This window comes from Moschus berezovskii, chromosome 21, assembly GCF_049115385.1.
Source record: "Moschus berezovskii isolate FMDL1 chromosome 21, NW_MosBer_1.0, whole genome shotgun sequence".
In the NCBI taxonomy this organism is placed as follows: Eukaryota; Metazoa; Chordata; class Mammalia; order Artiodactyla; family Moschidae; genus Moschus; species Moschus berezovskii.
Genome location: NC_142480.1, coordinates 39,508,829 through 39,795,164, shown reverse-complemented (window position 1 = coordinate 39,795,164; position 286,336 = coordinate 39,508,829). Strand labels below are relative to the sequence as shown.

General features: G+C 48.2%; 6 protein-coding genes and 1 non-coding gene across 12 annotated transcripts; 2 read left to right on the top strand and 5 right to left on the bottom strand.

The window, feature by feature from the left end:
- Window positions 1-24,847: 24,847 nt before the first annotated feature.
- TRNAK-CUU (transfer RNA lysine (anticodon CUU)) lies at window positions 24,848-24,920 on the bottom strand. The gene has a single exon. It is a non-coding gene; the product is annotated as a tRNA-Lys (tRNA).
- A 26,402-nt stretch (window positions 24,921-51,322) lies between these two features.
- LOC129550120 (relaxin-3 receptor 1-like) lies at window positions 51,323-52,930 on the bottom strand. The gene has a single exon (XM_055417597.2). It carries the CDS (start codon window positions 52,794-52,796, stop codon window positions 51,564-51,566), a length of 1,233 nt encoding a protein of 410 aa, XP_055273572.2. The 5' UTR covers window positions 52,797-52,930; the 3' UTR covers window positions 51,323-51,563.
- Window positions 52,931-67,263: 14,333 nt separating this feature from the next.
- On the top strand, window positions 67,264-128,247 carry ADAMTS7 (ADAM metallopeptidase with thrombospondin type 1 motif 7). The gene is made up of 24 exons (XM_055418001.2): window positions 67,264-67,597; window positions 76,508-76,863; window positions 79,156-79,321; window positions 80,445-80,641; window positions 85,715-85,798; window positions 86,139-86,263; window positions 87,579-87,728; window positions 88,854-88,997; window positions 111,475-111,619; window positions 112,416-112,508; window positions 112,897-113,042; window positions 114,396-114,565; window positions 114,798-114,931; window positions 115,871-115,991; window positions 117,326-117,570; window positions 117,803-117,944; window positions 120,006-120,132; window positions 120,529-120,742; window positions 121,031-122,428; window positions 123,352-123,504; window positions 123,942-124,115; window positions 124,201-124,347; window positions 125,356-125,518; window positions 127,862-128,247. Exons 1-24 carry the CDS (start codon window positions 67,498-67,500, stop codon window positions 128,011-128,013), a joined length of 5,046 nt encoding a protein of 1,681 aa, XP_055273976.2. The 5' UTR covers window positions 67,264-67,497; the 3' UTR covers window positions 128,014-128,247.
- A 1,492-nt stretch (window positions 128,248-129,739) lies between these two features.
- Window positions 129,740-222,772, bottom strand: TBC1D2B (TBC1 domain family member 2B). 2 transcript variants are annotated; one of them, XM_055418003.2, is made up of 13 exons: window positions 222,349-222,772; window positions 197,609-197,762; window positions 186,013-186,178; window positions 163,664-163,827; window positions 160,020-160,252; window positions 158,940-159,335; window positions 151,766-151,876; window positions 150,232-150,425; window positions 146,854-147,348; window positions 144,248-144,365; window positions 138,243-138,428; window positions 136,481-136,602; window positions 129,740-132,959 (listed from the first exon to the last, which is right to left on the bottom strand). In XM_055418003.2, exons 1-13 carry the CDS (start codon window positions 222,703-222,705, stop codon window positions 132,764-132,766), a joined length of 2,892 nt encoding a protein of 963 aa, XP_055273978.1. In that variant the 5' UTR covers window positions 222,706-222,772; the 3' UTR covers window positions 129,740-132,763. The 2 variants fall into 2 exon arrangements, with proteins under 2 accessions (XP_055273978.1, XP_055273979.1); XM_055418004.2 differs by lacking the exon at window positions 129,740-132,959 and adding an exon at window positions 132,979-134,937.
- LOC129550397 (uncharacterized protein KIAA1143 homolog) lies at window positions 199,409-211,776 on the bottom strand. Its single transcript, XM_055418006.2, has 2 exons — window positions 208,393-211,776; window positions 199,409-208,165 (listed from the first exon to the last, which is right to left on the bottom strand). Exons 1-2 carry the CDS (start codon window positions 208,570-208,572, stop codon window positions 207,803-207,805), a joined length of 543 nt encoding a protein of 180 aa, XP_055273981.2. The 5' UTR covers window positions 208,573-211,776; the 3' UTR covers window positions 199,409-207,802.
- Window positions 222,773-236,054: 13,282 nt separating the features above from the next.
- On the top strand, window positions 236,055-246,119 carry SH2D7 (SH2 domain containing 7). 2 transcript variants are annotated; one of them, XM_055418008.2, is made up of 6 exons: window positions 236,055-236,230; window positions 237,646-237,735; window positions 240,921-241,086; window positions 241,360-241,545; window positions 243,141-243,878; window positions 245,298-246,119. In XM_055418008.2, the coding sequence occupies exons 1-6, from the start codon at window positions 236,055-236,057 to the stop codon at window positions 245,346-245,348; spliced, it is 1,407 nt and encodes a 468-aa protein (XP_055273983.2). In that variant the 3' UTR covers window positions 245,349-246,119. The 2 variants fall into 2 exon arrangements, with proteins under 2 accessions (XP_055273983.2, XP_055273982.2); XM_055418007.2 differs by lacking the exon at window positions 245,298-246,119 and having other exon boundaries at window positions 243,141-244,174.
- A 452-nt stretch (window positions 246,120-246,571) lies between these two features.
- CIB2 (calcium and integrin binding family member 2) lies at window positions 246,572-269,592 on the bottom strand. Of its 4 annotated transcripts, XM_088829565.1 has the most exons (8): window positions 269,393-269,592; window positions 269,115-269,134; window positions 268,825-268,872; window positions 262,385-262,419; window positions 253,834-253,945; window positions 250,673-250,820; window positions 247,615-247,810; window positions 246,572-247,211 (listed from the first exon to the last, which is right to left on the bottom strand). In XM_088829565.1, exons 1-8 carry the CDS (start codon window positions 269,487-269,489, stop codon window positions 247,190-247,192), a joined length of 678 nt encoding a protein of 225 aa, XP_088685691.1. In that variant the 5' UTR covers window positions 269,490-269,592; the 3' UTR covers window positions 246,572-247,189. The 4 variants fall into 4 exon arrangements, with proteins under 4 accessions (XP_088685691.1, XP_055273985.1, XP_088685690.1 ...); XM_055418010.2 differs by lacking the exons at window positions 268,825-268,872; window positions 269,115-269,134 and having other exon boundaries at window positions 269,393-269,582; XM_088829564.1 differs by lacking the exons at window positions 268,825-268,872; window positions 269,115-269,134; window positions 269,393-269,592 and adding an exon at window positions 258,983-259,055 and having other exon boundaries at window positions 262,385-262,402.
- Between the last annotated feature and the right edge of the window lie 16,744 nt (window positions 269,593-286,336).

Below are 286,336 nucleotides of genomic sequence, written 5' to 3'. Positions count from 1 at the left end.
TGTGTCCCCTGCAAGTCATGGAATACGTGTATCATTTAGGAAAATAGAAGTCATATCAGTTATTTTTACAGAGAGAATATGAGGGCTTGGTTGAAGAGGGATCAGAAGACCAAAAAAATACAAAAAGGGCCCATAGAGGTCACAGGGAGAGAGTGAAGCTCATCACAGGGCTCGGGGCAGAGCATGAAAGGTGGGGGTGCCCAGGACCAGATGCAGGCCTCTGAGAAGCGGGGGCTGGTGTCTTTGAGGGGGACACAGTTCGGCAGGACCTTCCATGTGGGGAATATGTAACTAGAACACACTGCAGCTGGCAAGTGGTGAACTATTGCCAGGACAGCGCTAAGAGGTACTGGAAGCAAAAGAAAAGAGGAACTCCTGTGTGTGCGCGTGTGTGTGCGTGTATGTGCATATACACGTGTTTTCTGTATACACACATGTGCCCAGACACCAAGAAAGGGGGAAAACGAGAAGAGACACCTCCATCAAGCCTTGTGTCTGTCACTGGTCAGGGACCACGGTTAGCATTCCTGACTTCCTTCTTCCAGGATCAGTCCTGTTTCCTTTGCCCTCAGCCCAAACCTCTGCTTGCTGGGATCTTTATTTCTAATGAAATAACCCAAACTTTCACGCCCGAAAGGTCTGAATCATCACAGCCCCCTGTCGGATGCTGTAGTTGACCATTAACTTTTATTGGAGGACATGGATATAATAAAACGCACCCCCAAGAGTCCCCTGAACGTCACAGATCAACCCTTCTGTGTAGCAGCAGCTCTGTTTTTCCTTGATAATTAGAGTTCATCACCAGCAAAACAGTAGCTCCCTTCTCTGAATTGAGGCAGTGGCCTGAGAAGCCACTGTGGCCAGGTTTCAGTCTCCAGTACAGTGACACCACCGCATGGCCCCTCGGGAAATCCCTCCCTCCCTGGGAAAGGGGACCTACAACCCCTAAGGCTCAGGGTGGGGGGCGGGGAAGCACAGTTCTTGGTTACAAGACAAAATGGTGACCAGAGCCACTCCAACTCCCAGATCATATGTACTGGCCAAGGAACAGACCCCACCATATGGCCATCACCAATTCAAATCACCAGGTCCAGCTCCTTCCTTTCGGGGAGCTGACTCCCTGCTGGCACCATCGCTCAACTTCCCGTGGGCCATTCCAGGCTCCATCAGGCCGGCTGCTGCTGGGTCAGCTAGACATGCAGTGAGTGACGCCCCTGTGCATGATCCCATCACCATGAAGCTGAACTTTGTCTCCAAAAGCAGCACTGTGTGGAGCTCCATCATGGTAAGTGAGGCATCCTTTGAACCCATGAATCGTAGTTTCTGGCAGAAGCACTCCAGGCAGGGAAGGAACATCTGAATCCACACATGTCTGTTCCAGTGAGAGAAATGGCCTTCCTTCCACAATGAGAAAGGTCAGTGCCCTCGGCCAGCTGCGTCTGACTGGCCACCCCAGGGAGGAAGCCACACAGAGTCTCTGCGCTGGTCCCCACTGTCAAAGGTCTCTCAAGCTCAGCAGTGGTGGCCTCCAGGCTGGCCTTGAGAAGGGGGAATTGTGTAGTTTCATTCACCCCCAGCTTACTTCCCTACAGACAGGTCCCTATGTACTGGGGCCCCTTAAACAAACAACAGGATGCCTGGAGAGAGGGTTGAATGCTATTACAGGGCCTGCTCTCTCATTGCCTTGATTCCCGAGAGCCTCCTCTGCACCGGTACTTGTAATGAGCGTAAACATGGGACACAGTATCTCTGTGGTCTAGGAGAGCTGTCCACAGACACCCTCCTTTGTCACCACGTTCACCGCACCTCCTTGTCACCGACCTCTGACTCCTGTCCCTTCCAAGTTCCTGACTGCCCTTCCAAGTTCACCCCTGCCCATAAACCAAGGTGGATCAGGATTCCTTGGTGAAGTGAAGTGAAGGGTTAGTCGCTCAGTAGTGTTTCTGACTCTCTGACCCCATGGGTTGTAGTCCACCAGGTTCCTCTGATCATGGAATTCCCCAGGCAAGAATATTGCAGTGGGTTGCCATTCCCTTCTCCAGGGGATCTTCCTGACCCAGGATCCAACCCAGGTCTCCTGCGTGGCAGGCAGATTCTTTACCATCTGAGCCACCAGAGAAGCCTTGATGACTTGAGAGTGGCGTTAATGGTGTTTGATGCCAGATTGTTTCTTTGTAGAGACTGGTCCTGTGTGCGTTAAAAGATGTGCAGCAAGCTCCTGGCTGACCTCTGCTCACTAGATGCCAGTAGCTCCCTCCACCCAGGGGTAACAACCAAAAATGTCTCTAGACATTGCCAAATAGCCCCAAGGCGGTAGGAGGAGGGGAAGAATCACTGGTGTAGGTGAATTCTTCTGGGTGTCTTTCAGATCAGAAAAGCGATTGTTCTCCTCCAGCTCTGTCCACCGGCATGATTTCCCTTCCCCACCAGCTTTCAGGGACACTTGAGATTGGGGGCAGGGGGTAATGCCCTCACCACCCACCCTCAAGCTGGAGCCCCCACATCACAGAGAACCATCTGGAAGCAGGTCTCCTCGGCCATCTATCTGGTCAGTGGGGTCTCCCCAAGACATGCGAATTGAGGGAGAGGAGGCCACAAGCAAGAGGACACGTTGCAGGGTCTGAGCCACTTCTCCACGCACCTTCTGGGTTTCCTCGACATACTGTCTCCACGAGAAGACAGACTGCAGCTGCGCAGACCCAATTTCGTGGGAGGGCGGGGCAGATCACTCCCAGTCATAATGCTCAGAGGTCAGGACTGTAGTCCGCTGATGTCTCCGTGAGCCGTTCAGTCCCCACCAGAAGCCAGTAGTAGACAGGAGCTGTTTCTTAAAAAAGGAGAATAGTCACATGCAGAGGAGGGGACAGCTTTGCCCAGAGGCCTGGCGCTCTGCACAGTGGTCTGCTCACTGGAAGCATTGCTGTTGGCCACACTAAGTGCCACTGAGTCATTAGGAGATGAGGTCCGTGGGCCCCTCTCACACCTGATGGCCTTACAGGTTCCTTGGTAAAGGCTTTGGGAATAGCTGATGGGTTGCCTTCAAAATCCAAGAAGTCCCCACAAACATCATGCCTCCTTTTTTAGATATAGCGACATTTCTCTCACTTTGTTGGGCTGCCCTGAAAGGCTCCATGATCTCCCCACAGCGTTCTCAAGTGGATGGGTCCTTGAATATTTATGGTGGGGGAAGGGGTAATTCTCCCTCTTTTGTGTCTCAGGGAGCCAGGTGCCATCTGCATGAGGATATCAATAGTGGGATCGAGCAGGGCATTTTGTGGGCCCTCTGCCAGCTGTGCAGTGGCAGAGAGCAGGAAGACGGGACAAGTCCTGGGCACCTCCAAGCACCAGCAGACAGTTTCTGGTGGTCCTTGCAGATGGACAGGGAGAACCAAAGCTACCCATCAGCCTCTGCTGTGAAACGATAAGGGGATGCATTGGGAAGCCTCTCAAGTCATTGATAGCCCCATAGATTTCTGCTGGTCCCCCAGGATGCGAGTTAATCACCTTTGATTTATCATCGTAAGGATGGGAAAGGCCAGGACTTTCACTTTTGTCCCATCTCTACTGAAGTAGCATCCATTCCAAGGCAGGGGAACCGACATGGGGGCTCAGCCGGCTGCCAAGTGTAACCCCTCCAAGCACACACTGGGAGCTGGGGAAGTGACCACACACCTACCAGTGCTGCAGACACCCACCCTTGGGATAAAACTCTTTATCTCATGACCACCACGAGCCCTCCACTTTGACTGTGGAACCACAGTGGCATCTTTCCGTTCCGTTCCATCCATTCCGTTGCTTAGTCGTGTCCGACTCTGCGACCCCATGGACTGTAGCCTACCAGGCTTCTCCGTCCATGGGACTCTCCAGGCAAGAATACCGGAGTGGGTTACTGTTTCCTTCTCCAGGGGATCTTCCCGACCCAGGGATCGAAACCGGGTCCCCCGCATTGGAGGCAGACATTTAATGAGTGACAACTCAGAGCCAGTGCTGAGTCCCTAAATTATCACAGTACACCCCCCACCCTGGGGTGATCAGGGAAGAGACGTTTGTCAGAAGATGTCTGCCTGTCACAGGCCACAGTCACCCTAAGGCAAGGTCTCACACCCCATGGAGGAGGTCAGGAAGGGATGTGCAGTATTAGCGGGTGATATAGCAGGGCTTTCTCAGAGGAGCCAAGGGGTTCCAGACCTGTGAAGTGGCTTAGAACTGCCAAGTTCACGAACCTCTGTGACTCTACAGTGTGGCTACTTAAGCAAGGAATTTTGCTTTCAAACCAGAAGTAATTTTGAACAATAACAATTTTATTGAGGAGTATTTTATGTACAACCGAAAGCACAAATATCAAACGTACAGTTGGGTATGTTTGCACCACTAGCAGGGTTGAGATCAGAATACCCCCCACAGTGCAGCCCATCCCCCAAAGCAGCTCTTATCCAGATCACTCTAGATTTGCTCTGTAATCACAGACACACAAAGGGAATCAACATATGTGCTGTTTGGTGCCAGTTCTCATTTGTTCACAAATGAGGAGTCACCCATGTTGGTGCTGTTCAGTCACTAAGTCGTGGCCAGCTCTTTGTGACCCCATGGACTGCACCACGGCAGGCCTTCCTGTCCTTCACCATCTACCGGAGTTCACCCAAGTTCACTGAATCGGTGATGCCATCCAACCATCACATCCTCTGTCACCCTCTTCTCCTCCTACCCTCAATCTTTCCCAGAAACAGGATCTTTGCCAATGAGTCAGCTCTTCTCACCAGGTGGCCGAAGTATTGGAGCTTCAGCATCAGTCCTTCCAATGAGTATTCAGGGTTGATTTCCCTTAGGATTAACTGGTCTGATCTCCTTGCAGTCCAAGGGACTCTCAAGGGTCTTGTACAGCACCACAATTCAAAAGCCTCAGTTCTTCAGCACAACTCTCACATCTGACTACTGGAAAAACCATAACTTTGACTAAACGGACCTTTATTGGAAAAGTGATGCCACTGCTTTTCAATATGCTGTCTAGGTTTGTAATAGCCTTCCTTCCCAGAAGCAAGCATCTTTTAATTTCATGACTGAAGTCACCATCTGCAGTGATTTTGGAACCCAAGAAGAGAAAATCTGTTATTGCTTCCACTTATTCTCCTATTTAACAGGAAGTGATGGAACCAGATGCCATGAACTTAGTTTTATGAATGTTGAGTTTTAAGCCACCTTTTTCACTCTCCTTCTTCACCCTCATCAAGAGGCTCTTTAGTTCCTCTTCGCTTTCTACCATTAGAGTAGTATCATCTGCATATCTGAAGTTGTTGATATTTCTCCTGGCAATCTTGATTCCAGCTTGTGCTTCAGCCAGCCTGGCATTTTGCATGATGTACTCTGCATACAAGTTAAATAAACAAGGTGACAATATACAGCCTTGTCATACTCCTTTCCCAATTTTGAACCAGTCAGTTGTTTCATGTCCTGTTCTAACTGTTGCTTCTTGACGCAAATATAGGTTTCTCAGGAGGTAGGTAAGGTATCTGATATTCCAGTCTCTTTAAGAATTGTCCACAGTTGTGATCCACACAGTCAAAGGCTTTCACATAGTCAATGAAGCAGAAGTAGGTGTTTTTCTGGAATTCCCTTGCTTTTTCTATGATCCAATGAATGTTGGCAATTTGATCTCTGGTTCCTCTCCCTTTTCTAAACCCAGCTTGTACAATACATCTGGAAATTCTTGATGCAAATACTGCTGAAGCTTAGCTTGAAGGATTTTGAGCATAACCTGAAAAGTGAATGCAATTGCCAGTACCTTGAACAATTTTTAGCACTGCCCTTCTTTGGGATTGGAATGAAAACTGACCGTTTCCAGTCCTGTGGCCACTGTTGAGTTTTCCAAATTTGTTGGCATATTGAGTGCAGCACTTTCACAGCATCATCTTTTAGGATTTGAAATAACTCAACTGGAATTCCATCACTTCCACTAGCTTTATTGGTAGTAATGTTACCTAAGGCCCACTTGACTTCACACTCCAAGATGTCCGGCTCTAGGTTAGTGACCACACCATCTGGTTATCTGGGTCATCAAGACCTTTTTTGCACAGTTCTTCTGTGTGTTCTTGATACCTCTTCTTAACCTGTTCTGCTTCTGTTAGGTCCATCCTGTTTCTGCCCTTTATCATGCCCATCCTTGCATGAAATGTTCCTTTGGTATCTCCAGTTATCTTGAAGAGGCCTCTAGTCTTTTCCATCCTATTGTTTTCCTCTACTTCTGTTGTTCTTCAGGCACTCTGTCTACCAGATCTAATCCCTTGAATCTATTTGTCACCTCTACTGTATAATCATAAGGGATTTGATTTAGGTCATACCTGAATGGTCTAGTGGTTTTCCCCACTTTTTTTAGTTTAAGCCTGAATTTTGCTATAAGGAGCTGTTGCTCTGAGCCACAGTCAGCTCCAGGTCTTGTTTTTGCTGACTGTATAGAGCTTCTCCATCTTTGGCTGCAAAGAATATAATCAATCCAATTTCAGTGTTGACCATCTGGTGCTGTCCATGTGTGGAGTCTTCTCTTGTGCTGTTGGAAGAGGGTGGTTGCTGTGACCAGTGTGTTCTCTTGGCAAAACTGTTAGTCTTTGCCCTGCTTCATTTTGTACTTCAAGGCCAAACTTGCCTGTTACTCCAGGTATCTCTTGACACCCTACTTTTGCATTCCAGTCCTCTATGATGAAAAGAACTTTTTTTTTTTTTGGTGTTAGTTCTAGAAGATCTTGTAGGTCTTCATAGAACTGGGCAACTTCAGCTTCTTTGGCCTCAGTGGTTGGGGCATAGACTTGGATTACCGTGATGTTGAATGGTTTGTCTTGGAAACGAACCAGGATCATTCTGTCATTTTTGAGATTGCACATAAGCACTGCATTTCAGGTTCTTTTGTTTATTATGAGGGCTACTCCACTTCATCTATGGGATTCTTGGCCACAGTATTAGATATAATGGTCATCTGAATTAAATTTGCCATTCCTGTCCATTTTAGTTCGCTGATGCCTAAGATGTCAATTGTTCACTCTTGCCATTTCCTGCTTGACCACATCCAATTTACCTTGATTCATGGACCTAACATTCCAGGTTCCTTTGCAGTATTGTTCTTTACAGCATCAGATTTTACTTTCACCATCAGACACATCCACAACTGAGCGCCATTTATGCTTTGGCCCAGTAGCTTCATACTTTCTGGGGTTATTAGTAACTGCCTTCAGCTCTTCCACAGTAGCATATGGGACACCTTCCAACCTGGGGGGCTCAGCTTCCAGTGTCATATCTTTTGCCTTTTTATACTGTTCGCAGGCTCTTGTGGCAAGAATACTGGAGTGGTTTGCCATTCCTTCTCCAGTGGACCACGTTTTGTCAGAACTCTCCACTATGACGGATCCATCTTGAGTGGCCCTGCACAACATGACTCATAGCTTCATTGAGTTATGCAAGCCCCCTTCGCCATGACAAGACAATGATCCATGAAGCGGGGATTATCAGATACTTACTACTACATATAAAATAAACAAGCTCCTACTGTATAGCACAGGGAACTACACTCAATACTTTATGCTGTGCTCAGTCACTCTGTCGTGTCCGACTCTTTGCAACCCCATGGATTATAGACCGCCAGGCTCCTCTGTCCATGGAGATTCTCCAGGCAAGAATACTGTAGTGGGTTGCCATGCCCTCCTCCAAGAGATCTTCCCAACCAAGGGATAAAACCCAGGTCTCCCACACTGCACGTGGATTCTCTATCATCTGAGCCACCAGGGAAGCCCCAATATCTTACAATAAACTACAATATAAAAGAATCAGAGCATATATATATAACTGAATCACTTTGCTTTACACCTGAACCTAACACAAAGTTGTACATTAACTATCTGAACCTAACACAAAGTTGTACATTAACTATATTTCAATTTTTAAAAACATTAAAAAAAGTTACATTCCCAATATACGATTAAGTGTGCGATAGCATATGTCTTTTAAAAAAACAATGTACATACATTAATTAAAAAGTACTTTATTCTAAAAACTGCTTGTCATCATCCAAGCCCTCAGAAATAGCAACAGCAAAAATCCCTGATCACAAATCATCATAACAATATGATCATAATGAAAATGTTTGAAATGTTGCCAGAATCACCAAACTGTGACAGAGACATGAAGCAAGAAAATGCTGTTGGAAAAATGGTTCATATAGTCTTGTTCAACACAGGCTGATTCAAAATTGGAAAAGGAGATATATATTGTCACCCTGCTTATTTAATTTATATGCTGAGTGAAAGTGAAGTCATTCAGGCATATCTGACTCTTTTCGACCCCATGGACTGTAGACTGCCAGGCTCCTCCATCCATGGGATTTTCCTGGCAAGAATACTGGAGTAGTTTGCATTTTCCTTTTCCAGGGGATCTTTCCCAACCCAGGGATCACATCCGGGTCTCCTGCACTGTAGGCAGATTCTTTACCGTCTGAGCCACCAGGAAAGCTTATATGCTGAGTCCATCATGCGAAATTCTGGGCTGGATGAAGCACAGACTGGTGTCAAGATTGCCAGGAAAAGTATCAGTAACCTCAGATATGCAGATGACACCACCTTTATGGCAGAAAGCAAAGAGGAACTAAAGAGCCTCTTCATGAAAGTAAAAGAGGAGAGTGAAAAAGCTGGCTTAAAATTCAGCATTCAAAAAACTAAGATTATGGCATCCAGTTCCTTCGCTTCATGGCAAATAGATGGGGAAACAATGGAAACAGTGACAGATTTTATTTTCTTGGGCTCCAAAATCACTGCAGATGGTGACTGCAGCCATGAAATTAAGAGACAATTCCTCCTTGGAAGAAAAGCTACGGCCAACCTAGACAGCATATTAAAAGGCAGAGACATTACTTTGCCAGCAAAGGTCTGTATAGTCAAAGTTATGGTTTATCCAGTAGTCCTGTATGGATGTGAGAGCTGGACTATAAAGAAAGCTGAGCACCGAAGAACTGATGCTTTTGAATTGTGATGTTGGAGAAGACTCTTGAGAGTCCCTTGGACTCCAAGGAGATCAAACCAGTCAATCCTAAAGGAAATCAGTCCTGAATATTCATTTGAAGGACTGATGCTGAAGCTGAAGCTCCAATTCTTTGGCCACCTGATGAGAAGAACTGACCCATTGGAAAAGACCCTCATGCTGGGAAAGATTGAAGGCAGGAGGAAAAGGGGATGACAGAGGATGAGATGGTTGGATGGCATCACCAATTCGATGGATGTGAGTTCGAGAAAGCTCAGGGAGTTGGCGATGGACAGGGAAGCCTTGCATTCTGCAGTCCACAGGATTGCAAAGAGTCGACATGACTGAGCGACTGAACTGACCGTCTGATATATACAGACCACGTTTTCTTTATCTATTCATCTGTTTATGGACTTTTATGTTGCTTCCAATCCTTGGATATTGTGAATAATGTTGCAGTGAACATAAATGCATAAATATGTCTTTGAGATCTTATTTTCAATTTTTTGGATGCATATACAGAAGTAAGATTGTTGGATTATATATATGGTAATTCTACCTTAATTTTTAAAGGAAATGTCATACTGTTTTCCATAGGAACTTCAGTCAAACAAATTAGATTGAATTATTAGAGAAAGTCGTTAATTATGAAAAAGCCATGACTATCTGGTTTTGGATTTCTATCAAAGGCAAACCAAGAGAATCACAATACTTTAAGCTCGTCCAACTGCCATTTGAAACTGTCCACAAATGTGCATCTGTTGCCAGAAGAAATATCTGCCAGTCAAATTCATATCAGAATTTACCATAAGCTGATACAACAAAAATAACATTGAAGGATATAAGTGATCAATAGGACTTTAAATATACTTATAAACTGCACTGGTATTATCCCATTAAGATATATGTACACACAAAGTTCTTGACCATCTCCATGAGTCCAATTTCAGTAATTTTAGAACTTGAAAAACATACATCTACTATGTATTCAAAGCAAGTAAAAAGTAGTGGAAATGGTTATTTAGTCACATTGATACTTTACAATTATAAGACTATTTTCACAGACAAACTATTCACCAAGATCATACATAGAAATTGTTTAGTATACTGTTTTGATAGCAGTTTAGTATACTGTTTACAGTTTAGTATGCTGTTCATAAAGATTTTTTAAACTATAGCTGTTAAAAAAAAAGTGACATGTCTTAAATATTTGTGCTTAAAAAGTTACCAGAAACAAAATACTAAAAACATTTTTTACTTCATAATGCATCATCCTGTTTATCTTTGGCTAAATGTAAAATCAGTTTTTATTGCCTGAACACAACATTGATATAGACAAAAGGGAAATGGAACTCTCTGGGATTCAAACTTTGCCAGGAAATCCAACAAATACAGGAAAAAAATAAATTTACTCATTTTAAATTTACTTTAACTACTCAATGCTTACTCAGTGCTACTCAACGTATTATAATTGCAAATAAAATTGACTTGGCAGTATTTTCTCACAAGTCATTAACTACATAATACTATTTTACTCTCATAAATAGCCAATCTTCTATCTTCCCCTTCAAATGCTCTTTCCAACTACTGGTCCTTTTCCAGGTCAGTAAAATGAACGGCAAGATAGAAATGCTTTATGTAACTCATGGATTCATATGCAATACAAATCTATGAAAATCTATGAAAAAGGTAACTCAGTAAAGCTATGAACCACTGAAATCTGGTATTATCCAGCCAGCACTTTCAATTAACTTCTAAAAAGAAAACAGATTTTATATCTTTTTTTCATAAAGAAGCCCTTGAAAGCACAGCACTCTCTCACCTGTAAAAGTAAAAAAGAAAAGAAAGTTCTGGGTTAGTTGTGACTTCTCTTCATATATAAGAATATTCACATCTGGGAGAGTCATCACACTTGTACTGTGGTATTCCTCAAAATTTAGGCAAGTGGGTAAGGCAATGTATTCATCAACACTTCAGATCAAACTTCAACACAACAAAAACACCTTAGCATCTAACGTAAACAATAGAAAAACAATTAGGATATCAATCTATTTAAATCATCTGTCACCTGTTAAGCAAAGGAAGATCCCCTGGAGGAGGCATGGCAACCCACTCCAGTAGTCTTGCCTGGAGAATTCCATGGGCAGAGGAGCCTGGCGGGCTATATAGTCCATGGGGTTGTAGAGTCAGACACAACTGAGGGACTAAGCACACAGCATAGTAACAATCTACTGGCGGGGCTGGTTTATTTTTTATTGTACATCTGGGATTTAAAGAAATTTTAAGTTTAGGAGCTTATGCTTTATTCTTCCAACCCTTTTAAATGATTAAACTATGAAAAACATTCTATTCATAAAAATGTCAATGTGCATCAAATACAGCCGTTTTTGTTTTTTTTTTTTTAAAGAAATTCCACTATGTTCATGCCTTCAATGTGTTCAATGATGTACTGGGTGTTGGGCTGCTTCAATGAACAACAGAACAAAAAAAACCACAGATAAGAATTCTAACCTTTGGAACTTTTACTCTATGTTGAACCTACCATTAAAACTTGCAAGACTAAATATAATGTTAGGGACTGGAATAATATCTGGAAGTTATCCCTATTCATCAGACAACTCAGACAAGCAATTCCTGGCAGTACCTAAAAATATAATTTGATTGTAGAAGAATAGATTTTTCACATAATTTTCAATCCACTTGGTTTCAAAAGACCCAGAAGTAACAAAAGTGCCAACACAGTCAGCTCTTTTAGCTCTATTTAAGCCATTGGACCTTCTCTTAGAATTTTTCTATAAACAAGTAAAATAGTATTACAAAGGAAACCAACTGTATTGAAATCATTATCAAAACATATCATGTTCTATGGTATTATATGAGGGCTTCCCTGGTAGCTCAGCTGGTGAAGAATCTGCCTGCAATGCAAGAGACCCTGGCTTGATTTCTGGGTTGGGAAGATCAGCTGGAGAAAGGATAGGCTACCCACTCCAGTGTTCTTGGTCTTCCCTGGTGGTTCAGACAGCACAGAATCTGCCTGCAATATGGGAGACCTGGGTTCGATCCCTAGGTTGAGAAGATCCCTGGGAGAAGGAACCGGCTACCAACTCCAGTATTCTGGCCTGGAAAATTCCATGGACAGAGGAGCCTGGCAGGCTACAGTCCATGGAGTCGTAAAGAGTCATACAGGATTGAGCAACTTTCACACCTTCGTGGCATTTTATGAGCTCCTCAAGTGATGTAAATATTTAGCTGCTGATCCAATAACTACCACAATTCTGAAATAATGAAGAGTCTACATTACATCTATATGTATCTCCCAGCTACAAAGCTGAGATGTGAACACTTGCATACAGCTAATACTATTGTGGGGTTTTTGTTTGTTTATTTATTTAGCTTTGCTTTTTGTGGGATAGGGGATCTACACTCATAACTGAAATACTAAATTTTAGACAATAGCAAAAAAAACTTTTTCCTCTCCAAGTTTACAGATCTTTTGGAGTATGAACACTGACCCTGAATTAAGAATCCCTACTCTAAAATATCTGGTTTTTAAGAAAAACAATCCATAGAACGTAGTCCCATACCTTCACAGGGTGAGAGAAAGCATGTATTAAGAGTCGGGGGGGGGGGGGGCCGGCGGGGCGGGGGGTGGGGGGGTGCTTCCGTGGTGGCTCAGGGGTAAAGAGTCTGCCTGCCAGTACAGGAGACAGGGGTTCAATCCCTAATCCGGGAAGATCCACCATGCTGCAGAGCACCTAAGCCCCCATGCCACAACTATCAAGCCTGTGCTCTAGAGTCTGGGAGCTGCAACTGTGTTGAGCCTGTGAGCTGCAACTACAGAAGCCTGCACGCTCTAGAGCCGGTGCTCAGCCACCACAATGAGAAGCCCACACACCGAAACTAGAGAGTGGCCCCAGCTTGCCACAGCTAGAGAGAAGTCCGCATTGCAATAAAGGCCCAGCAGAGCCAAAAATAAATTAATATAAAAGACAGCAGAAGCACCCTTGTAACCTCTTAAATATTCCATAAAGTTCCAAATACATATGTTTTGTATGACTCAAAGTAATTCTAATGCACGTTAAAGTTTGAAAACTCCTTACAACACCAATTTTTGCAGGTTTCTTGACATCTATGATAACTCCATCTATGATAATTCCATACATCCATAATAATGAAAGGGAATTCTAAAGTGTTCTTGCTAGCCTTATAGAATTTCACTCCACTTTAGTTTCTATTGTCTCCACTTTAATATAAATTAATCTGATGTGTTAACTGTGAAAATTAAAGGGCTGTTGGGACTTCCCTGGAGGTCCAGTGGTTAAGACTCTGAACTTTCACTGCAGGGGGCAGGGGTTTGATCCCTGGTCAGGGAACTAGGATCTCCCACATGCCCCAAGCATGGCCAGAAATATAAAGAGCTGTCTTCCACTGGAAATCGGATTCTACCGTTAGCCAAGACATGTTGATCAAAGACAATAAAAACTCAGCCTTCAAACAGTCATAGAATGAGGACCAGGGGCAGTCCTTGGCACATTGTTGTTTCTGTGTGCCATTCCCCCCTCCCCCCAACCCCGTTACCAGGCAACGGTTGAGGGGGCAACCATTAGTGGTCCTGCTCAGCCATTGGTGGGCTCCGTAGCGGGCCCCTCCCCCAAGCGACCCACTGTCACTGAGCAACCCTTCCGGGCCCCTTCAGCCAAAGGTTGGCGGAGGAGTGGATCTCAGGCGTGTAAGAGACGGATTCTGGCCTTCTCCCCGCCTCCCCCGCCCTCCAGCGTTCCTTCCAGTGCACCGGGCCTCAGGCCAGTGGGTAGGCTGGGGGCCCTAGGGAACAAGTCGGGGCAGTATCCTGCAGAGCTCTAGCGCCCTCACCAAGGTCACCCACTGGCCAGCTGAGGCCTTGAGGCAACGGTGAACCTCTCCTCCATCCCTGCCGCTGTGACCTAATGGCAGAGGCAGTCACCCTGGGTCACCGTCTGCGTGTCCTGGCCCCTGCTCTTTGGGTATGGTATTGTTTGGCCTCACTGTACCAGGCTTCCCAGGTGGCGCTAGTGGTAAAGAACCCACCTGCCAATGGAAAAGAGAAGTTCAGTCCCCGGGTTGGGAAGATCCCCTTGGGAAGGAAGTGGCAGTCCACTCCAGTATTCTTGCCTGAAGAATCCCATGGACAGAGGAGCCTGGCGGGCTACAGTCCCTACATTCGCAGAGAGTCCGACGCGACTGAAGCGACTTAGCACAGCACAGTGCGTGGGGCACACGGACTTGTGTTTTGGTAACAAAATCACTGTTAATCAAACATTATTGCAATTAGTCAAACAACTTCTGTTGTGAAAAGTTGACATCAAGACAATGGGACTTATAAGTGGAAACAATACTACATTACAGGTAGCTTTTATTTATTGCTTTACAAGGAATGGCACAGCAACAGCGCATTCACATTTCCAAAAGATATCCGCACCAGGCTTTTCGGAAAGCAAACGGATGCCTTCAGGCAACACAGTTCAGTTCAGTTCAGTTCAGTCGCTCAGTCGTGTCCGACTCTCCGCGACCCCATGAATCACAGCACGCCAGGCCTCCCTGTCCATCACCAACTCCCGGAGTACACTCAAACTCATGTCCAGAGTCGGTGATGCCATCCAGCCATCTCATTCTCCGTCGTCCCCTTCTCCTCCCGCCCCCAACCTTTCCCAGCATCAGAGTCTTTTCCAGTGAGTCAACTCGTCGCATGAGGTGGCCAAAGTATTGCAGTTTCAGCTTTAGCATAAGTCCCTCCAATGAACACCCAGGATTGATCCCCTTTAGAATGGACTGGTTGGATCTCCTTGCAGTATAAGGGACTCTCAAGAGTCTTCTCCAACACCACAGTTCAAAAGATTCGATTCTTCGGCGATCAGCTTTCTTCACAGTCCAACTCTCACATCCATACATGACCACGGGAAAAACCATTGCCTTGACTAGACGGACTTTTGTTGGCAAAGTAATGTCTCTGCTTTTTAATATACTATCAAGCTTGGTCATAATTTTCCTTCCAAGGAGCAAGCGTCTTTTAATATCATGGCTGCAATCAGCATCTGCAGTGATTTTGGAGCCCAAAAAAATAAAGTCTGACACAAAGCGGACCCAAAAGCTCACCCTGGTTTTCTCCTGCCCCCACCCACCTCTCTGAGATAAAGAGCCGGGAAACCGGTTCCCAAACGGCGGCGGTAGAAGAAGGGGACGCTGCAACTGCCTTAAAGCAGCGTCTCCCGCGGGGAGCCGGGCACCGGGGCGCAGGCGATCCCGACGGGGCGGCCATCTCATAATGCAGTTCTCCAACCCCCAAGCGCGAAGCCCACCCTACAGCCACAGCGCGGCGGCTCCACCAAGCCGGACCACCGAGGAGCTCGAGGCCGCCCCCTAGCTGTTGTCAGCCCACGCGGGGGACCGCGCTCCGGCGCCGCTCCCTCCCTCCTGCACAGCGCATCACCTACCCAACGGCTGCCACGGCGCACCCGCGGCCTCCCTACAATAGGGTACTTTCTCCGAGCCCTCTTTCTCAGGACAGCAACAAACCCTGAAAAGTCTATGCTAAGAGGCAACGGCACACTCTCCCGCTTTAACGCCTGCCTAGGGCTTACTGGTGACTCAGAGGGTAAAGCGTCTGCCCGCAATGAGGGAGACCCCGGTTCGATCCCTAGGTCGGGAAGATCCTCTGGAGAAGGAAATGGCAGCTCAATCCAGTATTCTTTCCTAGAGAATCCCATGAACGGAGGAGCCTGGTAGGCTACAGTCCACGGGGTCGCAAAGGGTCGAACACGACTGAGCGACTTTTTTTTAACTCTTTCCCTTCACAAGGGATTTTTCTCCCAATGACCCACTGAAATAACCCGCAGGAATCCACTTCCCCGCCCGGCGCAAAGTCCTGGCTGCCACCTCCTGGAGCACAGCCCTTGCTACCCCCAGCCCCCCAAATCTGAAACACCTGGAGCCGGCCTCCCACTCCTGTGTCTGTTACCTAGTCCAAGATCTTTCTACTCTACTGCTGCTGCTGCTAAGTCGCTTCAGTCGTGTCCGACTCTGTGCGACCCCATAGACGGCAGCCCACCAGGCTCTCCAGGCAAGAACACTGGAGTGGGTTGCCATTTCCTTCTCCAATGCATGAAAGTGAAAAGTGAAAGTGAAGTCGCTCAGTCGTGTCCGACTCTTAGCGACCCCATGGACTGCAGGACTGGCCAATAAATCAGGAGCCGAGTTGTTGGAAGGACGAATAACGATTTTAATCCTGCCCCGGCACCGCCCCCAGGGCACGACGGCATTAGTATCTCCAAGGAGCTTGAGGCAGGGCGGGGTGGGGAAGGGGTGGTGGTCTCTTGCCACCCTCCACCCCCATCCCCAGGACAGTCTGAGGTTATTAAAGACTAAATTTGATTTTGTGTGTTGTTGAGGCCAGGGGAAGGGAAACGATGCCTTACCCGCAGGAAAAGGATGGAAGAGGTCCAATTGTGGAGGCACATGTGCAGTATGGACCACAATGGGCCGAAAAGACAAAGCTGAGTCTGAAGCCTACTTGCAGTAGCACCCAGAGCAGTTCCTACATTGCTGTTGTTTAGTCACTAAGCCGTGTCCGACTTTCTGTGACCCCATGGACTGCTGCATATCAGGGCTTCCCTGTCCTTCACTGTCTTCCAGAGTTTGCTCAGACTCATGTCCATTGAGTCAGTGATGCCATCCAATCATCTTGTTCTGTCACCCGCTTCTCCTGCCCTCAATCTTTCCCAGCATCAGGGTCGTTTCTAATGAGTCAGCTCTTCACATCAGGTGGCCAAAGTACTGGAGTTTCAGCTTCAGCATCAGTCCTTCCAATGAATATTCAAGATTGATTTCCTTTAGGATTGACCGGTTTGTTCTCTTTGCAGTCCAAGAGACTCTCAATTCCTGCATAGGAAAGCTTTAAGGCTAGCAATCTGACTGAGAAAGGATGGGTAAAGTCTGCATCTAGAAATTTCATTGTTTACGAAGCTCACTGCCAGTTTATTTTGTCCGACTGATGGCCATTGGTCAGGTCCTCCTCCTCCCCTTCTCCAGCCTGGATCACACAGAAATGAAAACAAAGTGGGAGACACGAGGCCGGCTTGGTGTTGAGCTTTTTGAGTTAGTGGACTTTTGCCCACCTCCAAGAGATGCTAATGTGAATACCACATTGAAACTGCTTTCTTGAGTAATCATTAACTTACAGGGGTTTCCCATACTTTTTTCTTTACTTACAATCCCCTATTTAATCACCTACTATTTGTTCCTTTATTGTGTCCCTATCATTGTTATACTGATGTCGGGGCTCTGCACGGCCCTATTTGTGCAATTTTCTGTCACCTATTTTCTTTGAGCTATTATTGAATATACACACAATTTAAATGAATTTCATCTTGTCATACCCCTGTTCCAAAAGCCTGTAATTTACTCAGCTGCAAAATGGGGAGAATAATAGCACCTTTCCACTGATTTACTGTGAAATTCCGTGGAAAGGGCTTCCCAGGTGGCACAGTGGTAAAGAATCTGCCTGCCAATGCAGGAGACAGAAGAGAAGCAGATTCAATCCCTGGGTCAGGAAGATCCCCTGGAGGAGAAAATGGCAACCTACTCCAGTATTCTTGCCTGGAAAATTCCATGGACAGAGGAGCTTTGTGGGCCACAGTCCATGGGGTCGCAAAGAGCTGGACGCGACTGAGCACGCACACACCTTCCTTTCCTGGAAAGGCTTAGTGTGGTACTGAACAGTGAATTGATGCTCAACAAATGTTAAGGAGGATAAATCCCAAAGTCTTTAGTTTGGCATTTTAAGTCCCTCCACAAACAGTCCCCAGCCTTCCTCCAGGCTTCATTCTTGTCTCCATGCCTTTTCTAAACCTTCCCCTGAACATGTTATGCACCCCATGAATTCCAGACCCCTCTCCATTTATCTGACTCCAAGTTCTCCTTCAGTCTTCCTTTAACACAACCCTTTCTTTAACCACAGAAACCCACAAAGAATCCTCACTCTGTCTCTCTACAGCATCCAGTCTGTACTACTACTTAGAGTACACACAAAGAGGGCAAGGGCCTCTTTGTGACCACCAAAACTCTGAAGTACACTTCTTTTTTTTTAATGTTTTGAATACAAAATGTTTCTAACTAATCCAATAATTCAATTTATAATATAAAAATGAAGACAGTGAAAAGTGCATTTCATGCTTCAGTCCCTTATCTGCCCCTTCCCTGTCAAAGGTACTACTCTTATAAGTTGTTTGAGTATCTTAGCACCCGCATTGTGTTCTTTCTCCATTTATATTAAAATAAATTTTTTTTGCTTTATGTTTTCATTATTCAAGTATTATTTGAATATTTGAGTCATCCATGATGCAACAGCTCAGAGATATAAAATACAGGACAAAAGTTGAGGACTCCTTTTATTTTCCCTAATTTACTACCCGCACCACCACCCCCCACCCATCATTTTGCATGGACACTTTTCTATGCTCCCTAATTGCTTTTTCTTTTTCTATAAATGGACTATATATATTGTTCTGTGTCTTCTTCTTCTTTAACTTCATGATATGGCTTAGAGGTCACTCCAATTGCATATGTGTCCTCACATTTTTAACTATTCATGACATACTATAGTATAAATAGGTCATATTTATCTAAACTTGGGCTTCCCAGGTGGCGCTAGTGGTAAAGAACTTGCCTGCCAATGCAGAAGACATAAGAGACATGGGTTTGATCCCTCTGTGGGGAAGACGCCCTGGAGGAGGAAATGGCCACCCACTCAGTATTCTTGCCTGGAGAATCCCATGGACAGAGGAGCCTGGTGAGCTACCGTCCATAGGGTCACAAAGAGTCGGACATGACTGAAGTGCCTCAGCTTGCATGCATCTAACCTTAGTTCTGTTGCTGGACATTTAGGTTGCTTTCAGTTTTTCACTGTTAGAAATGCATGTCTTTCAACCTTAACTTTTGTGCATATTGTTTTTATATTTTTAGGACCTTATATATAGAATGACTGAGTCAAAGACTGTGGACATTTTAAACTTATGAAAGCCTTCATCAACTTACATTTCAATCAGCAATTAAAGAGAGAGCTTGTTTTCCCACATCCTTACCATACGTAGTATTCAGTTCAGTTCAGTTCAGTTCAGTCGCTCATTACCAGTCTGTAAAAACTTGCTTTAATATAAGAGTAAGTCATTTGTGTAAAGGAAGCCAGACACTAAAGACAAGATACTTTAACAATGGTGTTAGAAATCAGGATAAGTAGTTAACTGGTGAAGAAGAGGAATTGACTAGAAAGGGGCATTAGGGACTTCAGGGTTCTGGGAATGTTCTAAAACCTTAACCTGATGTGATTAAACGGGTGTTTACAAATGTAAAAATTCATCAAGTTGTACACTTACGAATCATGCACTTTACCATCTCTATATTTTTAAACAGAGTCTTTTAAGTTAGTTTATTTATTCATTTGGCTGCACCAGGTCTTAGTTGCAGCACACAGGATCTTTAGTTGTGGCGTGCAAACTCTTGGTTGCATCACGTGAGATCTAGTTTCTTGATCAGAGCTAGAACCCCTGCCCCATGCATTGGGAATGTGGTATTGTAGCCACTGGACCACCGGGGAAGTCCCTATCATGTCTATACCATAAAAAATATTTTTAAAATCACTTTATTTTAGATTTTATTGTGAAAATTTCAAACATACAGGAAAGTAGAAAAAACAATATATTACATATCATCTCAATTCAACAATTGTGAATATTTTCCCATATTTGCCTTATACATACATATCTGTGTTTGTATGTGTGTAAGACATCGTGGTCATGTATGGATGTGAGAGTTGGACTGTGAAGAAAGCTGATCGCCGAAGAATCGATGCTTTTGAACTGTGGTGTTGGAGAAGACTCTTGAGAGTCCCTTATACTGCAAGGAGATCCAACCAGTCCATTCTAAAGGGGATCAATCCTGGATGTTCATTGGAGGGACTGATGCTAAAGCTGAAACTCCAATACTTTGGCCACCTCATGAGACAAGTTGACTCACTGGAAAAGACTCTGATGCTGGGAAAGGTTGGGGGCGGGAGGAGAAGGGGACGACGGAGAATGAGATGGCTGGATGGCATCACCGACTCTGTGGACATGAGTTTGAGTGTACTCCGGGAGTTGGTGATGGACAGGGAGGCCTGGCGTGCTGTGATTCATGGGGTCGCGGAGAGTCGGACACGACTGAGCGACTGAACTGAACTGAACTGAACTGAAGACATCAGGACCGATTACACTTGATTTCTTCAGTATGTACTTCCAAAAGAAAAGCATTCTCTCCTACATATTGCAATACCATTATTATACCCAACACAATTAACAATAATTCCCTAAATTCATATCATTCCCATTTCACATTTCCTCACTTGTTCCTAGAATACTTTTATCTCTGTTTGTTTATTGCTTGTTCTTTTAAAATAAGATCCATTAAATGACAAGGTATTGCATTTGGTTGTTAAATTTCTCAAGTCTTTTCGGATCTAGGCAGGAAGTTCTTAAAGTAGGTGTCCCTGGATACAATTCAAAGGGTCCATGAACTTGGATGGGAGCGGGGGGAATGCATCTTGAATTTCATCAAATTCAAAGTGAAATTTGGTATTTCCTTTCATGATAAATGAAGATAACAAAACTGCGATAATATCACTAGCATCTATGGCTTTGTCACAATAAAAATGAGATGTTTTTTATCACTTGAGTTCTTGTGTATATTTCAGAAATTCTAGTCATCATTACTTTGAAATTACTGTAGTTATTAGACCTGTTTCTAGATAATTTTGTTGTTCAGTCACTAAGTTGTGTCGGACTTTCAGCAACACCATGGTCTGTAGCCCACCAGGCTCCTCTGTCCATGTGGGCTTTCCAGGCAAGAATACTGGAGTGTGTTGCCATTTCCTTCTCCAGGGGATCTTCCTGACCCAGGAATCTAACCTACATGTCCTGCATTGGCAGGCGGATTCTTTACCACTGAACTACCAAAATGAAGCATGTGCCTTACCATAGCATATTTTAAAATATTTTCATAACTTTACATCAGTATCAGGACTTCCCTGGTGGCTCAGGGGTAAAGAATCCACCTGCCAATGCAGGATATGTAGGTTAGATCCCTGAGGCAGGAAGATCACCTAGAGAATGAAATGGCAACCCACTCCAGTATTCTTATCTGGAAAATCCTATTGACCAAGGAACCTGGAGGGCTACAGTCCATGAGGGGGCAAAGAGTTGGACACCACTCAGCAACTAAGCAAGAACAACAACAATTTCAATATCATTGTTTTTCTTTATAATCCCATGTTTTTATATTTTATACATTTAAAAGCATTCTGGAAAAACAGTTCATTGGACTGGACTGCCATGGGAGTGAGAGGGGAGCCCTTGACACAAAAACAGTCCACCCACACACATATACTTTATTATTTGTAGTGTTAGTATTGGTTCATGACATTTGCCTTTTGAAGAACCTGATTCTTTTGAATGTCTGACAATCTGCATTTGTCTGTTTACTCATGGGGTTACTGAACTCATTTCTCTTTCCCTATATTTCCTATAAACTTAAGTCACATATAAAGACTCAATTAGATCTAAGTTGAGTGTTTTTGACAAGAATAATTCATAGGTGATGCTCTGCACTTTTCATTGCAACATATCAGGAGGCACATGATGTCTGGTTGTCTCATTAGTGATGCTAAATTTGATCACTGGGCTAAGGAGTTAAGATTTTTGCATAATGAGACAGTATATATAAATGAATAGAAATTTAAAACTATAAACAAAAGAATGAACCCTGGCATCCTCCTCTCTGAGCCTCCATAGCTATTAACGTATGGCCAATCTTGTGTCTTTGGTACCCAGTTATTTCACCCCTGCCAAAATATACACAAATTCTAAATATCACGTCTATTTCATTCCTAAACAAGTAAGTACATATCTCTAAAAAATAAGGGTTTCTCAAAAACACAATAATACCATTATTGCATTTTAAAATAGCTCCTTAATATCTTCAAGTATCCAGTCCGTGTTTAGATTCCTAGCATTGTCTCACATGATCTTCTGATTCTGTTGTGTGTGTCACATTATAATCTTATGACTGGTTGGTTCAAATCAGGATCCAAACATAGTCCATGAATTTCATTTAATTGAATTCATTCTCTCTCTCTCTTTTTCTTGCCATTTACTTGTTAAAGAAACTAGACCACTGAGAATTAGCACGTTTTCTTAAAATGATTTATTTATTGAATAATTAAATATAAAGTCTCCAAGTGTTCCATGGGAGAATAAAATGTGTTTAATTAACTATATCTTTGAAAACATTCTTTTGGTACAAACCATTATAAATCATTAGCCAACATAATAAACCACCAGTCAACAATAAGAAAATGTTGTTCGAGACTGCGTTCATTTCTAAACGCTACTTCTGAAGGAGCTGTGATCATAATGTCCTCACTTGAGCTGAATGTAGGTCCACATCCAAACCATTGTTTTCCTACAGCTTTGGAAATTAAAGGAAGTGAAGATGATGACAATTACTTAATATAAGGTATACTGAAATAAATTTAAAATCAAAATCACCTCCCAAAAGAACACTGATTGTGTTAGTTTCCTGGGGCCATCATAACAAAATACCACAAACTGGATGGTTAAACAACAAATGTGTTCTCACAGTTCTGGAGGCTAGAAATCCAAGATCAAGGAGTTGGTAGGTTTGGTTCTTTCTGAGGGCCCTGAGGGAGAATCTGTCTCAGGATTTTCCCCTAGCTTTTAGTTGTCTGCCGGCAAATTTTGGCATCCCTTGGCTTATAAGCATGTCACCCTGATCTCTGCCTTTATTTCACACGCATTCTCCCATGTGTCTAGATGTGCATTTCTGTGTGCATGCCACGTCCATATTTCCCCCTTTTATAAAGACATCAGTCAAATTGGATTAAAAATGCATTCTACTCTGATATGACCTCATCTTAACTAATTACATCTGTAACAATCCTATTTCCAAATAAGGTCACATTCTGAAGCAGTAGGGGTTAAACTCCAGCATATGAATATCAGGAGGACTCAAATTCAACCCATAACAATGATCTTCAATTTAAAACGTGGATGTATATTTAAAAGCAAACATATCTTCACTGACTTCCTCATCAATTTACTAGTTTGCTTTTTCTCTGACCGAGTTGCCTTTTTAAAAATTCTACTTCACCTCCCATCACCTAGAGATTAAATATTCCTTTGTAATAACAGGAGTATTTAGGGATCTTCCTTTTTTTATTGTGAAATTTTCCATGTGTTTCTTCCAAAGCCTGAAACTGTATCTTGAATTAATGATAATAACATACGGTCATTGTGAAGAATGTTTGAGAATTGCAGGGAATGATGGAAAATATTTAAGACAAGAAAAGAATTTTCAGCTGTGAACATAAAAGCAAAGTTTTGACCTAAGAAATTGAGTTCTTTTAGGGAAAAATATTAATGAAAAGATAATTACTTGCTTTGAGGGTTTTTTTTTTTTTGAGTTATAGTTGATTTACAGTGTTGTGTTAATTTCTGCTACACAGCAAATTGATTCAGTTATACGCACATACACACACACATATATGTATATATGCTTCCCTGGTGGCTCAGATGGTAAAGAATCTGCCTGCAATGCAGGATCCCTGGGTCAGGAAGATCCCCTGGAGAAGGAAATGGCAACCCACTCCAGTATTCTTTCCTGCCTGGAGAATTCCACGGACAAAGGAGCCTGATGCCTCAGATCATGGGTCGCAAAGAGTCCGCGACTGAGCAACTATCACTCAGCACTCAAACAAACACATATATTTACCTTCTTTTTTACTATTTTCCATTATGGTTTATCACTGGATATTAAATGAAATATGAGACTCCAAAATTGCTGCAGTTTGGATCACTAACTCAGGGAAAAAAAGGATTAAGAAAGTCCTGTGTCTGTCCACAATAGCTACCTGATTAACTCATCACTAAAACAACATTACAATGGTTTAAGTGAAGTCGCTCAATCATGTCTGACTTAGCAACCCCATGGACTGTAGCCTACCAAGCTCCTCAAGAGTACTGGAGTGAGTTGCAATTTCCTTCTCCAGAGGATCTTCCCAACCCAGGGATCAAACCTGGGTCTGCCACACTGTGGGCAGGCGCTTTACCATCTGAGCCACCAGAGAAGCCACAGTGGCTTAAATAGCCCATAAAAACCACAAGCCCTTCCCATGCTGCTGCTGCTAAGTCACTTCAGTCGTGTCCGACTCTGTGCGACCCCGTGGACGGCAGCCCACCAGGCTCCCCCGTCCCTGGGATTCTCCAGGCAAGAGTACTGGAGTGGGGTGCCAGTGCTTTCTCCGACCCCTTCCATAGACCAGAGTAAATTGATTTACTTAGAGGAATTCAAGGATATGAAATTAACATGCATAGGAAACCCTGTGAATCAAAGTTGATACCCAAACTAATTTTTGAGTATGGCAGAGCATTAAATTAAAACTATGCATTTCAAACATTTTGACAGAGATCAGTTCAGCAATATTTATGAACCTTACAATTTCATTAATTTTTCATGTCCTCTATCTCTTAACCTTTGGCATTCCCCTGCCTTTCAAATAGACTACTCAGTAACAAATACTTATCTACACATACACTCTTTAACTGTGTATTTATAATCTGAAATTGTTTTCTAGTTTCATTGGCCCCTTTTTTAACTTGTTCAGTTTTAGTAGTTTTCAATGTATTGTTTGAAAACAATAACCCCTAGATTGAGGTCAGTTCTTAGGGATGGTGAGAACTGATAGCATGTTGGAAAAACAGCTTAAAGCTACCGCCCAACGTGGGGCTCGAACCCACGACCCTGGGATTAAGAGTCCCATGCTCTACCGACTGAGCTAGCCGGGCAGTTGGGAACCCATTATTTTCTTAGGCCCTTTCAAAAGTATCAAGATTATTTCAACCTGTTTCAAGACTTACATTTTGCATTTAAATTTTTTCTCATAATTTTTTCGGTAAAGTTTTCTTTCTTTCTTTTTTTTTTAACTACTCTCAAAACTGTGTTTCATTTCTGATTGTGTGCACGAAAAGTTTTGCTATCTAAAAAAGTACGTTAACGGCCCTCTAGCGGTCAGCGATGAAGGGGACTGATGCAGACGACTCCGAAGCGGAAGTGAGCGTAGGGTGCCTGCTGTTTATCCCGGAGATCTCTGCTGGCAGAACGCTCACCCCTGCAGCTTCGGGGACCCAGAATGTCCTCGACACCTCCGTGGCCAGACACAACAGCTGGCTCGGAGGAACGTCCTGCGTACCTTCCAGTGAAAATCAGAATACAAACCACAGCTGTAGAGTGGGCTGGCCTCTCACGGCCCCCCGGTGGCTTTGAGGAGTCTGGCACTTTTCTGGGGCGCGAAGGTGATTCAACAAACCATGCCCCATTGTTCACATAATAGACAATGTAAAAGCTAATGTAGTCTCAGAAATTAATTGAATTAGTTATGGCGTTTGCTCACACCCAACTAAAAGGTGAAGACTTTTGTCCTTTAGTATGATAGCACCTCTGCGTGGGAAGTCCCCATTACTGCAAACCTCTCCACACTAAAACGAAAAGAATTAAAGATTTATTCTGCTTTTCGAGGAGTAACCAGAGTCCCAGTTGATGAGGTAGTGCTCTTCTTTCTAGGGTAGGGGAAAAATGCAGGATTAAAAAAAGCAGAAATCCGCAAACCCTTGTAAAGAAGGCTTATCCATCAAGGTTAAATGGTTGGGTCTACATGGGTTACCTTCTAGAGGCAGGGGGGGACAATCTAAGTGTAACACGGAGATACCAGACTGTCACCACTCTGAGAAAGTAATCTTGAGTTTTGCTAGTGGTTTACTAACCTCAACAAGATTGTGTCTTCAGTGGTGATATAATCTGAAGTACACAAGATCAATGGTTTATTCTAGCCCAAAAATATTTTACCTGGATCTATCAACTGGGGCTTCCCAGATAGCTCAGTGGGTAAAGAATCTGCCTGCAATGTAGAAGAAGCAGGAGGGGGAGGGGGTGGTTCGATCCCTGGATTTGGAAGATCCCCTGGGGGAGAGCCTGGCAACCCATTCCAGTGTTCTTGCCTGGAGAATCCCATGGACAGAGGAGCCTCCTGGGCTACAGGCCATAGGGTTACAAACAGTGGAACACAACTGAAGTGACTGAGCACACAGGCACATCAACCATTAGATATTAATTCCAATTTACAGGAAATAAAGAGAGTTGAGGAACCAGACAAATGGCAGCTCAAAGAAACAGAAGCACAAAATCAGAAGGTGGGAAATTTTCTATAACAACTTGCCTGGTGTGTTCAACAAGTAAGTATTGTATGTTTAAAAATGACTTGCTTAAAAGAGTTACTGTGTATGTGTATGTGTTTCATTTTTTTAAATTATAGTAAAATAAACAAAATTTGCTATTTTAACCATTTTTAAGTGTACAGTTCAGTGGCATTCATATATTCACATTGTGCAACCATCACCACCATCCTACTTCAGAACTATTTCATCTTCCCAGATTGAAACTCTGCCCCCATTAAACAATTCCCCATTCTCCCCTCAGCCCCTGGTAACCACCATTCTACTTTATGTCTCTATAATTTCTTTTTTTTTTTTTGGTGCAATGGGTCTTGGTTGCAGTACATGGGATCTTCCTGTTTCAACATGCAGGATCTTTAGTCACGGCATGTGGGAATCTGGTTCTCTGACCAGAGATGGAACCAAGGCCCCCTGCACCAGGAGCCCAGGGGCTGAGCCACTGGATCACTGGGAAGTTCCTTGTCTCTACAAATTTGATTATGCTAAGTGCCACGTGTAAGTGGAATCACACAATATTTTATCTTTTTGTGTCTAGCTTATTTCACTTAGCATAATGTTTTCAAATTTCATCCATGTTGCAGCATATATCAGAATTTCCTTTTTTGTTAAGGCTGAATAAATATTGTATCTCATGAATATACCACATTTTGCTTATCCATTCATCAGTTGCTGGGCATTTGGGCATTACTCACAAAAGTCAAACTTTTGTGAGTAACGCTGCTCTGAATATTGGTGTACAAGTATCTGTTCAATTCCCTGCTTTCAGTTCTTTGGGGGTGTATATCCAGAAATGAAATTGCAGGATCATATAGTAATTCTGGGCTCCCCTGATGGCTCAGATGGTGAAGAATTTGCCTGCAATGCGAGAGCCCCTTATTCAATCCCTGGAGAAGGGAATGGCAACCCACTCCAGTATTCTCATCTGGAGAATTCCATGAACAGAGGAGCCTGGTGGGCTGCAGTTCTATGTGTAATTTCTTTAGGAAGTTCCTATGGAATTTTAATATTTACATAAGTCACCTCTTTAATGTGGGCCTCTGTTTCTTCATCTACAAAATACAGGGAGGTGGGAAGACAAGGGATGAGAGTGAGAGAGGAAAGGCTAGAAAAGGGAGAACTTAAAGAGATCTCTAAGGAGCTCATGAATTCATGACCACCCAGACCTCTGGACAAAAGTGCTGGTCGCTTCCCTTGGGTCTCACTGAGTGAGTGGCAGGGGAAAAGCTTTTCTTATTCGGAAGAGACACAACTTGATTTCCACTAGATGTTGGGCCTGGGGATCCTCCAGGTAGAGGATGAAGGATGGGTGGCCAAGGCTGTGGAGGCTGGTGGCACAGCTGGGGTCTCTGCTGGGGCCCCTCATCTCAACCTACCATTTCCTTCTCTACTCCCTCCACTTCTCAGCTTACCTGTTTGTTTTCAAAGAGAACAGGGGTGAAGCCAGGGTCTAGGCTAGCCTGAAACACAAAAACACTTGAAATTTTAATTAGGAAATTTCCTTGAGAGGAACTGTACCATCTTTCAGTGTCACCATGCAGATGGCTGAGATGAGCACTCTGAAGACCCTGGTACTCCCTTCTCCTTCCTGCCTCCTTCTGGGTACCAGCCAGAGATAAACCACACTCCTCATGGTCTGGGGAGATCTTTGCAGCCAGCATGATCTTTCTGCTATTAGATCTCTCCAGTGTTGTCCACTGCCTCAGGATGAAGCCCAAAGTGCAAACTCCTTAATGAAGCCTGTCTGGTCTTGCCTGATCTTGCTTCAACCTATCTCTCTGGCCCACCCCCAGCTGTACTAAATTTTATAGTCACTCTAGGATAGAAAGACAAAGCCATGGACTTTCAGGCTTCCAGGATGCCAAGTGCACTTCTAAATATTTAAGTTGCAATAGAAATGTTTGCTTTTGCCATTTTTGTCGGCGTGTTTAATTATAGAATATACAACTTCATTTAGGAGTAAAGGTCAAAGGTCTGAGTGAAATGAAGTTCATGTTGCTCAGTCGTGTCCGACTCTTTGAGACCCCATGAACTGTATAGTCCATAGAATTCTCCAGGCCAGAATACTGGAGTGAGTAGCCCTTTTTCTTCTCCAGGGGATCTTCCCAACCCAGGGATACTCCCAACCCAGGGATCTAACCCAGGTCTCCAGAATTGCAGGCAGATTCTTTACCAACTGAGCAATGTCTCAAATGCCCCCAAAGAATAGAAGACCTGGAGCAGTGGGACTTCCTGCTGCCCCCTGTGTAAGGCTCTGGTTCTCACCCTTGATTTGCTCTGTATCATCAGGCAAGTCTCTTTCCCACAATGGGCCCCAAATTCTTCACCTACATAACAAGACACGTGGACTGAGGCGCCTATGGGGGTGGCGGGGCAGCTGTAGGAGCGGGGGCCTGGCGAGTTCCCTGAGGAGCGACCCCGGCCTGGCCGTGGCCCCTACCCTGTTCCAAAAGCTCTTCAGCAAGAGGAACGGCCTGGGCGCGCCGGGTCGGGACGCGAGGGACCCGGATTGCGCGTTCAGGTAGGTCGCCGCAGGGCGAGGGGCGAGGGGCGAGGGGCGCGGAGCCGATGGCCTAGTGGGCTCCGGCTTCCAGAGGCGCTGAGGCTTGCTCGAAGTTCACGCTGGCGCAGTAGCGTCGCCGCGGGACCGGGGTCGGGGCCTCGGTCAGGAGGGGCCGGGCAGCTGCAGACCGGCGATGGAGGGCTCGAGCGCGGTCCTCTCCCCTCTCCCCCACGGTCGCCCCTCACCCCTTGTCCGGACCGGTTTGTTTACGTCTTGCTCGGCGGCCACGCGCGGCTCTGCCACTCCAGGCGGAGCCTCGCGGCCTGAGCTTAGGGTCCACACGCCTTCCTAGCGACGCGTCGAGTTGGGCGCGGGCTGGATTGGACCTCAAACGCCGTCCTTCGGGCCGGAAAGTTCTCCCCTCCTCCCCGCGGCCGGTGGTCCTCTGGGTGCTCCGTTCCAGCTTGGTTGCTGTTGTGGAGAGAGCAGCACGTTTTGGCCAGCCTTCGGAGTGAAGAGAAGGCTGGAGGAGCGTGTCGGCAAGCTGCCGTTCTTTCAGATTTCTTGTAAATCTAAATTAGAGGTGTGCAGATACCGGACCGAGTGGCCTGAATATTGTCGAAGGAGAAATGTGAAACCTAAGAGCTTGTGCTTGTTACTGACTAGAGTGAAGCTGTGCTGAGTCAAATGAAGCATGGCCCTAGAATTGCCCATCCCGTTGGAACTGTTACTAAAAACGAGTCTATGAAAATTGACAGCGATACCAAGATATTTTGTGGTATTACAGGCTTGGTTATTTTTTTTGTTACAGTACCTGTTGCTGGTTAGAAAAAAACTTAAGATTGTAAGACCCTGTAATATAAACCTGAATTCTAGATAAAGTTTAGTTTCGAAACTTCAAAAAAAAAAAATAATAACAAGACACATGAGAACCTTGCAGGGCTGTGTCTCCTCTGGTGTTCTGTGCTTCTTTGGCCTTCCCTGAGACTAGCTGGTAGACTCTGGATGACTCCCACGCTCTTCCCACTTAGGTCCCAAATGACATTCCTGCGCATTGAAAGGACAGAAAGGAAACTGTGAGCCCGTGTGCTCACAATGGTGCCTTTGTACCCAGCATAGCCCCTTTGTTCTTTTCAGCTCAATCTCCCAGTCTTCCAGATCAATATCCATTCCCCAGCCCTGAAAGTGGTGGGCAGCAGGGCTTGTGGAGGCTGTGGAAGGAAGCCAAGAGTATTTAGCAAGCAGTTAATACTAATAACTCCCGATTGCAGAATCTCCTCTCTGTGAAGTATCTCCACATTCTCAAAGGACCTTCAGCTGGGTTAAATGACTCGTCTAAGACCACACGGCTAACAGAAGAGCTGGGCTTGACATATCCCTGTCAAGCTGGTGCTGGGGCACCTTCAAGGCCTCCAATGCCATAACCAATGCCATAAACATTTCCTCTTGTACCCCCTTCTCCTTTTCCATGATATAGGCATTTTCCAACGTACTGTATATGTGTTCATTCATTTCAGCCTCATAACAATCCTGGGAGGAAAGTGGTATTGTTATTATCATCATAACGTTAAGGAAACTGAGACACAGAGTAGTGAAGTAACTTGCTCAAGGACACACAGTTATTGAATCTGTATGTTCTAGCCACTCAGGATGGCTGTTCTCTTGCTCTCTGCACACCGCCTGTCTGACCAGTCCCTACTTACCCTTTTGACTACCCAATCCTCTTAATCACAGGGCTTAATCAGTACCTGCCTATGTGCTTGCCCCGTGCCCCAGCTACTGGTTTCCCTGGAAACTGATAAACCAACCTAATGTCAATCCCCCTTCACCCATACATGGCAGCCTCCTTCTTCCCAGGGGTAACAAAGATGACTGCCACATCCTACCTGCCATCCAAGGTGGCAGTGTTGCTCCAGGACCCCTGTTTTTTTTTTTTGCTTAAGACATGTAAGATTCCATATAGTTGATGTCTGTGTTACTGTCTACAGACTTTCTTCAGTCTTGCAGTTGGGCAGTTACAAGACTTGCAGGCCTGTCGGGGGCAGCCTAACAAATCATAGAGCTGGAACTTGGATAAAGTAGTCTAGCCACACCCACGCTTGGGTTATTATGCACCAATCAGCTAACAGGTTCTTAAATCTGAACTTTCATTTTCTGGGACTTATGAAGCATTTCTTGATTGGTTGAAAAAGAATTATAGTTGAAAGAGGTCTGGTGCTACAGGGCCTGGCAAATGAGTGAAGGGGCCAAGGCTGCCTGTGAGACCAGAGGTCTGATCTACAAGGGCAGCCACTGCTGGGCATGCAGGACCACTGGCTCTTCTGAGTTTATTTAGAAAGGAACCAGACATTTGAATTTTAAGCAAAAATTCCTGTTTTTCAGATGTTGACACCTAACTGTTTTTTAAATGCCAAAACATACCAGCTGAAAAAAACCCACCCATGGGTTACTTGTAACCTGCTGGCTGCCAGTTTTCACCTCTGGAGTAGACTGAGTCAGTCCCTCCCACCATCTGAGGCATGGTGGGGAGTAATTCCTGCCATCAAGGGTGAGAGCAGATGCCCCATGCCTCTCCACCAGAGATATCCCCGCCTGGGCCAGAACCCCCCTCACCCTGAGACCCCCAATTGGCACCTGATCTGGTGGATCAGACCAAGATGGCAGGCTCAGTTTGAACACTTCTTACCCAGAGACTGTCCTCTGTTTTCCTAGGACTGCAGCTGTGGAGGGAGGGGCCGCTCCAACCATGCCATTGTTCAGTTTTGCCACACATAGTGGGCACAGGAGAAGCCTGTACATTCTTGGGGGTGGGGGGCAGGTCACTGGCGTGTATGTACGGTTGACCTTCTTTTGGGAGGCAATTCACTGCATGGAGCCTTAGAGCTGGAAGTCGCCCAACTGCTTATTTATGAAGTAGGGAATAGGTCCCCACAGGGCCTTTTTAAAACCTCAGACTTGAACAGATATTTGTACATCAGTGTTCATAGCAGCATTGTTCACAATAGCCATAAGATGGAAACAATTTAATTGCCTAGCAGCAGATCAGTGGATAAACAAAATAGAGTATATGCATACAATGCAACAGTATTCGATCATAAAAAGGAATGTACTTTTGACATATGCTACAACATAGATGGATCTTACAAATTATGCTGAGTGGAATAAGCCAAACACAGAAGCAGCACTGTAAACATGCTTCCACTTAACATGAGGTACCTAGAACAGTCAAATTCATAGAGACAAAGTAGAGTAGAGACAGTCAGGGGCTGGGGGAAAGCAAGGAAGGGAGAGGGTGGTGACATGAGGGTGGTGTTTTGGTTGGGGACGATGAAGAAGTTTCAGGTACAGACAGTCGTGACAGTTATACAACACTGTGAAGCTATTTCAGTTCAGTTCAGTTCAGTCGCTCAGTCATGTCCGACTCTCCGCGACCCCATGAATCACAGCACGCCAGGCCTCCCTGTCCATCACCAACTCACGGAGTTCACTCAAACTCATGTCCACAGAGTCGGTGATGCCATCCAGCCATCTCATTCTCTGTCGTCCCCTTCTCCTCCCGCCCCCAACCTTTCCCAGCATCAGAGTCTTTTCCAGTGAGTCAACTCGTCACATGAGGTGGCCAAGGTATCGCAGTTTCAGCTTTAGCATCAGTCCTTCCAGTGAACACCCAGGATCGATCTCCCTTAGAATGGACTGGTTTATTGCCACTTAATTGGATGCTTACAAATGGTGATAAACATTATATTTTACCACAACAAAAAATATCTCAAGCCTCTTTACACTTATTATTGGAGTCCCCACCCCAATACCGTATCAAACATAATAACATTTATAAAAGCTGTATGAATTGAGGAAGGCAAGTTTTTCTGCTTTTTGGCTATGTCGCACTAGCTTGTGGCAGACCAACTATCTTGCCAAGATCTACTAGGAAAGCTGGATACAGTAACAAAGCAGCTGAGACAGAAGACAGAATAGTGATTACATTTTGGGAAAGTAGTCATGGAAGAGGGTGTGAGAGGGCCTCCAGGGATGTTGGTCATGATCTTTTTCTTATTTACTTGAGTTACCTGAGTTCTTCATTAACTGAGTTTGTTCACTTTGTGAAAATTTGAGTTAAACATTTACAGTGTTTGTGCTTTTTCAAGTATTAACATTATACTTCAATATAAAAGTTTATAAAAATCCTGCCTGAGCTGAATTGATGTATTTATGCCTTTAGACATTTATGTACTCACGCATTCACTCATAGCTTATTTTTAAAAAAAAAAAACATTCTTGCAAACTCAGGCATTCCCTCATAGTCTTTTCTTTTAAGCATTCTTGGACTGTGTCTAAAGTAAAAAATGTCCCTGGTCTGGAGAAGGGATGGAGAGTACCCACATTTCTCCCAGAAAGTTTGACTGAGCAGATCCAGGACTAGAATTCTGAGGTCCCTCATGCAAATGCACTTTCCTTTTTTAAAAACTTTATTTTATTAAAGTATAGTTGATGTACAGTGTTATATTAATTTCTGCTGTACAGAAAAGTGATATAGTATTATATATATATATATATGTAGTTCTTTTTCATATTCTTCATCATGGCTTATCATTGGATGGTGAATATAGTTTCCTGTGCTATACAGGAGGACCTTATTGCTTATCCATTCTATATAAAATAGTTTGCATCTGCTAATCCCAAACTCTCAATCCTTCCTTCTCTCACTACCTCTCCCCCTGGCAACCACGAATCTGTTCACTATGTCTGTGAGTCTGTTTCTGTTTTGTAGACAAATTTATTTGTGTTATATTTTAGATTCTACATGTAAGTGACATATATAGTGCTTATCTTTCTCTTTCTGGCTTACTTAGCTTGCTGCTGCTGCTGCTGCTAAGTCGCTTCAGTCGTGTCCAACTCTGTGTGACCCCGTAGATGGCAGCCCACCAGGCTCCCCCGTCTTTGGGATTCTCCAGGCAAGAACACTGGAGTGGGTTACCATTTCCTTTTCCAATGCATGAAAATGAAAAGTGAAAGTGAAGTCACTCAGTCGTGTCTGACTCTTAGCGACCCCATGACTGCAGCCTACGAGGCTCCCCCGTCCACGGGATTTTCTAGGCAAGAGTACTGGAGTGGGTTGCCTTTGCATTCTCCATTACTTATTGCTGCAAATAACATTATTTCATTCTTTTTTACGACTGAGTAATATTCCATTGTGTATACTACATCTTACCCATTCATCTGTGGACGGACATTTAGATTGTTTCTATGTCTTGAAGTAAATTGAACATAGGAATACATGTTTCTTTTCAAATTATAGTTTTTTTTCTGGATATATGCCCAGGAGTGGAATTACTGGATCATATGTCAACTCTGTTTTTAGTTTTTTGAGGAAGCTCCATACTGGTTTCCATAGTGGAAACCAACAGTGTAGGAGAGTTCCCTTTTCTCTACATCCCCTCTAGCATTTGTTATTTGCAGACTTTTAAATGATGACCATTCTGACCAGTGTGAGGTGGAACCTCACTGTAGTTTTGATTTGCATTTCTCTAATAATTAGTGATGATGAGCAACTTCTCATATGCCTATTGGCCATCTGTATGTCTTCTTTGGATAAAAGTCTGTTTAGATCTTCTGCCCATTTTTCACTTGGATTGTTTGAGTTTTTTGTTATTGAGTTGTATGACCTGTTTGTGTGTTTTGAAAACTGAGCCCTTATCGGCCACATCATTTGCAAAAATTTTCTCCAAGTCTGTAGGTCGTCTTTTCATTTAGTTTATGGTTTCCTTTGTTGTGCAAAAGCAAACATTTGCTTATTTTTGCTTTTAATTCTGTTGCCTTGAGAGATTGACCTAAGAAAACAGTGGTGTGATTTATGTCAGAGGATAGTTTGCCTGTTTTCTTCTAGGAATTTTATGGTGACATGCCTTATATCTAAGTCTTTTAGCCATTTTGAGTTTATTTTTGTGTATGGTGTCAGGGTGTGTTCTAACATTATTGATTTGTATGCAGCTGTCCAACTTGTCCAGCAGCATTTGCTGAAGAGACTGTCTTTTCCCAATTATATATTCTTGCCTCCTTTGTCAAAAATTAACTGACCATAGCTGTGTGGGTTTGTTTATGGGCTCTCTATTCTGTTCCATTGATCCATATATCTGTTTTTGTTCCAGTACCATGCTGTTTTGGTTGGTGTAGCTTTGCAATATTGTCTGAAGCCTGGAAGAGTTGTGCCTCCAGCTTCGTTCATTTTCCTTAGGATTGCTTTGGCAATTCTGAGTCATTTATGGTTCCAGATAATTTTATGATATTTTGTTCTAGTTCTGTGAAAAAATATTATGGGTAATTTCTTTTTCATAATCTTCACTCTTTATTTATTTATGTTTGGCTGTGCCACGCATGATGTGAGATCTTAGTTATCTGACCAGGGATGGAGCCCATGCTCCGTGCAGTGGAAGCACAGAATCTTAACCACTGGACTACCCAGGGAGGTCCCCCATGTCACAGGTAATTTGATAACGATTGCATTAAATCTATATATTGCTTTAGGTAGTAGGTTGGCCATTTTAACAATATTTTTCCAATCCAAGAGTGTGGGGTATCTTTCCATTTCTTTGAATCATCATCAGTTTCCTTTATTAATGTTTTGTAGTTCTTAGCATATTTGTTTCACCTCCTTGATGAGGTTTATTCCTAACTATTTTATTTTGGATGCAATTTTAAAAGGAATTGTTTGTTCACATTCCTTTTCTGATATTTTCATTGTTAGTGTAAAGAAAAGGAACTAATTTATATAGATTAATCTTGTGTCCTGCTACCTTCCTGAATTCATGTATCGATTCTAATAGTTTTGGTGGACAAAGTCTTTAAGGTTTTCTATATAAAGTAGCATGTCATCTGCATATAATGACTAGCAAATGCACTTTCCACCACACTCTGTCATCTCTCCCTAGAGCAGCAGGGTTGAGTATGGCAAACATGGCAATACTGGCACAATTCAGGAGCAGGAGCAGGGAGACTTGGGCTGCCATCCTCCCTGCCCCCAGACAATTTCGCTCTGTGCTCTTCCTCTATTCACATCCCCTCTTAAGCCCAAAGTATCCTAAGATCTACAACTTATTTAGTTACTTAAATATTCATTGATCTGCTGCTGGTGCTACTGCTAAGTCACTTCAGTCGTGTCCGACTCTGTCTGACCCCATAGACGGAAGCCCACCAGGCTCCCCCATCCCTGGGATTCTCCAGGCAAGAACACTGGAGTGAGTTGCCATTTCCTTCTCCAATGTGTGAAAGTGAAGTTGCTCAGTCGTGTCCGATCCTTAGCGACCCCACGGACTGCAGCCTACCAGGCTCCTCCATCCATGGGATTTTCTAGGCAAGAGTAGGAGTGGCTTGCCATTGCCTTCTCCGTTCATTGATCTACTATATGTTAAATACTGTGCTGAAAAATAGAAATCTATTTCTATTGGCAGTAAAGTAGAGTAGATAGCCTAAAAAAAAATACCTTTGCTCCTAAACTCTAACAATGCTGGAATATATATCCTCTTAAATTTATGGCTAAAATGGGGCAGCAAAGCCTAAGGCCAAGGCAAAGTGTAGTTAAGTAACAAGATGGAACCCTTCGAAATATCATACCCTTAGTAAAAGGGTAGATGAGAAAAATCTAGCCCGCAAAGTTAGAGAGCAAGGAAATATGCTTTTTCAATCTTAACCCTGTGCTGAGTGATGGAAGATTTCCTCTTGAGAATTCATAATGATAGTATGATTTTCCCTATAGTTTTGGGGCCTAAAGTATATACTTCATGTGTTAAACATGTGGTCCAAAACAATCCAAGGTGTATTTTAATTTTGACTGGCAGAGCAAACACAAATCTCTCTGGAGAAGAGCATCTTCAATCGAGATTTCAACATATTCCTACATATGAAGTGTCTCTGAAATATGCTCACAGTCACAAATGACATAATATAGGATGTAAAAAGGAACCTTTAGTAAAACTCAAGACACAAATAATACAATTATGTCTACAAATACTTATAAACTATATAATTACACAAGTTATACAATAATTATGTTTAGTATGTTTAAAGAAATAAAAAACATACTTGAAAGTATGAGTGAGAAACAAAAGACTATCAAAAATGATCAGGCAAGTTGAGGAAAGAAAATATAGAACATTTATAATACAAAATAAATTTTAAAATTTCAAAGTCAATGAGGAGTTAAAACAGCAGATTAAGCTCAGCTAAATAGAGAATGAGTGAACTGGAAGATAGGTCTGAAGAAATTATCCAGAATATAGCTCAAAGAGAAAAACAATAGAAAATATAATAAAGAGATCATGAAATAGGGAGGATAGAGAATGAGAAGGGATAACCTGATCAGAGTTCCAGAAGATGTAAAGAGAAAATGGGAGAGAAGCAATATGTGAAGAAGTCATACAAGAATTTTTCGGAAGGTATTACAGACTTATAGACATGAATCCTCAGGTTTAGGAAGCAGAGTGTATATCAAAGAGATAAAAGAAATCCATACTTAGACATATTTTACCAAAACTGCAGAACATAAAAACAAAGAGGTCCTAAATTGTATTCATACCGCTAAAAGAAAAAGCTGAAATGAAAAAAAATAACCATATGCAAATGAAAAGAGGAAATTAAAACAGAAAAAAACAAGAAAATGATACAGCATAAGATAGAAATATATGCAGCTTTATTATGATAACTAAATTACTAAGGGGGAAGACAAAGTTTTCAGGTTGGATTAAAAATAAAACAAAATCCAGTCACAGTTGTTTACAAGAGGTATAGCTGGAATAGGCTCACAAATGATACAGCAGGCAAACACTAACTGAAAACTGACAGTTCAGTTCAGTTCAGTTCAGTCGCTCAGTCGTGTCCAACTCTCCGCGACCCCATGAATCACAGCACGCCAGGCCTCCCTGTCCATCACCAACTCCCGGAGTACACTCAAACTCATGTCCACAGAGTCGGTGATGCCATCCAGCCATCTCATTCTCTGTCGTCCCCTTCTCCTCCCACCCCCAACCTTTCCCAGCATCAGAGTCTTTTCCAGTGAGTCAACTCGTCGCATGAGTTGGCCAAAGTATTGCAGTTTCAGCTTCAGCATCAGTCCTTCCAATGAACACCCAGGATTGATCTCCTTTAGAATGGACTGGTTGGATCTCCTTGCCAATATTAAAACCAGAAAGGAAAAAAAAGACTGTAAGAAGTAAAAAGATTACCAGGTTTTAGGGATGTAGTGATTAAACTTACAAGCCATCATCCTCTGGGTGTTTGAACATAGTAGGAGAGACCTGTAATAGACACACATGAAAGGAAGGCAGAAAGAGAAAGAAGGAAAAAGAGAGAAAAGAGAAAAAGTCAGCACCATTTTGAAAAAGCACGAAGAACTCTAAGAGCAAATACGGCAGGGACATCTACTTTAGATTAGAGGTCAGGGAAGAAATTTTTGAAGAGGTACCATTCCAACTGACACCTGAGGGCTGCTAGGCAGGGCATAGGTTGAGGCAGAATATCTCGAAGAGACAGAGTTAATTCCAAGAATGAAACCTCTGAGCACAAGAGAAGTGATTATTGGAGAAGACTGATTATTGGAAAAAGATTGGAGTGGCTGAGGTCTGTGAGTGGAGGATGGATAATCCCTTTCTTTCCCAACAAAACCACTGATCGTCATCAACCAACCTTTGGCGTTCTGGGAGTTGAAAACTCAACCTTTTCATTTGGAACAGTGGTGAGAAGTCAAACACCAGAGCTCACCCAGGGGAGCCTGCTCTGGAGAGAGGTCAACCCACCAGTCCCCAGAACTGCAGAGGCCCTGAGTTGCTCTTTTGTCCGAATCATCCCTGCCATCCGGACCTTGAGCATCTTGAGCTGTCTGCCTGAGTCAACCCTGCAGGCACCTTAGAGATGCAGGCTTCTCTGGCTTACTCCATCAGACAGAGTAGCCTCAGTCTGTAGGCCAGTTTGTTTTGATGACAGGTGCCAGGTCTCTTGGCTCCTTTCAGGGAGGAGCTGGATTGAAAGAGAAATTTGCTGCACTGAAAGGAGGAAGTCAGGGTTGGGACCACAGGAAGATAGACGGGCATCTTGGCCCTCAGCCCTTCTGTTCCTTAGGACTGTGTTGCTGGGGGCCAGCCAGCAGACCAGTGAAGACCAGTCTGGGGCCAGGCCCTTCTGAAAGAGAACAGCAAGGGTCAAACTCCTCATCTTATATCAGACCCTCCCCCATGTATTAATTCATTAAACACACATTCATTCAGTGCCACATTTATTCATGCCTACTGTGTACCCAGTACGATTAGGTCCAAAAAACTAGACTCAAAATGAAGAGCTAGATAGAGGCTTAGAGCCTCTCACTTGCTTATCTCATGGATAGGGAGCCAGAGAGGCCTAGAGAGAAAAGGGCCTTGATTTTCCCACACAGCAAATGAAGAGAAGATTTGGGACATGGTCCAAGCCAGTGCCCTTTCTCCCAGTCCTAACTCTTCTATGCACTCCAGCCGTGTCCAGATTCCTCCCTTGTTTTATAGTTGTAGCTCTCACCATGGAGAAGGAAATGGCAACCCACTCCAGTATTCCTGCCTGGAGAATCCCAGGGACAGAGGAGCCTGGTAGGCTACAGTCCATGGGGTCGCAAAGAGTCGGACATGACTGAGCGACTTCACTTCACTTCACTTCATGTGCAAAACACCGTTCAGAACTTCAACTCTGTTCTGATAATTTAAGGAGAAAAGATGCTCTGAAAAACCTCTGCATGGAAACTGATAAATATTTAACAGTAGATTTGATTTCTGGACTGGCTGGGGCCCCGAGAGAGAAATCTTAAAATTTTATCCACAGGAAATCCCTGTGTCTTCACTGACCCCTAGCTTGATCCCCCAAACCTTGGAAGAAGGGATAGACCTGACCCAGACCCATTAGGGGCCTCAAGTGATAACAGCAATCTTTTACTGAGTGCTTATTAGGCAATTTCTAATCCTTTCTCAGAGCCACTCAGCAAGGAGATAGGGATTTCCCACATATAGGGAAATCAGGGCTCAGAAAGATATGGGGATTTACTCAAGGTCACACAGACAGCTAGGAACAGAGCTGCCCAGATCCTCCCCTCCACAAACTACAAAGCAACAGAAAGACACCCCAGTGCATTGCTGAACAGAGTCTCTCAAAATACTTGCCATGTGGATTCTGGCATTTATCAAAAGAAATGTTTATAGAGATCAAAGTTAAACAGCTCCAAGAGAGCTCTTAAAGTGTCTTTTGTACAACAGAGCAAAGAAGTCAAAGACTGACCATGATGGAGACACAGGCAAAATGATCAGGGCAAGCAGGACCTGGGTAGCATTAGAGTCCCAGATACCTTGGGCCCACTGCACCCATCCCACTTCCAGGCTGAACTATATTGGTCCTGAGAGGTCCAAGTGACTGACTGCATCAGATATCTTTGCTTCATTTTTTCCCTAGAACCTCTCTGGTAGACTTCTAGACAGGGATGAGAAAGAAGCCATGATTCATGGGGGTTAGGGTGATCACCATTCAGGTTTACCTGCACTTAACACTGGAAGTCCCAGATGCTGGGAAACCAGTCTCAGGCAAATGGTTGCTCACCCTGTGTTGGAGAGGCATGCCTTCCTCCTGGGACCTTGTCAGATTGAGAAAGCCAGGCTGTGACATGGGCCCCCTGCGTGACCCGTGGTTTCTTCTTTCTGGACCTCAATTTCTTCATCTGTAAAACAGGGGCTTTGGCTAGGACCTCTGAGGACGGCGCTTCTAGCTTACACATTCCTCGATTTATGAATCTGTGTCTCACTGAGGTCCCCATTTTGCCACCTTCCTTAGGGCAGGGCTAAGAAACCAAGTATAATAGCTCAAGTGGACCAACCCCACTGGATTCCTGCAGGAGTGACGCTTCCCACCACACGCCCTCTCCTCTGTCCCTCTCCCACATCCTTGCTTTGTCTGTTCATCAGGTGTGTCAATTAGAAGGTGATTATTCATCCTAACTACAACAGAAGGGCATTTAAAATGGAGCCCACTCCACCCTTGGGTTCTGTATGTAGAGGATCATGTCATCTGCAAACAGTGAGAGTTTTACTTCTTCTTTTCCAATCTGGATTCCTTTTATGTCTTTTTCTGCTCTGATCGCTGTGGCCAAAACTTCCAAAACTATGTTGAATAGTAGTGGTGAGAGTGGGCACCCTTGTCTTGTTCCTGACTTTAGGGGAAATGCTTTCAATTTTTCACCATTGAGGATAATGTCTGTTGTGAGTTTGTCATATATAGCTTTTATTATGTTGAGGTATGTTCCTTCTATTCCTGCTTTCTGGAGGGTTTTTATCATAAATGGATGTTGAATTTTGTCAAAGGCTTTCTCTGCATCTATTGAGATAATCATATGACTTTTATTTTTCAATTTGTTAATGTGGTGTATTACACTGATTGATTTGTGGATATTGAAGAATCCTTGCATCTCCGGGATAAAGCCCACTTGGTCATGATGTATGATCTTTTAAATGTGTTGTTGGATTCTGATTGCTTGAATTTTATTAAGGATTTTTGCATCTATGTTCATCAGTGACATTGGCCTGTAGTTTTCTTGTTTTGTGGCATCTTTGTCAGGTTTTGGTATTAGGGTGATGGTGGCCTCATAGAATGAGTTTGGAAGTTGACCTTTCTCTGCAGTTTTCTGGAAGAGTTTGAGTAGGATAGGTGTTAGCTCTTCTCCAAATTTTTGGTAGAATTCGGCAATGAAGCCATCTGGTCCTGGGCTTTTGTTTGCTGGAAGATTTCTGATTACAGTTTCAATTTCCGTGCTTGTGATGGGTCTGTTAAGATTTTCCATTTCTTCCTGGTTCAGTTTTGGAAAGTTGTACTTTTCTAAGAATTTGTCCATTTCTTCCAAGTTGTCCATTTTATTGGCATATAGTTGCTGATAGTAGTCTCTTATGATCCTTTGTATTTCTGTGTTGTCTGTTGTGATCTCTCCATTTTCATTAATTTTGTTGATTTGATTTTTCTCCCTTTGTTTCTTGATGAGGTGGGGGGGGTCAGGATGGGGAACATGTGTACACCTGGGGCGGATTCATGTCAATGTATGGTAAAACCAATACAATATTGTAAAGTAATTAGCCTCCAAAAAATTAATTAATTAAAAAAAGAAAAATACAACATACACACTAGTGAAGAGAAAGAATCACTTTTAACCTGACCATCAAGCAGAAAATACAGTAGTATTTTTGAGTATATTTTTAAGACTTTGTACACACAATCACTGATTCCCTGGTGGCTCAGATAGTGAAAGCATCTGCCTTCAATGTGGGAGACCCGGGTTCAATCCCTGGGTTGGGAAGATCCCCTCAACCCACTCCAGTACTCTTGTCAGGAAAATCCCATGGACAGATGGAGGAGCCTGGTAGGCTACAGTCCATGGGGTCCCAGAGAGTGACCAACTTGACTTTCACTTATACACACAATCACATTACACACGCACACAGTTGTATGTTACAGAAATGAATTATAACCAGTTGTATTATAATCTTTTTTTTCCCCACTTAACTCTGTTGTAACCATCTCCATGATACCAAGAATATATTCAATCCATGGTTTTGATTGATTTCATAATAAAAAAAAATTTCCAATGAATAAAAAAAATAAATAAAATGGAGCCCACTCCACCCTTGGGGAACTGAAAATAGGTTTGCAGATTCCTGTTTACTTGACATTTTAATCAGCAAGTTGAGAGCAGAGAAACTAAGTGGAAGGGTCAAGAGTCATGGCCACACACATTTCCATTTCAGCAAGAAATCTTCTGCCACCCACTCCAGGCCAGAGTCTACTGTGAGGGTGACACCGTCGTGCTGTGCCGTGCAGTCGCTCAGTCATGTCCGACTCTTTGCGACCCCGTGGACTGTAGCCTACCAGGCTTCTCCGTCCATGGGATTCTCCAGGAAAGAATACTGGAGTGGGTTACCATTTCCTTCTCCAGGGGATCTTCCCGACCCAGGGATCGAACCCGGGTCTCCCGCATTGGAGGCAGACGCTTTAACCTCTGAGATCAAATGGAGGATCAGAGAATCAAGGTCCCTGGCTCCAAAGAGCAATTATTCAGCCCAGGGATGGGGTTGTACTCATAAGGGGCTGAACATGTGGTGCCCTGTGGCAGGTGCCATGAGTGTTCCCAGGAAGTAGGGGAAGCCAAAACAGATGGCGGTTGGATGGCATAACTTTATCAATACAAACCTCCCGTAACCGGCAGAGGCTGGGGGCCAGAAACATTCTTTCAATCAGGCCCAAGCCAGTGTTTGAGGTTCTGGAGTGCTTTACGAGAGGTGGCTGAAAATGCTTTGAGAGGTGGGAAGGGCAGGAAAGGGAAAGGGGATTCAGCCTCAGGTGCTGAGAGGCCAGGGGGGCGGCAGCCAGGCCAGCAGAGCAGCACAACACAGAATAAGCAGGGACCGTGGGACACAGGCCAGTGCCCCGTCCAGTGGGCCTGGCCCCCCAGGCAGAGGGGACAGCGTGAGTGGACCTGTGCAGGATTCAGAGAAGGCCGGGGGAGAGCCCACAGTGCAGGCACAAGATCTTGGGCTTCACCTTGTAAGTTCCTGCTTCTCATACTGGGGTCCTCCGAGGTGCTACAAAGGAGTGTCCATCCCTTGAGAACAGGGTTATTTTTATTGTGGAATAAACATAGGTAACCATATCTATGGATATGGATAAACATAGATAAACCACAGAAGATGGTGACTGTAGCCATGAAATTAAAAGACGCTTACTCCTTGGAAGGAAAGTTATGACCAACCTAGATAGCATATTAAAAAGCAGAGACATTACTTTGCCAACCAAGGTCCATCTAGTCAAGGCTGTGGTTTTTCCAGTGGTCATGTATGGATGTGAGAGTTGGACTGTGAAGAAAGCTGGTCGCCGAAGAATTGATGCTTTTGAACTGTGGTGCTGGAGAAGACTCTTGAGAGTCCCTTGGACTGCAAAGAGATCCAACCAGTCCATCCTAAAGGAGATCAGTCCTGGGTGTTCATTGGAAGGACTGATGCTAAAGCTGAATCTTCAATACTTTGGCCACCTCATGTGAAGAGTTGACTCATTGGAAAAGACTCTGATGCTGGGAAGGATTGGGGGCAGGAGGAGAAGGGGACAACAGAGAATGAGATGGCTGGATGGCATCACCGACTCGATGGACATGAGTTTGAGCGAACTCCGGGAGTTGGTGATGGACAGGGAGGCCTGGCGTGCTGTGATTCATGGGGTCGCAAAGAGTCGGACACTACTGAGCGACTGAACTGAACTGAAACATAGATATAGTATGAAGCAGACTGCAAACTGGATGAATTCTGAAGATAAAACTCAAGGTTTTAAGGAACACTTCACTCACAGCTGAATGCAGAGCCCTTCAGCATACTTCAGTGGAGAAGTCCGGGTACACTGCCAGGCAGCAGGGACCCAGAGAAGGGTTTAAAGCAGAGAAGGGGCAGGGTCAGCTCTGCAGTTTACAGCCCAGAGGAGTGTCTGAAGAGGGTAGGAATGATACAGGAAAGGATCCTTGGGCTGAGCCTGGTGTAGGCTGAGATTAGGAGGGGTTCCGGGTTGGGGGCCAGTGTAAACAAGGAAAGAGGGGTGAGACTGCTGAGCGTGGAGGCATGCTGTGAGAGACAGGGCTCCCTGTGAAAGGAGCTCTAGAGGGGTGCAGAGATGAGGCTGCTGACGCTGGAATGACAGCCTGGCAGAGTGGACCTGATTGCCATGTCCTGGGTGTAGGGAAGGGCTATCTCTTCGTTTCTAAGAAGGCCACACAGTTATGTCAGCTAAGAACACATTAGCTACCTCGCATGGGTTTTGACATGTAGTTATGAACTTGAACTGCAGACCAGCTTTGACTCTCTGCTCTGCCAGTTAGCTACGGTGGAATCTGGCACAATTTATTCACCTACTCTACGCTTCATCTTTCTTATCTGGGAAATGGGGATCTGGTAACAACCTGGCATCTGACAGCAAACAGTGAATGTTAGTTATTCATATTTTCATTACTCGGTCTTGAATGTTTCCTAATTTCTATTACGATTTAGGTTTTGCATTATTTAGAAACTTTTTCTCAAACATTGAATTTTGTTTTCTTGACTTTGTTGTTATTGACTTCCAACTCCCTTGGACTGTGGTTGGAAACTATAGGTCTGTTTTTTAGTTTTTGTTGAAACTTGTTCTATGACTAGTTCATGGTCAATTTTCTTTAAAGTATTTCATGAACACTGGAAAGAATGTATATTCTCTGTTAGGTGCAGGGTTTTATACTTATCCATTTGATCAAGCTTGTTAATTGTGGTGTGGAAATTTTCTGTACCCTAATTGTTTTTAGCCTGCTGAACTCTCAATTACTGAGATAGGGATGTTAAAAACCTACCACCATGATCATGGATTTATCCATTTCTCTCTTAAAATTCTACCAGTTGGTATGTTATATGAATATAAGCTAAACTTTTAAAAATATCTTACTGGAGAACTGTTATTTTGTACCATTATATAATGATCTTCTTTCTCCCTAATAATGCATTTATGCCTTCAGACTCCTTTTTCTGATGGTGACAATGCTCCACACCAATGGAACAGTCCAGCCATTTTATTTTCTCAGATTCCTCTTGCTTGGTGTGCCACTTTCCATCCTTTTTACTTTCAACCTGTTTTTGCCCTTATGTTTAGGTGTGTTTATGTAAAGAGCATAAACTGGGATTATGAGGTTATTTTTAAAGTCCAGCCTGTCAGTCTCTGACCATAAATTAGTTTGTGTGTATGTGTGCGTCCTTGTCCCTGGAGCCTGACACAATCAGCCTTCTGGAAATGTTTGCTGAATGTGAAATTGATCCCCATGGCTAGAATGAAAACATAGGGTAAGGAGTGCTGTCATGTATTGGGAATGGACTACGCAGGGGGCCAGTGCTCTGGAGAGCGTGGTCTCAATATCGGTGGGGGCCTTGAGGCCCAGGGAGGTCAGATGACCTGCTCAAGGTCACACAGCCCAGAAGCACCCCAAGGCCTGTGCTTTCTCCTCCAAGGCCACTGCCTCTGCTGTAGCCAGTGCCCCTTTTGCCTTTGCGCTGCCTGCTTCCCCGACTCAGTGCCAGCCTCCCTGGGCCCAAGCCCTCTGTTGAGGCTCCACGTTAGACCGTGTGGAGTGAGTCCATGTGCCTAACCTGCTTGGCTGCTCAATACTAAGGGAGGCTGGAAGGAATGAGTCGGGGCTGCAGACTTTAGCCAGAGGGTGAGCATTCCTCCCCACCTTCCCCAGCCCTCCTCCGCAAGCAAACTCAGCCCACAGAATGTCTGCATTAGTTCCCTAGGGCTGCCATAACAAATTAGCACAAATGAGGTGCATGCATGCTCAACTGTGTCTGACTCTTTGCAACCCTATGGACTGTAACCCACCAGGTTCCTCAGTCCATGGGATTCTCCAGACAAGAACACTGGGGTGGGTTGCCATGCCCTCCTCCAGGGGATCTTCCTGACCCAGGAATTGAACCTGAGTCTTCTGTGTCTCCTACACTGCAGGCAGATTCTTTACCCACTGAGCCACCTGGAAAGCCCCAAATGAGGTGGCTTAACAGAAATTTATTCTCTCACAGTTCTCTGGAGGGTAGAAGGCTGAGATCAAGGTGCCAGCAGGGCCACACCTTTCTGGGAGCCTCTAGGGAAGAATCCTTCCTTGCCATTTCCAGCTTCCAGGGGTTGCCAGAAATACTTGGCTTGTAGATGCATCACTCCAATCTCTGTTTCCATCTGCACATGCCATTCTCCTGTCTGTGTGTCTCTCTGTCTTCATGTGACCTTCTTATAAAGACACCAGGCATTGGATTTAGGGCCAAGCCTAATCCAGTATGACCTCATCTTGATAACATCTGCAAGGACCCTATATCCAAATAAGGTTATATTTACAGGTGTCTGGGGCTAGATTTCAGTATACTTTTGGGGAGGACACAACTCAATGCATAGCAGCACCTGCTTTCAAATAAGGTTATCAACCTGAGCATCATGCTGTCTGTAACTAACCCCACCCACAGTGACTCTGAACCCTCTCATCCCCACACACTGTCACTCCGCAATCAGCCCCCTCTCCTCCATGCTCAACCCCCACCATCTCTCCTTCCCATCAGCACTACTGTCCCTCACAGCCCTATGTGACCTCTCACCCTCCAGCCTCCATCACGGGCCACTTTGAAAGAGCTGCCTACATTTGCACCCTTTAGCTTCTCCCCTCCCACTCTTTCCTCCAGCTGCTAGAGTCTGACTTTCCCCATCCAGTCACTCCCATTTTTTCTCAGGAGGTCAGAATTCAGCCAAGGGTGGCCTTGTATAGGTCAATGGTCAGACTCCATTTCTCAGACAGTGTCTTGATGTCTCTGCTTCAGCCCAAGGCCACCCTCCTCTTGCAACCCCAACATCTACAACCCCCACATCTGATCAGTTCCTGTTAAGATAAAACAACTGTGGAAGGTAGTGAGCCATGAACCGTCTCCTCATTCATTCATATCATTTGTCTTGATTAACTCCAGTCTGACAACTCATATTAGATGCAGGAAGGGTGGCAGGCCTGGGATGATGTCAATTCTGTTGCCTATTTGGCTATATGCCACTTCGCTACTTGGACCCTCAGTTTGCTCTTCCATGAAATGGGAATAACGTGACCTGGTTCCCAAGGATACTGTGAGAATGAATGGAGACGATGAGATAAAGAAGGTCTGGAGAATGGAATAGGTGAACGAAGGTGGATCCAGAGAAGGCCCGGCCAGCTGGCCCGGTTCACAGGAACCTGGATTTTAGGAGGAGTCTTCCTGAACCCAGGGGAGGCTTTGGAAGGCCTGCTCAGATTGGGGAAAAGGGAAAGAGACAAAAGACCACATCATACACAGGCAAACAGGAGAGTGAGGATGTACACAACAGTGTTCATTCATTCATCAGACATTTATTGAGAGCCTACCGTAAAAGCAATACAAGCAAGACTCAGACACAGTTTATAGCTGAGGAAGAAATAGAAACATACTCAGCATCCAGTTTGCTGTCCTTGTGTGGGCAGCACACTGCACAGGGGACCAGGAAGACCCATGTGCCTGCCCCTATCCTCCGAGGTGGGCAGAGGAATGGCAGGGAGGCAGGCAGAGTGGAACGCTAAGAGCCAAAACAGAGAAAAGGTTCAAGGCACACAAGGGAGGGACACAAAGGAGGACATGGGGGCCCCCAAACCTCTCACAGAGAGCAGGGGAGGGTTGAGAAAAGGTCTGCCACATCCGCCTGGGGTTCCAACACTTAGAATGCTCCAGGGAGGACCTGGGGCTGAGGTGACTTGGGAGAGAAAGGAAGGTTCGGCTGCCCCTCTGTCCTGAAGGGAAGAGAGGAAGGCAGCCAGGGTCAGGAGGGTCTCCAAACAGGCCAGGCTGTGTGACACAGGCGAGGGGTGCAGGGAAGTGTTCTGTCCTCTTCAAGGAAGAATTCAGCAGAGAAAGCGTGCTGAGGCTGAGGCACTGGGGCCTGGCTGCTCCAAGGGGCAGGGGCTCACCTCTGCGAGTTGAAAATGACATTCAGCAGCTGCCCACCTGTCTCCTGGCACAGAATCCATGGCTCTGTACTTCCACCCACCTGGAGGGCTTTCGGAAGTCCGAGCATCCCCTCATGCCTCTCTCCTACAGGCCTCTGAGGGGGCTGTGCTGTGCTGGGATGACAACATCATATATCCTTGGGATTCATTCAGGCCATCACCCCTCCTCCTCCCCTGCCCTGCAGTACCTGACACCATGGCCACCCCAGGCTCCACCCGCTCATTCAGAGCACGTATTCTTCTGCAGGCACCTGGCTCCTTTGTTGCCTCTGTGCCCAGGACACAAGTTGTCATTTGGGCTCTTTGAGCACTTTACTCCCCTTCCCCTTCTTGGCAGCTGGCAAATGAGCCAAAAGCAGGTAAGAACTTGGGCTTTGGAGTCAGGGAGCTGCAGTTGGAAATGTTTGCTGTGCTGCCTCACAAGCAGTGTGACCTCGGGCAGTTCCCTAACTTCTCTGAGCCTTCATTTCCTCCTTACAAGGTGAATAATACTGCACACCTCAAAATCCTTTTTGAGGACCAAGCCTACACAAAGCGCTGTGCCTGCCTCATTGTCAAGCGCTCAACCAATGCCGGATCATTGCTCTTCTTGCTCACCAAGTCTGGGGGTTTTGTTCTTTCCCTTCAAAAATCTCATTTATTCTGCACTTCTGCACATGCCCCGCTTCTGGACACCTAGTGATAGCGCAGTCTTCCAGCTCCCCCTTCCGCACTGTCTTCTCAGAGTGCCCCATCCCCCATGCCTGCCTCCCTCCTCACTGTCCCCCTCAGTACTGGTGTCAGGACTGTGCTGAACGCCCCCTTGACAGAGGGTGGTCTCTCCGGGGCACACCTGGGTCCCATTTCCACACACATGGCAGTTCCAGGGGAAGCCTCAAGCGTGCCGGCTCAGAGCTGGGCCCACGGTTTGAGACTACAGTATGGGCATTTGATGAGACCCTCCACATGAGCCATAGTCCTCTTCTGGTCAACATGATACCTGTACGACATGAGCCAGTAAAATTCACCCTGACCTCGATGAAGGAAACAGTTCACAGGAACTAAGAGTTGAATGAAGAGTGTTGTAGCAAGAAATGACCCTAAAAAGAGTTTGCAGGTAAAGAGTGAATAGAAAAGAACACAGAGGGGGTAAAAGTTAATAATTGATCCAGAAATGGTCACAGGGAATTATCAGCCCACTCATTTTATAGAGAAACCAAGGCTGAGGCAGGCAAAGTGACTCGCTTAAGGCACGTAGCAAGGGCAGATCAAGGGCTTCTGAACAGGCTGACTCCAAATTTACTGTCTTTGCCTCCCACACCCTAGGGTCCACTGTATGGTATTTGTGGAGTCATTAGTGTAACTTTCTACAATATTCTTTAAACAGAATGATTTTAGAAATGACCATTGCCCCCAGGTTCTATTTAATAAGCTATTATTTCTGATTTAGAGCACTTGCAGCTCCCACACAGTTCTCATGTTCTCTTGGGAGAACACCCCGTACCCCACCCTTTTATTTCTTAGGGCTGGTCCCAGGGCAGTGGGGGATGGTCTGCAGGAAGACAGATGACAACAGCAGCAGTGACTCCTTATCCCTCCTGTTGCTCCCACAAAACATTCCTCTGCATGTGAGAGAGAAATAAGCTGCAAATGACTCAATTTTAAAATAACACAGAAAAATAATCAAGGCTTGGAGCTACCAGTGAATCACTGCAGTTCTTTACTTTGTAAAATATTATTTTCTTTTTAAGTGGACAACTGCTCCAAGGAATACAGATTCTTCTGTATTGTGGTCCTTTAGAGGGGTCATAGAATCACCCACACCATGAGGCACAGGGCCTCTCATTCCACCAGGGGTTAGCTGTGGGCCTCACCCCTCCACCCCTTCTGACTGCTCTGGGATGACAAATCACAGACATTTGAGTTGACCCAAGACCCTTTGTGGGCTCTGGACTTGGACACCAGGCAGTGGGGAATAGGTCTTTTCCTCTACTTTAAAACAACATCTTTCTCTATCGGAAACATCAGGCATGAAATTTATGAGCAAGTCTGCAAGGATGCAAACACAATTCTGACCTCTGACCACCTAATCTCAACTGGTGTGTGCTGAGAATGCTTTATGGTAGCTCTGCATCAATATGAAGATCCAGTGCTGTCTACCAGAGAAGGAATTTAAATCAGTTGCCTTTTGATTTACCTTCAGTGATGCCTTTGGAGAGCAAGGGGAAAAGACGCCAACTGTTAAGGCCTGTAGCATGCAAACAGTCCCACCTGTCCCATATCAGTCACAGGGTCTCCAGGCTCAAAGAGACTGGTGAAATCATCCAGCAGCTCCACACCCCTATCTGATGCATCAATTCTGTCTCCATCAGTCTCTGTTGTAATGACTTCTAGAACACGGAGCTCACCACCTCAAGAAGCTCAGGTACTCAGAAATGGGAAAGGCCTGTCATAACGAGGGATGGAAACCTGCTTCCCAAGACTTCTTTCCCACTGATCCCAGTTCTGTCATATGTGGGCCCCTCAGGTCACTGCTCACCCCCCACTGCCTCCCCCCCCACCCCCGCCAGCTACATAGCTCCAGACCTCCTGACTGCTCCTTGCAGCCACTTTTCATGCAACAGCTAGCATGCTCAGTCACAGCATACTGCCAAATGAGTGATGTTTCGGTCAGTCAAGCCCCCAGGATCTAGAGAGAACAAGTAGCAGGCGAGCCTTGCAGATGAAAGCTCAGAAATCTTGAGCCATCAAGAGCTGCCTCATAACCTTGAAATCCCTCCACTCTATGGTCTTCAAAAACCACTCACATCCCTCTCTCTCAGCTCCCTCATAACAAAGGGAAACATAAACCGGAAGTCGGATTAAGTGCCTTAAAGGGCAATGAATGGAGCTCACACTGTTTGCAGAGGTTGTGCCAGGAGGATCGAAGGGCTAGAAACAAAGGAGTCCCCAGCATTCATCTAATCCTCACCTCTCCTTACAGGAAAGAGGAAGCTGAGGCCAGGGAGAAAGGGACTCACCCTGGGTCACACAGAAGGTTAGTGATGAACTCCCAGGCTTAAGTAATTTCCACGGCCAAAGGGCCTGCTTCTCCAGTCAGGCACTGCCCCTTGACATCATCATTCCAATACCAACTGGCCTAATCTGCCCCATCACTCTTGGTACTGATGGAGCGGCGTGTGGTCCTTACTGAGAGGTGTGGTTCTCCGGGTTCAGGCCTAATCAGAGAGCCCTGTAGCTGGGGCGCGGCTGTCGGAGAGCCGGGTCGGAGGTCCGCTGGGCGCTTGGCCCGGCCGCACAGCTCTTGCAGGCCCTGGCGGAAGTCGCGGCGCAGCAGGCAGTAGAGTAGCGGGTTGAGGCAGCTGTTGGAGTGCGCCAGGCAGATGGACACCGGGAAGAGGTAGGCCTGCACCAGGAAGTAGGCGCGGTCCCAGGGCACCGCGTTCAGCTTGATCAGCACCCCCCAGAACGTAAGCGCTTGGTTGGGCAGCCAGCAGAGAACGAAGACCAGCAGCACGCAAGCCAGCGCGCGGGGAACCCGGGAGCGACGTCGGGGCCGGACCCCAGACGGCCAGCGGTCCCGCCGCCGCCGCAGGAAGCGCAGAAGCAGCAGAGAGCAGGTCCCCAGCGTGACCAGCGGCAGCACAAAGGCCACGGTGATCTTTTGCAGATGGTAGAAGGCCAGCCAGTCGGGACCGCCTTCCGGGAAGCGCAACAGGCACAAGCGTTCGCCCCCGATGCTGGCTGCTGTGGCGAACAGGGCGGTGGGTGCGGTGGCCAGGACTGCGGTGGCCCAGAGCAAGCTGCACACGCAGACAGCCCACAGGGTGCCCGGCCGGCGGGGGCGCAGCGCCCTCGCCACCGCGTAGTAGCGCGCCACGCTCATGGCGCTAAGGAAGAAGCCGCTGGCGTACATGTTGAGCACCGTGAGCGTGAGCACCACCTTGCACATGGCACCCCCGAAGGGCCAGCTGAAGTCGCGCACCACGTCCACGGCCCAGAAGGGCAGTGTCAGCACGAACTGTAGGTCGGTGGCTGCAAGGTTGAGGAGGAAGCAGTTGAGCAGCGATCGCCGGCGCCGCTGCTGGGACCGCACCAGGACCAGCACCAGCACGTTGCCCACCAGCCCCACAGCGCACAGGGCCAGGTAGGCCCCCGCGATCAGCGCGCGCAGTGCCAGCGCCGCTCCGGCCTCTGCCACTCCCTCCAGGCCGTCCAGGCTGCGGGGACCCCAGGTCGGGCCAGTGCTCTCAGATCCGTTGCCTACCGAACTGTTAGAGGGCTGCCGGGACGACGCGTCTCCAAACCAGTTCAGGGGGAGCACGGCCCCGAAGGCGCGGGCCATGCGACAGCTGCCTCTGGCTGACGCCATCGCCCTTGGTGGAGCGCAGGGATCTGCTCAGGTCCACCCCGAGGCCAGCGGCTAGACTGGGATGACTAGCGGCGCTCAGTACCCCGCGGCAGCACTTTTAAAGGGATGAAGGCTGTCCTGATTGGTCAGTTGCACTCTCGCCCCGCCCTAAGCGCTTCCAGGCCGTATTTCTATTGGCTACTTCTTTACCTTCAATTTCCTCAAGAACTGAGGACCCTCCGCCAGAGTGGAGGCCGGAAGCTGAGACTTGGGGGCCGGGAGCTGGTGTCGGAGGAGAAGGCTTCTGCGATTCACATGGGCTCAGGGTCGCGGCTGTGCGTGGGTCGCTGAGTGAAGACGCAAAGCTAGAAACAGAGCGCCTCCCGCAGCGGTTCAATCTTCGGGACTGGAGAAGGGTTCCGACAAGTTTCGCCTCGGGAAGCAGCATACCCCTCCACCTTCAGCCTGTGCGGGCTGGAGATACTCAATGGGAGACCGTTGCTCGGGACCCAACAGCAGGGACTGGCAGTCTATTTGCCTTCAGCCCTGCTTCCTTAAACGGTCCCCCAACCCCGGACTCCTCTTGGTAAAGGTATTTCTCTAGCTGTGCTTTAGCGTTGGGCACTCCAAATCCCCTCTCCCCTTTTGTTCCATTCTCGTTCTCAAAGTGCCCGAGATCTCCTTCCCATGGCTGGCTCTTTCTCAGCACTTGGGCTCAAATGTCACCTCCTCAGAAAGGCCTTCCCTCAACCACCTCCTTCTGTACTTCCAGATTTTTTATTGCATACCTTCTGTGTGGGGATGCAGCAATACGCCTGGAACATATCTTCTCCTGGGAGATAAAGACAAGTAAATGAGATGATCTCATATAGGGGAAAGTGCAAAATTAAAAAAGAAAAAAGCACGGTAATAACTCAGTGAGTGTTAGGGCAGGAGGCTCAAGGAAGGTGGTCGGGTTTAAGGATGGGAGAGTTCCCAGGAGAGGGGGAGACCATAGTCCCCTTTATGTTACTTACCAGCTGTGTGTCTTGGGGCTAATTGATCTACCTTGCCTACCTGTAAAGGAGGAGGATGATAACCTCTTGTGAGGGTCATGGGAGAACTAATCAAGCTGAGAGAACCTCCTTCTCCTCCTCATTCTGACCTCCTGTTTTGCTGAAGGCCCTCTCTATGGTGGTCAGTCCCCCATTGACTTTAGTCTGGAGCTCCCACTCTGAGGAGCCATTTCCTTCTTTCCTGCTCTCCTAGGAGCTTTGGGACACCATACTGCCAGGAGCTGGGAGGTGGTCTCCAGAGGACAGGTCTTCCCGGTGTCTCCTATCCTTAATCAGTGACCACAGGCAGACTCACTCCCAGACCTCCCTTGCCTGGGAGACAGAGAATCTGAAGCAAGTGGAATTCTCTCCCCAGTGGTCACAAAAGAGGAAATTAACCAAATTACCCAGTTCTAGTCTGGGCCAGGGGGCTTCCCCTGTGGCTCAGTGGTAAAGAATCCACCTGCAATGCAGAAGATGCAGGTGTGATCCCCGGGTCAGGAAGATCCCCTGGAGGAGGGCGTGACAACCCACTCCAGTATTCTTACCTGGAGAATCCCATGAACAGAGGAGCCTGGCAGGCTACAGTCCATAGGGTTGAAAAGAGTCGGACACGACTGAAGCAACTTAGCATGCACACAGTCTGGGCCAGAGCCCAGATGAACTGGTAATCTGATAGAAAGTTTGCAAAATTAGATCATACTTTCCCAGAGTTTCCCTTAAGTGGGCCCTGGTGGCCTAGGAATTTTTCTTCCTTTTATGGGAGTTGTCATTGAATGTCAGGTAGCCTGAGTTGCTAGTCTCTATGTCCTGGCTACTAGCTTGCTTTGTGGTTTGGGGCAAGTGACTTGCCCTCTCTGGCCTCAGTTTTCTTGTCTGTAAAATGGTCTATAAAACCTCTTATGGTTCTCACAGGCTAAGAGTTCTCTATGTATGTCTTGTTTTCATTCATTCATGGATGATCTTTGGGATGCTTCAGCCCAGGATCGCCTCTTCCTGTGGCAGTCAGAAGGTAAGCCAGATCACAGCATGCCTCTGTGGTGCTCTAGGACATCTTATCTTACTTAAAATAAACTCCTCACTCCTTCCCTGACCATAAAACCATTCCTGATCTGGGGCCAGCTCACCTCTCTGATCTCGTGTAGTAGCTCTCCAACTCCACTCCCTTCTGTGTGAGGCTCCACCTGCATGAGCCTCTGCTGTCCCTGCAGGGTATCAAATTTTCTCCTGTCTCTGGGACTCTGCACTCACCAGGCCCTCTGCTTGGGGTGCTTTTCTCCAGTTTGTCCCAAGACTGACTTTTAAAAAATTTTTATTTTTGAAAATTAATATATTTTATTAAAATGTAGTTGATTTGCAATGTTTCAAGTGTACAGCAAAGTGATTCAGTTATATATATATGTATTTTTTCTTTTACAGATTCTTTCCCATTATAGGTTATTATAAGATATTCTACTTAATCTACTTCATGTATCTAGTTTATCCCAAACTCCTAATTTACCCATCCCCACTCCCTTTTCCCTTTGGCAACCATAAGTTTGCTTTCTATGTGTGTGGGTCTGTTTCTGTTTCATAGGTAAGTTCATATTATCTGTCTCTTAAATTCCACACATAAGGGATATCACATGCATCTTTTTCTGTCTGACTTACTTCACTTAGTATGATCATTGCTAGGTCCATCCATGTTGCTGCAAATGGCATTATTTTGTTCTTTTTTATGACAATAATATTCCATTGTGTGTGTGTGTGTATGTATGTGTGTGTGTATACACACATCTTTATCCATTCATCTGTCAATGGACATTTAGGTTGCTTCCACACCCATGCCTTGGTTATTGTAAATAGTGCTGCTGTGAATATTGGGTGCACGTATCTTTCTGATTTATAGTTTTCCTCCTTTCTGAATATGTGCCCAGGAATGAGGGTTGCTGGATCATATGATAATTCTATTTTTAGTTTTTGAAGAAACTTCTATAGTGTTCTCTATACTGGCTGCACCAATTTACTTTCCTACCAACAGTGTGGGAGGGTTCCCTTTTCTCTACACCATCTCTAGCATTTATTATTTGTAGACTTTTTAATGATGGTTATTCTGACCAGGATGAGGTGATCCTTCATTGTAGTTTTGATTTGCATTTTCTAATAATTAGTAATGTTGAGCATTTTTTCATGTGCCTCTTGGCCATCTATATGTCTTCTTTGGCGAAATGTCTATTTAGATCTTCTGCCCATCTTTTGATTGTGTGGTTTTTTTTTTTTTTTTTTGGTTTATATGTTGAGCTGTGTAAACTGTTTGCATATTTTGGAAATTAGTCCCTTGTCAGTTGCATCATTTGCGAATATTTTCTCCCATTCTGTAGGTTGTTTTCCATTTTGTTTATGGTTTTCTTTGTTGTGCAAAAGCTTTTAAGTTTAATTAGGTCCATTTGTTTTGTTTCCATTACTCTAGGAGATGAATCAAAAAGAATAATTGTTGTGATTTATGTCAAAGAGTGTTCTGCTTATATTTTCCTCTAGGAGTTTTATGATGTTTGGTCTTACATTTAGGCCTTTAGTCCCACTCCCTGGTGCTCAGAGGTTAAAGCGTCTGCCTGCAATGTGGGAGACCCAGGTTCGATCCCTGGGTCGGGAAGATCCCCTGGAGAAGGAAATGGCAACCGACTCCAGTATTCTTGCCTGGGGAATCCCATGGAGGGAAGAGCCTGGTAGGCTGTAGTCCACAGGGTCACAAAGAGTCGGACACGACTGAGTGACTTCACTTCACTTAGGCCTTTAATCTATTTTGAGTTTATTTTTGTATGTGGTTTCAGGGAATGTTCTAATTTCATTCTTTGACATGCATCTGTCCAGTTTCCCAGTCACTTATTTAAGAGACTGTCTTTTCTCAAGATTAACTCTTAACCCATAAGTCTCATATCAGATATTACCTCCTCCAAGAAGTCCTCCCTGACTATTCTACCCATATCACCAAGTCCCACCTCTATCCTCAAGTCTCCGTCTCATCCCCTGAGGATTAAAAAAATACCCAACTTTTAAATGAAGTATAATATCCATGTGCACATGCCCATGTATCATAAGCATGCAGTTTGATGAATTTTCACATACCAAACACAGCCATGTAACCAGCACTCACATCAAGAAACAGAACATGAGTAGCATCCCCAGAAGCCCCCTCATGTCTCATGCCCCTTTAGTCCCTGTGCTTCCTTCCAGAGTAATCACTATCCTCACTTTTAACAGCACAGATTAGTTTGGGCTGTTTTTGTATTTCATATGAACGGAAACACACATGTATACACTTTAGTGTCTGGCTGCATGGGTCTGTGAAGTTCATCCATACTGTAGAGTGTAGCAGTAGCTCATTTATCTGCACTACTGTATGATCACCTTTTTATTTACAACACTTGTCACAATCAGAGTTTATGTATTTGTTGACATTTTAAAAAATCTGCCCTCACCAGAAAGTTAGTCCACTGAAAGAAAGAACTGCCTTTGTTATGTTCACTGCCCTTGTAATGGTGGGAGGTCAACAGAGAACCATGGGATGAAGTTCCTGCAGGACCCTGCCCAGAAGGCTCAGCCTTTGATGGGCATTGTGATGGAGACAGAGCTGGACCAGCGTCCGTTCTACCCCCAGGAGCCCACAGGTCACAGGAGAGCTCAGGTGGGGAGGATCAGCACTGAATGAGGGCCACTGGGATGAGTTGGAGGCAGAAGGCACTTGGAGGGGCAGGAAGGGAGGTGGGGGGGCTATGAGCTCTGAGCTAGGCTGCAAGGATTCATTCTGTGAGCACTTGTGAGCACACCTAGTAGGATGGGTTATGGTTATAGGAAGGCCTTGTCTGGGCCTTTAAAAAGGCCAGAGCTGGAGGGGCAGTGAGTGACAAGTGCTGGCGGTGGAGTTACCAGTTCAGGGCTACAGGGAGTGTCCCACAGAGGTTAGCTGGAGAGGATAGCACTGAGGCCAGGGTGCCTTCTGGGAGGCAGCTGCCTTCCTCCTGGTTGAGCAGCTACTATGTGCCCAGCCGAGTGCCATACTTTTTACACATATCATCCTCCAGCTCCTCCGTGAGGCAGGAAATGTGATCTCCATTCACACAGGAAGGAATGGAGGCTCAGAGACGGGGTTCGTTGCACATCCCACAGCAGAACCAGGAATTTACCCCACACCTCGCTCTGAAGAGCCTGTCATTTGCCCTGTGATGCGGATGACAGTGCTCTAAAAACCTGCGTGTTTGGGGATCCACCCAAGAGAATGTAGTTTTTGGTGGGAGAGGGTGACAGGTTGGGGATAGATTTATTTTTCTTTTCTAAAAAAAAAACAACTCTTGGAACTTCCCTGGTGGTCCAGTTGTTCAGACTCTGTTCAGACTCTGTGCTTCCAGTACCAGGAGCATGGGTTCAATCTGGTCAGGGAACTAAGATCCCACGTACTGTGCTGCATGGCCAAAAAATAAAAATAAAATCTCTTTACTATTGTTACAACAGTGAAGAAATAGCACTTCCACATAGCGTTTTCTACAAATGATGTGGCCAGTGCTGGTTTTTCCCTTAGGAATGGTTCCCTCCTCCCACCCATCCCAAGTGAGATTACAGATGGCTGTGTTAAGGGGTGTGGGTCATTTTGGGTTCTTGCTATGTATCCCCCTCTGGTTCCCCATTTCCACTCCCAATCTGGGCCACTCAGCCCCTTGCTTCGCTGTACTGGAAAGATCAGCGGAACATCAGGGCAACATTCCCGGAGGCCCTGGAGAGCCCAGAGGAAGTGTGGAGGGGACAGAAGGTGGAGGCCATGGCAGGAGCGGCCTGGCTCAGGCCACCTCTTGGAATTGCATCCCTTCCTCCTACAGAGTGTGCCTGGGTGGGTGTGCAGTGAGCCAGGGCAGAGGCGGCTGTTTTTCATCTTGTGTGCCTGTAGGACCGTCTGACTCTTGTAAACCATGAACACATATTACTTTGACATAAATGCAAATTGAATTGCAAAAGAACAAAATCCTTTGCAGATTTGACAGGTGAGAAGTGCTCTGCGGCTGCTTGGATCTACATCCCTTTCATTGCTGGCAGGGATGTACATTTCTCAAATGTTTCTTCAGCATCTGTGTTTTCCCTAAACTCTTGGTGTCTGTTGCCATCAACAGTGTCATGGTTGGAGCCTGGCACCTGGGGGCAGACCTCCTTTCAAGTCCTGCCCTGCCGGTTACCATGTGACCTCACAAATGTGACTTAATCTCTGTTTTTCTTGCCCGTAAATTGGATAGTAATAACTTCCCTCATGGGGTTGCTCCAGGGTTAATAAGAAAATTCATGTAATGCATCCCTCGTGTAAGTGTCCCAGTGTTAGTTCAGGAATAAAGAACACCTGGATAGGGCAAGGAACAGCTGTAATGCTGGGGGTGGTGGTAGTGGGGGAAGTACAGGGCTGACTCAGGGTAAACCAGGAGGACCTGGTGTCCTCAGGCGTGACCCCTAAGGTATGCCCACAGGCAATAGCTCCATCCAGCTATTAAACCCTTCCCAGCAGCCTCCTCTACTGAACTGAAATTCTAGACCATTCTCCTTTATCATGTCTTCCTAAAGCATCCAGCCTAGGTTTCCTAGAAACAACTCTCCCTTTGTACTCAAGTTTGGGCTTATCTATTTAACTATGTTTCATAATATAATAGCAGAAGCAATAGTATAAACTGGCTTGTAAACCAATCCAGGTGGCTCTTGGGAAGCCTGCAGCTTGTTTGGTGGGAAGAGAAATGTTTGGGGCCAGTTAGGCCAGTATTTAAGGTGCCCACCTTTCCCCTGGGGATTTGGTGAAGCTGCAGATTCCATTTCAGCAGGTTTGGGGCACGCTGAGATGCTGTATTTCTCACGAGCTCTCGGGTGATGCCTGTGCTGTTGGTCCACAAAGCCACACTTGATGTAGAGTGGGAGAGTGCATTCTACTAGTAGCAAGAGATCAGCATGCCATGGGCAGTAGTCTGTATGTTTTACCAGGAGATTGGCTGTCTTTGTCCAGTTGGGCTGCTAAAATAAAACTTCATAGACCAGGCAGTGTATAAATAACAGAAATTTATTTTTCACAGCTCTGGAGGCTAGAAGTCCAAGATCAACATGCCAACATGGTCAAGTGAGAGCCTTCTTCCAGGTGGCAGACTTCTCATTGCGGTTGTGTCCCCACATAAGTAGAAAGGGAGGGGGAGCTCTCTGGGACTTCTTTCATGGAGCCCATTCACACGGGCTTCACTCTCACAACCTAGTCACCTCCCAAAGGCCCCACCTCCTAACACCAACACCTTTGGAATTTTGGAGGAACACAGACAAATGTGGCAAAATTTGGTGAGTCGGGTTGGCAGAGGTCACTGAATAACTTCCACTGTACTAATACTAGTTTACATATATCATCTTGATAAGTTGACACAATATCATAGGTCATTGTTTTGATCTCCTATTTACTAAGGTTATAAGATTCAGAACAATCGAGCAGTTTGCCCAAGGGCATGCAGCTAGTTCTAGGCAAAGCTAGGACTTAAACCCAACCAATCTGACTGCAGAGCCTGTCACTCATTCCATCATGATGTGGAGCTCACCCTGAGAACATCTCTAGATCCTGGAGCCAGTCAGCCCAGACTAGTAGTTAATCTGAGCCAAGCCTGTGGGGTTTATCTTTACCACTGAATTTGGAATTGTCCATTCAGATAGTTTGCAATTAGGCCTTTGTGGGTTCTTGTGTATACATAAAGCAACTTCTATTTGGGTTTTGTTCATTTCTTTTTGAGACCTCCCATCTGGATCTCTGATTTCCTGCTCCAGTGTGGACTAGTGGCTCTCTTGGCCTTCTAAACGGCTGTGATTCTGAAATTTTCCTTTACTATTATTTTGGAGACTCCCTTTCTTTGCCAACACATGTAATTTGTGTCGGATCACCTGTTGCCTAGTTCCCAGGTCTTTCTCGTAGTTTACCTCCTCTTTTGGGTGAAGCACAACCTCCTGTAACTTTCAGAGAAAAAGACCATAGGAAACAAATGTCTTGAGAACTTAAATATCTTAAAATGGCCTTATTCTACCCTCACACTTGATCGAGAGCCTGAGAATTGAGTTCTATGTTGGAAACCACTTTCCAGAATTTTGAAGGCGTTGCTCTGTTGATTTCTGGCTAATAGGGCTGCTGGAGAGAATTCTGGTGCCATTCTATTAGAGTCTTTGTGACCATTTTCTTCCCACCTCTGGGAATAATTTTCTCTAGTATCTACAAGTTCTGCTACATCAAGGTGTGTCTTGGAAGTGAAAATGTTAGTCGCTCAGTCGTGTCCAACTCTTTGTGTCCTTGTGGACTGTAGCCTGCCAGGCTCCTCTGTCCATGGGATTCTCTAGGCAAGAATATGGGAGTGGGTTGTCATTTCCTTCTCTCCACTGAATCTTCCCAACTCAGGGATCAAACCAAGGTCTCTAGCAATGCAGGCAGATTCTTTACCATCTGAACCACCAAGGAACCTGTGTGTCTTAGCAGGGGTCTTTTCTTATCTATTGTACTGGATGCCAGTAAACTCTTTCAGTCTAGAAATGAATGTGCTTCACTCCTGAGAAAGATTCTTCTATCATTTATTTGATAGTTTTCTATTTCTTCTGATCTCTCTAGATGTCTTGATTTTGGATTTTGGATTTAGGGACTTAAAAATATGGAGAAATGTTTGCTTTATGAAAAGCAATAGATGTAGGCACATCTATTAACTTCTTTCCCTGCATATTTTGCTATTGACTTTGTCTTAAAAATATCCTTATAACCCCCAAATTATATAACTAACTTCATTTTTATAATTGGCAATAGCAATTTCAGAATAAGGATCATGCTGTTTTTATTCATTTAAGCTCCACTGCAGGCAGCACAAGTGAGCATTTGTTGGATAAATAAGGTAGTGAAATGATTTATTGATTAAAAAAGAAAAAGAAAAATGACTCATGTCGTTTATTTTATCCAGGATCTTATTACCAGCAAAGTTCTAATTTTTAGATGTTGGAACAAGTATTTTCTTTACAAAAGTTAATAAAATACATGAAAAAATGTTATAGGATAAATAACAGAAAGAGCTTCCAAAAACTCAATAAATACAATAGAAAAGCATAAAAAGTTTTCAAATTATTTCCAGACACAAGGATTTGGAACACCCCTTGCTGAAACAATAGCAAGAAGAAGAAAAAAAAATTAAAAAGAATAACAGCCAAGGCTGCAGTGTGGGGGTAGTAAGAGATCTAAGGTGTGTGCGAATGTCAGGCTGGGGACACAGCCTCCCACACAACAGTCTTCTGGGATCTGCTAGTCTTCAGTCCAATTGACAGGGCCCTGGCCGTCTGGGAGTTCACGGGCTAGATGTGAAGACAAGATTTGACTGCAGGAAATAATCTGATGGCCATTCCTGAGGGTCCCTTTGGAAATCAGCATGGCTCCTGGCCCTTGACATTTGGGAGGTGTTCTTAAATGCAAGCCTCTGTGACTCTAGTGAAGGGGAAGTGGCCTGTTCCCACACATCTAGTCGTCTGGCAGACTTAGAAACAACTCCCAAAGGTGGAGCCAGGAAGAAGCAGATCCTTTTATGCATAGAAGCTCAAACTGGCGATCCAGGAGGCAGAGGTACTCAGGGACTTGGGTGCTGGGACCTTCAGCAAACCACATGACCTCTTCGTGCTTCAGCTTCTCCATCTGTAGAATGAAGATATAATAGTGTCCACTCCCAGTGTTGGGAGGAGGAGGATGTGAGACATTGCATGTAAAAGCATAGTGCCAACACAAGGGATTCAGCAGTCATTCACTGTCACAGTTCGCCTCTGTCTAATCATCCTTCTCACTGCCCAGATGGCTGCTGGCGAGAGTGGAAGCTGTTCTTGGACCTTTGTCCCCTGAGCTGACTGACAGTTCTGAAATTTCCATGTGGATAGGGTCCATGACTCCTGTGGTGTTGTCCCTCATGGCAGTGTGGGGTCAGGCCCCCCTCCTAAGCTGGGTAGTTGGCAAGCAAAGGCCACAGTGCTTTGAACTATGGGACTATATTGAGAACACCCGTGTCTCCAGGGCTTCCAGAACAATGGCTAATCAGTCCCATGGCAGCAACTCAGCATCCCCTTTCCAAGTCAATCAACTTGTGCATGTTCAAAGCCAGTTCTTACTCAGCCCAGTTGCTGTCCCATGGAAGGGAGCGCTTTTTTAGGCATCCCTGTTTAGTAATCTGTATCCTAAATTAGCATTTAAAATTATGCACTTAATTTGGCAATTCTTATCTATCAAAGTTACAAACACACATGCCCTTGACAGCAGCCCCAGTTCTAGGACAGTTGTACTCACCTATGGGCACAGAGGATAGTCACAGCAAGAGATGAGAAATAATCTAAATACTCACCAGTAGAAGATAGGTGACATATACACATGATGGAATGTCAACCATCCAACATTTATTTGGATAACTGAAAATAGCTACTGAATGTGTGTTGTATGTCAGCTACTGTTCTAAGAGCCTATTAGTGAGCAAGACAAAGGTTTCCTGCCCCCATGGCGCTTACATTCTGGTTTATGTGCCACAAAAGCTATTAAAATAAGGCTACTTCAGGTCCATGAGTAAGGATGCTGGCCCATCTCCCATCTCTGAGCTATGTGGTTAAATGAAAAAAGCCAGGTGGAGAGTGACTGTGCCACCATGTGCTCTCAATGGAACTTTGTGTTTGCCTAGAATTTTTCTAAAAGGGTTCAGGAGAAACTGAAATAATAATGGCCCCAGGGAAGGAGCACCGAGGGACAAGGGGTCAGTTTTGGGAGGGAAGAGTTACTCTTCATTGTTTGTAAAAGTGTGAATGTTTATCCTGTGCTTGCCTTACCCAAAAAATGCAAAATAAAATAGAAAAGACCTTTTACTCTGCCAGGTACCTTCAAATTATTTAATCATCTAGACCAGAGTTTCTCAATCTTGGCACTTTGACATTTGGGCTGGATAATTCTTTGTTGGGGGTGGGGGGCTGACCTGTGCATTGTAAGATGTTAGCAGCATCCCTGGCTTCTAGCTGTCTGATGCCAGGAGTACCTTCCCCTAGTTGTGACAATAAAAACAAAACAAACAAACAAAAAACACCTCCAGACATTGCAAAATTCCATGGAACCAAAATCACCCCCAGTTGAGAATCACTGCTCTAAAAAACTTTGAAATACAGTAGCAATCACTATCTCCATTAGACAGATAAGTAGAGGCCCAATGAGGTTTTATAGTATTTTTAAAAATTATATGCTTCATTTTAAAATTGCTATCTGTTCATTTATTATTTTAAATACACGTGCTCTACTGGCTAATTTTTAAGCGATCTATTTATATATAAGTGAATATATAGAAGTAGAGTGAGTCTAGTTTCTTATTTCGCTTGATCCATTTCTAGTAGTGTTTTAGCTCAGTTAAATCTTACTGGAGATGTTGGGCTACATAGATAACAATCATTTAAAAAATAATTCAATCAAGATTTGGCAGGGGGGGGCTCTAATAGGATACCTGACATTTTGAACAATTACATGTTGAAATATCAAATCTCTTGCTTTGTTCAAAATGTAAACTTTATGCCCCACAGTTGGAATTGGCTGGCCTTATTTTTCTGGTTGGATTGTTATTTGTGTCATGAGGGCAGGACTAACCCTCACAATCCTTTTGTATCCTGTGGTGTCCAGGATAGTTCCCAAGGAAGCTTAAAATGAAGGCAGCCCAGCAGGCTGTGGATGGAGTTAAGGCCAGGACCTGGGACACGGACACAGGTGAGGACTGTTGTCAGCTGATGGGTTTAAAAACACAGGCTCCTAGGCTGCCTTTCAGAAAAGCCTCTAATCTGTGTTTGGCCTTGGCAGCTCCCCAGAGGAGCGAGGACAGCAGATTGTGGTACTGGCCAGGGAGGACTGTGTGTCCTGCCCCACCCCTCCAGATCCTTTCCATCTCTGGGGCTTACTGTGCTGGGGGCTGGGATCACAAAACAAAGTAGGCACGGCCTGAGCATCTCACAGCATGGTGGGCTTAGCAGACATAACAGACAAGAGCAATGCAGTGTGATTTGAGCCATGATGGGAGTTGCAAAGATGCTCTGGGGACCTTGAGAAGGGAGTGGGGGAAGACTTGCTGGGAGAGGTGATGTATAAGCTGAGCCTGAAAAGACAGGTCTCACTCAGATGCACCAAGTGTGCATCCATCTCTTCCCTTTCACCCTCACATGAGTGGTGAATATCACCTCCTCAGGAGGCCCTCCTTGACTGACCCCTTGGAAAGTAGACCCTCTAAACTCCCTGTTTTATTTTCCTCATAGCCCCTTAGCAGCTGGTCTTGTTTACATGTTTGTCTACTAGCCTGTGGCCCTCCTCCAGAAAGAGTTCCAGAGGCTGTGGCCCTCTTGGTCCCTGTGAATACCCAACACCTGGGCGAAGGCGGTCTGCCAGGCGGATGAGGGTGGAGTTGAGAAGTGGAGACGGAGGACACCTCTAGAATGCATTAGGCAGGTCAAGATGAGGAGGACTTGAAGGGTCTTGTGGCTCTGGCACCAGGGTGGAAGATGGTGGAGGGTTGAGCCTGAGATGCAAATGGGAGGAGGAGGAAATGGGAGGATAACTGCCTGGAAAGGTTAGAATGAGAAAGAGAGCAGAAATGTGGGGTGGGAACTAGAGAGGGACCACTCGTTTATGGAGGGGTATGATCCATATCTTTACTAGGAAGGAGACCAGAATTTTTTTAAACTAAGGTTCAGGAGCCAGTGATGGTTGGATGGCATCACTGACTCAATGGACATGAGTTTGAGCAAGCTCTGAGAGTTGGTGGTGGACAGGGAAGCCTGGCATGCTGCAGTCCATGGGGTCTCAAAGAGTCAGATGCGACTGAGCGAATGAACTGAACTGAACAGGAGCCAGTGGAGACCAAGGAAAGAGAGCAACACCTACAGCAAGGTCCTTGGAGAGGTCTGGCAGAAGCTTTTGTCTCTGACCGCTGCAAGGTGCCTGCTCCATTGTGTCCAGAGGATGGGAAAATGCATGGGTGCCAGTTACAGATGCTTGGTGCACAACCTGGGGGTGTGGTGGGGGCAGGATGTGGTGTGAACTGTCCCTGCAGCAAGGTCAATGGCTGTTAGGGGCAGGGGAGAAATGGAAAGTGGTTGGGTAAGGGCCAGAAGTCAAGCAGTGAGTATAGCTAGGGAGGGAAGTGAGTGGAGCTAGGAGGGGCAGGTAGGTGGGGGTGGGGGCTGAGGCAGGTGACAAGAGACTGGAGGAAGAAAAGCACATGTTATTACTGTGAATATTCAGGGAGGATGGGAAAGGCATCAGGGTGTGCTCTGAGAGTGGGGCATCTGATCGTGAAACTTCAGAGTGGGCTGTCGGGGGTGACAGAGCCCAGGCTGTGGCAGTGGAGGGAGGAGGGAGCCCGGAGCCCAGGAGGCCTGGTGGCTAATGTGGAGGAAAGGGTCACTAGAGATGTGGAGGTCAAGCAACTGTGTAGCCATGTGCTGCATTTGTCCCCAAGGACGGCAGGGCTTGGGGTGAAGGAGCCAGATGGGAACTTTCAGAATGAGGGAAAGGGCATGTGAGATGGAACAGGGGGAGGTATGTGGGCGGCAGAAGGCTACACAAAGGCTGGTCGGGGGAGGAAAGCAGCCCACCACTGTCCTGAGGAGCAAGAGGTGAAGGTCCTCAGGGTAGGGCCAGGTTTAGTGAAGCAGAAGGTGGAGAGTGGGAGTGTTCTTTGACATGGGGAACGGCTTCTGGGAGCATCGAGGGAGGGAGCAGGAAGCTAGAATCAGGACTGGGGCCACAGGACAGATGGCGGGTGTCTTAGGCTGAGGATGCGAGGTTGGGGTTGGCTGACTTCCAAGCTCCCAGGAGGCCCCTGCTGAGTCTGTGGGCTCCAGCCCATGGGCCCAATGCTGTGCTTCCCTTCAGGCAAACACACTTGGAAAGGAGTCTGGACAACAGGAATGAGGGACCCTGCCCCAAGTAGGAAACAGATGTTCCCTTCACCCCGGACCCTCCCGAGGCCTCTGTGTCCCTCTTCTTTAGAAGGGCAGGCCTGCCTAGCCCCCGGAGTGCACCGAAGGGCGCCACCTCGAGCTCAGTTTAGGGACAAGGCAGAAATTCCAGAAATTCCAGATTCTTTGAGGGGCTCAGGCGGGCTCAGGACAGGAGGGCCCTGCTTGGCTCCACCGCCAGACGGCGCCCTCGGCCCGGTGGGCGGCCGACCGGCCGTCGGGGGGCGCTGCGCGCGCCCTGCCCGGTGCTCCGCCCCCGAGCGGTGGGCAGTCGGCCCGGCCCGGAGTGGCCCGAGAGGGTGGGGCGAGGGCGGGGCGAGGCCGCGCCTGGGCGGGAGGGGCGGGCCGGGGGCGGGCCGGGGGCGGGGGCAGGAGCCCGAGGGGCGGGGCGGGGGTCCGCGGCGTTTCTCCCTCCCTCCCTCCTTCCCTTTCTTTCTCCCCTTCTCACTCTACAGTCTTTTCTTTGCCTCCGCAGCCGGCCGAGGGGGCGGGCCCTGCATCCTTTGTTGCTCGCAGACCGAGCGCAGCCGCCCGCAGGGCGGCAGTCCGGGCCCAGGACGCCGGGAGCTGCACGCGGGTCGGGCATGTCCTGAGCCGGACCCGGGACCGGGCAGCGAACGGACGGGACGGACGAGAGCGTGTGCGAGGGGTCGCCCGGCGGCCGCCTGGCCCCGGCCATGCCCAGCGGCCCGAGTCCCCGAAGCCCCGCGCCGCTGCTGCGCCCCCTGCTCCTGTTCCTCTCGGTCCTGGCGCCGGGCGCCCACGGATCTGCACCAGGTGGGTGGCTGCCCCGCCCCGGCCGGCCGGCCGGCCCTGCCACCCCTCCCCGCTTCCCCAGCCTAGGTTCAGCCCCTTCTCACCTCTGCAGATTCCGCTCCCGCCAGGCTCTGCCGGGAGGGGTCGCCCCCCACTCCCCTGGTGTTAGGGACAGGGGTGGGCTTAGGGCATCGAAACCGCGCCTTCAGGGAGCCTTCCCCAGCCCTCGACTCCACTACGCACCCTGCCCATAGCCAGAATAAGCCTCTTACACGCTCTTCGAGCTCCGGTTTCCCCACCTCGGGTGCAGCAGAGCGCGCCTGTCTCCCCCGGGGAATCTCTTCGTCTGAGCCACTGGACGGAACGCGGTTGCTCACGATGGATTCGGTTTCTCGCCCTCCTCAGTGTGCCTCGTCTGGAAAGCAGGCTGGCCAGGGCGCTGCGGGCGGAGTCGCGGGGTCGCAGGTCTACGCGGTGCCCCGCCGAGCCCCGGCCCCCCGCCCCGGTCCCCCGCCTCTAGGCAGCCTGCCCGGCCCTCAGACTCCCCGGGCCGGGTCTTGCGCGGTCCTTGCACTTCCTGCCTCCCCCTCCCCCAAGTGTGAAGGCGCCTGGAGTGCAGCGCGGAGAAGGAGCTTCTTTCCCCGGCCCTGGGCTTGGCTCTCCCCGCCCAGCCCCGCCCGGCTGGCCTCCGAAGAGCCTCTGGCCCGCGTCCAGAATCATGCTCCGTCCCGGTCCGCCGGGCCGCGGAGCTCCTGGAGCGTCCGGCCTGGGAATTTAGGATCGGAGGGTGTAGAGGACCCCCTGGCCTTGCGCTCTGGAAGCTCCTGGTCTCGTGGGCGCGGGTAGAATAGTGGGAAGCGCTGTTGAGGCGAGGCAGTCGGGAAGAAGGCTTTATAGGAGAGGGGCCCGAGCTTGGGGGGACTGAAAGGATGGATGAACTTTAGATGGGCTGGAAGGGGAGGTGGGGGAATGTTTGGGTGTGGGTGGGTGGGTGCGGGTCGGTGCAGCCCAAGCGGGCTTGGTGAACCGGGTGGGGGTGGGGTGGCTAGGTTAGGCCTTCGAGCTGGGTTTCGGGGAGACCTCCCTCCCCAGCATAGGGATTGTGGTTGTGAGGCTGGAAAAGCATATGGGCCGGAATGTAGGGAGCATTTAAGCCAAATCTTGGAGGTTCGTGAACCGTTGAGGGGTGCAGCTGATGAAAGCCGTTGAGGGGAGCAGTGTTTTAGGGAGGAAGTTCCCCGTTAGGGGACAGAGCAAATATTTAATGAGACCTACCACGTGCCAGCATCCCTACTTCTTGCATCTTATTGGGTCTCATCAGCTCCACAACAACCCTGCAAGGTGTGTGATGGAAAGTTCTTTTATAAATGAGAGGACAGATTCAGAGAGGAGAGTGACCTGCTAGGTTAGACTCCTGGGCTACCTGGGTGAAGCCTGTGTTTTCCCACTGCCCCAGAGCTGGGGACCGATGAGGGTGAACCAGGTGATGGGAGCAGGAAAGTAGTTGCTCCAAGGAATTGACCCTGAAGCCTGAACTTGGGTCCAGGCTCCCTGGCAGCTGTGGGAGAAAGGTTATGTGTGTAGGGGGGCGGAGTGCCCGTGGTCAGGGTCCCCTTCCACTGCAAGCCAGACACATGTATGAGCTTGCCCATGTTGTTTAACTGGGATAATGGTATCTACCTCCAAGGGTTGTTACGAGAATTAAGTGAGATGCCGTACGTGTTTGCTTCGCACAGAGCAGAGAGACTGCCTTGTGGTGGCCGTGATTTTTATGCCAGGTAGACCCAATAAGATTAGGGAGTCCTTGGTGTGTCCTGACACTTGGACCTGCCATTTGGGGTGGAGGAAAGGCAAGTGCCCTTCCTATCTAATCTGGGTCCTCCTTCAGGTGAGTGTCTGTCTCCAGCGTGCCTATAGATAATGTCGCATGAGGTCCTCCCCAGTCTTCTCCCACTCGGGATCCCTGAATCGGAGGCTGCTGAGCTCTTCGTCATTTCTTCAGACCTGCCTGGGGGACCTAGACCAGGTGTTCTGCCCACTGAATGCGACCCTGTTAGAGGCCGAAGAAAACACCCTGGGCTTACTTTTAGAAAAATGTAACAGACCAAGGGACTTGTGGGGACTGCTGGGACTGGCGCAGGGGCCCACCAAAACAGTTTCACACATGTGAGCTCTGTGTGCGTGTGCATGCGGGCAAGTGCAGACGGACTGGAGCGGGAGGGCATGTGTCACACACACCCTGGTTATTTTTTCTCTTTGTCATGAGCTATGGGTCATTTGAAGAGCTGGACTGTAACTCAGGTACTCGATAAGGAGGTGAGGGTAAACACCATGTTGGCATTTCTCTGGTAGAAGTTGCAGGGTGACAGTTCTGTCACCTAGCAGTGATAGTCAAAGTATTCAACACCCGTTGTGGCAGGAACTCACTCTAGTCACAACCGAATAACCTTCCTGGCAGGACAGACTCAGCCATGAGCCACTGGCAGTCCCTGCTCCCATCTGCAGTAGCTTCAGCACTGCTGGCTTAGCTCTGATGCACCCACAGACCAGCCTGGAACCTGCAATTACCCTTTGCTGGCACTGGGTGGTGGTAGTTTCAGCCACCATGATCTCTACCAGCCATCAGCCATCAGAGACACTGAAAGAATTATTTTTTAACTTACTCTGTCCTCATTTAAAAATATTTTAATGTTGCCATTAAATTGACTATTGAAAATGAATGCAGAATAAAGCAAGAAAATGAAAATTATTGCAGTAAAAGTGGTAACATCCTGTGAGTACTAATATTTTTACATTTCTTATTAAAATAGTCATTAGGCAAAAGAAGTTTTTAAAGAAATAGCTAAGTATACTTGAGAACGTCTCTTGCTAATTTGCAGTCATAACTTAGTCACATTTGCTTTGTGTTATTATCTATTGCACTAAGTGCTTATGTATTGACACACTGAATTCTCACACAACCTAAGGTATGATTGTTATCATGCCCATATTACAGATGGGGGAACTGAGACTGCGTGGTTAATTTACCCATGGCCTCACAGCTTTTGATGGCAAAGTTGTGATGCAGACCCAGGTGCTCTGACTGTAGAGCACATTACTTCTAATGCTTTTCGCCTGCAGTATATTTCTACTTAGCTCCATCACATTTTTGAACTTGAGGATGCTTCTTTATAACTCACTTGAATTTCTACCTTGCAATAATTTCCCAAGGTCGAGAGCAGGGGTTCTCAACAGGACTGCATACCCCCAGGTTCATGGATCCCTCCCCAGGGACACCATTGAGCTCTCGGGGCCATCTCTCCCCAGGGTTCTGATTCCCCAGCCTTACACATGGTGCCCTCTCCCACCCACATGCAGTTGAGGACACTGCCGTTGCCTAGAAGTGTGCCATGTAGCTTCCGTTTTTCTGGTACACTGAGCACTTCTGGGCTAATTGGCATCAGCACCCCACACCTTCAGCTTGTATTTAGCAGCCTTGACTGTGATGGTTCATGCCCTGGGAACTGCTTTTAATTATTCATTTAAAATAAAACCTTGGAGTGTAACTGTTTTCTTATTCTCTATGTATTTACTCAATGACCCTCCTTAAATTTTCTGACTTGGACACTGAGCAGATGAGGAAACTGAGGCTCAGCAAGATGAAGTGACTGTCCAGGCCACACAACTATTAAGTAGCCAAGTTGGCACCTGAACCCGGGTCTACCTGTGTTCAACGCTCACACCTCTGCACTGTTTTGTAACTCCACAAAACACGTGCCTGGGTCAAGCTTCTGATTGCTTGTTCCCCTCACCTGACTTCTTCCTATTTCTCTGCTGATCTATCACATGATGCCTACCACCAAGCTGTGGGCATTTAATATGTACCCATATGTCAAGGGGACATTTCACATGCGCCCCTTTGACAAACCTCTTCTTCATCCCCATACATCTCTGGGGTGTCCCCTCCCCTCTCTTGGACTTTCCCAGCGCTGTGTCAGGGGCATGGATCATGAGTGCCCTGCACCCATTTATTCTCAGGGCTAGGATGGTGTCTTATACATTTTCCTGGACGTTAGGGCACTTAACTCTCCCTCACAACACCAAATGCCATGGACCAGGCAGGTAACGTAACAAGGCTGATGGGAAGACATTTTTCTTGAATTGTAGGGCCTCTTGGCCCAGCCTTTGTTTTCCCATTGTTGTTAGAGATTCAGTTCTTTACTGAATGAAAGACAGCACAAGTGTGAAGCTGAGGGCAACCTATATTTAGCGACAGTGCTGAGAACACATAGGAAGTGGTGGAGACTGAGGCAGATGGAAAAGCACAGGCGCTCTAATGGGCCACTTCTGACAAGTGTGAATTTAGGCCTGACATGGATGGATGATAAGACTTTAAACTGAAAATTGAGATTTTTGTACAAAATCATGTGATTTTTTTTCTTTTTTAAAAAAAACACTGGCAACTGATTAAATACTGTTCAACATTTTTGCCAGTCCACCAAACCACTACCTGCCCCTAATCAATACACTGACAAACAAAATAAAATAAGTCTGCAGGCTGTGGTTGTGGAGTTGCCCTCCTAAATGCCCTTATGAGGATGAGAGAGCAAGAAGTCCCCTTCAGCTATCCAGCCCAATGGCTTCCAAATGCCAGCCTTGAAATGGTTACATCAGAATCCCCAGAAGGTTTAGAAAAATACAGATTCTGGGGCCTCAGAGCCTTGGATCTATGGAATCAGAATTTCTGGGCTGGGTCCTGGGCAGCTACAGTTTTTCAGAGCTCTCCAGGTACTGCTGATGTTCAGCCAGGTTTATGTCCAGTAAGGAATTTCCTAACTTCCCTGATGACTACAATCCCTTGAGCTTTTGGTAAAAACACAGCTTCCCAGTCCCATTTCCTGGAGATGCTGATTCAGTGGGTCTGGGACAGGGCCTGGGAATTTGTTTTTAACAAATTCTCATCTGAGAAGTCTGGAAAATCCTTGCACTTGTGCCCTCCTGAAACTCAGAGACAAGGAAAATTTGCCTAAAGCCACTGAACAAGTCACTCCAGCCCACCCTGTGTCCTGCCTCTCGGAGAATGCTCTTAGAGGACTGCCCTGATGGCTGGCCCACTGGAGCAGTTGTGGGCAGTGGGGGATGTCCTCAGCGGGGGTGCGGGGGGCCACAGCACGCAGCACACTCTTCAAGTGGTTTGGCAGGAGACAGATTGGAGGGTGAGCTGAGTTTCTGCAGCCTGGCCTGGAGGGAGCTTCAGGCTGGACTTGGCTTCCTTCCCCACCCCAGCAGCAGCCACACAGAGAGCCCTGTAGGACAGCTGCAGAGCACTCAGGCATTCTTGTGGCCTTGAGGGGTCTTTGTCATGAGCAGCCAGGATCCCAAGAGCTGGGCATAAAGCCAGGACAAGTCCCAGAGCTAGGCAGGACCAGAGGCTGGGACAAACCTCAGATGGGCCAGTTTCCTACCTGCACCTTAGGGCCTGGGAACTGTGGAGAAGGAAAAGAGAGAACAAGAGCATGAGCCCTGGAGTTCCAACCCACTCTCAGCAGTGCTACTCTTCTTTGTGTGTGTGTCCACGTGAGATTTCTTTTGAAGACTAGGTCTAGTGGTCAAAATAGTTGGAAAAATTTGATCGAGTCCAATTCCTTTATGTTCACTCTGTCGTGTCTGACTCTTTGTGACCCCATAGACTGCAGCACACCAGGCTTCCCTGTCCATCACCAACTCCTGGAACTTGCTCAAACTCATGTCCATCGAGTCAATGATGCCATTCAACCATCTCATCCTCTGTCATCCCCTTCTCCTCTTGCCTTCAGTCTTTCCCAGCATCAGGGTCTCTTCCAATGGGTCAGTTCTTCGCATCAGGTGGTCAAAGTATTGGAGCTTCAGCTTCAGCATCAGTCCTTTCAATGAATATTCAGGACTGATTTCTTTTAGGATTGACTGATTTGATCTCCTTGCAGTCCAAAGGACTCTCAAGTCTTCTCCAACACCACATTTCAAAAACATCAATTCTTCAGTCCTCAGCTTTCTTTATAGTCCAACTCTGACATCCATACATGACTACTGGAAAAACCATAGCTTTGACTACACGGACTTTTGTTGGCAAAGTAATGTCTCTGCTTTTTAATATGCTGTCTAGGTTGGTCCTAGCTTTTATGTTAGCAATGGAGAAACTGAGACCCAGCAAGAGACAGACCTCTGAGAATGAAGAAGGATGTTACTGGGAGGTTGAAACCATTTGGGACACTTTATTACTCTTTCTGTGTGCCTTTAGGCTAGTCTCTGCACTTCTCTGAATGTCTCTCTGCTTTCTCCAGGAGCAATCTGGAGACTCTCCTGCAGGTGTCCTAACTTAGAATCCGTAGCCACAGGGACCTGGGTAGAATTCAGAGGATCCGTGAACTTGGATGGGACTATATTACATCTTTAATTTTTCTAACCTTGAAGTGAAATTCAGTATTTCCTTCCATTACAAGTATTAGCAACAAATCACAATAGTATTAGCAGCATCTCTGATTTAGCTACCAATTGTTGTTGTTCAGTTGCTAAGTCATGTCCAACTCTTTGTGACCCCATGGACTGTAGCATACCAGTCTTCCCTGTCCTTCACTGTCTCCTGGAGTTTGCTCAAATTCATGGTCATTGAGTCAGTGATGCTACCTGACTATCTCATCCTCTGCCTCCCCCTTCTGCTTTTGCCTATAATTTTTCTTAGCATCAGAGTCTTTTCAGTGCGCTGGTTCTTCACATCAAGTGGCCAAAGTATTGGAGCTTCAGCCTCACCTTCAGTCCTTCTAGTGAATATTCAGGGTTGATTTCCTTTAGGATTGATTGGTTTGATCTCTTTGTTGTCCAAGGGACTCTCAATTCTTCTCCAGCACCATAATTTGAAAGTATCAATTCTTCAGTGTTTAGCCTTGTTTAGGATCCAACTCTCATATCTGTACATGACTACTGAAAAACCATAGCTTTGACTAAATGGACAAAGTGATGTCTCTGCTTTTTAATACACTATCTAGGTTTGTCGTGGCTTTTCTTCCAAGGAGCAAGCATCCTTTAATTTCATGACTACTGTCACCATCTGCAGTCCACAGTGATTTTGGAGCCCAAGAAGAGAAAATCTGTCACTGTTTCCACTTTTTTGCCATCTATTTGCCATAAAGTGATGGGACCAGATGCCATGATCTTAGTTTTTTGAGTGTTGAGTTTCAAGCCAGCTCTTTCACTCTCCTCTTTCACCCTCATCAAGAGGCTCTTTAGTTCCTCTTCACTTTCTGCCATTAGAGTAGTATCATCTGCATATCTGAGGTTGTTGATGTTTCTCCCTACAGTCTTGATTCCAGCTAGTGATTCAGCCAGCCCAGCATTTTGCATGATGTACTCTGCATAGACGTTAAATAAGTAGAGTAACAATATACTGCGTTGATGTACTGCTTTCTCAAGTTTGAACCAGACCACCGTTCCACAACTGGTTCTGTCGTTTCTTGACCTGCATACAGGTTTCTCAGGAGACAGGTAAGTTACCAATAGAGACAAGAAAAAAAAAATTTTTTTTAATCTCAATACAGTTGCAGGTATCTTGAAATAAGGCTCATGCTCTTCACTACTTTGAAATCATAATAGTTATTAAACTTGCCTTTGGATCTTGTTTAATGCATTAGGAAAGGAACACATGATTTCACATCTACTTTTTAAATTATTTTGACAGCTTTAATTCAATATAATGAATTTCCTTGGTATTCCTATACATTTAATCTTACACACTCAAAAACATTTTTTTTGAGAAGTTCATGGCAGAAAAAGGTTAAGAATCAAGACTTACTGGGAAATCCAAGCAGACAGAATGACTAGGAGAGGATTCTGCAAATTTTTCCAGCCCTGGAATCTTTTCATTTGAACTCTCAAATGTGAAAGAAATAAACTAGAGCTGCTTGGTTGAAGTGATAGTGATAAGGGGCCAGGGAGCCCTACCTGGGTGGTCCTTCTCTGACTCCCCATCTCAGGAGGCCTGGAGATGTGTGCAGAAGAACCATCAGGCACTTTAAAAAATCCATCAGGCTAATAATAATCTAATAATCATAATTGCCATCATATTCAGTCAGTGGGCCAGGCGCTGCTATATGTGGAGTTGTTCAGTTCATTCAATCTTCACCCCCCAAAGTGTAAGTTATGATCCCCTTTCTACAGATTTTACACAAATACTGAGAAACTATTAGTTTCCAGACATTCTTGAACACTTAAAATCTTCAGCAAAGACTCTAAAGATTCTTGCCCTCCCAGAGTTCACGCTGGGAGGAGATGGAGAAAGAAAAATAGAAAAAAGAATGCAGATGTTAAGTGATACAGTATGTGAGACGTGCTATGGGGAAAAATAAAGCAGGGAAGGGGGTATAGGGAGAGGCCCGGAGTTGCAATTTTAAAAAGAAGTGAGTAAGCTTTGGGGAAGGACCTGAAGGAAGTGAGTGCTTTATAGTCGTGTGGGAAACTGAGGGAAGCGTGTTCCGGGTGGAGGGAACAAGAAAGCAAAATCCTGAGGCAGGAGCAGCAAGGAGGCCAGTGGCTGAATAGAGGGAATTCGGGAGGTATAGCTGAGATGAGATCGGAGGTATCCTTGCCTAGGACTTCCCTGGCCATCGCTAGAACACTTTGCTGCTGTGTGTGAGCAGGGAGCCACTGCAGGGTTTTGAGCAGAGAAAGGCTGTGATCTGACAGCTCTGAATGAGTCCCTGTGACTACTACGTGGAAAGCTAATCAGACTGGAGGAGAGGGACCCGAGACGGTCACTAACGGAATCGGGGAGACTTGTGAGAGGTTATTGCGATCACCCGGGTGGAGCCAGCGCCGCCCGGAGCGGTGAAACAGCCCAGGTGGTGGGTGTTTGAATCCCGGCACTCGGACCTCAGCTCCCCTCGGCCGCTCCCGACTCCGTCTCGGCTCTTCTCCCCGCAGGGCACGCCGCCGAGGGCCGGGCGGCGCTGGACATTGTGCACCCGGTGCGTGTGGATTCGGGGGGCTCCTTCCTGTCCTACGAGCTGTGGCCCCGCGCGCTGCGCAAGAGGGACTTGTCCGCGCGCCCCAGCGCGCCCACCTTCTACGAGCTGCAGTACCGCGGCCGCGAGCTGCGTTTCAACCTGACCGCCAACCCACACCTGCTGGCGCCCGGCTTCGTGAGCGAGACGCGGCGGCGGGGCGGCCTGGGCCGCGCGCACATCCGGGCCCGCGCCCCCGCCTGCCACCTGCTAGGTGAGGTGCAGGACCCCGAGCTCGAGGGCGGCCTGGCGGCCATCAGCGCCTGCGACGGCCTGGTGAGTGCGCGGGGTGCGCTGGCGGGACGTGGGGGCCACCCCCGTCCCCACCCCCTGCCTGGCTGCGGACTTGTCTGCTGGTTTTGGCCCGTTGGAGTTCCCCCGTCCAGCCTCAGTATTAGCACCTGTAAAATGGAGTGGACAAGCTCAGGCCTCTTTGTTCTCTAGGGCAGCGGTTCTCAAACTTTAAAGCGAGCCAGAGTCACCGAGGCCTAGTTGAAACCCTGGTGTCCCATAGGGTAGATGGGGGAGGGGTGGGGAACTTGCACTTCTGGCAGTTTCTCAGATAGTGTTGAAGCTGTCAGTCCAGACTTTGAAAACCGCTTTTTGTTTGTGGTGTGTGTGGACTAAGTAACTCAGAAAGCAGTTGAGTCCCTCATCTTCAAGGGGTATCAGTTATGACTTTGATCGCGCAACCCCCACCCCCACCCCGCTTCCCGGGAAAGCAGGCTTTAGCCTCCAGGTTTTTCTGAGTTGAGGTAATGCTGGCAGCCACGTGCAGCCCTAATTGCCTCCCTCTGCTTGAGAGCAGCTCCTCTCCAGGCAGCATAGGGCCCCTTTTGCTCCCAGCTCTGGAGGGTCGGGGGTGGCAGGGTGGGTGCACATTCTCAGCCATTCACTACTCACTGCAGGGAGCCTCAGCTCAGATTGCTCAGGAAAAGCCATAGCTGTGGCTCATGACATATAGCACCTCACAGGCTCTAGGGCAGTTGGTCCCCAATCTTTTTGGCACCAGGGAAGGGTTTCGTGGAAGACAGTTTTTCCACAGACTGGGAGTAGGGGGTAGTTTCAGGATGATTCAACCACATTACATTTATCGTGTACTTTATTTCTATTATTATTATTATTACATCAGCTCCACCTCAGATCATCAGGCATAAGATCCTGGAGGGTGGGGACCCCTGCTCTAGGATATCTGGGCCTTTGAGAGCCCAGCTGCCTGGGAAAGTCTCGTTTACAGGAGCCTGTACTTCTCCCTTTTCATATAGTTAATCTTGTGCCTGAGCAACAGGTACCCATATGGGCATTGTTCCCATTTTACAGATGGGGGAACAGGCTCAGAGAGGAACCTGCCCAAGGTCACTTGGTTATCCAGTGGTGGAGTCAACCCAGGCCTCCAGCCCCTAGAGCTAATGATACATTGTCTAGCACTCCAGGTTCCCTGCCCTGAGTGACCCAACTGGCTGACTTGGAGCCAGTGAGGAGGGGTCTGAGGGAGGAAAAACCTTCTTCCATGTTGGATTCGTGAGCTTCCCTAGTAGGTGGTGGGTTGCTCAAAGATACTTCCCAAGGCCCCTCCTTCCTCTGGCCTCTGAATGCCAGTGAACATCCCCGAGACACCCCTTGCAATTTCCCTTCTTGGAAGATCCTGGGAACAAGGAAGAGGGTGTCCTGGTGGCAGTGGGTATCTCCATGGCCATCTTGTTAGATTTGGAAGGAAACCCATTTCTTTCTTTCTTTCTTTTTCTTTTGGTAATCAAATTTCTTTTTATTGAGATATTATAAAAATATTAGTTTCTGATAATTTGACACCTATTTATTAATACATTGCAAAATGATCACAATAAGTCTAGTTACAAATTTATGTACGTATGGTTGTTCTTCTTGTGATGAGAACTTTTAATCTTAGTTCAGTTCAGTCGCTCAGTCGTGTCCGACTCTTTGCGACTCCATGAATCACAGCACGCAAGGCCTCCCTGTCCATCACCAACTCCTGGAGTTCACTCAAACTCATGTCCACAGAGTCGGTGATGCCATCCTGCCATCTCATTCTCTGTCGTTCCCTTCTCCTCCTGCCCCCAATCCCTCCCAGCATCAGAGTCTTTTCCAGTGAGTCAACTCTTCGCATGAGGTGGCCAAAGTATTGGAGCATCAGTCCGTTCAATGAACACTTAGCAACTTTCAAAAACACAAAACGATGTTATTAACTATAGTCACTGTGCTGTACATTACTAACCCAAAGCTTTTTTCCCCTTGGTGTTAAGCGTTTAATTGTAATTCTTGCTTATCTTTGGAATGTGGGGGATGCAGACCTATTTTGTACTTCTTATGGGCTAAGGGGTGGGGTGGGTGTATGGAGCAGCTTCCTGGGCTGATGGCTTCTGTAAGGCGGTAGGGAGGGACGTTCCAGCCAGAGTGTACAAAGTGCACCAGGGTCTAGAGGGAGGAAAGCACAGTGTGTCTGGGGTCAGTTGGTGTGATGGGCTCTGCTGGGCAGGACAGGCCTCTGGGGGTGGGGGAGGGCAGCCGAGTGCCAGTCCTCCCCGTGTGACCCTGGTGCTTCTTTCCCAGAAAGGTGTGTTCCAGCTCTCCAACGAAGACTACTTCATCGAGCCCCTGGATGGTGTCCCCACCCGGCCTGGCCACGCCCAGCCACACGTGGTATACAAGCGCCAAGCCCCAGAGAAGTGGGCAGAGTCGGGGGACTCCAGGGCTCCAGGCACCTGTGGGGTGAAAGGTGTGTTTCTCTGCTACCAACTCTGGGGTAGGGGATGAGTCTGGGACCATGGAGGGGCCTTTCTAGAAACCTCTGTTAACACCCCCATGCCCAGCTCCTCTTGGACTGAAGGGCCACAGACAAACCAACAGAAACATCATCATAGCCTGTGCCCTCTATGTGCGATGGGCCTGAGGCCTCTGCCTGTCAGGGCTTCCCCACCCAGCTCATCCCATGGACTGACTCCTCTCACCACCAGCTCATCTACCTCCCCACCTCATGACTCAGTCTCTCCCTGTCCCCTCCCTGTGACACCTCTAGCTGTGGCAGCCATTCTTCCTCAAGTGTCCAGGCAAGGCTGGGCCATACGCAACCTCAGCAGGACAACTAGGCGGGAACCTCCCTCCCTTCCCCACTCTGGTCTCACTCCAGAAAAACTGACCTCTCTTACTGGGGACCTAGAGTGTGGCACCCAGCACCTCTTCTGCAGAGTGGCCAGTCCATGCTGGGCCAGTCTAGGTAAGGAGCTGCCTGCTAAAGGCTGCTGGGGTCTGTGGAGTGTTCCAGCTTCACAAGCTGCTCCATGGCTAGGAACTCTATTTCCTGGGACAGATATTCACTGAGGCTTGCTTCTTGGCCTCAGTTTCCCCAGCTTCATAGATGTGCTTCCTCTTCTGATCTAGGGGGGCAGCCTGGGACAGTGGGGCAGGTCTCCAGGGGGGTCAGCCTGTTGGGGTCTTGGCCAGCCTCCCCAGGCCGGGGGTTAGGTTGAGGGGTCTGTGCGTGCTGGGAGGCACTTACCCCCAGCAGGGGCGGATCAGCATAGGGAGATATGGACCCAGAAGCTCGCCTCACAGGCTCAGTGCTTCACGGTGTTCATAACCCCATCAGAGTCATCCTGTGAGGCTGCTAGGCTTATCTGTTTATTGCCAGGCAGCCCCAGGGTCAGACAAGGGAAGTGATTGGGTCAGGGCCACACAGCGCAGGTCTGGGGCAGAGTCACACTGGGAGTGCAGGCCCCTTGTCTCTGATCCCAGCACTGTTCCCGCTGACCCAGAGAGAGCCCACTGAGGAGAGGTCCTTGAGACGTGTGTCCCGGGCCAGCCTCCTGGCAGCGAGCCCCCAACCCCTTCTGGGCCCACAGAGTTTCCAGAGCTGGAGCCCCAGCGGGAGCGCTGGGAACAGCGGCAGCAGTGGCGGCGGCAGCAGCTGAGGCATCGGTACGGGCGCTCGGTCAGCAAAGAGAAGTGGGTGGAGACCCTGGTGGTAGCCGACGCCAAAATGGTGGAGTACCACGGGCAGCCGAACGTCGAGAGCTACGTGCTGACCATCATGAACATGGTGAGGCTGCCGCAGGCGGCGTGCGGTGGGGGGGTGGCGAGGGCTGCCAGGAGGTGGTGTTGGTGAACCCCAGGGGGTATACCCCAGGCTCCATGCCGGGTACAGGCTCCCAGCTCCTGAGTCGCTGGGAGAGAACCTGAGCAGATATAAGACACCACTGGAGGTCTTGGCACCCCGCTGGCCCCACAGCCTCTGCCCGCTGCTAGGACCAGAGTGGGGGGAGGAGGGGATGAAGCAGCCTCGACCTTGTGCCTGCCTGAAGGAGCCTGTAGACTGGTTGGCCCATCCACACCACTGGAAACAAGCCCCTCCCTCCTCTGTGCTGGGACCTGGGCTGGTCGCTGGGGACGTGGAAATGCCCAATCAGAGCAGCCCCTGCCTGAGCCATCAGCAGGCATTAGAGTTGGAAGGACCTGTACAGTCCTGTGGTCTACTAGCTGGTGACCTTGGGCAAGCCACATTGCCTGTCTTAGCCTCAACTTTCTCAGCTGTGAACTGGGGATGACAGTAGTACTTGGGTGGTACAGGAGGGTTGGCATCTTCTCTTAATCCCACAGGACAGTCGAAATAACTAGACCCCGTGAGGGTGAGTGACTTGCCCAGGTCACAAGACTAGGCAGGACAGAGCCAGACCGGAGCTCCGATCTCCCAAGTCCTACCTGGGGCACTGTGGCAGGTCGAAGCTGGCGATTCCCACTCCTTTAGTGCCAGCCAGTCCCTCCCAGCTGCTGCCCCAGGTTGTGCAGGCGGGAGGCCTCAGGCAGCCAAGCTGCTTCCTGCACCCCCTGGGAGAAGAGATCTCTGCCCTTGGCATTCTTAGCAGGCTTCCCACTGAACAACACTGTTTTCCCTCTGGGCTGGGTGACTGAAAGCAGGTCAGGTGTGTGTGCCCTGCAGCTGGTGTGGCCAGTGTCATGTGTTGTGACCTCCCCCATATCAGCCTTTCACCCCCAAAACTCTAAAGGAAGTGTGTGTGCTCTGGGTCATCTAAGGTCTGGCCACTTCTTTTATAGCCATGAAGCCAAGGGTCAGAGAAAGGAAGGGGCTCTGTCTGGCCATCATGCCCCTAATGCTCGAGTCTGCATTGGCAAGCTCAGCTCTGGGCCAGTTCCTGCCCGACTTGGCCACCCATGCTGGCTCTTTCCTCCTAATGGAATAAAGGCTGTGGCCTTCTGCCTGGCACCTGAGGTCTCTAAGACCCAGCCAAGCCTTCATTTAGCCTTGTCTGCCCAGGGAGACAAGCCACTAACCGCCAGGGTTCAAGAGGGATTGTTGCTGGACAGCAGGGCCCTGCTCCTGGGCTGGGGTGGGGTGGGGTAGGTGGGTAAGACCAGGTTTCCAGGCCCCGAGATCCTCCCCTCTCAGGCTCAGCCTGAAAGAGGCCTAGGAGCTTGGCTGGAGCCACCAAGGCTGGGTTCATCAGCCTTACTTTTACTGAGTGTTCCATGTGGGACGGTATCAAGCCCTTCAGCCTCCCCCATGACATCCCCTGTGTGCCAGGGGTCAAGGATTTGACCCCAGAGCAGGGCCCCTTCCCACCTCCCTGTCTAGGCCCACAGGACACAGGCATTTACCTTGTGAGTCCCACCCTGGAGGAGAGAGAGTCTGGCTTTCATAGTCACATGCTGGACACTGAACAGTCACTCTGGACAGTGTCATAATTTTTGTGAGCTGGCAAGTCCAGCATTGGTCTGGACAGAGTGGAGGCACCTATGAGGCTAACAGTGCTAGATACCCAACAGGGAGACTCCAGGAAATGATAGGGGCATGGGTGGCAGGCAGCCAGCCTCCAAGGAGGGCTGGACTGGCTGTTAGGGCTGAGCCTTCCGAATACCTGCTACTTGGCCAGTGTTCCACACTCACTGCCTCATCTAAGCCTCAGCCCCATTTTGTAGTTGGAAGAACAAAGGATCAGGGAGTCCAAGGAACTTCTCAAGGTCACAGAGTTAGTGAGTAGCAGGGCTGGGACCGGAGCTCAGATTTATCTGCTTCCAAAGCCCCGCTCAGTCGTCTCTGCCTCTTAGCCTGCCCCAGAGAGGGACAGCTGGGTAGCTGTGGTGGCCAGAGTGTGCTAGAAGGATGAGGGAACAGGGTGGTGGGAATGAGAAGAACTTACCCCCTTTTTCCTCTGGAGCAGATGTTTGCTCATGTAAGGCTGACGTGAGTGCTGAGTGTCAGCTCTGTACCAAGGACATGGTGATGGATGCATAAGAATAAGATCCCAGGCTTGGGAAGCTCTGCCCTGTAGCATTTCTCAAAGAATATTCTGGGGAGTACTTGTACCAAGAGATGCTAATAAATGTTCTGTGAAGAAAGATGGCGCTTTTGAAAGTTTGGCAACACAGGGTTTAAAAAAAAAGTAACAGACTTTACTGCAGTACTCCTCAGAGCCTCCAACGCTGTACACATTTAGAATCCATCCGTCAGGAGGCAGGCAGCACTTCCCAAACTTAAGAAGTAAGAGCAGAAACTGATGCAGTCAGATCTGGGTTTCTGATCCCATATTCAGCCTCTCTTGGAGCCTCAGTTGCTTCCTCTGTAAGATGGAGATACTTATGCCTGCCTGAGAGGTGTGAAGATTAAGTAAGCTAAGGCACGTGACGCTCCCGGCACGAGGACCATGCGTGTTAGGCTCGGTCAGTGTTAGCTGCTGTTGTGGCTACTGAAGATCTGCTCTTCAGCCCCACCGCCACCTTCAGGACAGCCTCACCCTCTTTACCAGGGCCTCCTACAGGTTACCAGTTTGTCAGTGTGCCAGACCCAGGTCTGAGTCCAGGAGCTCAGGTAGGTCTATTCCGAGCATAACGAGAGGGTTCCCCCCCATTTTTGCACCCCCAATTCTGTTCATGTCCTCTGAGGTCAAAGGCCCTTTTTAAGTGGCTCTTGTCATACTGTTAGCTCATTGGGAGCTTGTAGTCACTGGTAACCCCCAGATCTTACTTTCATGAATACTGCCTACCCCAGCTTGCTCTCTGAGCCTGCATCAGAATAGGACTTGTCTTTCCTGGGTGTAGTTTATCTAGTTGAGATAACCACCCTGACCTCAGGCCATAAACAGACACTCACTGGTTGATTTAGTCAACAATTAATGACGCTGCCTTCCTCCGTTCCGTTCCATCGCTCAGTCGTGTCCGACTCTTTGCGACCCCGTGGACTGTAGCCTACCAGGCTTCTCCATCCATGGGATTCTCCAGGCAAGAATACTGGAGTGGGTTACCGTTTCCTTCTCCAGGGGATCTTCCCGACCCAGGGATCGAACCCGGGTCTTCCGCATTGGAGGCAGACGCTTTAACCTCTGAGCCACGTACTTCTTGGGGGACAGTGAAAAGTGTTCTAGACAGTGGCGGAACTTTGTGGTAGCAGGAAGCTGTCCCAGCCCTAACTCAGGACATAAGGTGCGCTAGTTGCTGGGACAGGTCTTAGCAGACCCTCAGGGGCTTCTCATCCTTTGGAGCCTCTTTGTTGGGGTCTGCTGCCAAACTCACTTGCATGTTGTCTAGGAAAACTTTTTTCTTTTGATTTTCTCCAGGGGACTCTGCATTTTTACCTTTTTTTTTTTTTGAATGAGATAATGCATTGGAAAAACTTAACAAGCGCACAAGCTTCATTCATTCATTCAGCAACTGTTTCTTGAGTCCAGAATGTGCTTGGAACCTGGACAGATCAGAGGGAGCCCATGGAGCTTATGGGCTGGAAGGGGAGAGAGATGTTAATGAAACTGATAAATGTGGAAGTGTGAGGGAGGGGGTCCTAGAGAAGACAAGTTCGTGGTGGTTTGGGAGTGTTGGGTAGAATAAAAGCTCTCAGAAGGCGTGGTGGAGAGGCGAGAGCTGGAGAAAGGGTAAAAGATAACTTGGGAAGGTGTTCTAGGCTGAGGGCATAGCATCTGCTAGGGCCCTGTGTAGGAAGGATCGTGGGATTTTGAGAGAAAGCCAGACAGAGTGGTTAGAGCCAGGGAGTGAGGGGTTTGAGGAGAAGAGTGAGGCCATAGAGGTGGATGGGGACCAGGCCACACAGGCCTGTGCTCCAGGCTTAGGACATTTGTCTTTACCTGTGGACAGCGAAGAGCCACTGATTTTAAGCAAAGACATAATGTGATTGGGTTTGCGTTCAGAGACAAATGGCTGGGCTGCAGATGGGCTAGAGGACAGAATTTCGGGCAGAATTGGTTGACGTGGGGGAGGAAGGCAGTGCGGGGGGCCCCCAGGACCCAGCATGTGCATGGAGGTGAGGTAGGCACATTATTACATCACTGACTTCACCATTCCTGACCTTGAGCTCTGAAAGTATGATTCATCTCCTTATCAGGGGTTTTTGTGCCCTCTTAATGATACATGTTTTCTCCATTCCTATTTGAATATATTTTTCTTGATGGAATTGCTAGAAGCCAACGCAAAACTGCTGTGTCCTGACATCTCTGCCTGCTGGGAATTTGACCCCTGTCTCCACTCACGGGCTGGCTTCTTCTTGTCCTGAGGGATCTTTAAAAGAACAGACAGCTTTACCTGCCATTTCCCTGTACCTTGGCACACTGTCCACCTTTGGGGATGGCCTTCTCTGCCTTGGGGCTGAGTGGGGTTAGCTCTGGGGGCCTCTGAGAGGTGTGCACATCTGCCCTCTTGGCCCTATGGCTGTGAGCCCCAGGGAAGATGGGCCTTGCCCGCCTCCATCCCTCCCCTAGGCTGTGAACAATTCCTGCCTCATGAGAGGGCTCACTCCTGGGATCCTGGTCCCAGCCTCCCCAGGGCAAGAGGGGGCAGCAGGGCTGTCCCAGCCTAGGACAGAGGAGGGCCCTGAGATGGGCCAGCAAGCCAGCATTTGGAGGTGCAAGCTGGGCAATAGGATTCTAAACAGGTGCTTGGGACCCCAGAGCCTGGGAGGCCTTCTTGTCCCCTCCAGGTTCTGCCAATGCTGGGCTGGGGAAGTGTGTGTTCTGGTGTGAGTACTTTCATGTATGGGATGTGTGTACTGTGTGTGAATGTGGGTGTGTATCCCTCCAGGTGGTTTGGAGGTGAGCGAGGCTGCCTGTGTCGTATATCTGAGGTGACAGCCTGATCCTTATTTCTTGGGTAGGTGGCCGGTCTGTTTCATGACCCCAGCATTGGGAACCCCATCCACATCACCATCGTGCGCCTGATCCTGCTGGAAGATGAGGAGGTGAGAAGTCATGTGACCTTACACTGCCCCCTGGGGTGGGCATCACCTGCCAGAGCCCTCCTGCCACTCACCCGAGCCGCCTTGTGTGGAAGAGCACAGCTGGGGCCTCCTTGGCCCAAGCAGTGTCATCTGTCACCCCCATCCCTGGCTGACCCTCTCTTAGGTCCCCTCTGGCAGGTGCCTGTGGGAGGGGTGGTCAGACCAGAGACTGACCTGGGGCCCACAGGTCTGCCCGCTGCCACCTCTGGGCCTCTGTCCCCTGCCTTCCTCTGGAGGAGAATTTGGCCTGACCCTTCAGAGCTCTTGGGGAGGCTTCAGTGGCTGTGCTCTCTGCCCACAGGAGGACCTGAAGATCACTCATCACGCAGACAACACTCTGAGGAGCTTCTGCAAGTGGCAGAAAAGCATCAACATGAAGGGGGATGCCCACCCTCTGCATCATGACACGGCCATTCTGCTCACCAGGTACTGGCAGCTGTGAAGGAGGGGCCCGGGGTGCAGCTGGGAGAGCCTGTGTGGGAGGGAGGTGCCACCTGACCCTCGGGGAGAAGCCCCAGGAGGGGGACAGACCTGGCCCTGCTCTCAGGAGCCTCATTTGGAGGAGGGTTTCCACACCTTTGATCCAAGACAGGATTTTGGTAGCACTTAGGGAGAGCTTTTTACTGTAAATATTCATTGTGAGCTGTTCGTTGTGAATTCTCATGCAGTTGTCAGAAATAATACAGGGAGGTACCGTCTACACTTCATCCAGTTTCCCACAGTGGTAACATCTGGTGTGAAAGTGTTAGTCCCTCAGTTGTGTCCAGCTCTTTGCAACTCTATGGACTGTAGCCTGTCAAGCTCCTCTGTCCGTGGAATTCTCTAGGCAAGAATACTGGAATGGATAGCCATTCTCTTCTCCAGGGGACCTTCCTGACTCAGGGGTTGAACCTGGCTCTCCCCTGGTGGCTTAGGTGGTAAAGAACCTGCCTGCAGTGCGGGAGACCCAGGTTCAGTCCCTGGATTGGGATGATCCCCTGGAGAAGGAAATGGCAACCCACTCCAGTATTCTTGCCTGGACAATTCCACGGAGAGAGGAGCCTGGCAGGCTACAGTCCATGGGGTCGCAAAGAGCTGGACACGACTGAGTGACTAACACTTTCACTCCTGCATCACAGGCAAATTCTTTACCATCTGAGCCACCAAGAAAGCCCCCAACATCTGTCATAACTGTAGTTATATCCCAGCCAGAAAATTGACACTGATAGGATCCACAGACCATACTCAGGTTTCACTAGTTTTCCATACACTTATTTGTGTGTGTATTTAGTCCTCTGCAATTTTATCACGAGTTCTGTATCCATTGCCCAGTCTGGATATAGAACGGTTCCATTAGAAGGGTCTCTTGTGCTGCTCTTTTATAACCAGAAAATTTTACTCCCATACTTCCCCATTCCGACATGACCCCAACTTCTGACAACTCCTAATCAGTTGAGAGGCAATATTTTTGAACTGGAGGTAGAGTTATTAATATTTCCCTTTGCTGAGCTCCAGCAGTTTCTCACAGGGGTAGTAACCCAAATTGTCTGTGCATGGGTCTGCTCCCCAGGCCCAGAGAGGTGTCTTGTGTGAATAAGGGTCACTGCTTCCCAAAGGTGGTCTGAGAGCGACGAGAGAAGTATCCTTCTTGCTCCCACCCTCCCTCAGAGTCAGCAGGGGTCCGTCTCTGGCCCCCTCAGCTTGGGAGGGCCTGGCTCCAGGCCAGGTCAGTCTGAGGGCCCCCTTCTCTCTGCATGTGCAGGAAGGACCTGTGTGCGGCCATGAACCAGCCCTGCGAGACCCTGGGCCTGTCCCACGTGGCGGGCATGTGCCAGCCACACCGCAGCTGCAACATCAACGAGGACACGGGCCTGCCCTTGGCCTTCACGGTGGCCCACGAGCTCGGGCACAGGTACCCTGCCACCCCCACTGCCACACGAAGAACCCCACCTCACCTCCCAACCTGGAGGCACCAGACAGCCAGGCTGATGGCCCACGCAGTCCCAGGGAAGGGAGCCTTGTCTTGAGGAATGAGCCCAGCCTGGCCCCATCCTGTCCTTGTCCTGTCCCCACCCCGCAGCCAGGCTGCTTCCCTGTTACACAGGAGAGGACTCAGTCTTGAGTGGGATTGAGATGGGCCAGAAAGTCACCATGGGTCTTTGTCCCTCCCTGTTGCCCTCGGTGCTTGCATTTTTGACTTGGTCGCTGCCACCTCCCACCCCATTCCTAATTACTCTGTGACCCTAGGCAAGTTCCCTGCCCTCTCTGGGCCTCTGTGTGCTCCTTGTTGGTTGAGGGAGTTGGATTCAGGGATGTGAAAGGTTCCCTCTATTGGACACCTCCGTGTAAGGCTGTCATGCCTAAGCATAGCCCCTGCCCTCACCACCTGTGCCTGGACTGTTTAGCTCTGAGTATGGCAGCATCTTAGGTGGTCTGGGAGCCCACGAGGGCAGGCTCACAGAGAGCACTGTTGGTCGGAGGGGCTGGCTCATCACTGAGGACTGAGTGAGATGGTATTTCTGAAAATACCATAGGAATTCGCCTGCCACATAGGAAGTGTTCAGCGAACATAATTGTTTTCATGTCTTTCCTAGGATGGTCTCCTAAGACCTTTCCTGTGGCGTGGCAGCTCACACTCCCTAACTCCACTGTACAACCTTGAGATAGGACCTGGGGTGGGGAGGAACTCTGTTAGACTGTTCTTGGTGCCAGTGAGGCTGCGGGGGCCACTGTGGGCCCCCTGGGTGCCACCTGGCCTGCCGTTGTTGGCCAGCTCAGCACAGGCGCTGGGCTGCTCTGTGGTCCCTGGTGTTCAGTTCAGGATCAGCTGCTGGAGGGCCCAGGGGATACCAGTTGTCATACCCACGTTTTACCTTAAGGAAACAGAGGCTCAGAGGTGGGGTGTGACTTTCCCCCTGCCACATGATGGTTTGGTGGCAGAGCCTGAACCCAGCACCTTGCAGACCCCTGAGGGAGGGAGTGGGCCGGCGGGCTTCCCGCCGGCTCACCCGCCCCTGGGGCCTGTGCTCTCACACAGTTTTGGCATTCAGCATGACGGAAGCGGCAATGACTGTGAGCCCGTTGGGAAACGGCCTTTCATCATGTCTCCACAGCTCCTGTACGACGCTGCGCCTCTCACCTGGTCCCGCTGCAGCCGCGAGTACATCACCAGGTTCCTCGAGTAAGTCCATCCCCGCCTCAGGCCTTGTCCGAGCCCCTCAGGTCGAGGTCTGCCAGGGCAGCACCCTGAAGGATGTGCGGGAGTTCACAAAAATATATCAGGGAGAAGAGTGGGGTGCTCCTGGTAGAGGAGGCATTGGTAAAGGCATGAGGATGTGAGGAGCGTGGGTTAGTTTTCAGAGCACTGCTGGATATTAAGTGAGGCTACAGGAGCCAACGCAGGACATGAAAGGAAGGTGGAGGAGGTGCAGAGCTGGCCATGTGGCCGGCAGGGGCCAGTGAAAAGCGGGAAAGAAGTGTCCTTGAAGGCGCTTAAATACATGGCTTTACCTTTCTATTGTGTTCTCTTAATTTGCTATGGTATTTTAAATTTTACTTTTTAACGTTTTAAGTAAAGATAAATTAAAACATTTAAATGATTAGTGCAAGTTTTTTTTTAATTGAGATATAGTTGATGTGCCATATTATATAAATTTCAGATGTACAACAGTGATTCACAGTTTTTAAAGGTTATATTCCATTTATAGTTATAAAATGTTGGCTGTATTTCCCATGCTGTACAATACATCCTGGAGGGCATGGCAGCCCACTCCAGTATTCTTGCCTGGAGAATCCCATAGACTGAGGAGCCTGGTGGGCTGCAGTCCAAAGTGTCACAAAGAGTTGGACACAACTGAAAGCACCTTAGCATGCATGCACACGCACAATATATCCTTGGAATTTTATGCATAGTAGCTTGTACTTCTTAATCCCCTGACCCTAACTTGCCCCTCCTCCCTTCCCTCTTCTCACTGGTAACCACTAGTTTATTCTCTCATCTGATTTGTTTTTGTTGTAATCATTATTTGTTTTATTTTTTAGATTCCATATGTGAGTGATATCATACGGTATTTGTCTTTCTCAGTCTGACATTTCTCTAAGCATAAAATCTTTAAGTCCATCCATGTTGTTGCAAATGGCAAAATTTCATACCTTTTGTGGCTGAGCAGTGTTCCGTTCAGTTCAGTTCAGTTCAGTTGCTCATTCGTGTCCGACTCATTGCGACCCCATGAATCACAGCACGCTAGGCCTCCCTGTCCATCACCAACTCCCGGAGTTCACTCAAACCCATGTCCATCGAATTGGTGATGCCATCCAGCCATCTCATTTTCTGTCGTCCCCGTCTCCTCCCGCCCCCAATCCCTCCCAGCATCAGTCTTTTTCCAGTGAGTCAACTTGTCGCATGAGGTGGCCGAAGTATTGGAGTTTCAGCTTTAGCATCAGTCCTTCCAATAAACACCCAGGATTGATCTCCTTTAGAATGGACTGGTTGGATCTCCTTGCAGTCCAAGGGACTCTCAAGAGTCTTCTCCAGCACCACAGTTCAAAAGCATCAATTCTTCGGCGATCAGCCTTCTTCACAGTCCAACTCTCACATCCATATGTGACCACTGGAAAAACCATAGCCTTGACTAGACGGACCTTTGTTGGCAAAGTAATGTCTCTGCTTTTTAATATGCTGTCTAGGTTGGTCATAACTTTCCTTCCAAGGAGTAAGCGTCTTTTAATTTCATGGCTGCAATCAGCATCTGCAGTGATTCTGGAGCCCAAAAAATAAAGTCTGACACTGTTTCCACTGTTTCCCCATCTATTTCCCATGAAGTGATGGGACCAGATGCCATGATCTTCGTTTTCTGAATGTTGAGCTTCAAGCCAACCTTTTCACTCTCTCTTTCACTTTCATCAAGAGGTTTTTAGCTCCTCTTCACTTTCTGCCATAAGGGTGGTGTCATCTGCATTTCTGAGGTTATTGATATTTCTCCCAGCAATCTTGATTCCAGCTTGGGCTTCTTCCAGCCCAGCGTTCCTCATGATGTACTCTGCATAGAAGTTAAATAAGCAGGGTGACAATATACAACCTTGACGTACTCCTTTTCCTATTTGGAACCAGTCTGTTGTTCCATGTACAGTTCAAACTGTTGCTTCCTGACCTGCATACAGGTTTCTCAAGAGGCAGGTCAGGTGGTCTGGGATTCCCATCTCTTTCAGAATGTTCCACAGTTTGTTGTGATCCACACAGTCAAAGGCTTTGGCATAGTCAATGAAGCAGAAATAGATGTTTTTCTGGAACTCTCTTGCTTTCTCCATGATCCAGCGGATGTTGGCAATTTGATCTCTGGTGCCTCTGCCTTTTCTAAAACCAGCTTGAACATCTGGAAGTTCACAGTTCACGTATTGCTGAAGCCTGGCTTGGAGAATGTTGAGCATGACTTTACTAGCATGTGAGATGAGCGCAATTGTGCGGTAGTTTGAGCGTTCTTTGGCATTGCCTTTCTTTGGGATTGGAATGAAGACTGACCTTTTCCAGTCCTGTGGCCACTGCTGAGTTTTCCAAATTTGCTGGCATATTGAGTGCAGCACTTTCACAGCATCATCTTTCAGGATTTGAAATAGCTCAACTGGAATTCCATCATCTCCACTAGCTTTGTTCATAGTGATGTTATCTAAAGCCCACTTGACTTCACGTTCCAAGATGTCTGGCTCTAGGTCAGTGATCATACCATCGTGATTATCTTGGTCATGAAGATCTTTTTTGTACAGTCCTTCTGTGTATTCTTGCCACCTCTGCTTAATATCTTCTTCTGTTAGGTCCATACCATTTCTGTCCTTTATTGAGCCCATCTTTGCATGAAATGTTCCCTTGGTATCTCTAATTTTCCTGAAGAGATCTCTTGTTTTTCCTATTCTGTTGTTTTCCTCTATTTCTTATCCATTCATCTGTTCGTGGACACTTAGTTTATTTCCATATCTTGGCTGTTATAAACAGGGCTGCTATGAACACCAATGTGCATGTATCTTTTCAAATTAGTGTCTTCATTTTTTTCCCCTGTGTATACCCAGAGTAGAATTGCTGGGTCACATGGTAGTTCTGTTTTTCGCTTTTTGAGCCATACTGTTTTCCACAGTGGGTGCACCAATTTACAATCCTGCCAACGGTGCACAAGGGTTCTCTTTTCTCTGCATCTTTGCCAACATTTGTTATTTGTGTTCTCTCTGCTGATAGACATTCTGAGGTGTGAGGTGATGCCTTGTTTTGATTTTAATTTCTCTGATGATTAATGATATGAAACATCTTTTCATGTGTCTTCTTTGGAAAAATATCTATTCAGGTCTTATGCACATATTTTTAATCTGGTTGTTTTTTTGATATTAAGTTATATAAACTGTTAATTTATTTTCGATATTAACTCCTTGTCAGTCATGTCTTACAAATATTTTCTCCCTTCCAAAGGTTGTCTTTTCATTTTGTTGATTGTTTCTTTCTCTGTGTGAAAGCTTTTAAGTTTAATTAGGTCTTATTTGTTTATTTTTATTTTTATTTACTTTGCTTTAGGAGACAGATCCAAAAAAAATATTGCTACAATTTATGTCAAAGGGTGTTCTGCTTATGTTTTCTTCTGCGAGTTTTATGGTTTCCGGTACTACATTTAGATCCTTAATCCATTTTGAGTTTATTTTTTGTACATGGTATGAGACAGATGTTCTGATTTCATTCTTTTACATGTAGCTGTCCAGTTTTCCCAGTACCACTTACTGAAGTGACTGTCTTTTCTATTATATATTCTTGATTCCTTTATTGAAGATTAATTGACCACAAGTGTGTGGGTTTATTTCTGGGCTGTCTGTTCTGTTGATCTGTATGTCTGTTTTTGTGCCAGTATCATACTGTTTTTTTTTTTTTAACTTTATTAAAGTATAATTGATTTATGTGTTTAATTTCTGATGTATAGCAGTGATTCAGATATACCTATATATATATATATTACTTTTCATATTCTCTTCCATTATGGTTTATCATAGGGTATTGAATATAGTTCCATGGCCTATGCACTGGGACCTTGTTGTTTATCCACCCTGTGTATGATACTTTCTATCTGCCTGTCTCAAACTCCCCGTCTTTCCTCCCCCATGTCCCCTCCCCTTCAACCATAAATCTGTTATCTATGTCTGTGAGTCTGTTTCTGTAGATATGTTCATTCGTGTTGTATTTTAGATTCCACATACAAGTGATATCATATGGCATTTATCTTTCTCTTTGTGAATTGCTTAGTGTAATAATCTGTAGGTATATCTGTGTTGCCTCAAATGGCATTATTTCATTCATTTGTTTAATTTTGCTTTTGTTTCTGTTGCTTTGGAGACTGACATAAGAAGACATTAGTATGGTTTTGCCTGTGTTCTCTTCTAGGAGTTTAATGATGTCATCTCTTATATTTCAGTCTTTAAGCTATTTTGAGTTTATTTTTGTGTGTGCTAAGAGCATGTGTTCTAACTTCATTGATTTGTGTGTGGCTGTCCAACTTTCCCATCAGCACTTGCTGAAGGGACTGTCTTTCCTCCATTGTATATTCTTGCCTCCTTTGAAAAAGGTTAGTTGGCCATGGGTGTGCAGCTTTGTTTCTGGGCTCTCTATTCTGTTCTGTTGATCCATATGCTATTGTGCCAATACCATGCTGTTTTGATTACTGTAGCTTCATAGTATTATCCAAAGCCTGGGAAGGTTATACCTCCAGCTTTGTTCTTTTTACTCAGAATTGCTTTGGTAATTGAGACTTTCATGGTTCCATATAAATTTTAGAATTTTTTGTTCTAGTTCTGTGAGGAATGTCATGAGTAATTTGATAAGTATCACATTACATCTATAGATTGCTTTGGGTAGTAGAGTGGCCATTTTAATGGTATTCTTCCAATCCAAGAGCTTGGGCTATCTTTCCATTTCTTTGAATCATCTTCAATTTCCTTTACTAATGTTTTTTAGTTTTCAGCATTTAAGTCTTTCACATTCTTGGTGAGGTTTATTCCTAAGTATTGATTTTTTAAAATATGATTTTAAAAGAAATTTTTGTTTACATGCTTTTTCTGATGTTTCATTGTTAGTGTAAAGAAGTGCAAACAATTTCCTTATGTTACTTTTGTATCCTGCTACGTTGCCAAATGTATCAGTTCTCATAGTTTTTGTGTGGATTTTCTGAATATACTATCATGTCATCTGCAGATGATAACAATTTTACCTCTTCCCTCTGAATTTGAATACCTTTTATTTCTTTTTCTTACCTGATTTCTGCAGCTGGATTTCCAATACTATATTGAATAGAAGTGATAAGAGTGGGTATACTTGTCTTGTTTCAGATTTTCATGGGAAGACTTTCAGCTTTTCACTGTTGAGTATTATATTGGCTGTGGGTTTGTCATAAATATTAATAGCTTTCATTATGTTGAGATATGTTCCCTCTATACCCACTTTTGTAAGGACTTGTATCATGAATGGATGTTGAATTTTATAAAATGCTTTTTTTGCATCTATTATGGTGATCATGTGGTTTTTGCCCTCTGTTGATGTGTGTGTCACATTGATTTTAATGTGCTGAGCTATCCTTGTGACCCTGGGATGAGTCCAACTTGACCATGGTGCATGATGTTTTTTATGTGTTGTTGGTTTTGGTTTGCCAGTACTTTCTTGATAATTTTTGCATCTAATATTCATCAAAAATATTGACCTGTAATTTTCTTTTTTGGTATTGTCTTTGGTTTTGGTATTGGGTGGTGGCTTCATAGAATGTCTTTGGGAGTTTTCCTTCCTCTTCAGTCTTTTGGAAGAGTTTGAGAAGGATTGGTATAAGTTTTTCTTTGTATGTTTGGTAGAATTCACTTGTAAAGCCATCTGGTCCTGGGCTTTTGTTTGTAGGGAGTTGTTGTGTTTTTATAGATTACAAGTGCTATTTCACTTCTAGTGATCAGTCTATTCTGTTTCTTTTTGATTCAGCATTGGTGGGCTGTATTCTTCTAGAAAGTTGTCCATTTCTTCTAGGTTGTAGACTTTGTTGGCATATAATTGCTAATACTTCTGCAGTATTGATTGTGATTTCTCCCCTTTCATTTCTTATTTTTTTATGTCTTCTGTCTTCTTGGTGAGCATGGCCAGAGGTTTGTTAATTTTGTTTACCCTTTCAAAGAACCAGCTGTTGGTTTCATTGATTTTTTTCCCCTACTTTAAAAAATTTTTTTAATTTTCTCTCTGACCTTTATTAGCTCCTTCCTTCTGCTGGCTTTAGGTTTTGTTTGTTCTTTTTCTAATTCTTTTAGATGATGAGTTAGGTTGTTTGAGATTTGTCTTGTTTCTTTAAAAAGGCCTTTATCACTGAACTTCCCTCTAAGAATTTTTTATTGCTGCATCTCATCGATTTATTATGGTTGTGTTTTCATTGTCATTTGTCTCAAGGTTTTAAATTTCCTTTTGATTTCATTGTTGACTTGCTGGCTTTTTAGTAGCATGTTGTTTGTTCTCCATGTAATTGGTTTTTTCTTATTTCTTTTTCTGTGGCTGATTTCTGTGTCACTGTGGGCAGAAAAGATGCTTGAAATGATTTCTATACTCTTAAATTTGTTGAGGTTTATTTTGTGCCCTAGCATGTGATCAGTCCTAGAGAATGTTCCATATGCCCTTGAAAAGAATGTATATTTTCCCTTTTTTGGATGTAATATCTTGAAAATATCAAGTCTAACTGTTATGTTTTGTCATTTAGTATCTCTTGCCTTATTGATATTTCTGTCTCAAAGATCTGTCCACTGATGTGACCATTGTTAAAGTCTTTTACTATTCTTGTATTCCCATCAGTGTTTCCTTTTATGTCTGTTAGTGTTTGTTTCGTGTATTTGGGTGCTCCTATATTGGGTACATGTATGTTGAAAAATGTTATATCCTCTCCTTATATTGATCCTTTTATCATTATGTAGTATCTTTCTTTATAACCTTTGTTTTTGCTAATATTTATTTTTAATTGATGTATAGTTGATTTACAATGTGTTAGCTTCAAGTGTACTGCAAAGTGATTCAGTTTTATACATACACACACACACACACACACACACACACACATATATATGAATGTATATATTCTTTTTCAGATTTTTTCCTATATGTTATTATCAAATATTGGTTCTTGTGCTATACAGTAGGTCCTTGTTGTTTATCTATTTTATATATAGTAGTGCGTGTATGTTACTCCCAAATTCCTAATTTATCCTTCCTGCCAAACCTTTTCCTTTGGTAACTATATGTTTGTTTTCTATGTTTGTGAGTCTGTTTTATAAATAAATTCATTTGTATCACTTTTTTATATTCCACATATAATATTATATGATATTTTTCTTTCTCTGACTTACTTCACTTAGTGTGATAATTTCTAGCTCATTCATGTTGCTGTAAATGGCATTCTTGCACTCTTTTTTCTGGAGGAATAATATTTCATTTTGTCTATTTGTTTATATAACACATACATATATATACACACACATCTGGTCTTAATCCATTCATTTGTCAGTGTTCCCTTAGATTGCTTCTATGTCTTGTTTGTTTATAACCTTTGTTTCAAAGTCTATTTTGTCTGATACGAGTGTTGTGACCTGTGTTTCTTGTCATTTCTTTTTACATGAAATATCTTTGTCCATTCCCTCACTTTCAGTCTGTGTTTCCTTTGCCCTAATGATGCTGTGAAAGTGCTGCACTCAATATGCCAGCAAATTTGGAAAACTCAGCAGTGGCCACAGGACTGGAAAAGGTCAGTCTTCATTCCAATCCCAAAGAAAGGCAATGCCAAAGAATGCTCAAACTACCGCACAATTGCACTCATCTCACACGCTAGCAAAGTCATGCTCAAAATTCTCCAAACCAGGCTTCAGCAATATGTGAATCGTGAACCCCCAGATGTTCAAGTAGGTTTTAGAAAAGGCAGAGGCACCAGAGATCAAATTGCCAACATCCGCTGGATCATGGAGAAAGCAAGAGAGTTCCAGAAAAACATCTATTTCTGCTTCATTGACTATGCCAAAGCCTTTGACTGTGTGGATCACAATAAACTGTGGAACATTCTGAAAGAGATGGGAATCCCAGACCACCTGACCTGCCTCTTGAGAAACCTGTATGCAGGTCAGGAAGCAACAGTCAGAACTGGACATGGAACAACAGACTGGTTCCAAATAGGAAAAGGTGTACATCAAGGCTGTATATTGTCACCTTGCTTATTTAACTTATATGCAGAGTACATCATGAGGAACGCTGGGCTGGAAGAAGCCCAAGCTGGAATCAAGATTGCTGGGAGAAATATCAATAACCTCAGATATGCAGATGACACTACCCTTATGGCAGAAAGTGAAGAGGAATTCAAAAGCCTCTTGATAAAAGTGAAAGAGGAGAGTGAAAAGTTTGGCTTGAAGCTCAAATTCAGAAAACGAAGATCATGGCATCTGGTCCCATCACTTCATGGGAAATAGATGGGGAAACAGTGGAAACCGTGTCAGACTTTATTTTTTGGGCTCCAAAATCACTGCAGATGCTGATTGCAGCCATGAAATTAAAAGACGCTTACTCCTTGGAAGAAAAGTTATGACCAACTTTGATAGTATATTAAAAAGCAGAGACATTACTTTGCCAACCAAGGTCCATCTAGTCAAGGCTATGGTTTTTCCCATGGTCATGTATGGATGTGAGAGTTGGACTGTGAAGAAAGCTGATCGCCGAAGAATCGATGCTTTTGAACTGTGGTGTTGGAGAAGACTCTTGAGAGTCCCTTGTACTGCAAGGAGATCCAACCAGTCCATTCTAAGGGAGATCAATCCTGGGTGTTCATTGGAAGGACTGATGCTAAAGCTGAAACTGCAATACTTTGGCCACCTCATGCGACGAGTTGACTCACTGGAAAAGACTCTGATGCTGGGAAAGGTTGGGGGCGGGAGGAGAAGGGGATGACAGAAAATGAGATGGCTGGATGGCATCACCGACTCTGTGGACATGAGTTTGGGTGAACTCCGGGAGTTGGTGATGGACAGGGAGGCCTGGCGTGCTGTGATTCATGGGGTCGCAGAGAGTCGGACACGACTGAGCGACTGAACTGAACTGAAGTCTCTTGTATGGAGCATATTGTAGTCCCTTGTTTTTTTGTTTTTTATTTTTAAATCAGTCTCCTACTCTATGTATTTTGATTGGAGCATTTAGCCTATTGACATTTGTGGTAATTATTTACAGATATGTATTTATTTCCATTTTAAACCTTATTTCCCCATTGATTTTATATTTCTTCTTTGACCCTTTCTTTCTTCCGTTTTTTTTCCTTTTGTGGTTTGATAATTTTCTTTAGTATTGTGTTTCTTTTTGGTTTTTGCTTTTTGTGACTATGTTTTTGATTTGTGGTCACCCTGTTTTTCAAGTATGTTAACCACTTCCCCTATCTACTTGCTTTAGACTGGTAGTCATATAGTCTCAAACAGACTCTAGAAAAAAAAAATCTACATTTTCTTACTCTTGTCCCCGACGTTTTAGGATTTTGATGTCCTCTTTTACATCTTCATGTTCATCCTTTTATTGTTAATTGTGTTATCATCTCTTTCACAGAAATTTTTTAATTTTTTTTTAGATCTATTTACTGGCTTATTTAAGTGATTTACTTTCTAATCGTGATTTTCCTTACAGAGTCTTCTATTTAGAGAAGACCTTTCAATATTTCCTTTATTATACATTTAGTATTGCTATATTCTTTTAGTTTTTGCTTGTCTGAGAAATTTTTATCTTTCCTTCTATTCTAAATGATAATTTGCTGAGTAGAGTATCCTAGGTTGCAGATTTTTCTCTTTCAGGACTTTGAATATATCTTGCCATTGCCATCTGACCTCCAGCATTTCTGTAGAGAAATCAGTTCACATCCTCATGGGGTTTCTTTTGTAATTTAACTCTTTTTCTCTTGATGCCTTTAGAATTCTCTCTTGAACTTTTACTGTTTTAACTGAAATATGTCTTGGTGTAGGTCTGTTTGGATTCATTTTGTTTGGAACCCTCTGTGCTTCCTGAACCTGGATATCTTTCTCCTTCAGGTTTGGAAAGTTTTCGACCATAATTTCTTCAAATACATTTTCAGTCCTCTTTGCTCTTTCTTCTCCTTCTGGGAGCCCTGTTATGTGTAGATAGGCACACTCTGTGTTATCCCATAGACTCTTATTATATTGCTTTCATTTTTTTCGTTTGGCTTTCTGTCTGCTGTTCTGATTGGGTGATTTACATTATTTTATCTTCCAGATCACATATTTTTTGTTCTGCATTATTCATTCTGCTGTTCACTGCCTTTAGCTCAGCTTTCATCTTGGCAAATGAGTTCCCTATTTTTTTTCTCGATTCCTTTTTATAATTTCTGATTCATTTTTTACTGTAACTTGCATTTCTATCATTAATTCTTCTTAATTCCTTCAATATTATAATTATCTTCTTTTTAAACTCAGTGTCTATTAGATTGAGGAAATCTCTTTCATTGTTTTTTCAGGAGAATTCTCTTAATCTTTTAATTTGGAATGGTCCCTCTACTTCTTCATTTTACCTGTATTTCTCTTGCTATATGAGTTTAAGAGAAACCATAATCTGTTGTAGTCTTAGAGGGCTGTTTTTGTGTGGGAGGCTGTGTAGCCTGGGTGGGTTTAATATTTTTGGTGCAAGGACTGTTTTTAGTATGGATGCCTACCACCTCTTTCCTTAGGGTATGCTGGCCATTATCCCCTTGATAGGAGGTGTGACTGGTGTTGTCTTCAGAGCCTGCATTGGGTGTTGAGCAGAGCTTCCTCTGCTCTGTGTTTGTCACTGCCCTGTTCAACTGCTCCCTAATTATTGGAGTAGAAGCCCCCATATCCATTTCTGAGTTGTGTTTCTGAGCTGCAGTGCAAGGTAGGTGAGTTTGGAGCACTCCCACTGGCAGAGGAGACACTGAGTTTGCTCTGCCAGAACTGTCCACTGGTGAGCATGCTGTCTTCCGTCACCCATTGTGGGGGATCAAAGGTCCACTCCTGGCGCTGCCCTTGGCCCCGCCTCAACCATGGGAATGCCAGCAGTCAACCCTGGTGTTTCTCAGGTGTTGTTGTCACAAGGCCTCCAGCACAGATCCAAGAAGTCAGGTCCCAGGACTGCAGTAATCATGTACATGGACTCACCGAGGGAGCTGTGGAGGCAGCTCAGATTCCGGCCGAGCCCAGCCCCACAGCATGTGCCCACAAAACCCACAACTCCTAAGGCCAGACCATCCCAGCCGCAGGAGCACCCACTGTCTGCTTGAATGTCCTGCAGGTACTGAATTTACCAAGCTTGCAGCAGAGGTGTAAATCTGTAGTTCACACAGCCAGGGAGAGATTTCAGCCCTGCTTTATAAGTTATGTGGTCCCTAGGGCTTGCCTGTGATTTCAGTCCCACCTCTGCACATGGGAGACTCACTGGCACCTGGTGTGTGGGAGCCCACTGAGGTGGTGGTTAGGGTGTGATAGTCTGCCCAGGTGGTGACTGGAGCGTCGGAGCCAGCCAAGGCAGTATTTGGGTTATGTGGACTCACCCAGGCTGGAGCCCACCCAGGTGGCAGCTGGGGCATCGAGAAAGAAGCTGCAAGGGCAGCCCTGCCCCTGCCTTCACATGCCACTTAACTGTGGCACATTGCTTCTATGGTGGGCCCAGGCTTTTTCTGCAGACAGCCTAGTTGTATCTGTACCACGTTCCAGCCACTTCAGGCTACTTCCACACAGCCAACACCAGTCCTTTTTCCAGATCTGTCCTCTAAACCCCAAGTTTCAGCAGCAGCACCTGCCCATACCATAGCATGCTTGTCTCAGGCTGGAGCATGCAGACTGCTGGCATTGTCTATGTAGGTCTCTCTGTTCTGCCTGCCACAAACCAGTTGTTATACTGTTCTCTGAGCCTGCGTAGCTCCCTTTCTTGTTGATCCCCATTGATCTTCCTGAAGGTGAGGGGGCTTCCCAGGGTGTGGGACTCTGTCCTCTTTTACTGTTCCCTCCCAGGGGTGCAGGTTGCATCCTACTTCCTTTTCTCCTCCTCCCCCCATCATCTTACCCAGTTATGTGGAGATCTTTCCTGTCCCTTCAGGTGTTTGAGGTCTTCTTCTAGTGTTTGGTGGGGCTTCCCTGGTGTCACTAGTGGTATAGAACCTGCCTGCCAATGCAGAAGACATAAGAGAGCTGGGTTCAATCGCTGGGTCAGGAAGATACCCTGGAGAAGGGCATGGCAACCCACTCCAGTATTCTTGCCTGGAGAATCCCGAGGACAGAGGAGCCTGGAGGGCTATGGTCCATAGGGTTGCAAAGAGTCGGACATGACTGAAGCAACTTAGCACAGCACAGCTAGTGTTCATTAGGTATTCTGTGAGAATTATTTCATATGTAGATATATTTTTGATGTATTTAGGGCAGGAGCTAAGTTCCACGTCCTTCTGCTCTATCTTAATTCCTATCCCAGTACCATACTGTTTTGATTACTGTAGTTTTGTAGTATGGTCGGCAGTTGATGAGTGTGATATCTCTAGCTGTGTTCTTTCTCAAGATTATTTTGTCTTTTTGAGGTCTTTTGTGTTTCCATACAAATTCTAAAATTATTCTAGTTCTGTGATAAATGCCATTGGTATTTTGACAGATTGCATTGAATCTGTAGATTGCCTTGGATAGTATGATCATTTTAACAATACTGATTCTAACCTATGAACATGATGTATCTCTCCATCTGTTTGTGTCACCTTCAATTTATTTCATCAGTGTCTTATTTTCTGGGTACAAGTTTTTTACCTCCTTAAGTAGGTTTATTCCTAGATATTTTATCCTTTTTCATGTGATGGTAAATTGCTTTCCTTATTTTTTGTGTGATAATTTATTGTTACTGTATAGAAATGCAATGGATTTCTTTATATTAATTTTGTATCTTGCAGCTTTACCAAATTCATCGATGAACTCTAGTAGTTTTTTTGGTGGCATCTTAAGGATTTTCTGTGTCTTGTCATCTGCAAACAGTGCCTGTTTTCTTTGTTTCAATTTGAATTCCTTTTAATCCTTTTTCTTGTCTGATTGCTGTGGCTGGGACTTTCAGTACTATGCTGAATAAATGTGGAGATTGGGCATCCTTGTCTTGTTCCTGATCTTAGAGAAAATACATTCAGCTTTTCACCATTGAGTATGATGTTAGCGATGGGTTTGTTGTTTATGGTCTTCATTATGTTGAGTTGTATCGCCAACTCGATGGACATGAGTTACAGCAAGTTCTTGGCATTGGTGATAGAGAGGCCTGGCATGCTGCAGCCCATGGGGTCACAAAGAGTTGGACACGACTGAGCAACTGGACTGATATTCTCTCTATTCCCACTTTTTGGAGGGTTTTTTATCATAAATGTTTGAATTTTGTCAAAAGGATTTTTGCATCTATAGAGGTGATCATATGGCTTTTATTCTTCAGTTTCTTAATATGGTGTATCACCTTGATTGATTTGCAGACATTGAATCATCCTTTCATTTCCGAGATAAAAATCACTTGATCAGAGTGTATGATCCTTTTAATGTATTGTTAGGTTCTGATTGATAATATTTTGTTGAGAATTTTTACTTTTATGTTCATCAGTGGTGTTGGTTTGTAATTTTCTTTTCTTTTTGATGTCTTTGTCTGGTTTTGATGTTAGGGTGATGCCTTGTGGAATGAGTTCAGAAGTGTTCTTTCTCTAAAATTTTTTGGAATAGTTTGAGAAGAAAAGGTGTTAACTCTTCTTTAAATATTTGTGGAATTCTCCTGTGAAGCCATCTGGTCCTGGACTTTTGTTTGTTGGGAGTTTTTTGTTTTTAATTACTGATTCAATTTCATTACTGGTAATTTGTCTGTTCATGTTTTCTGTTTCTTCCTGGTTCAGTCCTAGGAGATTATATATTTATAGGAGTTTGTCTGTTTCTTCTAGATTTTTCATTTTATTGGCATATCGTTGTTTGTAGTAGTTTCTTATGATCCTTTGTATTTCTCTGGTATCACTTGTAACTTCTTTTTCATTTCTGATTTTGGCCCTCTCTCTTTTTTTTCTTAATGAGTCTGGCTAAAGGTTTATCAATTTTGTTTGTCTTTTCAAAGAACCAGCTCTTTGTTTTGTTGATCTTTTCTATTGTTTTTCTTTTCTATTTTTTTTTAAGTCTCTATTTCTAAATGATTAGCCTAAGTTTTACCACTTATCTTTCCTTTCAGTTCAGTTCAGTTCAGTTGCTCAGTCGTGTCTGACTCCTTGCGACCCATGAATCACAGCACGCCAGGCCTCCCTGTCCATCACCAACTCCCGGAGTTCACTCAAACTCATGTCCACAGAGTCGGTGATGCCATCCAGCCATCTCATTCTCTGTTGTACCCGTCTCCTCCCGCCCCCAATCCCTCCCAGCATCAGAGTCTTTTCCAGTGAGTCAGCTCGTCGCATGAGGTGGCCAAAGACCTGGAGTTTCAGCTTTAGCATCAGTCCTTCCAATGAACACCCAGGATTGATCTCCTTTAGAATGGACTGGTTGGACCTCCTTGCAGTCCAAGGGACTCTCAAGAGTCTTCTCCAACACCACAGTTCAAAAGCATCAATTCTTCGGCGATCAGCTTTCTTCACAGTCCAACTCTCACATCCATACATGACCACGGGAAAAACCATAGCCTTGACTAGACGGACCTTTGTTGGCAAAGTAATGTCTCTGCTTTTTAATATGCTGTCTAGTTTGGTCATAACTTTCCTTCCAAGGAGTAAGCGTCTTTTAATTTCATGGCTGCAGTCAGCATCTGCAGTGATTTTGGAGCCTCCAAAAATAAAGTCTGACAGTGTTTCCATTGTTTCCCCATCTATTTCCCATGAAGTGATGGGACCAGATGCCATGATCTTCGTTTTCTGAATGTTGAGCTTCAAGCCAAACTTTTCACTCTCCTCTTTCACTTTCATCAAGAGGCTTTTTAGTTCCTCTGCATCTTTCCTTTATGCAGTGCCAGTTTTTAAATGCAGATACAGGCACATCAAACTAATATGTGGAGTCACCAAAATGACACAATTCGTATTTCATACCTCATATTTATCAGAACTCTTGACATAGTGTACAAGACTAATTTGACTGGTTTTGTTTCACTTTGTAATATGTGCACATTTCCCAGCACTCTCTGCCTTGGCTTACTGATGTTTGAGGAAGAACTGAGAGGAAATGGATCCATCTTTACATTCCCTTCTAGCCCATCATTTTCAGTGCAGTAGTTGGATGATACAAGGAAGCAACACAAATAGCAAAGATGATGGAGTTCCTTGGTCATTTGTGTTTCCTAAGACATCATACCTTCTTTCTGCATTAGAAGCAAGTTCTGGTTCAAGTGCCAAGTGTGGCCTCTGGGGCTGTTTTAGACATAATACACTTATCTTGCATTTTCTTAGGGTCTCAATGAATTCTCTGCATTGTGGATCCACTGGGACTCTGCTCATGAGGTGGCAAGGAACAGTGGACACAGATATCACATATCTACTCACGCAAATGCCTCTTGTCCCATTCAGTTCAGTTCAGTTCAGTTCAGTCGCTCAGTCGTCTCCGACTCTCCGCAACCCCATGAATCACAGCACGCCAGGCCTCCCTGTCCATCACCAACTCCCGGAGTACACTCAAACTCATGTCCACAGAGTCGGTGATGCCATCCAGCCATCTCATTCTCCGTCGTCCCCTTCTCCTCCCGCCCCCAACCTTTCCCAGCATCAGAGTCTTTTCCAGTGAGTCAACTCGTCGCATGAGGTGGCCAAAGTATTGGAGTTTCAGCTTTAGCATCAGTCCCTCCAATGAACATCCAGGATTGATCTCCTTTAGAATGGACTGGTTGGATCTCCTTGCAGTATAAGGGACTCTCAAGAGTCTTCTCCAACACCACAGTTCAAAAGCATCCCATTAGAACCTCCTTAACAAAACACAAGTTCAAAAATACTGAGTTCAAGATGGCAATAGGAGAGCTTTAAATCACCCACTACACACTTCCCCATCCTATGTTCTTTGGGCAGCAACTTTCAACTTTTCATTCGTTTTAGCTTTTCTTACCTTATTTACTTTCATATTTCCAGAAAGTCTTCCTAGAGTGCTGTTTCTTGATTTTTCCATTTAGATATCATCTGATGACTTGTACAATGGAAGGCTGGAATTTAGCCCCTTTATGTCACTTCCTGCCCGCATTTTCTCCCTGACCCCTGCCACCACATCCCAATATCATAATAGTGTATCTTGATTAAATCCATGTTTACTGTTTTCTTTATTGTTGTTGTATAGATAATGCCACACTAAGCATTGTAACAAAATGGTTTTCTTTTTAAGAACCACTTTATTTGCCTAGTTTTCTTTGCTTCTCTAAGTCTTCCATATCCTGCAACAATTCTGCAGTGTCTTTTAATCCAGTTTTGCCAAAAGCAGTCCCTTCCGTGTCCTCTCACAGTTTTCTTCTTTCCTGGACATACCCCTCGACATCCCTCTATCCTCCTGCTTTCGTCTAACCTGGATGATTTCTACTTCTCTCTTAAAATTATCATGCAGGATCTTCCTGTTTTCTGGGTCTCATGCTACCTTTTTTAGAGGGGTTTACGTCTTTGTTTTTGTGGAGCATATGCTCAAGTAGCCTTCTGAGAAGAGATGTATGGATTTGCTTGTCTTAAAATGTTTGCTTTTCTTTATTCTTCCCTTATACCTGATTGATCTTTTGATAGCAACTTCCAAGTTAAAAGTCTTTCTCCCTCAGAATTTCAAAGGTGTTTTTTTCCTTTATTTTTTAGCTTCCAACACTGCTGTTGACAAGTCTCATACCAGTCTGATTCCCAAACCTTTGTATGTGACCTTTTAAAAAAGTCTGGAAGCTTTTAGGATTTTCTTTATCTCTCTCTTAATATAGAGAATACTCTCTCTTTTTTTCTCTTGGTGTGTGTCTCTCTCTTTTTCTCTTGGTGATCCGAACTTTTGCAATTATGTGCCTTGATCTACCTTGGGGTGGTGGTGGGGGGCATTTGCTAGGCCCTTTTGATCTAAAAACTCAAGTCCTTCAGTTCTTGGAAATATTCTTATTTATTTGATAATCATCTCTCATTTTCTCCTTCTGGAACCCTTAATATTCAGCTGTTCTCTCCCTTTCTTTTTTTTACACTTTTAAACTTTTTTCTGACTCATTCTGTTTTCTGAAAGACATCCTTATCTTTGCCTTACAAACGTTCTATTACATTAAATTTTTTTTTCCTATTGTACTTTTAACTTCCTGAAATTTCTTATTTGCTAAATATTCCTTTTTATTATCCTGTTCTAGTTTCATGGGTATAGTATCTTACCTTGTTGAAGTTATTATTTATTTTGTTTTTTCTTTTACTCCCTGAAATATCTTTCTTTTCTTTGAGTTATTTTTTAGAACCTACCTTTCATGTGAAGGATTTTCTTGAGATGGCATGGCTGTATTCCCTCCATGGAAGCAGGCACTGGGCTGCCAGTTGGGAGGTCTGTGGACTAGGCAACAGTGTTTCAAGTCACCGCTGAGGGACTGGTTGGGGTGGAGCGGTTTCTTTGGGGCATCTTCAGATGTCACTATCTAGGGTCATTTTTCTGAGTGATTTCACTCCAGAGAGGCATTCTTTAGTCTTTTTCTGGAAGGTGTAAGTCTGACCACAGCATTCTGGCACCCAGATGGAGGAGGAACTTGGTGGTTATCTCAGCTTTCCTTGTGCAGACTTTCGCTTGTTCTTTTCTCTGTGGGCCCCCCTGCCTCTGGTCTTCCACCGTGCCTGGTGTTCCTGGGCCAGATCTCCTGAGAGTGGTCAGATCACCCTCTCCAGAGAGTGACCCCAGTCCTCTGCCAGGCAGGGAGGTGGCCATGGTCCTGCTCTAGAGGGTTGGGAAGGGGATCTTGGGTCTCATGAAGTCTTACAGACTTTGAGTCAGGCTCTTGTCCTCAGTTTTCCTGGCACCCAGGTCTCCAGGGGTCCCTCAGGTTTCCTGAGCATTTCCAGTGTCCCCCTTCTGGGTGGTTTCTCTCTGCATGACTGGCTCTCAGCGTTCGGTGCTGTAGTAAGTCAGCTGCTACTCGATCATCTGCTTTCCAGCTTCTAGAATTTTGCTGACATTTTTCATCTGCCATCATCACCTCTCCCTTGCCCCTTGTCCTTATGGACTTATGCCTTGTTTGTGCCTTTCCTGTCATCTTAGTGGGGTTCTGGAAGGGAGTGGAAATAACTCTGTAACTGCTCAATGGGCCGTGTTTTCTAGAAGTCCATTCACAGGGTTTAAGCAGGGACATGACCGGGTTCATTGTGGATGTGACAGCAAGGACCCTGGCCTCTGAGAGAAGAGGGATTATTGGGTGGAGAGGGGGACTAGAAGCAGGGAAGAGTTGACTTTGATGTTTAAGACCCTGGACTCTGGCCCAGGCATCTACCCGTGTTGGCAGACAAGTTATACTAACCCTTAAGCCTCAAAGACTGGGGATAATGTTGGGCCTGTGTCCCGGGTTGCTCTGAGGATTAAATGAGGAGGCATGTGACGTGTGTAGCAGAGCGCTGGCCGCATGGTTTGCATTCAGTGCCTGGTGACTGTTATCGCTGCTACCAAGCGATGTGATAAGGAGCTGAAGCGGGAAGTGGCCCGGCAGGGAGAGCCTGGTAGAAAATGATCCCAAGGGTCCGTCACCTCCCCACGTGGGGGCTGAAAATGAGAGAAGGGCTGGGAAATCCGAAGAGCAGCCGCCCCTGCAGCACCCTGAGGGCTTTTTCCAGCCGCCCCCGCCCATGGTGCTGCCCAGCACGCTGGCTTCAGGACAGACAGACACATGCATCTCTGTCTTCATTTGGCTGCTGGAATGCGTGAGGGACTCGCCTTGGGGCCTGGGGCGAGGGTGGGAGGAGAAGGACAGAGCCTGAGCCAGCCAGGGCCTCCCAGGACCTTGGCACCAAGAAGAGCTGAACAGAATGCTGGCAGAGAGAGAGACGGACATGTGGCCAATGAAGGGAGCTGGGAGGGAGGGCAAGTTCCTCTCCCCAAGGGTGGCCACACTCTCTGCTCTCCATCCTGGAGGGCCAGCAGAAGGGGCTGCTGGAACGGAGGGTGTCGTACCAACCTGTCCCCCAGCCCTTCCACCCTTAGTCTTCTTGCTGGAGGTGGACGGAAGACAGGACAGGCCCCACCAAGACAGGATGAGGGCCAGAAGGGCAAGATTCACTGAAGGAAGGCACCAAGCGGGGTCTGGCGGTGTTGGGATTTGAGGGCACCTCAGAGGCACTCAGACTAACCCCCATTCCCCACTGGACACGACACTCCTTTGCTTCCTGCAAATAGATGTTCGTCAGGCTGCACAGACCCAGAAGTTAGCGAATCCCACTTGGTCTCAAACTGTGCTGAAGGGAAAGTGGTAGAGGAGTCAGTGTCCCTGTCCTCAAGCCCCTCACCACCTGAGGAGGGCAGGCATGTGACAATTCTGGATTATTAGCCCTATGGGGTTCTGTGGGAATCTGAAGAGAGGCAGAGCTATCATCTCTGAGAAGGATCCCCAGAGCTGCTGTCTAAGGACTAAGGGAGCATCCTAAGGAAGAAGGATGCTCTAGGTGGGTGCGTGGCGTGGTCCAGGGCTGGCAGTGGGGGATCGTGGGTGGGATGGAGAGTCTTCAGGAGGTGGTAGTCAGACTAGAGGAAAGTTTCAACGAGACTGTGTTCGGTGGCCAGTCCAAGAGGTCAACCTGAAGAACCCGAAGAGCCTTTCTGGGCTGAGTGTTGATTTAAGGGACTCTGTAGAGAAGGCAATGGCAAGCCACTCCAGTACTATTGCCTAGAAAATCCCATGGATGGAGGAGCCTGGTAGGTTGTAGCCCATGGGGTCGCTAGGGTTCGGACACGACTGAGCAACTTCACTTTCACTTTTCACTTTCACACATTGGAGAAGGAAATGGCAACCCACTCCAGTGTTCTTGCCTGGAGAATCCCAGGGACAGGGGAGCCTGGTGGGCTTACGTCTGTGGGGTCACACAGAGTCGGACACGACTGAAGTGACTTAGCTTAGCTTAGCCGCTGTTTCATAAGGGACCTCTCTTTTCATGAGCTACTACTTGGACCTGGGGCCAGGGAGGGAAGGCCCTGCTCGCTCATGTCTTTGTAGCCGGGATTTCTGCAGGGAGAGAGGCAGGCCTGATCAAGTATCAGGCCCTTGTCCCCAACATCTGGCGACACCATGACCAGCCCCCAGCAGTGGGGAGGGGTAGGGGCACACAGGTCTCTCCCAGGTGATGGGTATCTCCTTGCAGTCCTTGAGGTTGGAGTGGCACTTCCAATTGGAGCCATTCACTGTCTGCTCTGACCCCATGTGGGGCTGCCCGGCCCTGCTATAATTAGAGGGGAAGGGCTGACGTGTATCAGCAGCCTGGGGAGCCTGGCGGTGAGCCAACCAGAGGAAGGAAGGGCCAGCTGCCGGCCACCCGCCCGTGTAACTTTTCCCAAGTAGATGCTGCTATTTATACCTCTGTTGCTTGGGATCACATAGGCTGCCTCAGCCTCTTGTAGATGAGGCTGTGAAGGCTCAGAGAGGGTGCGGGATGGCCCAAGGCCACACAGCATATGAAACTGGCAGTAAAACTTGGGTTTCTGACTCCCTGGTCAGCATCTGGGCCAGAATGTGGCTCTGATTCTGGTGGTGGGTCCTACAAAGACAACCCCCCCTACCAGAACCCCCCAGCCTCATACATATATAAGATGGCCCTGAGAGGCTGTTGCTGCCTGGCTTTCCAGCAGCAGGCTCACAGGAGCTTGATACCCGGCACATCAGCACTGGGTCCTGGCTGGAAAACTGAAGGGTTGGATGTGCCCTAGGACCTGCTAGTGTGGGGCTGAGGCATGTTGGACCCCAACCAGAGGAGCCCCCTGGCTGGGTCTGAATCAGCGGAGTGGATGAACACCCCAGTCACATCTTAAATTGTGTCCTACCAGACAAAAAGGAGCCCCAGGGCCAGGTTGACCCTACACAGACGCACACAGACACACATACACACACACACACACACCTACCCCTACACCCCTCAGCTGATGTTCAGCCCCAGGTTGTGGGTCCAGGGAGCCCCAGGATGAGGCTAGCAATAGAAGCCTCCTTGTTCCCTGCCAGACCTCAGCTGCCGTGGTTTAGAACTTCTATTTGAGATGAAGTGTTTGAGGCAGGTTCATTATCGGATGGGAGGAGCTTTCCACTTAGGGCAGCCCAACAAGTGGACACACGGGCGCTGGCAGCCTGGCCAGCATCACATCCTGACCATTGCTGTCCCCTCTGTATGACCCAGGGTACATGACGCGCTGCCATGGACCCTGGATGTGTAAGGAGACGGTGATAGTAGAGTTTTCTGCTTGGGGGTTGTGAGGAGCAGATGAGAGAGTTCCTGCTCAGCACCCAGAGCCAGCCTGGCCAGCAGTCATCTAGGGCAGAAGACTAGGTCCCACGCCTGCTCATATGCTCCATGCCCATCTTAGAGGGTCTGTTTCCAGCTAACACAGAGGGTCCAGGTGATTCTGGGTGTAGAGGGGCCTCCAGGGTCCTCAGCAGGAGTCTAGTCACTGAGGCTTTGGGTGAAGCCCGGGCCCTGCCACCAGCCAGGGGCCTTGGGAGACCACACGGACCACCCTCCCTGGCCAGGGAATGCAGCTCCTCTGAAATCTGGACTCCTGGATCCCAGGGACTGACTGCCCCCCAGCCTCTCCCCATTCGGGCCTGCACGTTGGCCTATTTCTTGACCCCTCCATGTTCTACAGCCCCTCCGTGGCCCGTTGTGTCTCCTCCTTCCCACCTGGCCAGACACCAGCATCCATCAGCTCTGCCCTTCTTCCCCCCCGCCCTAACCAGGACCCTCTGCTCATCCTGGCTCCCTGACCCGGCACCAGCCACCCTCCAGCTTCCCAGGCTGGAAGACTAGGGGCTTTCTGCCTCCCCCAAGCTGTTTAGCCTGGGACCCCAAGTCCCACAGATCCCACTTTCCTCCTGTGGCTACCAGGAGGGGGCAGGAGAAAATAAGGGAGTGACAGCGGCTGGCAGGCAGGGCTGCCCCTGGGCTGTCTCCCAGGTGGGCAGCCAGGTAGGGGCAGCCTGCAGGCCTTGGTCCTCACACAGATCCCCTTGGTCCCAGCCTGGGGTGGAGGGCTGTCATATCAGCTGTGACGTGATGCTCTCCAGATCCTGGACTGAGCGGGGGAGGCTACAGGCACTCTGAGCAGGGTCACATGTGGGCTTAGTGGTCCAGAAGACTTTAGAGCCTCTGGGCTGGATCTTGGGCGGGGAGGCCCCATGGTGGAGGAGTGGGGAGACTGTTGGGAGTAGAAGGGATGGTTTGTGGAGAGGCATAGCCCTGGGGGGTGGGATGAGTTATTTAAACAGCTGGAGTGCCCTTGAGATAGATGGGGAAGACTGGGAGCCTTTCATGCTAGGTTATGTCAAAAAACAGGCTGGGTGAGTAAGGAGGCTGGAGTTTTCCTATTCATTTTAAAGCTTTAAGCCCCTTCCTGCCTCTCCTGCCCTCCTGGACTGGTGAGGCCTCCTTGATGGGTCTCTCAGGCTGCCCCCTTTAGAGCCCCAGGGGACAGGCAGCCCCTTAACCCACACTTTTGTCCCATCTCTGCAGCCGTGGGTGGGGCCTATGCCTGGATGACCCTCCCACCAAGGATGTCATCGACTTCCCTTCCATCCCACCTGGCGTCCTCTACGATGTGGGTCACCAGTGCCGCCTCCAGTATGGGGCCTACTCTGCCTTCTGCGATGACATGGACGTGAGTGTGTGGGGCATGTGTGGACGTGGGGGTGAGGGGCAGCCCTCAGCAGCCTGTAGAACCCTCCCGGCCAGGCTCGGTCCACACATAATGCCCGTGAGACATAAAGTGGCCTGTGGGAGAGGCCTCAGGTTGGGAAGCCCTAGACCCAGGTGTGGATTCCAGGTGGGTCATTCACCAATGGTGGGACTTCGGGCAAGCCCCTTACCTACTGGGATTTTCTTGTGGCACCAATTGGTAAAGAATCTGCCTACAATGCAGGAGACCCAGGTTTGACCCCTGGGTAGGGAAGATCCCCTGGAGAAGGGAATGGCAACCCACTCCAGTATTCTTGCCTGGAGAATTCCAGGGATAGAGGAGCCTGGTGGGCTATTGTCCATGGGGTTGCAAAGAGTCAGACACGACTGAGCGACTAATACTCACCTATTGGAGCTGGATCGTAAGAGGCAAAATAAAACCTCTACTGTCAGGTCCTGGGGAAGATCGCCCAAAGTGGCGGCCACGGGCATGTCAGAGACCCTGCAGCTTCTAACCAGGGTGTCTCCAGATGGAGGCTGGGGACTGCGCTGAGCCACAAATCCAAGCCTTGGGCCCCAGCCCAAGGCCCCCCACACCACATGGTCTGCGGAAGGACAAGAAGGGACCTCTGGGGCTTCCATCTACAGACACCACCATGTACCAGCCCCAAGGAGGACTCGAGGACTCCCCAGGGGACTCGAGGAAGTAGCAAGGGGGCAGGGCGGGTGGAGGCGTAGGGGAGGCGGTGACGGTGTGGCCTTTGCACTCCTCCTTGCAGAACGTCTGCCACACGCTCTGGTGCTCTGTGGGGACCACCTGTCACTCCAAGCTGGATGCAGCTGTGGACGGTACCAGCTGTGGGGAGAACAAGGTAGGGGAGCCCCAGTCCATCTGCAGAGCAGGTGAGACACTTGCTGCGTCCCTGCTCTGGGCTCGGCCTTGGTTCACGGACTCACCTGTGCTCTTCGCCGACCCCCAGCCCTCTCTGGCCTGAGTCCCCATCTGCAGCGTGGAGGCTTTGGGACAGAGCTTGATTGAGCAATTCTCCAAGGTGTCTCCACCTTGGAGAGTCAGCATGTGGGCTCTGTTTTATTCATTGTTCAGCTCCACCGTGGGGCCTGTGTCTTGGGTGACCGGAAGGGGGCCTCCCCAGCCCTTGGGGTCTGCCCCTCTGGGCCTTCCAGGCCTCCCACCCGCCTTGTTCTCACTAGGGTGAGGAGCTCGGAGTGGGCTTGCTCTGCATTTGTCTGTCTTGCTAGTGGTGCCTCAATGGGGAGTGTGTTCCCGTGGGCTTCCGGCCTGAGGCCGTGGACGGCGGCTGGTCTGGCTGGAGTGCCTGGTCCCTCTGCTCGCGGAGCTGCGGCGTGGGCGTGCAGAGCGCCGAGCGGCAGTGCTCGCAGCCTGCGTGAGTGTGGGGCACCCGGGGCAGGTGGGGCGGGCTGCGCCAAGCAGAGTCGGCGATTCAATCTGTCCCAGTCTCCCACTCTGAGAAGTATCCCCATGGAGGCCAAGCCCAGAGTGTCCATAGCCACTTCAGATCACTTCTAGGAGTGCCCTGGAGGCTAGTTGAGTCACCACTGCTGACCCCACTGCAGAGAAGGGAACGCCAAGGCTTGGAGAGTGGAGCGACTCGTTAGAGGCCACACACAAAGCAGCAGCTGATGGCAGGGAGGCAGGGAGGACAGTGGCTCAGAGCTTAGACCCTGAACCTTGGATGGACAGAGTTCAAATCCCCTCTCCTCTCCTCGTGCAGTGGCCCTCTCCACCCCTCTCAGGGCTGCAGTTTCCAGAGAAAGTGTATGATGGGCCACAGCAGTGCCCGTCCGGTAGAGCTGTTGTCATGGATGAGTGCACGGAAGCTCTGCAGCTAGTCTGCAGTAATTGCTCAGTAAATAGAGCCGTGTAGTGACTCTGGAGGTGCATGTGGGCCCAGGATGAGACTGGGGACAGCTGGGAGAGTTGGCCAGCCTGGGAGGGGTGCTGCGTGACCTGGAGTGAGTGGCTTCATCTCTCTGGGCCTCATTTCCCTGTCTCAGAGGGGTGAGGTGAAGATTCAGGGAGATGCAGAGGTTCCCCTTCTGTGGACTGAGGGAGTTCTGGCACCTTCACTAGGCTGCGATCATGGGATTCAGAGCCAGGGCCTTGTAGAGCTCCATGCTTATACTCCACCCTGCCTCCGGGTCTCTAGGTCTGAGCAAGGCGGAAGCAGGAGGGGTGGAGTTCGGGTTTAGGCTCTGGGCTGGGCCAGGGCCAAGGGGGCTTCCTTTTGACCCGGATGGGGTGCTGCCACCAAGATCATGTCTGCCGACACATGGGCTGTCAGGACGCTGGGTCTCACGGGCAGGAGATTTGGAGTAGCCCCTCCAGCTAGTGCCAGTCACGTCTGTTGCTTAGCCCAGCCTCTCAATAACCCTCTGCAGAGGCAACCCCAGTCCCATTTTAGAGATGAGGAAACTGAGGCCCGGAGGGGCCCTGAGACTTGGCCAAGGTCAGATAGCCAGGTTGGGGGTAGAGCCCAGGCCTCATGCTACCACCTTCCTTCAGAGCCTTTCAAACAGGGAGACCAAGTTTGGGCCGAGGTGGGGGCGAGGGGGGCAAGGGTGGCTGGTGGGCAGAGCAGTGGGAGTGGAGGTTGGAGCTGGGAATCTCCGGGTGTCGGGGTGCGGGAGGAGCTGCTCTCTCCGAGGGCCCGCTTCTGGATTCAGGTATGCAGTTGGCTCCACTGTCAGTGCTCACTCACCCCCACCCCATCCCACAGGCCCAAATACAAGGGCAAATACTGCGTGGGTGAGCGGAAGCGCTTCCGCCTTTGCAGCCTGCAGGCCTGCCCTGCCGGCCGCCCCTCCTTCCGCCAAGTCCAGTGCAGCCACTTTGACGCCATGCTCTACAAGGGCCAGCTGCACACGTGGGTTCCTGTGGTCAATGACGGTGAGTCCGGCTGTCCACGGAGACACTGAAGTCTGGGGGGCGGAGGTCCGAGGGCCCAAGGTTTGCACAGTAACAGGTGCTATCTGCGGGGCTGCCGCTCACTCCCTCGTGGCTCCTGGGGCAGCCTTGCAGACACTACCAGCCCAGTAGTGCCCCCCACCCGCCACTGACACTCTTCCCGGTGTGACTCCTGCCCTGCCTGTCCCTCATGGCTCCTCTGCTTGGGCCCCAGTGAACCCCTGTGAGCTGCACTGCCGGCCCTCGAATGAGTACTTCGCTGAGAAGCTGCGGGACGCTGTGGTGGATGGCACCCCCTGCTACCAGGGCCAGGCCAGCCGTGACCTCTGCATCAATGGGATCTGCAAGGTGTGCCCAGCAAGGAAGAGGACTCCCTCTGCCTTCCTCCTGCTTCCCTCTGGCCACCCTTCCCAGGCTGTGCCACTGGGCTTCCCCAGCTCTACCAGTGAAGCCCTTTGAGGGTCTCCCATTACCTCTCAGCAAAGCGCCCCCCAATCCTCCTGGGACCAGATCCCCCCCACACACCATCGGCCTCACCCTCAGCCTCTGTGACTGCACCCCGGCCTGCCTGCCTTGGCTTCTGAGATCTGGCCTGGGCCGGCCCAGCCCCAGCCCGGAAACCAGAGCTCAGGCGGAGGCTCAACCTCCCGCTGGTTGAATGACCCCAGGCAAACGTTTCCTCTACGATAAGGGGACTGTCCATCCAAGAATCCACATCACAGGGTTAAATGGGGTCACTTATCAGGCATTGCCGTGCAGGGGCTCGGCCTGGCAGAGAAAGCATTGGTGTTTCCTGACAATACTTAAAGACATTTTCAGCAGCAGCAGCAGCGGCAGCTACTTCCCCTGTTCGTATCCTCAGCACTTTCTTTCCCCTGCTCCTGACAGGGGAAGCTCCTGGGCCTAGAGGCCAGGGCTCAGATGAGGACCAGCAGAGAACATCAATTTGTGTTTCAGGGAAATTGCTGTCCATGCTGGTCAGGAGCCCCTGTATGCTCGCTGCCCCGCCTGCTGGGGCCGTTTACACAGTTTTTCCTGTCGCTTTTCTCATTCGATCTCACATCACACCTTCATGGTGTGGGTGGTTCCCTGTTTCACACCTGAGGAAACTGAGGCTCAGAGAGGTCGAGGGGCTTACTTGGGACTGGAGGCCACAACGGTGGTGGGCCCCTGCTCCATGCCCCGGGCACTCTCCTCCCCACCCTGGTAGGCCCCCGAGGTGGGGGCCAGAGAGGGCTTGCGGCCAGCGACCCAGCACCAGGGGCCTCCCCTCCCTGTGCGTTACAGAATGTGGGCTGTGACTTTGAGATCGACTCGGGTGCCGTCGAAGACCGCTGTGGCGTGTGCCACGGCAACGGCTCCACTTGTCACACCGTGAGCGGGACCTTCGAGGAGGCTGAGGGCCTCGGTATGGAGCGGGACCACTGGTGGGGGGGTGGGGGTGCTCTTGGCCTGGTAGCCCTACTTTGTCTCCCTTGAGCCCCTGCCTGCGTCCTCCGTGGTCCCCACCGAGGCTAGCGATGGGAAGCAGGCACACTGCCTTGCTGGGTCCAGGATCCAGGCAGGAGTCAGGGCCCCCAGGCCCAGATGCAGAGATCTGCCCTCCCAGGGAGTCCTCTTGCCCCAGGGACTTCAGGCTGGGCTAATGAGTGGCCTTATGAAGCTTCAGAGAACCAACCCCCACAGCTCTACTCCCTCACCCCAGGACCTGTTTTGCATACACTGTTTAAGTGCCGACTGTATGCTGGGTGAGGGAGTCATGGAGGTGACTCCTTGCAGTGGAGGGAGACCCAGAGGGGCTGTGAGAGCCCTGAGGAAGAAGGTCCTGACCTGGGGAGGTCAGGGAAGACTTCCTGTGGGGAGTAGAAGTCAAGCTGAATCATGAAAGACTCAGCAAAGATGAGGAAAAACATTACACATACAGGAAAGAGCTTGTGCCCAATGAAGCCTGGAGGCAAGAAGGAGCATGCTCTCTGGGGACCTGACTACAGAAGGCAGGGCTGCCATGGGGCTTTGAATGAGCGGCCAAGAAGCTTAGATTTCATCCCCCGAGATGCAGCCCTGCATGGTGGTTAAAGCTCAGACCTCACAGCTTGATTCACATCCCAGCAGAGCCCTGGGGCAAGTTGTGTAAGGTCTCTGTGCCTTAGTGTTCTCATCTGTAAAATGGGGATAACAGTAGTACCTGGGGGTGCATAGGGTTGTTACACACTTAGGGTTCTCAGGGTAATGCCAGGCATGGGTGCTGTGTGCTGTGCTTAGTCGACCAGTCGTGTCTGACTCTGCAACCCTGTGAACTGTAGCCCTCCAGGCTCCTCTGTCCATGAGGATTCTCCAGGCAAGAATACTGGAGTGGGTCGCCATTCCCTTCTCCAGACATGATGGGTACTACTTAGCGAAAGAACAGAAACAGGCTTTATAGGCATGAGGAGGATGTTATCAGGAGAAAGGCCTGGTCAATTGGGTTTTGTAGAAAGGTCACGCTGTCCCCAGGTGTAGGGGGTAGGCCCAGTCCAGTGACAGACTGACTGAGGTTTCCCAGACAGGGGCCATCGGGCACGGGGGCAGGATTGCAGGAGCCCTTCTGAGGCTGTGGTGACCTAGTACAGATCTGAGTAGGGAAGTCAGAATCTTAACGATGAAACTTTGGCATCGGCAGGCAGGGGCACGTGGAGAGAGGTGAGGGCAGACCGCAGCTAACCCTGTTCTTTCCACAACGCGTGCTCAACCCCTGGCCGACAGGGTATGTGGACGTGGGGGTGATCCCGGTGGGCGCCCGCGAGATCCGCATCGTGGAGGTGGCGGAGGCTGCCAACTTCCTGGCCCTGCGCAGCGAGGACCCGGATAAGTACTTCCTCAACGGCGGGTGGACCATCCAGTGGAATGGGGACTATGAGGTGGCAGGCACCACCTTCACATACGCCCGCACAGGCAACTGGGAGAACCTCACGTCCCCTGGCCCCACCGACGAGCCTGTCTGGATCCAGGTGACTGCCTTCCGGGGCCAGGCCGGGGCGGGGCAGAGGTGGAGCGCGTGGGACCCAGCCCCGCGGCAGGAGTGAGCCCTGGCGCAGTCACGGAGCCTGGCTCTGAAACGGCCCAATGGCGTAGCCCCAGGTCCCGGAGGTAGCTGAGGTTGGCTCCTTTAGGATGGGTGTCACGTCTGGGTTGTGGGAGAGGCCACCTCGTACTCACGGGGCCCCTGCCTGCCTGCCCCAGCTCCTGTTCCAGGAGAGCAACCCTGGGGTGCGCTACGAGTACATCATCCACAGGGCAGCAGACGGCCACGACCACATCCAGCCGCCCGAGTTCTCCTGGCGCCACGGGCCCTGGTCCACATGCACAGTCACCTGTGGCACAGGTGAGGAGGGCTGGGCACGGCCGCTGCCCAGCGGGGCCTCTGTCTCTGGGCAGTGAGGCCTGGCTCCAGCCTCTGGCTCATTGCTTACTTGTGGGGCCGCTCTGAGCTTGGAATGCTGCTTCTGGGCCTCAGTTTCCTCATCTGTATAATGGGGCTAGCAGTGGTCCCATCTCATGGGTCCACTGGGGGAGAAACCAAGGTGAGGCAGGCACAGCACATGGCACTTGGCCAGCTCATGTGTCTCCCCCAGAGAGGCGCCAGCTGCCCCTCCCTCTTCTCGCTGCTCAGCTCTGACAGGTCCTGTGCCAGCACTTCTGCCCCACATCTGGGACTTGACCACTTCATCCTCCTGGAACCTTACCTGCATCCCCATCAGGGTGGGCTCCTCCTCTCCTCCAGCTTCCCCAGGGACCCCCTCCTCCATGAGGCCCTCCTGTCTGTCCTGGGAGCCTGGAGCCTAACTTGTCTAGGCTGCTGCCCCTCCCCATGAGGAGGGTGGGGGAGGAGGGGAAGAAAGGAGATGGGAGGGGGAGCCAGGACGCAACAAGGATCTCCTCACCCCACTCTGAGCCTCTTAGCCCGATGGCCCCATTATTCACATTTACTTATTTCTTTAAACTCCTTCTAAAAGGTGTAACAACTTGACTCTCCCCTCCCCGTGGTTCCTTCCACATCCCTGCCCATCCCCCAACCTTCAGTTTTTGGGGGTCTCCATATCAGGAATCTGGGACAGAGAAAGAGGCGTTTGGACATTCTTTGAAATGCCGTTATGATTATAAAGTGAACAGTGATGCACTGAAGCTGGAGAGAAACCTTCAGAAGCTGTCAGAATCATCCTTTCTCATATAAGTGTTAAATTTACAAATGCAAAAACAAATATCTTTGATGAACCAGACACGGGGGAACTGTTTTCCAGCAAATTGGTGGCTCCCCACATGGACAGAATGGAATGTGTTGAGCAGCAAGTGGCAGGATCCTGACGAGGGGTGGCTGGAGCAGTAAGGGTTTACTTGTCTCCACAGTAAGAAGCCCCAGGGTGCACAGTCCAGGCTGGCGGCATGGCCTGCCGTGTTTTTAGGGACCCCTCTCAGCCCCATCTTCCCCTTGTGTGTATCACAAGATGGCAGCCTTGGCGCAGGCTTCTCGCCAGCTCTAGGTGGAAGGGAGAAGGGGCAAAGGGAGGGACATGTGCCTGTTTCTCTCTGGCACGACTGTCCCAGACCCCCTAGAAGCAAGGGAATAACACTGGTCCGGCATTGTGACCTTGAACAAACCCAGCGTTCTGTTAGGCAGGAAGGAGAGGGCAGGGTGGGGCAGGGAGACTGGAGGCTCCGGGCAGGGGTGAGTCCCTCTTCTGTGCTGTAGGGGAGCAGGCTGAAGGCAGAGCCTTCTGGATCTGGTCCTGTCATTGGGTCTCACAGGAGTACTGAGGGGAGGAGCACAGCCATGCAAAGGCCCAGAGGCAGGCAGTGCAGAGGGAGTGAAGGCCAGGAACCATGACAAAGCTAGTAGGGGGCCGTGGGGCCATGGTGGAGTGCCTGACCGCATGAGCTGATGGATTTCTTCTTCATTGTTTCTGAGCACTGACCCTGCTGGGGGGTGGGGTGTGGACACTGAGGGTTGTGCTAGGCTGTGGTTGGATTTAGCGCTACTTGTGCTCTTACCACGTGCCAGCTCTGGGTTGAGCCATAAGCACATTATCCTCATGCTTGGCCTTCAAGGCAGGTATTATCGTTAGTCCCATTTACAGATGAAGACACTGAGGTTCAGAGAGGCCAAGTGAGATGCCCAAGGCTTCCCAGTTAGGAAGCTGCGGGGCTAGACACCCCGCCCCCGCCACTGACCCTACACACTGCTGCCTCCGCAGGGGTGGGGGTGAAGGCCAGGAGGACAGTGAGCAGGGGGCGGTGGGGGCATGACTTCATCCTGATGGAGGCAGCGAGGCCCGGTTCTGGAAGAGTTCTGAGCAGAGTGGGTGCAGCTGTATCTTTGGGTGCAGGGTGGTTCGGGCAGGGGGCGCCTTGGGTGCCGGGCCCAGGCTGAGCCCCCATGGCCTCCCAGGCATGCAGAGGCAGAGCGTGCACTGCACGGAGCGGCAGGCGGGGCCTGTAGACGAGAGGCACTGTGATCCCCTGGACCGGCCGGACGACCGTCAGAGGAAGTGCGGCGAGGAGCCCTGCCCCGCCCGGTGAGCGTGCCCGGCGCCTGACTCCAGGTGTCCCTCACCAGAGGCCCTGGAAGAGCACAGGGAGCTGGGCTCTGGGCCCGACTTCCCAAGGCCGGAGCCCCAGCCTCTGGTTGCCCCTGACCTTAGCCTGGGCTCCTCCTCAATAACCAACACTAGCCAGGGACATCCCTGGTCACTCTTGCCTGGGTCCCTGGATGTGGACACAGGCCTTGGGTCTTGCCCGAGTCTCCCAGGGGTGAAGGTGGCAAGACCGTGCCCTGTTGCTGGGCTTTGGGCACCAGAGTGCCATCGCAGGCTTGGAGCTCCAGGGACTCCTCCCCTGGGCTTAGGCTGACCCTCCTGAGGGCCCGAGAATGCCAGGCGGGCCCACGCTCATCTGCCTTTGTGCGCCCCCAGGTGGTGGGCAGGAGAGTGGCAGCTGTGCTCCAGCTCCTGCGGGCCTGGAGGGCTCTCCCGCCGAGCCGTGCTCTGCATCCGCAGCGTGGGGCTGGATGAGCAGCGCGCCCTGGAGCCGCCTGCCTGCGAGCACCTGCCCCGGCCCCCTGCTGAATCCCCCTGCAACCGCGATGTGCCCTGTCCAGCCACCTGGACTGTGGGGAACTGGTCTGAGGTGAGCATCAGCACGGGTGGGGTTAGCTCTGCCACTGGTCTTGGGCTCTAGGGAGGCAGAGACAGTGTTCAGGGAACCCCTACTGCTGGGCACCGTGGTGGGAGGGGGACTGGGATATTCCAGGTCTGGCCCCATCCTCAAAGCCTCAGAGGCTGGGATGTCCTGGCATATCACAGTCATGGTCTCCAGCGGCCAGGGTCCTGTACGCTGACACTGAGCAGCTGGCTGGGTACCTTGCAAGGCCCCGGCTCCTCCTGGCCTGAGTCCCTCACACGGCCTTCCCTTTAGTGCTCAGTGACATGCGGGCCAGGCACTCAGCGCCGGAGCATCCTCTGTACCAACGACACCGGAGTCCCCTGCGACGAGGCCCAGCAGCCAGCACGCGAGGCCGCCTGCCTCCTGCCACCCTGCCCCCAAGCCCTGGACACGCTGGGCCCCGAAGGCTCAGGCAGTGGCTCCTTCAGCCCTGAGCTCTTCAATGAGGTGGACTTCATTCCCGGCCACCTGGCACCGCACCCTCCACCGCCCTCATCACCCAAGCCAGCAAGCATGGGCAATGCCATTGAGGAGGAGGGCCGTGAGCTGGGCCTGCCGGGGCCCGTGTTCGTCGACGACTTCTACTACGACTACAATTTCATTAACTTCCACGAGGACCTGTCCTATGGGCCCTTCGAAGACCCGGACTCAGACCCGGTGGGCACAGGGGACTGGAGACCCCCACCCCTGGGCACTGCTGCTGAGCCCCCCACGGGGACCCCCGTTCCTCCCACAGAGCCTCCTGGGACTCGGGATGAGGGGGCACTGGGAGACGGGGCTCCTGCCCCTTGGCCCAGCCAGGCTGGCCGTTCCCTGCCCCCACCCTTGGAGCAGACCCCTGGGAACTCCCTGGTCAATTTCCTACCTGAGGAAGATGCCCCCATTGGTGCCCCAGACCTCGGGCTCCCCAGCTTGCCTTGGCCCCCCACTTCCGTCAGCATGGAGACGCTTGCTGTCCCTGGGAGCCAGAACCAGTTCCTGGGAGCGGAGGACAGCCAGAGCCTGCCGCCCTCTCCCCGGTGGGAGAAGACCAATGAGGTTTCTGATGATGAGGAAGCCTTAGGCCGTGGAGCCCGTCACCCACCCCAAAAAGCCAGCCCCACGTCACCCTCTGTGTCCTCCGTTGGCACTCCCCACTCCTCTCCTAGGCCCCGCACCATAGAGCTGTGGACGAGTGGGACGGTGGCCTGGGAACCAGCTCTTGAGGGTGGCCTGGGGCCTCTGGACAGTGAGCTGTGGCCCACCATGGGGGGCGCCCCGCCACTTCCTCCTCCCACCGCCACCCTGCCAGACACTCAGGGTACAGACAGCCCCCTGGAGCCGGGGACTGCCACCCTCTCAACCCCAGGACCAGCTCTGCAGGACTTGCAGACTTTGGCGATGCCAGGAACCTTCCTTCTCATGGCCCCCACTGGCCTGGGGCACATGCCTTGGGTAACTCCCCAGAGCCTGGGCCCCTTGGGCCAGCCTGAGCCCCCCAGCTCCAAGATGCCCCCAAGCTCTGGGCTGCTGTCCACACCAGCTCAAGATGGTCTGGCCAACAGCAGCAGAGCCCCTGGGCCTCTGGACCCCGGCCCGGTCAAGGAGGGGTTCCCCGCGGACCTGCTGCCTGCCAGGAATGCCAGCTGGGAAGTGGGGAACTGGAGCCAGGCAAGTGTGGGGTCAGGGTGGGCCGGTTTGTGTGTGGGGTGGTGTCCTCACTGAAAGCGGGCAGAGCTGTGTCTGTCCTGCCTTCTGGGGGGTGAGGACTCCGGAACTGACAGCCTGTGGTGGGTGGAGCTTCTGTGGGTGGTGGGTGGAGCTTCTGTGGGTGGGAGGAGCATTGCCCCAGCTCAGTTACACTGACCCCCATGCGCCTCTGGGGCTGGTCTGCCCCACTGGGCCTGTTTCCCTTCTGAGCAATATGGTAGGCTGAGGGGGCCAAGAGGCTCATTCCTGAGTAGCACAGGGGCTGCTGGGAGAGGAGGGGCAGCCAGGGGGAGCAGCTCTCTCATACTCTGGCTTGCATGCCCCCAGGGACAAAGAGCTCACCCCAGACAGCTGTCGGTGGGGAAGCTTCCTCCCACACTCCCCAGGCCCAGAGCTGCCCACCACGGTTTGCCAAGGCCCAGCCTGGCCCCTCCAGGAGCAGCTCAGTTCCTCACCACCTGGCTCTCCTGCTTTGTCGGGGGCCTGTGAGGGTCTCAGCTGCGTGGCAAGGAGCTGGCCTGTGTGTGCCACCCCACTCCACCCTCCCCAGATTGTCACTGGAGGGAAGTGAGCTGCTTCTGCTCAGATCCCTAGTTTTGGTTTGGGAGGGGTGGGCTGAGGCTGAGGCTGAAGTGCCCAGACCACCTCCTCCAAGTGACTCAGGGAAGCAGTGAGCCTTAGCAGGGCAGCTGGGCCACCCCGCATGTGTGAGCAGGAACATTTGGCTGCCAGGGATTCTCATGGCCCCCCTTGGGAGGTGGGTGGAGGAGCCCATTTTTCAGATGAGGAAACTGAGGCAGTGTCTGGTCCCTCTCGCCTGGCTGGGGAGCTGGCGGGCATGGGGATCCGTCCACCCTCATGGCCACTGGGTCACCTACCCCTAGTGCTCCACCACCTGTGGCCTGGGGGCTGTCTGGAGACTCGTGCGCTGCAGCTCCGGCCGGGAGGAGGACTGTGCCCCCGCTGGCCGACCCCAGCCCGCCCGCCGCTGCCACCTACGGCCCTGTGCTGCCTGGCACATGGGCAACTGGAGTAAGGTACGTGAGGGAGGCGGCTGGCAGCCTCAGGGCACAGGGTGGAGCCCTAGGGCCCATGGCCTGTGTTTGGGATCAGCCGCAGCCATCACCGATCGGTGGGCCGGGGTCCGTGCGTTTCTAGTCTCCGGGATGCCCCATCTGTGTGGGGGTCAGCCTGCCCCAGGCCCCTTCTCTTACTACCTGTATCCTTTTCTCTGTACTTTCTATAACCCTTGGGATTTCATTTTCTCCTCTGTTCCTCTCTTTCTCCATCTGTCCCGTCCTGGGGCAGCCCCTGGCCACACTACCCTCTGCCTGAGGCTGGTCAGCCATGGCCTCTCCCTGGGACTCTTAAGGGACCTGCCCTGGCAGTGGGGGTGGTGTGGGAGGGGAGTCCGATGCTCACCCCCACCCCCGCTGGGTTCTGTGAGTGCACACACGGGACCCTTGGCCTCCAGTGCTCCCGCAGCTGCGGCGGGGGCTCCTCCACACGGGACGTGCAGTGTGTGGACACGCGGGACCTCCAGCCACTGCGGCCCTTCCACTGCCAACCAGGGCCCACCAAGCCGCCCGCCCGCCGGCCCTGCGGGGCCCAACCCTGCCTCAGCTGGTACACCTCTTCCTGGAGGGAGGTGAGGCCCGGTGATCTGGGGATGGGAGTGAGTGGGGGTGTCCTTGGATGCTGGCAGCCCGCAGACCCTTCCCCTGCCCTCCCAGTGTTCTGAGGCCTGCGGCGGTGGTGAGCAGCAGCGTCTCGTGACCTGCCCGGAGCCGGGCCTCTGTGAGGAAGCGCTGAGACCCAACAGTACACGGTCCTGCAACACCCACCCCTGCACGCAGTGGGTGGTGGGGCCCTGGGGCCAGGTGAGCAAGTGCGGGGGTTCGGGGCGGGGAGAGGGCCTGTGGACAGGAGGCCCTGTGTCAGCAGGTGTCCATCAGACCTTTTTCACGTAAAGAGTTGTTGAGTGCGTCCTGCATGCTAGGGTCCCTGTGGTCTCTGCAGATGCAGTGGTAGCCTGACAAGGTCCATGCCCCACTGGAACTCATGGCCCACCAGGGAGACAGACCAAAAACAAATGGATGTGCATTGTGATGTCAGGCAAGGCCTGAGGAGGGGATCTTAGAGTGAGACCAGCAGGGTCTGTGCTGTCAAGGGGAAGCACGCAAGGAGCAGCACATACAAAGTCCTGGGGCGGGAGTGACGGACGTGGGGCTGCTCAGGAGAACAAGCAAAGGCCAGACGGGCGGAGGGGGTACAGGAATGGCCAGTGAGACCTCAACTGGGCAAGACCCTTCCTGCCAGGCCTGTTGGGAACTCGCAGGTTTGGGAATCTCAGCCCTTGTCCCACTGGGGGACCTGCTGAGGGACCCTGGGATGGTTGCTTCACCTTTCTGGACCTCTGTCATCTCATCTGTAAAACGGGGTTGTAAGGATTAGATGAAGTCACACAGCGGGGCACTTAGCACAGGGCCTGGCACAATCTTGGCACAGATTTAATTCTAGGGCCTTTTAAAAGCATCAGAGCCCGACTGACAGGAACAAAGCCTGACTGGGGACGGTGGGCCCTTACTGAGAAACTTTGTCTCCCTCCCATCTGCTGCCCACGGGTCCCCCAGCCCCAGGGCATGTCCCATCCCAAGTGAGGGGCTGGCAGCTTCCCCCTACCCGCCCTCTCACCCGCTGTTCCTGCAAGTGAACACCTGGTGGCCTCTGGGGACAGACCGGATCCTCTGAGGAGGCCGGCGGGTTGGGGCTGGGAACCAGGAGCCAGGATTCCTGGCGAAGGCAGCCTCTGCCCTGGGGATGGCCCGGGATGGCCCCCTGCAGGGCTGGCCCAGGGGGTGCTCACCCCCCAGCCCCGCTCCCTGCAGTGCTCAGCCCCCTGTGGCGGCGGTGTTCAGCGGCGCCTGGTCAAGTGCGTCAACACCCAGACGGGGCTGCCCGAGGAAGACAGCGATCTGTGCGGCCACGAGGCCTGGCCTGAGAGCTCCCGGCCGTGCGGCACCCAGGACTGCGAGCTCACCGAGCCACCACGTGAGTGCCCCACCCGGCTCTCTGCTGGGGCTGGGGGTGGGGAGGACGGTGGAGAGATGAAACTCATGGAACTGTCCCTGCAAAGCACAGGCTGACGGACCAGGCACCACGCAGAGGCTGGGGCAGTCCTGGGGTCAGAGCAAGGGGTGTTCAGCCCCGCAGGCAACTCTTGTCTAACTTAGGGAGGAGTGGAAGCAGCAGCCTGGCCCCCAGGCAAGCTCCTTTTCCCTCTGGGTCTCAGTTACCCCCTCTTCCTGGAGTGAGGCCAGGGATGTCCCTGAGACTGTGGGGCCCAGGCCTGGGGGAACCCCCTCCCCAGTTCTGGCCAGAGGAAGACTGCCCAGAGCAAGCTGTGTGACCTTGAGAAAGGACCTCCCTCCTGGGGTCCTGCTCCCAGCAGCTGGTGGCTTCCTGGCCAGCTGGGTCCTCCTGGAGAAAGAGCCTGAGCCAGAGAAACACACATATACACACTCGCACGCACACACACACTTCCTTCCTGCAGCCCAGCCGCCCCCCCGCAGTGCTGAGCACAGGAAACAGTGGCCCTGCGGTCACACCTGGCCTCCCTTCACCAGCTGTGCGGCCTGGCGCTCCCTCCCCTGTCTTATGCATGAAGGGGCAGACAACCCCCCTCCCCCAAATGATGTCTTGGGCTGAAGAGCCCAGGAGGTGCTCAGGGAGGGCTGGCTTCTTCCTCTCCCTCGTGGACACTGTCGTCCCCCACCATGCGGTCTGCAGGAGCACCTGGGACTGCCTCTGTCAGGAACCCAGCAGCTCCTCTGCTCAACTGTCTGGCCCCTGCCCAGGGGACAGAGCTTCCTCCCCAGGACAGACTTGGCCCTCAGCTGGCATCCAGGGCCTCCAGGGTACCTGCCCCAAGCTGCCTTCTGTACCAGCAACTGGCTCCTTGGCAGCCCTTGGGCAGGTCCAGACTAGCCAGTGCCATGCCTTGCTGCCTCTGCCACTGGCAGGGAAGGCCTTGCTGCCCCATCACCTTGAGGCCCAGCAGAAATCCCACCCGCCCCGAGTGCCCTGCCCTCAGCATTCATCCAGCAAGCACCGCCTCATGGCCTGCACACAGCCCTAAGGTAGCTGTTGGCACCCAAGTGAGCCATTTAAGGGCAGAGGCCAAAGAAGTGACCAGGATGCTGAGTCCCTGGAGTCCCCAGGATGTTTTGATGATTTGTGGGGCAGGACGTCTGAAAAGTCTGGAAACTCCAGGGTGTGCGGTCATCACTGTGAGGCAGCTGACATAGCAAGGCCACATCCGTTTGCCTGTGGAGGTGGGGGTTACTGGCAGAGGAGGGGACTGGGGACCCCTGAGAAGTTCAGAAACTTGCCTAAGGTCTCACAGTGGGAACAGGACGTGGGTTGGCGGATGTATAGGTTAGAGCCACTGCCCAGAGCCGGGGTGGGGGATCCGGCCTGCCGCCTCGTGCCCTCAGCTGGGCCCCAGGGATGTCCCAGGGCCAGGGCTGCCAGTTGCCTGCTTGCTTCTCCTCCCACGGGATGTCTGCTGAAGTGAGCAGGGCCAGGAGGCAGCTGGAGGCTGTCACCCGCAGCGGGAGTGGGGCCAGGAGGCTGGAAGCGAGCCACTTCCCAAAGTAGCTCTGATAAGCATGGGGCAGGAGGGCCGGCCAAGCCTCAGCCTCAGCCTGGGACAGGCGGCCTCCGTCTGTCCCTCCTCGGGAGGCCTGGGCTCTGCTGACAGGCTGATGGCCCAGGTCACACCTCCTCCCCTGGGGCCTCAGTGACAGGAGGCCTGGCTGACAACGGGCCTGGCTGACAGGACTCTTCCGGTGTGCGACCTGGAGGCTGAGGCTGAGGCTGGGTACGGCCCAGGGGGCAGGGAGGTCTGGCAGGACAGGTGATTTTGGATAGAGGGTAGGGGTGAGGGGCAGAGGCTACCGTAGGCTGGCAGGAGGCCCCTGGGGCTTTAGTTGTGTGCCAGGCCCTTGGGGTCATGCAGGGTCTGCAGAGACGGAAAGGGTGGCAGGCTCCTTGGCTTCCCACGAGCCCCTGAGGAGTCAGGGCTGGGGTCTCAGGGTCTTCCTCTGGACACCCGAGCCCAGCAGGCCCAATTCCCTAGTCCTAGAGTGGTGGGTCCAGGCCAAGGGCAGGAGGGAAAGGGAGCAGCTGGAGATCTACTCCTCAGGCCTAGGGGAGCCCTTCCAGAAACAGCAGGCTGATGCTCTGAGGGTGGCTGCAGGTCTCCTTAAGGTCTTTGGGGGACAGGGAGATGGCCCAGGTAAAATCTCAGAGAAGCTCCTCCCGCCTGGCACAGGCAGGGGGGCGTTTGGGGTGCCCAGCTTGCGGGCCCTGACCTGCCCCCTGCACCCCTAGGCTGCGAGCGCGATCGCCTGTCCTTCGGTTTCTGTGAGACGCTGCGCCTGCTGGGCCGCTGCCAGCTGCCCACCGTCCGCGCCCAGTGCTGCCGCTCCTGTCCCCCGCCCGGTGTCCCCTCCCGCGGCCACCAGAGGGTCGCCCGCCGCTGACCCGCGCCCCGGCCCCCAGCGGCCAGGACACACAGACAGACTGACGTACGGACCTCAGCGCCCAGCATGGGCTGTGGCGGATCCCCGCCCCTCAGGCCCTAATGGTGCTAACCGGGTATCCCACCAGTGGCAGGCTGGGGACCCCTCCCCCTCAGAAAAGGTATTTTTTTATTCTAACAGTTTGTGTAACATTTATTATTATTGTCGTAATAAACAGGCATCTACTGTTTCCAAGTGCTGCTTGGCTTCCTCTTGGCTTGGGGGAACTCCCCCTTGCCACGGTTAGAGAGCATCTTTTCATCCACTCTGGGAGGTCTGCAGGGAGACAGGGGGCCTGTGGGGACAGGAAGGCCCCAGGGGGTCAGAGCAGAGGCAGGCTTCTAGAGGAGGTGTGTGCGGGGCCTCAGAGAGCTGGTAATGGGTGGCAGGAAGGTTTGTTGGGCACCAGGTACAGCCTGGCAGAGGCCCAGGGGGTGCTGGTCCCACCCCTTACTTAATGCCCCCTGCTCAGGCCCCCCACCCCGCCCTTTCCAGACCCCTGCATTTCACAGGGATTGAGCCTCACCCCCTTAAGAAGCAAGGCCCGTCTTGTCACCAGCAGGGTCTACCCCTGGCGGGAACCCCATGGACACATCTCTGGCCCCCTGGCTTCACCTGTCAAGTCCATCTGTACCAGGGGTGGGGGGAGGAGCAGACAGGTGGCTGGGCTGGCTCCTTCCTCACTGCCAGTCTCAGGTGCTGGGTGCTTGCTCTGTTGACACGCAGTCCCGCCACCCAGCACCTGCTACACCAGCCCCTCCCTGCCTGCCACACCTAGTTCCAGAGTCAGACTGTGGTGAATACACCAGGGAGCAGATGGGCACAAGGTGTTGTGAAGTGTGTCCTGGGCTCTGGTGAGTGGTGCGGAGGCTGGAGAAGGCCAGGACGCGATCTGAACAGGCTCCAGTCCTCACCTCTGGCCGTGAACCTTGGACTTGACTGTTTCACAGTCTGCTCACAAGTGCTGCTCCTGGAAGGGGCTTCTCCACTAACATTCTGTTCTCAGGCCCTGGGGACCCCTGCTCTGAGGAATGGCTTCCCAGGGCTTTCCACTGTGGCGAGAGCAAGGGACGGGGAGCTGGGGCTAGCACTGGTCCCAGTCCCAGCTGTGCCCCTGCTGCTATGCTCTGTGACTCCGGGAGCACCAAGCCTCGCTGAATCCGTGTCTCGGGAGGAGACTCCCCAGCTCCTCGCCTGCTGTCTGGGAATCTCTGCTGGAGCTCCCCCACGCCGTCACACTGTGGCAAGACACTTGGTCTTAATCATTCTCGTGTGTTTTTCCGATGATGAGGGGTGAGGGGAGTGGCGTCCCCAGCGGCAGCTGGGCCTGAGCTGTCAGCCTAGGCAGGAGGCAAACAACCCGTGACTCAGGCAGGGCACGTCACCGCTGGTGAAAGGAGGGGTGCCTGCCGCCCAGTGGTTGGGGGCTGCTCCAGACACGGAATTCCGGCTCCTGACCCCTGACCCACCCTGTGCCCCAGCCCTCAGCTGCAGCTTGGCCATGGCTTCAGGGCCTCCCAGGGCTGAAGGCATTCTGTCCCACCTGCTCAGAGCAAACCAAAGGCAGGGAGGCAGAAACACACCGTGGAAGGTCGAGAGCCACCCTCCACCCCCACTTAAGCCCTGCCCCACCTTTCAAGCCTTTGGGGCTGAGTCCCTTCACAAGTGAATGTAACTGCATTTCAAGTCAGAATGTTATACAAATTAGTTTATTTTGCCTTCTAGTAGGACAATTCCAAAATTTAACTGGAAGATAAGCACAGAAGCTGCCGGGACATGGCAGGAAAAGAGTCACTTGGCAACACCCCGAGTCCTCCACGGCTGGCATCCAGCCTCCCAGAACACAGGCAGGAAGGCAACGGCATGCAAAATGAGGAGTAGGGATTTGTGCAGTAATACATTTAGTTAAAACAACAACAGCGTAATGGCTATTTGCCTAGAGTACTTCCTATATCAATATAACGCAGAAGCCAGAGCCGTTCCCAGCAATCAACAGTCTTGGCTGGTGTGGGACAGCTGTCGGCATGACTGCAAGTAGCCCCAAGGCTACCTGGGGTAAGAAGTGGGCCTGTGTGTACACAGGGGAAGTCGGTGATGGTCAGAGAGGGTACAGACATCAACAGTGGTTCTGGAGGCTCGGGTTTACATACACACGAGACAACATGTTATACAAAATAGATGTACACAATCTAGAAAACCTTGATAAAAATAGCCTATAAAAATATAAACTGTAGTGAAAATATACAAAAATATTAACAAATGTTCAACCCATAAAAAAACAAAGAACTCGCCAACATGAAAGCTGGCAGTTCCCAGCCGGTGTGATGAGGGTGGCCCCCCTGGCCGTGGTGTGTGTGTCTGGGAAGCTGGCTGAAGGCTGCCCCGCCCCAAGCTGGGATGGAGGCAGCACCTGTCAGAAGGGGAGGTTATGGACCTACTCTTTCCTCAGCGCCACAAGGGAAGCACTGGCTCGAAGTAGTGGGATCAGCCCCTACAGTTACGGAGGAGTTGGCCCCATCCTGTCCCCAGTCTGGAATCAGGTCAAGCAGGCCCTCTCCAACCTCTGGACACCCAGTGCTTTATTCCAGAAAGGAGAACTTCCAAGCAAGTGTTCCCGGCCCCTTCCTTCCACAACCTCTCTCTGCTCTCCCATACCCACTGCCTGGCCACTGATGGTGACAGCCTGGAAATACTAACACACCACTGACCGCTCGGGGAACGGCCGACACCAGGGGCTTCAGCCACACATGGCAGGTGCCCAGGCCCAGTTCAGGTGCTTTTAAGATAAGTCTTTTCAAGGCAGGAAGGACAAAACAAGCCTATTGCTAAAGGCAGCATTTTAGTCCCCAGGAATGTGACAGTTTCAGGAGAAATCAACTTAGGGGAAACTAAAATCTCAAGGAAACTGGCACTGTCCAGCCCCATTCCTGCTGCTGTCCCCAGAGGCTGCCGTCCCCTAGGCTGGCGGCAGAGGCAGGAGGCAGTCTCCACCAGCCCCAGTGGTCCTGTGGGGGTCTGTGCAGAGCAATGAGGCTGCAGCCTCGCCTCAGAGTGAATCCACTCACAAGGTGACTTCCTGGAGATGTCTGGCCTCAAACAACTGCTCCTGAAGACCAAAACAATGATAAAATACATTTTGATACCTACATATAGAGGCCAGCTCCCCAGACACAGTGAAAAATCAAACCAACCAGGTTAACCAAAGACAGAAAAATTGAACTTGGTCTAATATGCTGAAATGCTGTCCTGGCTATGAGACTGCCAGAAGGCTGACAGTAAGAAAAGAAAACCTATGCTTATGGAAAAAGAGCACTTCTTCAAGTTACAGTGCTTCAATAATCTGAGTGTGTTCAATATCCACCAAGGATTATTTCCAATTTTTTCCAGGTAGTGTAAAAAAAAAAAATCCACTAAAAACTTTTTCTTTCCTATTTGACTAATACTGTCCAGGAAAACAGTCTCTGCCATCAGTACATCAGGGATGGTCCACAGAATGATTATGCAAAAATAATCTTCCTTGCACAGAGCCTCTTTCCGGGCCTTCAGAAAGGTCATGCTCTAAGTCTCAGAACTGCCTAGGCAGCCTGACACACTGGCGATGGTGGTGGCCCCACAGGGCAGGACAGCTGCTGAGTACAGGCTGTCTCAACGTGGCAGTGGGGAGGGGACACCCCTGGGAGGGCTCACCAAAGTTCTGACCTCAAGCGAAGGCTTCCCAGGCCCTGGCAGCTGGCCTCCCACCACCCCAGCCCAGCACACTGGCTGTTCCCAAGGAAGCCACGGCTTCCAGCTGCCCGACAGCAATCACTCTGCAGCTGCACCACCACCCTGAAAGCACCCCTAGAACAGCTCCCTGCATCTCCTCCACCAAGGCCGGCCCAGGGGTGGGCCTGCTCTGCAGGATGATGATCCGCGGTTTCCTTCGAATCCCATCCACATGTGTAGAATGAGCCCAGGGTCAACTCTCAGATGGAAAGAGAGGTTCTGTACAGAGCCATCTGGAACTGTGTAGGCAGAGGAGCGAGTGTCGGATGTCTGGAGAGCCAGGCCTTCCACCAGCAGGTTGAGAGTTACTGTCTAAAAGGCTATGCGTCAAAGGGCAGAAGCTATTCTAGAAGTGGGGCACGGCCAGCACCTTGAAGCCATCAGCATGAGGTCTGTGGGCTTTCCATAGGCCATTTCTGAACAAGGGATGTGCGTGCTTTCCTAAGAAAATCCCTTCTTTCACATGAGCCTTATGTCACCCAAATCAGTCAGACCCTAGCCCAGGAGTGTGTGAGGCGCGGTGGGCGTCCTCTACGGTTACCATTCAAAACAGTGTCCACAGCCGCCCACTATGTACAGGAGCTACCACAGGGCAGATGGTCCATGGAAGGTTTCCTAAGGGCAGAGACATCAACACAGCTGACAGATACTGTAAACAGGCTCTTGAAAGTAGCCAGCTCTAAGCCTGGTGAGGTACCGATTAGGCGGAAAGCATGACGGGACAGGAGTAGCCATCTGCCGTGGCACGCAGATGGCTGTAAACAGAGGAGACCCGAGTGGAAACAAGAAAGTGCAGTGTGGCTTTGGACGTCTGCCCGGCAGACCTCCAGCGACCCCGGGTGTTACATTCTGGATGTGGAGCGAGCACAGGCGTCCCTGCGGTTCACCCTCCGGCACACTTTGGCTGCAAGGAGAGCAGTGCCTGGGCGGGGGCGCGGGCCAGCACTCAGGTGTCCTCTTCCTCGTCACTGACCAGCTCGCCCTTGTCCGGGCTGCTGTCCCGTTCGCGCAGGAAATCCTCCCGGATGGCCTCCAGCTCCGTCAGCTCCAGCCGGACCTTCTCCAAGTGGTAGGCCCGCCGGTTCCGGATCTGCCGCAGGGGGAATGGGTTCAGGTCCCCAAAGGAGATCCCGATCAGCTTCCTGGTGGAACATGGCAGAGACAGAGCATCGGTGGGGGGGGGGGGTGTCAGGTGAGAGCTCAGCCTGGCCTGAGGGCCCAGGGGCATGGGGAGGCGGACCCCAGACACGGAGCAGAGGGCCTGACGTGGGTGTGTCATTCAGAGGTTAGTGCGCAAACAATGGCCACAGGGCACGCCCCAGAAGACAGCCTGGATCCACTTCCACCACACACTCCCTGCATGACATGGAGCATGGGAAGCTCCCCCCTTTCTGGCCCCCAATTCCTCATGTGTACACTGAGGTAACAGCAGGGCCACCTCCCACATGGGTTTACTCGAGGCACCGCCTGGGACTTGCTCAGCAGTGGTGGGCCTCTGCATCCTCAGAACCGGCATGAGGACTGGTGCGGGGCGCCCTCAGGAAGGCGCTGCTGCTGGACCGACTGATGGGTAAACCGACGCACAGATGCCCCAGTAAACCTGGGGACAACTGTCAGGCCATCAGTGCTGTGACAGGTATTAAGGTGCAGCGTACGGAGAAGCATGCAGTTCATAGGTTTTGTACTATCCCCAGGTCTAGGCACCCACCACAGTAAACACTTAAAAATCATGGGTTTTGCCCCTTATCATTAGCCAGCAGTTCAGTAAAAATGGAACTAGAAAGTGCCCAAGGCCCGGCTATGGACTTCTGGCACTAACCATGCCATGCCTCTGCAGCTGTCACAGAAGCCGGTTCCTTCAACCCTCAGCCCCTGCCCCGCTCCTGCAGGCCCCAGCAGCAGGGACCAAAGGCCTGATACTCTTAAAGATCCCAGGAGAGGCTGTGATGAAACAGAAATGTCACTGGACTTCCCCCCAACTTCCTCCCCATTTACTCCTGCTACTCTTCAGTCACGTGGGCTGTTTTACTATAAGGTGTACATAGGTAAGAAGACACACGCCCTTAGCATCCCTCCCTCTTATATTTTTTAAACACCTACTTCTTAGACATGCCTCACACCAAGCCAGACGATGCTCCTGCCAGAAGGTAAAGGGTCAGAAAGTCTGGCTCTCTGAGCTGAGCTCCCCAGAGCGGGTACTAGAGCCAGTGAGCAGGAGCGGCCTGAGCACAGCCACAGCTCAGTGGGGGTCTCGGTGAAACAAGATGCTGGCCAGGAACGGGAAACCAGATCTGCAGGGCCAGCCACTTTCCTCTGACAGCTGTTAGTCACGGGTGCCATACACCTGAAATCGAGGTGTCCAGGCCCTTCTTTGCTACAGAAAAACCGAGTTAGACTGATATTCTCCGCTGCCTCCACCAGGCCATCACTACTGCTCATTATTGCAGCCTGCGGCAGCACGAAAGCCACACCCCGCTCTGCCTTGGGCCTGGAAGGTCCAATCAAGAGATGAGAAATGCCGTGTCAGCTAAGTTCGGAAGATGACATTTGGCACGTGAGATATTTCCCCAAGAGTCCTGACTCAGAGACTGGTCTAATCTTGTTTTCCCCACCTCCCCTGACCACATCTGACTGGGAATTCCCTGCCTCCTCCTCTGCAGAAACAGTGTACTGCAGTCGCTGCTCCCTGGAACCGCTGATCTGGGGAGCTTATTAAGCACTGGGGCCCTACTATAGAGTGAGGCTCCACCAATGCAGAAATCTGCCGTCCTAACAACACCCCCGGGTGATCCTGCTGCAGTCAGGAACTCTGGGTCCAGGGGACCTCGACTTCCTGCAGTCACTCACCAGGTGGCGCTACAGGAGCATGCATGACAGACCATGTCCCAGTTCCGCCTGTGTCTCTGCCACCCTGCAGGGCGTCACCCACAACCCGCACAAAACTGTCCCAGGCTGGAGCAGGACGCCCTCCACATGCATTAGCTGTCGGAGTGAAGTTCACTTCACGCCATTCTTGTTGTCTTGACTGGATGTGAGATTAACGAATACTCCCAAGGTTCACGCCAGGACAGACATTCTAGGATATCCTATTGTTGATATGGCAACAAGCCTGAAAAAAATCTGAAAACCCACTTCCCAAGTTAAAGACCCTAACAGTAGTGGTGACATGGAAGGGTGCCAGGTATGGCCCTGGCCAGTGTCTTCTCCCAGCATCCACCTCCCTGGTCCCCATGTCTCACTCAACCACAGGGGAGAATGGTCCTCAGGCCCCTCTCTCTGGCTGCACACACCCCCTGTCCCAGGAGCCCTCAGCACTGGTGCCCTGCAGCTCCTCCTGGCCGATGCTGCCCAACCACTTCTCATGACATTGGCCAAGAAGAGAAGCCGCCTTCTCGTCTTGTGAGCCTCAGGAGGGGCAACTGGTGTTTGTCAAGGTGGTGGTCACCCATCGGTGGATCAAAGAGTCACTTTAGTGAGTCATGACGAGCATTTTAAATATGTGATACACAGTGTAATCAGAAAATATCAGAGGGTACAGCACAGGTCTGCATCAAGCACTGGGAACTATTTCAACAAATTCTCTTGTTCCAGTTACAGACTCTCCAGTATGTGTGTCCCAGGTTGTGAGATAAAATCTTATGGGTGGCAGTCAACAGAGTCTGAAGAACATTAATACGCTCCAAATGTCTGTCAGTGAAAGGACTCCTGTGGCTTTCACGAGGCCACAAGTCTGCGACAGGGATCCACTCCCATACAGGAAAGGTGGCTCCCAGCACCTCAGTGCAGTGAACATTGACGGGGACTCAGTGGTTCACAAGGACGTGCACCCCACTTGCCCAACCAACAGCAGGTCCACAGAAACCCTCTGGCGAACACGCCTGAGCTGCCAGGGCCAGAGCCGCGGCGAACTGTGGATCAGGGACACAAGGACAACGAGGGTGGCCCAGACAGGCCCCCGACGTTTGTGGAGCAGCGGGGACTCCTGACCACTCGGCTGCCCAGGCCAGAAAGCCGGGGCCCCGCCAAGTTCAAACTCCCTCCCCACTCCTTTCAACCTGCCCACTCTGTTCTGCCTCTGGGGGCACCTCGCTCCAGGCTACCACTTCTCTCACCTGGAGCCTGGGCCTCCTGCAGCCAGTTCTGCTCCAACCAGATATGCCTTTCTCATGTCCAACCTGCAGGGACTTCCCAACACTCAGGATGAAGCAGCCTCCTGGGCAGAGTCTACAAAAGCCTTAACAACCCCGCTCTGCTCAGGCCTGGCCTCCATCCTGCCATGCCAGCCCCACCCTGGCCGAGCCTCTGGGGCAGCTCCCTAAACATACTGTGCTGTCACGCCCTGCACGCAGCTCCTGGGTGCTCTCTGCCCAGAGTGCCCACGCCCTGCCACCCCAACCAAGCCCAGTTTACCCGGGCTTCCTTCACCATAGCTCTGAGCAAACCCTGCGGTAACATCCTCACGAGCTCTCTGAGGACAGGACCTGCTCCTCACCCACCACCCTCTGTGCCTGGCAGATGGCCTGCTACGTGACAGATACTCAGTAAGTGCTTGTGAGACAAGGAAGGATGTGCTTTGGTTGCTAGGATTTATGTTTATTGGGTCAAGGATAAAAGCTCAGGGGCCCTGCTCTCCTGGACGTTTGGGGGTCCCCCAAGGACTCACCTAGCATCCAGGATAGTGCGTGTGAAGTAACGGAGGTACTTGAATATGGACATTGAATCCTGAAGTTTCAGGATCTCCTCTTCCTTGTATTTAAAAAGTGCCAAGGCAAAGCGGAAGATAACCTGCAGAAGGACAGAGAATCCGTTAGGAGAGAAGCACTGAGCTCCAGGCGCTAGCTCCAGGGATGGGAGACCTGCCGAGACCCTGGAGGCGTGGCCTGCACGGAGGCCCTGGGGCAGACACGACCTCAGGTGCCATTTCTACAGGTGCCCTTCTTAAAATGTTTTCAATTCTCTGGTGGCGTTCACCAACACTTCAACCTAAACCAAAAATTTCTTTAAGGAGTAGAATCTTTGTGGACTCCTCCATATTCAGCTCACATTTCTAGTCCATAAGCTATACAGGACTAGAGATAAATGTTAATCAAAACCAGGGTCTTCTGATTCTGAAACTCTTAGAAAGCTCAGCCTCCAGAGGCAGTTTTTATCTCACCTACTAAAATAAGGGTCTGAATTACTGACTTCTGAATATGGGGAAAGAAAATTAAAAAAATTTTTTTTTTCTGATTTGTCTCTGGGTCACTGTGTTGAGGCCAGAGGAAATGGATTCCTGGTGCTCCTGCAAGTTCTAGCAGCTCTGGAACAAATTACTTCACCCACATCTAAGCGTGTTGGCCGGTCTGCAACAATGTGAATTTTCTCTTATTCAGAAAACAATACTTAATGGAGTTTAAATGCGTGATCCTTCTCTTAGCATCCCTACCTGTGGCCCAGTGGGAAACACTGTTTAAGCCCTGGTTGAGAAATCTTAATACTGACAGGCTGAATTTAAAAGGTGATGATGTGCTATGGTGGACACAGTATGGGATTCATATACACACTCAAACTTTGCTGGTGGGAGCAGAAATTGGTAAGGCCCTTCTGCAGGAAATTTGGCATTCTCGATGAAAACTACAGGGTCTTTTGATTCTGGATTTACCCTGGACCCAGCACATCTACTTCTAGGACTAAACCTATGGATGCACTTGTACCTATAGAAAGACAGTTATAAGGAGTCACTGTAGCACAGTTTGAAACAGCAAGAGACTGGAAACAAGGTGAATGTCCATTATCAGAGGACTATTTGGTAAATTTCTGGTTTATCTGGAGAAGGGGATATTATGCAGTTAAAAAAAAAAAAGAGCCAGATCTATATACCCTCATATGGAACTATCTATTATTATTAATAAATAATAAATTGAAAAATCATATATTAGACATATATAAATACCTTGAAAAAGAGATAAAGTACATTGAGAAGAACAGTTAGGAGACTGGGAATCTCCTTTCTACTGCACACTCTGAGTTATATGATTTGAGTGTATCATGTATTACTTATTCACAAACTGATCTTTTTAAAAGCATACACAGACTGGGTGGGAGGCCTGTGAGCAGCAGAGTTCTGAAGCTGGCCCCAAGTCTGCCCCGATTATCTGCTCACTCTGGGCCTCTAACTCCTCATCCATACAATGGATAATACTGCCAGCTGTTTGACAGAGGCTGAGGCTCAGATTGCAAACCATCGAAGCCCCTGTGCCAGGCACAGGGTTTGGCACAAACTCGTTTCTGATGAACAAGCAACTGACTGCAGTTTCCTGCGACCCCTCCGATGGCCCCCAGTGCCGGATCACTCTGCCCCTTGGTAACCGTCGCACGTCCCAGCTAAGCCAACCACTCTGCTGCCTCTGCCACTGCCCATGGAATCATCCAGCAAGCAGACCCACCTTTGGTCCCTCGTAAAGGAAAGAGTCCCATATTTTAAAGAGGATGTCGCTGACGACGCTGTCCACAAACACCACCAGGAACCAGTTGAACGTGATAAGGGTGTAGTCGACTTTGTACTGGTCAAAGTGAGCGTGCAGTCGAGGCAGCTTCTCGCTCATGAGGTCTCTGAACACCCGCTGGTCCACCTGCAGAGGGAGCAAAGGGGAGAAGTGTAGGCGGCTGCGATAGCACAGAGTGGGTCATCCAGGTCCCCGGGGGCTGCAGGCCCATCACAGTGCACAGCGGTGCAGCCGTTCCAAATGTGTCGGGGGCTCAGCCCAGAGCAGAGGGCTCTGTGCCCCGGAAGCAGTTGACCTCACACAGAAGGCGCTCACAGAGTGCCCACTGTCATCCTTTCCACGGGGCGGGGGGCTGGGTGTGATGGCCTGAAGCCACTCCTACACTCAAAATGCCCCATGGACACAGCTGCTGCAGAGCCAGTGGAGCAGTCAGCCTTGCTGATCTGTACGGAAGTGCGGAGAGTGCTGCCACGCGGGGCCACAAACCTGAGTCCCTGGCCCAGGAGGAAGTGTGGTGTCACCACATCTATTCACCAAGCATTTACTAGCTGGGTGGGGCAGTGAGGGAGCCAGGACTCCAGAGTCAGCAGCACTTGAGCTTGGCTCTCAGCTCTACTATTGACTCCAGAGTGGCCTTGGGCACACTGTTCTGGAGAGCTCTGTTCCTCATCTGGAAAGCAGGGCTTCTGTGAAGACTACAGAGACTCAAGTAAATGTCTCTCAACATAGGCGGCTGTTATCTCTCCATGCTCTGTGTCAAGCAGGGGCCAGTGCTGGGCAGAGGCTGGAATCGGGTTCAGCCCTGACCTCTAGGAGCTAAAAGATGAGTGAGGAAGGAGAGGTATGGACTGTTATGCCAGCCGTGGCAGGGCTTGGTAAAGATGTGTTTGCAGAGCATTACGGAGCCCCAGACAGGTCCCAGCCAAGTCTGGGGGAGACCAGCCCTGCAGCGGGGAGCACAGGACCGTGGGCAGAAGGGGTGTGAGGGAGGCAGCCCAGCCTGGCAGAGGCAACCATGCCCCTGAGGGTCAGACTTCATCTACAGGCCAGGGGCTTTTCCAGCCTTTGTCTGTGACCCACAAGAAAACATACGTCAACATCACCCAGTCTGCATCGAACAGAAACAAATCTTTCACAAGCATTACTTAACTTCACACAGGAGGACACACTTTGATGCCTCAATTCTAGTCTATTCAACTTAATGTGATGAAAAACGCTACTGCCACCCCCTATACTGATTTCTCTACTCATGTTTGAAAAACGCAGCAGGCAATAAAGAAGAAGCACCAAGAGGCTTTGGGTAGGAGAGTGATGGGGCTGGATTTGTGCTTTAGGTCTGTCTCTCCACCTGCAACAAGGGCCGAGCTAAAGGGGAGGCCCATAAAGGCCCCCCACACCCAGAGCAGAGACGATGAAAATCTGAGCCAAGGAGAGGTGGTAGGAAGAGAGGAGCACCTGGATCGGAACTACATGGAGGAAACGTCTGTAAACCACGCAGACCCTCTGCCATCAGAGGTGAGGAGGAGGGGTGCTTGGAATACACAGGCCTCCAGAGGGCCGTGGAGAGGGCAGAGTGTGGTCCCCTGAGGCCGGATCGCAGGAATGAGGGCTGGGGAGACTGAGACATACAGGTGCCCGGGGGGCATCTCGAGCAGGACAGCTGCAGCTCACCAGAGACCCGGGCCGGGGATCCACGGCCTGGGTGCAGTGAGGTCACCACTCCACCAGTGAGCAGTGAAGCATCAAAGAAGAAAGAGACCCGCGGAAGAGAGCACGCCACCATGCACAGCGGGCCACGACCAGGCTGTCCAGGAACAGGGGCGGCTGCGCAGGAAACGCCGGCCTCATCAGCGTGCCCTGAACGGCAGGCTGAGACGGAAGCGTGAACCGGGACAACGGAGCCAGGAAGACTCCCTGCAGCAAGCCTGCTCCTGGGAACAGATCCCGAAAACCCGCCCAACTTCCACCTGCGCTATCAGCCAAGTTACGGTAGAAGGTGTGTGAATTCTTGGGATGACTGAGATACTAAAACAACCTAGATAAACGTTAAAATGACATTTTAAAATGTCGTTTTTTTAGGAGACTCTAAAACTTTGAAAAACTCAATTGTTTACCCTTATGGGAAAGCTTTTTTTAAAATATAGAAGTCATTATAGTAAAAAAAAAAAAATTTTTTTTAAAGAATGTTACACAGGTTCAAGTATCACTGGTTGAAATGTAAAAGTTTAAAAGGCAAAGTAACTTCTAAAACATTATTTTCTACGGAAATGGTTCTAAAGCACTGTAAAGTCACCTTAGGGTGCACACAGGATAAAATGCGGGAATCATGGTTGGAAATGTACATTTTTGTCCACTTTGCTTTCTGGCTAGAAGAGACAAAATTTCAAAGACCTAAATTAGCTGAAATGAATTATAATTAATTTTTCTTAGAAGACTTAAACAAAAGCACATAAGAAGTTATAAAACCATCTCACGGTATGCAAAAAGTGTCACCCTCTCACCCACATCTACTCCCCACTGCTGTAAGGTTCTGACAGGTAGACCAGCTGCTGCTACTGCTGCTGCTAAGTCACTTCAGTCGTGTCCGACTCTGTGTGACCCCATAGACGGAAGCCCACCAGGATCCCCTGTCCCTGGGATTCTCCAGGCAAGAACACTGGAGTGGGTTGCCGTTTCCTTCTCCAATGTGTGAAAGTGAAAAGTGAAAGTGAAGTCACTCAGTTGTGTCCGACCCATAGCAACCCCACGGACTGCAGCCTACCAGGCTCCTCCATCCATGGGATTTTCTAGGCAAGAGTACTTGAGTGGCTTGCCATTGCCTTCTCCGGGTGGACCAGCTACTGAAAGGCAAATTGTCAAAACACCTTATGGGTGCATGCGCAGTAGCCATGACAAGCCACACCTGGGCATCCTCTTTGGTCAGTTTCCCTGGAAGCCCAGACCCTCCCACAGGGAAGGTCAGCATCACTCATCAGATGGTACTTCTGCTGGTGCTGTTCCAGCCCTCAGCATATAAACAACAACTACCCATTTGCACACACTTCACACTTGGTACTGGCCAGTGCTCAGGATAAGAAACAACTGGACCAGGTGCTGCCTCTGCATGCATATTAAGCCGCTCAGTCGTGTCTGACTCTACGACACCATGGACTGTAGCCCGCCAGGCTCCTCTGTCCTTGGGCTTCTCCAGGCAAGAATACGGGAGTGGGTTGCAGTGCCCCGCTCCAGGGGAGCTTCCTGACCTGGGGATCAAACCCGCGTCTCTTCATCTCCTGCATCGGCAGGCGGGTCTTTAACACTAGCGCCATTAGCATGCATGCACACTGTAAACAACCAAGGGAGACAGCAGCTGACTGCTGGGCCAAGTGACGGCGACGTGATGCCCTCTGCCTAGAAGGACTTGGGCTGAAAGTGCCTAAGAGGAAGGGACCAGTCAGTTGGCCTTGAAGTGGGAGAAGACCCAGGCATATGCCTTTCCTGCCAGGTAGGTGGCAGATGGTGCCCTGTTCTTGAGGCTGCCTGGGCCTTGGCAGAGGGCTGGTGTGGGGAAGGCTGCCAGGGGACGTCTGCTCAGGCCTCTGTTCAGCTCTCTGAGCTCAAGAGGACGTGGAATGACTATATTCATCTCTGTGTCCCCAGCGTCTAGTGAGGTCCTGGCACACAATGTACACTCAGCTGAGGGGACAGACAGAGAAGCTGCTGAGTGTCTGGACCGCAGTGCAGCATGAAGGGGCTCAGCGCTCAGCTCTGGCAGGAGGCAGCTGATGGTGATCTGCAAGGGATGGCGCTGGGGCTGACCACACACACAAGGCTATCCCCATTTGAAGAGTGGCCTTACACAACATCCGTTACAGAAAAATGGTTAAACAGCTCATGTCCAATCAACCGATGGAATATTACCAAATGTGACATTGAAAACTAGATAACATTATGAGAAAATGCTCAGGCTATCATGTAAATGTGAACCAGCCAGGATACTCAGCTCTCAATCTGGATACTTAGATGTGTTGGGGAAAAGTCAAAAGGAAATACATCAAAATGCTAACTGTGGTTCTCAAGTTGGTAGGGTAACAGGTGACTTTTCATTTCCCTCTTAATATGCATTTCTGTATTACCTAACTTCAGTGAGCATCTATTGGGCTTCCCTGGTGGCTCAGATGGTAAAGAGTCTGAAGAAGGCTGTGAGAGGCCTGGGCCCAGTGCAGGGAGGTCGTGGCTGAATCTGTGAGTGAGACGGAGGGAAGGATGGGTGGGTAAAGGCAGGAAGAGAGGACAGAGGCACCTGCAATGATGCAGGAGAGAGGACGGTGACCTACCAGTGGTGAGAAGACAACGGAACAGATCTGAGCCACCTGGCGGGTGGCAGTGATCAGAAACAGCAGCTCCAGGGGCAGAGAGGGACAGGAAGGGGGAGTGTGGGCTGACCCAATTCCTGGCCTGGGGTCTATGGGTGACGGGACAGTGCAGGGGCTAACAGAAGGCAACAAGGGGGATCCCTCCAAAGACAGAAATGCAAATAGAAAGTAAAACACAGGGCCCAACCAGGCCAACAGAAACCACATGAAACATTTTCAACAGGGATTTTCCCAGGCAGTGGTCACACTGGTGACAGAAAGGCTGAGAAGCCAAACAGTTGATGGTGAGGTGGCCCAGAGGCCAGGGTAGGAAGCCACCCCCAGGCTGGAGCAGGGGGGCCCCCGGTGGCACAGACATGAGCTGGTGCCACGGAGGAGACAGAGTCACGGCAGGAAGTGCCTGAGACAGAGAGGGGAGAATGGCCCTCAGCTCCCTGCCTGCCTCCAGGCTCCCCAAAGTGCCTTTGCTGGCCACACAGGGGCTGGGAGATGGCCTGGGCCTGCAGGCCCAGCCGTAGGGAACAGAGAAGAGCAGGGAAGGGTGGGGAGTGGCCATGAGCAGGCAGACCAACCACCAGCATGAGCCTGGAGACAAGGACACGACAGCCCACGGACACAGGCCCAGCCGTGGTCAGGAGACACAGAGCTCTCGGGGAGGAGGAACAGACACAGGTCAGACCCAGGAGGAGGAGGGTTGCCAGTGGGGAGCAGAGAAAGTCCATCCAGAAGAAAACAACAGCAGAAGCCCCAGTCTGGCATGGGAATAGATGCCCTGGGCTGCAAGGGCCTAGGGTCTGGTCCTGAGGTGGGAATGTCACAAGTGGGGCCAGAACCCCTGGTCCTCCCAGCCCACATCATCCTACTGGCCCCTGGCTTTAGACTCCAGGAGCGGTGGGCAGGAACTGTGCTGTTCAGACCTCCTGCTGCGGGCGGTGCTGGAGACCCCAGCGCTGTCCCTCTGGATCCATCACGACATTGTTCACAGGAGCCGTGTCATCCCTGCTGCTTCCGGCCAGTGAGCAGGGCAGGAGCACGGATGCAGGCGGGTCTCGTGTGCACTATAATAGGTGACCTTGGCTCAAGGACTCCACACTGGCCTGACCAAAACTTTCTGAGAACTGCACAGCAGGCTGGGGTCTTCCCCACCACCCAAACCTCCCTCCTTTTGCTGGTCTGGGGGTTCTCCTGGCCTTCCCTAGTCCCTCCCCTTCATCCTTCATGGGTTTTCCCCTCAGTAGTCTCTGGCACATCTGCTTCTGCCCATTGGAGAACCAGAGCTAACACACCCAGGCTCCCCAGGCACCTCTGAACTGTGGCTTAGCCAGCCAGGCAGAGTCCAGGGGAGACAGTGCTGAGCAGCGACCACAGAGCAGGTCTGCTGGCTTCCAGGGCACTGAGTGAGCCCGACCGGGCACTCACTGGCTTGTGAGCAGCCCGGCCCAGTCTGGGGGAGGCAGGGGCGGGTTGGGGGGTGGCCTCCGTGTACACCTTGTCATGCCCAAGGAGCCTCCCGGATCAACGCTTAATTCAGGTCACATTTCAGCTCTTGTTCTACAAGTTGCTGACCGAAGCAAAATATTTTCAGAGTACCTGGGATCCTAAAAGAGTCTTTGTGTAATAGTCTCGAGGCATGAAAACTTCCACTATGGTGACTAGACACCAGAAGGCATCTTCTTGTTCCAGGTACAGGAGGGCCACGGCCACCAATCTACAAGCAAACAGAGAACAAGGTGAGCGCCAGCCTCCCGGCCCAGACCCAGGCAGCACAGCCCATCTTCACAGAGGCCTCCATGGCATGCTGTGCTCTCTCACACCAAAGCGACTTCTATTCTCCAAGAAGTAACACTAAGTTAAGTATTCTGTGGCAAGGGAAGCACTTCCTAGTTTGAAAAGTAAAGCTACATCCACCTTCCATCTGGTTTTTGTTTAAAGATGATGAAATTATTTCCCAATGATCAGTCGGCCTCATTTTAAAAAATTTTTTTCATGATAAGATTTTGCTAATGCAGCTAATTCTTTGAGTTTTTCAAGTTCCAACTAATCCTTTTACGCACAAAGAATTCAGGGGTGAATACAAGAGAGAAAGAACATACGATGGTTTAAAAACAACTTTCTCGACACCAATCTACTTGAAATGGGGCTTTACGCAAATGAACCATCGTGGGGGCTTTCTCAAAACACTGCACCCACGGCATGCACGTGGGGCGGGAAAGGGGGCTGTGTGCATCAGCTGTTTGGTCACTCACAATGGAAACCTGGGTCCGGCTATATTTGACACTGTCACCACCGAGAGGTTACTCACTCAGTAACCTCATCAGGTCTGGCTCTGAGCTGGCATTCGGGACAGAAGGATGGGAAGGAAAAGGCAATAGAAAAGCCCCTCTCTACACACCCGAGAACTGCTTGTGCATCACATACGGGAGAGACCTGAAGTCATTTCTTAGAATTCGTTTTTGTTTTCTTCCTTGGATAAAATTATAATGAAATCTCAAATTAAGAGGTTAAAAAAAAACAACTGGGAAGGGGACGCCTTGAGTCGGCATGGACGGGATGGAGAGTAGAAAGGTTATGAGTAGAGATGGGTAAGGAGGGAGAAACAGGATGTGCACAGCACCTGAGGACGCCACGAGAAGGGCAGAGACAGATCCGCAGAGCCTCCGAAGACATCGCGTTAAGTTAACTGATGTTCACGCTGATAGGCGTGAATCACTGAGAAAAGGCGAGTGTTCTGCTAAAGTTTGGGTTCGCAGAACGTGTGTACAAAATACTGTGGATGGAAAAAAATCCACATTTTATCCATGGTTAAAGTTTAGATGGTGATGGTGCAGACAAAGTCTAAATTAAAGCTGGAAAGTGTCCTAATGTGGGGAAGGGCTGATTCTATACCCGTGTCAGATAAATGGGGTGGTGCGACTGCAACCCTAACAGGAATGCTCAAGTCCTTACCAAGATCCCTTAAGTTTCAGAAGGTTTTAGCTTTCAGGAATTTTTAGCCTGAGTATGCAGTGTGAACTGTCCATTTAAGCAAAACAAGGCTGCTTTGTTAGGCAATAACTTATTTACAGCCTTTCTTTTTTTTTCAAAGGGGACGACTGAGGAGCAGTGGAAGTTGCTCTTACTTTCAGGGCAGAGCGGGACCGAGCCCGACCACCGCAGAGACAATGACTTCCTGGAAACCACTGGTTTCAGGTCTTAACCAACTAACATTCCAGCTTAGAAGCTCTTCTTCCTGCAATGCTCTCATTTCAGATGCAAAAGACAGTCCATATCCAGAGGTCTGTATACCGCGTGGATGAGGATTATAAAAGGCCCAAGAGCTGCTAGAATAAATGTCCGCATTCAAAACTTAACACATGCACTTGACTTAACAGGAGAACTACTAAAGATCACACATGGAGCTTCTTCATTCTTTGTTCGTATTTCTAGCAAATACGAACATAATACAAACATAATCCACGATAATCTAGTGGATTATCTACTTTGGGAGGGATATAAATGGACTCTAATGACAGCAGGAAGTAGAAGCGGCAGGAGTGCACCAGCTAGGTAAGAGACGGACAGAGGTAAACAGCAGCCACTAGCACTCAAAGTCAAATGACAGGAGCAGCTTCACAGAGAACAGACCTCAGTACCTCCCGTGGCCTCATGCCATTGCAGCTCAGCTTGGAATGAGGAGCCTGGATTGTTAAGAGAAGGTGAGAAGCTTTTCAGTGTCCTTTGCCTATGGAAGGAGAGAAGCATGCCAGACCTACAGAAGACTCTAGTCCAAAAGAAAACATGTTTGAACTCTTCAAGGGCTAGGTTTTGACCAGCTGAAAAACTGTTTGGGGCAACCTCATGACTGAGAAAGATCCTGTATAAACAGGGAGTGCCCTTATTGTCACATCACGCATTTTAAATGAATGAACGCAAACGACAGATCAAAACCTGAGTGTGAAATCTAAATGAGAAACCCAGTTGTTTCAAATAGTTTAGTGTTCTTAAGACTTTTCAAAAGCATGCTTGTTTCTCTCAATTATTCTAAAATTGGGGATGGTGCATAATTAAAATTAGCTTACTGCAGCTATTAACACTCTTTCCCTTAAAAGACTGGCTTTTCTTGGCTCACCAGGAAGGAAAGGGGGCTATCAGACAGTCCGTGGAGCTACAAGTTATCTTAAGAACAAAGAGGAGCCCTCCATGGGCTGGGGACCCACCTGTTGAGACCCTGGCAATAGCCGATGTCTGGATTCCGCCAGGAGAAGGCAAGCAGGACGTTGCGCAGCTTCTGTATGCCTTCCGAGGTGGGGCATGAGTAATGCTTGTTGTTGGGCAGAGTCCGCAGCAGGTCCAGCTCGATCTGCTTGGAGGCCGGGTTCTGTTTCTCCAGTGCCTTCTGAAGCAAAGTCTGGAAGTAACCGGGCTGAGTGCTGTCCTTGAACTTCTTGATGTGACGGTCCACACACCACTTCCACACCTTGGAACGGTGCTCGTGTGGGATGCCCGCACGGACCAGGTTCTTTAATTCTGGGGAACACGTCATCTCCCTGTTCACTGTGCTCGCAAAGTAGTTTTCCCACTTGACCCCAGTGGAGACCTCCTGGTTTTCTGTGAGGTAGAGGGTCTTCAGGTCCAATGCCCGGACTTTGGCGACCAACTTCTCTTCCTCGTCATCCTCTGGGACAGTCTTAAACCCATAAATGTCATATTCACTGTTGAGAAAAAACAAAACGAAAAGTTAAATGATGCAATCTGGCAAAAAGGTCAATGAAATATGAAAAAGAACCTAAAACTCTACTCATACATAAATGGCACTGTGATATATGATCAAGCATTTCAATTCAGTGAGAAAATAATTAACTTCTCAATAAACAGGGTGAGAATAACTGGCTATCTGTATAGAAAAAACTGCTTTAGATCCCTCTTGATACTACATGCGAAAAAAAAAAATTCAATTCTAGATGGTCAAAGCGCTCAATGTAAAAAGCACAGAAAATACAAGCAAGACTGCAAACACAAGGCTGATAAATTTGGCTACATTAATATATTAATACATGTGCATGTACGTTTATATAGCATACATATACATGCATAACACTTATGCTCAAAAAATACCATTTTAAAAAGTAAAAAGACAAGGGAGAAAACATTACATTAGTAAGATACTAGGGATGAAAACGAATTAAGGCTGGTAGGCAGAATGATGGCCCCCAAAGACATACCTGGAATCTGTGAATATGTCACATTATGTGGCAAGAGGTATACTGTGTGGAATTACAGCCATGGCACTTAAGACATGCAGGTTATCCTGGGTGTCCCAGGTGGGACCACAGTAATCACAGGAGCCCTTAAAGTGGAAGAGGAAGGTAGGAGAGTGGACCAGAGAGATGTGACAATGGAAGAAGAGTCAGGGGGATGTGACGTGGGAGAGGGCTTGGACCCACGGTTGCTGGCTTTGAAGATGGAAGAAGGCGGCCACAAGCCAAGGAAAATAGGTGGCCTCGAGGAGCTGGAAATGACCACACCTGATGACCAACACGGAAACAGAGACCTGGCCCCCAACCAGAAGGAACTGTATCCTTCCAACAGCTTGAGTAAGCAAGGACACAAACTGTCTCCTAGAACCTCCAGGAAGGAATGCAGCCCTGCTGATACCCTGATTTCATCCCGCAAGACCATGCTGGACTGCTGACCTACAGAACCGTTAGGCAGTAAATATGTATCACAAACTTAGCAACTTAAAACAATGATGGTGATGGCAGTCACAGGAAACCAAAAGGAAGCCTTTCACACACTGCTGCTGAGTCTGTAAACCTGTAGGAGCACTCTGAAAATCGGATCCAGCAGAGCTGAAGATAAGCATCTCCAACACTGGAGAAACTCTCAAGCCAACACACAGACACACAGATACACATACCACGATGTCTACTGCATTACAGTTTGTAAAAAGAAAAAATGGAACTACTCTAAGTGTCTACCCTGAGACGAAGGAATAAAAAAGTGATATACAATGAAGCTGTGTAAGGCAGATAAAAAACTGCTCAGGAGCTACATAAATCCATCTGTATAATTTCAGAAAACAATGCTGAAAGAAATCACAAAAAGGTATGAATATGGTAGGATTAGCATATTAAAAAGTGTATTCAATTAGAGATACATATTGAAAGCGGAAATGACACCTCTGGTACTTTAAAATATATCAGAAAAAACATTTCAGAGGGGGAGGATAAGAAGAAACAAGATTGTGAAAATGTTAATAATTGTTAAATTACTGGGTAACAGTTACATAGGGGGGTGTCATATGATGCTACTACTTTGAAATTCCATAATGAAAAGTTAAAAGTAACTCAATATACACAGTTATTGTTCTACTTATACATAAAGTTTGAAAACATACAATGTAAACAGTAAGGTCTAAAACAAGAAGGAAGAAGATGTAGTGCCCTGGGGCAGACAGCTGGGCTCTGCCCTCATGGGAGTCTATCCCCAAACCCCGCTCCTACAACACAGCAGGAGCGCACAGCGTGGGGAAGCCGGCTGCCCAGACTGGGGTCCTGTACTTGCCACTCCCAGGCCGTGTGACCTGGGCAAGTTACATCACCTCCCTGACCCCAGCTTCTGCATCTGCTGAGGATGAGTGTTAAACATGAGCAGTGGCACAGCTCCTGGCACACAGACCTCAGTAGAAGTTTTGTGACAGTGGCGTTGGTTGCATTCTGATAGCGTATTTTTCACCTGTTATCTGAGTAGCACGGACAAGGCAGGCCAGTGCTCTAAGCACAGAGAAGGGAAAGAGCGGGTCAGGCTGAGGCAGGGCTTCCCCTGGGACCAGGGTGGGGCAGGAGAAGCCAAGCATAGTGGGGGCGGAAACAGGAGGAGACTGGACTGAGTGCATTCACAGACTTCTCCTGCCAGCATTTCATGAATCTCATTTTTTAGAAACTAGGATATGAAGGTTCTTAATCCAAGATACTTTACAGGATGCCAGGCTCCGTGATTTTCTGAAAAACACATGCAATACTGTGTGTATGTCCAACCGCATTTTGGGGCCAAGTGTGTCCATGGCTTGCATCAGACCCTCAGTGAGTTCTGAACCACTGGATCAGGTTACCTAAGTATGCTTCCAACCGCATTTTGGGGCCAAGTGTGTCCATGGCTTGCATCAGACCCTCAGTGAGTTCTGAACCACTGGATCAGGTGACCTAAGTATGCTTCCCTTACAAAGAAGGCCCAGTTACCCACTTAGGGGCTCCTTTGCCTTCAAACTCCCCATGAGTTCAACTGTACCCATAGGTCTCTGGAGAAGACTCTACTCCTCGGAGGACTGGCTCCTCTATAGCAAGACTGGCTAGCATCCACGGTGGCATGGTACATGCAAGAAAAGTCTTGAAATCAAAAGACCTGAGCTGAATCCCAGCTCTCTTACTTGATTATGACAGCAAGATTGATGAGATTACCTGTTCTAACTGACAGTCCTTGTCATGAGCATAGAAGGAGACATGGAGAACTGTGTAAAGTTCTTGGTGAGTGGCTACTGAGGTTAAAGGGGGGCTTGAGAAATGCCCCCCACCCCCAGTAGTCGCGAGCTCCTTTACCTGACAAGATGAGGTTTAATGAACGCTTGCTCCGGATGCTCTGGACTCTCAACCTGCAGAGCGTCCTCCAGCAGTTGGGCTATGACATCCCGAGCAGGCCCCTGTTCTTCTGAACAAACTGGGGTCTTCATTTCTTGGAGCAGTATCAAGTATTTGCTTTCTATCTGGCAGAGCTTGGCTTCCAGGCTAGAATACTGCAGAGAATGTGGTAGTTACCTCCATCCAGATAGACACACAGGAAGAGCAACTGTCAAGTACCTCAAGCAATCAACAAATGACAAGTCCAGAACCACCAGGAAGTGAGCCAGAGAGAGACTATATCCCAGGCAAGAGATGAATTTATGCCATAGGCCACTTGTCTTATCTAAATGGTCCACTGGGCCCCCTCTTCCCTCTAGGGGAAGTATTGGTAATAAAGTAATAAGCACAGAAGTACTGGTAATAAGGCTTCTGCATGTCAACACATGAGTTCTGGACAGTGTTGAGGTGAACAGCAGAAACCAGGCCACACAGTTATTACTGAGGTCCAGCTGAGCACGACTTGGTACACAGGCCCCAGGCAGCCACCTTATGGTATTTCAATACTTTCCTAGGATGCTGTGACCCAGCACCAGCTCCCATCTGCTACCTTATCAGACAAATCAACGCATCCCTCGAAAACATGCAGGAACAAAGCCTGGGAAGATGCTCTGAGGACTGTTCAAAAGGTATATAAGGCATTTAATATCTGCTGACACAGTGTCACTGAATTTCATTTGATTATCACTGGAATATCTGTGATGTCTGTACACTTCGCAAAGCCCTCTTTGAAAGTGAAGTGAAAGTGAAAGTTACTCAGTCATGTCCGACTCTTTGCGACCCCATGGCCTATACAGTGCATAGAATTCCCCAGGCCAGAATACTGCAGTGGGTAGCCTTTCCCTTCTCCAGGGGATCTTCCCAACCCAGGGATCAAACCCGGGTTTGCATCAAACTCACATTGCAGGATTCTTTACCAGCTGAGCCACAAGGGAAGCCCAAGAATACTGGAGTGGGTAGCCTATCCCTTCTCCAGCAGATCTTCCTGGCCCAGGAATTGAATTGGGGTCTCCTGCATTGCAGGTGGATTCTTTACCAACTGAGTTATCACCATAGTAACATCTGACTCTCACACCAACCCTATCAGATTCAGAGGACGCATCATGCTCACCACCCACATTTATAGATATGGAACTGACTCACACAACTCAACAGCACAAATCAAAAAATACAAACAATCTTAATGTGGGGGACCTCAGAACTGTGTCTAATTTTTTTTCTGTAAACTTCATTACACCTGTGAATAAAACCCACATCTCAGGGCATTTCTGTTGTCTTCATTACAAAGTGAAATTAAACAGTGCTATCACCATACACATTTTAAGTATATTTTGGTATCATAACCACATCCCTTCAAGCTTGGGGGCTGAACTGATTTGGAAGTATGTCCATTTTGAATGGTTTCTGAATCACATCGCCTCCCGCCTGGGCACAGAATGTGCCCAGCCTGACCCACCTTTGCCATCAGATCCCTCTCTCTTCTTTCTGCATTTCTCCGTAGAGCTGCAAGTTCCAAGATTTCCTTATTTAGAAATTTATTTTGGGTTTTGTACCCCTGTAGATTATCCTGTTGGAAAAAAAAAAAGTTCATCAACTCACACTGGTTGAATGTTGATTAATCCCTTATAATTATATTCTTTGCAACCAAAGATGGAGAAGCTGTATACAGTTAGCGAAAACAAGACCAGGAGCTGACTGTGGCTGTGATCATGAACTCCTTATTGCGAAATTCAGACTTAAACTGAAGAAAGTAGGGCAAACCACTAGACCATTCAGATATGACCTCAATCAAATCCCTTATGATTATACAGTGGAAGTGAGAAATACATTTAAGGGACTAGATCTGATTGATAGAGTGCCTGATGAACTCTGGACGGAGGTTCGTGACATTGTACAGGAGACAGGGACCAAGACCATCCCCATGGAAAAGAAATGCAGAAGAGCGAAATGGCTGTCTGAAGAGGCCTTACAAATAGCTGTGAAAAGAAGAGAAGCGAAAAGCAAAGGAGAAAAGGAAAGATATAAGCATCTAATGCAGAGTTCCAAAGAATAGCAAGGAGAGATAAGAAAGCCTTCCTCGGTGATCAATGCAAAGAAATAGAGGAAAACAACAGAATAGGAAAAACAAGAGACCTCTTCAAGAAAATTAGAGATTCCAAGGGAACATTTCATGCAAAGATGGGCTCGATAAAGGACAGAAATGGTATGGACCTAACAGAAGCAGAAGATATTAAGAAGAGGTGGCAGGAATACACAGAAGAACTGTACAAAAAAGATCTTCACGAGCAAGATAGTCACGATAACGTGATCACTGACCTAGAGCCAGACATCTTGGAATGTGAAGTCAAGTGGGCCTTAGAAAGCATCACTACGAACAAAGCTAGTGGAGGTGATGGAATTCCAGTTGAGCTATTTCAAGTCTTGAAAGATGATGCTGTGAAAGTGCTGCACTCAATATGCCAGCAGATTTGGAAAACTCAGCGCTGGCCACAGGACTGGAAGAGGTCAGTCTTCATTCCAATCCCAAAGAAAGGCAATGCCAAAGAATGCTCAAACTACCGCACAATTGCACTCATCTCACACGCTAGTAAAGTCATGCTCAAAATTCTCCAAGCCAGGCTTCAGCAGTATGTAAACCGTGAACTCCCAGATGTTCAAGCAGGTTTTAGAAAAGGCAGAGGCACCAGAGATCAAATTGCCAACATCCGCTGGATCATGGAGAAAGCAAAAGAGAGTTTCAGAAAAACATCTATTTCTGCTTCATTGACTATGCCAAAGCCTTTGACTGTGTGGATCACAACAAACTGTGGAACATTCTGAAAGAGATGGGAATCCCAGACCACCTGACCTGCCTCTTGAGAAACCTGTATGCAGGTCAGGAAGCAACAGTTAGAACTGGACATGGAACAACAGACTGGTTCCAAATAGGAAAAGGAGTACGTCAAGGTTGTATATTGTCACCTTGCTTATTTAACTTATATGCAGAGTACATCATGAGGAACGCTGGGCTGGAAGAAGCACAAGCTGGAATCAAAATTGCTGGGAGAAATATCAATAACCTCAGATATGCAGATGACACCACCCTTATGGCAGAAAGTGAAGAGGAACTCAAAAGCCTCTTGATGAAAGTGAAAGAGGAAAGTGAAAAGTTTGGCTTGAAGTTCAACAATCAGAAAACAAAGATCATGGCATCTGGTCCCATCACTTCATGGGAAATAGATGGAAAAACAGTGGAAACAGTGTCAGACTTTATTTTTTTGGGCTCCAAAATCACTGCAGATGCTGATTGCAGCCATGAAATTAAAAGACGCTTACTCCTTGGAAGGAAAGTTATGACCAACCTTGATAGTATATTAAAAAGCAGAGACATTACTTTGCCAACCAAGGTCCGTCTAGACAAGGCAATGGTTTTTCCCGTGGTCATGTATGGATGTGAGTGTTGGACTGTGAAGAAAGCTGATCGCCGAAGAATCGATGCTTTTGAACTGTGGTGTTGGAGAAGACTCTTGAGAGTCCCTTATACTGCAAGGAGATCCAACCAGTCCATTCTAAAGGAGATCAATCCTGGATGTTCATTGGAGGGACTGATGCTAAAGCTGAAACTGCAATACTTTGGCCACCTCATGCGACGAGTTGACTCACTGGAAAAGACTCTGATGCTGGGAAAGGTTGGGGGCGGGAGGAGAAGGGGACGACAGGGAATGAGATGGCTGGATGGCATCACCGACTCTGTGGACATGAGTTTGAGTGAACTCCGGGAGTTGGTGATGGACAGGGAGGCCTGGCGTGCTGTGATTCATGGGGTCGCGGAGAGTCGGACTCGACTGAGCGACTGAACTGAACTGAACTGAATTAATATTTTGCTGCCTTACCAATCAAATAGCCCTTTCTGAAAGTGAAAGTTGCCCAGTCGTATCTGACTCTTTGCAACCCCATGGACTATACAGTCCATGGAATTCTCCAGGCCAGAATACTGGAGTGGGTAGCCGTTCCCTTCTCCAGGGGGTCTTCCCAACCCAGGAATCGAACCAGGGTCTCCTACATTGCAGGTGGATTCTTTACTAGCTGAGCTACCAGGGAAGCCCAAAGGGGACACTGTGGCTAGCCCTTTCTAAGTCAAAGCAAGTTCTAAGGAACTGAAAATGATTATTAGGCACTTTCTGATTAAGCTTTATGGCCACCCTTGGCAGGGGAAGGAAAGCAGGGACCACTGCATAACGAAAGAGATGGGGAAATAAACTTACTTGATGGTGGTGATTTTTCTCAACTGACCTTAGGAGAAGTAAGTAGGACTTATGTCCTAAATCTATGCAAATATTTTATCTACCCACATTCACTGAGGTGGTAAAAAAGGTAATGCCTTATATTCATCTTGTTTTTTAACTAGAGAACTGAACAAACTTTCTGTCCACTCTCATTTTTACTTATCCAGTTTATGTAGAAAAGGCTATACATATATACAGTGTTCTCAACTAAAGAATTACACTTAATAATGAATACCTATAGCCTACAATGTATAAGTCACTTAAGAAGTTATGTTCCTCAACTTTTTTTACATTAAAAAATTTCAAACTTATGGAAAAGTTGGAAGAAAAGCACAATAAACACAATATACCCTTCACCTAAATTTGCCAGTGGTTAACTCGACATGTTTGCTTTATGTTTTAAGAGAACATCATAAGGACTTTCCTGGTGGTCCAGTGGTTAAGAATCTGCCTGCCAAAACAGGGGACACGGGTTCAATCCCGGGTTCAGGAAGATTCCACATGCCACAGAGCAACTAAGCCCGTGGGCCACAACTGCTGAGCCTGCGCGCTCCAGAGCCCGGGCGCCACAGCAGGAGAAGCCACCACGTGAGAAGCCCACGCACCCCAACTAGAGAGCAGCCCTCGCTCGCACAACTAGAGCAGGCCCACGTACAGCACCTAAGACCCAGCACAATCAAAAATAAAGAAAAAAAGGAGAAAAAGGAGAGAACATCACAAGCTTGTGACAAGTTCACCAGGTCCAACTAAAAGTTCAGGTCTGGCAGAAGCAGACGCTGTGTGTTAGCTTCAGCCCTTGAAACTCTGAGCAAAGGAAGAGAAAGGTAATCTTTGAGACAATTAGGGCAGTGATTTCTAAATGCTCCCTACCAAATCCAGTCTTTTACAAATGTGTTTGTCCCCTACTCTGTGTGAAGTTCCCGAGGAATCTCTGATCCCTCAACCTCAGGAGGAACTAGTCACGACAGCTCCAAGGGTGGTCAACGACCACCTTGGTCCAAGGCCAAGGCAGTGAAGAAATGCCCTGACCACTGTGCTGTCCCAGGACAGAGACCGCGGCCCCTCTGCAGAGATGTGTCCAGAGATGCCCACATCTCCAAACTGGGAACCACCATGGTGGCACACAATTTCCCCCGAAAACACAGACGAACTGAAAATGTTCCCACAGTCCCTGTAATCACTAACACTTACAGAGAAGCTTAGCATGGGAGAGACCCTCAATCTCACTTAACCTCACAACTCTACTCTATGGCAACTGCTCATCATCTGTTTCCTAAATGAAGAGCTGAGTCACAGGGAGAACGTGCGATGACTGAGTGTGGGTCTGGGAGCCGGGCCTACCCAGCCCTTGGCCTGGGTGCTTGGCCCCCCATTCCCACCTGAGCTCTGATCCACATCACACGTTCTCAGCCTCCGCAAGACCACACGTCATGAAAGGACTGGGGAGAGCCGCCGTCAGACCCTGAAGGGGGTCCACAGACTTCCTTTTCTAATCTAAATCATGACATTCTCCTTTCTTCTGCTGTCTGGAAGCTCTCACATTTGGAAACAATGAACAAACATGACCGAAGGCAGGCTGACTGCAGGAAGGTGAGCTGGAGGGCAACTGAAGAATACACTGGACCACGAGGGACAGAGACTGTGCAACACAAGGTGGGGCGGGGGACAGGACGCGTCTTTGAGTTAAACTCCGTGCTTGAGTCTAAGGAAGTTCTGATAGTGCACCTCAAGGATTCTTTCTCTAGAATGACTATCACAGCCTTAACTTAGACTCTAGCAGGGGGACTTCCCTGGTGGTCCAATGGTTAGGGATCTGCCTTCCAACCCAGGGGACGAGGGTTCCACTCCGGTCAACGGACTAAGATCCCACATGCCGTGGGGCAACTAAGCCCGCACACCACAGCTATTGAGCCCACGCTCTGGAGCCACGAGCTGCAACAACTGAGCCCACTCGCTGCAATGAAAGATCTCGCACGCTGCGACTAAGACCTGATGCAGCCAAAAAGCTAATGACTAAAATAAAACTCTCTGGGATATCAGGTGTTCTGTGAGGGCTTCACATGGACTGCCTCTTTAAACTCTGACGAGACTCTATGAGGTGAGTGCCATTTCGCAGATGAACACTGAGGCAGAGAGGTGAACCAGCCTGCCTCAGGTCAGAGGTCATCAGTGGTAAGGCTGGGTCTGAATATAGCCAAGTTTGGCTTCAGAGACCATGCTCAGTCTAAACCACCTCACCATACTGGGCCACATCCCCTTCCTCATTGGTGTTTATTACAGTTGTAATTCTGCTTTTTCCGTTTTGTGCTTTCTAAGCTACACTCTGAGCACCAGCAGGACAGACACTGTCTGCTCTGTGCAGAGTTCAAGCCCGCCGCACAGCCAGCCGGCCGAACGAGCACTCAGCAGGAAGGCTGTATGTATGAAGAGACTCGTGTAACAGCAGATCACAGGAAAGAAGAGAGAGGGTGATCAAATAATGATGACAGAATCAAAAGGTGGACAATCTGGAAAACCTCGCACACCCCGCGGTTCCACTCCCTGGTAAAACGTGCTCCCCTGCAGAGCACCACTCACTGCAGCCTGGAAACCAAACACCCTGGTGCTTCTCTCTAAATACTACAAAAACAGATACGCTTGCAAAAGATAAAACTCAGTTGAGGAACTTCCCTGGTGGTCCAGTGGTTAAGACCCCGCCCTCCCAATGCAGAGGGCCTGGGTTCAATCCCTGGTCAGGGAACCAGGTCCCACATGCTGCAATTCACAGTTCACAGCAGGCGACTAAAAACCCTATGTGCTGCAATGAAGGTTGAAGATCCCATGTGCTGCAACCAAGACCTGAGACATCCAAATAAATACAAATAATTAATAATAAAAAAGTTCAGTTGACCTTAAATAACAGACTGTAAAAAGGGACTCTCAAAAAAACTGTAAAAAAAGGGATGTATATTTAAGGTTGGGTACACTCCAACTTGCATGTATACACAAAACCAACTTTTACTGGCAGCACTAACCAAGACCTTTTTTTTTTTTTTTTAAACACGGCTATTTTTGTAGCAGTTATAATTATAAAGTAAAGAGATTGAGGGCTTTGGTGCTGCTGTTGCCCTTTTGGTTTTTCTCACCAATAAATCCTTCTGGCCTCACATTTCTACTGGGGGCTGTCCCTAAGAAGTGGTCACCATGGGAGACCACAAACATATTCCAACAAAGTCACCTATTATTCCAGAGTTTTACTTTCCATTTAAGAATTATCTTTAAGATCCAGGCATAACTATCAGTCAACCAGTCCACTGACACTGCATGACAGGGACTGCTAGGCACGAAGCAGGCTCAGTAACGATCTCAAAAGTGGCAAACCTTTGCCCTTCACGGATAAACCTGGGGGACAAAATATCCTCAGTGGCACATTAACTGCAGCCAGGTGAGGAAGACTTTGGGGCCAGGTGGGACCAATAGTTGCAGACCTGTGTGGGGACAACTGGGGTCTGGGTTATGCTAAATGCCTCTGTCCTAGGGGACACTTCTCCACCTGAAACTTCTCCAAATCAAGAGCTGATGGCAGAAAAACGTTTGGGACCCTCTCGGTGGCCTGGCTGACAGTGGCCCAAGGTTTTTCGGCTCTCCCCTGGGGCCAGGTAGGTTTCTCCATAGGACAGTCACCTGTCCTCTGCCTCCCGGGGTTCTCTGTGCGCTTCCTACGTCATCCATTGGTCACAACCCCAGGTGTGACAGGGAGAGCCACCTCTGGTCAGGAGGCAGCCTCCCATCCTCAGGGCAGCCCAGAGAGGCACACTGGGAGGAGACTCTGCCCTCCCTCCTGGGCATCAGGACGCTCCTGCCTTAGGCATGGGGGCAACTAACTCTGTGCAGGCCCTTCTCCCAAGTAAGCTGAGAGCCAGGGTCCGCTTCTCTACCTGAGCCCACACCAGCTGTCAGGAATGGTGCTCCCTCACCTGGCCTCCACTATGTGCCAAGGCGGCTGTGCCAGTGATGGCCCATGCACAGAGGAGGCAAGAAACAGCTGCAGGAGGTTACATGGAATAATGAAGTTCTAAGGGTGTATAAATAGAGAAGTCACAGATGCAAGGGAGGGGAAAGATCCGAAACTGTTCTGAGCTATGGCGACATCAACAGACTCAGACTTTCATTTTCCAAGGAAGCTTCTTAGGAAACTAATAGTTATCTGACTAGAAGTCTTGTGACACTTGTTTGTTTGTTTTTTTAAAAAAAGGGCACAGCTGCTCTGCTGTCACGCCAAACTAGCTCACCAAGGCCAGGTGCTCAGAGTGCCATCAACGGACAGACTGTTAGCAGATTTTGGGTTTCTTGTTCCCATAACAGGAGCCCACGCTCTGCTCTTACTTTCAACCAGTCCAGTTCCAGCTGGTCCCTGCCCGCGGGGTTGGCCACCAGAGAGCCGGGCACACAGGTGGGAGAGGACGCACTGCCCTCGCACTCGCTGAGCTGCCGGGAGAGCTTCATGATGACCTCGTCCTTGGCCTGGATGGTCTCCATCAGCATCCCCAGCCGCTCGCTGAGCTCACCCACTTTGCTCTTCAGCATCCTCACTTCCTGCTGAAGACTGTCTTTCTCCTGGTTGAACCTCTCCAGCTGGTTGGTGAGGCCCAGAATCTGGTCGTCCTTCTGGTGCAGAAGCCCCAGTGTGTCCTGCGGGACCCCGTCGCAGAGGCGGCTGCTTGTGAAGTACTTATCGTACTGGGAGGACCGCACCGTCTGCTGCAGCAGCCGCACGAGCTCCTGGGAGCCAGGGAAGACGGATCAGGAAGCAGGGATGGGAGGAAAAGCAGAGATCATGACAAGTCTACACAGAGCAACCATTAGAGTTTAAGCAAATGCAGAAACTTAATGGAAATACCTTAATACCCAACTTCCTCTTGAAGGATCTCAAAAAATAGAGAAGGAAAAATATTTGTTCCATAAAGGCTGTCTGCAGAGAACAATAATAGGAAGCAGGAAATGGTGGATAGGCAGACTGCAATTAGCAACGGTTCCCAGTGAACATTCATCCATATTAAAACATCTGAGCTCTAAGTTCACTGATCTGCTGAGGAATTAAGTATAATTAGGTGTGATCAGCTCAAAAAAAAACCTGCTGTTTAACAGGATGTGGAAACTCTTAAAAACTGTTCACAGGGCTGGGGCTGGAATTACGCTCAAAGAGAGTGGGTGAGGTGCAGACAACACCCTCCCCAATTCACTCTGAGGGTCTTCACTCCCCTCAGAATTTCAAGTATCTATGAATAAACGACCAAGCAGAGCAGCAGTGCCTACGCCAGTGGCCATGGCAACAAATAACTCTTAGGGGAAAAGCACCTTCTGGGAAATAACAGAGTCAGAGAAACAAGAAAGCCAGGTTTTTCTCCTCCGGTCCCTGGCCTGCTGATGTGAGATAAGATATAAACGTTGAGGAAGGAGAATTACCTTCTGACTGGCTAAGTCTTTTCTTAACCTTTCTAGCTCTTCCTGCTGGTTCTGGACAAGCAGCTGCATCTCAGAGGCTGGCTTGCTGGCGCTGCCACTGCCCGATGGCACCTCGGGTGAAGGGTCACCAATACTGTGGCGATTTTTATATGATCCAATCATTTCTCTCAAAGGGCGCTTTCCTTTATAGGGAATACGTCCAAAATCAAAGGGAAATCCTGAGCCAGTTATTCCTACATAAAAAAAAGAGATTGTTTAAGTTCGGCTCCGATCTTCCTTTCAGAAATTCCAGTAAAATACATTAAAATACATTAATATTATCATCTAAGGAGTTCTGCATGCATCAGTGTGCTCCTACCTCGTTTCTGATAACAACCAAACTTAGAACCAAAGATGATCTTTCATGTGATCATTTTTAAGGAAAACTTTCTCTATTTGATGGCTCAATTTTTGCACTGAAAGAGAAAGTGTTAGTCACTCAGTTGTGTCTGACTCTTTGTGACTCTCTGTGACCCCATGGACTGTATAGCCCATCAGGCGCCTCTGTCCATGGAATTCTCCAGGCAGGAATACTGGAGTGGGGGTTGTCATTTCCTTCTCCAGGGGATCTTCCCTACCCAGGGATCGAACCTGGGTTTCCTGCAATGCAGACAGACTCTCTACCAACTAAGCCACCAGGGAAGCCGAGAAAGTTTTCCCTGACTAGAAACTGAACCTGGGCTGCGGTGATGAAAGCGCTGAACTCTAGCCACTAGACCACAGGGGAGGTTTAATGTTTAATGCTCAATTTTTACATTAAGACAGGTGAAAAAAAGTTAGACTGTACATCAGTATTAATGAGGAATTTATGACAAAACTGTACTATACCTCTCTCAAGATTCTTTTGCAATGTTAAGTTTGTTTCTCAAAAGATCCGTTCTAAGCCTATACGTTCACATCACCATTTTCCAATTTCAGGTACTTTGAGGACCAAAGAGAACATAAACACAGAGCAGAGAAAAACCCGGTTGCTCCAAGTTCCTACAGCATCAGCATCCTGAGCACAAAGTATCCCTTCTCCTGGACACTTCAGAGAGGACAGGGCCTGCATCTACAAGGTTAGCAGGCAGGACTTAGAGATACACTAGGGATCCCTGGGTGCTTGCTTTCTGCTCATCTGTATTTACTAAAAAAGAAAAAACCAAAAAACCCCACAAAAAACCCAAGTTTATGTTTTCTTAATTGTAAATCCATTTTATTCTCTTTCTTAAAAATACTGAGATAGCCAAATAAATTTTAGTGTAGATGGATTTAAATATATATTAAAAATGTAAAGAGGAGACACAAGAGTACATACTATACAGAGTCCATTTATATAAATTTAGAAAGCAGGCAAAACAAAATCTATGATGTTAGGAGTCAGGATGGTGATTGTGGGGTGGAGGGAGTGGGAGGTGACGCAGTGACTCGAAGGGGTCTGGGGACGGGGGGCTGGCCGCTGGCACTGTCCTGTTTCTTCAAGTAAGTGCTGGCTGCGTGGACATGTTCACTTTGTGAAAACCCATCGAGCCATACATTTCTGATAGAGGGCTTTTCTGCATGTATAAAGATTAGCTTGTTGCTGCTGGTGTTCAGTCATTAAGTCGTTTCCGACTCTTTGGGACACCATTGACTGTAGCCCGTCAGGCTCCTTTGTCCTTGGGATTTCACAGGCAAGAATACTGAAGTGGGTTTTCATTTTTCACTAGGGTATCTTCCTGACCCAGGGATCAAACCTGCATCTCCTGTGTTATAGGCAGATTCTTTACCGGTGAGCCACTGGGGAAGCCCATGGAGATTAGCTTACTTCCAATGAATAACATGAACAAGAAGCTGGTGGACCTGATTCCTGATTCATAGGAAATATCCATGAATCAACAAGATAAAAATCAGAGCCATCTTTGTCTCTCTGTGTCTTTCACACGGGCTGCCTCTCAAAGGGCCAGGGGCTGAGCAGAGACTAAGAAGGCACTGCCCTCCAGCAGTGCTGGCAGTTGGTGCCTTGATCGAGTCACTGAGCCTCACTGAGTCTTCCTTTCCAGCCTTGCTACTGCGCACCCTTCCAGTTCATCCCTAGAGTCTCCAGGGGAAATCAGAACCAACAATATTTACCTTCAACAATCCAAATCCCCAGCCCCAATCCCTGTTCCTCCAGGAGGCTTTCCCAGTTCACAAGGAGCCCCTCTACTGGGTGCCTCCCCCAGCTGTGCCACACACTGGGTCACAAGGCATGCTCAGCTTAGCCATATCTTCACCATGTCACACTGGACCGTAGGCTTCCATGTGACCATCCTGCAGATCACAAGTGAACTCCCCACCAAAGCAAGTCATGGTCCTTTCCCAGGGGACAGAAATATATTTCCTTTAGTGAACACGTGCTCTCAGTAAAGATTTCCTAAAACTCTGCCTCCGATTCCTGCCAGCCCGTGCTAGAAGCGAGGACAAGGAAGAATTTCAAAATTATGTATTGCTATTTTACATTTAAAATATTAATACTCCCTCAATGGATCCATGGCTGTGGGACCATGAAGGGCTGCTTAACAAGATGCTGATGGAGAAATGTATGAGTGAGTCAGGCTGACACCTTAAATCCTGATGGACCTTAGTATCACAGAAAGAAGGAAAACCAGATATTACATCTTCCAGATATGATTCAACAAGAAATAAACAACACCCCCAGCCCCTACTCCACCCCAAAATATACTCTAGTCATAATTAAAAGTCAACCCTGAATCTGTGCAGGCCTCTGCTCTAGTGACCAGTGTATACAGGAAATACTGTGTATAGTGTATATAGGAAATAGTGTGTACAGTGTAAACAGTGTATGAGCAAATACAGGGATGGAGGAGCCTGCTACATGACCTTACAGAAATACAATCAGCAAAATCCAGAATGTGGGCAATTCCTCAGCATGAAGACTCTGTGTCTTCAACAAGCAGAGCAAGGTAAATGAAAGACAAAAAGAAAACAGAGAGCTTTTCAGCCTGAAAGAGACCTAAAAAGACACACAACTAAACACACTTGGGGGCCTTGTTAGCACCTCATTTGCTCAGGCCAACTGCAAGCAATTACAGAACAACTGGGGAAGAAGACAAGTAGGACTTACTGTAGCTGTATTTACGTTTAATGCTGAAGCTATGGTTCTTTTAAAGAATCATCTCTTAGATATACATACTAAAATGTTTACAGATGCAATGGATTAATATCTAGCATTTACTTTAAAATAACCCAGCTGGTGGTAGATGCCAGGAGGGGCAGGAGCTCAGAGAAGAAAGAAGCCAAAGCTATGGAATATGACACTACATTTTTACTTTTGTGTGCATTAACACATTTCTATAAATAGAAAGTTTTCTGTTTTTTTTTAAATCAGTATTTCCATAAAGAGCACCACGACTTCTGGATTTCCCATTTCCTGAAAAAGTCTCAGAACCACAGGACAGGACATTTATTTATTTCTTGTGACATCTCATTTTTAAGCTTTTAAGTTTTATTTCCCACAGAGAGAACACAGCTCCCATTGGGCCTCATGCTCCTAGCTATACCTGTGACCAAAGCGTCTCCCACGGCATCAGGGGTTAACAGATGGCAGAGGCGAGAGCGACAGACAACAGGGACCACATCCGTACCTTTGCTGCCTTCAGGGACCTGCTTCTTCCTTTCTTCCTGCACCATGGACTCCTCCAGCTCCTTAGGGCTTGGCTCTAGAAGCTCCCACTCTTCATTGGTGTAAAACACACTCCTCCGACTATCATTATGCCCTCTCCCAGGACGGAAAGAAGACATTGAATTTCTATTGGGAAAAACAAAATGTTTTTTTATAAAATGGTAAGGCAGAAGGTAATGTCACATATGGACATGAATTTGAGCAAACTCCAGGAGATACTGAAGGACCAGGAAGCCTGACATGCTACAGTCCATGGGGTCGCAAAGAGTCGGACACGGCTTAGTGACTGAACAACAGCAACAACAAATATCACATATATACGACAGGCAAAAACTAAAATCTGGTTATAGCAAATGTTGGTGAGGAGATGGAGAAATGAGAACTCTCATACACTGCTGGCGGCACGTATAAACTGGGACTATTACCAGGGAGAACAATTCAGCAACATACAGATAAATTGAAGAGGTTTTTACCCTAAGGCCCAACAACTCAGCATGAAATTCTTCAACATGTGCACAAGGAGACACAAGCAAGAACATCCACTGCAGCGCTGTTCATATGAGCAAAAGCCCCAAACAACCTAAACATCTACTGACAAAAGGATAAATAAACTGCAGCATATTCATACAACCAAATACTGCACATCACAAAGTGAATTTGTTCATTCAACAAATATTAATTAAGTGCCTACTATGTGCCAGGCACTAGGTATTTGGGATTTGCTAGTGAACAAATATTCTGGTCCTTGTGGAATGTACATTCTATCTAAGATTACATGAAGCATATGGACAAAAATTCTTTAAATGCTGAACGAGAAAAGAAAGAAAACAGAAGAACGACATGATTCATGTTATTTTTTAAATTTCAAGATAATACTACTAATAGACATCATTTATGCTACTGCTGCTACTAAGTCACTTCAGTCGTGTCCGACTCTGTGTGACCCCATAGATGGAAGCCCACCAGGCTCCCCCTTCCCTGGGATTCTCCAGGCAAGAACACTGGAGTGGGCTGCCATTTCCTTCTCCAATGTGTAAAAGTGAAAAGTGAAAGCGAAGTCGCTCAGTCGTGTTCGACCCCCAGCGACCCCACGGACTGCAGCCTACCAGGCTCCTCCATCCATGGGATTTTCTAGGCAATAGTACTGGAGTGGCTTGCCATATGTAGCAAAACTTTAAAAGTCTGCATAAGAATGACAATTATCAAGTATAGAATACTGGTTACTTCCATGAAAGGCAAGAGAAGAATGAGATCCTGGAGACAAGAGAGGATTTGAACTGTATCTGTAATGTTTTAATTTGTGCTTTTAAAAGTGCAGCAGAAATATGAGAATGTTACATAGTTTGGTAGTGGCTACCCAGGTAGTCAACTCACTACAATCTACACTTGCCTGTGTGCTAAAATTATTTCATTAAAACTTCTAAAAACTAGGTTGGGATTTCTACTTCCAGTAAAGATGGACTAAGAGGAACTAGATTTATAGTCATCTGAAACAACTGACAAACTGAACAAAACAGAGGAAACAATGATTTTCAGACACTGGACATCAGGCTGCACAGGGCAATGGCCCCTGAGAGGTGGAACACAAACAAAGCAAGCCCTTCCCCTGACCAAGGATAGTGCCTAGAGACTTCCAGGCCGCAGGGCTGGCAGGGGAAATGCAGGGGGAGCTCTGCCATGAATTGGTAAGACAGAGATGGGACTCCCAAGACAGGTGGAGTTCAGAGGGCATGGTATTGAAGAGAAAGCTATACAGAGGGCTGCAGAAATGTCAGAGTTCCTAGGTCTCCAGCTGAGTAGTATCAGGCTTGTGTGTAAGAAAGTTACCTGAGAATGGGGAAAGAACTCCCTACAGGAGCAGAGGGAACGATCCCTTAGGCTCATGCAGAGCCAGGAATACTGTAAAGCCCCACCGGCCAGAGTGGAAGCTCCTGCAGGGTCAGGTAGAGCACGCAGAAGAAGGTTACTGGCATTATCCCTGGACTAAAGGCTGTTCTCATACTACCTAAAAAGCTTAAACATGAACTTCAGAAGTTTTAAACTGTTTCTGAATAATTAAGCTACATTCCAGAACAAAGCTTAAGGATATATGTAGGACTTCCCTTGTGGTCCAGTAAGGATCCACCTGCCAAGGCAGGGGACATGGGTGCGATGCCTGGTCTGGGAAGACCCAGACCCATGCAATCCCATATGCCAAGGGGCAACAAAGCCTGTGCGCCACAACTACTGAGCCCGAGAGCCTAGAGCCTGTGCTCTGCGGCAAGAGAAGGCACCACGAGAAGCCTGCCCACAAGCAGAGAGCAGCCCCCACTCACCGCAACTAGAGAAAGCCCACACACAATGACGAAGGCCCAGCACCGCCAAAACTAAACAAATACATAAAAGATACATGTATGTAGGAACACAGACACAAACAAATCTAGCACTCAGGTAAAACTCATAATGTTGACATTCGATAAAAAAAAATTATCAGGCCTACAAAGAAGTAGGAAAATAGAACTCATTTTAAGGAGAAAAATCAATAAACAGACTCAGAAATGACAAGTAATAAAATAATAGAAAAGAATTTCAAAAGTTATTAAAACTGTTTCCCCATGTTTGAGAAGTTAGAAGAAAAGCTAAACATGTTAAATGGAGATATGAAAGATGTTTAAAAAATTCAAATCAAAACTTCTAGAGATAGAGGAAAACATAAGCAGAACACTGTGACATAAATTGCAGCAATATTTTTTTAGGTCTATTTCCTAGAGTAATGGTAACAAAAGCAAAAATAAACAAACAGAACTTAATTAAACTTAAAAGACTTCGCAGAGCAAAGGAAACCATACACAAAATAAAAAGACAACTCACAGAATGCGAGAAAATACTTGCAGAGAATGAAACTGACAAGAGATTAATTTCCAAAATATACAAACAGCTTACAGTTCATACAGCTCAGTACTTTTAAAAACAACAACACAAACAGAAAAATGGGCAGAAGACCTAAATAAGATATTTCTCCAAAGAAGGCATACAGATGGCCAACAGGCACATGAAAAGATGTTCAACACTGTTAATTATTAGAGAAATGCAAATCAAAACCACAATGAGGTATCACCTCACACCAGTCAGAATGACCATCAACAAAAAGATGAAGCTCGTGAAAGAAGACAAATACAAAAGACTACACATAGCATGATTCCATACACACAAAATCGTTAAAAATTTCATACAAAGGGGCGTGAGAGAACTTTACAGGGTTGTGGAAATGCTCTATATTTTGATTACAGAAGTGTTTACATGACTATGTATAATTTCTAAACTCCATCAGCCTGTACACCTAACATAGGTAAATTGTACTTCAGTAAGGTTATTAAAATAAAGAAAAGGAAGAAATGTGCATCATTCAGTTTTCTGAGGCAGATTAAAGGTACGGAGGTGGGGGTAGCTTCATCTCTAGTGTGAATCAGATGATATTCTCATGTAAAACAGTCACTTTTTTCAATGTTTTACATTTCTGAAAGCATGATTTTTTTTGCTTTGCTTGAATTTCATCAAAGCGCTTTAAGAACTTAGAAGAATGTAGAGAAATTACTTACTACACTTATGTTTCCCTCACTCTACTGAAATTCACAGACAATTGCATAGAGGAATTCCCCAAGAAATTCCCCACTATAACCCAATATGCGATTATGTGGTAAAGTCCAATTTTATAAAAATTATACCACTGGGGAGAAAGCTATTTCAAAATAGTTGCTCAGAAGAAAAAGAAACTCTCACAAAAGCTTCATATGATTTTTCTCATTCCTTTGATACAACTGCTGAGTAGAGGCACCCCTGGACCCTCTACACTGTAAAGTCTCCCTGGCCCTGCTAGAGCCAATGTCTCACAGCAGCTTTCACTCACATGCCACATGTTACTGCCATCATCATCTATTTGAAGAGTTAAGTTCTTCCTGCCATTTGCCTGAGCCTTAGAACTATGCTCTGGTCCCTAAAGGGACACAGAAGAAGGACCTAGAGAGCAGGAAAGAACTGAACTTGTCTGGGAGACAGAAGAGCGATTTACATGACTTAGGACTTCCCCAGCTTGGCCGTGTCATTCCTACCCTGTCTCGGGGCCCACATGTGCAAACACCATGCTCTCACCTGTGGCCAAGGGACTGAGCCTTGGTTGGGGGAGGTACCACCTGCCAAGCCTTAGGTGATGAAGAAACGAGATCAGGCTCAAAGCGAAAGCCTCTTTAAGCTGAAACACTAAATGCTGCTTTTTGATCTTATGTGGTGAAAGCCAATTCTGTGACTGTGCCACATGGGGGTCAGTAGAGTACAAGCTTCTCAAGCCACTCGGCCTGTCCCCTCCAATCAGCAGAGGCCTCTGCACTAGTCAGCACACTACTTAAGAGTTCACAACCAGTTTAACAGGGTTCTGCTGGCTGATGCTTGAGGCCATTCTCATACAGTGCTTGTTCTTCAAAGAACCCAAGGTCATTTGACAGACCTTTGAGCAGAACTTCTGCATCCTTCCAGGCACCGTAGTAGGTTCCTGCTGTTTTGTTCAATAAACACTCAGCTACTCTGATCTGAAAGGTAAAGTCAGGGACCACCGGGCAGCCAAATGTCACCTTGATGGCTGCAGTGTTCAGGCTGAACTTTTACAAATGAACACCAGCAACAACACAGTAAATCATCTGAACTCCTATGAAAGTTAAAAAACAAACAAAAAACCCAAACACCAGCAACTATATAATTAATAAGGAAACCTCTGTTTCTAGGTTCACATATTTTAATTCGGCTTTTCAACATACAGTTTAAAAGGTTTATCTAAAACAGTAATAATTTCAATATTCATTTCGACTGATAATCAGCTAGAATTTTATAGGCTGACAGAATGCTGGAAAAATACCTCATCAAATCCTTCAAGAGCTCAAAACTCCACAAACACCCTGTACATCCAAGCTTGGGGCTCTATCATCACCTTATCTACGGCAGGAAGACAGCTGCAAAAGGAGGGCAGGCTACCTCCGGAGTGCCCAATCACCTCTGTCCCTCCTGACTACAAGCCCCATCAAGAGAAACAAAAAGCAGGGGTCGGGGGGCTCTGACTGGCAACAGCTATCCAATGATGCAGTGTCTGTCTCCTCTTGTACATCAGTTATTCAGAAAGATTCTCAAAAGGATATGGAGACATACGTACAAAGACACCAGGACAGTGTTATTTGAAATGATTTATGTTTAAAAAAGGCAGAAGTAACCCAAAGGGACTTGCAGACGTGACTGAGATCTTGAGATGAGATTACGCTGGATGATCTGAGACAGCCCTGAATGTTATCATAAGTGTCCTTATAAGAGGGAGGCACAGGGAGATACAACTATAAGAAGAGGAGCTGGCTAAGGGACCAGGGAGAAGAGTAAAGCAATGCGGCCATGGGCCAAGGAATGCTGCCAGCTTCCAGGAGCAGCAGAGGCCAGGGATGTGTTCTCTTCTGGAGCCTCCAGAAGGGACCAGCCCTCTGACACCTTGACCTTAGCCCAGTGAGACTGATTTGGACTTCTGGCCTCCAGAACTCTAAGACAATGAATTCATGTTGTTATAACCCACCGAGTTTATGGTAATTGTTAACAGCAGCCAGAGCAAACAAATACAGCCGGTCTCCAACAAGCTACTGCCCTTAGAATCATAGGCTTTGCAAGACTACTTTTTGTTACAGTCCATATTTCAACAGGCATTGAAGTTTGGAGCACCATGTCTAAAATTAAAATATATTTACTGTTGATATAATGACTTGGGAAAGAAGTGTCATCAGAAAGGCCCTTTCCAAATCATCCTATGCATTTAATATGGATAATGAGTTCACCAATTCTAAAGTCATCAGAACAAACATCTAATAAAATGTGCACTGCCTCATGTTTAAAAAACAACTGGACTATATGATGATCTTTTACTTTTATCTAGTTTGTTTCACTTTTTCTATTTCATATTCAGTGCTCCCATTTCATTTAGTTTATGTTTTCCAGTTTCTCCATCTCTTCTTTTTTTTTTTGATGTTCTTTCTCAAGCCTTTACCGAACGCAGTAGAAAAGCTTTTGTACATATATATATATATATAATATGTATAATATATACCCTACAAAACTTATGGATTTTTGCCTAACTAAAAGATCTGTGGCATTTTTGATCCCACATTTGACAGTATGAACAGAATGCTAGATTTCTAATAAAAAAAATAGGTATGCAACAGTTTACTGTATAGCACAGGGAACTACAGTCAATATCTTATAATAACCTATAACGGACAATAATTTCAAAAGTAATATACGTGTAACTGAATCACCATGCTGTGCGCCTGAAACACTGTAAGCCAACTATACTTGAATAAAATACATATATTAAGAAAAAAAAGAAAAATATACAAATTGGGGTTTCCTATGGGAAAGATTGAAGGTGGGAGGAGAAGGGGATGACAGAGGATGAGACGGCTGGATGGCATCACCGATTTGATGGACATGAGTTTGAGTAAGCTCCCGGAGTTGGTGATGGACAGGGAGGCCTGGAGTGCTGCAGTCCAAGGGGTTGCAAAGAGTTGGACACGACTGAGCAACTGAACTGAACTGATGGGGGGAAAAATGTGTACTGTCTCCAAAAAAAAAAAAAGAATCAAAGTGAAAATAATCTCATCGTAGAATTTCCAGGCAGGTACAGCTCTACTGGTTCCCTGCTGCCCATAGGACAGACACTACCCCATCACTTCACCCTGGGCCTGCTGGCCTCTTCAACAACTCTTCAGTCATCAGCTCCACTCAGCACCCTTCGCTCCCAGCACATGAACTGGTGAACTCATGAGACCCTGTTCTGCCTTCCATACCTTTGCAAAGGTGTCTCTGCACATGCCCTTTCCTTTGGCAGGTCCCACCTCACACTTCAAGTCCCAAGTTAAAACTCATCCTCCAGGGCACATCCTCGCCCTCCCAAACATCTCCCCCGCCACCCACCCAGTGCACCCAGGGAGGGTGACATGCTAGGTTCAGCCTTCAACTGCACCCTACAGTGCCTTGTGACAGGACTCCTTACCTGCCCGTCTGTCTCCCCTGAGGACTGTAAGTACCTCAAAGGCAGGGAGGGACCACCTCTTATCCAAGGGAGCATGCATGCCACACAGGAAGGGGGGAGAAGAAAATACAAAGATGACTGGAGAGTGGGGGTACCCAGCCAGGGGCAGCCTTCAGAGCAGTGTTTCTCAAAATGTGGGTGGCAACCCATTAGCAGGTCAGGAGACTGAATTAAAGAGCCACAAAATCAATTTTGAGGGTCATGATGAGAACTGTTTTAATACACTGGAAGAAAAAACAGTACTTAGCCTTATTAGATGTAATAGTTAAAATTTTATGAAATGTCTGTTTTGTGTGCTTACAAACACTATGCAGTTATGTATGAACAGATATTTGCTGTGGATTCCCAGTCAAAAAGGTAAACAATGCTTCCTTAGAGAGAAAGCCCTTCCCAGGAGGCCAAATAGAAAATACAGCACCCAAGGAACTGCAGTCCCCAGCAGGAGGGTATGGACAGTGCCACCCACACATGTGTTCAGGGCTGAGGACAGAAAAACCCTGAGGAGCAGGAACAGAGAATGTTTCTGGGTCAGAAAGGGTACTGAGCCTTTCATTCATCATTCCTTCCTCCAGCAGGCTGCAGACACTTGCCACACACAAGACCCCATGCGCAGAGCTGGGGATACACCCGGCCAGGACAGACGGGGTCCCTGCTCCTGGAGCTCCCAGCCTCCACCTGGGAGGTGGGCCACAGGCAAGAATGTAGAGAAACAGAATAATTATAAGTGGAAGTAAGGCTGTGAACAAGAAGCACAGGGGTGAGTAGAACGAGGCTCCTGTGAAGGGTGACTGGGAGTCACCAGGAGGAGGGAGTCCTCCCTGCAAAAAGTCAGCCTGAGGCAGGGCCTGTAGGGAAGACAGCGTGTTTGCAGAACTGAAAAAGGCCAAGCAGGCCTGAGACTGGGGAGGGGTCGGGGGCGGGTAGGTAGGAGGCGGAAGGGGGAGATGAGTCCTCTGGCCCTCGAGGCCAAGTTCAGCAGTACAGCCTGCAGACTAAGGCAAGGAGACTCTTCCTGCAAAGCTTGAACTAGTGGTGAGAACTGATTGAGGTCACTGAGAGTAGGGCTCCTGCCACAGGTGGGCCCAGGCCCTGCAGAGGGAAACAGGTGCTGGCAGCTTCCCCTTCCCAGCCTCCAATTCTAAACACCATGGCAGACATGGGCCAATCTTGTCCTCCCTTGGTGGCCCTGAACAAGGCACCTAAGTTCTCTGTTTCCCGTGTCAAGGAGGATGACCACACATCCCAGCCAGGGTTATATGCCACAGCCATCGTTCCTCTCACAACTGCAGGGGTTTTCAGAGTGGTGTCACACAACCGTGCCCCTTCTGATGCATGGGTTCCTGGAAATGCATGGCCAGTGGAGGTGGCGAGGACAGCTGGGACAGAGGTGCTGAGTGTGAACCCCACTCCCAGGAGATGTCAGCAAGGACTGGGCGCTGATGCAGCAGGGCGCAGACAGCCCGGCCAGCTCGTGCAATCACTGAAATTCCGCTGGCCACCCTCTTCCACACTTGCCTCTCCGGGAGGCCAGGTTTTAAATCATCAATGTGGGGCAACAGTATGGTGACTAAATTCTTTCTTGGTATAAACACAGCTCAGCTTTATAGGGAAAACCACAGATGAATACCACGTTACAGCTACTGGGCATGAATGACTTCCCCAAACTCACCAATTATCCCCTGCTTTAGGCCAGGCTCTGTGCTACAGACAGGATGAGCCACCAGCCATGGTCCTAGCCAGCCAAACCAGAATAGTCTCCTGAGAGCACCAGCCATTCACGGGAATAACTGTATCTACCTGGCCTGAGGGCTCAAGAGGGGAGCAAAAACAAAGGGTCAGAGCAGGGCTAGCGGCAGGGCCAGCAGAAGACCCATCAGAGGCAAGACTGGAAGGATAAGGACACTTTCTTAGCCAGCCCAGTCTCCACACCCATCCTCCAGATAGACGCCCTCTCCACTGATGGATAATAAAGACCCACGTCACTTACTGGCTCAACGGAGGCAGGGTAACGACAGTGGCAGCAATCCCAGCAGCACTGGATCGGGTAAGCCCTCTCTACTGAGCACTTACACTCAGCCAGGCAGTTCTTATTAATAACCTTCACCTCCACACCCAACCAATAGGGAAGGGTATTCACACACACACACAAACACACACACGCCAATTTACTAATGGCGAATATAAAGCTCAGAGAAGTTAAGAAACTGGCTCAACATCACACAGCTAATGAGTAGCAGAGCTGTGATTCCAAAACCCAGGCTGACTACAAAGAGCACGAGCCGCAGCAAGACCCCACTCCTTCCGCTCACTTGTGTGTTAGGCACGGCTGAGCACCGGGACGGACGCCCAGTCCAGACCCACAGAACCACAGCGCCGTGCTCACCGTCATCACACAACCTGTAGCACGGCTCAGCCTGAGCACCTCCCACGCATACCCACCTCACTCGAATTCTGCACGGCTCCAGGGCACACAGTCACACTCCCACCCCTAAGCATGCACACAAGGATCAGCCAGAATTGCACACGAGGGCCAATTTTTTTACCTGAAGTGATATGGACTGTTAGTAGATTAATGAAAACATTGGTTAAAGCAGGAAACCATTTAACAGTAACTTAAACACACGGACCAGTGAAGGCGCGCATAAGCGAGCACTGACGTGCCAGCCCCCTGAAGCAGGCCAGCCAAGGCTTCTTCCTGAGTCTGGGGCTACTGACCACGGCTCCCTGGTATCTCTCTTGGATAAATCACACCCATAAGACATTATCTAACTTTTCTAAATTTGTTTTGCTTCTTTTTAAAAAGTTGATTAGGGACTTACAGTTGTGAAACAATCTAAGCATAGAATCTTTATAGGTTTTGAACAACTTTTTTTCTCCTATCTTTCACAACTGTGTCACCCACATCCTGGCAATTTTTTAGTGACTCACCTTTATCAAATTTCCCCCAAGCATTTAACTTGCTTTTTCACAGAAAAAGCAACTGATTTTAACATGTTATGGGTTTACTAAGTATTTCACTCAATTATTTAATTACAATAACATATACAACTAGTTAGCATTAACTAATTAGAAACAAAGTCAGCCGACTCTTGGTAAGTTTGCAGCTGGCTGGTGGGAGTAGGGGCACAGGGTGCCCTGCAGTTATTGAGGACCACGGCTCTATAGAGAGAATTTAAAATACCAGGTGAGCAGGGGAGCTCATGGAAGCTGGTTAGGAGAGTTTCAACTGTATTGGTAAACAGAATAAAAACATAGCAGACAAGCATTCAATTATCCCTGAAGCCCTGATGACACTCTAAAACACCATTTAAATTTATATAAAATATATGCAATTTTTAAGCCATTAATTTATAATACAGAAATTTGTTTTAACATTTCTATGGTCATTAAAACCTCTCAAAAAACAAAAAAATCTTTGTGTATCTAAAGCATTTTACTGAATATTTAAACCTTTTTTAAGCACGCTGCAAACAAAAAAAAGAAAACAAAAACCATAAACATCTAAGATCCATATGCCAATCAACAAACATCAGGGTTTTTACAGAAAGTGGCCCCCTGGACCACCATGGAGAATGGCTTTGCCATGGGCTGTGTCTCCCTCAACAAAGGCAGCAACTAACCCTCATCGAGTACTTAGTGAGGGTCAGGTGCTGCTCAAAGTAGTTTATATGCATTAAATTATCATCACCATCATGTTGATCTCCCAAAGTATGTGTGATTATTACCCCCATTTTACAAATGAAAGTTAAGTAATCTGCCCAAGTTATGCAGCTTTAAGTCACAGAGCTGGGAACTGAACTTGGCTGGCTGGTTCTTACTCACTGGGCTATGTTGGGAAGGCACAGCTGACAGAAGATAACTCCTAGTGTGACCTTCAACACTGAATGTGAACTGTCGTTGTTAAAGCAAAAGTGACACATGCTCACTTTCTTGGGGGAAACACACTCCATAATCAGAAAGCCCCCAACGTTACGGGTCTGTCTCCCCCATTCCATTATCTAACTTTGAGGGCAGATGGAACCAGTCAGGCATGAAAATCTGGCAAATCAATCATTTCCTAAATATGTTCTTACAACAAGAGGTGGAAGGAACACTGGGCTCCAATCAAGGCACCAAGGTGCCTTTCAGATATTCCACACACTTGCTATGTGTCTTGAGCAAGTCACCTTAGTGATAGGGACAGAGAAAAGGGATACAGTAGGTGATTAAATAGTTAATTCCAATAAGGGACAGTAATTAAAGAAAAAAGTATGGGAGATCCCTGTAAGTTAACGATCACTCAAGAAAACAGGTCTGCCTAGCAACAAAACCACGGAACAGAAGCGTGAGACATGCCCCAAACAATAAGTCAATGATGGAATGACACCCACATCCTACCCAGTGATGTCAGTAAGCTAATGACCCCTAGACATGCTCTCTGCACATATAAAAAGCAATAATTTGGGTAAGGTGACATTTTAAAGTGAAAGATCCTCAATGAACTGAGATTTGAAATCATTTTTCCATAGCACCATGACAGTCCTGGACGGGCCATCCAGGGTCAAAAACCCCCCCACCCAACATGTTGGGAGAGTTAAAGACTCAAAGAATGAGGAAGAAGGTGGTCTTATTCCCCTCCCCTCTTTTTCTTTGATTATACAACTGCAGCCCACTAAGTTCTTGGGGTGGCACCCTCTTGCCTGCCTGCTTGTAAATCTCATGAGCATCTATTCTAATAAATCACTTCTTATCTATCACTTTGCCTCTCAATGAATTCTTTCTGTCCTGAGACATAAAGAACCGAGCTCCTCAGAGCCCCTGAGACACTTTTCTGAGGTTTCATTACCTCTCTTAAGTGTCAACTTTTTAACATGCAAAATAAAGGGGTCATCTGTTGGTAACTTTCTAACATTTTTAGGAGCATAGAACCCTTTCTTTGGTCCAACAGGTTGAAATCAGTGAAAGCAGTGCTGCGCTGGTTGCAGGTGTCCAGGGAGAGAGCCCCACCTTGCCTCCTCCCTCCAACCTTCCCTTCAGTGCTGGCTGGCGAGGGACTGAATCAGATGCGATGGGCACACCAGGCAGAGGGACACACCCTGAGTGAAGGTCCTGGGTGAAGAGCAAAGTACAGAAAGGCCAGAAGATAGCGTTCAAGGAGTGAGAACTTGGGGAAACAGTGACTGGAGGAAGAAGCCACTTCTTGGATCCATAAGTAAGGGGAGGACACAGGGCATACCCCAATATTGGAAAGACAGGCCAGTACAGGGAGTCACAGCTTCCTGGAGCAGAGACTCAACGACGGAACCAGTGCCAGGGGAGGAAAACTCACTATAACTGCTGACTTGCTGGAGGCTCAGTACAGACACCTCTGTGAGTTAAAAACTCCAGGGGACCCAGTCACAGGGGAGCTCACAGTATTGTGAGACTTACCTCCAGGGCGAAACAAGATTCCCACAGTGAATACCAGAGAAAAATCCCCTGAGGTTTCTGGCAGGGAGAGGGGAAAAGGAATAATTTTTAAATATCCCAGAGTTCTCTGTTCTTAACAAGGCCTGCCTTCCATGAAGACTATTAACCAGAGCCTAACGTATTACTGGAGCCCAAAGGACTTGTGGGAAGGGAAGTACCTAACTCCAGCCCATTCTCACCATCCTGCCCCACCTAAGGGGGAATAAAAATACTGAGAAACACTTGTGAAGCTCACACTGCAGAGGCACAGGCTCACCAAGAGCCTGAGCCCTAATCACAGGACTATACAACACTTCCTCACCCGTCACACCTCATCACCATATTACTAAAAGCCTATTTACAGCTGTTCCTTCAACCCAAAACACTATGTTCAGCTACAAGGCAAAATTGCAAAGCATACTAAAAGGCAAAAAAACTCCACCGTTTGAAGAGATAAACAAGCATCAGAACCAGACATAGCTAGGATGGGGGCGTATCAGACTGGGGATTTACAACTACGATTAACATGTTCAGGGCTCTGCTGGATTAGACAGCATGCAAGAACAGATGCCCAGGGCTTCCCTGGTGGTCCAGTGGTTAAGAATCTGACTTGCAACGCAGGGACACCAGTGTGATCCCTGATCTGGGAAGATTCCCACATGCCACGGGGCAACGAAGCCCATGCACCACAACTACTGAGCCTGGAAGCCACAAGTACTATGCCCGAGTGCCACAACGGCTGAAGCCTGTGCACCCTACAGCCTATGCTCTGCAACAAGAGAAGCCGCTGAAACGAGAAGCCCGAGGACCACAACAAACAGCACCCACTCACCACAACTGCATAAAACCCTCACACAGCAACGAAGACCCACCACAGCCAAAACTCAAAACAAACAAAAAAGCACAGACAGCGTAAGCGAAGATGGAAATTCTAAAAAAAGAACAACAAAAAAAAAAATTCTAGAGGTAAAAACACTGCAGAAAAAACGAAGAATGTCTTTGATGGGCTTATGAATAAACCGGATACAGTTAAGGAAAGAAACTGAGTATACAGATATCCCGATTGAATCCCCCAAAACTAAAAGGCCAAGAGAAGAAAGACTGGAAAGAAAAAGGAAGAGAGCGTCTGAAGACCATGGGACAACCACCAAGGGTACAACATACACACAATGGGAACACCGGAAGTAGAAGAAAGATGGGGGGAAAGAAGAAATGCTTGGAACAATAAAGGCCAAAAAGCCTGTATCATGGCATACCATTTTCAAATCACAGAAAATCAAAGATAAAAAATTCTGAAAGAAGCCAGAGGAAAATAACTACCTTACCTATAGAGGAACAAAGACAACTATATGTGGCCTCTCCTCAGAAACCCTGCAAATAAAAATAGACTGAAATAGTTAGAGTGTCGAGAGAAAAAAAATTAACCCACCACCCGAGAACTCTGTAAAGTGTGAAATTATCCTTCAAAAGTGAAGGAGAATTTTTAAAAAAAAAAAGTAAAGACTTTCTCAGGCAAAAAAAAGAAAAAAATTTTTGAGGGAATCTGTTGCTAGTAGATTTGCCTTGCAAGAAATATTTCTTTAGAAAGAAGAAAAATAATATAGGTAAGAAACTCAGATTCAACATAAAGGAAGAGTACTGAAGAAGGAATAAATAAAAGTAAAATAAAAACATTTTCCTTATTCTAATTGATCTAACATATAACAGTCTATTCAAAATAATAATACCAGGAATGTACACTTTTGTACACTTGTTATGTATATGTTCAGTTCAGTTGCTCAGTGGTGTCCAACTCTTTGCAACCCCACTGACTGCAGCACACCAGGTTTCTCTGTCCATCACCACCTCCCAGAGCTCCCTCAAACTCATGTCCATCAAGTTGGTGATGCCATCCAACCATCACATCCTCTGTTGTCCCCTTTTCCTCCCGCCTTCAATCTTTCCCATCATCAGGGTCTTTTCACATGAGTCAGTTCTTCACATCAGGTGGCCAAAGTATTTGAGTTTCAGCTTCAGCATCAGTCCTTCCAATGAATATTCAGGACTGACTTCCTTTAGAATGGACTGGTTGGATCTCCTTGAAATCCAAGGGACTCTTAAGCGTCTTCTCCAACACCACAGTTCAAAAGCATCAATTCTTTGGCACTCAGATTTTTTTATAGTCCAACTCTCACATCTGTACATGACTACTGGAAAAACCATAGCTTTGACTAGATGGACCTTTGTTGGCAAAGTAATGTCTCTGCTTTTTAATATGCTGTCTAGGTTGGTCACAGCTTTTCTTCCAAGGAGGAAGCGTCTTTTAATTTCATGGCTGAAGTCACCATCTGTGGTGATTTTGGAGCCCAAGAAAACAAAGGCTCTCACTGTTTCCATTGTTTCTCTATCTATTTGCATGTATATGTTATGCTGATATATGTTTTCAGTTCAGTTCAGTCGCTCAATCGTGTCCGACTCTTTGCGACCCCATGAATTGCAGCACACCAGGCCTCCCTGTCCATCACTAACTCCCGGAGTTCACCCAAACTCATATGCATCGAGTTGGTGATGCCATCCAACCATCTCATCCTCTGTCGTCCCCTATTCCTCCTGCCCCCAATCCCTCCCAGCATCAGAGTCTTTTCCAGTGAGTCAACTCGTCGCGCATGAGGTGGCCAAAGTATTGGAGCTTCAGCCCCAGCATCAGTCCTCACAATGAATACTCAGGACTGGTCTCCTTTAGGATAGACTGGTTGGATCTCCTTGCAGTCCAAGGGACTCTCAAGAGTCTTCTCTAACACCACAGTTCAGAAGCATCAATTCTTCGGTGCTCAGCTTTCTTCACAGTCCAACTCTCACATCCATACATGACCACTGGAAAAATCGTAGCCTTGACTAGACGGACCTTTGTTGGCAAAGTAATGTCTCTGCTATTTAATATGCTATCTAGGTTGGTCATAACTTTCCTTCCAAGGAGTAAGTGTCTTTTAATTTAATGGCTGCAATCACCACCTGCAGTGATTTTGGAGCCCCCCAAAATAAAGTCTGACACTGTTTCCACTGTTTCCCCATCAATTTCCCATGAAGTGATGGGACCATGTGCCATGATCTTAGTTTTCTGAATGTTGAGCTTTAAGCCAACTTTTTCACTCTCCTCTTTCACTTTCATCAAGAGGCTTTTTAGTTCCTCTTCACTTTCTGCCATAAGGGTGGTATCATCTGCGTATCTGAGATTATTGATATTTCTCCCAGCAATCTTGATTCCAGCTTGTGCTTCATACAGCCCAGCATTTCTCATGATGTACTCTGCATATAAGTGAAATAAGCAGGGTGACAATATACAGCCTTGACATACTCCTTTTCCTATTTGGAACCAGTCTGTTGTTCCACGTCCAGTCTAACTGTTGATTCCTGATCTGCATATAGGTTTCTCAAGAGACAGGTCAGGTGGTCGGGTATTCCGATCTCTTTCAGAATTTTCCGCAGTTTATTGTGATCCACACAGTCAATAAAGCAGAAATAGATGTTTTTCTGGAATTCTCTTGCTTTTTCGATGATCCAGTGGATGTTGGCAATTTGATCTCTGGTTCCTCTGCCTCTTCTAAAACCAGCTTGAACATCTGGAAGTTCACGTTCATGTATTGCTGAAGCCTGGCTTGCAGAATTTTAAGCATGACTTTACTAGCGTGTGAGATGAGTGCAATTATGCGGTAGTTTAAGCATTCTTTGGCACTGCCTTTCTTTGGGATTGGAATGAAAACTGACCTTTTCCAGTCCTGTGGCCACTGCTGAGTTTTCCAAATTTGCTGGCATATTGAGTGCAACACTTTCACAGCATTATCTTTCAGGATTTGAAATAGCTCAACTGGAATTCCATCACCTCCACTAGCTTTGTTTGTAGTGCTTTCTAAGGCCCACTTGACTTCACATTCCAGGATGTCTGGCTCTAGGTGAGTGAGCACACCATCGTGATGAATTGGGTCATGAAGATCCTTTTTGTTCAGTTCTTCTGTGTATTCTTGCCACCTCTTCTTAATATCTTCTGCTTCTGTTAGGTCCATACCATTTCTGTCCTTTATTGAGCCCATCTGTGCATGAAATGTGCCCTTGGAATCTCTAATTTTCTTGAAGAGATCTCTTGTCTTTCCCATTCTGTTGTTTTCCTCTATTTCTTTGCATTGATTGATGAGGAAGGCTTTCTTATTTCTCCTTGCTATTCTTTGGAACTCTGCATTCAGATGCTTATATCTTTCCTTTTCTCCTTTGCTTTTCGCTTCTCTTCTTTTCACAGCGATTTGTAAGGCCTCCTCAGACAGCCATTTTGCTTTTTTGCATTTCTTTTCCATGGGGATGGTCTTGATCCCTGTCTCCTGTACAATGTCACGAACCTCCGTCCATAGTTCATCAGGCACTCTATCAGATCTAGTCCCTTAAATCTATTTCTCACTTCCACTGTATAATCATAAGGAATTTATGTATAAACTTATATTATGCATATATTGTGGATGCTTATGTATATATATTTTGTATATACGTGCTATTTACGCTTTATATATAAGTGAAATGAATAACAGCAATGATATAAGGCAGCTGCAGCAATGATATAAGGAACTAGAGTAGATAATTAGGATTATTTTGTTGTTATACTCACACAACCTTTAAAGTGGAATAGTGTTATTTCAAAGTGGACTTGGATTCGTTGTAAACATATATTGGAAACCCTAGGGCAACCACTGCTGCTGCTGCTAAGTCACTTCAGTCGTGTCCGACTCCGTGCGACCCCATAGACGGAAGCCCACCAGGCTCCTCCGTCCCTGGGATTCTCCAGGCAAGAACACTGGAGTGGGTTGCCATTTCCTTCTCCAAGGTGTGAAAGTGAAAAGTGAAAGTGAAGTCGCTCAGTCATGTCTGACCCTCAGCGACCCCACGGACTGCAGCCTACCAGGCTCCTCCATCCATGGGATTTTCTAGGCAAGAGTACTGGAGAGGCTTGCCATTGGTTAAAAAAAAAAAAGTATAACTGATGTGCCAAGTAAGGAAAGAAAATGTAATCATAAAAAATGCTCAATTAAACCAGAAAAGGCAGTAAGAAAGTGGAAGACAAAAATAGCAACAAAGAACAAGGACAACAAATGTTAGCAGAAAACATAGTAATGAATGCAGTATACATTAATCCAACTAAATCAATAATCACTTTGAAAGTCAACGGTGTAAATGTATCAATCAAAAGACGCAAACTGCCAGAACTCATCGAAAATCAGTTCACAACTATGTTATCTGCAAGAAATCCACTTTAAAATAAAGACACAAAATATATTGTGCTAACATGAAACAAAAGAAAGCGGGAGAGCTATATTAAATTCAGAGTGGACTTCAAAGTAAGGGAAGTTATCAGGGATAAAGAAGGCCAGGACATGATGATAAAGGGGTCAATTATTCAAGAAGACATAAGCATTCTTAATGTGTATGCAGCTAACAACAGGGCACTTAAAAGTATGTGAGGCAAAAACTGATAGCCCTGAGAGGAGAAACAGACGAATCCACCACCACAGACGGAGGCTTCAGTTCCCCTCTATCTGACACAGACAAATCCAGCAGGCAAAAAACCAACAAGGACACAGGCGAACTCAACAACACCATTAATCACCTTGATATAAATGACATCTACAAAGTACTTCATCCAGCAAAAGCAGAAAATACGTTTTCCTCATATGGAACACTCATCAAGACAGATTACATTCTGGGCCATAAAATACACATTAACAAATTTAAAGACCAGAAATCATACAACGTCTGGTTTTAGACCACAGCAGAATTAAACCAGAAATCAGTAACAGAAAGGTATTAACAACAAGAAAATCTTCAAGTATGTAGAGATTAAACAACACATGTCCAATTGACATGTGAGTCAAAGAAGACGTCTCAAAATAAGTTTTAAAATATTTTTAACTAAATGAACAAGTAAATTATCAAAATCTGCATGATGCAGCAAAACCAATGCTTAGAGGGAAATTTATAGCATTGGTGTATATAATAGAAAAGATGAAAGATCTAAAATCAATAATCTAAGTTTCTACCTTAGGACACTAGAAAAAAAAGAGCAAATTAAATCCAAAGTAAGCAGAAAATCAGAGCAGAAATCAATAAAATTGAAAACAGGAAATCAGTACAGAAAAAATGAAACAAAGCTGGTTCTTTGAAGAGATCAACTGGTGTGATAAGTCTCTAGCTAGGCTAACTAAGGAAAAAAGAAATGATGCTAATTACTAATATCAGAGATTAAAGAGGGAAAATAACCACGGATTCTTTGGAAATTAAAAGAATAAGCAAGAAATACAACAAACAACTCAATTGCCATAAATCTGATAACTTAGATGAAATGGACCAATTCCTTGAGAGGCACAATCCACCAAAACTCACACGAGAAGAAATAAATGATCTGAATAGGATATACATGCTTTTTAAATGGAATCAATAATCTTCTAAAACAGAAAGCACAGATGCAGATGGGTTCACTGGTGAATTTTACTAAACATTTAAGAAAGAAATTATATTAATTATCCAGTCTCTTTCAGAGAATAGAAGCAGAAAGAATACTTCCTAACTCATTATATGAGGCCAGTATTCCCCTACTGCCAAACCAAAGACAGTATAAGAAAAGAAACTACAGACCAATGTCTCTCATGAACACAGATATAAAAATCCTCAACAAAATATTAGCAAATCAAATTCAACAATGTATAAAAAGAACTATACTTCACAACGAACTAAGATTTATCCCAGGGAAGCAAGACTCATTCAACATTCAAAATCAATTAACATAATTCATCATATCACAAACTAGAAAAGGAAAACCACATAATCATATCAATTCATGCAGAAAAAGGGTCTGACAAAATCCAACACCCATTCATGATAAAAACCCTCAATAAACTAGGAACACAGGGAACTTTCTCAACTTGATAAAGACAATCTACAAAAAATCCTAAAACTAGCATCCTATTTAGTGGCAAGAAACCTGAAGCATTGTCACTAAGACCAGGCTAAGGCTGAGTGAGTGTGTGCCAAGTTGTGTCCGACTGTGTGCAACCCCATGGAGTGCAGCCCACCAGGCTCCTCTGTCCATGGGATTCTCCATGCAGGATTACTGGAGTGGGTTGCCATTTCCTCCTCCTGCGGATCTTCCCGACCCGGGTACTGAACCCGGGTCTCCTGTGTTACTTGCGTTGCAGGCAGATTCTTTACCACTTGAGCCCCTGGGGAAACCCCCACTAAGACCATGTACCAGGCAAAGATGCCTCCTCCCACCACTCCTTTTCAGCTCTGTACTGGAAATCTTGTTAATGCAATAAGGCAAAGAAAAGAAAGTAAAGATATTGGTGAGGAAGACATAAAACTGTTTATAGACGACACAACCATCTATGTAGAAAACCTGAAGAGATTAACCAAAACATTCTTGGGACTAGTAAGTGATCATAGCAAGGTTGCACAATATGAGATTAACATACAAAATTCAACTGTTTTCCTACATACCAACAATGAACAAGTGGAATTTGAAATTAATAATACATGATCATCTACATTAGCACCAAGAAAGCAAAATACTTAGGCATATAAATCTAACAAAATGTATATATAAGATCTATATGTAAAGAAAACCACAAAACTCTGATGAATGAAGTCAAAGAAGAACAAAATAAATGGAGAAATATTCCACCCTCGTGGTGAGAAAGCCTCAGTATTGTCAGTTCTTCCCGATTTTATCTATAGATTCAATGTGTGCATGCATGCTAAGTCACTTCAGTCGTGTCTGACTCTTTGCGACCCTATGGCTCATAGCCCACCAGGCTCCTCTGTCCTTGGGATTCTCCATGCAAGAATACTGGAGTGGGTCACAGTGCCCTCTTACAGGAGATCTTCTCGCCCAGGGTATTGAACCTGTGCTTCTTACATCTACTGCATTGGCAGGTGGGTTCTTTACCACTAGCACCACCTGGGAAGCAATGCAACCCCAATCAAAATCCTGGCAAGTTATTTTGTGATTATCAACAAAATGACTCTAACGTTTACAAGGAGAGGGAAAAGACTTAGACTACCCAACACAATAACTGAAGGAGAATAAAGCCGGAAGACTGACGCTGTCCTGCTTTGAGACCGACTGTGAAGCCATGGCAATCAAGACAGTGCGGAACTGGAAAAAGGACAGACAAATCCATTAATAGACAGAACAGAGAACCCAGAAATAGCACCGTATAAACACAACCAACTGACCACTGGCAAAGAAGCAAAGACAATACAATGGAGCAAAGATTACCTCTTCAACAAATAGTGCTGAAGCAACTAGATTCTCACATGCAAAATAAAGAACCAGACACAGAGACCATACTGACTCAAAAATTGACTCACAAAAGGATCACAAGATGCAAATGTTAAACTCAAAACTATAGAACTACAAGTTAACGTTAACATAGAAGGAAACCTACACAACCTTGGGTATGGTGAAGCCTTTTTAGATACAGTAACAAAGACATGATCTTGAAAGAAATAATTGATAAGCTGGACTTGATTAAAATTAAAAACTTCTGCTCTGTGAAAGGCAGTATCGAGAGAATTAGATGATAGCCACAGACTGGGAAAATATATTTACAAAAGACAAATCTGATAAAGGACTGCTATTCAAAATACACAAAGAGTCCTTAAAATGCAGCAATAAGAAAACAAACAACCCAATCTTAAAAATGGCCAAAGACCTTAACAGACACTCCACCAAAGAAGATAAACAAGTGGCAAATATGCATATGAAAAATGGTCCACATCATATGTCATCGAGGAAATGAAAATTAAAATAACTACTACTAAACAGCTACTGAAACAGCCAAAACCTGGAACACTGATGACATGAAACGCTGGCAAGGACGTGGAGCAACAGGAACTCTCATTTATTGTTGGTAGAAACAAAGGCAAAGTGGTACGTTTCAGAAGACCACCTGGCAGTTTCTTACAAAACTCAACATACTCTTACCATATGATCCAACATGTTCCTTGATATTTACACAAAGAAGTTGAAAAATTATGTCTTCATAAAACCTGCACACAGATGTTTATAGCAACTGTATTCATAGTAGCCCCAAAGTGGAAAGAATCCAAATGCCCATTAACTGAAGGACAGATAAACAAAATGTGGTATACCCACATAATGGAGTATTATCCCACAATCAAGAGAAATGAAATATTAATGAAGTACTGATACATGCTACAACTTGGATGAAAACCTTAAAAACATTACGCTCAGGGAAAGAAGCAAGACGAGATACTGTAGGATGTCACTCCTATGAAATATGCAGATTCGGCAAATCCACTGAGACAAAAAAGTAGTGGCTACCAAGGACAGGATAGGAAGACGGTGTTTGGGGGAAACAGGAAGGGATTGCTAATGGGTCCTGGGGTTTCTTTTTGGGGTGGTGAAAATTATTCTGAAAGTGACTGTGGTGATGCTCATTCAACTCTGCAGCCTGGGAGCATTGTGACCTTAGACAAGGACTCCTCCCGAGCCAACTGTTGTCTCTGTATAATGTCAACCATATGACCATATGTCAATCACTGAGTATGGTAAGACTCAAACAATTAAGTTTACACCCTGAGTGTGAAAGCATCAGGCACGTAACAGGAGTCCTATACAAGCTAAAAGTATGTGAAAGTACCTTGTGACCAATACCTTCACAAATGCCAGGTGATTTTATAATTTCACATATAAAATTATACATTATCAGAAATAATCCATTTTCAGTTTCACATAATGCTTTCCAAAGACTCACCTGAGCTCCGTGCCCCACTGTTTAAAAGAGAAGTTAATAGAATTTGGAGGCCCTGGGGCGGGCTGATTTGCAGCTTGCTCTCCTACCAGCTCTCCAGGGGCAGCTTCCACAGCTAGGACATTTCTGGCTTTTTCTGCAGAAGCATTTGAGTGCAGGTTAATTAGATCTGAAAGAAAAGCAAACAAGTGTCAGTTATTCAATGATTCCACAGGGAACTTGACAGCCTACATAATACATTATTTTTTACATAAACTATATGAAAATTTACATGATATATATTACAGTAGTTTTAAGTGTTGTTTATTTATTTTTGGTAGCGCTGGGTCTTCGTTGCTGCACGCAGCCTTTCTCTAGTTGGGGTGAGTAGAGGCTACTCTTCATTGCAGTGCACGGGCTTCTCATTGCGGTGGCTTCTCTTGTTGCAGAGCACAGGCTCTAGGGCGTTCGGGCTTCAAGAGTGTGGTGCATGGGCTTAGGTGCTGCAAGGTTCGTGGGATCTTCCCAGACCAAGGATTGAACCTGTGCCCCCTGCACTGGCAGGTGGATTCTTATACACTTTACCACCACGGAAGTCCAATATTACAGTATATTTTTAATGTGTACTACATAAAAATACAATCTGTAGATGGCTAGAGTGTTCTGTAACCATTTTCATCTAAAGTTGATCCCCGTTCTTCAGAGGAAGGTTGTACATGCTTCAAACCATCAAGTGTTAACAGCAACAGCACAGGGAAAATAGCTAGAGCCCATCTCCGCTGTCCTGTAGATCAGTAAACCCAGTATACAGCTGTGATCATGGTCCACTTACCTATATCGATAAGGAACAATTTCCAGGATAAACTGCTATGTTAAAAAAAAAATTGCAGACCAGATTACACTAATGCCATTTTCTGTAAGAAAGTGAGGGGAATAGAATATATACATACTTGCTAATTGCAAATAGTGACACTGAAAAAATAAGTCTGCACACAAAGGCCAGCAGTTCAGTAACTTCACGGGCAAATGCATTGATGCAAAAGCCTGATCAAATCTGAGACTATATCTTAAAAATGTAAGCATTTGAAATATTTGAGGTTGCAATGATATGCTGCCCAGAATTTGCTTCAAGATAACAATATTTTGTTATTTAACAAATAAATGATATCTGGCCCAAACAACATGTTATTTGCTTCCAAATAATAAAATAAAGTGGGTAAGTATATCAATGAAACAAAATGGGTCATGAAATACTAATTGTTGAAACTACCTAATAAACATGTGGGTAATATGTTATTCTCTCTTTGCTGCTGCTGCTGCTGCTAAGTCACTTCAGTCGTGTCCGACTCTGTGTGACCCCATAGATGGAAGCCCACCAGGCTCCCCCGTCCCTGGGATTCTCCAGGCAAGAACACTGGAGTGGGTTGCCATTTCCTTCTCCTTGCATATGCTTAAAATTTCCCATAATAAAAACTTACTTTTCTAAAGTTCTGATAAAATGTATCCAATAATAAATATTTTGTATTCTTCCCAACTGTATAATCTCTCTGAGAATATACATGTTTGTAAACAGAATTTAACACTGTTTCATGATAATCAATTTGATCCATACTTCCCTGGAATAAAGCATCCCTAGACTGGTAATGTCAATCATCACTTTCAGTGGAAATAATCAGAATGGAATGCTGGACACTGATATCCAAGGAAAATTTTACTTTCTAATCAGATGAGCACACAACCTGAGTTCACTCAGGACAAGTCACTGTGAAGGTCACTGAGCACAGGAAGACAGAGAAGGCAGAGCACAGGAAGTACTGGAGTCAGGGGTCCTTGAAAACTGATGTCCAAATGAGAACACCTATTGATGGGCTCACACTTGGTTGGCAGGTCACTCACTTGACCGTAGTCATTGTGGGAAGGGCTCCGGAAACACATTGGGAAAAGTATGCTGGGTGTAACATGAAGTGACTGCTGTGTATCCATCAGGGGAACTGGGGCCTGGCCAGGAGAGTCAACGCCTGGCTCATAGTAGGGTTCTGAGTAGGAAAAGCAAGAATTTGTGTTGGGAGACAGAAGAACTATGGGCTTAGCAATAGATTACAAGATTAAGTCAAGAACGCCAGAAATTACAAACCACCTAATTCCTGATTCAAACGACAACTGTGTATGAAGCATTAGGTGATTAGGGTACAACAAACGATCAGAGTTCTTGCCCTAAAGGAGAACACATCTAGGAGAAAGACATAAAACAATAAAACGTTAAGCTCCAAGTCACCACCGAATGCATCGAGTCCCTGGTATCCAGACCTTCCTCTGAGTCTCAGGATCCAGGAGATGCCTTGGGGATTTTCCACGGGACAGAAGGAAGGGGTCCTGCCCTCAGCTTCAACCACAGTGGTTCCTCTTTTCACTCTTTTATATCCTGGGGTTCCCCTTGAGATTTCATTTGGGGAAAGAAAAAAAGAGTTCCAAAAAACAAACAAAAACAAGCCAAGTTCAAACACCACTAACGGGGTCCAGTCTCCTCCACCTACTTCGTCTGTCAGGACACGGAAGACCAGAGTCTCTGCAGCAACGACTGCGTAGCGGTGCATGACTGCACTGGGCAGAGGCGGGCACCCGACATCTGTGAGCATGTGTCAGTCAGTGGGCACACGGGCACACCTCTTCTTTAGGCAAAGGTAAAGTCAACACCCAGGCTTTCCAGAGGCTGGTCTTTCACAGACCCCTCGCAGGCGAAGCAGCACAGCTTGAAGCCAAGCCAGGAAATAAGCACAATGCACTGCACCTGTTTCTGACTCGAGCCGAGTCCAGCCCCTTCTTCCTGTGTGGGTCGGCAGCGAGGTGACGCACGGCCCCTCTGCGGGTGAGACTGTCAAGGGCGCTAGCACAGCCCAGCGCCCATGACCAGGACGCCCAGCCCTTGCAGCAGCCCTGGGCTCACGCTGGAAATGCTTCCTGAGGAACTCAGGCCCTGGGGGTGGGGTGCAGAAACAGGACTGGAGCCAGGGAGGATGTTGGCAAAACAGACCATTTCTCAAAGTCATTATCTGATGTGAAAAAGAAGCCATTTCCCAGTTTTAGCTATTATTGTTTTGTCTGCTTTGGGGTTTTAAAAAGACCACGTGGAGGTTTCCTTAATTAAAAGCGGAGTTGCTGGCTTCTCCTCAATACATGTACTAACATTAGCATTCAGGGGACCACTTCAAGGAGGACACAAACTAGGACAGGACAGTATTTCCTTAAAGCCTCAAGAGGATGGACTGGGTTCACAAACATGTGCTTTACCATGCAGCTGCAGTGGGGGAAGAGTCTGTGCTTGAAGAGTTTTGGTGTTTAGATCTTTGTTATTTTTGAAAATTTTCAAATGCCTAAATGATACTCCTGAGCAAGTTTTGGACTACAAATTTTACATTCCTGGGTTCTGATTCCAGCAGAGCTTCTATCGTCCCAGTGTGGCCATTCCCAGATCTCTAGGAGTCTTTCCCACTGGATGCAGTCTAACACCAGGGGCCCCAGGGGCCCCACATAGGGGAAGCTCCTGCTCACATCTGGTCACCTCCGTGAGTCTTCCCCTCCTCTCCTGATCCTAGCCCCCCGCCAGCAACCTCAAAGAGGGCAGAGCAGAGCGCCAAGACGCAGCATCATCCAAGAAATGAGGAAAGAGCTCTGGGGAGAGGCCATTCCCATGTGTGGCAAAGTTACTGCAAGAGAGAGCCTGTGGGTCCTCACTGGGAGCTGGCAGAGGCCACTCAGAGTGGGGCTAACCTGAAAAAGCTTTCCCCTTTATCAAAGTGAGTTTAATCCAGCTTGTGAAGGAGTGGTCGGAAGCAGCATAGTTACCTTCCAAGTGAGGGTACAGTGTGTGTCTACCCCAAAAGGAAGCAGAGGCAGCAACCCACCGGGTCTCAGAGGCCCTGGGGTGGACCAGCCCACGTGTCTGGTTAATGACTTGCCCATCTGCTCTCTCCCAAGCCACACCAAGGATGTAAATCTTGGGAGAATCGGACCCCTGTCTGATGTGCTGACGGCCACATACCCCACAGCAGACACAGAGGGGGGCTCGATGAACACTGGTAAACGGCCGAAGGAAGGCATGAAGGACGACGGCCGTGGTGCGGAGGAAGGGCCTGCTATGGGCTGAGGGCAGGAGGCAGCATGCCCTGCCGTTCTCTAAGAATCTATGCTCACCATCCCTCCTGACTCCCCCTCTCCTGCCACCTCGCCCCTGAGACCCCCTGAGTGACGCGGGGGGGAGCACACCCCAATCCAGGGCTTCTCTCTCTTGCCTTCTCATGCCTCCATGCACTCCTGCATCATGCTCAGTGCCCCCATCCACCCCCCAACATTCACTGCACGCCATCCCACTCAAAGCTGGGCTCGGCCCGTCTCCACGGGCGCCACAGTCCAGTCCACCGTGGACAGTCTCCTGCAGATCTTCTTCAGGAGGCTCCCATGGGCTCCCCAGAGATAGAGCTGGAAGCTAACCCTGCTCATCATCTCCCTCCCTGTCACAGCCTGATATCAGGAATCACAGAAACTTCAATCCAGGAGGAACCTCAGGGAGCATCTTGTTCCCAGGTGGGGAAATGGTGTGTGCCCGAGGTTCCACGCACTTTCTGCACTAGATCAGGCTGCCTCTCAGCCTCGAGGTTGATAATTGCCATGACTTACACGTCACAACAACACATGGCGTTCTGCAGAATTTTACAAACAGGATTATATAAAAGCACAGCTTCTTTGATGACTTTGGGGAACTGGGACATTAAACGATTTGGTGGAATTCCTGTGGCTTTGCCAACGTGGGGTCTGCATCCTACCCTACGGGTTCCCTCCCTCCAGTCCCAGCACGTGCTCAGAGCGCCCAGCACACGCTGGGGGAGGGCTGGACCCAGCGGCCACTTCCCTTCCCCTCCCCCTGCTCCCACACAAGCCGCCAGCTCCACGGCGGTTACTCTCGCAGCTGTTTCAGAGGAGGAAATGTGCGACCATCCCTCAAACCATCTGCACTGGACCGTTTTCTGCGAGAAACACCCCTGAACTCAAACAGGCACTTGGGCACTGAAGCCTCCTATGATCGTAAGGGCTTCTGTATTCCGGAACTCTCAAGAAGTCTTAAAAAACAAAGTCCTGTTTTCCCTCACTTGTTCGCCTATTCGTTTAGATGGGAAATGGAGTATACAGAAAGTGCAGCACACACATCGTGCATCTGGGTTCTGGCTCTCTCTCTCCCAACAGCTCTGAAGGTCGGCAGATTCTTGATTTTATCTTTGCAAATTATTCCTTTGTGTTGGAACTAGGTCTTTATCTATCCAAACATGGAAGACATACAGAGGCGTCTGAGGCATGGCACACTTTCAGAAGCCAGGCTGCCGATGAAAGGCGGACAGACCAGATAAAACAGTGACAGTCATCCCACTTTCTAATATCTGTCTGACTAATATACGGCTGCAAATTCCAATCACACAGATGAACAGACTCTTCCTCTGGAAACATGAAGCCTAGAAAACAAATTTAATGTGAGCAATTATGTGACAGTGCCAACTGCCTATCCAAACTCCGTTCCAGCTCTTCCTCACAGACCCTGGTTTTGAGGTGGCCACATGCTCAGCTAAAACACTTGCCTCCTCAAACTCCATTCCAGCAAGGGCTGGTCCTGTGACAGTTCTAGCTAATGAGGCAAAAAGTGATAGTTTCCAGGAAAGCTTTCTCCTATTTGATATGGGTGTCACTTCCAAAGGAGGGCAGAATGGGTCCCTCAGTGGCACTGGTGGGGGGAGCTTTGCCAACTAGGAACTGCCATCGTGAGACACAAATCTCTACTTGTAAGTCCCTACTCAGTTCAGTTCAGTTCAGTTGCTCAGTCGTGTCCGACTCTTTGCAACCCCATGAATCACAGCACGCCAGGCCTCCCTGTCCATCACCAACTCCCGGAGTTCACTCAAACTCATGTCCATCGAGTCGGTGATGCCATCCAGCCATCTCATTCTCTGTCGTCCCTTTCTCCTCCTGCCCCCAATCCCTCCCAGCAACAGAATCTTTTCCAGTGAGTCAACTCGTCGCATGAGGTGGCCAAAGTATTGGAGTTTCAGCTTTAGCATCAGTCCTTCCAATGAAGTCCCTACTAGGTTTTCCATTAATTGCACCTGAATGGAACCCTAAGGGATTCAAAATTATAATATGTATGTATATATTGCTGTTGTTGGTTCGTTGCTCAGTCCTGTCTGATTGTGATCCCATGGACTGGAGCCCACGTGGCTACTCTGTCCATGGGATTTCCCAGGCAAGAATACTGGAGTGGGTTGCCATTTTCTTTCTCCAGGGGGTTCTTCCTGACCCAGGGATCAAACTAGCATCTCCGCACTACAATCAAGACTCTTTACTGATGAGCCACCAGGGAAGCCCATATGTATGTATACGTGTGTGTATGTTGTTCAGTCGCTCAGTCATGTCTGACTCTTTGTGACCCTATTAACTGCAGTATGCCAGGCTTCCCTGTCCTTCACCATCTCCTGGAGTTTGCTCAGACTCATGTCCATTGAGTCAATGATGCCATCCAAGCATCTCGTCCTCTGTCGACCTCTTCTCCTCCTGCCCTCCATCTTTCCCAGCATCAGGGTCTTTTCCAATGAGTTGGCACTTCACATCAAGTGGCCAAAGTTTTGGAGCTTCAGCTTTAAACTTCAGCATCAGTCCTTCCAATGAATATTCAGAGCTGACTTCCTTTAGGATTGATTAGTTTGATCTCATTGCTGTCGAAGGAACTCTCAAGAGTCTTCTCCAGTGCCACAGTTCAAAAGCATCAATTCTTTGGTGCTCAGCCTTCTTTGACTTCCCTGGTGGCTCAGACGGTAAAGAGTCTGCCTACAACGTGGGAGACCCGGGTTTGATCCCTGGGTCAGGAAGATCCCCTGGAGAAGGAAATGGCAACCCACTCCAGTATTCTTGCCTGGAAAATCCCATGGATGGAGGAGCCTGGTAGGCTACAGTCCATGGGGTCGCAAAGAGTTGGACACGACTGAGCAACTAAACTTTCTTTAAACTTTCAGCCTTCTTTATGGTGCAACTTTCACATCCGTACATGACTACTGGAAAAACCATAGCTTTGATTAGTGGACCTTTGTAGGCAAAGTAATGTCTCTGCTTTTTAATACACTGTCTAGGTTTGTCATAGCTTTTCTCCAAAGAGCAAGCGTCTTCTAATTTCGTGGCTGTAGTCACTGTCCACAGTGATTTTGGAGCCCGAGAAAATAAAGTTTCCATTTTTTCCCATCTATTTGCCATGAAGTGATGGGACGGGATGCCATGATCTTAGTTTTCTGAATGTTGAGTTTTAAACCAGCTTTTTCCCTTTCTTCTTTCACCTTCATCAAGAGGCTGTTTTAGTTCCTCCTTGCTTTCTGCCACTAGGGTGGTGTTATCTGCATATCTGAAGTTATTGATATTTCTCCCAGCAATCCTGATTCTAGCTTGTGATTAATCCAGCCCAGCATTTCGCATGATGTACTCTACATAAAAGTTAAATAAGTAGGATGACAATTTATAGTCTTGATGTACTCCTTTCCCAATTTTGAACCAGTCCGTTGTTCCATGTCCAGTTCTAACTATTGCTTCTTGACCTGCATGCAGGTTTCTCAGGAAGCAGATTAGGTGGTCTGATATTCCCATCTCTATAAGAATTTTCCACAGTTTGTTGTGACCCACATAGTCAAAGGCTTTAGTGTAGTCAATGAAGCAGATGTTTTTTCTGGAATTCTCTTGCTTTTTCTATGATCCACCAGATGTTGGCAATTTGATCGCTGGTTCCTCTGCCTTTTCTAAATCCAGCTTATATATCTGGAATTTCTTGGTTCACATACTGTTGAAGCCGAGAGCTTGAAGGATTGTGAGCATTACCTTGCTAGCATGTGAAAAAAGTGCAACTGTGTGATAGTCTGAACATTCTTTGGCATTGCCCTTCTTTGGGACTGGAATATAATATATATTTTTACACTTAACACTGCAGTTTCCCACGTGATCCTCATAAGAGAACTACAGGGGGTGGGGACAGTTCGGGGACAAGGCTATCCTGAGTATTCCTCCCAATCCCATCCAGCCAACTGCCTGGGCCTGGGGCCTGGACAGCACCCTCTGCCCTCTTGCTCCCACAAAGCTAATCCCACCTTTAATCTTCTAACTCTCTCACTACACAATCTCCAACTCTGCACACGTTTTTCCCATCTTTTCTGCTGCTACCTGCTACTGTGATTTCTAGGCTGGACCAGCCTTTCAACTGGTCTCCCTTCCTCTCCTCTTGCCGAGGAATCCATTCTTTCCCTCTCGGCCATGGTTAATCATCGGAAATGCACATCCAACCCAATCACTGGTCGTGCCTTTGCTTATCTTACAAGCCCCTCCAGGTCTGGTCCCTGATCATCCACCCAGCTTTCTCTGTGTCACTCCTGCCCACCCTCTCTACGTGTGCATCAGGTCCTGATCTCCAGGGTCTCCAGGCCTTTCCACTCACTGCTTCACAAGGCTGGCTCTTACCTGACTTCAGGACTCAGTTCAGTCATCTCCTAGTCCAGGAAGCCTTCGCAGGCACCACCAACATCCTACCCTCCAACACGCACGTGTAGATAAGCTTCCTGTGCCCACCTCAGGCCCCTGTGCTTACCAGACTGCATCGTGCAGGCCTCTTTACCTGTCTGGGTCCCTCACTAGACCACATACTCTTCGAGAACACGGCCCACAACTTATCTGCCTTTATATCCCAGGCAGTGGCAAATGCCTAGAATATAAGAAGGCCTGGAGTCAAAGACTGAATGAACAATCTCCATTTCACAGTTGATGAAACTAAGGCTCAAAAAGAGAGGGACGCTCAAGACATTACAGGAGGGGTCAGAAAAAATACTTCCTCTTGAAGGGCCAGATAGCAGATATTTTAGACTGGTGAGCCAAATGGTCTTGTGACAGCTATTCAACCCTACCACTGGTGTGCAAAAGCAGCCACAGACAATACGAAATAAATGAGTGGTGCTTTGTTCCGATAAAATTTCATTTCCACAGGCTGCAGTCTGCTACTCTTTACTAGAGAGAAAAGGACTCACACTCAAGAGTCTGACAAACAGTAAACATCAGAGATAAGACTCAAACCCAGGCCCACAGGGATTCTTCCACTAGACAGAGCTGCCTGTCCGGGAAACGTGAATTTCGTTTATCTTTCCCCGTGCTGAATTTAGGTGCTAGGCAAGTACTGATGGAGCACAACATTAGCAACAAATGAAGACATTACCAAAAACTGGGTATCATGGAGAGGACAGTAGGAAAAGTTTCATTTTTTAATGCAAATCAGAGTAATAAAAACATGTCTTCAATCTTAGCTAGAGTTAGCATGATTTAGGCTGAGCAGATGACTACTAGCATGGCTTCTGAAACAGCACAGGGCACCACGACATACCTGAACACATTTTATCTTTTAACCAATTTTATCTAAGATGATGATTAAAATGGGGGGGTGTAAAATCTAGCCTTTTCTTCTTGACTTCCTTCTTTAGCCTTTCTGTTTTCCTGAATAACTACGGTCTTACAAATCACCTGGTCATCCCAAGTTTAACTATTTATTCTCAGAAGTTATCTGTAAAACTGGCAGAAGTTCAAAATTATAGTCATTTCTACACATAAAATTTTCAGAGGCATTCCACTGCTCTTAGGAGAGTCCAGAAGCCCCAGCCCACAGCCCAGCCCCCAACCCTGCTCCTGGATGGGCCCCCCAGCTTGGTTCCCTGCCCACTGCCTTCCTCCCCGAGCCTCACCTCCTTCTAGTCCTGGAGGGCACTGCGCTGCTCTTACCTGGTCATTCTCAGGTCTCAGAGAGGGTCCCCACCCACCCCAAAGCTATGCTTAAGCCATTCATGGCCCTTGGTACCCTGTTCCTTCCCTCTCATGAGATCTCACTTTTTCTTCCCTCTGCTGGACTAGAAACTCTGTGAGGGGGATCCAGGCCTGTCGTGGGCATCTGCTTCCTGAATGAGTAAATGCCAGAGGATGCCAACTCTAAATTCCCACACTACAGTCCCCAAACCAAATGCAGAGAGCCAAGGGGGGCTGCATGTGTTTTCTCCGGCTCCCTGGCCTCAGAACCTCGGCTTAAAAGAAGGAAGGATGTGTGTTATGAAAGGATCACAGGGCTAGGTGCCATTCCTGTGGCCCTCCTCTTGGTCTAATGCCTGAGTCTCCCTGAGATAGAAACACTTGGTGTCCTCAGAATAAAGGAACCAAGGCAAAGCCAGGCTCGCCTGTGCCAAAGGCTACTGCCTTGGATATTGCTGGCTTCCCGCAGGGTTGCCAAACATTCCCAGTGACTGATCCTGAGCTATGGAGATTCTTTTGATCCAAAGCTCTATAATAGTGCCTTTTTAAAAAACTCAGTCATCAATGAGCAGACATGTGAACTAAACACAGAGGGGCTTTGGCTTGAAAAGGAAGGCATCCCTTCAGCTCCTGCTGTTGTTGGTGTTAAGTCATCCATGAAAATGACCTACGAACTCTCACTGCATAGCATTTTAACAGGTATGAAGTACACAGTAATTTCTCACTGACCAAAGGGTTAACCTGTTGATTGTTTAAAAACGAGGCAGGCAGTAAAACAGTAATTTGGAGGAAAAATAATTTTAAAAGTCCAAGAAGGCTTTCATTTCCAAAACTGGTCAGCTGCACACATTGCCAGGTCACCAGTAACCTACAGTAGCCTGTGTTCTCCCAAGCGAAGGTCTCAAAGGTGTGACAAAGTTCACACCACAACTCTTCACAGGCCTGAGAACCACACCACACCAGCTAAATCCCATAGTGCACTCCTCAAGAAACGCTGGTGTGACAGCCTGGCTTCTCACTCCTTACTTCAGGGCCCAGGGGCCGGCTATTTCTGGGCCTGCTCTGCTCCCTCTATGAAGAGACAGCCACAGTACAGCACCCCATCTCCACTTCCACAGCCCCTGCAGGAGCCAGGCTGGACGGTGAGCTTTGAATAACTATCCTCCTACTCTTCTAATAGGGTAATCACAACTGAACAGTCACAAGAAGATCATGGGGCTTCACCTTTTTTGATATTCAAATATAAAACCACTTTATCTCCACACTGCAACTGGCTAGGTCTTAGGATGAACTGTGAAAATGCCACAGGTCTAAGATAAAATGGAACCAGAGTTTTATCGTCTGGTTTAACGTCTTCCCAAGGAGCGTCACTGAATCACAGTGAGGGCTCTGAGAACATCTTCCCAGTAGGCACACACATCCGTGCACAGGACTGTGGGTGTTGGTGCTTCGCCTTCAGAGGGAGTGGAGAGAAGTCTGGCCCTGGGGTCAGACTGGACCTCAGCACGACAGCTGACTACCCACTGCCCTCAGCAGTACCATCTCTTTAGGGAGCTAGGCACCAGCCTTGCCTGACTTCTGAGGTTGTTGTCGGGCTTGAATATAGTCTGTACATGAAAGCAGAGGCCCTCAGTAACTATGGGATGCTGCCCCTTCCTAAGGGATCATCATCATTATTTTCATTCTCAGTCCTTCTGCTAAGTTGACTTAATATATCAAATGTCAATGCAAAAAGCACGGACACGGGAGCCCTCCATCTCTCACCTACCTGTGTTATCTCTGGCCACGAGACCCTGAGAAAAATCTCCAGGAGTCGGGGAGGTCCTGCTGTCCCACTTTACCATGTCAAGGCTGTTGCAATATTCCCATCTCTTCTGCTGAAGTTCTTGTAACCAGTAAGTCATGAGTTGACGATTAGGGGCCTACAAGAGGGAGTGGGGAAAAAGTGTTATGGTCACCAAAAGCATAAACAGCATAAAAAAATTTATGTTTTGTGAGGACAGACTGGACACTTTGACACATGGAAGGGAGAGTTAAGAATAACTCAAAGAGCAGCTTCCCTGGGGGCTCAGTGGTAAAGAATCTGCCTGTCAATGCAGGGGGACACAGGTTCCATCCCTGGTCTGGGAAGATCCCACAAGACTCAGAGCAACTAAGCCCATGGGACACACTACTCAAGCTCAAATGCCCTACAGCCCATGCTCCACAACAAGAGAAGCCACTGCAATGAAAAGCCTTCACACTGCAGCTGGAGAATACCCCCCGCTTGCTGCAACTAGAGAAAAGCCCACACAGCAACGAAGATCCAGCATAGCCAAAAATAAATAAATATACAAAATTATTTTTAAAAAGAACAACTCAAAAAAATTTCAAGATTAGTGACTTGTTCACTACAAATGGTCAAGAAAACAGCAACTTTCACATAAAGAATTTAATTCTAACAACAAGAAATCTTTTTAAATTCTAAAATTACAGAATGATACAATTTAATGTTTTCCTCAGAAGGTTTTTGGAAGGCCTGATATTCTCAGCGCCCTTTCGTTCTGAGCACCTATGAATTCTATCTGAAGAAATCAAATCTCACATAGGTATGGATGACATCCCTGCTAAATCAAATCTAATCAGTTCAGTTCAGTCGCTCAGTCATGTCTGACTCTGCGACCCCATGAATCACAGCACACCAGGCCTCCCTCAAATCTAATAATGATATTTAAATCCTGTCAGCATCTAAGAAAGTGAGCAAAGAAAACTGCAGATTAAAAACTAGATGGTGGGCTTCCTAGGTGGTCCAGTGGTTAAGAATCCGCATGCCGACACAGGGAACACAGATTCCATTCCTGGTCCAGGAAGATTCCACATGCCGTGGGGCAACTAAGCCCACGTGCCACAACTACTGAGCCTGAGCTCTAGACCCTATGTTCCACAGCAAGAGAAACCATCTCAGTGAGAAGCCTGCACACTGCAACGAGAGAGCAGCCCTTGCTCGTCACAACTAGACAAAGACCACACGCAGCAGTGAAGACCCAGTGCAGCCAAGAATAAACAAATAAATATAATCAGTTAATTAAAAAGAAAAATACTAGATGGAACATCTATGACAATGGCCATATTTTTAAATAGTAGACAATATCAATGGCTGGAAAGGGTACAGAGCAACTAGAACTTTCATTCCTTGCTGGTGGGAATATACAATAGTGCAGCTTTCTGGAAAACAGGGTGGCAGTTCCTTATAAACATACACTTATTAAATGACCTGGCAACCCCACTCCTAGGTATTCACCCAAGAGGAATACAAAATACACATGCAAATGCTCAGAGGCTTTATTCATAATTGCCAAAGACTGAAAACAAGCCAAATGTCCTTTATCCAGTGAACAGATAAACAAACTGTGGAACGTTCACATCATGGAATACTATTCAGCAGTAAAAAGGAGCAAAGCACTGATTCACACAACATGGATGAATATTACATGCATATGTGAAAAAAGCCAGCCCCCAAAGGCTACATACTGTATGATTCCATTCACGTGACATTCTTCTAAAGGCAAAATTACAGGGACAGACGACAAACCTGTGGTTGCCAGGGCTTGGGAGAAAGGGCTGGCTGACTACAAAGGGGCAGCAAGAGAGGATTTGGGGTGGGGGCTGACCTACTTTGTATCATGACTATGGGGGCAGATACCCAACTCTATGTACCTGTCCAAACTCGAAGAATTATATACCACAGTGACCCTCACCACGTACATTAAAAAAAAAAATCAACCAAGATATAGAGGGACCTCAAAATGATGAACCTAGCTAGTAACTAACAAACTAGATGGCAAGCATGGGTCCCAGGAGAAGGATGCCACGGCACAATTATGGTAGCAACCACCGGCATCCAGTAAGGGGTACAGACTTAGACACCATGGTTTTAGAACCTATAAATTCTGCCTCAGGGTCAGAGGCAATCTGGAAAACTGCTCTGTAGGCCTAAATGAAGTGACAAGTCAGAGATCAAACCTCTACCGTCCACAAGCAAAGGACGACCTCCAAGTGTTCTGGCTACAACCTGGACTCTTTTTAGTGACACTTGCAGGCATGGCCCTGGTAAGGAAAACCACTCAGTACATGACTGCTGGGTATCCTACAGAAAATCCCTCCAACTATCAGCCAAGTCATCATTTCATCCATACATTCAATCAACATTTACTCTTAACATCTATCAGGAACCTGGAAACAGGGCTTGTGAGAAAGACAGGAAAAATAAATCAGTGATTTCAAGAGTGTTTTAAGTGCTACGACAGAGGTCACAGTGAGTAAGGTGGGGCTGGTGTGACTGGAGATGCTGACAGAAGATAATTAATCAAGCAGAGGAAATGGGACAAGGGTCAGGTACTGAAAGTTTAAGAAAACTGCTACCTATAGATTCAAAAGGTTCATATTGTTGGCTTAATGTCTTTCTTGTCCAATAAATTCTGAAATGTCTCCATTTTTCTAGCATCAAGCTCAGTGCCAGACACTTTTTTGTTGAATAAATAAGTGATGAAATGAACGAACAATCATGAAGTCAGATGCAGGAGCTTGGTCTTAAAGGGGAAGCAGGTGGTGGCCAGAAGGACAAGACAGAAAAAAGAAGCTCCAGGCAGAGAGAAGTGTGCGCGAAGGCAGAGGAGAGAGAGCACAGACCAGGGAGGCTGGCAGGGGAATGGAGGGAGGGGGAGGTTGGGATAAGCAGGGGCTGGGGTGGGGCCAGGGTTCAAGTAGGGGAGGAGATTAGCTCAGGCCCAGGAGCCCTAAAGCGCGGCTGGAGTCTGGGTGGCAATCTGGTTGCAGGGTGGACAGTGGGAGCTCAGCCTGGCTCTGAAGCAAGACAGAACGCAGCATTCCCAGAGAAGAGAGCGTGACTGGAAGAGTAAGGGGCTGGGACGAAGCCCAGTCAGAGCCCAAAGCCCACCCAGTCCCTCCCACTCCCTCCTTTCATAGAGTCTACACTGAGCCCCTAGGCTCCCAACCTCCAGCTTAGGGGAAAGCGTGTGTGTGTTTTGACAGTGTGTGCATGTGTGTGTTCTGGTCCTCACACCAGTTCCCCTGCCTGGCCCCCAGTCCTGTCCCAGGGAGAAGTCAGATTAAGCACGGACCTCTCTAGCTGTTTCCTGCAATGCAGGCACCATGAGAAATATGCCTGGTACAAGAAAGCTTTTCCCCGGACTTCCCTGGTGGCACAGTGGATAGGAATCCACCTGCCGATGCAAGGGTCACAGGTTCCGTCTTGCAGAACACCTAAGTCCGTGAGCCACAACTACTGACCCTGTGTGCTGCAACTACCAAGCGCACGTGCTCCAACTCTGGGAGCCAGTGCTCTGCAACGAGAGAGAGACCACCGCAATGAAAAGCAAGCGCATGCAACCAAGCGCAGCTCCCTCTCTCCACAGCGAGAGAGAGCCCGTGCAAAAGCAGCCAAGACCCAGCGCAGCCAACCAAGCAATCAATCAATTAAAGTACAATTGTTTAAAAAAAGAAAAGAAAGCTGTTTCCCCTTTAAATCTCTGAGTATTAAATCTGACTGTGGAACAATTAGTAAGCTCTTAATCATCTCTTACTAAATGCCTGGGGCAAAACTTTCAGGTCACATGCTTTCAATGTCTGGCATATTATTCATGTTACAGAAATCTGGTCAATAAGGCAAGCAAAATTACAAAGATTAACTGGGGTTTGTTTCCTTCAAAAAGAAAAAGAAATAAACCTAGAAATCAGGAAAAGCATCTTGACTTCAATCCCCAAGCAGCTGTGAAAGGCTGCTGGGGGCACACGGGTCCCAGGAATGTGCCAAGATCAAGGAGGCAGAAGAGCCCCCAAAGGTCGTCCCCTCAGGGAGCTGAAACCCAAAGACAGAAGCACACACAGGCTGTAAGACAGGACAGGATTAAAAGTAAAACAGCAACATCAGCAGAAATCCACAGAGCCTCTGCGTTTCCCCTTGATATCTTCTAAACAGGCTGAACTGAGATTTGGCCTTGTTCAGTCCTAATACAGAATCACAAACTAGCCTCTTCACTGCTCCAGTCTTAGTAGGTCATGCAAAGTCAGACTGGATCTGCCCCGCCCACTCAGTAGCCACAAGTCACACAGCTCGTGAGCAAGTGAAATACGGCAAGTGCCACACGATAAAATATAGATACACTGGGCTAAATAAAATATATTAGTTAAAATAATTCCACCTGTGTGGTTATCCAGAAACTTAAAAGTATGTATCTGGCTCACCTCGTATTTGTACTGAATGGGTCTGTTCTAGATAATGATGGCAAATACCATTTGGGAGAGCCAAGGCTGGTGGGAGATCTGGCGAGGTGGAAAACCCAGCAGGTGGGAATGTCCTCAGGCACGGCCATGGGCATGGGGCTCCTGACCGTGGGGCAGCCAACGTTCTTCACCTCCCACAGAACTTTATGACTCAAATAACTTTCTTCGTTACGTACCCCGCATATCCCCAACCACCTCATGCTCTGTTAATGTCCATGGAGATGACAACATTATTTGGAGATCTAAAAGAATGAGTCTGGCTGGTCTAACTGATGGCTCACAGTTTCAGAATCTTCCCTGCCCCCTCCCAGAGGAAGGCAAGGAGGACCCTCGAAGGATCTGTCTTCATTCACACAGGGCGCCTCAAGGCGTCCATCACCAGAACTCTCTCCACTGAGCTATACCCACCTGGTGACAAATGAGCCGGGCAGTGCTGAGGCTTACCACCACCACCAGCATGACCCAGAGAGGATCAATCTCTGCCCTGCCCTACCCAAATCACCATTTAAAATGCTTTAGTCCCACATTCTGGAGAACCAGACAGACATTCAACCACGCTGGAAGGAGAAGAAACGAGGCAAAGCTTCACAGCTCAGAAGAGAATAAGAGCAGATGCCAGGCAAGCATCCAACAGGCCAGGTGTCACATCTGTTGTCTGAAGGCTCACCAGGGTCATATCCTGAGTCTCCCATAACACTGGTCTCTCCATCTCCTACTCAGTCTGCAAAATCCAATACAAAACCCAAATGAGGCTTACTGACCTAAGCCTGAATGTTCCCTCCACACTGGGAATGGGGAACTCAGAACACCATGTAGCCCAGGACAGCTTCCCATGGCAGTGGCACCGTCCCTGTGTGTTCTTCATGAGTCTAAATTTCATGAAGGCAGAGGCAAAACCTCCTGGCCTCAATATGGTCCAAGATGCCTAGCACGGTGCCTGGAATACAGTTAAACACTCAAATATCTGACTCACTCTCTCCTATGTTCAGCTACTGTTACTGCCTCAAAACTACTACAATTCTAGTTCAAATATGGCACCAATCCCAACATGAGAAATCAAGCCAAACATCTCGGAAAGCCACTGTGGTTGTCCCTACACAGCTTCAGGAATGTCCTGGGGAGCTGGGAGGGCAGACAAGGACTGCGTGGGCACAGTCCTCTGAGATGACAGACATCTGCTGCATTTAGGCGCCATGACCTGAGATGCCAGTTCAGAGAAGGGAAACCAGGCCATGCCTCGTCCAGCTTGAGGTGGAATTCAGCCCTTGACAGCTGGCGAGGAGAACTATGTGATGCCCCAGCTGTTCCCACAAGCCTTTGTGCCCGGACCACCAACAGCCCAAAACCCAGAAGTCAACTCTTGGAGAGATGGGCCCCAGACACCTGTCCCTGCCCTTGGACCCCAGGGACTTCCCTCTCTCCAAGCCTAGCTCTTTCCTTGGTGCTCTGAAAAGTCCCACAATAAAGTTAGTTCATCTCAAGATATGTTTATTAAGGGCCCACCCTGGAAGGCAAGCGCATTACTGGGCACAGGGGCTAGAGTTGCAGTCGTGCACATACACAGGAGGCAGGCCTCATCTCCTAGCTGCATTCTCAGTTCAGTTTAGTCGTGTCCGACTCTTTGCAACCCCATGAATCGCAGCACACCAGGCCTCCCTGTCCATCACTAACTCCCGGAGTTCACTCAAACTCATGTCCATCGAGTCGGTGATGCCATCCAGCCATCTCATTCTCTGTCGTCCACGTCTCCTCCCGCCCCCAATCCCTCCCAGCATCAGAGTCTTTTCCAGTGAGTCAACTCCTCACATGAGGTGGCCAAAGTATTGCAGTTTCAGCTTTAGCATCAGTCCTTCCAATGAACACCCAGGACTGATCTTTAGAATGGACTGGTTGGATCTCCTTGCAGTCCAAGGGACTCTCAAGAGTCTTCTCCAGCACCACAGTTCAAAAGCATCAATTCTTCAGCAATCAGCTTTCTTCACAGTCCAACTCTCACATCCATACATGACCACTGGAAAAACCATAGCCTTGACTAGACAGATCTTTGTTGGCAAAGTAATGTCTCTGCTTTTTAATATGCTGTCTAGGTTGCTCATAACTTTCCTTCCAAGGAGTAAGCGTCTCTTAATTTCATGGCTGCAATCAGCATCCGTAGTGATTTTGGAGCCCAAAAAAATAAAGTCTGACACTGTTTCCACTGTTTCTCCATCTATTTCCCATGAAGTGATGGGACCAGATGCCAAGATCTTAGTTTTCTGAATCTTGAGCTTTAAGCCAGCTTTTTCACTCTCCTCTTTCACTTTCATCTAGAGGCTTTTTAGTTCCTCTTCACTTTCTGCCATAAGGGTGGTGTCATCTGCATATCTGAGGTTGTTGATATTTCTCCCGGCAATCTTGATTCCAGCTTGTGCTTCTTCCAGCCCAGCGTTCCTCATGATGTACTCTGCATATAAGTTAAATAAGCAGGGTGACAACATACAGCCTTGACGTACTCCTTTTCCTATTTGGAAACAGTCTGTGGTTCCATGTCCAGTTCTAACTGTTGCTTCCTGACCTGGCTGCATTCTCACTACACCACAAACTGACCCAAGCCCTCTTATCACCTGAGTTTCCAGCCCTTTGGTAAAGAACCTCCATCTACTAAAACTCAGCACATTTTAGAAGCTGTAATAATGCTCATCTCCTTTGATCCAAAACTCCATTCCTGGGAATCTATCTAAAAGAATCCAAACGAAGAAAACACCACATACATAGAAATGTTTGTTCATTCACTTGGCAAATACTTATTAAGAGCCTGACTTAGGCCAATGCAGCAGTCAACACTAGGGGTACAGTATTGGGTGATGCTGCTGCTGCTAAGTCGCTTCAGTCGTGTCCGACTCTGTGCAACCCCATAGACGGCAGCCCACCAGGCTCCGCTGTCCCTGGGATTCTCCAGGCAAGAACACTGGAGTGGGTTGCCATTTCCTCCTCCAATGCATGAAAGTGAAAAGTGAGAGTGAAGTCGCTCAGTCGTATCCGACTCTTCGTGACCCCGTGGACTACAGCCTAACAGGCTCCTCCGTCCACGCATTTACCAGGCAAGAGTACTGGAGTGGACTGCCATTGCCTTCTCCCAGTATTGGGTGAGACCTGGTCAATTCTTGGTTCTTAGACCCTCCCAGTGAGCAAATGGCTTCCTTTACACCTGCAGGAGAGTCAGAAACATGTTCACAACACAATCAAAATGTAAAACGCAGAACTTCCCTGGTGGTCCAATGGTTAAGACTCAAAATTTCCAGTGCAGAGGGGCATGGGTTCAATCCCTGGTCAGGACTAAGATCCCACCTGCCACACAGTGCAGAAAAAATTTTTAAGAATTAAAAAATTTTAAAAAAACAGCAAAACGTAATAATAGGTATATATTTAAGAAATCCTTATGTATCAATAGAAACTTAAAAAAATCCAGCCAAAATTCTAAAAAGTTCTTCAAAGCATGGCAAAGAGATTACAAAATTAATCTGAAGTTTAACCTTTGAGAATTCTGAAAAAATAAACAAGGTGTGAGGCTTTGACCTACCAAATGGGTAAGCATATTATAAAGCCACAATAATTAAACCAGTACTCTACTGCTAGAGAATCAAAATACAAGGCTAAGTAGATATAAAAATACTTATGCAGCATTTCAAATCAAATCAGTGGAAAAAAGCATTAATTATTAAACAAAGGCATTATGACTTGAATAAAATTTTGGAAAGAAAAGTATTAAGAATTACGGTCTAGGTATGAAACCTAGGCCACAACATAAAAGAAAATAAATTCAACGTTGATTCAAGATTTAAATGCAAAATAGGAACCATTTAAATTAGTAGACGATGCCATTGTAATCAAAGTTAAGTTTCTGTCTCTTTCTACATGTTATTAACAACAGTTGCGTAGATTCCTGCCAATTTTTTTTTTTGTCATTCTCACTGTATTTATTTTGCTCTTAATATGTTGGGTACTGTTCTGGGTACTGAAGACAGATAAGTAAGACAAGGTCCCTGTCCTTAAGACTCCCACCTGTAGATCCTAAGACATATTAAGATTTACAATAATTAAAGCAGTGGGGTATTGGTACATGAATAGGTATAGCAATGATACAGACTAGAAAAACCCTGGTTTATATAACAAGTTGGGTACACATTAAAGATAGCACTGCAGAATGGCTTTGGGACTAGTCTGTGTAACTTACAGAGCCTATTTCAGGACTTGCGAGCCCACTCACATGAATCACTTTTGAGACTCTTTACATTAGGTCTTAAAATGACTGAAAGACAAATGCAGCACCAAATTTGTAACATGGAAGCTCTGAAGTTCCTAATTTCTGGCTGGTGAAGAATGGGATCTTGGTAAGTCTCCAGTTGTGGTGGACTTGCTGTAATGAGGAAAATGTTTAGGTAACATGAAAAACAGTTGAGCTTCTCTGGTCAGTCAAAGAAAATGCTGGTCAAATAGAACTATTAAACACCATTTTCAATATATCAAATTGACAAAAATGTAAAGGTGCCAGTCCAGTGGTGGTGCACTGTTACCAGAGATGAGGTGATGTGGGTTCTTGTAGGTGGTATGAATAAAATGGTAAAACCTACCTAGAAAGCAATTTGAAAGAAAGCATCAAAAGCTTTAGAAATATTCAAATACTTTGATCCAGTAATTCTGTTTCTAGCAACTCATTCTAAGGAAAGCATCAGAAATACACTTGGAGGTTTCTTTTTTTTTTTTCACTTGGAGGTTTCTATACACACACATTCTACCATTGTATCATCAGGCTGCATGTCACAGAAACCTGACTGAAGTTTAACTATGGAGGTGTTTATCCTCATGGATCAGTAAGTCCAAGGCTGGTATCGCAGATCCTCCAGGCATGCCATCATGATCCAAGCTCCTGCGTCTGTCCAGTGTACCAGCCGAACAAGTGTCTGTCTTTTTCATGCCCCCAAATGGCTCTGGAACTTCTTGGTTGCATGTTTGTGCTCCAGGCAGGATGGAGAGAGGACAACTCGCTTGCCAAATCTGTCCTTTTGTATCAGATACACAGGAAGCAGATTTCCACTTGTACCTATTTTTTAAAAATTAAGTAACAACTATAGTCACCATGTGATACAGTATTGTATCCGAACTTGTATCATGGTCCCCTGTATTAGATCCTTGTTCAAGATCTACTTGTATCTCTTAATTTATCGGAGCTGTCACAAGGCTGTCCTTAGCAAGAGCTGGGGAAGTATTGGTAACTAGGCCCATGATCATTTCCCTCATCCAAAGTGAGGTTCTGCTGAAGAGGAAGATAAAACATGGTACCTGTTTAATTACAAAATCCTCCGTAGTTATTAGTGACAGGATTTTGAATTTTCCTGACCTGGAAAAATGCTCATGATACAACATCAAGTGAGAAGGACAGAGAACATACAGAATACAGTAAAAATTTGATTACAAAAATATAATTTACATACACACACATTCCACATCAGGAAATAAAATGTTAGAGAATTAGCAGTTCAGGTCTAAAGGGTATTGATGGATAGATACAGTTTTTATCTTGCTGAATGTTTTCTGAATTTTCTAAATTTTCTTCAGTGAACTTACATTACTTTATAATAGGAAAAAAAAGTTAATTTTTTTAAAAATCCCATATATTCTTAGAGAAGTCCAAAATATGTATTTATTCATTTTCATCTTCATTGTCAAAAGAAAGGAGGCTACTGTTTTTGATTTGCTTTTGTGAGTTCTTTTTAACTAAGTCCTGCTTATTTATTTCATCATCTTCTTTTGTCTTTTTCTTTTTTGAGCTTGCTGATAAACCCGAATATTTTTCATCTGAGGAACGCTTGACTGGTTTTCGATACATAATTCTTCCACCAGCTGAAGCTGGCTCTTCATCTGCCTTGGCAGCCTTTATTTCTGCCTTAATTTTCATGACTTCTTCAGCTGACAGATCTCCCTTTTTTAAAACCACCACTTGGGGCTGTTCATCTTCTTTGTCACTGTGATCACCGTCTTCTTCTGGGAGCTGAGGCTGGATTCTCTGCGTCAAGTCATTTTCAGAACACAGCAACACTGTGAAAACGACAAACAGCTTTCTGGGCGCAAGAGGCTGTAGTTGTTTGAAGAGGACCAGCTTGGGGTCCGATGACACTCGGACTGAGGGCCCAGCATGGGTGGGAAGTGGGACCCTTTTGCCTTTCCAAGGCAGAAGCGGAAAGTAGCGGAGCCGGCCGGGTTTCTGTGGTAACCTGATAGGCCTGGGCTCACCTTGGTGTCTATGGTGGGCCCTTCCTTGTAGCCAACCCGTTCCTCGAAGCGGGCCAGGAAGGCCGGCTCGGCTGGCCGCATATACGACACCTGGTTCCGCTTGCTCATAGCTGTTCTAGATTCCTGCCAAATTTTAAAGGCACATGGGGATGATCTGACTTTTAATCCAGCCATCAGCATATCAGAAATTGACAAGGAAGATCTGTGCAGAGATCTCCTGAAGAGCTCACACTGAAGCACAACCAGCAGCCATGACGAATGCCGTGTACCCTGATGCTGTGGACAAGGAAAACCAATGCTCTCTCAGGACTGAGCCCCAAGTCCTCGAAGGGCAGATCTTCAGACTGTAAGCCACACAGCTGCTTCTTGCACAGGCAACTCAAGGGATCTGACTCTAGGCTGAGCAGGAGCAGGGAGGCATTGATTTCCACAGGCTTGATTACTCACCCCAGCAACATGGAAATAATCTCTGCTGTAACATTTCTATTCTCTAGGAATGTAAACACCTATCTAAACTCCAACAGAAAGACAGCAGTGAAAAATGTCTGTGTGTCCAAAACACCATACAAAATTAAAAGACAAAAGACAAAGTGAGAAAAAGACCAAACAACCTCCAAGTTGCTGAGCATAGTGTGGAGTTCCATAGCTTTTCAGGGACACCTCACTCTGTTGGTGCTTAAAGAGCTCCTGTATGCCTGGAAGTGCTTCCTTAGCTTTAAAAAACAAAAACAAAACCCAATAACAAACTGTAGACTTTTATTTCAAATAATAACAGTACCCACGTCTGCTGCAGAAAATCTGAAAAATACAGCAAAACAAAGAAGAAAATAAAATGTACATAACCACATCACCAGTAATAACCTCAGTCAGCACTTTGGAGTATATCCTTTCAGATATTTTTCTATCCGTAAATACACATGGCAATTTTCTTTACAAAAATGGAACAAAATTATATAGGCTATTTCATAATATTTACATTCATATTACTAACAGTATTAGATACTATTAAGTAAATGATTACTATGTGCCAGACATTGTACTAAACACTTAATACATGCTATCATTTAAAGCTCATAACAAAAAAAAAGCTCATAGCAATCTCACAAGATGGTATCATCCACTTGCCCAAAGTATTACCTACTGGATTCTGGAGCCTAATAGAGTTCAAATCCCAGCTCGGCCATTTGCTGGCTGTAATAGCCAAGCTACTTAATGTGCCTCAGATTTCTTATTGGTAAAATGTGAACAACAGGAATCTACTTCATGTTATGCTGTTATGAGGATTAAATGAGTTAATCTGTGTTAAGCTCAGAACAGTGATTGGCACACACTAGCTACTCATTAGGCATCAACTATCCATATTATCATGATCACTCATGATCTCACAGCCAGTTGGCACAGTCAAAATTCAAACCCAGGTCTGTGTTCCCTACTATCAAGGGGAAGAAGGAGAAGTACACGTCCAAGACAAAGTCCATCCTCTCAACATTTCAGCAGAAATCTAGAAGTTCCTCTGCGGTCTTTCTCACATACTGAAGTGTTGATGACCTCAACCAACAGCCAAGTTCAATTTAAAGTGTGTTGGCAGACTTCCCTGGAGGTCGAGTCGTTAAGAATCCGCCTTGCAATCCAGGTGACAGGGGTTCAATCCCTGGTCTGGGAAGATTCCACGTGCCACGGGCCAACTAAACCCATGTGTTACAACTACTGAGCTCGAGCTCTAGATCCCCTGAGCCGCAACTACCGAGCCCACGCACCACAACTACTGAAGTCCATTCATCCTAGAGCCTGCGCTCCACAGCAGAAACCACTGCAATGAACAGCCCACCCACAGTTACCGGAGGGCAGCCTGAACTCACTACAACTAGAGAAAGCCTGCATGCAGCAACAAGGATCCAGTGCAGCCAAAAATAAATCAACAAAAATAAAGCTTTCCAGGTGGCACAGAGGTCAAGAATCCGCCTACCAATGCAGGAGACGCAGATCTGACCCCTGGGTTAGGAAGATCCCCTGGAGTAAGAATTGGCAACCCACTCCAGATTCTTGCCTGGAAAATTCCACGGACAGAGGAACCTAGAGGGCTATGTAGTCCACGGGGTGGCAAAGAGTCGGACATGACAGAGTGACTGAGCACGCACGCACACTAAATAAAAATAGTATGTTGGTTTCCTGGATAAAGACAACTCCCACATCAGAGGCTGGGCTCTCTGACAGTACAGAAGGTCCTCAGGACATCAAAGGAATGGGTGGCGTCAGCACAGTTTCACTGGGTTGCAGAGAGCATGACCATCAATCGGCTATAAAGTTCTCCCAGTGGATGCTCTGAGCCACAGTTCTGCTCTATTTCTTTTCAAATAGACTGCAGTGAGCAATAATAAGACTAAACATAAACAAATATGCAGAAGAAAGGAACTGTGATCCAACATAAAAGGGTCACAAGGTCTCTAAGTCTGAAAGACCCTTCCCTCAGTCTCTCAGATTCTCGCTCCCTGTCGTTCATCTGGCTCTTCAACGCTGGGCCTCTGCGAGAGCATCCTAACTGGTCTTGCTGTCCTCAGTCTGCCTCCCCAAACCCTCTGACACGCAGCCAACAAAATCATGTTTGTCCCACGCTTAGAACTCTCTAGTGGCTCCCAAGTGCTGAGCAATGTGGCATGGTCACCTGATCCATGCTGCCCCACACTCCACAGGACTAGGGTCTTTCTTTTCCCACCCAACAAGCACACAGAAGCCAGATGAGCTTCAATGACCCCTGCTCCTACTGCACTAAAGCCACATGCAAATGCCTACTTGCTCCTCAAGATCTAGTTCACACATCCTATCTGGGAGGCCATCTGATATCTCTTACAGAACCTATCTTGCATATGTGATGATGACACAGCACTTCAGTTACCCACTTAGGTTGTGAAGCCTGGGCTCCTCCCCAAAGGGCCAGGGCCAACTGCATAACCGACAGTCACCACGGAGTCACAAGGAGAATACAGATGGACTAAGTTTGCTAAGTCACAGAAAGCAACTGAGACTGCAGGGATAGTCTGACTCGACATATCTTAAAAGGATATGCAATGCCTGTTCACAATGAAGGAATTTTCATTTCTTAAATCTAAAGAAGGGTATCTGGGGTCTCCCTGGCAATCCAGGGGTTAAGACTCAGCGCTTTCACTGCCATAGCCTGGGTTCACTCTCTGGTCAGGAAACTAAGATCTGGCAAGCCCCAAGGTGCAGCAAAAAAAAAAAAAAAAAAAGAAAGGTTATTTTGGATTTCCAAGGTACTTCTTCCATAAGCAATAAAAAGCACAAGAATATCATAAACAGCCTGATAATGAAAAACACATCTCAGATGAAAAAAAGACTACAATCCCATATCTGATAAATAATTTTAGGTTCCAAATTTTCTTCTGAACATTTCAAAATCATGAGCCTGCAAACAATCTCAAGGGATCTGGCCCACTACCAATGGGAAAAAAAAAAGTAGTTTTTTTCAAAAACCCCTGGGAAGGTTTTGAAATCTTATTTCAGCCCAGCAACAGAGAAGGGAAATAATACTGAATCTCCTGGCTCCTTGGAAAATGAAGTGCAACTATAGGGACCGCCACTCCTCCAGTAACACCATAAGTTCTTACTGTTCTGTCTGTTTAAACTGCTAACCTGAAGTCAGCATTTTCATGTAACTTATTATGCAAAATAATTACATGAATTCTAATCTAAAGAACCTAGACCTCCCACCATCACTTTCCCTGAGCAGTCTGAGAGGGAGGGGGCAGCCTCTCCCCAGGAAGGTGCGCCTCTTCTCCCACATTCTGGGAGGTGGTAGTCTGAGTTTTGCCATTTCTAACCCTCAAGCACCTTCTTTTAAAAAGCAAACACCTCGAGAGAACAGATACTCCTTAAACCCATTCTTAACAGTTTAACGGAGATTAAACTAAGGGCAGGGGACTAGGAGAAGAGTGCCTACACACACAAATGCATGTTACAGGAAAAGAGGTCAATAAAGTTAATTGGGCTTGTGAGGGGCCAGGCCTTGATGACAGATTTCACCAAGACACGGGCAAGGACAAGGCCACTCTCTAGGCCTGTTCTTCCCTGCAGGAAATGTGGAAGCCTGTCAAAACGTTTTCTGTTTCAGAGGGAAGGCGAGCATGTGGCCTCTGAGTGACCACAGGGCTGCATTCCTACAGCTCCGCATCAGCTCTGCCATTGCACAATAAGAGAGTGCCAGGGTTTTATGAGCTCAGGATAAACAAGAACTCCTGTCGCAATGGCAAGCAAATGGGTGAGCAGCCCCACGCCACCTCTGCCTGCGATGATTTCCACACACCATGCAACACTGCAACATTCTGGCTTGATGTTTTTTAACTTAAAAGGACACAGGAATGACTGACTTAATACAAAGTTTTATGATCTGGGGTTTGGGAGGGGCAGACTCCCAGGCTCCACCCATCGGAGATTACCGGAAACATGGGAGCCTGGTACCAAAAATCTGCCTGAACTTTCAGTCAATTTACTGGAATGTTTGGGAAGCATGTTAATTTCTAACAGTCTTTTTAAGATAGAGCTGGTATCTCAGCAAAGTGCCAGATGGTTCTCCTATATCAATTCCCTCTCTGGGTGAAAAGTCAGAGGCTCCACAAGTCCTTACCAGCTATTTGGTGGTGGTGATCATTAAAACCCTCTCTCCCAGAAACACCCTAAGGATGGCCTCCGGGAGCTTCCCTCTGAATGGCCCGGGAGGAACCCTGGCACACGGTGGTGTGCCAGCGACTAAGTGATCAGCATGGGGGCACAGAAACGTCAGGGCCACTGGGGAGAGGGAGTCACAGGCCCCAAACCACTGCCCTGGAGCAAAGAAACTCAGAATGCAAAGAAGCTGGGCAGATATAAACCGCAGAATGCCAACCTAAGGATAAAGGGCTCACACTTGACTGGTCTCCACCCACGCAGTTTAGTTATTTCTAGTCCACCCAGAAAACCATCCTCTCACAGGGCCAGTCTTTACTTCATGGTCAAAGAGAACAATCATTCATGATCTAGAAGAGAGCAGTGTTTCTCAGAGAGGACCAGAGGTCTGCAGCAGAAGGGGCGGGAGAGTGGATAAGGAAGCAGATTCCTGAGGTCCATCCTGGCCAACCAACTAAACCGGAATCTCTAGGGGGGGAATCCCCACCACCTGCATTTTAACAGGATCTCAGGAGGCTCCTTCCCCACACTAAATTTGAGAACCACAGTTCTCCAGGAGATGTCCTTTAAAGGAAAGAAAGCAAAGAGAGCCTTATCAGAGTGTTACCTCCGGGACAGTAAATGTAAGAGAGCTGTAAACTGTGAAGCTTAAAAAACTGGTTCATTTCTGAGGCCAGAGGGCATGGCTTATAGAGCAGCAAGAGAAAAATACACACACCAAGGGTTAGTTTTCCTCTCCACAGAGAAAAGGTGCCAAAGAAAGAATGTGTAAGTCCAGTCCCTGCCAGGGAAACACCATTAATGTCTATTATCAATCAACCCCCACTGGAAGTTTATCATCTGTATTGTTAATTTCCAATCTCCATGTGACTGAACATCTTACATCTGTACCACAGTACACATTTACCTAAGAGGTAAATGTGTAATTTTACAATCTGTGTCCAACAACTAAAAACAGAAGAAGCCCAATTTCCTACTAAGGGAGTAAGATGGAAATATGAATCAAATAGCATAAAACCACTGGGTTTAAAACAGCTAAATATCACTCACACGTGTGTGTGTGTGGAGGGGGTTGGTTAGTGCCAGGGCTGCGGCTAACTAGCTGTGGGACTCAGTTTCTTACTCTGTCATACAAGGAGCAAGATGGGCTGATCTGAGGGTCTCGTCAGTACCGACTCAGTGATAATGACCCCTGGAACAAAAACACTAATGACCTACTCCACCTCACAGAGCCACTTGATGACAATGCTCTAATGACACCCAGGGCTGGACAGAACAAGCCCCCCGAGGCCAGAGGCAACACCTGATTCCCACTGGATGCCCATCAGGGCCTTTCCCAACCAAGGTTGTTAGGTGAATGGCCAGTGGCTGCATCAGATTTCCAAATGCAGGCCCCTTCTCTGCAAGCATAGTCTCCCCTGGACATCACAGAGCTGGAAAGGGAAATGAAAACTGGGCTCACTGCCTAGAAATCATTCCTATAATCCAGGATCAACATCTCTGAACACTGTCCTGTCCACCTCCAGTCTACCTCTAGGCCTGCCATCTGACACCCCGACAAGTTCTCACCTGAGGGCAGATTGCTCAAGGAAAGTCTGCTCTTTCCAGGAGGGCTGACCCTGGAAAGGGCCAGTTGTTGTTTAGTCCCTAAGTTGTGTCTGATTCTTTCACAACCCCACAGATTGCAGCCTGCCAGGCTCCTCTGCCCATGGGATTTCCCAGGCAAGAATACTGCAGTGGGTTGCCATTCTCTTCTCCAGGGGATCTTCCCAACCCAAGGATCGAACCCACATCTCCCGCATTGGCAGGCAGATTCTTTACCACTGAGCCACCAGGGAAGGAGGCCAAAGGATCTCAGCTCCTGACTGTCCCCTTCTCCTCCCACACAATCAATCAAAAAAAAGTTAAGCAATGGCCTGGCATACAAACTCATGAAAAGATGCTGATTCCCATTCAACTGGGAACACTTCTTGCTCACCCAAAATGAACTAAATCTTTGAACAGCTATACGATTACACCAAAACCTAGCCAACTCCTCAGCCCATTTCTCCAGGGATCATCTCGATGTTCAGTCATACAGATCTCCCCAATTCGGCAATGCCCACAGAAATTGTGGTACGAACCACAGATTTCTGGCCCCGGGTGATATTCAAATCTGTACTTTACCTTCAGGCTTCCCTGCCCTGCTCTTCATTTACTATGGAAAGATTCCAGACCTCCCTCAGAATCAAAAAACTTGCAGACACTTGATGTTTACTCCCAGCAATGAATACTGCAGACAAATATGGTTTCTCTCCAAAGTTTTTTTTCAAAGCTATCAGGTGCTAATCTATTTTTAAAGTCTCAGCACTGTAGTTTCTTAAATGGAAAATTTTTACTGCTCTATCTGCAGAAAAAGCATGACGCTTATGACATGGTGGATGCTCAGAAACATTTTCTAAAGGGAGAAATGGGACATTGCAAACCTCCTTCTGACCATGCAACACGAGCACACCACACACCCACCCCAAAAGGAAATAAGTGTTCATTCAATCCAACCAATATACACAGGGCATCTAATCCGTGGCTGACACTCCACTAAGTATCACGGCTGATGTGGTGAACCAAGAAGTATAAGCTCTCAGGAAACCTACACTCTAGTAGGACATAGCATCAGATGCTCAAAAACCAAAACAGAACAAGACCCATTTTAGGGAGGAATGCCATCCTGAATCTGTCCATTCGGGGTTTCCTATGCTGCTTGGTGAGCTATTATTTACTGGGTGATCATGAAACCCACAGCCTCTCCAGAGATTGCCTTAGCCTCCTGACTCTCGAGGCCTCCCTCACACATTCAACTGCCCAGCGTGTTCACTTCACCAAGTTCTCTAAGTAAAGTATTTAGCAGAACATTAGTCAGAAGTGTCACTACTTCCTAATTCACCATACTGTATTCACTCTGTGAAAGTGAGCAAAATCCACTGAGGACTGGGCCTGCCAGGATGCAGGTAAACACCCACTCAAATGTCATTAAGACCCTACTACAGCAACCTCCCACCTTGTGGCACCAGGGACCAGATTCTTTAGTGGGAGACAATTTTTCCATGGACTGGGGTGGTGGCAGGGGTGTGGATGGTTCAGGCAGTAATGCGAGTGATGGGGAGCGGTGGGAAGCAGCAGATGCAGTTTCACTCACCCGCCACTCACCTGCTTCCTAAGAGGCTGCAGACCAGTACTGGTTCACAGACCGGGGGCTGGGGACCCCTGCCCCACTATATAAATCTCTAAAAGAACTGAAAATTCCGAGTCAAAACCCCTTCCGCTCCCACAACTGGAGAGTCATTTCTACAATAATAGGGTTCTTTTCTTTCTTTGGACAGAGGGTTAATATCTATATTTTGTTCAATGGGAAGGCTGATCAGTGAAGGCAACTGAACAAGGAGACCGTCCACCCCTCAGAATCCTCAGTGAGATGGGAGAGCTGGTGCTCACCAGCTCTCAACCTGAATGCATGTGACCCCTCCTTCCATTTCTCAAGCAACAGTTCCCTCCATAGGGGAAGGAAATTGGAAATATGCATGCCTATGAGCAGAGCAAGTGGGACAGGAGAGAAGTCAAGGAAGGTGGCCGTGAGAAATGCTGCGGGAAAGGCAGCCCAGCGCAGCCAGGTAGCCCTGAGCCAGCAGCCCCAGTTCATTTCTGAGCTTAAGTGTTGCTTAAGAGGCAATGGACTAAGACGCAACGGACTACTAAATCTTCAACTTTGCATTTATCTTCTTTAAAACCTGTCTGCCAGTGGGTAATGTATTAATATTTCAACTCCTAATACACAAGACATCTTCCAACATAATTAGATGAAAATATTGGACATGATCCAACCATCAGTTTGGGAAGAAAAAAAAAAGAAAAACATAACTATTTGTCAAGTCCTGCTGAAAACTCTTTGCGTATTCCTATAGCGTGGGCCACAAGGCCCTCCCCTCCACCCAGCTGCCATTGGGCATTCCTTGAATCCCCAACACACTCAGATGCGCCTAAGGATCTCTGCTCCTGCCATTCCTCTCCCTAGAACACTCCACTGCTCTCTCCATTCCTCCAGTTAACATCAATGTGCCTTTTATACCTCAGCTCCAAAGTCACTTTCTCAAGAAGTCTTCCCTCCTCCCTTCAAACTAGATCCAGAGCCCCTGTTACTCAGGCATCCCATCTCTTTCCTTTTAAACTTCACAGCACTGGTTGGTGTTGCTTTATTTTTATTAACGCCTGTCTCTGGGCTACCCAGAAAACTCCTCAAGAACAGGAACGATGCTCACCTTGTTCAATCTATACCCGCAGTGCCTAAGCATGAACAAATAAATGAGAAGTGCCCAGCCGGGCCTTCCTAAAACACCAGTGTCAGGGAACTACGGCTGAGGATCATATCTAGCCTAGTGCCTGTCTTTACACAGTTACAAGCCAAGAACGGTCTTTACATTTTCAAATAGTTAAAACAAAAATCAAAAGAACTGCACTCTGTGATGTGAAAAATACATGACGATCATATCTCATAGTCCATAACAAAAATTACAGGAATACATCTACAGTCATTCCACAGTTGTTTCTGTACTAGAACATCAGAGCAGAGTAGCCCCAGAGTCGGCACTGGTGCAAGACCTCAAATATTTACCACGTAATCACTCACTCACTGTCACAACAACGCCCTCAGAGTCTAAGCTGCAGGCATGAAATACGAGAGACGTGAAAATTAAGAACTGATGGTAATCCCTCTTCTGGATCCCTGATGTCCGTCGCATTCACTGAGCACTCCCTGAATGGCAGCCACCTCCATGACACGTGGGGAGAATGTCACTTGAGACATTTGAGAATTCTGGCTGATGCCTTCTAAAGGGTTGGCGCTCACACCAAAACCAAGGCTTACTGGGTAACCACGTTCCACTCATTTATTCAACAAATGTCTACCTGGGCACCTACTTTGTGCAGACGCTGTTCTGGGAGGCGAGGATACAAACAGCAGTCCTTGGGGGTCCGCAGGAAATAGTGGGGAGACTACACTACAGTGAGGCCTCTATGACAGGCAGTGGGAGACAGAAAGACTCTGTGATATCACACCCACGAAATTGTACCTACTTTTAAGGAACATACTAGTTGGGAAGCCATGACAAACCCATGAAAAGTTACATCTTGATAAAATATTTAACTAATACTTTAAGACCCCTGAGCAGATGCCCCAGGGACAGCTTAGCAGAACTGTTTAGCCAAGAATGCCGGTACACCCCATCTATTTTGTACTGCACATACTATGATTACCCGATCTAACAAATGTTTGTCATTAAGCTGAGAGCAGTTTCAACACCAGAGAATGTGCGTCCTTCCCACAAAAGTGGGTTAAGAATAGGCATGCATGATTGTTTGGTTATGTGTGGCTCAAAAACCAACACACATGTCCATTTGCGCACCACATGCCTTCAAAAAACACAGCAGAGGGAGTGGGGTGAATCTGCTGACGGTCTGATGATGCTCCTCACTCCAGAGACTGCAGAAATTTGGCAGGGCAGGGTCATTCAAGCTTTCCTCCCAGTCAGTCACATGCTCGCCTTCTCTATGGGACAGTTCACTCCGAACCGACTCCTGCGTCTCAGATCCCAGCAAAGCTCAGTGAGCAGCCTCCAGCACCTCTATATACACACACACACACCCCCCACCACAAGCACACATCCACACCCCACCACAAGCACACACACACACCCCACCACAAGAACACACACACACACCCCACCACAAGCACACACACCCCACCACAAGAACACATACATATACACACACACACACACACACACACACACCCTACCACAAGAAGCATCAGTTTCTATCTGACTGTTGTAGCAGTTTCCAAATGTCCAGTAACAAGTACCATACTTCCTGGTAAAGAATCAGCAGGTACAATGTTGCTGGTGCTTTCATTCTATATGAAAAGGACAGAAATTCAATGCATTACAGGAAAAGCCATGACATCTAATCCCAAGCCACTGAAATAGGAGTTTAAAATAAAAAAAGGAAGACTTGTCAAAACAGATACGAGAATTAGATATCTGGCATTTTGGACACTCGCTGTTCCTAGAGTCTACTATCCAAGAAGGTCTCAGTCTATCTTCATGATCTCAGACAAATCACATTCCCTCTCTGGCCTCCATTCCCTCATCGGTAAAATAAGGCATGGACCACATCTCTGAGTTTAGGAACAGAAAAGTTTACTAAGAAATTCCAATATCAGCTTTCATTAAGACTCAAGCAGTAAAACATTTTGGAAAAGTTCAACAAAACCACAGCTCTTCCAGAGTAGGCAGAAAGTCACTTTAAAATAAGAACCATATGATAATACAATAAGCAAACTGATTTTTTTTTTCTTTTTAACCCATCAAAAGAAATGGTATCTATAAAATTATATACAGGAGCTAAACCTTGAGTAGTGATTAATCCTCACTAACCTACAACTCCCTTAGCAATCAAGGTCTGCATTACAGCTGAGCAGCCCTAAAGTGAAGCATTAAAGCTTATGGGAATCAGTTCTTGGACGTGAAAGGTGTAAAGGAAGATAAATTGCTAATTTCCACTTTCAACACCATAAAATTTTACTACCACAGCTCAGAAGGAATCACCGTACCCTAAAATTCACCTTTCTTAAAACACACTCCTTACTCTGAAACCCTGCATTCTGACTGTTCTCCTCTTTTGAAGAGCCTAGCCTGTGTTTCCATTTCCACTGTTCTTACAAAGCAGACCCTTGGCCTCAGGCACGCTCTCTTACTCTATGACTAATTCAGCTTTACATACCAAAATGTTCCATAGTCAGTAACCTATGTGAAGATCTATTTCACTTAAAAAAAAAAAGAGAGAGAGAAATATTCTGAACATAGAAAAAGATAAATAGAATAATAAACACCACCTGGTGCTAGAAATAAAACATTGCAAAGACAGTGGATGCCCCTGGGCACCCATTTCCACTCACATTCCCCTCTCTTCCCAAGTGGAAACACCATCCTGAATGTAGGGCTCATCACCCCAACAGAGCTCTCCCATTCCCACACAGCATATGTATCTACATGATCTCAGTTTTTACACTAATCATACCTCTATATGCGATCTGTAACTTTATTTTTCTTTCTCAATTTTATGTTTATGGGAGTCATCCACGTTGACACTTACGGCTCTCATTCCTATATGTTCGCTGCTGCATAACAGTCCATTACACGAACATGCTACATAATGGCCAAAAACACTACTTGTTGTTTCTTATGGATGCCATGTACTGTCTACTCTGTGCCGGCCATTTTCCAGAATTCTCAAAACTAACCAGTGAGGACGGTAAGATTCCCATTAGGCTGAAGAAGGAACTGGGACAGAGAGGTTGTATAATTTGCTCAACGTCTGTGAGCGGCAAATTCAAGCCGTAAGTTTAAGTCCATCCAACTCTAAAGCCACACTCTTGATACTGCATTTTGTAGCCCCACTTATGTAGATATCTACACCATTCAAAAAATTGTATGAAAATATCTGACAGAGGGCTCCAAAGTCATCTGAGAAAATCTGAAACAGGATGCTCTATTTTCTGTTTTAACAAACAATTCTACAGGAAATTCAGCTGTACAAAGGGACAGTCCATGACAGTGAGGACAAGTCTTTCTTTGGCAAAAGTCCCTGTGTACTTGCTAGGGTCACTCCAAAGTTTACACAAATGCTTCTAAGTAAACCCCAGTTGAACTACAACTCTGCTTGGCTTCCTTTGGAGAACCAGGCTGTCTGCACCCACTTCAAGAAGGGATGGAAGAATCTTAAAGGACACAAGAACACAAGTAATCAGACTCTGCTTGCAACAGCAAGAACTGAGTTGACAAAACTCTGAAAAACGATCTCGGGGAGCAGCTCCAATTGCTGCTGGCTTCAGAGATCCTGGGAACAGCCCTGTGCTTACAAGGCCAAGGGCGCTAGGCTCAGCCCACTCTGCTCTCTACTTGGCCAGCTTTGCAGAGAGTTTTCATACATCCCAGCCCAGCCCTGCTGCTCTGGAGAAACCCAGCTTGTCATACGGAAGAGAAGAGAGACAGAGAGGAGTGAGGGTGAAGGCTCACAGGAACCAGGCAAGGAGGGAGGCTGGGAGAGAGACCAGACTCCAGGCCAAGGCCCAGACACTCAGGTGCCGGAAGCAGGAGGGCCCCTAAGAGATGATGGGAGCCCCCCAAGAACGAGGGAGAAGGGGCTTCTGAGCACCAGGGTGACTCCTGATGCAAGTTCCATGCTTCAACACAGGAAGCTTCAAATGGGCAAGGCAGGACTGGTTGAAGGAACCCTTTCCCTCCTCTCCCAGCCAAAGCAGGGAGCAAGCAAACAAGCTCTGCTACTGACTGACTGTGTGAACTTAGCAGCAGTGTCCCTGCCCACTCTGGAGGGGACTGCAGTGGAGTCTCTCTAAAAGCCCTGCCATCTCTGACTCTGTCTATAATCTTGGATGCCATAACATTTACCAGTGGTTAGGAGAAGGCAATGGCAAGCCACTCCAGTACTCTTGCCTAGAAAATTGCATGGACAGAGGAGCCTGGTGGGCTGCAGTCCATGGGGTCGCTATTAGTTGGACACTACTGAGCGACTTCACTTTCACTTTTCACTTTCACACACTGGAGAAGGAAATGGCAACTCACTCCAGTGTTCTTGCCTGGAGAATCCCAGGGACGGCGGAGCCTGGTCGGCTGCCATCTGTGGGGTCGCACAGAGTCGGACACGACTGAAGCGACTTAGCAGCAGCAGCAGCAGCGTATATTTCATGTAATCCCAACTTCCCCAAGAAGTAGATACTACTACTATCCCCATTCTACAGATGAGGCAGCTGAAGAGAGTAATAATTTAGCCAAGGGCAGGAAGTCTACAGTCATCAATGCCTGGGAGGGTTACACAGGACATCCACAGGAGAGGGGTGAGGAAGGGAAGGTAGGTGGACAGAGAAAGACCCGAGGGAAGGCGCAGAGGGTGATAACGGGTCAAGGGGCTGAGGAGCGCCCAGCCATTCTGGTCTAAACTCAGGTGAAGAGCTTGAGATGGGGACACGGGGACAGTCTGAGAAAGAAACGGGAAAAGGCTGGCAGACGGGCTTTATAAAAGGGAGGGTGGACAGAGAAAGTCAGATGGGCAGAGGAGGTAGGCTGAGCTGGGAGGCAGGGGCAGCCCCAAGGCTAAGCAGGGGGAACCGAGGAAGGGCGTGTGCGCGCCTTCCCGGGAGGCAGGTGCCGGGCTGCAGGGGCGCGGTCCCACCTTGAGCACCGTGACGGCTCCCGCGCTGTGCACCTGGAAGTGCGCGGGCGGCTCCGCGCCGGGCTCGGCCGCCTCGTCGGGGCCCGAGTAGCTGAAGCAGGCGTCTGCGATGTCCAGGTGGCCGAGGGGCAGCGCGTCCTGCGGGCTCTTGAAGTAGTAGAGGTAGCAGCGGCGCGCGTCGAACACGAACCAGCGGTTGCGGTAGCCGCGCAGCGGGCCCTTACCGGACAGCTTCTGCAGGTAGCCGCACAGCCGCGCCGGCTCCCGCCCCGGCCCTGCCCCAGGCTCCGCCGCGGCCCCCGGGGCCGCGCCCTCGCCACCGCTGCCCTCCTCCCCGCGTGCCGCGGGCCCCGGCATTGCCAGCCCGCGCGCCAACCGCCGGCGCCCGGGCCCCCAGCGCCTCGGCGCCACCGCCGCCGCCGCCGCGCCCCCTCCCCTGAGCACCGCCGCTCCGCACGGCTTGCGGGCGCGCAAAGCAGCCTGGGACTTGTAGTCCCACCCCCTCCCGCCCCCAGGAACGCCCGCTTCGACCCGGGGCTCTCCCGCAGGCACCCCAGAGGCAGGTCAGGCAGCATCACCGCCTGCCCTCTGTGCCTTGGTGTAACCTGGGCTCAAAACCCCGCGTTGCCAAACTGAAACATCGTTCCGTTTCTTTATGGGAGAGTGAACTTGCAGTTCTCAAAAATCCATCAGTGTCCCCTTGAAATTGTACATTTCTTTCTATATAAATTATACCTCAGTGCAAAACTTTGTTTTTAAATTTCTGCCCTGCCATATTCATAGGCTAGTATTGCACAACCGAGAGAGCTTATTGCTTGGCGCCGTGTGGGTGCTCAGTAAATGTTTATAGAATTTGTGAATGAAAGCCAAACCTTTTCCCACCTCTCCAGACCTCAGTGGGTTCACGTTCTGAATTCAACAAATATATACCGAGCCCCTTCTACGTGCCAAGTACAGTTCCAGACGCTGGAGGACAAGGTAGTGAACAAGCTGAAAAATCATTCCCCTGCCCTCATGGAGATAATAGTCTAGTAAGGGAGAGAGAGGATACCCACATGAAAAGGCAGATAAAAGTATACTGTGTTGTCTACATGCCAGTGATGTAACTTAAAAAAGGATTACCACTTAAATAGCTCTTATTGTTACCAGTGTTTTATGTATTAGCTCATTTGAACTTTCACAGTAACTTCAAGAGGCAAGTGCCTTTGTTTCACAATAATGTAAGAGGAGGGCAGGAGGGTCAGGCTACGTTTCAGAGGATCAGGGAGGCCCCACTGAGGAGGAGATCTGAAGCAGAGACCTAGATGACATGAGGGAATGAGTCAGGCAAGTTTGTGGGGGAAATGCGAATACTAAAGCTCACTTTACTTAATGAAAAAAGGAAGGTCATAGCGATATTTGTGAAAGGGCCAGATCAAAACAATATCTCACCTTCTTCGGTTTGCATGTTTTTGCATAGGTGGAAAACAAACTTTCTGAGATGGGTGGGGCCCTGAATTAGACTGCTTACTTGGAGGCAGGTTGGAAGAGTAAGCTCACACAGCCAGCCAACCAGCTGTGGGCCCTGTGTTACCCAACCTCTCCCCAGGCCTGTCAAGGATCTGCCTGGGTAGCCATGGCAAGGGCGCCTCCATCTTAGCACCCTTTGGATCTCTTTGAGTGCAATACCACATCGAGTTAAAGACTGGACTGTGAATCCAGACTGATGGAATCTGTCTCCTAGCTCTGCTACTAACCAGTGGTGTGACTTTGGGTAAGTTATGTTACCTCTCTGAGCCTCAGTCTCATCATCTATAAAATGGGGATAGTACAAGTAGTTACTTCATACCATTGTTCTTATAAAGATTACAAGATCATGTGAAAGTGCTTAACATGGCACCTAGCACAGTAAGCACTTAGCATATCAATTATTACTGTTGTACAGTTAGCACTGATATCCTCTGAAATCAGGAGATTCTGAGAGGGGGGATCTCGCATCCACAATACATAGGAGGCCAGAAAATGCACTGCAGGAGTGGGATGGGCCATCCTCGAGAGTAAAGGAACTGTGTTTCATTTGTGCCTTGCTATGATCAAGAGGGGCTGTGATTAGTTGGCTTGTGGGCTAGGAAGCCAGAGTAGGGTGTGACCAAGAAGTCCTATGGAAAGGGAAAGAGCTGGGAGAACTGGATCAGTACAGCTGCAGTACACAGCTACACACAGGAGGTATACAGGAAGCCACAGGGCAGGAGCAGGTACAGCCCCACTCCATCCTCTGCTCTGTCAGTGAGTTGTGCAAAAAGTAAGGATGGCCATAGCCTGCTGTCACAGAGGACAGACTAAGTCCTTGGGGCATCTGGTGGAGGCAGATATCTGCTAGGCATGAGGAAGGCATCCTTCACAGGTGGCAGGAGTGAGCCCCTGACCCTGGGGCGAGGGTCTGGCCTGGCTGGCCGGGTCTGGGCAGTTGGTATTAGACAAGGGATCTCTGCAGCCCCTGGCAGAGCTGATGTCTGTGCTTCTCAGTGGGCAAGCTGGCCTCAAGCCTGACCCTTCTGCACTTGAACTTCCACTCTCCCTGTCATTTTAACATGCTCGCAGGCCCTCTTTCTCATGGAGGCCATACCCCACATCATGTCAAACATATTAAAATGCCCCACATTCCATAGTAAACATAGTCATAATATTTGCTCTAAAAATGTTTGAAGGAGTTTCTAGAATTATGCTCTGGATAGTATCTATGAGGAATTCTTTTTAATATACATTTGGCTACTACATCTTGGCAGATATCATGTCTATGTGGGAATCCTGGCTGAGTGAGAAAAACCCAACATATAAATTGTTTTCAAAGGGAGGAACGTTTTTATGACATTTTAATAAAGTAGACATAATGTTACACTTTTCAGACGTGTAATGAAATGTTTATTAATTTTGACTTTCCTCTTTTCCTGGGGTTTGCAGCTGGTACCTCTTTTTTTCTAGTCTACAGACATTTCCTAGGTCCCTTGAAAGTTGGCAGATCCAGATGCTAGTACTGGTACTAGTTTAGTCGCTAAGTCGTGTCTGATTCTTGAGACTCCATGAACTGTAGCCTGCCAGGCTTCTGTTTCCATGGGATTCTCCAGGCAAGAATACTGGAGTGGGTTGCTATTTCCTTTCCCAGGGGATCTTTCCCACCCAGGAATTGAACCCGAGTCTCCCGCATTGCAGGCTGATTCTTTACTCACCGAGCTACAAGGGAATCCCTGTGGTGCTGAGCCTACACTATCTAAAATCTCTATAAACTCTCTTGGCCCTTACCAGGCCCAGAATATGGCCCTCTCTGAGGAGGCGCAGCTGCAAGCCCAGAGACCCCAGTGAGACAGGCAAAATGTGGAGGCCTCAAAACCGGGGCAACATCTCAGCAAGGGCCTCTGGAGGGCCCCACATCTCTGCAGAGCCAAGCAGCAGTGGCCCAAGCATTCCAAGGCTTCAGCACCAACCCCAGCACCCTCTGGACCCTCCAGACTTCTCCCAGGCCCCTTGCCCTGCCAGTTCTCTCTGGGTCACCCTGGGATGCTGGTTATTTCATGAACAAACCCTGCATTGTCTCACCCCACCCCATTCTGTTCCTAAAACTAAAAGCTGAAGGGCCTATATGGTGAACCTTCATCTCGTCTCTCTTAGCAGCTCTCTCCAAATTCATTTTGCACAATTTTATATTTTATGTAAAATGCTAAACAAATGCAGCTTCATTCCCCCCCCTCCACTTTTCTAGCCAGATCATCCCCTCAGGGTCCTCCCACATGGTCATCCTGGGGCTGCCCCTGGTGGTTCCTAATTGCTTGGCGCCCTTCTTCAATGGCTTATTGACATTTTGCAGTTTCCAGTTTTGTAGATTAAAGGTCACTGTCCTATGGTCGGGACTTCCCTGGTGGCTCAAGCAGTAAAGAATCCACCTGTGATACAGGAACCACAGGAGTCTCTGGTTTGATCCTTGGGTTGGGAAGATCCCTTGGAGGAGGGCATTGCAACCCACTCCAGTATTCTTGCCTGAAGAATCCCGTGGGCAAAGGAGCCTGACAGGCTACAGTCCATGGGGTTGCAAAGAGTCGGACACCTCTGAAGCAACTTAGCTTGCACACATGGCCTTTGGTCAGACTCCAGGTTTACACAGCCTGTGTGCCTGCCTGGTGTCCAATACAGGCAAGCTTGGTGCCAGAAGGTCTGTCCTGCCTGTCCATGTGAGCCCCTGCCCCTCGAGCCTCTCAGGAACCCAGTGACCAGAAGGAAGTGGGCAACCCAGGAGGAAGTGACTGCTGTTTACTGAAAAGAGGAAATTTGGGCAATGAACTTGCTCCCACATGGCCAGCCTCTGGACAAACCCCGCGGGAACACAGAGCTAGTGACTCATCCTAGTCCAGTTTCCCTAGCAGGGAACAGGGTGAGAGGCCTCTAAGAAGCACCCAGCCACCCACCGCCTTTTTAATTCCCAGACTCCAGGGTACAGAGCTGGCTAAGACCCCAACCTGCCACAGGAGGAGCCTGCAAGCCTGTGGGGAGCCCAGAGAGAAAGTAGACCTTACCATCTGACATGCTGTGTGTCCTTTGGCATGTCTGTGCCCTCTCTGGGCTACAATTTCCCATCTGTTGCGTGAGGGAATGGATGGCAAAGTGATCTGTAAGGGCCCTGCCCACCTGCTCTGAAATGTATCAGTGGCATAAGGCACAACTGTGAGGGCATGTGGTCATTCTCCCTACAGCTCCCCAGACCCGCAGAGGCTCTGTTTTTTTGAGCCTTCATGTTCAAAGGCCTCTTGATTCTTCCAGCTATTACAACTGACCTGACCCTTGCTTTTAGGACTCTGTCTCATCCTGCAAGCTTGGCTGCAAGCCTGACCACTTCGCCTCTCCCCTGGCCCTGCTGGAGAAGCTGTCCTGACACAAAGGGCACCCATGGAGGCCTTCTGTGCCTGAGGCAGAGAGGACCGGCAGAGGTGGTTCCACTGCTTGGGGCTGGGGAACACAGTGCAGCTTTGGTGGGGCTTTGTTCAACCCGGAGCACATCTGGAGGAAGTTGGCCTGGATGGGGAGGAGATTGGAGTTCATGGGGCAAGGCCGGGGTACTGCAGCTGTGAATGGGCTGAGCACGGGGGTAGGAGAAGGAACAGGGAGAGGCAGACCATTTTCAGAGTGGGGCTGAAATGACCACTGGGAGACGCCACCACCGCCACCCAGGGAGAGCTCTGCCTGTGTGCTTTCATACAGCTAGCGCCACGCCGCCTGCCCTGATGGAGGGTCAGTGGAGAAATGGATGGGGCCACTGGAAGCAGTGGCGGGGGGGAGGGGGGCTCCCAAATAAAGGAGGGGCTGTATGACATTGGGTGGATCTCCCAGCCACCCTGTGCCTCAGTTTCCTCATCTGTAGAATGGTACATAATGATCGCTTTACCTCCTAGAACTGTTGTCAGGCTTAAACGAGATAAATGCAAAAGTGTTTGGCACAGTCCCTGACATGTGGTAAGGCTTCAGAATGGTAGCTGATTCATTCAACAAACATCCTCAGCCCCTGCTCTTTGCTTCCCCCCAGAGGTTGAGTGATGCTGAAACCCCGAAAAGGAGTGTGGGGGAGCTTCACAGAGGGGAGCCCAAGCAGGGGACCCTGTCAGCCTGGATTTGCTATCTCCAGCTTCCAGGAAGCCTCGTTTCCCTACCAATTTGGCAGACAAATCTACACACCTGTGCTTCTTTTTCCTAGAGGGAAGGCATCTGGGATGCCTGCCAAGCTCCCAGTCCAAAGGACAAGGGAGCCAGGACTCAGATAGGTAGGGTGGGGTGGAAGGCTTGCAGGGGCTGGGTGCCAGGCAGCGGAGGTCCACACAGGAGTTACGGAGCCACACTGCCCAGGAAACAGGGGAGGGCTGGATCCCCAGGGAGACAGTGGGGCTATAGCTACAGAGGTCCTGTCCTTTCTGGTCACCCTCCTGCTTCTGGGCCTGGCACTGTGCCCAGGACACTGTAAGCCTTTCTGTTTTCCGCATTCCTTTCCCAAGGACCCTCTTGCCATCCCCTTCCCGGGACCCCCTATCCCTCAGCCAAACTTGAGCTCAGATTCTTCCTCCCTGCTCACGCAAGCCCTGGGACTGCAGCCCTCACTGTGAGGCCCAGTCTGGGAGGTAAAGGCATTTTAACTGAAATCTTGAAGAGATGCTGTTCTAATGGTAGAGGTATAGACATCATCTTGGTTGGGCAAAGGGGTCTCCAAAGGAGTTTAAAGGGTGCTTGTGCAGGGGGTCCAGTTGGTAAGACTACACTCCCAGTGCCCAGGGCTCAGGTTCATTCTTGGTTGGGGAATTGGATCCTACCTGCCGCAGTGAAGATTCCATGAGCCGCAACTAAGACCCAATAAATAATTTAAAAATAAAAAGGTGCTTGTGCAAGCAAAGCAGTAAGGGGACACAACCTTGGAGCAGGGGTCCCCAACACCCCCAGGCGGTGGCCTGTTAGGAACCAGAGCTGCACAGCAGGAGGTGAGTGGCTAGCAAGCCAATGCAGCTTCATCTGCCTCTCCCGTCACTCCCATGACCACCTGAACCAACCCCCTCAACTCCGACCATGGAAAAACTGTCTTCCACAAAACTGTGCCCTGGTGCCAGAAAGGTTGGGCACCGCTGCCTTGGAGGGAAGGCCACTGTCTTGGAAGGAAGGTCCCAGAAGGCAATCAAGATGTGATACTGGGCAGTGAGGAGACCTGGAAGGAGCTGATTTGGAGAGAAGAGGAGAGCGTTTTCAGATTGGCTTTGTATTTTGGAGCTTGAATATACTGACAAAATATTCATCAGTTTTGATTTAGTGCATTTTTTTAGGTACTTAGAGTTTGAGTAGCAAGGAAAGGAGCCCCAGGGAGGGGAGGGGTCAAGAGCAAAGGCATAGAAGGTGGATGCAGCATATTTGAGGAAGTGAGGTAGGACCCCCAGCTTCTGGTCTCGGCCCTGCCACTGACTTCCTCTTTGTTTCGAGCAGCCCATTTTCAGCCCTAAGTTTCTGTTTCCATCTTTACAGTGGGGACAAGTGGAAACAGCAATGCTATCTCGTCTACCTCTTATAAAAGGGAAAGACAATCACATATGTGTATTTGAAATGTTTGGCGCATGATAGGGGCTCAACATCGTTACCAAGCTCCTATGGGCCCCCATTTCCCAGCAGTGAGGGGCAGCCCCGGATGTCCAAACTGTCAGGTGTGCCAGGACCCATGACAGTCCCCTGGCCTCCAAGAAACTGTAGAACAAGCTTTCCAAATATGATCCTCGGCCCCTGATCTTCTCAACAGGTTCCTGTATACCTGTCTCTTCTTTAGTTCTCATGAGCAAATGGCATGTAATTCTGTAGCTTTTCATTTTTGCACAGGACTCAGAACTACTCACCAGTGAGGTCAGATAATCTATAGAGAAACTAATTTACGTCTTGTTCTTGATGCCAGAACTGAGAGGTACAGTTAATGGGGGAGACCCTCTGATCTGAGGGGTGGGTTTACTTTCCTCTGGGATTGTCAGGAGCCTACAGGCCCAGAGCGAGGATACTCTGTGGAATGGGACCTGCCAGTGTAGGAGACTCAAGAGATGCGGGTTTGATCCCTGGGTCAGCAAGATCCCTTGGAGTAAGAAATGGCAACTCACTCCAGTATTCTTGTCTGGAGTCCATGGACAGAAGAACCTGGTGGCTACAGTCCATGGGGCTGCAAAGAGTTGGACACGACTGAATGTGCACACACAGGTCCGGGGCACTTTGGAGTCTGCGTCTCACTACATAGCACATAAATAAATATATACAAATATATATATAAATATAATGGCACAGTCACATTTTAAATTATATACAATATTAATATTTTATATTATATATAATTATAATATTAATATGATGTGTATATATGACATAATATTCTATATGTCTTATGTGCAACATATATATTTTTTTTTTACTTTGAACGTCTTTGGAAATGATTACTTTTATAATTTTGCTTTGGAATGATTTGCTTTGTGAATTCATTTAATTGACAATTGGTAACAATCTGTTGGCAGTTTTCCTGCATACTTGGGGATTCTTGTGAGATTAAGACAATCTGACCTACAAACCATTTTCAGATGTGGTGAAACTTTTATGAATACTGAATGAAGTTGACACAATGATACATTGTATAGACATTTTGCTTATACATTTGTTGTGATTTTGCAGTTTTCTTCTTTTGGATTTGGGAGCGAATACTGGTAGGGTTTTTTGTTGTTATTGTTTTTCAGGCCTCAGACATTTTAACCAGCCCTTGTAAAGTTCTCAGTACCTGGCCATTGTCCTGTAAATATTACTAAAACAGAACTGCCTATTTGGTGGGATGATTGTACTGCCCTCCTACCCCAAGAGCCATGCCCTTAGATGAGAAGACGAGCTTTCTCAGTGACATCAAAGGGGCAAAAAAGGTCAGAGTAAAATTGGTGACTTCTCTGGAGCAGCATCGGCCCCCTGCCAGTTTTTCTTGCTAGCTGGGGGCCCCCAAATGACTGAGCTTGGATATATTATCTATTTGTCCATTCATTCATTCAGTATTTCTTGAGTGTAAATGACTACAACTCCTAAAGAAGACAATTTGTCAACATCTATCAAAATGACAAATGCAAATACCCTTTTGATTGAGCAATCTCTTTTCTGAGAATGTGTTCCACGGATGTACTCACCCTTGTGCTTATTCAAATCTGTATAAGGTTATCCACTGCTGCATTGTGGGAAATATAAAAACACTGGAAGCAACCCAAATGATCATCCCTAGGGGACTGAATTTTACAAAAATGATGGTGCAGCCATGGAGCTGTAACAAAAAGAATGACATCCCTCTATGTATTCTTATGAAAGGAACCCTAAGATCTATTACTAGAGTTTTACACAACAAAGTACAGGGCACTTGCATAGGATCCTACCCTTATATAACAAAGGGAGGAAAATAAGAATATACATATTTACTTGAATATGCATAAAGAAACCCAGAAAGAACATTCAAGAAATGAAAAAGAGTGGTTTTTTGTGGGAATGAGATGGCACTGAGTAGATGGAGGTTTAAGGCCTGGAGGAAGAAGATTTTTAGGGATATCTTTTTTATACTTTTTATTATTTATTTGTTTAGTTTTGTTTTTGGCTGCGCTGGGTCTTTGTTGCTGCGTGTAGGCTTCCTCTAGTTGCAGTGAGTGGGGGCTACTCTCCAATTGCAGTGTGTGGGCTTCTCATTGTGGTGGCTTCCCTTGTTGCAGAGCCTGGTCTCCAAAGCGTGTGGGCTCAGTAGTTGTGATACATGGGCTTAGTTACCCCTCAGCATGTGGAATCTTCCTAGACCAGCGATGGAATCCGTGTCCCCTGCAGCGGCAGGCGGACTCCCAACCACTGGACCACCAGGGGAATACTACACTTTTTATTTTTAAAAACCATGTGGATATAATTTACACATTTGGATGATCATTTAAAATACACCTATTGAGCACCTAATTATGCCAAACATGGTTCTACGCACAGAATAAAGTGGAGAATAAGGCAGACAGTCAGAGGAAAAAAGGAATAGGGTTGTTCATTCTGCACTCCCCACTATTGTGGAACTAATTCTAATGGAATAACCAACTAAGGGGCACAAAAATGCAGTGTTCATAAACTAAAACAAACATATGACTAAAATTTACCAAAAAGCCCACTCTGGCATTCTCCATGGAGGCTGGCTGCCAGCAGCACTTGGCCGTGTACTAGGTTCCCACACCACAGGCTCAGCGAGGCAAGAGCAGCAGCGGTAGTGCTGGGGTGCTGGCCATACTCAGCGAACCTCGGTCAAAATGACTGGAAAGACACTGCCTCTGAGCATCTTTCTGGAGACGTCTGAAAGCTTTCTGCCTGAGAAGGCACAGCGGACTGAGCGCCCTCGGGAGAGAGTAATTTACTGGATAATCAGTTACCATCTATTTGTCCTACAGCAGAAGCATGGCCTTGATGGAGAACCCAGGATAAGGAAGTTTTGATGAGACAGAGAATTCTGGGGACTTCCCAGTGGGGAGATGACTTGGAGCTGGGGCTGATGATTATTGCATGTGCACCGTGCCTCCTGGCCTCTCCTCTGCATCAGAGCAGCTCACTGGATCCCCAAACCCTACTAGGTGTGTACTTTTTATCCCTTTCATTTTCACTGATGAGAAACTGAGACACACGGAGATTAAGTACCTCCCTCAAAGTCACCAAGCCAGCAAATGGGGGAACCAGGATTATAAGTTGCTTAGTCTGACTGCAAGAGCCTGAATCTTCTGAGTTCCTCTTCCTACACCCCTGGGCACCCAGGGATGGAGAAGCAGGGTGGGCGCTCTGGAGTCTTCTCTCTGTCCCAGGGCCCAGCCTCCAGCAGGTGAGCACGGACATGAACTGAACAGTGGGTTATGGAGTGCCTTCAGGGAAAACCAACCCCTCAATCTTTCACAGAGCTCACTTGATGCCCCCAAACCTGGCCTCACCCCCTCGTCACCCCCATTTCCTCTGAGTATAAAAATAGACTCCCCTTTATTTGCCTGCCTTTGGAATCTTCATATCTGGCCCACAGCCATCCTGGGCTCCCCTTTCCCGTACACAAAACCTTTGTCTTCTTATGCAAATGGGCAAGTTCTGCTCATAAAGTACCCCACCTAAGAGGGAGCTGGAGAGATAACACCTCATGGAAAATTATAGAAACACATTTCTTTGTATTTGAATACTTCCAGGACTTTGTGTTGGCAGCAAACCAAGTCTGGGTCTAACCCCAGTTTCCCTGGCCTTTTTTGGGCCGTGGATCTCTCTGGTATCTGATGAAGTTCATGAACTTTTTCTCAGAATAATATTTTTAAATGCATGAGATAAAATACATAGAATCACAATGGAAATCAATCATATTGAAATAAAGTTATTCAAAAATCTGTGATGTAGTAATACAGTGTGCTTCTTTATTAGCATGTTAAAGAACAAGATCCGGCATTGAGCTTAATTATTTTGAGGTAATGGTGAACAAAATCAATATCTGAAGATGTCTGCCACAGCTGTAACATGATATGAGAATATCTGTAATTTCCACTGGTGACAAAGTCACAAGTTCTATGAACACTAATAAGGTTTGTTCTCTGCACTCGTCATGGAAGGAAATGCTGAATTTCAGTTAGAGATTGGGGAAGATAAAGATGTAATCCACCCCCGTTCCTCTCCCATCTTAATTTAGGAATTCCAGTCCTTGCCAGTTTGGGCCTGTGATTTCCATTGTGACCCCAGTGTATCCCTGGCTTACAGCTGTGACCGGAAGACAGTTTCACAAGTACATGAATCCCTCCAGGATCCCTTGGCTGGAGTTGACTCCTCTCTGTCAAGACTGGAAATTGTTTATAAAAGTGGTATTCCCAGTAGCTGACCCTGGGGATCCTTGCTGTGTGCCTGTGGGCCTATCCCATGTGAAGAGCATGACCTGCAATAGCTCACTCCATCGACAGGTGAGGCAAGTAGATGCCTTGCAGCCCTGTTCACAGATGTGAGAAATGAGTCTCAGAGACAGGGAATAAGCTGTTCAGGTGGAGGTTGCAGGTGTGTGTCCTGCCCTGGCCTTTCCTCTAAGTTGTATGTATTACATACTTGCCATCGATCACTTTATCTTGATTTGAGGTGACCGTGATGAAATTGTAATAATAATAGTAATAATGAAAATAATTACCGATGGGAGGACCCACTGTATTTTAGAGTCATTACATCATCAGAGCTGATCTTAATAGCTTGTGTTCCAAACTCTGTTCTAAGGACATAACTCATCTTACCTTCCAAACAACAGTCATGTTCTTGTCCCTGTTTCAAAGATGACGACACTGAAGGCCAGAAAAATTAAGTCATTTCCTCAAGGTCCCACAGCTGGTCAGCTGGGGTTGGAACCAAGGAAATATGACTGCAGCATCCTCATTTTTTAGTAAGTGAGCTGTTTTGTTGAAGAAGAACATATACATAGAAAAATGCATAGGTCATGAGCTCAATGAATTTTCACAAAGTGAAAACATTTATCTAACACACCACTCAGATCAGGAAATAAAACATGATCAGCCCCCTGAAACCCCTCATCCCTTCCATATGCTCCCCAAGGCAAACACTATCCTAACTGCTGTTGTTATTGGTCAGTTCTACCAGTTTTTGAGTTTATACATATATTCCCTCATTCTTAAGAAAAGTGAAAGAGGAGAGTGAAAAAGCTGGCTTAAAACTCAGTATTCAGAAAACGAAGACCATGGCATGTGGCCCCACCACTTTGTAGCAAATGGATGGGAAAACAATGGAAATAGTGAGAGGGGTTATTTTCTTGGTCTCCAAAATCACTGCAGATGGTGACTGCAGCCATGAAATTAAAAGATGCTTGCTCCTTGGAAGAAAACCTATGACCAACCTAGAGAGCATATTAAAAAGCAGAGACATTCCTTTGCCAACAAAGGTCCGTCTAGTCAAGGCTATGGTTTTTCCCGTGGTCATGTATGGATGTGAGAGTTGGACCCGACTGAGCAACTGAACTTATTCTTAACCATTGTGCTATCTCATTTACTTGTCATAATGGCCCTAGAGTCTAGAAAGTAGCTTTCCAAAAATCATTCCCATTCTACAGATGAAAAAACTGAGCTGTCTGCAGCCACTTAGTAACTACCTTCGTGTCCCGGCCAGTGTAATGATTCTAACCCAGATCCTTGGGGCTGGCTGTCTGCAACATCCCCTGCTTCCCTGTCACCCAAGCCTAGATTGCTGCTATGAAACTTGGAAGCACATTAAAAGTTCAGGGATGTTTGCATGAACAAATATCCTGGGCCCTACCTGGTTCACTGCTTCCTCTCAAAGGCCTTATGGCAGCCCTGCTAGGGGATCAGAGAGCAGAGCCCCACTTCGTAGTCTTTGCACTTGCTTTTCTCTCTTTTGGTAGCAGCATCTCTTCCCCAGCCACCAGCCTGGCCTCCTCTTTTGCTGCTCCAGTGGCACCTTCTGGACAAGGCTTCCCCCAACCCTGACCCCCCCATCTAAATAACACACCCATTCATCTGCTTCCTCTCTTTCTTGGAGTGCTTATTACACTTGACACCATATTCTACATATGTATGTCTACTGCCTGTCTCCTTCCACTAGAATATATGTGCCACGAGGCAAAATGCTCTTTGGATTATTGCTTTATTCCCAGGGCCCACAAGTATGTGGCACGCAGTAGACAGTAAAGTTTGAGTAGAAGGAGTAATTCACCAGCACGGAACTTCACCAAAATGCAAGTGGCCTCCATGAAGGAAGGATAAGTAGAATTTAAATTCACCACTTTGCTAAGAGTGGCAGTGCCTGGCCTTTAGCCAGAGTCTGGTCTTTAGCCGAGACAAAGAACGGAGATTGGGGGAAGGGGCCAAACCCAGTGGTGCGCCTCATCTGCTAGCCAGGAAGTCAGGGATACCCCCCACCCTGGGCCTCTCTAGCTGCCAATGTGACCCCCCCTCCCCAGCGTCCCCAGCCAGCCAAGGTGCCCCACCTCAGAGCATCAGAGAGGGGAACCAGCCCACACATTGTCAGAGGTGACAATGGGGCTCCTGTGTGCCGAGGGCGGTTGGAGAGGGCATGGACTCAGGCAAATGAGGCGTCAGTCCATCAGGCGCACACAGATATAGAGGCGTGCGGGTGGTCTGGGCTTGACTTCCACCTCAGTGCTCGCCAGGATGGAGGCCCACCTCAGGCAGCTCAGCCTGGGCAAGGGGCCCGAGGGGGCTGGGGACAGACAGGCCCTGGCTGAGCTGCAGGAGCTGGCCCTGAGCTGGTTCATGGAGACGCAAGCCCCCCTCATTCTGCAGAACGGAGCCCTGCCCCCCTGGTTTCACGGATTCATCACCCGCAAGTAAGACTTCCCCTGTCCACACGCCCAGCGTGGCCAATAGCCCCTCAGGGCCGAAAAAATGGTCTGGGACCAGATTGGTCCCTGCCTTCTCCATGGAGGAGGCAGGGACCCCAGGAGGCGGTGGGTGGGGAAGCAGACTGGGAAAGCAGACTTAGGAGCACCAAGTTCTCTGACGGCTGCTTCTGTGGGCAAGGTGGGTGAAGGCATTGGCCCCCCACTATGAGTTTGTTGGGGCTGCCAGATTGCCAGAAAAACAGAGGCAGAGGGGTGAGGGCGGCAGGCCAGATCAGAATGCATTCAGACCAGCTCTAATACCTTGATGAATTCCTAGGGGTGCTGTTTCATTTATCATCCAAACCAGAACACTATTAGTAAGTGGAGAATTTGCTAGGAGACCTGTTTTAAGTGGGAACTGTCCTAGGCAATCCTGGATATGCGGTTACTCTAGGAATAAACGCCAAAATGTGGGGGCTGGCTTTCTGATTGGGGTGGGTCTCCAAGCTGCCAAAGCACTTGCTGAAGGAATGACAAATGAGGCCAGCTGTTGGGTCCTCCCGGCCCAGCATATAGCATTGATCCAGGGCCAGCTTCACTGGCATCAACTCGTGTTGTAACACGGGGCCCTTTGCTCAGAAGGGCCCTATTCTTGGCTGAATACACTGCAGTCCCCATGTTGAAATTCTTACTTTTTTACTGAGAGGCTCTAGGTTTTCATTTAGTACTGAACTCTGTAAAATTTGTAGTTGATCCTGCATAGAGCAGGCACTCAGTATTTGGTGAATAAGTGGGTGAGGAACTATTTGGTCTATGTACTGCCAAACCAGAAGACAGCTGGAATTTTCCACCATGCCTCCAGAATACTTGGCATTATTTAGCAGTATCCATAGCTGCCTGGGGTTGAAGGGGATGTGCAAGGGAGGAAGATGAGTACCTAAGAGTTGCTATCACGGTCAGGCTTCAGATATAATAGCACCTTCTCCCTGCAGAAACTCTTGTGCAGTACACATCCTGCACAGCTGTGCAACAATTGTACACACTGCTACACACAGCAATCCAGAGGCAAGGATCCACAAAACTGAAAATCTCCAGCTTTATGGATTCCTTCTTGCTATAGGGCCATTCAGGTGGAAAGGGGCAGTGGCGATTGTGCCCACTGGTGAGGCTGTAAATGGGGCAATGTACGTGAACTTCAGGACTCCCACCCAGCACCAGACTGAGTCTTGAATTTCCTTGACTGAGCCCAGACAGGCCACAGGACCAGCCGAAGTTCTGAGGGAGTTCTCTATAAAGGTCTGGAGGTCTCTGCTCTGGGTCTGAGGCGTGGCTGGCAGGGACTCTGAGGCAGATCTGACTTAGGTTACTCCTGCTGCTGCTGCGGGGAGCCAACCCTGGCTAATGGCATGTCCTCTGCCCAGGCAGACAGAACAGCTGCTCAGGGACAAAGCTCTTGGCTCCTTCCTCATCCGCCTCAGTGACCGGGCCACCGGCTACATCTTGTCCTACAGGTAAGCGAGGAAGCCCTCTGCAAAGGGCAGGGAGGCAGGCTCCAGCTCCCACAAGCCAGCCTTGCAGGTAAGCTCTGAGTCTCCACCAGCCCACACGGCTGGGATTTCCCCAGGCCCTCACTCCCTGACTCCCTCACTCATCCCTCATATCCATCAGGCATTCTGAGCAGCGCCGGCCATATACTAGGAGAAGCCTCTGCCTTCAAGGGGGTGAATCAGAGGGGCGGACAGGGGAGAACCTCCTCCTGATGGAAGACTGGGGAAGGTTCACAGAGGTGAACTTTGAGTCCAGGAGAGAAGGAAGAAAGCAACTTGCTGGGCAGGAAAGGAGGTGTGACTGGGGTTTAGGAAGGTATTTCCAGTAGATTAAACCGCATGTGCAGAAGAGAGACGAGGCAGACTAAGGTGCTGGGGAGCCCACGAGTTGTGGGTGCAGAAGGACGCATGGTCCCAGTGGGGCAGTGCCTGGAGAGGAGGGCAGGCGTGCAGCTCAGGATAGCCTTGGATGCTGGGCTACGTCCGTCGACAATGAAGGGTCATCGGGTCAGACAAGTCTTGCAAGGAACCTGCAGGCAGCCCATGGAAGGAGGACTCAACACAGATACTGGAGGTGTGGGGGCAGTGGGGACCACAGAGGGGTGAGGTCTGGGCTCGATGATGAAATATAGACCAGTGTAAGGCAGTGGTCCTAGAGACAAGGAGACAAGATATCCAGGATGAAGTCAGAGGTGGTGATGTCAGAGTCTGACCCAAGAGTAGGTTGCGAGGTGAAAGTCAGAAAGAGAAAGAAGTTCCCCCTGCCACCAACCCCCAGTTAGCGAGGGAGGCAGGCTGGGGCTCCAGCGAAACTCTCAAAGGTCTCAGATTCAGATTCAAAATTATCATCTGTTCTGACTGTCCCAGTTCAAATCCTGACCTTGAGCAAGTTACTTTGCCTCTCTGCACCTATGTTTCCTCATCTGTTAAAATGGTAATATTGTAGTATATTTACTTCATAGAATTGTTGAATGGGTTTGATGGGTTTAGACCTTTAAAGGTGCTTGTACAGTGTCCAGAACATAGTAAACAAATAAATGTTACTCGTTACTAAAATAGTTATTGTTATTCTGTGTCCCTGATACAGTCCTCAGCATTTTGAAATATACAAACTCAGCAGTTTTCGATGTCTTTCCAGCATCAGGGCTTTGTTTTTATTATTATTATTCAAACATGATCTTGGGTGGAATGCCAACTCATTAAAGAGATAAAAGTGGGGTTCCTCGCAGATACACAGATAGACCAACGAATCCAGAATAAGCCCCCCACATTTGGTTTACCTGATTTGCAACAAATGTCCACTGTAGTTCAGGGATGAGAGACGGGGGAGGCTGGTCTTTTCAATGAGGGGCATGGGAGTAATTGGATATCCAAATGGGAAAAAATGACCCCCACCTCACATCATACACAAAATTTAAATAATTCTAGATGGATCATAGACTCGAGTGAGAACAGCAAAACAATACCCTTATAAAGGAAAACATGGGAAACATTTTTCATGATTTTGTGGCAGGCAAAGATTTCTTACACAAGACCTGAAAGTACTGTTAGAGAAGCTTAACAAATTGAGCTTCTTAAAACTGAGAACTCTTATTAATCAAAAGATACCATTCTGTGAATAAAAGGACAAGCCACAGTGCCGGAGAGGCTTTGTATTGTAATACATACACCTAATAAAGAGTTCATATCGAGAATATAGGAGGAACTCCTGCAAATCTGTAAGACAAAGACAGCACAGGCAAGATAGAGGCACTTCATAAAAGAGGGTCCAAAAAGGACAGTTCAGCAGCTTCAGTGATCAGGGAAATAGAAACTAAAACCACAATGAACTGCTGCTTACAGTAGAAAGACAGAGGCCACAAAATGGTTTGTGAAGACACAGAGCAACTGTAACTCTCATACTTGGCAATGATTTTAGAAAACAATTTGGCATACTCTACTAAAGCTAAGTGTATCCCGGACCCACTGTCCGGGACTCTCCGTCCTGGAATATTCTCAATAGTAGTGAATACATATATTCAGCAAAAAGCCATTATCAAGAATGTTCAGAGTAACTTCATTTATAACAGCCCAGATGTGGAAATAACCTAAATGTCCATCAGCAGAGTGGATACACTGTGGATTTTTAAATTAAATGGAATACTGCCTATCAGTGGGGTTAAAAAGAAGCTAATTCTACATGGACATGAAAAAAATATGATTCTATTTATGTGAATTACCATCATAAGCAAAACTGATCTGTGACAATGGGGGTCAGGGTGAAGGCTCCTCTGGAAGGGACCATAAGGGAGTCTTCTAGGGAGCTGGAAATATTGTCCGTTTTCCTGTAGGTGGTGGTTACATGGGAAATGCATTGAGTGGCACACTTAGTATATGTGTCCTTCACTGTTTACCCTTATTGTTCAGTTACTAAGCCGTGTCTGCCTCTTTGTGAGCCCACGGACATTTTGGGGGCCCCATGCAACCCCACCAGGCTCCTCTGTCCATGGGATTTCCCAGGCAAGAATACTGGAGTGGGTTGCTGTTTCCTCCTCTGGGGTATCTTCCCCACCCAGGGATTGAACCTGCAGTCTCCTGCATTGGCAGGCAGATTCTTTACCACTGAGCCACCAGGGAAGCCCAATACTCTTCCATAAAAAAGGAAAATGAAGAGGGTGGGACTTTACAGGCTGAGGGAGATGGGAGCTGGAATTCCATCTTTTCCACCTGGCCGGAATTCAGGTAAGAGGAGTGAGGCCAAGGTGTGCAAGTGTGGGGTCGGACCTCATCTTTAAGACAGAGGTTTTACTCATCATGGATATTTTGATATTAATTTTGACTTTCTAAAATATTGCATTATTAGTTGTCCTGATTACTGAATTTGTGTCATCCCTTTACATTGTGCATCCGAGCCCCAAGCTGAGTGCCTCACTCCCCCTGCCCTTTCCTTCCTGACTGATGCTGCTGGGGAAGCGGGGTGGCGGGGGTGGAGCGGGTCAGTGGGGGGTGAAACACCACTCCCTGGCTCCCCATCACCTGCAAGGCTGGGCTTGTTGGATGTCAAGTCCTACTTTCCAGAGGAGCATGTCAAGGCCCCAGAGGGCAGCGTGGCCCCGGCTCAGCTCCGGCCCTGGGCCAAGGCAGAGCTGCCAGATGTCCTTGTGTTGCAGGGGCAGTGACCGCTGCCGGCACTTTGTCATCAACCAACTCCGAAACCGGCGGTACCTCATCTCAGGGGACACCCAGAGCCATGGCACCCTGGCGGAACTCGTGCGCCATTACCAGGAGGTGCAGTTTGAGCCCTTCGGGGAGACCCTGTCTGCTGCCTGCCCCCGGGTAGGTGCCCCTCTTCCTTGGGGGGTGGGGGATGGGGCAGAGTGCCCAGGCCAGGGGTGCCCACCACTGGACCACATGCCTTTCTTTGCCTTCTCTATTTCCTGCCAGCCACGGGCGCTCAGTGCGGGGTCCTGGGAGAAGGAAGCAGCGTTCCAGCTGAGGTCTGGGACCTGGTGGGGATGTTTCTGGCTCTGGCCAGCAGTCTCCGGCAGGAGTCTAGAGGCCAGCCAGGGGTGTATGACCACACACTTGCTGTGTCTCCACCACCCCCAGATGGAGGACAATGATCTCTATGACGCCATCACCCTGGGCCTCCACCAAACTAATCTTAGCCTGGAATACCCACCAGAGAAGGCCAGCAGCCCCCCTGCCTCTCCAAAGCACCACGTCTCCTTCCTCCACAAAAGGAAGAGCCTGGATGCAAGTCCCTGGAATCTCTCCAAGGAGGAAAGCATGGAGGTGAGAAGGATTCTGGGCCACTGAGGGTCAGGGTTGCTAGACCAGGAATGTGGGTGCCACACCCACAGTCAGGCCTGGAGCGGCCACCCCAGCCAGTCCCTCAGGCTATGGAGGCTGACCACCAGGCCCTTTGGGAGAGGAACGGCCCAGTTTGGAATCACCCAGTGGTTCACCCATGCCTGCCTCTGCTAGCTGGATTTGGTTCAAACCTTGGCTTGGCCTTTCTGGCTGAGTGACTTTGGTCAAGTCACATAAGCTGAGTCTCAGTTTACCAATCCTGAGGTTCCATTGAGGCTTGAATGAGGGAATGGACATAAAATGTCTGAAAAAAATCCCTTTGTAAACTATACAGTGGGGTGCCTGTGAGTCAATACTTTATCGTCCATAGCACATTTGCAGGGAGGACTCACGGAGACTTTTTTTTTTTTTAATGTATATCAGATCACAGAATGTCGAGGGCTTCTACTCTTGTTTAAAATAAAATCTGAAAGCTTCACCAGGGTTCACAAGAGCCTCCTCAGGTGCCCTGCTACCTTTCCTCCTTCTTCACTTCTCTCTAATCCTACTGGCCTTTGGATCTTCCTTAAACACACCAGCCTTGTTCCCACCTCAGGGCCTTTGCACTTGCTGACCCACTGCCTGGAATACTTTTCCCATCAGATATCCACATGGCTGCTACTCTCACTGCATGCCATTCTCTGCTTAAATGCCCTCTCCTCAGAAAGGACCACCTAAATTATGGAAAATATCCCCTCTCCCACCTGCCATTGTCCCTATCCCATTCCTCAGCTTTGTTCTTCTTCATAGTACTGATCATGAGCTGACAGTATATTATCTTGTGATACACTATTATATGGGGGTGCTTCCCAGGTGGCACAGTGGTAAAGAATCTGCCTGCCAATGCAGGAGACACAAGAGATGCAGGTTCGATCCCTGGGTCGGGAAGATCCTCTGGAGAAGTCTATGGCAGCCCACTCCAATATTCTTGCTGGGAAAACCTGATAGGCAGAGAAGCCTGGTGGACTACAGTCCATAGGGTTGCAGAAAGCCGGACACTACTGAGTGACTGAACAGGCATGCTATTATATCATGTAATACATCAACCACATTAAACAAAAACAGAGTAGTATGTTGCCCATCTCCAAGTTAGAATGTAAACTCCCAACAGGTGGTCTTGCTCATTATGGAGCCCTTGGCACCTGGGACAGTGTCTACACAGTTCTTACTAAATATTTGTTGAATAAATACACAATTGATGGACTTGAGTGTGGCCCATTCTGAAGGGGAAGGGGGCAGTAAGTGGGTAAATGCAGGGGTCTCTCTGGGGGGCAAGGGAGAGAGGAGCAGGACAGGATGATCTCCGGTGGGAGATAGAGCTCATGACCCCTGACCTTGAATGCCAATGTAAGGACCATACTCAGGAGTCCTAGAACATGAAGCTGGCAGGGACCCCGAATGTCCACCAACCCCTGCACATAACGGTCAGGTAAATGAGTCCAAGGCCAGGGGCCTCAGCTTCTCTGAGCAAGCTTCATTTTAGCTGAGGGCAGCCTGGTGGCAGGGTAACCTTTCAGAAGTTCTGTCCCTCTCTCCAGGCCCCTGTCAAGGTGCCCCCCCTCCCGGAGAAGAGAGCTTCCCTTCTGAGCAACTCTTTTGGAGGCTCCAACGACATCATCTATGCAGACCTGAGAAAGATGAACCAGGCACGGCTAGGCCTGGGCACAGATGTATCCGGCTGGCAGGGGCCAGTTCCAGGTGGCAACCAGGCCTGTTCTCCAGGCAAGGAGGCCCCAAGGAGACTTTCAGACGGAAGCCAGAACAAGTCTGATGGCCCAGGACCTACCCTCTCTGGGGAGAGCCCAGACCATGGCCCTAGGGTGTCTCCCACTTCTTGGGGCCTCCTCCTGCCCTCCAGCTCTGAGGCCTCGGGATCCTCAGGGGCTACCTGGAGCCAGGGGTCTCCAAAACTGAGCCATGGGGCCCAGACCTGCTCCCAGAGCACTTGTGCAGACACCTACGAGTCCATCTGGACAGAAGACCTCCCTGAGGACGCCAGGGATGTGCCACGCCGGGAAGGCGGAAGTGCCTATGAGCAGATTGCAGTCTGCTGGGGGGGCCCGGAAAGGACCCCCTGTCCTGGGAGGAGCCCTATGTACAGCAAGCTTTCGGGGTTCACAGACTGTGGTTATGAGAGGATCTCAGGGGTCCCGGAGCTCCCAGAGCCCAGACACACCTATGAACAAATCCCAGGAGCAAGCAGTCAGGAGCAAGGAGGCTGGACGGACACACAGATCCAAGCAGCCAGGAGCAAGGAGGCTGGACGGACACACAAGGTGGGCTCCAGGGTGGGGCAGGGTGGCTGCCAGCCCTCAGGGAGCTGCTGGTGAAGGAGGGAACCTGTGGCCCTCAAACACAGGTGGGTCAGGCCAGCACCACACCCAGAACTTCCCAGCCCTGACTTCTGCTTGGAGATGGTGGGAGAGGCAGAGGTTGGATTTGAATGTAAGATGGGAACTTTCAGGCCCTTCTGAAGTCTTTCTCTGTGGCAGGACTCCTGCCACTGTAGGGGTCTCAGAGCCTCAGAGAGGTGGACAAGGACCCTGGCTCCAGGTTTGACTTGCTTTGTACCTTTTCATGGCTCAGGCACTCCCTACCCATGTGGCTTTGGGCAAAATAGTTTCCCAAGCAACTAAGATCACCAGATTCAGCAAGATAAAATACAACACACCCAGTTAATCTGAATTTCAGATAAACAATGAGTAATGTTTTTTAGCATAGTTACCAGTACTGCAATTATTCCTTATTTATCTGAAGTTCAAACTTAGCTGGGCATCCTGTATTCTTACTTAGCATCTACCCAGGATCTATCTCTATCTCCTCATCTGTAAAGTGAGTTGGTCCTGTGCTGTGTCCAGGGGTGGCTGCCCAGGAGATCATCTCCATGTGCTCAGGAAACAGCCCAGAGACAGCTGTCAATGGATAACTGTTATTCCTGGGGGTTTCTAAGGAAGGAGAAAGGGGGAAGCAAAGACCAGGAGGATGGAGGAAGGTGGTCAGAGTTCCCAGGGAGGCAGAGGAACCCTCCTGAGGGTTCACCCCAGTGTACTTGCCTGTACCTGGAGCCGATGAGCCAGGCGAGCCCCCTCCCCAAGGCGGCAGCCTCAGATCTCCAGCACGTGCAGACCTCCTCTCCCAGCCTGAACAGTAAAACCCTGAGCTCCCAGATGAAAGGCCTTCACCAGAAGCTCTGCCAGCTCCTCCCTCAGGGCAGGGTTGTACCCACACACCCCAGGACAGGGAACTCCCCTGGTTCAAGACAGCTTCTGAGGTTCTGACTCCCAGGACCATAAATCCTGCCTGTGGACAGTCCTTCTAAGAACTACATAAGCCACACCCCCCGTCTGCTCCTCCTCCGGCTGCAAAGTCCTTCTGGGTCCTGAAGGCACCACATACACCCCACCCCCCACCCTACCTAGGGTGTGGCTGAGGCAGAGAGGGCTGGGGTGGGGACCCCTGGAGACCCAATGAAGGAAGTGGGGCGAGAGAGAGCAAGTCCTTCAACCAAACCAGAGGGTTGGAGTGGAGTTTCTAGCACTATGAGGGGCTGTGGAGCAACTAGCCATCTGCATTCCAACCTGGCCTTTCTCTGGCCTTGGGCCCCAGCTCCCAGTCCCTGCAGCAGGACCCTCTGAGCCTGGGTCTCCCCGCCCTGTTCCGGGACCCAGGCTCCAGCATCCTGTCCTTCCTTGCAGCCTGACAAGCTCCGGAGGCTCTTCTTCACAGACAAGAAGCACAAACCCTGAGGAGGCCTGGCTTCCAGCAGCCCACCAGTGGGTTTCCCGGGCCCGGGGCCATGCCAGGGGTTACTGGGAAGCTCTCAGCTTGCTTGAAGTCACCCCTTGGACCATCAAATTCAACCAGCCTGCTCTGGAACCAGGCTCCAAGACAGCCTAGGTGCCTTCCAGTCTCCTGCTGCTCAGGATTGAGTCCCACTCCCCACCCCAGGGCCTCCCACCCATCCAGAGGAAGTCAAGGCCTGAGAGGAGGGGGGACTGGCCAAAGGCAGGGGTAAGCACCCCCTGCTTCCAAGATGAGCAGGCTGGGGGGTCCTGGACGATTGATGGAGCTGGCCTCCCACCACTGAACACTTACTGAGCATGGGACAGGCCCTGTGGCATGGCTGGCATTTTCTTAGCTGAGTGATGTCATTCACTGCTCTGGAGACCAAAACCAGTCCCCCTCATTGTGACCGTATCAGAGAGCGGGGGGTGGGAAGTAGCAGCAGAGTGCCAGCCTCAGAGGGGATGGTTCTGACCCTGGGGCAGCTGAGCTCCTAGGGGCCATCCCCTCTGCCCCTCTCCACCCCCACCTTTATGCGGGCCTCATAATGCAAGCTGGGCAAACCCTGGTCTGACCCTTTTGCTGCAGATGAGTGGGCGGGGTGGGGAGGGGAGGGACTGAGACCCAGAGAGCAGCAGCAACCTGCCTGAGGCTGCACAGTCAGCCAGCCTGGGCACCGCTGGGCAGTTTCTGGAGTCAGCCAGTGGGTGCTTGCTGGCCTCCCTATATGACCAGGTCACCCTCATCTGTGCTCTGCCTCCAGCCAGTGGTGGTCTTTAGGTGGGGCTCTCAGACCCCTCCTAACGCAGGCCCAAACCTGGCCGGCTGCCCGGGCTCAGCCTGGGCGCTGCTGGGCGGTTTCTGGAGCCAGCCAGTGGGCGCCCGCCGGCCATCCCTATGTGACTGGTCATCCCCATGGACCTAGCCCCGTGCCTGATACAAACGTTCACTGGAATGGCTCTCACTGTGAAGGACGTGGAGATGATTTTTCACCCAACATTGGCTCTTCGTGGGGCTCCCTAGGATCTGGGGCACAGATATGTCTCCTCCCAAGGACACAAGCATTGAAATAAAGTTGGTGCCGAAAGTGGGAAGGCAGCGCTTAACCTCAAGAGGTGAGGTGCTCATGGGGGATTTCAAGGAGAAAAGGGATCAACAAACCTTTCCTAACCTTGGCAGACACAGAGAACATGAAAGTGTTTTACTATCAGGAGTTCACAAGTCTGTGGGCAGCACACACCACTGAGGATTCCACGTTGTCGGGGAGGGCGGATGGGGCGGTGCTCAGGACAGGGACCGATTCGTGTGCCCACACTTCACACAGCTTCACATTGGGAAGGGCTGAGGAGAAGGAACAGACGGGCCCGGGGTGCAGCCCAGCTGTGGGTTCTAGAGAAAGATTGCATAGCTTGTTAAACCTTGTCCTCTTTTTGTTTTTCCATTTGCCCTGGGCAACCGGGTGCCTGCCCAGCACTTGGATATGTCAGCACCCCAGCCCTGTTAGGGCTTCCTCCTCCCCCTCCCACTGGGCCACTTCTGATGGGGAGAGGACTGGGGAGTAGGGAAGGTGGGGGAACAGAGGGAGAGCCTATGGAGGGCCCACAGGGGGACTGGGAAGGGCCCTGCTCCTCATATCCCCCCTTCCCTGGTTAAGGTGTTTTTTTTTGTTTTTTTTTTTTTGCTGAAAGGGCCAAAGAAGTGTTCGTGGGTGTAAACCCCAGAGGCCACAGCTCCGCTCCTGGGGAGCTTGGAGGTCACACTCGTGTGGGCACCGGGCCGGATGGTCAGCTTCTGGTCACTGTCCTCAGATCCGGATGTGGAAAGTGCTGGAAAGAAGGAAAGAGCAAGAGGGGGTGAGCGGCTCTGGACTGGGTGGGTAAATGTCCTCGCAGAAAGCCAACCAGGCCCCACGTCCGACCCTGGACAGTCCCTCCGGGAGGACGCAGAGTTCATGAATAATCCACACGAGGGAAGGAAGGCCTGGAGGCCCAGCCATGCCTAAGCGTCCAACCCCCATAGGACCAAAGGGCCCCCAGGTCTTATCCCTCCCCCGAGAGTCTGGCCCTGCTGGGGACAGCGGACTCACCAGGCACACACTGAGGGCAGCTGGGCCTGGAGCCTGACCTGCCTCCTGGGCCACTCAGGGCCTGTGGCGCCCCTGCTCTCCCCCTCCTGGCTGCGGCCCCCACTGAGGCCCACCCCACCCAAGCCAGCCCCTTGGAGCCGTACCTGAGGAAGTCCGGGGCCTTGGCGATCATGTCCTCAAAGTCTGCGAAGCCCAGCTTGCCGTCACCATCGAGATCGGCCTCCTCGATGACCTTGTCGCACACCAGCACCACCTCGTCCTCGTCCAGCTCCGACTTGGTGAGCCGGGCCAGCGTCAGCTCCAGGTCCTCCTTGCAGATGAAGTTGTCTGTGTTGAAGTCTGCAGGGAGGGGGTGGGGACACTCAGGCCACTCTCCTCCAAACTGGTCACACCGGACACCTCCCCATGCACCCTCTGGGAACACTGGATCCTGGTCTTCAGCCAACCGGGATCAGGGGGGGCTCACCCACAAGGCACCTCTGGACACCACGTTCAACAAACCCACACTCACCATCTGCACAAACCCCCAGCACGATGGCAAGCACAGACTTAGCCTGAGACACTTGGAATGTCCAAATCTGAGGCTTCCTGGGAACATCAGGCCAAATGGCCCTCCTAGCTTTGCCCCACAGTGGACTTCGTGTTCCCTCTAGAGCTAAAGAAACCAAGGCCCAGACAGGCCAAATGACTGAATCAAGGTTAGATGTCTGCTTGGAGGGGAAGCTGAGATGCTGACCAGGGCCTGGTTGATACTAAGACCCACACTTTCTAAACTGCACCACGTTGCCTCTGGCCCCTAGCCAGACAAGGAGGTCAGGAGGCTCAGAAGGCCCTCAGAGAAAGGCCCCACGCCTAGCTTTTGTGCACAAAGAGCGGGGAACGATTTGATGCTAGTCCTTGGCAAAAGGCACTCCCACTGCCCACAGCCCAGCAACATGTTCAGAGGGCCGAGCCATGCAGGCTCATAGAGGGAACTCAAACACCCTTCTAACTGCTTTTCAACCCAACTATCAACTCTTTCTTCTCCTGTGCTGTTTCTTCTACCTGGAGGGCACCTCCCATGTATCTGTGTAGCAGACTCCATCAAGTTTTAGCTCAAACGCCTCCTCCTGGTTGGCTGGAGGCCGGGGTGGGGGCGGGGGGCAGCACTTCCGAGACATAAGGGCTCCTCTTGCCAACTGGCCAAACCCTAGCAACAGTGGTAGTGATGAAGAGCACAGCTGTTCACGTAAGCACTTCATGCTCCATCTCATTTAATTTTCACCACAAGGGACTTCCCCCACGGCCCAGTGGTTAAGCCTCTATGTTTCCACTGCAGAGGGCCCAGGTTCATTCCCTGGCCAGGGAACCAAGGTCCCACCTACCTTGGCTGGGTGCAGCCAAAAAGAAAAAATAATAATAATAATTTTCACCACAAGCCTTTTCAGTGGGTACAATGAGAACCCCACTATACAGATGAAGAAACAGGCTCGGAAAGGACAAATGACTTGAGGTCACATCCCTGCTCAGTGTTGGACCCCAGAGCCCAAGCTCTTGTCTGGGCACCCTCCATGGCGCATCCCCACACTGGCCCACGAAGGGGCCCTGGGGCAGGCACAAGATAGGATATTTCTCTGCCCTCGGGTGGTGCCTCAGCTCTCTGGAGACCATTCCTGTAGGGTTGGCAAGATGGGGAACCCTCTGCGCATTCTATATGAGAAAACTAAGGTCAAGGGAGTGGGTGATCCTTGAGAGAAGTCAGGCCCCAGATCCCCCCCAGCACCAAACCCCAGGTCCCCAGTTGCTTTTCTCCATTCTACACCCCCATCCAGGGCAGTTGGGAGGCCATGGTTCTCCCTTCACCTGTCCCCATGCCTGTCTGGCTGTGTGCCCTGCACTTCCCCTCTCTGGCAGACGACAGCCTTTCCCAGGAGCAATGTCTTGGGGTCCAGATTAAGGGGATGATGGGTGGAATCTGAGAGGTTTTTCACTTGAACCTTGTGGGTGTAGTTTGTGGAGAGTAGACAAGGTGGATACCATGCCTCTGCTGTGCAAATACAATGTGGGCGCAGAGATGTATGTAGACGAAAGTTCCCTGAAATAAACAGGACAACTAGAAAATGAAAAAACAGCCCAGTGGACCCCATTGCCTTGGGATCTCCTGGCTGACCAAAGATGTGCGGGACAGGAGGTTTGTCCGTGGCTCCTCTTTTCCAGGATGGGTTCCAACCTCTCCCTGGGCCTCAGAGTTCCCATCTGAGCACTGTCTGAGGGGTTGACACCAGTCCCTCTGCAAGCCAAGGGCTTCGTGGGTGCTTGGCGCCCTCTGGTGGCCAGTGGGACAATGGGGGCTGGGCTGGGGTGAAATGAGGTCACCCTATCTCTAGCAGCAGTTGCTGGAGTCGGGGTGGGGGGACCAAGAAGCCTACCGCTCAGCCCAGCCCCACCACCTGCAGAGGCCTCCTCTCCAGAACCCTGGCCTCTGCCAGTCTAGCTCCTCCAGTTCACACCTCCAGGATGCTGAGAGATCTTTCCAGAACACAGGGCTGCCTGGCCTCAACTGAAGCCCCATCAGTTCAGTTCAGTCGCTCAGTCGTGTCCGACTCTTTGTGACCCCATGAATCACAGCACGCCAGGCCTCCCTGTCCATCACCAACTCCCGGAGTTCACTCAAACTCATGTCCATCGAGTCGGTGATGCCATCCAGCCATCTCATTCTCTGTCGTCCCTGTCTCCTCCCGCCCCCACTCCCTCCCAGCATCAGAGTCTTTTCCAGTGAGACCCCCAAACTCCTTGGCTAGCTCTTCAAGAGCCCAGTCATAGTGATCTCTCCAGGCCTACACTGTGCTCATCCCACCACGGTCGTCTCCCTGTCAGCTCCCCAAGCCCTGTGCTGTGTGCTTCCCTGAGCTCTCTATGGGCTGCTCCCTCTCCCGGGTGTGTCTGCCCGCATTCTCCTGTGAACGAACTCCAGGCCCTGTTGAGAGGTCGCCACATGTGAACTCACCTCTTGCCAACTGCCCACTCTCCCTCCTCTGATCTCAGGACCCTACAGGTATCACTCATGTACAAGTTGTCCCCTCTGGCCACCGTGCTGGACAAGCACTCTTCAAAGTATGAAGAGTCCCCAGGCCCCCAGGTCGGAAACCACAATAACCAGCTGGCCTATGGAATGCCACCCCCACACACAGCTTCACAGCCCCTGCGCCAGGCCTGGGTTACCGTAGATCTTGAAGGCGTAGCTGGCCTTGAGCTCGCGGGGAGCCGACTCACAGAGCACAGAGAACATGTCAACAAAGTCATTGAAGGTGAGGTTCCCCTCACCATCTTCAGAGAAAGCCTCCACGATCCTTTCCTTGAAGGGATTCTCCTGAAGAAAACCACCACAGCAGTCACCACGGGTGCAGGTTCACTGGGAGGACCCTGGAGCCCATCTGTTATGCCTCTGTGACCTAACCCCTCTGGGCCTCAGTTTCCCCATCTGTAAAATGGGAACAATAATCACACCTACCTAATTGGGTTGCGAGAGGGTTAATGAGTTAAAAATAAGGTGTTGGTACAAGGCCCGGCACATCATGAAAAATGCCAGGCTGGATGAGTTACAGGCTGGAATCAAGATAGGCGGAAGAAACAAAAACCACCTCAGATATGCAGATGACACACTAACGACAGAAAGCAAAGAGGAACTAAAGAGCCTCTTGATGAGGGTGAAGGAGAGGGAAAGGCTAAATATTAAAAAAAACTAAGATCATGGCATCTGGCCCCAATATTGCATGGCAGTTAGAAGGGAGAAAGGTGGAAGTAATGACAGATTTCCTCTTCTTGGGTTTCAAAATCACTGCAGATGGTGACTGCAGCCATGAAATCAGAAGACAGTTGCTTCTTGGCAGGAAAGCGATGACAAAGCTAGACAGTGTGTTGAAAAGCAGAGACATTACTCTGCCAACAAAGGTCTGGATAATCAATGCTATGGTCTTCCCAGTTGTACGGTTGTGAGAGCTGGACTGTAATGAAGGCAGAATGCCAAAGAATTGATGCCTTTGAACTGTGGTGCTGGAGAAGACTCCTGAAAGTCCCTTGGAAAGCAAGGAGATAAAAGCAGTCAATCAAGGGAGATCAATCCTGAATATTCACTGGAAGGACTGATGCTGAAGCTCCAGTATTTTGGTCATCTGATGCAAACAGATGACTCATTAGAAAAATCCCTGATGAGGGGAAAGATTGAGGGCAGAAAGAGAAGAGGGTGTCAGAGGATGAGATGGCTGGACAGCATCACTGATACAATGAACACAAACTTGGGCAAACTCTGGGAGGTGGTAAGGGACAGGGAGGCCTGGCGAGCTGCAGTCCATGGCATCGCAATGAGTCACACATGACTGGGCAACTAAACAACAGCAGCAGCAAGGCCCAGCACCAGTATGTTCTGTTCTGTTGTTCAGATGAGCGGGGGGAGCGCAGCAGAGCCAGTGTGCCCACTGGAGGCATCGCCTCTTCCAGCAGGAGCAGGGACTAGTCCCATTACCCAGGGAGTACATGGAGGCTCCTGCCTTGACATGCAAGAGAAGACAACGTTCCCGAGTCCAAACTCGTACTGCTCACAGCACAAAAGGCCAGTCTATCAACAGACGAGTTCCTGGGGCAAGGGCTAGCAACTTTATTCAGAAAAGCAGCAAACTGGGAAGATGGCAGACTCATGTCCCAAAGAACCACCTGGCCCGAGTTAGAATTCAGGCTCCTTCTACACCAAAAGGGGAGGGAGTAAAGTGAAACATTTCCTGGTTCCCATCAGCCTCTGGAGTGAGTGAAGTCACTCAGTTGTGTCCGACTCTTTGCGACCCTGTGGACTGTAGCCTACCAGGCTCCCCCGTCCACGGGATTCTCCAAGCAAGAGTACTGGAGTGGGTTGCCATTTCCTTCTCCATGGGATCTTCCCGACCCAGGGATCAAATCCAGGTCTCCTGCACTGTAGGCAGACACTTTACTGTCTGAGCCACTAGGGAAGCCTGGAGGGGAGGTGTTAATTTCTTCCTCCCTGCAGTCATTCACAGGTAGGCCTGGTCACGATGTTACCTGTGAGCTAAACAAAGATATCTTAGCTTAATGCTCACTACCTGGGAGGCAGGGTTCCCAGAGATGGGCCATTATGTATAATTTAAGCTTAGAGGCAATATCCCTTTAGTGATTAATTTGGAAGAGAATATAAAGGTTGTTCCCTACTACTACAGCTCTCAGCTCAGACCAAGATCATGGGAGGCAGAAGTGGGGCTCCAGGGGTTGGATAACTGAGCCAGGATCAGAGAATCACTCAGATCCCAAGCCAGCAGTCACCCAACTCCTATGAATTTTCCTAGGCCAGCCCATAGGGAGGTGAGAAATTATACCAACAACTCCTTCCTCTGATCCCAGCTCACTCAGGGCCCATCTCTCCTGGAGTCCTCAACCACAGCTGGGCCAGCACTGGGCCACTCCACTCTGTGCCCAGTCCAGCAGAGGGGGCTGAGAGACGACCCCATGGTTCCTCCCAAGTGCCTCCTACCCTCGAATGATCCTCTGAGCCTGGGCTCAAACCTCTGCTCTAGGCCAGGCTGGCTGCTTGTCCAGGGCTGAGCCTGTGACTTACTAACCCTCAGGGCTGAGGTCACAGCCCAGATACAGGCCCCAAGTGGATGCCATGTGGACCCTGACACCAGAGTCACACATTTGAGGCCTGCAGAGGGGCTATTTGCAAAGACCCACAGCAACGTGCTCTAAAAACCCAAATGCTTTCTTACTGTTGAAGTGCACTTTCTGTGTATTATATTAATAGGTAAGGAACTCGGGAAATCAAACTCTTAGGTCAAGTATATAAACGGTTTAAGGACCAGCAGCATCAGCCTCACCTGGAAGCTTGTTAGAAAAACAGATCCTTGGGCCCCATCCCAGACCTACTGAACCTGGATTGGGATTCTGACAAGATCTTGAGGTGATTCCTGGGCACGTTAAAAGTCTGAGAGGGGATGCTATGGATGACTGTGCTGTGAGAGACTACAGCCATGCAAGGAGGAGGCTGGAAGAAAGTTACCTTCAAAAGCAGACACACACAAGGTCTGCCAAGGACAGCAGCTGGGCCGCCTAACAAAGGGGTGAGCAGGTGAGTGCAGGCTAACAGCCTGCAGACCAGGGGGCAGCACTAGTCACAGCACCCTTACGGACTCCCACACACGGGACTCATTTACTCAGAGGGCAGATGAAGAAACTGAGGCAAGGCTGGAGGTTCAACTCAGATCTAGTTGGTTTCACTGCCCCGCCATCAGAGAGGCACACTCCCCAAACCCCCAGCCCCCTTGCCCAGCCTCCTCTGGCTCCTCCCGAGCTCTGCCTGGCAGCAGTGGCCGCTTGTGTACCCGGAGCTCCGGCATCTGGATGATGAGGCTCATGGGCACGTGGACAATAGGGCTCTTCCTGTAGTCCATCGGGACGAGGTTGGGGGCCAGCTCATAGAACCGCGCGTGGAGCCTGCAGGGGAAGCACAGAGAAGGGGCTGGAGGGGACACAGGCCCTCAGAGGCCCAGTGCTGCCCTGCCTGCACCCTGCCTCCCATGCTGGAGACCCACTTTGGCCAGGAGCCTGGGGAGACCATCTCCTCTGCCCACAGTGTATGGCATCTGCGAGGGAGGCAAGTTCTGCTCAGACCCCTGTGCTGATACCCAGACTGGTCCTGGCGTTCCCACCACCACCACTGCTGCTGCCACCGCCCAGCCCCCACCCTCAAGGGCCTGCAGTCCCATCTTATTTTGCCTCTTTAGACTCTCGTAAGAGCCTATGTGCCAGGCATGTCACCTCTTTCATTCTCCTATGACTATGCAGACAGAGGCACTGTGACAGCAGTTTACAGCTCAGCAAACTGAGGCCTGAACAGGTTAAGGGTGACTGGTCTACCACCACACAACTAGGAAGTCTCAGGGACTACGGCTGGAACCCAGGACCAGAAATCCAGAGCAGGAGCTCTTAACGCCCCCTCCCCGCGCCATTTCCGCTGCTCCCCACTCCTGACCTGCTGAAGACCTGGCCCAGGCTGCTACTGCCCCAAAGCTAGGCCCTGAGGGTTGCTGGGTCTCTGCAAGAGCTTCCAGAAACCCTCACATCCCAGGAAGCCCCTGAGCCTGGGCCACCCACAGCCTCTCTCCAGCTGGGAGCTGTTGGAATGGAGCCCACTGCCCTGGGCCTGGCCCTCCTCGCTGATGGGTTGGGTCCCCAGCTCCCACCCATCCTCCCACCTGGCTGAGGAGTCCCTGGAACACAAGCCCAACTCCATGTTGCATGGACCCTCAGGGTGCTGCCAGATGGGATAAGTGTCAGGGGCATTGACTGTGGGGCCGTGGTAGGTAACCTGCCCAAGGTGAGGCCAGGGTTGCAAGGGCCTGGATTGAAGGGGCCCATATCTCCTGGGGCCCATCTGCCCTGCTACCCTCAAAGCCAGAGCAACCCTGGTCTTCTTCTAAGCGGCCTGACCCAGTGACACACTCCTAGGCCCATCCTTAGCAGGCCCTTCAGCATAGCCACCCAGTCCCCCATCAGGTTCCACCCAACTCTTATCGTCTGGCTACCCAGTCCTCTCCATCAGAGCAGGTAACTGCTTGCCCAGCTCTCACACACGACATCAGCCACTGTTTAGCAAGTGCTCACTCGGTTGCCCAGCTCTGGGTTAATCCTGTGTGCACTGCTTGAGTAAGTCCCCAACACACGAACCTTCAAGTTGCGAACTTTTAAAGATGCAAACGTGTGTTCCCATGTCCAGTCACCTTAGTTCACGAGACTGCCGTATATCGTCATACACGTGCATCCCCTACAAGTGCTTGTGCATTTGTGTGCTTCACTGTTCAGCACCGTATTCGGTACACTAGTGCAGAATCTGTGTCAAGCTAGGTCTGCAAAACAATGGCCCTCACTGAACTCCTTGCTGTGCGACAATACTCATTCCGATGCTAACGAAGGCCTGATAGGATGGAGGCCCAAAGAAAGGACAAAGAGAGACAAAAGGAAGAAGAAACTGAAGAACTGGAGGGATCATGACACAGGAAATGGCAAGGGGATTTTCTTTACTGGAGGCGGCACGGCTGGTTGCTGAGGCGCAGGACCCGATGTAGAACAGCACAGCAAGGCTGCAGCAGCTGTTCAGAACGCAATCCCGTGCTACTGTGTCATGAGAAAAAAAGAGCTACCACTCAGACATCACTGGATCGTTTTTCAAGAGTGTAGACAGAACTGAATCAGCCAGGAACAAAGCCCCCTGTGCCATCAACATCAGGCCTGAGTGAAGCGGCAGTTTGCCCCCCCGTCTCCTATTGCTGATGACCCTTCAGCCCTGCCATCTCCCGCCTCCTCCCTCCCCTCCGGTCAGTCACTCTTCTTACCTGTTCGCTCAATGCCAGCCCCCGTATGCCAGCTATTGTACCATGCTACTGTACTTTTCAAGGTGCTGTAAGATTTAAAACGTCTTATTTTCTGTATGCATTATTTGTATGAAAAGTATTATAAAGTTATGACAGTACAGTACTACATAGCCAATTGTTGGCTGGGTACCTTCTTTGGTCTCACTTTTGGCACTGAGGAAAAATCGGCCCTATTTTATACTGTCCCCAAACATGGAACCAGGGCTCCATATCACCATTTATGTGTCTAGTTTCATATGCTTTCGAGAGGACCATCACATTTCCCATTTGACCCAGGCATTTAGAATGTGATGTTGGGGTGTTTCTGGGGGTTGGCTTACACCTCCAGAATTATGTGGGGTGGCTGCAGCAGGAGTGTGAAGTCAGACTGAGGCTGGAGCCCTGCCTAATCCTCTCATTAGCTGCGTGGCCTTAGGCAAGCAGGTTAACCCCCCCGGAGAAGAGATTTCCGAATCACTAAAACGGGGATTGTGCTACCCTCCTCACACTTGTGAGGATTATAAAGGATGGCGTGAGTAAAACCACCTTGCCTCAACAGATAGCTTTTAGCACACTGCCTGCCATGTCAGGGGCTACCTGGAAAGGGGGGATTTGGGAGAAGGTCTCTGGGTACTGGGGGAGTTGAGGAGGTGTCTTCTGGGGTGCGAAGTGCAGCTTCTGCCCTGGGACATGGATCTGTTCTGATCCCATGACTAAAGTGATACTGGATTTTTTTTTTTAGAAAATTCAAGGAGAATTTGTAAAGATGAATCACTGTGGGAGAAACTTCAAAACTGTCACAGAACTGCATTCCTGTCACCCATCCTCCCAATAAAGGGCACTACTGAATTCAAGATTATATATCAGTCCCTCCCTAAGTCCCAGGAGTAGAAACGAAACCTATGCTTGATATCTACGCTACTTGAACTGGTCCAGAGCGTGAGGCAAAAATGCAAAGGCCTCCCAGTTTGTTTTAGGAAGTTAATAATGCTGTACGACCCTTACACATACAGATGCAATAATCTTATAAAATGACATTAGTAAATCAGGTCCAACAGCATTTGAAAGAATAATACATTGGGACCAAGCAGGATCTATTCCAGGAATGCCAGGAAGGATCACTGTTTGGAAATCTGTGACTACGAATTGCGTTTGTAGGCAGCAAACAAATATTTCAATCAACCTGATGGCTGCATTTATGATGAGACAACTGTATGGACACAGAAAAATATCTGAAGAGCATATACCACATGTTTACACTGATGGTCCCTGTGGGGCAGGAGCAAAGTGATAAGAGGGAGGCCAACTTTCACTTCCCACTTCACCTACTTGTGAATTGCTTCAATTTTTAGAGTATTTATTAATAAAAAGTATTTTAAGATATTCATTTTCATCAATAAAAAAATTAAAATCCTTGGGACTTCCCTGCTAGTCCAGTAGGTAGGACTCAGTGCTTTTAGTTCTGAGGACCCAGGTTCAATCCCTGGTCAGGCAACCAAGATCCCGCAAGCCACGTGGCGTAACCAAAGTAAAAACTTTAAAAATCCTTAGTCAAACATAAACAAAAGGATACTCTCTGTCTCAAATCAACACCCAACATTAAACTTAAATGACAAAGTAAACATTCCCATATAAGTGGGGTTCCTAACCATCACCACTGGGGCCTCCCTGGTGGCTCAGCGGTAAAGAATCTACCTGCAATGCAGGAGACACAGGTTTAATCCTTGGGTCAGGAAGACCTCCTGGAGAAGGAAATGGCAACCCACTACACTATTCTTGCCTGGGAAATCCGACAGAGTAGCTTGGCGGGCTACAGTCCATGGGGTCGTGAAAGAGTCAGATGTGACTTAGCAACTAAACAACACCACCACCACCATCACCATCATTATATAACATTTCCCCCATGCATGCCAGTCAATGTAATTAGTCAGGAAAATAAAATAGTGTGCTTCAACTTTAGAGAGGAGGAGGCAAATTATTATTTGCTGGAAAACCAAGAATAACCAGTTTAAAAACTATCTGAATGAGAAAGAGCTCAATAGCTCTTCTATCCAATAGTCTTTCTATCAGTATTCACCTATTCAAAAATACTATATAAAAAAGATCTAATTCATAATACAACCCCCCAAAAAACTCAAAACAACTACACATAAAATAATAGGAAATGTGTACAAAGAAAACCATGGAACTTTACCAAAGGATGTAAAATAGTTAAGGAGTTAGATAACTTTCCTGATTGGAAAAGCTTATTACTATAAGGATGGCAATCTTCTCTTCATTTTCCTATAAAATCAATAGTCTTAACTGAAATCTGCAAAATATTTGAGAACTTGTCAGCCTGATTCAAAAGTCTGTTCAGAAGAATAAACATGGGAGAGTTGTGGAGACCATGAAAAAAGAGTAATTGGGCAGATGTTTGCCCCAGTGGATGTGAAAACTATTTAAAACTACAATAAATGAAACAGTATGGAAGAGACATTAGTATAGAAGAGGCAACCCAAATACAGTATAAGTGAGATTAGTCCATGACAAACAGCATTTGAAATTAGTGAGGAGAAGATGAATTCTCCTGAAAGTCACAGATGGGTTGGTGGTCCACACTCATGACTAGCTTTCATGTAAAATAATGGTTTAAAATTTAGTTGGTAACACTTACAAATTAAACTTACATGACAAACCTTGATGCCCTGATCACACTGAGGCTTGATTTCCCCAAGGTCACAACCAGCTGGGGCTTAGGAAGAAGAGCTTTTCTGCAGATCCTGGTCCTAAAACATTCCCAGCAGGGTACACAGGTTCATTTCGTTGCAGTGCATGTTGGCCCAGGCAGGCAGCAAAGTTTGAGACCCTTGGGATATTCAATAAATGATTTGGGGACAGAAGACAAGAAAGACGTAACAGCCAGTGTGATAGAGAAAGCAGGGAAATGGGGACTCAGGCATGGCTGCTAGAGAGCGATTAGAAATAAAAATCAAAAGCCTGAAAAATGTCCACATCTTTTGATCCAGAAATCTGTTAGAAATGCACCCTAAGGAAATAATCCCAGCGGCGTGGGTTATATGTCAAGGTGTCCCAAGAATGTTCCCTACAGTGCTAATCGTAACAGTGAAACTTTGCAAACCTGTATGTCCAACTAAATGAACTGAAGAGGTGGTGAGATCATTTTTAAAATCTTATCTATCTTCACAAGTCGCCTAAAAGGAAAAGAAATTTAAAGCAGATTACAGAACAACCTGATCAAAATTTCCAATAAACACACACACAAAGGGAAACTACTTGCACAGTATGTACCTAAAGGTCAAATATATCAAAACGTTAATAGCTGTTGTTTCTGGGCAGCAGGACTGCAGGTAATCTTTTGTTCTCTCTTGACCGGCTTTATTTTCTAATTTCTACCGTCATCACATAGCACAGGTGAAATAAAAATAAATTATGCAGAGTTTTTAAATGGTTGAGAAAATAAAACAGAAGATAAAGTAACCCACAGACAAGCACCCCAGGTGCCAGCTGGGTCTCTGTGCTCAGGAGCACAGGCTAACTGGAGGCTGGGAGAATCACCTACGGCGAAGAAGGTGGCTGAAGGTGGGGCTGCCCAGTCAGGCTCAGATTCAGGGTAGAAGAGCTGTGCCCTGGGGAGCAACTGGATCCACCCTAGGGTGGCGGGGGTTGTGTGTGTGCGTAGGGAGGGGTGGGGGAGGGGAGAATTCCCCGATGGGTATCTGAGACTCGGTATCACTGACCCGAGGCTGCCAGAGAGCTTGGTCCCAAGCTGCAAAGAAGAACCTGCTGCTCGCGTTTCCTCCTCGCCATCTGGTCGCTACTCAGGGTGCAGCTCACCCAGAAACCCATCCAGGTGGGGGTGGGGATATAGCGCTGGAAGGCCCCAGGGAGGAGGGCCCTGGGCCCAGGGCCTGGCTCTGCCGCTGGCCTGGCTTGGTGTTGCTGGCCAGGGCCTCGCTCCGCACCCTCTGTGGGCTCGGGCCCTCGGTCATCCCTCCTGGACCTGAGATGTGAACAGTGTGGACAGGGCGTGCCTGGCAGGGGTGGTCAGTCACACCAGCTCTTGCCAGGGCTCAGAGAGAAGGCTGCAGAAAAGTCAGGGGACTGGAAACTGGAATTGAGCCATCGTGGCCACACCTGGACAAGTAATCCCACACGCTGCCCAGCCTTACCGCCCTTTCTGAGGGTAGACGGGTGGGCAACAAAACTCCAAGCAGCCTGTGTTATGCTGAACAACGCTGTCATCCCTGCCCTCCCAGACACTGGGGCCCATGGAAAAACAGCGCTGGGGGCACTCTCATCCCCACACCGCAGAGGTGGCAACTGAGACACAGCAGATGCCACACAGCGGGACCAGATCACAGGGGTCCTGCTCCCAGGGCTTCACCCCTCCTCCACCCTACTCGACCAAACTTTGCAGAAAAAGCACCAGGTCTGGTCCCGCAAGAGTGCTAACACAGAGGTGAGGCCAGAAGGAACCAGAGACAGAGCGTGCAGCGGGGGACTCAGTGAGGGTGTCCAGGTACCAGAAAGGGTCCTTTCCCCACTTGGTGGATCCCAGGCCTGGGCTGAACTGCAGAGGCTGGTACAGAAGGATGCAGAGCTGGGTAGGCCAGGGCTGTGGGGAGCCAGGAGACCCCCTACCCCTGCTCAGACCACCTACCTGCCTGGGATTGATCATCTGCCAAGAGATCAGGGTCCCCCGACAAAAGCCTATCAGGTTGAATCCAATTCCTGGCCTGGCCTGTGAACCACCTACTTCCCCCGGGAAACCCTGCTACTCTCAGTGAGACCGCTGCGGATGGGGAAGGTAGAAGCAGGTCTGTGCCCTTGACCCCACTGCTCCTAGCCTGGAATATTCTCCCCTTGGCCAACCCTACCTATCCTTCATCCACACATTCTTCAAGTGCTTCCCGGTGCTGTGCCCAATGCCAGGCGTGAGGAGGCTGTATCCTGAATGACTGCAAGTCCGGGGGGAACTGGGACCGGAGCCATGAGCCCACAGAGCCCCCTAAGAGGCTTGCAAAAGCATTTAGGGGAAGGTAGCTGGGAGCTCACAGAGCAGATGATTCTGGAGTGGGTCTTGAAGGATGTGCAGGAACACAGCGGGGCAGCCTGTGCAAAGGCCTAGGGATAAGCTTTTGTTTCCCGAACAAAAATGGTGGTGGGCCTCACAGGACAAGCAACCTGGGCCTGGCATCTACAGAGGTGGGGGGTGAGGATGGTGGGAGATCCCTGCAACAGAGGATTAATGTGGTGAGGCTTAAATGAGAATCTGTGCCAAGAACTCTCAAAGGTAGGAGGTGCCATTGGAAGGGCTGGGGGTGACTGCTGTGTTTTGACAATTCTGAGGACCATCTGTCCAGATTGGAACCCCAACCCACACAACACTCAAGCTACAGACCAAATTCCGTTATCAAAAAACACACCGTGGCATTCCTCCTCTCAGCCATGCTATGAGGGGAGGTATCATCACCCCCATTTTATAGAAGAATCAGAGCTCAGCAAGCCTCCAAGCTTGTCTGAGGCCAGAGCTGGGAAGTGGAGCCCAGGTTTCTGCTGATGCCAAGGCCTGCAGGCTTTGCCCCTGACCCTGTCTCTCCGAGGTGGTAGGAGTGGGTGCCCCCACCTACCCAGGGGACAAGCTGGAAAGGCAGCCTGGGCAAAGGGAGGAATGAGGGACACTGGGCAGAATGGTCATGGCAATGACAGACCACATCTCCCTCAGGTAGTGTAACAGGATCGAGCCCCAGCCTACTCATCGACCTCCAGGTAAAGTGGTCCTGAGACCATGCTGGCTTTTAGTGCCACCTAACAGTCCAGGCAGGGGAAGCCTGGTAAGGCCTGTGGGACCAGGTTTCCTGGCATTCTATGAGTCCTGCCCTCCATCTGGTCCTGGAGCTCTGAGGCTGCCAACAACCTTCATCTCTCCTGTCTAGGCCCACCCCACCCCCAAAGAAAGAGACTGTCCTGGAAAGAGACTCTCAGTGGACAGCTCAAGGGCAGTGAGGGCATCTTGCCATGCCCCTGACTTCTGCACCTCCCAGAAATGGCAGGACATCAGAGCCTGAGCAGGGGGGCTCTTAGGAATCCCCATCTGATGACAGGGACCTCCTAGTTGGGTAGGTCTCAGAGGGCAGTGAAATAGTGAGGAGCCTGGAGTCAGAAGCCAGGTCTTCAGTCCCTGGCTGGGTGACTTTAGCCAAGCTGCTCAGCCCCATCTGTAAAGTGAGGATAAAAGGATTCTCCTGTTACAAGGGCACAGTGAGGATTAAATGAAAATGTTCCTGAAACCACCCACCATGGAGCCTGGCACGCACTCGGTAGACGTTCCATTCCTGGCAGGATGTGGGCCAGTTCCTGAGTTCACACAGCAGCCCACACTAGGCTGCTGATGGAGAAGGAAAAGCTCGTCCCCAGCTTGGGCGGACCCTGCACACACACCCCGCTGCCCACACCCCCTGCCCCCAAGGTGGCAGGCCCCACCCCTGCCCCCAGAGGGGTGAACAAGAGCCACACTTACTTGAGGATGTCCTTCTTATTGAAGAAGGTGCAGTCCTGTGGAAGGAAAACACACATACAGTCAGCTGTGTGGGCCCCGGGCTCCTTCCTTCCTCTCTCAGAGCTGCACAGGCACAGCCACCAGCCCCTGCTGCCCCGGCCCATTGAAGGGAGCAGTCCAGCGGGGCCAGAAACCGCCTCCTGAAGCTTCTGACCTGAGCCAGGGAGCTGAGTGTCCAGTGTTGCGGGGCTGGGAGGCACACATGCGGGGAGGGCATTTGGGGGGCCGATGGAGAGTTCCAAGGTGGATGCCATTGATTTGAGGGGCCGGGGGATACCCTGCGGGAGAGGGGAGTGGCTGGGAGACGCTCAAGAGACAAAACAAGAGTGAGAACCGACAGGGCGTCGCGCTGCCCAGCTGCAGGGGCGACATCCACGCGGCAGCCCCTGAGGATGGTGCCTCGAGGAGCAGTGGGTGGTGTATGTTCTGAGTGGCCACGCGCAGCAGCCCCCTGCTCAGAGCCTGAGAGTTCCAGGCACACAGACTGGGGAAGCCCCAGCATTTAACTGCATCTGTAGCCACAGAACAGATGAGGCTAGAGAAGGCAGTGGAGAGGCTGGTGCCTGGGGGAGGAGGATGGTACACAGGGAGGAGCTGGCAGCATCTGGACAGAGGCTGGGGTGGAGGCTTCCCCAGGTGGGCATGGGGTTCCCCAGGTAGGCATGACTCAGGGTGGGGGCAGGACTCAGTCCAGAGGTCACCTAGATTTCAAACTCTTCTTGGGGGTCCTGCCTTTGTCTCAATAATCTGACCCTCACAGTCACGCCTCTGTCCACAGCTCAGCCTGCCTGGTGATGACGGCTACTCTGCCAGGCCTGGTGGGAAGTATGAAGGGGGAAAGGACCTAGCACTTTGTAAAATGCCCAACCATGAAGGGCTTTTGTGCTTATCCCCTGCCATCTGGCTCCTCTGCCTTGGCCTGTTGCTGGAGCATGAGGGAGCTCAGAGCCGGCGGGGCCTCCTGGGTAAGCTGACCACAGCTGGCTCTGATGAGGGCTAACAGCCACAGCCCAGGCGTGCAGACAGCCGGGCTTGCACTGGGTGAGACCTGGAGCCCTGAGCCAACTATACAGCACGTTGAGAAGGACCCAAGGAAGCAGGCCCACAGGAGGCACATCTAGGGTTTCCAGTGGGTGCATGAAGGAGAGCCAAAAAGGGAGGGCTGGTGGTAATTTCCAGGCCCCACTAGTCTGTCCTGAGCTACTTGCTGCTCTGCAGGAGTTACACTAAGGACCCTCATGCTGCCTGGCCCTTCTGGGAAACACAGGAGCTTCTGCTGGAGAGGTAAGGCTTTGCTTTCAGCGATAGCTCCTCTGTAGGGTCTAGAAGAGGCTCAGGCTGGGGAAGCAATGCCCCCTCTGCACCCCACGTGGGCAGAGAATTCCCTGCCCCACAGGCCTAAGACTCAGACAGGATGAAAACCACGTGGGCTGATTTCTCAGGAGACCCCAGAAACCTGAAGCAGGCAGCAAAGGCCGCCCAGCTGCGTCTTCCAAGTACAGACTTCTGTCAGCTGCGTCTTCCAAGTACAGACTTCTCTCAGCCCCATGGCTGCTTCTATGGCCTGAAGCTGCCCCACGAGAAGGGTCAGGGTGCTTCCGATCAGCATGGTGGAGATGTCAGGGAGGAATGTGGAAGAGGCCGGGTTCTGCTCTCTCTTCCCCTGCCTATCCTCTTCCCCTCCCCTCACTTTTCTCCTCTCTCCGATCCCCTGGGTCTTGATGTGTGAGTTTTATTGGCAACAGATGGGAAAGCTTCTCACATGACCCTAGTCCCTTATTGCAACTACTTCCATCTGCCCACATCAATGGTCCTCAAGATGTGGTTCCTGGACCAGCAACATCACCATCACTTGGGGACTTAGTGGAAATTTAGATTCTTGGGTTTCTTTCCAGACCTACAATCAGTAACTTTGGGAGGGTGGGGCCCAGAAATATGCATTTAGAACAGTTTCTTCTCGTGATGCTGACGCTTGCTAAAGTGTGAGGGCCCCTGCTCTAGAGCAGAATCACTTGGGGACTGCTTAACTCCTTGCATCCTCTCCCATCACCACCAACAGACCCCAGATCAATTATGACAGAGTCCCTGAGGGTGGATCCGGGCACCAGCAGTTTTCAAAGTCATCAGGTGACTGCAATGTGCAGCTGAGAACCACACCACAACCAGTCCGTGATTATCAGGGCTGGTCAGTAGGCGCTCTGAATATCCAGTTTTGTTTAGTTCTCATCACTAGCCTACATGGGGCAGGGTGCAAGGCATTACCTCCCCACTTTGTAGATGGGAAAACTGAGGTTCAGCAAAGTTGAAGAGCTTGCCCTAAGTCACACACACAGACCAGAGGGCTGGGCTGGAACTCAGGCATATGTGCTTCCTGACCACTGCCCGCTGACAGGAAACAGAGCCGCAGTCCACCCAGGCCAGTCCGACACCCACCACTCCATCTCCTGCTTCCGCTGTGTATTCCCAGATACCCGGTGCGTGCGCAATACAGACTGGGGGGATGAATGACCAGACTTTTCCACATAAACCTTCCTTCCACAGCAGTTACATTAGCAATTCGCTGGCTGGGGAATATCTCACTGAAGGCATCGGCCCTGCCTCATCTAACCTTTCTCCTCTTTCTGAACATTTAGACATGGCCATTTCTAGGTTTTTAACATTACCAATAAAGCTGCCATGAACCTGCTCACTGAGTGATGTTTCGCTCTTTTGTCTGTTGACTTACTTCCCTGGAACTCATCCCAGGGAAGGGATGGAGGAGGAGGAGGAACACAGCAGGTGCCATAAAAGCTTCTCAGGGCTCTGAGCAGTCTGGCAGTGGAAAAGGGTGAGAAGTCACATTCAACTTCTCATCTTGCTTTGGATCCTTAGGCAAATCAGTCTCCTTTTGGAACCTCAGTGTCTGTGTCTGTAAAATGGGATGCTGCCTCTCTGAAAGGGGCAGCCAGAGAAGCAAATAAGCTAAGGTGCAGGATACAGGCCACAGTTTATGGGGCTTCCCTCCCCATTTTGGACACTGCATCCAGTGTCCTATGTCCCAAAGGCATCCCTTCAGAGCCCGCAGCTCTGTGTCTGCTCTCATCCTGAAGACAAAACAAAAACCCTGCCCACCCCCACCTGCTCAGCTACCCAGGGAGTTAGAGCCACAGGTATGCAGGAACTCTTCCTTATATTCCACTGAGAACAAATGTCACTGCTTGGCCCCTGCCAGTTCACAGGGATAGGTCTTCAGGGAAGAGTTCCAGTTCAGGTTAGAGTCACAAAGGGTAGGAGTGAGGGATGGAGGGGGCCTAATTCAGGCAAGGTGGGCCCTCAGGACTCTGGCAGTGGAAGACAGGGCAGGCCGGGCTTTTAGAGTAGAAGTGCAAATGTTAATGCAGTTAAGGCTGGAGTTCCTCCTCCAAGCCTATGTTCATGCTGCTCTCCCATCTGGAATGCCTTTCCCACCTTGTCTAGCTTGTCCAAATCCTTTCCACGTTCCAAAGCTCAACTCAGGAGTACTTTTCCCAGGTAGCCTCCCTGCTGGTCTGCCTGTGCCAGTGGTCCCAAGCCAAGCCACGCCACAGCCAGTCCCAGCGGGAGTGGACTCTCCATAGGGCTCTGCCAACACAAGCCTGGGCACCGCCCAGTCGACCACCACACGGCTCAGCTAATCCCCACAAGAACCCTTGACACGAGCACAGCAGAGCTAGTATCATTCCCATTTGAGAGCAGCAGACACCGAGACCCAGAAGAGGACGGTGGTTTACTAAAGTGTACAGAACGATAGCCCCTCCATGACTTCAAGCCAGGACTTCAGAATCCCTGGAGCTCCTTCCCTTCCTTCAGTTCAGTTCAGTCGCTCAGTCGTGTCCGACTCTCCACGACCCCATGAATCACAGCACGCCAGGCCTCCCTGTCCATCACCAACTCCCGGAGTTCACTCAAACTCATGTCCACGCAGCTATGCTTTAACAAGTATTCACCCAACCATCCATTCATTCAATGTTCTCCACTGCCTTTTCTGTACCTGAGTGGGGGACACACAGGAAACGGGATGAAGAGTAAACAGTGATGACTGGGTGTAAACCATTCTGTGGCCACAAGAAGGATTGGGGGGAAGGCATCAGGGAGCCTGTCTCAAAAGGGTGAGGCCTGGCATGGACAGAAAGATAGGTCAGACTGGGCTGATGAAGAAGTGAGGGGAGGGCACCAGGAGAACGAGGCCACAGGTGAGGCCATGCTTGGCTAGAAGCCCTTCGGTGTGCCCGGAACTTGGGGTGCCAGGGGAAGGGTGAAGAATGGGTCTGGAGGCTGGCTGACCCCAGACTAGGCCAGGGCGAGCTCTGCTCTGCACTCTGCTTAGGCTATTATCCCAAGACACTGAGGAATTCCAGGGGGAGGAGAGGGTCACACCCATGCTTTAGAAAGATCCAGCACATCCTTGACCCTGCACTTCTGCTCCAGGCATGCACAACCGAGAGATGGACAGCTCCCGAGGGCCTCCCACAGCAGTAGAGGGTTGGATAATACGCGTACAGCGCAACTCTGGGCCCAGGAATTCTTTTTTAAAGAAAAACTTGCTTTATAATGGGGATGCATGCTGTGTCTGCTGAATGGGGATGCATGCTGTGTTTGCTGAAAGAAAATGAGGAGGCAAGGGAATGGAGTAAGAAACTGAGGGATTGTGGTAGCAGCGTGTGGATGGACATTGTGGTAGCAGCGTGTGGATGGAGATTGTGGTAGCAGCATGTGGATGGAGATTACATCTTCAGGTCACCTGAGACTGAGAGGCCTGGCCCCTTTCCAGCTGTGGAGATGGAGGAGGGGATCCCCAGGTGAGCCCCCAAAGAGGCTGAGTCACAGGACTTGTTCTCGACTGAAAACATGGACCACAGCAGAGCAAAGTGTCAGACCAGTTGGAGGAGCAGTGGAGGGTCCTGGGGGAGGCAGTGGGCCCTTGGCAGTTTGAGGGGTCAGGGTGGGGGATGGATCTCGAAGGTGGAGAGATCTGGGGATGGATCTGGGGAAACACCTGAACTGTGGGGATCAGGACTGGGGAAGAAGGCAGGAAACACTGCGGATCAGTTGGGGGTGGGGTAGCTGTTACTGGGGTCACCCCCAGCCGGCCCTGGCTGGCCCTGGCCGGCTGGAGAGTCTCAGAGAGGGAGAGGCGGGGCTCTCAGGTTTCACAGTTCTCACTTTTCCCACCGAGCTCAGCCTCTGGCAAGGGATCAGAACCCAGCAGTGGGCCTGACTCTGAAGGGTAACTCAGCGCCAGGCTGGACTGAGTGGGAACCACTCCCCACCCCCACAAGGGGACTCTTCTGAGCTTGCTTGGGCCCACCTGCAGGTCTTTACCCAAGCGGTTCCCTCGGCCTGGAAGGCCTCTTCCGGGACCCTGATGAGCAAAATCCTACCAATCTTTCAAGGGTCTGTGCAAGTGCTATCTTACTTCCAAACCTACCATTCAGAGCAAAGACCCCCTTCCCTCCAGGTCTCCCACTGCCCCCTAGAGCCCTCTCCTAGAGCACACTCACCGCCTGCCTCTCTCTGGATGTGAGGGTCTGTTTCTGCAGACAGCGTGGGCCTTAAGGACAGAGCACACACAGCCCCCAGCCCCAACAAAAGGATTGAGCCTTGAATTCACAAGTCAAGTTCTTGTATGAACTTTCACTGCCCAGGGTACTGAATGGTTCCTCCGCCTTTGTTTACTCTCCTGTAAAATAGGGCTAATAATCCTGCTCTCGGTGAAGATCAAATGACTTGATGCATAGAGAGCATTCATCACAGCACTGGGTACACCGAAGGCACTCCACCAATGTGGCGCCCCCAACTCCTTCTTAGGGCGTCACGTGGAGCTGAGAAAGTTGTTATTGACAACTGTTATTGACAACCAGCGCTTCCGGAAGGAAAAGGGGTGCCCACATCAGAGGACCCATACTTCACGCTTGATTCTGAAATGTTCACAAAGGCAAGGGGCAGCCATGGAGACCCTGCTGGTGTTCCCCAGTCATGCTCAACACAGGCCACAGTACTGTCTAGACCCCTCTGCCTGGCAGAGCCTGGAAAGAAGCATCAGAGTTGGGCCTGGGAGGATAAGCGAGATCATTTGAAGACTGAAGAGCAGCATCCCAGAGAATGGACAAAAACAGTGAGGAAAGAGCCCGGTGTGTCAAGAGAAGGAGGATAGCTCTGTGGTGGCTGCAGTGCGCAGGGCAGGAAAGGAGCCTCGGCAGGCTGGCCAGGGCTCTGGGCAAGTCAGGAGTTCAGGCTCCATCCTGCAACCACAGTAAAGTCTGCACATGGGTGGGAGGGCAAGTGGGATCTGATCTGGACAGCTCCCTAACTCTGGAAGCAGAGGGACCTAGGAGGGTCTAAAGGGGTGGTTGCTGGGGCCTAAGGGAGCTTGGAGAGGTGACCATATAAGACTGGTACCGACTTGACTTCTTGTGCCAATTACTTCCATGCTGGGGCCAGAGGGAAAGACCCCAATGGGCAACAAGACATCCCCAACGCAGAATCGCGTTTGGGGACTGACGTGCTTCACTTCCAACCCAGCTCATTTCTGCTGTACAGACTCACTCTCCTCGGTGGCTTCCCGGGTTTTGAGGGGTGGGAGAGTCCTCCCCCCAGCCCACGTTTAAGGACTCCATCTCAGCGTCAGTGTGGGCTCTGGGATGAGTGGTCGGGAAGGGGTTTGGGTCCAGACTGGGGCCAAGAGCAAGAAGTCTGAATGAGAGAGAGAGGAAAGGGGAGCAGAAAGAGACACGCCTGCGAGAATCTTCTAACTGGAAAGCTCTCTCATTCCTCGGGTGGGGAAACTGAGGCTTGGAGAAGTCACCGGCCCAAGGTCACGCGTCGAGCTGAAGGCAGAAGCAAGGTTTGAACGTGGTGAAGCGGCTTTCGGGAGGCCTCGGCAAGCGACGGGAAAAAGAAGGGAGGGAGACGGAGGGCGCCGCTTCGGTATCCGGGGGCGGCCGGACTCACCTGGTAGTTGTCCAGCTGCTCTTCCGTGAAGATGGTCTGCTTGTTCCCCATGGTGGCCGCGGCGCCGTCGCTCGCCCGCCCGGGCGCCGCCTCCCATCCGCGGCCGCCGGAGCCCCGCGCCCGCGGCCCTCGCCAGCCCCGCGGCCGGCAGCTTCCGACGGCCGCCCGCCCCGCCGCCCCACCCCGCCGCGCCGCGCCCCGCAGCCCACCGGAGCGGGCGGGGCGGGGCCTGGGAGGCGGGGCAGCGGGCCCGGAGCGCGGCGACTCCGCCCCGCGGCCGGGAGAGGGCGGGCGCCCGCGCCCGGCTGCCGCGCGCCCCGGGCCCGCCAGGGGGCGGCCTGGCCTCGGGAGGCGCTGCCGGTCCGTCTGGCGCCCGCGCCCGCGCCGGCTGGGCGGACCCAGGGACTTCCGGCCGCGGGAGTCCAGGGGGCGCGGAGCTGAGGGTGCCGGGCCTGGACCGATCCGTTTGAGGGGTGCGGTGGGGGCAAGTGGTGATCTTGGCGCCCCTGCAGCTGGGGCGCAGGGCGTCAGCGCGGAGCAGGGGGAGAGCCCTGGACTGTGAGTGCCTGCGTGCAGCCAGGGCCCAGTTCGGCCAGCATCTCACAGCCTGACCTTGGGCCCAGCCCCTCCGCGGAAAAGGAGGGAGTCTATCGAGAACTCTAAGATCTCTCCTGGCCTGATCTAGCCTTTGACCTCGGCCTGGGCAGAGTATCTCAGGCCTTCTGGGTCCCTTAGGGAGGAGGACAGGATTTGCTTGTCTTTCTTTGAGCCTTTGGAGCCAAACGTGGGACTTGAGGGGGTTTAAAAGACTGTGTGGAGAGGCTTATTGTGACAAAGCCCAGAGCGTCTCCTGGGGCTTTTAAAGAACTGCTATCCACTGCAGCAAATGGAGCCACCGCTGACTAGTTACCTTTTATGGGTCCAGCTCACACATTGGTTATTTCTAATCCCAGGACAGCTGATTCTGTAGGTATTATCTCCATTTTACAGATGAGGAAACTGAGGCTGAGAATCGTTCAGTAACTTGCCCAGGGTTCCATGGCTGGGAGGTAGCAGAACCTGAGCTGGACTCCAGCACTGGCTCAGCCCACACCTGGACTTTGATGAGAAGGCCAGGACTTCATTCTTTAAAATAGGTGGTTTGTTTCTTTAACCACTGGGAGCAGCGCATCAGAACCACTTGGGAGACTCCACCCCCAGAGTGTCTTGATTTAGTTCTCCAGGGGTGAAGAAGGTGGGCGGGCAACCAGTTCCCAGGTGATGCTGATGCTGCTGGTCCTGGCTTTGAGTTGCTAAGGCTGAGGGTTCCAATAGGAGCAGGGATCTACGTTTGGCAGATGACCCCTGGTATTTCTACATTTTCCTGTTGTATCTGAGGCTCCCGGTTGGGGTTTTCTGACACTCTTTTGCCACCCTCTGGTCAAAGTAGCAGCCATCAGCTAAACAGACAAGCCTCCCTGTTGATAGGGTAAGAGTCATCAGAGGCATAATCAATTGCTATCAGATGGGCAGGAAACAATTCAGAAGCCCAGGGGATGGCTGACCAGCCTTCAGAGACTGCCTCACCAGCCTTCATTTATATTGGACATTTATAGTGGACAGCTGTGGGAAAGAAGGCCATATCTGTGACCAGAGATTCAGAGAATGTGGAACTTTAGAGCAGAGACAGGCCTTTATAAGATTGTTTCCATCTGTAATTCCTCTTTCTCCCACATTAGCGTTGAGGAAACGGAAACCTTTTCTGAACCACACAGTCACTATTAACAAGCATCTTAGATTCCCGCTTGCCACCGAGAGGCCAGAATTCTGTGTGCTCACATCCTGCTCCGATACACTCTTTCGGTTGTGAACATGGTACTCATTTGCATGCCAAGTATTCCTGGCAGAAAAGCCAGAACTTCTATAAAGAGGACTGTGTTTTCAGTTCTGGGAGTCCCTCCTCTCACAGGTGATAAACAGAAGCAAGCAACCTGAGGAGAATACTCCATGAAATCCTTTGTGATCACTATTGCCATTGTCCTAAAAGAGGCCCTCTCTTTTGAACTATTTACAACAAAACTGTGAGGAGGGGCATGGCATATAATTTCCTAGTTACAGATGGGAAACCCAAGGCTCAGTGAGGCAAAGTGACTGGCCCGATGCCACTCAGCTGGGAAGGGGCAAAGCAGGACTCTCACCGCTTTCTCTGATTCCATATGGTGCTCCTGCTGCTTCCAGCTGTTGGGTGTGGTCCCTGAAAAAAACTGTGTTTGAGGGGAGGGTGGAGGGAGGGAGAAGAACTGATTACCCACTCTGCATCTAGGATTGTGTTGGATACTTTACTGAATAGGATTATTCCATGAACGCCTCTTAAGTCTACAGAGTTTGGCGTTATTATCCCATTTCACAGATGAAGAAATAATCTCAGAAAAGGTGACTTGCCCAAGGTCACGCAGCTGGTGATGGGTGGATTTAAATCTGGGTCCTGGCTGTCTTGATCACACTGTCTAGGGGCAGGGGAACATGTGCTTACTGAAGTTTAAAGGGGGCCAAGTCCTAGGCAATTGCAGTCTTTGTAAATGATGTAACATCAGAAGGTAGCAACAAGGAGTAGTTTAGGGGTTCTTGGCACTTTGTAGAATCTGGAAGGAAAACAGGAGGGATAAATGCTACAAATGCCAAGGAGTAACTAGACAGGAGTTAAAGGTCTGAGTAAATACAAGAAAACATGGATTTCTTTCCTTCTTTCCAAGGTCCTTCCTCCTTGACTAGCTATTCTTTGTGTTGAAGTCCTTGATCTGCAGGTTGTTAATCTATTAATAGGACTTAGAATCTAAGTGGATCTTTATGGCAGAGATGAGATGCTCTGGGCCCAGGGCCGGGGCAAGAATATCTCCTACAGTAAATCATCCCTCTACAGTAAATCTTCCCATGAGCCCAGTGAGTCACTCTCTTCTACACTCAAATCTTTTGCTAACCTACCTCTAAAATTTTTATCAGCTTCAGGCCACCTACTAGTAACCTCTAGCTATCTTGGCTCATCTGAGTCCTTTCTATCTTAGCGATAATTTAAACCTCATTCCTCCTGGAATCTTATCTTTGTTAAGAGAGCACTTACCTTGGCCTCTCCCCTGACAGAGCTGCTGTTTATGTTCCGTGAACTGTTAACTTGGTCGATCTCATCTCATAAGCACACAGATGCCTCGCAGTCCTTTTAATCTGGCCTATATTTTAGCAGTGAACAGCGTGTCTTGTAACTTTCCTGTATCTCCCTCATTTTACATATAGTAGATTCTTCATGAATATTTGGTGGATGATGCATATATAGCTTGCGGCCGTCTTTTTTGAAGAAGGGATGTGTGCTTGAGAGAAGACTGAGGAGAGGGAGAAGAAGCATGTATTACTTACTCTGTGCCCAGGATTATGTTTACTGAATAGGATTATTCCACGAACACTTCACAAGTCTGTAGGGTTTGGTGCTATTATCCCATTTCACAGATGAAAAAATAATCTCAGAGAAGGTGACATGCCCTCTCAAATACTGAGATTCAGGAGGACTGCACCACATGTTTTTTTTCTTTTCTTTGGTTCTGGCCCCAGACTCTAGGACAAGGTCCTAGTAAACACTGAATCAACTTTATTTAAAAGAATACATTTTCTAGACCTGTTTACACATTGAATCAACTAGCTACCCAAATGTACCTGACTTGGAATAGATTTTTCTCCTGGAGGATTGAGTGACCCAGCCCTTTCTGTTTTGGGAGTGAGGGGCAGGGGGCTGGATGCACAGCATGCAGGATCTTATTTTCCCAACCAGGAATTGAACCTGCGCCCCCTGCAGTGGAAGCTCGGAGTCCTAACCACTGGACCTCCAGGGACTTCCTGCCCAAGCCCTTTGATACAGAGCAAGCTGAGTGAACCCACGTTCTCCCTTCCTGAATCACCTCTTTGGATCTGTTCTAGACCCTTGCCCAGAAGCTGCTCCGGATGTTCCTGCGTGGCCTAGAATGAGATCCCCAACCTGATGGTGACTGTCTCGTTGAGGAGGGGTCAGTCTCACCAACCAACCTATTTCTCCTGCAGGCTGCCCCACTGATCCCTTTAAGTACCTTTAAAATCCTTGGAGGCTTCCTCGATTCCTCTCTTCTCCTCACACCCCACACTTTGTCCATTAGCACAGCCTATTACGTCTAGAAGCCAGCCTGTCTACAGCCAACTCTGTAGCACTTCATCACTATCTGGTTGTCCAAGTCCCCCTCCTCTCTCCTGGATTACTGTGGTAGGTTATATCATGACATGAGTAAGCCGGTTCATCGAAACCAGGTTCAGTGTTGCAGTGGGTTAATTATTTTAATTACTTACTACATATTTAAAAATACTTGTAGGACATCACACGCACATTTTAAAAAACTTTTTATTTTATATTGGAGTATGGCCAATCAACAATGATGTGACAGTTTCCGATGGACAGAAAAGGGGACTCAGTAATATACAAATACATGTATCCATTCTCCCCTAAACTCCCCTCCCATCCAGGCTTCCACACAACACTGAGCAGAGTTCCCTGTGCTTAAAAAGAATGAAGACATGCCATTTGCTGCACTTTTAATTTCTAAATGGTAAATCTTGATAACTTCTATGAACAAAATCTGGGATCCTCAATTTTTAAGATGAAAAATAGTCCTGAGACCAAAATGTTTGGGAACTGTTGTATGGTTCAGCAAATTTTTTCTGTAAAGGAGCAGATGGGAAGTATGTTAGGCTTTGCAGGCCACACAGTCTCTTGTCCCTGTCCCATCTACTCACCCCTGCTGTGAAAGCAGCTATACACACAAATGGGCCTGGAAGTGTTCCAGTAACACTTTACTTATGGACACTGAAATTTGATTTCATATGATTTTCATGTCTCACGAAGTATTATTCTTCTGATTTTTGTCAACCATTTAGAAAAATGTGAAAGCAATTCTTAGTTCACAGGCTGGCCAAAAATAGGTGGTGGGCTGAATTTAAGTCCCCTCAGGTTACAGTTTGCCCAAGCCCTCCCCATTCTGCTTTCCAGGTGGCTCAGTGGTAAAGAATCCACCTGCCAAGGAAGTCCCCACAATAGCTCCTTTGCTTTCTCATGCAGAATTTAGAATCATCTAGTCAGGGGGCTTCCCTGATTGCTCAATGGTAATGAATCCACTTGCCGATGCAGGAGATTAGGGTTCAGTCTTTGTGTGGGGAAGATCCTCTGGAGAAGGAAATGGCAACCCACTCCAGTATTCTTGTCTGGAAAATTCCATGGACAGAGAAGTCTTGTGGGCTACAGTCCTTGGGGTGGCCAAGAGTCAGACACATCTGAGCAACTGTGTATGCACGCACTCCCTATTCTAGCGGGTTCAAACCTATAACAGACATATATCATGTTAGTTCAACTGAAATGTTCAGACAATATAACAACTTTCTCATTGCTTCTGCACATGACCCCTGAAGGCTACTCTCAACACAGCAGCCAGACTGGGCATCACATCTTGGCCCTTCTCTGTTCTAAAGCCTCGAGTGACTTATCTCATTCAGTAGAGAAGCCAAAGTCCTTCTCATGGCCTGGAACACCCTACATGACCTGCTGCCCCATCCCTCTGACTCAACTCCTTCTGCTGTGCCCCTCATCCTGCTCTAATCTGTCCCTTAAAAGCTAAGCTTGCTCTTTCCTCAGGGCTTTTGTACTTTCTGTTTTCTCTTCCTGGAATGCGCCACACCCCCAAGCCACTTAGCTCACTCAAATGTCTGCTCAAATATCACTTCTCAAAGAAAATAAATTTTCTTTTTTCATAACAGTTTTATTACTATAATTAATATACCATACAATTCACCCATTTAAAGTATACAGTTCAGTGGGCTTTAGTATATTTACAGAAGTGTGCAACCCTCACAATGGTCAGTTAGAACATTTTCATCACCCCAAGAAGAAACCTCAGATCCATTAGCAGTCACTCCTCATTTCTCCCTGGTTTCCTCAACCCTCCCCACCTATCTATTTTCTGTCTCATATTTGCTTATCCTGAACATTTCATGGAATTAGATGGAATGGTTAAATGGAATCAGATACTATATGCTCTTTTGTGACTGACTTCTTTCACTGAGTATGTTTTCAAGATTCATGTTTTGGAACTGCATTCATTTTTAGGGTCAAATGATATTCTCTTATATGGACATACCACATCAATTAAAGGACATTTGGGTGTTTCACTTCTTAGCTAATAGAAATAATGTTGCTATGAACATTCATGTACAAGTTTCTGATGGACATGTTTCCATTTCTCTTGGGTAAATACCCAAGAGGGAATTGCTGGGTCACATGGTAACTCTTTTCCAGTGAGTCAACTCGTCGCATGAGGTGGCCAAAGTACTCTGTTTAACTTTTTAAGAAAGTGCTGGACTGTTTTCCAAAGTGGCTGCACCATTTTACATTTCCACAACCAGTGTTATCAGGATTCCAATTCCCTGTATCTTCTCCAACACTTGTTATTACCTGTCTTTGTGATTACAACTCTCCTAGAGGGGGATAATGTTATGTCTCCTTGCATTTTCTTGACGACTAATATAAATAAAGCCTTTCTTGATCATTCTATTTTATTTTTTAAAATATTATTATCATCTTTATTATTTTTGACTGCACTGGTTCTTGGTTGCTGTGTGCAGGCTTTTCTTTAATTGTGGTGAGTGGGGCTACTCTCTAACTGTGATACATGGGCTTCCAACTGCAGTGGCTTTTCTTGTTTGCGGAGCACACACTCTGGGGCCCACAGACTTCAGTAGTTGCAGCACATGGGCTCAGAAGTTGTGGCCCATGGGCTTAGTAGCCCCATGGCATGTGGAATCTTCACAGAGCAGGGATTGAACCCATGTCCCCTGCATTAGCAGGCGGATTCTTAACCACTGGACCGCAAGGGAAGTCCTGATAAACCTATTTTAAATGTCAACCTCTCCTTCCTTCTCTAACCTGCTTCCCTGCTTCATTTTTCTAGAGCACTTATTTCACTTGTTTATTTGTTGTCTCTCTCCTCCCCAGGGGTAAACTCCAGGAGGGCATGATTTTTGTCTGTTCTATGCTCTGCTGTATCCTCAATGTCTGTAGAAGCTCTATCCAATGGAAACAGAGAGCAAGCCACGTATGTAATGTTAAACTATTAGCCACATTTTAAAAAGTGAAAAAATAAGAAAGAAACAGGTGAAGTTAATTTCAAGAATAGTTTTATTTAACCAGATATGTCTAAAACACTGTAATTTTAGTAACGTAAAAAATTACTAAGGCAATATTTTAAATTATTTTATTGAGACTAAGTCTTTGGAATCTGGTGTGCATTTCACACTTAACGCCATTCTCAGTTTGAACTTGCTACATTTCAAGTATAGCCATACATGGCCAGTGGTTTCAGCACTGAATGTGGATCTAGAACATTCATTTCTTAACTGTATGAACAACTCCCTCTTAGTGACAGTTCAATTAGTCACTGCCCTGGGGACAAGGAAGACTTTCACAGATATATTTATGTGTTGTTTTGCATGCAAGTGGTTGACTCAGATGGTAAAGAATTTGCCTGCAATGCCTGAGATGTGGGTTTGATCCCTCAGTCAGGAAGATACCCTGAAGAAGGAAATGGCTACCCACTCCAGCATTCTTGCCCAGAGAATTCCATGGACAGAGGAGCCTGGCAGGCTACAGTCCACTACAGTCCATGGGGTCACAAAGAATCGAACACAACTGAGTGACTAACACACTTGCATGTATGTGATAAGCCTAGGTTTGGGTTTCCAATTCCTACTTATTCATTGTGACCTTGGGCAAGCAATTGTCCTTCTCTGAGCATCAATTTCTTCACCTGTGAAATAATGTTTATGGTCCCTTCCAAACTTTCAGTATCAGAGAGGGAGGTGGGGGTGTGTGTGGGGTAAAATGATGTCCAAATGCCTTAGGTCCCACACTGCTCGAAGTCAGGTTGCTTTCACTGTTGCTGCGAGGAAGGTGTAATCACATAGAAAGATGGTTCAGGAAGACCTCTTGGAAAGCCCCAGTGAGCTGTAAAGAGGCCCTGGGATGATGGTTTATACAAAAAGAACAAAGGAATCTGTCTGGGAACCCCAACCCCTCTCAAACCCCGTTACCCTAATATGAACTGTCTCCCAGAATTCTCTGTGGAGTTACCCAGCTAATGGTGCAGCCCCAAATGATCCAATATTCATGTCTGTGTTTGGAGGACTGTTCGGAAATCTGTGTAGGAAGACTGATTTAGTTCGCTTCCCTGCATCTTTCTGATTAATCCAGGAGGATGGGGGAATTCAACAGGTGTTTTGCCAATATACTAGCTTCTGCTTGTTCAAGCATATTAAAAGATGTTATAGGGTGCCACATTAGTCACAGAATCTTCAGAACCCTTTGTGGGGTGAGACTGGGGACCAGGTTTGCCTGGGGATCTTGCCTTTATTGCCCTGGCACCTTTACTAAGGGGGGCACTGTCCCTTATAAGCGGTTGTGAGCTCTTTTGTCCCCCATGGGGACTGTGGGAATGGGCTTTCTGGAGCCTATGCCGTTAACCTTGCAGCCTACAAGCTGGGTTTCCTAGAGGGTAAGGCTGTGCTGGGAGTCATGATCTGCTTCCAGGGAAGCTTTATCACTGTTTAAATAGCTTCTCAGAACTTAACCTACAGACGGCAGATGGAGCAAAGCCAGGCCCCAGAGTAAGCAAATAGAAATAGGTCAGGACAGTTTGGTTCGATCAGCACCTGCATTTCCAGGCTTTACTTCTGGAGAAGTTAAGATACTATCCCCAAAATGGGCCTCAAGGGGACAACTCTTTTGATCAGAATTCATTAAAAAGTAATACACGTATGAGTAAAACACATCATACATGAGATGGTTCCCCTTATCCTCCCCAGAACAGAGTCCAAACTGCTTTCTGAGATAGGTGTGGGAGGGTCTAGACCCTGCCTCTTCCTCCAGCCTCTCACCACCTGACCCTTTGAGCTCTAATCCTTGTATTTCCCATACACCTCATGGATTGTCATTAATCTAAAGGCCTTCTGCCTGGCACCCATTTTCCTTCCCGTCTTTCTGCCTGCAAGATTGGCCTCCCTTAAGTCTTATCTGCTTGTAGCAATCTGTCTGCTTTAAACCCGAAGTTGCTGAGATGCCCCAGGTTTGGCACTCCCATAGATAGACCCTGCAGTCCATATCAGAGCATGTGTTATACTGGGTTGGGATCAACTGTTTGCGTATTGACCCTCTAGACCAGTGTTCCCTAGGGAAGGGATACTGTTCCCCAAGGAATGCTTTAAACTGCAAGGGGTATTTCAGTGGATGCAGTGACAGGGGTCACTGGCTAGGGATGCTGGCTGTCCAGCAATACTGGGATAGTCCTGCCCAGCAGAGAATGTTCCCACAGGACTTTGAGAAGTCCAACCAGATGTTCCTGTGGGTAACACATCTATTGTAGTTAACTGAGCTTGGAAATGAACTCTTTTCCAAAATAAACTCAGTATTTTCTTTGCCCTGGTTTTAACATATGCTGACTTTTCCAGGAATGCAACCACGGTATAAATCAAGGGGAAGCCAAGATTTGCTTTGCTCAGAGCTTTAGTAAGGACTTATCACCACTTTGAAAAATCACATCCGTGAGGGCAACATGACTTACGATTGAGAAAGAAGAAATTCACCTAGATGCCTGCTGACAAATCTAATTGTTTGAGGATTTTGCTTGACCATGGGATGAATTCCCATACAACATGTCTGGATCTATCTGCATTTGTTGTGGGACTCTCTAGCTGTGGCGCGGGGCTTAGTTGCCCCACAGCATGTGGGATCTTAGTTTCCTAACCAGGGATGGAACCATGTTCCCTCCATTATAAGGTGGATTCTTAATCACTGGACCACCAGGGAAGTCCCTGTCTTCCCTCTCTTAAGTCCAGACTTCTTTGTTCTACGTAGGTGTAAGCACGTGACTGTTTCCTTTTGTCTTCTGGTATATTTATTGTCTGTTTAGTCGCTAAGTCATGTCCAACTCTTTTGTGACCCCGTAGACTGTAGCCCACCAGGCTCCTCTGTCCATGGGATTTCCCAGGCAAGAATACTGGAGTGAGTTGCCATTTACTCCAGGGGATCTTCCCAACCCAGAGACCAAACTCGCGTCTCTTGCCTCTCCTGCATCTTTACCATTGTGCCACCTCCTGAGCATTTACAGATTGAAGCCCATTTTATTCTAATGCTCCTTTTATTCCCCTTTTACATACATTATCTTATATTGATTTTTCAATATATGTATAAGTGGGTTATATTATCTATAATTTTAAAGAGGAGAATATTAAAAATATTAATTAAAAGGGGGTGGTCCTATCTGACAGTGTTGAGAACCACACTAAAGCCCTAGAGGGCAGGGACTTCACCTCCCCTGTGTCATTGCTTCCTCCCCTGTGCCTGGCAGGGATCTGGACTATAGTAACTGCATAGAGAATCTCTTTTGAATGATGAAGGGGTTGAGGGTAACACTTTGGCTGAGATGGGGCACACAGCGGGGAGGGCAGTTTAGGGGAGTGAGTGATGAGTTCAGTTTTCAATGTAGAAGTTTGGAGAGCCCCAGAATTTGAGGGGCAGTGGCTCTTCCGGCCTAGACTGCTGCCACTGAAGAGTAGGAAGTACAGTCAGAGTGTCATTCATCTGTTTGGCAAGTAAGCACTGCGAGTGGCTCTGTGTGGGATGGATAGATCAGCAGGCACTGAGGCTCACAGTGCAGATGTATGTCTCCTCTTGTGGCGATCTGTGTACCTGCCCAGGCCCTCAGCGGGTGGGGGCTGGGCTCCCTCGAGGTAGGGGATGGGACTCCATCTCTAGTCTCCATCAGTTACAGCAATCAACAATGGTGCTCCTTTCTATTTCCTAGATGGGATGCCGCTCAATTCATTCATTACTGAATAAAGTCAATTACATCTTCTAATTTCTTCTGGTGAATTTTATATTTGGGCACTATGGTTAGTGTTTGGTATTTTCAGCCCTGTTCCCCATTCTCTTGGGAAGGGAGAAAGGCCGGAAATGGAGTAAATGATCCATCATGCCTACATGATGACACCTCCAAACAAATCCTGGAGGTGTGGGGATCGCAGAGTTTCCAGGTTGGTGAACACATCCATATTCCAGGAGGGTGATACACCCCAAATCTCCTGTGCTCAGGACCCTCCCAGACCTCACCCTATATGTCTCTTCATCTGGCTGTTCAACTGTATCCTTTATCAGATCCTTTAACAAACTGGTTACTAAACTGGTTAATTTAATAAACTGGTAGTAAGTGTTTGCTGGAGTTTGGTGAAGCTGTACCAGCAAATTAACTGAAACTGAGATCTTGGGAACTTCAGATTTAAAGCCCATTGGTTGGAAGCACAGGTGAAAACCTGGACTGGCGACCATCATCTGAAGCAGGGTGGGAGCAGTCCTGTGGGACTGACACTGTCTCCGGGTAGGTAGCATTAGAATTGAGTTAGATTGTAGAACACCAGCTGGGGTCTCAGAGAATTGCTTGGTGGGGAAACCTCCCCCTACATTTTGTGACCAAAAGTGTTAGAAGTGTTGTGGGTATGGCAGAAGTGTTAAGAGTTAGGAGAGGCACAGGAGGGAAAGAACTGAGGTATTTCCAATACACATGGATAAATCTTAAACACATTATACTCAATTTCTAAGTGAAAGAAGCCAATCACAAAAAGCACACAAATGGAATGATTCCATTTATATGAAATGCACAGTGTAGGCGAAGACATAGAGACATAAAGCTGCTAGGGACTGGAATGGTAGGGGGATGAGGCATAACTGAGGGAGCAAGTCATGTGGAAGAGCAGTCCAGGCACTGGGAACAGCAAGTGCAAAGGCCCTGAGGTGGGAGGAAGTGTGGTCTAATCAAAAACAGCAAGGAGGCAGGTGTCCCTAGAAGAGAGTGATGACAGGGACAGTGGTGGGAGGTGAGAAAAGAGATCGGGTAGTGAAACCCAGCAGGACCCTGTGGGGTCCTGGGCACAGAAGCCTTTCTATGTCTCCTGTTCCTTGTGTGTGGGGACTGTCCTATAGCCTCCGTGATCTTCCCTGAGTTCCAAAAGGCAGACTTGAACAGTCACTAATCAGGGAAGGAAGGGGATGCAGAGACAAGGGAGGAGCAACCTAGAAACAACAGTGCCGATTGGGGCAGGGTACTGGTACTGCCTCAGATGATTTGTTGTTGTTGTTCAGTTGCTAAGTCGCATCCAACTCTTTGCAACCGCGTGGACAGCAATATGCCCGGCTTCCCGGTCCTTCACTATCTCCCAGAGTTCGCTCAAACTCATGTCCATTGAGTCAGTGATGCCATCCAACCATCTCATCCTCTGCCACACTCTTCTCCTGCCCTCAATCTTCCCCACTATCACTATCTTTTCTAATGAGTCAGCTCTTCCCATCAGGTGGCCAAAGTATTGGAGCTTCAGCTTCAGTATCAGTCCTTGCAATGCATATTCAGGGTTGATTTCCTTTAGGATGAACTAGTTTGATCTCCTTGCTGCCCAAGGGACTCTCAAGAGTCTTCTCCAACACCACAGTTCAACAGCATCAGTTCTTCAGCGCACAGCCTTCTTTATGGTCCAACTGTCACATCGGTACATGATTACTGGAAAAATCATAGCTTTGTCAGCAAAGTGATGTCTCTGCTTTTTAATATGCTGTCTAGGTTTGTCATAGCTTTTTTCCCCCCAAGGAGCAAGCTTCTTTTAATTCCATGGCTGCAGCCACCATCTGCAGTGATTTTGAAGCCCAAGAAAATAAAGTCTGTCACTATTTCCATTTTTTCCCCATTTATTTGCCATGAAGTGATGGGACTGGATGCCATGATCTTCCATGCTCCTTGGAAGAAAAGCTATGACAAGCCTAGACACAGTATTAAAAAGCAGAGACATTACTTTGCCAACAAAGATCTATATAGTCAAAGCTATGGTTTTTCCAGTAGTCATGTATGGATATGATAGCTGGACCATAAGGAAGGCTGAGGGCTAAAGAATTGACGCTTTCAAAACTGTGGTGCTGGAGAATACTCTTGAGAGTCCCTCGGGCAGCAAGATCAAGCTAGTTCATCCTAAAGGAAATCAACCCTGAATATTCATTACAAGGACTGATGCTGAAGCTCCAATACTTTGGCCACCTGATGGGAAGAGATGACTCATTGGAAAAGACCCTGATGCTGGGAAAGACTGAGGGCAGGAGAAGAAGAAGTGACAGAGGATGAAATGGTTGGATGGCATCATTGACTCAAGGGACATGAATTTGAGCAAACTCCTAGAGATAGTGAAGGACCAGGAAGCCTGGCATGTTGCAGTCCACGGGGTTAGACACAACTTAGCAACTGAACAACAACATAGAAATAAAAATGCAAGAAATGGAAGATGTCAGCATTCTTCACACCCCAGAAGACCACCTGAGGCCAAATTAAGTTAACCAGAGTAGCTCGTCAAGAGATTACCTAAGGGACTTCTCTGGTGGTCCAGTGGTTAAGACCCCATGCTTCCACTGCAGGAGGGCTCAAATTTGATCCCTGGTTGAGGACAAAGTTCCCACATGCTGCAGAGCCAGTTTAAAAACATAAATTACCTGAGACCAGATTAAAGGAGAGCAATCCATGCATATTCCCTAATCTTATCAGCAAATCACCCTGAATTACTGCTATAAAACTTCTCACCAAATCTTTCTGGTTTGGGACACATAGTTGTCAAAGGCAGGAATCTGCTGTGTCTGCTTTTGCCTGGCAAAGCAATAAAGCTATTCTTTTCTACTTCACCCCAAACTCTTATATACAAGATTCGATTCAGCATTGGTACAAAGAGGCCACGTTTTTGGCATCTGCAGTAAGACTAGATTGTGTAGGGCCTTATGGACCACTTAATGTCACTGGCTTTTTTTTTGAGCAGTGGAGGATGTATTTGTCTTATGATTTAACAGAATCCATAAGGCAGGAGATATACTGTAAGAAGGCAAGAGTGGAAGCAAGGAGACCAGTTTGGAGGCTACTGTATTGACCTGGGCAAGAGGTGACTTTGATATGGACCAGGGTGGGAGCAGTGGAGGTGGGAAGAAGTGTCTGATTCTGGATCTATCTTGAAAATAGAGCTCCCCATCAAGTCTTGTGGTCTGAGCAACTGGGAGACTACTGCTGGATTTTATTAAGAGAGGGAAGACTGTGGGAGGAAGTAGTTTCCCTGCTAGTCTTTGCTCCCTCATAAAAAGACATTATACAGAGCAGAACAAACATTTTAAATTTGATATTTTTTTCCTGAACGCTGAACCATAAACACTGAGATACTAAAGAGTCCTCATAATGACCACTTTTGAGGGCTGTGTGCTGTTCCATTCAATTCATTTACCCTAAATTACATAACCATTTCCTTGTAATTCTCTAGACTGTTTCAGTTTTACTTTTAAAATGATAGATAATCCTATAATGAATATCTCTGTGCTTTGCTTTTGTGGATTTTTCTTAGATTTCTCAAGGGATTAATTCTCAGTAATAGATTTACTAGGTGAAAGAGTAAGAACACTTAATAGCTCTTAAAGACACATTGCTAAATGGTTTTTACAAAGATTGTGGCAATGAATAAGGCCACAAAAACTTAAGAGTGTGACAGTTTCACCATAAATTAGATAGTAAAGGATATTAGCATTTTATTTGCATTTTCTAATAAAAGGAGTAAAAGCTTCAAATTTAAAAAATTTTTGCATGTACTTGATTATGGTTCAGTTCAGTCGCTCAGTTACGACCGACTCTTTGCGACCCCATGAATCACAGCACACCAGGCCTCCCAGTCCATCACCAACTCCCGGAGTTCACTCAAACTCATGTCCACAGAGTCGGTGATGCCATCCAGCCATCTCACTCTCTGTCATCCCCTTCTCCTCCTGCCCCCAATCTTTCCCAGCATCAGAGTCTTTTCCAGTGAGTCAACTCCTCGCATGAGGTGGCCAAAGTATTGGAGTTTCAGCTTTAGCATCAGTCCCTCCAATGAACACCCAGGATTGATCTTTAGAATGAACTGGTTGGATCCCCTTGCAGTCCAAGGGACTCTCAAGAGTCTTCTCCAGCACCACAGTTCAAAAGCATCAGTTCTTCGGCGATCAGCTTTCTTCACAGTCCAACTCTCACATCCATACATGACCACGGGAAAAACCATAGCCTTGACTAGACGGACCTTTGATTATGGTTAGGTTGGACTTTTAAAAAGTTTATTTGTGGGACTTCCCTGGTGGTCCAGGGGTTAAGAATCCTCCTGCCAATGCGGTTCAAACCTTGGGTTTGATCCTTGATCAGGGAAGATTCCACGAGCCAGAGAGCAACTAAGCCCATGAACCACAACTACAGAGCCCAACCAGAGCTGGTGCTCTGCAACAAGAGAAGCCACTGCAATGAGAAACCCCACTCACAGCAACTAGGGAAAGCCTGCACGCAGAAATGAAGACACAACACAGACAAAAATAAACAAATGAAAAAGTTTTAAATTAAAACTTTTAGAGTTCTGCTGATCACTGCCAAGGGCAGACCCTCTAGTCATCTGTTGCAATCCAAGGAGGCCTGTCCACGTGGCAGGCAATATTGAATCTCTGCAGAGTCAGAAATCTCTGTTGTGTTCTTGTGCACTGGCTTTTGGAACTCAAGTAAAAGCCCTTTTATTTCAGGTGAAATTCCTCTTGGTAGAGTGGACCTAGGCTGGTCTTTGGAGAGAGATTAAACCCTGAGCCTTTGGAGTGGGAGCACTGACTCCAAGACCCTAGACTACCAAAGAACTAACCCTGGGGAGTATCAAGTAGTGAGAACTCACACAAAGGAAACCACTTGAATACAAGACCTGGCATCACCCAACCACCAGTAGCACCCTGTGCAGGACCCCTCATATAAACAATAAACAAAACAAAAATACAAACCCAGTCATCAGCAGACAGGATTACCACCTCACTCAACCTTTCGCATCACAAACAAACAAACAAACAAAAACTCAGCACAAATCTCACCTTATATGAAACTTACACAAAACACTGGACCAATCTTAGGTGGGCAGAAACCAAAAGGAAGAAAGAATTCAACCTTGAAGCCTGGGAAAAGGAGATCTCAGACACAATAAGTTAAAAAAAATAATGAAAAGGCAGAGAAATACTACACAAATGAAGGAACAAACTAGAAACACAGAAGTCCAAATAAATGAAGAGGAAATAGGCAAACTACCTGAAAAAGAATCAGAATAATGAAAGTAAAGATGATCAAAAACCTTGAAAATAAAATGGAGAAAATGCAAGAATCAATTAACAAAGACCTAGAAGAATTAAAGAATAAACATACAGAGACAAACAACATAATTATTGAAATTAAAACTACTCTAGAAGCAATCAATAGCAGAATATCTGAAGCAGAAGAACAAATCAGTGAGCTGGAAGATAAAATGGTGGAAATAACTTCTGAAGAGTAGAATAAAGTAAAAAGAATAAAAGGAACTGAGGATAGTCTCAGAGACCTCTCGGACAATAGCAAGTGCACCAACATTCAAATTATAGGGGTCCCAGAAGAAGAAGAGAAAAAGAAAGGTTATGAGAAAATTTTTGAAGAGATTATAGTTGAAAATTTCCCCAACATGGAAAAGGAAATTGTCTATCAAGTCCAAGAGGCACAAAGAGTCCCATACAGGATAAACCCAAGGAGAAACACGTCAAGACACTTACCAATCAAACTAACAAAGACTAAACACAGAGAAAGACTATTAAAAAGGGATGGGGAACACATGTACACCCATGGCTGATTCATGTCAAAGTATGGCAAAAACCACTACAATATTGTAAAGTAATTAACCTCCAATTAAAATAAATAAATTTAAAAAAAGAAAAGCAGCAGCAAAGAAGCAACAAGTAACATACAAGGGAAACCCCATTCGCTTAACAGCTGA

Excerpts from the sequence above, each read along its gene's own strand:
- TBC1D2B (XM_055418003.2), bottom strand. The coding sequence starts at position 222,705 with ATGCCGGGGCCCGCGGCACGCGGGGAGGAGGGCAGCGGTGGCGAGGGC. Across the intron at positions 150,426-151,765 it reads AGAGGGATCTGATGGCAAAG|TATTCTAGCCTGGAAGCCAA; the intron begins GTGGGTCAGGCT and ends CATTCTCTGCAG. Across the intron at positions 136,603-138,242 it reads TCCTTTACGAGGGACCAAAG|GTTATCTTCCGCTTTGCCTT; the intron begins GTGGGTCTGCTT and ends GTCCTTCTGCAG.
- LOC129550120 (XM_055417597.2), bottom strand. The coding sequence starts at position 52,796 with ATGGCGTCAGCCAGAGGCAGCTGTCGCATGGCCCGCGCCTTCGGGGCC.
- ADAMTS7 (XM_055418001.2), top strand. The coding sequence starts at position 67,498 with ATGCCCAGCGGCCCGAGTCCCCGAAGCCCCGCGCCGCTGCTGCGCCCC. Across the intron at positions 120,743-121,030 it reads CTGTGGGGAACTGGTCTGAG|TGCTCAGTGACATGCGGGCC; the intron begins GTGAGCATCAGC and ends CCTTCCCTTTAG. Across the intron at positions 122,429-123,351 it reads AAGTGGGGAACTGGAGCCAG|TGCTCCACCACCTGTGGCCT; the intron begins GCAAGTGTGGGG and ends ACCTACCCCTAG.
- SH2D7 (XM_055418007.2), top strand. The coding sequence starts at position 236,055 with ATGGAGGCCCACCTCAGGCAGCTCAGCCTGGGCAAGGGGCCCGAGGGG. Across the intron at positions 237,736-240,920 it reads GGCTACATCTTGTCCTACAG|GGGCAGTGACCGCTGCCGGC; the intron begins GTAAGCGAGGAA and ends CTTGTGTTGCAG. Across the intron at positions 241,546-243,140 it reads CCAAGGAGGAAAGCATGGAG|GCCCCTGTCAAGGTGCCCCC; the intron begins GTGAGAAGGATT and ends CCCTCTCTCCAG.
- CIB2 (XM_088829565.1), bottom strand. The coding sequence starts at position 269,489 with ATGGGAGGCGGCGCCCGGGCGGGCGAGCGACGGCGCCGCGGCCACCAT. Across the intron at positions 250,821-253,833 it reads TCCAGATGCCGGAGCTCCGG|GAGAATCCCTTCAAGGAAAG; the intron begins GTACACAAGCGG and ends GGTTTTCTTCAG. Across the intron at positions 247,212-247,614 it reads AAGGCCCCGGACTTCCTCAG|CACTTTCCACATCCGGATCT; the intron begins GTACGGCTCCAA and ends CCTTCTTTCCAG.
- LOC129550397 (XM_055418006.2), bottom strand. The coding sequence starts at position 208,572 with ATGCTGATGGCTGGATTAAAAGTCAGATCATCCCCATGTGCCTTTAAA. Across the intron at positions 208,166-208,392 it reads GGCCCACCATAGACACCAAG|AGAATCCAGCCTCAGCTCCC; the intron begins GTGAGCCCAGGC and ends GACTTGACGCAG.